General features: G+C 39.2%; 1 protein-coding gene across 8 annotated transcripts; it reads right to left on the bottom strand.

Annotated features, from left to right (window-relative positions):
- Positions 1 to 119,637: 119,637 nt before the first annotated feature.
- Positions 119,638 to 236,069, bottom strand: PDLIM5 (PDZ and LIM domain 5). 8 transcript variants are annotated; one of them, XM_061991698.1, is made up of 14 exons: positions 235,989 to 236,069; positions 232,962 to 233,097; positions 197,358 to 197,509; positions 172,244 to 172,286; positions 170,453 to 170,574; positions 165,295 to 165,467; positions 164,476 to 164,512; positions 162,201 to 162,230; positions 144,875 to 145,062; positions 134,521 to 134,695; positions 127,326 to 127,506; positions 126,228 to 126,348; positions 123,419 to 123,534; positions 119,638 to 122,794 (listed from the first exon to the last, which is right to left on the bottom strand). In XM_061991698.1, exons 2-14 carry the CDS (start codon positions 233,055 to 233,057, stop codon positions 122,705 to 122,707), a joined length of 1,524 nt encoding a protein of 507 aa, XP_061847682.1. In that variant the 5' UTR covers positions 233,058 to 233,097; positions 235,989 to 236,069; the 3' UTR covers positions 119,638 to 122,704. The 8 variants fall into 8 exon arrangements, with proteins under 8 accessions (XP_061847682.1, XP_061847677.1, XP_061847680.1 ...); XM_061991693.1 differs by having other exon boundaries at positions 170,453 to 170,880; XM_061991696.1 differs by having other exon boundaries at positions 170,453 to 170,880; positions 235,958 to 236,029.
- Positions 236,070 to 267,370: the final 31,301 nt, after the last annotated feature.

The raw sequence follows: 267,370 nt of genomic DNA on the forward strand, positions 1-267,370 counted from the left end.
GCAGGTTTGATCTTTCAGCTCCTGATATCATGGGATTAAAAATCCAAAATCTTTCCAGAATACATGCAGTGGCAAAGTGTAAATTGGTCTTAACCACATACAGTGTACTGTCTTAAAACAGGGTAAATGCAAGAAGTAAAATGACCTGTGATATACAGGAGGATCTGACAACTTTTTCAACAGATCCTGGACTTACTTACTTTGACTATACAAATTTAATTGCACTTAAAAGGGAAGATCCTTTAGGCACTGGTTGTATTTTTAATCTTTACCCCCCCAAAATAACATTAACACGTTACCAACAGTGAAAAGGTTTTATTGAATAGAAATAAAGAAGAAAAATGCACACCATTCTTCTTTTCCATGTACTGTATTGTTTTGAATACTTACGGAATGCCTAACTTGCTGTCGCTGACAGGAGGAGAATGAAGTAGAATGTGTCCAGTACAGTACAACATGAAACTGATAACATCCTACTTGAATGTCAAGTTTGCTCTGGTAGCTCCTGAGTGATATGAACACGGGGGGGGGGGGGGGGGGGATTTTTTTTTTTTAATAAAACAAAACAACAAAAATGGCAGCAATACTTGAGAATACTTGAGAGGAAAACAGCTAAAACAAGCAATTGATCTCAGGGAAGATATCAGAGTCAAATTTAATCATATGCTAAGCATGTCTCAGGCAGAGCAGATTACCTTTGCAAATGAGCAGGCTCTGAAAGGAGTGTTTACTCGGTTCCCTTACACACTCACAGACTGGAAACAGAGCTTGGAAGGGACTGTTGATAAGAAGAAAGCACAGAGGGGAAGATCTTTAAAAACAGACGGGAAGTCAGGTGGCAGTACAAATATCAGAAATATTGCATAGCTCGAGAAATTCAGCTGTAGGAACAAAATGTACAACTAGATTAAGGAGGAAGGTCACAGTAGAGTTGCTAGAGCACTTCACTGCTTTCCCTTCTATCAAAACCATGCCGGCTCTGACAAAGTTTGCACAATGCCTGCTGGATCATATACAGGATAAACAGCTTTGTCAGGCTGTGCTTGTTTGTTCAAGGCTACATTGCCTGTATTGGAAGCTCAGAAATTCCAGTAAAATTTCATCTTCTAGGACAAGAGCAACATCTTTGTCACTAACTGATGGAATTAATACTACCAAAAAATACAGAAAAGCTGCAATGTCAATGAAGCTGTACTCACATATGGAATTGTTGCCCTGCACAAAGTAAAATTACAAATCCCTTCCAGTCAGTGTGACACAGACATAATCTGCTACTAGTCCTGATATAGTTAATCATGAAAAAGATCTATGAGGAATTCATACATAAGGAATGAGAAAATCCTTTATGAAAACCAAAGATATTCAGATGAGCTTGATATGACCTGGTATCCTAATGCTGAACGTAAAAGTGCCTGTCTAGGTATCTTGAAAATGGATTTTGGTTTACAGACCAAGAAACATGCAGCCATTTCTTCATGGTCTACATTTACCACTGTGTGTCACAGTTTACTGCAGCTGAGGAGCCTGACTAATTACTGTAGTCATCTAACCTATTTCACTTACGAGCAGAGTTATTACTCTTGTGTAAATACCATCCTTATATATGCACTAGCCTTTTTAGTACATAGAATATTCCTTTTAACTTCCTGAATTCAATGACAACCTGCCTCTTTTTTAATACAGATTACTTTGCAATCTTGAATGTTCACCTAAAAAACAGATTTTGTTTCTTTATATACATACTCAAAGATTTCTGTGTGAACTTGGCCAACAGTCTGCATAAAATGTCCAATAGTAACAATTCTCTGGTCAGGACTAGCATCAGAATAACGTGATGTTAGAAAAGAGTCAACCTAAGGAAAACCAGAGGCAAACAAAACACAGTATGCAGTATGCATTGATAAAGGATTCTGCGCATATGTGAAACTGGCACTGAACACCTCTTGTAACCATTCTGATTTTTCTTACATTCCTTCAAATGACATCTCAGTTGGCTATAGGATAGCCCAAGGATTACAACCCAAGTTACTGAAAAGGCAGCAGTCCTTATTTTGTATCATTTCATTTTTAAAAAAGCTCCAGCCCAGAAAACAGTTCACCGGCACTCAGTGTGCTTTGTGTCTAGTTGAGGTTTGTTCATTCAGTGTCACTGCAGTTCACACAAAGTGAGCCTTACAAAAGCTACTTTGTCCAACTTCTTGTCAACGTTTCTGCATTAGATGAGTACATAGGGGAACTTTCAGTATATCACACTACACAATTTCTCTGGTCCAAAACATCAGATAGTGGCTTTGCAGTTTGGGATTAATCATAAGAAACAATACACATTCAAAACAGAAACCTCTCGTAAGGAAATATTAACGATGAAGAGGGTACTGTATGAACCCTTTACAAAAAGTATATTATTGAACTCATTTGTGCTGCCAAAACTCTGGATAGTTTCACTCCTTGACTGTGCTCTCAAATTTCAGCAACATACAAAGAATTTATTTTCACTTTTTAATCTTATGGATTAAATATATTTGGGGAAAAAAAAAGGTACAGTTTATAATTCATGTATCAATTAGGACCTCTTGCTATGAGCAACTATTTTCTCAATGTTGATTTAAAAGAATTCACCACTTCAAAATGTAAAGATTATGATATTTGCACTAAAATAAATGGTTCCCAGTGCAAAAGCTGCCATACTTGATGAAATATGAGGGCAGCTGTCTTTTCTAGGAAAACAAAATATTATGGAACTCATAAAACAATAAGAAAATTTCAGACACCCTAAATGAAAAGCAAAAAGTCTGCAAAGTCTATTTCTGTGGAACAGTCTTCCTGCCATTACTAAATACATTGCCTCTTAATTCTATGAAGACAGAATAATGCGGAAATAACCCAAGAAAACACAAATCATTTCTGATATCTGGGAGAAAAAAAAAACGCAACTTTTTTCTTTATTTTTACAGTTAGTCACGAGCGGAAAGCACTACTGAAAAAAGAAGCCATGTTTTCTGTTTTTCTGAAAATAATGAAATCTCAACAACTTTTCTACATAGTAATATATTCTTCTGGAATGCTGTTCAGCAAAAAAAAAAAAAAAAAAATTAATTGCTATAGATCTCAAGGGACCTTGAGGGCACCAAGTTGTTCAGAAAATGTGCTCAACATTTGGCAGAACTAGACTTTCCTAATGGCTATTTTTTTTTTAAATTGGCTCTTCCCACCTGATTCAGTAGCTAGCAGAAACTGTACAATTTTAGGGAACATAATCAGTTTGTTTTATGGTCTAAAGGCCAAAATCTGGCTACCTTTTAAATAAGAGAAGGGCAAGGGAAAGGCATGGTGCAAGAATTACCTTGCCTTAAACAAATGTACAGAATAAAAGACGGTGAAGTCCAGAGAAATGAAGGTACAAAGCAGAAGTAACACATAAGCAGCAAAATAATTCTTAAAGGAAGTACCAGCACTGGTGTACCTTGCTAATAAGATACAAAATATGGCTGGCTATCCTTTTATATTTATTTTTACTACAGTCAAAGTGTTCGGTACACTTTCCAAAGACAACTGTTGCTCAAAACAACACAGGAAAAAGGAATTAAAAAGCTTTGACATTCATAGGCCACTTCTGACTTAACACACTTAAGACAAATTCAGACAATACATTTATTCCAACAAGCTCTCGAAGAGGAAAAAAGTCTGACCTTGTTCTTGGATTTAGCCTCTTAATATTACCTCTATGGAGACAATAATGCCTGCAAGTCTGGCAAAATTTTTCATTGGAAGATATTATCTCTTTGAATTGTGTAACATATGCCCATCGATGCAGCTGACCATGGAATTACTTCTTCATTAGATTACTAGCCTCCTCACACAAGACAGCCCACAATATTGAAGAAGTCTTACTCTTACTATATCTGTTAAAACATGGCCCTCCTTGAAAATAAGAAAATTTCGTTGGAACAAGGGGTATCAGGGACACTGCAGTTAGCATCTGCCACCTAACATGAAGCACTCCAAGCACCACACTTCCCAGTGAAATAATTGCTAAGAAAAAGATTCTAAGTCATCTGTATGCTTGCTTGCAACCAATTAAATAGTATTAAAAGAGATGGGAGGAAGCAGAGGTTAAATTCAAACATGAATTCCTTTATTAATCAAAATTTGAGGGCAAGGGAGAGTACATGTACTAGGTACAAATGCTAGAACCATACTACGCTTTTTCTAAATTTAAAGCACTTCCCGCCTGCTCAAGCCCCATATAGGGAAACGTCGCACACTGCCAACTGCACTAATTAAAATAGTTGCAAATAGCATCCCTATGCACCTTCATCACAGACCTTTACAGATGAGAAGTGACATGTCTGATTTATATCAATATGATCAGACAATGTACTGAGATATAAAGTGCCTAAAGCAACATTTTGAAGTCACGTATGTGCTACAGTGGAAGTAGGTAACGCAGGACACTGGAAAATCAGAACGTGAGACCTGGGAGATTTTGAGCTACCAATTCCAGAAAGGTGCCAAATTTCAGAACGAACCTTACCCGACTTGAGAAATGCTGCATTTTCCAAATTAGAAGAATCCCTCTCTTTTAAATTAAAAGCGCACCAAAATGTTTTGAGATGTGGCTGGAAGCAATCCACACTGACACTGCTTCAGATAGATCTAGGTTTGCATGGAGAAGGTAGCATTGCAGCCCATCATCTAGTCTTTGGCTCCATGAATGATGGCTGTGCTGCCTCCATGACAAAAGCAGCTCAGTTGGAGGAAATGACATGTAACCTGATTTCTGTTACTGAAAAGCGTGTCTGTGGACCTGTACCCAGACGCGGTATCCTCAGTATCTAAATTGCTTCTGGCACTGGGACTCCATCCTCGTAATGGCATAAAGATACTTTTTAAACCACTACAAGTTTATTTCCTAAAAACAATCAGGATTCTCTATGGAGTACAGCACAAATTATATTAAGAAATATGGTTAAAAAGGATTATATGTTCCAAGATTGCAAAAAAGGGCAAATAAATTCTTCAAATTGAAGACATACTAGTTTCCAATCCAGTCCCATTTTTCAGTTGCTCATACTTTCATCAAACATTTATTTTGACTTATTCCTATTGCCCAAAGGAAAAAGGTTGCTATATCCAGCTAACATGCATATATGTGTTAATAAAATGTGAATGAGCCGCACAAATGTTTTCTGAGTACACCAGATGAGAAATCTTGTGATTAGGGAAGATTTCTGCCAAGTGTTATTAGCTTGACTTGTTTTATTTAGATTTCTTCTGGATTCAAAACTTAACTCTATATCTAAGAAAATGAAAGCTTTTAAAATTTTTATTTAATTCCGTGGTCCCCATAATGCTTTGGCAGAACCTCTCTTTCATGATTCTGATTCTTAAAGAATATCCTAATTTCATGAGGAATGTCTGTATATTCCACTGCTTCAATACTTAATGCCTTAAGGGAGAAAGCCTTTTTAAAATGCAAATTTAATTCACAGTTTTAAATTTTTCAAATATAAAATCTAAATTAACACTAAAACATCATAACCTACTTCAACTGTTGTGCCAATATTTTACAATGTGAGTTTGTGTTTATATACCCAGGGCCCTGCTGAACCAGAGAGTAGCTTTGGCACTTCTAGGATTTCAGTCAAAAAAAATGAAGTTAGTAAAGCGGCAGTTGAGTCCAAGCTAGCAGAAATTCAGTTGTTGCTGAATTTCAGTTTCGAGTCCAAGAGACAAAACACTGAGATAAACTTATTCGGAAGGCACGGATATGGGCATAATCTGTCAGTTTTTCCTTTTTCCTAAAGGTATTTTACTTCTAGCAGCTCACCGATTTTCAAACTATACAAAAATAAAGCACCTATACCATATTAGGTCAATTGAAACAGACCTACCTACATAAGTGAAAACATTCCAAGTGATGCTTGTCCTTGCTTATCTATCCAGGATGTCTAGAATCACAGAGTTCTATACCTGAGAGGACAACAAAAGCAGAAAAATGAGCAGCTTATACAATAATTTTCTACTCAAATTCATTTTCAATTTCTTATGGACTAAAAAATTATGCAATATAGAATAAAAAAACCACTTTAGGCTGATTAAAGTACAAAATCATATCTCAAAAAAAATCTAGCTTAAAGTTGACAGTCAGAATGGAAGACACAGATGAATAAGGAAGGTGCAAATCTTTACAGTCTAGTAATACCTCAAATATTGTGTTCAGTTTTGGGTCTCTCACTATGAGAAGGACATTGAGATGCTGGAACATGTCCAGAGATGGGCAACAAAGCTGGTGAAGGGTGTAGAGAACAAGTTGTATGAGGAGTAGCTGAGGGAACTGTGGTTGTTTAACCTAGAGAAGAGGAGGCTGAGGGGAGACATTATCACTCTCTACAATTATCTGAAAGGAGGTTGTAGTGAGGTGAGGGTCAGTCTCTTCTACGAAACAAGTGACAGGACAAGAGGAAATGCCAGGGAAGGTTTAGATTGGAGATTAGGAAAAAATTCTTCACTGGAGAGTTGTTAAGATACTGGAACAGGCTGCCCATGAAAGTGGTTGAGTCACTATCTAGGGAGGTATTTAAAAGACATGTAGTTGTGGTGCTTAGGGACATGGTTTAGTGGTGAACTTGGCCATGCTGGGTTAACAGTTGGACTCAATGATCATAAAGTTCCTTTTTCAACCTAAATGATTCTATTAATATCTCAGCAAGTAATATCTTAAAAAAACCAAAAGTCACCTGAAAACCTGTATGCATGTATTTACTGTATTTCTCAGTCCTTGGCTGGCAGCATTGTGTTATTTGCCTTTCCTCAGCACATTCAGCACCTCAAAACACTTGATATCAGATATGTATGTACTACCTGAACGACAGTAAAGAGACATAATGATGGGAACTGAAAACAACTATTTAAAATATATGGCCAACTAGCAGCTTTTAAATTACTTTGCTACTACTTCTACCATAAAAACAATGAAAAGCTGTATCAAAATTACAGTAAGAGTATACTGAAAAGCAGGGTAGGTTTTAAAATAGCAAACTTACATATGAAAGTGCATATACACATCTCACACCAAAAATATGCCTAGCTACAACATCATTAACATTCAGGTCAACAGGGGTTCAAATATGTTAAAATTTTGACAACAAAGCATTTGATGTACACTCCCTGAAGCTTCTTTTAAATTTTATTTCCATACTTGTGACTAATACAGGTATTATTGCAGCTTTTTTTTTCTGATACTAGTAATATACTCCGTATCTGAGAAGAAATAAACTTCTAGGAGGTAAATATGAATCATACTTTCACCAGGACAAAGTTTTGCTCCTTGACAGAGATGGAAGGAGAGAAGTGCAGCAGACTGGATCTCTCCTGTCCTATACAGCAAACACAAGCACATTTGCTAACTCAGGAGCATCCGTCATGAGTGCTACATATGAACAAACTCATCTGGGAGGGCAGGAGAGATGTTCAGGACATTTCTCTGTTCAGAGATGTTAAGCACAGTATTAAGACATTTAATAAGTACATCAGCAGCAGAAGGATGGTGAGAGGGGATGTGGGCCTGCTGCTAAATGCTGAAGGTGCCCTGGGGTCTGAGAATGCAGAAAAGGCCGAAGTACTGAATGCCTTCTTTACTTCAGTCTCTACAGCCAAGGCCAGACTTCATGAAGCTCAGTCCAGCAAGGATAATAGGATGGCCTGGACAGCAGAGAACTTGCCGTGGGTGGAAGAGGAAGAGGTTAAAGACATGTTGACCAAGCTTAACGCTCATAATTCAATGAGTCCCGATGGGATGCATCCTAGAGTGCTGAGGAAGCCGGCTGATGTAATTGCTCATCCTCTCTCCATCATTTTTGAACAATCACAGAGGACAAGTGAAGTACCTGAGTACTGGAGAAAGGCCAACGTCACGCCAGTCTTCAAAAAGGACAAGAAGGACGACCCAGGAAATTACAGGCTGGACAGCCTCACCTCCATCCCAGGAAAGGTGATAGAACAACTCATCCTGAATGTTATCACTGAACATATGAAGGAAAAGATGGTTATGAGGGGTAGTCAACATGGCTTCACCAAGAGGAAATCCTGTTTGACCAACCTCATAGATTCTATGAGTACATAACCAGCTGGCTAGATGAGGGGAGAGCAGCAGATGTCATCTACCTTGATCTCAGTAAGGCTTTTGACGCTGTCTCCCATAACATCCTCATTAGAAAGCTCAGGCAATGTGGCTCAGATGAGTAGACAATGAGGTGGATCTAGAGCTGGCTGAAAGACAGAACCCAGAGGGTGGTGATCAATGGCACAGAATCAAGTTAAGAGGCCTGTGGTCAGTGGAGTTCCACAGGGATAGGTTCTGGGGCCAATCTTGTTCAACATCTTCATCAACGACCTGGATGAGGGGATAGAGTATACCCTCAGCAAGTTCCCTGATGACACCAAACTGGGAGGACTGGCTGATTCCCCAGAAGGCTGTGCTGCCATTCAGCAGGATCTCAACTGGCTTGAGAGTTGGGCAGAACCTCATGAGGTTCAACAAGGACAAGTGCAGAGTCCTGCACCTGGGAAAGAACAACCCCATGCCCAAGTCAGGCTGGGGGTCGAACTGCTGAAGAGCAGCTCTGCAGAGAGAGACCTGGGAATCCTGATTGATAATAAGCTAAACATGAGCCAGCAATATGCTCTCATGGCCAAGAAGGCCAATGGCATCCTGGGATGCATCAACAAGAGTGTGGCCAGCAGGTCAAGGGAGGTTCTTCTCTCCCTCTACTCTGCCCTGGTGAGGCCTCATCTGGAGTCCTGTGTCCAGTTCTGGGCTCTGCAGCTCAAGAGGGACAGGGAAGTTAAGGAGAGATTCCAGCGCAGGGCCACGAAGATGACCAGGGGAATGGAACATCTTTCATACAAGGAAAGGCTGTGGGAACTGGGGCTGTTTAGTCTGGAGAAGAGGAGACTGAGGGGTGATCTTATTAACATTTATAAATATCTAAAGGGTGGGTGTCAGGAGGTTGGGGCATCTCTTTTTTCTGTTGTAGCTAGCAGCAGGACAAGGGGTAATGGGATGAAGCTGGAACACAAAAAGTTCCACTTAAACATAAGAAAAAGCTATTTAACTGTGAGGATGACAGAGCAGTGGCACAGGCTGCCCAGAGGGGTTGTGGAGTCTCCTTCCTTGGAGGTCTTCAAGACCCACCTGGACATGTTCCTGTGTGACCTGATCTAGGTGAACCTGCTTCTGCAGGGGAGTTGGACTGGATGATCTCTAAAGGTCCCTTCCAATCCCTACCATTCTATGATTCTATGAAGAGAATTTGTATAGGGGCATTCAGCTAAAGCAGAAAACATCTAGGCATATCTAATTGTGGAAGAGCCAATCTTGGGTAAGGTTTCAAATGACCATTGAGTATAGCAACTATTTTGAACTTTCTTTACAATCTGAAAAGAGTAGTTCCTTAAGTTGGAAAATGGATTATTTAATTTCATTTTATTTTTCCTGGCATTTTATTGCAAACACTCTTAAGACTGTTTTCAGGTTAAGAAAAACAAACAAAGGGAAAATGCACAAGTTGGAGTTCGTTCTTCTTGAAATTTAGCCCAGAATTGCTAAGTGTTAATCTCAGGAGGAAAAGCAAACTAATTCTGAAGAGTGGCTCTGATTTCAGGCCATATGAGCCATTTCTCACATCTCTCATAGATTTCATATAGTTCTTGACAATATACCATTTGCACAAAATCCCAGCAAGATTTTGTTCATTAAATCTAATGATTTTAGTAAACTCTCTTCTCTCTTAATAAGCTTTTCAAGAGCATATGCCAATAGCAGCATTCCTGAACTCCTAGCTACTGACTGAACGTGGTTATAGCAGACGAAATTTTGATTTCCTCAAACATGAGCTAAACCAATACATTAATATATGCTTAGAAAAGAAAACAGTAACTGAAAATAAGGCTTTTCATGTTAACTAGTAAAATTTTTCATGTACATAACCATGTCAACAGTGACATTTCATGAACCCATCCATTTCAACATATAGGCTGCAATTCACATCTTGTTTTCCAAGTACATTGTACACATGGTTTGCAAGTCATGATTCTGTGTGATATTCTCCATTTAGCATTTGTACACTATCTGGATCATAGTTTGTTTCTAATTTACTCTCATTATTATTTGCTTATATTTGTTGGAGAAAAAACAAGAGAACAGTTTTGTTCTTGTTTCACTAACCTGTTTAACCTTCTACAAACAATACTAAAGTTCATTATGTTTGTTAAAACATTAGAAAAAGTGTAGATAGAGCAGATGCTTCAAAAAGCTACACTAATAACTCATCTGTCTACACAGGGACAAATGCAAGGGACTTCTGTCACTGCAGGGGGAAACATTTTCTGCAGGGCACCCCTAACTCCACAGTTCAGTCCTTCTATTAAGGTGTGCCTTTAAACACCTCCTGTATGAAGCCCACTGTGGTTCTCACTCCCAACCCACCCTTGGCCTATGAAAATACAATGCTTAAGCCAAAGCCCCCTCACTGTTTTGGGGGTTTTTTTTCTCTCCTTCCTTCTCTCCTTTGAGGTTTCTTCCCAGCTCCCCAGTGAGGGTAAGCCTTTCTGTGCCTTCTGGCTGATGAGCAGATATAACATGCCATGTGTCCCTCAAGTTCTAACACTGATGTACAAACCAGCAAAAGTCCTCTATAGTTAAAAGAAAAAAAGAGCCAAAGACAATGAAAAGTACAATGAAAAGTACTTGAAATTAGAGTTGCTCTGTAAGCTGATCCTTGTGTATAGACCTCTAACCTTTGCTGAAGTCTTTCCAGGTCAGTGGAGCACTTGGAAAAGGAGTTATATCTATCTAAAACAATGGCAGAACAACTGTAACGTGCATAGACATGAACGTCTTACAAAGATGTGTACCAGAGCCACCAGTAAAATCCCCCAAATCAAAGCAGAACAGGTGAGAGGATAGAGATAATCTCTCTCTCTCTCCATTGTCATGACTCTTAAACAACATGGAACAACAAGTAGTAAAAAGGCTACACTGTCTGATCCTGTGTTATGCTAGGAATTGACATTTTACAAAGTGCAGGGACTTCTGCCTTTCTGATCAGGATCTCTTGAAAACAAGTATGTGTTGGCACTGTATGGCACTTCTGCAATAAGCTTCCTACATCTTGGCACAAATTTGTGGAAGTACTGACCGATGAAGATGAAATGAACATTTGCCAGGTCTGACCAATGAAGATGAAATGAACATTTGCCAGGTCTCACATGCTAATCCTTACCCTTTCTGTTCAAAATTCAAAGCACATTTATTGACTTTGGTTTCTCAAACAAAAAAAAAGCATACAATGACATCTGTACTTCATGTAAGAACTCAATACAAGAACTTTAAATTTGTCAAAATGAAATTAAAATTTGCCACTATTTAGTGTGCTAGTCAGATACCTATATACAGTCAAACTTCTGCTCTGTGTGGAGACGGATGAAGTATGAGTTTTACTAAAGCAAAGGCATGCTATTAATATTAAACCGCTTCTTTTCAGATTATCAAGTGAGGAAGGTTCCATTTTAACAGGGTTTTTTTTAAATTCAAAAGCATTGAAGACCTCAAGTATATTTTTTTTCTTATTACTTTCTATCACACCCAAGGTCCTATCATTCAAATTAAAGACAAATATTTGTTGTTCCAGTTCACTGCTATTATACCAGCTATTTCCCCCCCCTGCAATCACTATCCTTTTTTTTCCTTCTTTTTTTTTTACTTTTTATGGCCACATTGCAAAAATACAACTGACACATAAGGTCGGTGCTGTGCACAAAGCCAGCACTGAATCAGACTCATGGGCCTGATCTGCACTGTGGTACCTTTCTGAAAGGCAGTGTGCAGCTCAGTCTGCAATGTTTTGCTTGGATGTCATACAGGTCTCTGAAGGAAAAAAAAAAAATAAAAAAAGAACCACCTTGTTCCTTGTTTTCATTCCAGACGTGTTTACATTAAGGCTTTAAAGATCCCCACCAGCAGGTTATTTCTAACTCCAAGCCTCCTTCCCACCCCCATGCCCCACTCCAGCCAGCCCCTGGGGTAACAACCTGCCATTCTCCTAAGCGGTGAGCAGGGGTTAAACATCTGGCCATAAACTGCCAGTGCTGCAGGCTTCCAGCCGTAAATATTTATCCCTAGTTGGAGAAGGAAGGCAGAAATGGTTAATTTCATCTCAGCCCAACTCTATTGGCATGGCAGTTTTGGTAACAGCATTATCCCTTGGCATCTAGACAAAACTGTCCGACAGACCCGTTTTTAGCTGAGGCAATGTTTGTAGTGAATTAGCCGGTATTTATCTGCCTGACTTTAATATTAGAGTCATTAAACTTCACCCAGCTTTTTCTCACAAAAGAGGCAAGTACAACCTGGCAGTAGGTAGTTACTTGTACCTCACTCACAGTCCTACAGATGGAGCAAAGTAGTAAGTTTCCACTGCATCTTTGGGGCAGGGATCACAGTTTCACCTTGTATTGTGGAGTACACTGAACAGTGCAGAGGTCCTTGGACAGCAGGTCTAGGCAGTGTGTACAAATGATCAGTACTAGGAAAAAGCAAAACAATCCTTGTTTTCACATTTCCTGCCACAATTCTGCTTACTCAGCCAAGATAGGCAGAAGTGCAGATTTAATCAGCAGAAGACTCATGCCAGCTGATGAGGTCTGCTGTGCTTTCTGCTCATCACTCAGTAAAAGTGACACGGAACAAGGAAACTGTTTCAAGTAACACAAAGATGTACTTTAAATTTGTGAGTAAGCATGACAGCATGGTGACTAATAAGCTACATAATTCTGATGTTTTAAGGATTGGCTTGTGTGCCTCGCTGAAGCCCAAGGGAATTTCATCACGCATCTTAAGGCCACTGCATCTGGTCTTCATTCCCCCAGGTGACAACTGCACCACACCACCCCATCTGGGAGAGCCACAGGCAAATGCCACATTCCATGTGCCCTGACTTTTGTAACTTGGATTGACTGTTTTATGCATTATTAAAGTGACAGAAATCATTAGGAAAATGCACTTGAAAGAAATTTAAACTCATAAAGATAAATATCTGGTTTTCTATCCCAAACGTCAGAATGCTTCTCTCATGTCCTAACACAGCATGCATACATTGGGGTTTCGGATTGTGTTTGTTGGTTTGTTCGCTGATTTTTCATAACTTCTTCCCCTCCATGTATTTGAATAAGATGAAATCCACATGGCTATTTTTATTTAACTTTCTAAAGCAGCACTTACCAGGCTGACAGATTCTCATTCCTGAGCAGCTAATGTCAAACTCACTAAAAACCTACGATTCTAAAGCACAGGTATAAAATCTTTCATAAGCACCACATTTTACAGGAAGCCATTACAGGTCTACACAATTCCTAACCACTACCTAAGCCCAGCCTATATGCCCACTCCAACCATAGTCCCATATACACCTATTCTTGAATATTAAAAAAAAAAAAATCACACATATGATATCAGTAACTTAATCTTACATTAAAGTATGCGTTTGACTAGGTATCTGTAACAGAAATCATCCTTCCAGAGCTTTTAGTTTCACAGGAGATTTATTTTTATGGTTCTAGGCCATTAATACAGTGCCAAGGAACAATCTTATGTTGCTTATATTTAAAAATGTAAAATTTTCATCTGAAATTCATGTTTAAAATTCTTAACCTATGAAGCAGTAATAGGTATATTTGCAAAAATCCAGAATTCTTGCAGACAAAATGGTCCCATCAAGTCACTTATACTTTCCTTCTAATATATCCTTCGTAAAAATTTTGGGCTAGAGGCAGTATGTCAAGTTTTAGTACAAACTACCACATACATACTTTGTATTATCTATGAACTTACAGCAATATGAACATCTCAGAAAGGGATATAAAGGTTTCAACCTCCAGTGCTCCTTAAAAAGGGAACATAACTAGTGGTAGGACATAAAACATCCCCTAATTTTGCCTCATGCACAAACTCAACAGCCTTCCACTTCATTCACCTATTTCTCCTTTACTACAGTCTTTATCTTCACCTTTACATGTTCCTGATAGGCGTTAATTTGTCACAGGACATTGTTGGAAGGTTGTTGGATGAAATATAAAGAGAATCTCTCAAATTTATTGCTGCTCTTCTGATATAGCTAGTCCATGACAACACTCTGAGTAAGTATTATTTTTGGCTTGGGTCACAGTATTACTTGTATGCTGCTTTTTTTTATTTTTCCTTAAGTGCTTATTAAGATCATGAACTGAGGAGGAAAATCATTTCCTCAGCGGAAGCCTCCAAAATCAGAGAATGTCCTCAGAGTGAAAACTGCAGCCTTCATGAATCTTTCTGAAATTCAAGTCATATGTTGGGGAAAGGAAAACAGAGATAAACTTGCCCCCTCCTTAGTTAAATTAGTTCAAAGATGTCAGTTCATCTCCCACCAGAAATCTCATTTAATCTATTCATCTAGGGAAAGCATGTGAAAGATTGCAAGAATTAGCATAGCCTCATGTCTGTTCTGAACTGCTAGAAAGATAGCAAGAAAGCACATTTTTGAGGTCAGAAAAGCTGACTACTTGTTGTGCAATGACAATACCTGTGCAAATGAAGACAATTTATGGTAGCATTAGTTTTTACTCCTTCAGTACCATACCTGACTTGCAGCACACCTGGAATTAAGCACAGATTTCCTGCTAGATTCAACAGAAGGAGAATCAGGTTGGACAGAGGTTATATCAGTACAAAAACTACTAAAAGTTGTATAGAAGTAAAATAGTCAGAGACCATCAAAAAATTCTGCCCTGGAAGATGAAACACTCTAGGAATCTTAAGAAATTCTCTCTCATTCTGTGGTCTTTCCCTTTTCTCTTATTTTACTCAACGTCTTTCAGATACAACTCTGTATGTGTTCAAATCTAACTAGCAGCATCATTACAAAACTTAAAAACTTAAACATTTCTACACCAAACTATCTATTTCTAAATAGTTTCTACAAAAATATTCAATATTTATTGTGGAAAATGAAGGTAAAATATGTCAAAGAAAACAAGTCTTATTTGGACTTCACAGATTTAGAAAACAGTTCAAGAATAGCTTATTCGAGTGAAAATGTAATAATGCTAAAGTCAGAAAGACGTTCATAGAATCATAGAATGGTAGGGGTTGGAAGGGACCTTTAGAGATCATCTAGTGCAAGCCCCCTGCCAAAGCAGGTCCACCTAGATCAGGTCATACAGGAATGCATCCAGGTGGGTATTGAAAACCCCCAGAGAAGGAAACTCCACAACCTCCTTGGGCAGCATGTGCCAGGGCTCTGTCATCCTCACAGTAAAATAGTTTTTCCTTATGTTTAAATGGAATTTTGTGTTCTAGCTTCTTCTCATTACTGGGCTTCCTGGGGACCGGCCTTGGCTGTAAAGACCGAAGCAAAGAAGGCATTCAGCCTTCCCTGCATCCTCAGTCACCAGGGCACCCTCTATGTTCAGCAGCAGGCCCACATTCTCCCTAATCTTCCTTTTGCTGCTGATGTACCTGAAAACCTTTGATCTCATTAAACGCATTAAAAGCATATAAAGATTGCCAAACTCAGAAATATATTTTAATGAGTAAATTTGTGAATGACTGAAAGTACCGGCAAGATCATGCATGTTAGAAAGGGATGGAGACTGCACTATCTTCCTGGGCAACCCTATAATACAAGCCAACAACATCTTTTCCCCAGTGAAGACACAGCAGCAACACTATTGTTGCATTCAATTACTTCTTTTCCCATCATTCTGCAGATACATTTCTGCTGTTCTACAACTAGGAAGGTATCACATTCACCACTGGAGGAATTTACTTTTGATAACTTTGTCCTGTTAACATTGTCATTTTTAAATATTACAGCTCAGTCCCTGTGAGGTGAGTATCTCTTTAAATGCACATGTCGTGTGATTGAAAGTCTGTAGCAATTAAGAATCTATCCTATCAAAACGGTCTATTTCCTATAGTATAATTGGATCATTTTTGTTGCGCATTTGAGATGGATCAAGGGGATTCTGATGGTAAAGAATCACTTATCTTCAGGAGTGCATGACCCATTCCTTTTGTGCATCAAACACTGAGAGGACACAAAGACTGAACCAGCATCAAGACCAGAAGGCAATGTTTGCTGAGTGGTTCAGACCACTTTTCACTACTCCCTTGCTTTCCCCCTACCATCCAAGACAATGTACCCTCTGTCAATGCTGACATTGAAGAATTTGTCTCTGTGTGGAAAGTTCTGTCACTGTTTTAAGAATAAAGGCCTTTGATGCCTTTGGAGTATTTTAGAGACTAAGGAACTCTGACTTTGCTGGGTCCTCATTGCTGCTTCTCCCATGCCACAGACAGGAACATAATATAATAAAGATTAATATGGATAAAAATGAGCTCAGATAAATGTGACAAGACACACCTGCCATGGACTTGCAAGGTTCAGAGCAGTTTCCACAAGCTTACTGTCTCAAAACTGATGCAAGTCATTAGGCACAACTAAGATGAAGACAATGCTACGTAGGAAGCTTCCACTTTGAATGTCTGTCTCTCCCTAATACTTCACTGTATAGTAAATCTTGCACCATCAGGATGAGGATTAAGTGAGCTAGTATATTTTTCAGACCCCACATTTTAGATGAGGAAGAATTTTAGAAATACTGAGGAGGATTAAGTTCTATGATTAAGTTCTATATTCCACATTTTATTTTTGGTTGATTGTGGGTTTGTTTCCTGTTTTTCCTTTTGCAGTCTTACTTTAAGTACGTCTGATTAACAGTACTCATTTGAACGTACTCATTTTCAAAGCCAGTCTCGGCATGACCACCGACAAAGCTTAACTTTGTCAAACTATGTTTGACATTAAAGATGAATACAAGATTTTAAAATGCAGCTATGGATATTGTGAAAAAGAGGAAGAAATGCTAAAAGGAAGCAAGAAGTTTTCCATTGGATTAAATGGCACTGAGGCACAGGTGGTGACCACGAGATGGTGAGTTCAGGATCTTGTGCAATAGGGACAGAATACCTAAAGCAGTATCATAACCCTGGACTTCAGCAGGGCCAACTTTACCCTTTTCAAGCAATTGCTAGGTGAAATCTCGTGGTACAGGGTATTAGAGGATAGAGGGGGCCAAGACAGTTGCTCTCTGTTCAAAGATCACTTTTTCCAGGCTCAGGATCAGAGTATCCCAACAGGTAAGAAATCAAGCAAGGGAGCCAGGAGACCTGCATGGTTAAACAGGGAACTGCTGGGAAAACTCAAGTAGAAGAAGAGATCATGGAAGGAAGGGATGGCCACTTGGGATGAATATAAGACTCTTGTCAGAGGACTTTTTTAAAATGGTCGCACCTCATTTAAACCCCCTGCGGTTGCTGTGGCTCTGTCTCCCGGCAAGACTGTCCTCCTCACAAGAGCTGCCTGGTCCTGGCGGCTCTCCTTGCTTATCCCCCACTCCCCGTGCTCCAGGAACCCCTGGATTACCTCAATCGGCCGCATAGCCACAAATAAAAGAGCCTTGCCTCTGCTTCGTTTACCGCCGTCGACTAACCTGATATCCTTCTATGAGTGCATAACCAGCTGGCTAGATGAGGGGAGAGCAGTGGATGTCATCTACCTTGACTTCAGCAAGGCTTTTGACACTGTCTCCCATAACATCCTTATCAGAAAGCTCAGGCAATGTGGCTCAGATGATTAGACAATGAGGTGGATCGCGAGCTGGCTGAATGACAGAACCCAGAGGGTGGTGATCAATGGCACACAATGGCACAGAATCAAGTTAAGAGGCCTGTGGCCAGTGCAGTTCCACAAGGATCGGTTCTGGGGCCAGTCCTGTTCAACATCTTCATCAACAACCTGGATGAGGGGACAGAGTGTACCCTCAGCAAGTTCCCTGATGACACCAAACTGGGAGGACTGGCTGATTCCCCAGAAGGCTGTGCTGCCATTCAGTTGGATCTCAACTGGCTTGAGAGTTGGGCAGAGAGGAACCTCATGAGATTCAACAAGGACAAGTGAAGAGTCCTGCATCTGGGAAGGAACAACTCCATGCACCAGTACAGGCTGGGGGTCGAACTGCTGAAGAGCAGCTCTGCAGAGAGAGATCTGGGAGTCCTGATTGATAATAAACTAACCATGAGCCAACAATGTGCCCTCATGGCCAAGAAGGCCAATGGCATCCTGGGATGCATCAACAAGAGTGTGGCCAGCAGGTCAAGGGAGGTTCTTCTCCCCCTCTACTCTGCCCTGGTGAGGCCCCATCTGGAGACCCACACACTTGCTTTGATAACAGCTATTACAGACACATAACAATTACTTTTTCTTCATTGACTGTGAAATAACTATCCAAACAAAAAAATCTGTATCTATCTTAACCAAACTAAGAACAAGGAAACATGCAGCTATGTTTGGGAGCTCATTAGCAAAAAGTACAGACATACAGACTTCCCTTGCATAGAACCTCTTTCATCAGTATCAGATATAGAATATTTTCTGCATTTGTCACCTTTCAGGTCTGAGTTTCCAGCACGCTCCTTGTTACATGCAATTATCCCCATGCCAAGGTTTGGTACATTTTGTAATAAATCCCTGACCACATTTGCTTCGGGCTTGGCAGCTCTGGAAAGGCTCTATTCATCAGGGCAGCAGCAAGCCACAGTACTCACCACACTGCACAAGTCACTCGCAGAATTCCAGCACGCTACAGATTTCAACAAGCCATCCCCTCCCGCCTCCTCTCAAACAGCCTGACATATGACTGTGATTAAGTAGGATATGAAAAAGCTCCAATCAGTTTTTCTCTTTTTCATCCCTCACCTCCCTCTTTCCACTTCTTTTCTCTCCACACTCCACCCCATCCCCCCCTGTCCCAAGGAAACTCTCCCAGCACTGCATGTTAGGTAGGAATCCATATTTTTTGCCTGTATTTAAAAACAGTAACCATCTGTTACTTTCAGGAAGGCTGCCTCTTTTTCTCAGGTTTCTTCAGCTCAGAGCACTACCCACACATTAAAGCATAAGGCGATCTCTAGTCTGAGAAAGGTCTCTGCAAGGCACCTGAAAAGAACAGCAATACCAACAGCAGAAGGAGTAAGCACTGACCAGTGGGTTACATGTTCACAGACAATGCAAACAGATAATAAACTTTACATTTTTCCAGCATTCACAGCTACAATGACAAAGAGTGTGCTGGCAGAGGCACTGCACAAGCATGCAAGCCACATAGAGTTGTGAGTGGGAAAGCAGTTATCTCCATAGTGTGCATACTGGATTTCTCTTCATGCTGCTCTGTGGGTCACACCTATTGGCAACACTGGGATAATCCATTCTTGGCATCCAAACATCCATTCGTAAGAGAGCAGAATCCCAAATAAAGAAGTTTCATCATGCTTAGCAGCAATGTTGCAACTAGGCCTCATATGAGCTTTTTCTTTTAACTGAGAGAGGGTGGAATACCTCTGGTAACTCAGTATTACCTCATCTTTCATGGAAGGGAACTCCAATGGTTACACTAGTATATAGCTTGGCTCAGGTTCCCTGTACAACACCTTTAAGCAGTATCGAACCACATTTTGCATGTGCTTCAATTCTCCTTTCAGCTCCAGGCACACATTCACAAACCTTCATCTTCTTTCTCAGTAATTTTTGACTTTATGCTTTATAATACTGCCACAGAAATAACTGAGACACTGCTAAGCTGCAACACCTCCATTATCCCTCCTTGTCAGGCAAAAGATGGACAAAATGACATTTATAGGGCATAAGCTAAGCTCTAAAGAAGAGTCGTACCTCAAGGGTACCATCAAGACAGCATGCAAAAAAAGCCACGACGTATTAATCGCCCAGTTTTTCCGCAGATCTGGTTTCTCCTGCAAGTTACTCTTTTCAGGATCCATCCTATGCAGAGAACCTTCCCTCTGCCAGAAAGCTGTTCACACCAAAGCCTGCATCCGAATTACAATATCTCCTTTCAATATAAAACATAAAACTATCCCACAGCTGACTACACCTAAAGGCAAAACCTAATGCGAATCTAAAAGAAAAATTAGAACAGGAGTTTATCTAATTAATACTTTTGCTTTGTTAATCTACCCTTTACCTTGCCAAAACACTAACCTAAATATGCATCCTAATTTTATGTCACCACTTTGCTGCCTGGAGCCACCAAATACTAAAATCCACAGGGAGATTTCCTTGCTGTATTTTTTTCCTCTTAATCCATTTTTTACTTAATCCAACATTAAAAATAGTAGAATGACTGCCTATAGCACAGTGAAGTCTGACAATATTCAAGAAATCGTAGCAGTCACAGAATGTATTTGATCTAAAGGCAAGTCAAACTTGCCCGGGACGTTTAAAGATATGTAGCATGTGCCTAATTGCTTTCAAAAAGCTGACTTAACCAACTGTGCAAGTAGTGCCTGTTTGTGTATCTCAACTCTGCTTTTTACAATGAGGACATGGTTTCATTCATGACTTTTGGAGAACTCAATTACACAGCATCACATTGTGTTTCCAAGGTTCTTATTTACCTCAACACAAAGCACTGCTGGTAATGAGATTAACAGCTGGAAAAGCTGAAAGATTATTTAAGAAAACAATGCTAAATTTACATGTTATGTTGTGAGATCCCTTCAGGAGTTCTTACACAGCTCTCTCCTGACCACTCCATGACTGCACAGGGACAGAACAGCAAGTATAGACATAGGTATATTAGTTCTACCAAGTTACTAAAGACACGCAGCACACAAGACCTGTTCCTTTGTCAATAAAAGCAAGAAAAAATGAACCAGTTTCTGCAACTTTCTGTTACCACTACTAGTTTTGCTTCTAAATTTACCAAATAATTCACAGACAGCTGAGAAGTATAGATGTTTAACAAGAATGCCACTATCCCTACTCAGATGCAAAAAGCTTGACTTTCCCTGAAAGTCACAAAATCATAGAACCACTTTGGTTGAAAAAGACCTTTAAGATCCTTGAGTCCAATCACTAACCTAACACTGCCAAGTCCACCACTAAACCATGTCCCCCAGCACATCATATACACATCCTTTAAACACCTCCAGGGATGGCGACTCCAGCTCCCTGGGCAGCCTGTCCCAGTGTCTAACAATCCTCTCAGTGAAAAAATTCTTCCTAATATCCAATCTAAAACCCCCCTGATCCATCTTGAGTCCATTTCCTCTTGTCCAATCACTTGTTACTTGGAAGAAGAGACAGATCTTCACCTTGCTACAGCCGCTAGAGAGTGATCATGTCTCCCTTCAGCCTCCTCTTCTCCAAGCTAAACAACGCCAGTTCTCTCAGCCACTCCTTGTAAGACCTGTTCTCCAGATCCTTCATCAGCTTTATTGCCCATTTCTGGACACGCTCCAGCACCTCAAGGTCTTTTTTTAAAGCAAGGGGCCCAAAACTGAACAGAGTGCTCAAGGTGAAAGTCTAATCCATCTGTTGTATAAATACATAAACCTAACTTTAATCTGAGCACTATTTACAAAAATACATACAGATATAAAAGAGCTAATAAATTAGTAGCTCATAAGAGGCAACAATGACTAATGACAGATCTTAATTCTCCCTTCCAAAGCAGTGGCCCAAGGGAACACAGCAGATAAAATTACTTAAACTGATTTTGTGTGTGTCTGTTAAACCAAAAGTTTGGTGTATTCTGAACTGCCTGTGTGATGTTTCCCAGCTGGAAGACATAAGATTTCCTAAACAATTCAAGACTTCAACATGACCTTACAGCTATCTTCTTCTTTCTACAGCCAAGGGATATGCTTGTTAGTTTATAAAAGGTTTATCTTACCCATCAAATTCTCCCGCTTGAATGCTTATGTTGCCTACTTGTGGCAGTACTGTCAATAGAGCCTGAAAAAACCTCTAGAAATCTGACTCCTGGTCATGGACAATAGTTGGTAAAACTGTAAAAAGCAGTTGTGCAAAACCTTTCATGGGTAATTATTACATGAGTGAAATTGTCCAACCCAGACAAATATGCTCTATAAAATGTCTTAAATCCACGTGTTTTGCCTGTATTTCTTTTCCTTGATGAAAACTGTCACCAGTGGTTATTTGGTGCTGCCAAATTTGTACATAGAAATGATGACTGTTACCTTAGTGAGAACAGCAAGTTCAGAGTTGAAACAAGACAATACTCTGAAATTCTGCAGCTGCATGTAAATATCAACTCTTGAGAGCTTATTTTCAGTATACAGAGTGACATAAACATAGTGGATAGTGTGTTATAAAATTGAGAAGTCAAAGTGCCATTTCTTCTCTAAACTGACTGGCATTGACCAGAGCTTTTCAGCTCCCACATCTTGTGTTGCAGGGTTCACTTACTGAAATCTGCATAGGCTTTACTATTCTTTTTATCCTGGATTATACATGTGATTCTACATGGAAGAACAGTGTGTGTGCATATGCTCTTGCAATTGAAACATTACAATTATTTCCTCCTTTCACAGTTTCCACTTTTTTCCCCCCTAAAATTACCTTTTTCAGGTTTTTTTTTCCAGTTTCCAATTTTCCAGTCGACTGCCTTTTATTAGAACTGAACCATTTATTTTCATTTTTCTGCATTCTTCTTCAAACTTTTACCAACCCTACATCTACTAATATCTCACAAGTTGATCAAGCTTTGAAAATATTAAGATCTATATTGATATTAAAACAAAGGACATAAATTGTAACCCTTTGTTGAAAAGACTGTCTTATGAAATATTACCATACTGTCATCTGCTCCAGAGGTGCAAAAATATTTACTCCAATAAGGCCGGTACTCCCTTCCAATAACAAATTTTATGACATTTCTGGTATTTACCATGAAGAGCGACATGTTCTTGAGTAAGGTTCACCATAGCACCAGTTATGCTGATAAAGGAGAGAAGGATAATGCCTGATAAATTTCCATTTAAAACACAGCATTGTTCTGTCTTATAGGATGACATAACGGAGATGAAGAGCATAAGTTTTGTGTGAAAGATCAGGGAAGATGGGGGAGAAAGCAGCCTGTCACAGAAAATTCTCTTTGCAACAAGAGGAAGATAAAACTTCCTCAAAGTATATCCTCACAATTGCTAGGTTTCAAGATAAAAACCCAATTTAGTTCAATACACATCAAATATTTAATATTATTAAACTGTTAATACATGAATATTTAGTATATAGTAATAATATCTGTAAACTGTGGTTCACTGACTGCAGTTTCCAGGTGCTCAGTACCTAAAAAAGCAGCAAAAGCTCGTGATTTAAAAAAAAAAAAAAAAAAAAACAAACAAAAAACCTAAAAAAAAAAGAAATAAAAAGAGCTGAACTGGTATCAAGTTGTTCTGCTGATTCAAATAATTATTAAAAAATTTTTTTGGAAGTAATTTTATCTTGCTAGATTTTAAGCCAAAACAGGTATCATCCTTCTTCCTGCAGCTGGTACAAGGCAGCTATAAATACTTCATTGTGTTCTCCTGCCAGGCTGACAAAAATGCAAGCAAGTTCTCACATATGACCTGGTTCAAATCCACATGGCTTGGCCGTGCAGCAGTATGCAGATGTAGTGACAATATTGATGATTACAGCCTCACAGGGTAAGTCAACAGGCACTGGTTGACTCTTCAAAACACCCAAGGCTCAGGCAGCAATATCTGAGATCTACACAATGACTTCCACAATATAGTTTCATGGGATTTTTCGGGTCAACAAAAAACTATGAGCCAGCAATGTGCCCTCATGGCCAAGAAGGCCAATGGCATCCTGGGATGCATCAACAAGAGTGTGGCCAGCAGGTCAAGGGAGGTTCCCCTCCCCCTCTACTCTGCCCTGGTGAGGCCTCATCTGGAGTATTGTGTCCAGTTCTGGGCTCCCCAGCTCAAGAGCGACAGGGAATTTCTGGAAAGTGTCCAGCATAATGCCACCAAGATGATGAGGGGACAGGAGCACCTTCCTTATGAAGAAAGGCTGCAGGATCTGGGGTTGTTTAGTTTAGAGAAGAGGAGACTGAGGGGGATCTCATTAATGTTTGTAAATATATAAATGCCGGGTGTCAGGAGGTTGAGGCATCTCTTTTTTCTATTGTATCTAGCAACAGGACAAGGGATAATGGGATGAAGCTGGAATACAAAAAGTTCCATTTAAACATAAGAAAAAAATTTTACTGCGAGGGTGAGGGAGCAGTGGCACAGGCTGCCCAGGGAGTCTCTTTCTCTGGAGGTCTTCAAGACCCACCCGGACACGTTCCTGTGTGACCTGATCTAGATGAACCTGCTTCTGCAGGGGGGTTGGACTAGATGATCTCTAAAGGTCCCTTCCAACCCCTACCATTCTATGATTCTGGGATTCTAATTCTATGATTTTCAGTTCAATATTAATTTAATCTTATTGTAAACTTATGTAAATGAATAAAGTAATGCTTATAATAATCACTGAAAGAGGGTTTTTTTAAAAATCTTATCTCACACAAACAAAATCTTTTGGCAAATTTTTAAGTTTTAGATCTGATGGGAAACTTCCAATTTACTTCAGTGGGGTATAGATCAGGCCTTTAATCTTCTACCTGCAACTGCTTCAGTTCCTGCTTAGACTTCACAAAATCCTGCCAACTTCACAATGTCACTTCATAATGAAACGTGCTTTTTAACTGAAGCTAACTGAAAGCTGGAGCTTCTGATGAGTGCTTGTAATTACATTTCATTTCCCTTCATCGACTACACACAAAAGTGCTGTAAATCTCTATCATTTTAAAAGAGGTCTTCAAGGGTAAATTTGGCAGCCAAACAGGAGCATGCATCATGTTTGAACTGTAGGATCCTCTTTTGTTCTTTTTAAATCTTTTGGACTCAGATCTGAAAGTCTCAAAGAAATTCGTTGCGCACCTATCTCAGATGACATTTTAATTGAAGCTTTTAACTACAGATAAGCTAAAATTGATCAGAAAGGTCTTTGAATATATATTCAGATGGAGAGGCTTTACCAAGAGAATTTATTTTACACTGCTAAATTTTTATAATGTGAGACCTATATTGTATACTACATTTTGAGAAAATTGGCATCACTGCAGAGACCTTGAGTCTAAAACCAGTTTTTTCAAACTTAACAAAATAACCTACACTTTCTGTGGCTGTGGCTTTGCAATATTCATTGCATTTAGTTTTTTCTTCTTCTGGATGATAATTGTAACAAACGTAACTAGCTAAATGCAGATGAAAATCTATTAAAATTAAAAAGCAGAAATAACGTATTACATTCGCTTTTCATACCAAAGGGGCTACAAAAACTCTATCTAAGCCGATATTCCCAAAATGGAAGCCCAACATCCAACCTGAAAAACTGCAAGATGCTTTAGAGACATAAAAAAGAAAATAAAAAGTAAATACAAAAATACATACTGCAAATAATGTACAGAAAATGAAAATACATAAAAAAAATATTTCATAGATTGGTAGGTGTTAGAAGAGACCTCTAAAGATCATCTAGTCCAACTTCCTGCTAAAGCAGGCTCAATGAAGTCACATAGGACTCTGCACTTGCCCTTGTTGAACTTGATGAGGTTCCTCTCTGCTCAACTCTAAAGTCAGTTGAGAACTTGCTGAATAGCAGCACAGCCTTCTGGTGAATCAGTCAGCCCTCCCAGTTTGGTGTCATCAGCTGAGAGGGGTAATTCAGCATTAAAACTTAGAGAAAGCAAGTATGTAAGTATTCAACTATAAGAACTATCACTTAGTAATAACTAGAAGAGGAAGTCATTTGAGAATTTTGACGTCTGATTATTTAAAAAATTCTTTTTAGATGAAAGTAGTGACACAGTGCATCTACATAGAAAGCTTTGTGGAAGAGCTATGGGTCAAAGATATTGCTGCATAAACAGCAACGAGGTCCAATAGGGTTGGACTAGATGATCTATAGAGGTCCCTCCAACCCCTATTACTCTATATGATTCTGAAACTGAAAGGCAGAACCTTTTAATAACTACCAAAAAAAAAAGTTACTAGCACAAACAACCGTGTAGACTAACAGAAGAAAACCCATATAGTAATATGTAAGAGGAAAACGCTACCATGAATGCTTGCCTTTCTGCTGACCTTGACAAGATGTCAATGAGGAGAAACTACATGTAACCCCTTGCTGCACAAAGTTCTTCAACTTTGGAGGCTAACCTGCACTCAACTATTTCAAATACACATTTTCTGATAGGAAATGTAACTATGAAGCAGAAAGCAATGATTGTACATTTGACCAAACAGAAAGGTTGGGAATTGCAGTTTTAGACTGTGCTGAAAACTTCGCAATCATCAGAGTCATAAAACATTATAAAAGATCAGTACAAAGTAAGATCATAAAAAAATCTGATTAGTCTAAAGAAGAGGAGACTGAGGTGAGATCTTATTATTTACAAATATATAAATGGTGGGTGTCAGGATGCTGGGGCATCCCTTTTTTCTATTGTAGCTAGCAACAGGACAAGGGGTAATGGGATGAAGCTGGAACACAAAAAGTTCCACTTAAACATAAGAAAAAACTATTTCACTGTGAGGGTGATGGAGCAGTGGCACAGGCTGCCCAGAGGGGTTGTGGAGTCTCCTTCCTTGGAGGTCTTCAAGACCTGCCTGGACATGTTCCTATGTGATCTGATCTAGGTGAACCTGCTTCTGCAGGGGGTTGGACTAGATGATCTCTAAAGGTCCCTTCCAATCCCTATCATTCTATGATTCTATGAATATTCATAACTTCTTTCCTCAAAATTTCATCAGGGCTGTACTTCACTCAAAAAAATCTAATTCTTTAAGGAAGCTATGAATTTGGTATATTTCACAAAACCATAAAAGCCTAACTCCTTAAATCAGTGTCTCTCCAGACTAAAATATCAAAATATATATTCTAACTTAGAAAGTAACTGATTCATTCTGAAAATCTGTATCTCTATTTTATACTAGAAATTTAATGGAATTTGCTAGAAAGCTCTGGTATCTAAAAGAACCATTTACTACAATTTCTTGTAATTCACATAATTTTGACTTCCCACCCATACTATCCTACTTTGAGCATGGCTTTAAATTTTAAATGCTAATATGAAGTTATAGTCCTAAATCTTATTACTTTTACTGAAAAGATGGCACTTGCTTTTTCTAGATCTTTTGAAAATCCAGAAATAGTGATTTATATATTAACTCCAGCAGCATTAACAATTCAGATGCACCTAAATAACTTATTCCAGAAGCAAGACACTTGAACCAAAAACATGATACACTGCCTGACTTAAGACTAGTTATTTGATCCTAAAATGTAAGTCACCTTTGCTGTAATAAAAATATTACAAAAATATCTGCACTATATAATGTAAAAGTAAATACAGACAGTATAAACAGAACAACTTGTATATACAACCACATCAAAACCACGAGTCTCCCTTTTTTCCCCCTCCATCAAAGTTGACACTTGTCTCAAAACCAGAAAACAAAGCACCGCTTACCAAAAAGCAAATACAGATTTACTTAATATCTTAAAGAAGTGAAGTAGGCTGCAACTCACCTGTGACAGCACATTACAACCATGCTGAAATTGTTTGTTTAATATTTCCCAGTAGAAGAAGCAAATAACTAGCCAGTAAAGTTTACTGCTCTTGGAAAGGGTGATGTTTTTGAGCTGCTTGCCACCTCTGAGTTGTATTGTTATTATTCACGCTACTTTTCAAAAATTTGTAATATCAGATTGTGAATTCTGTAAGACCCAAAAGCTGTGAAGCATTTAACTTCTGTCATTGTCAAATATTTATTTCCTCTCTGGTCATGCCAAAGTAACTACCAGAGAACTGGTGAGAGTTATAACTTATGTGATTTGCTCATTAACTGCTGCAAACCTCACCATTTCTAACTGTCTTTTTGTGGAATTACATACAAGCTAATAATAATCTTAATTTTAACATATTTGTACATGGTGTCTTTTCCACAAGGTGTATTTGTATCCTGTCAGCAGTCATTTCAGCCATTGAGACAGGGGAAAAAACTCAAACATATTAAAGTGGTATCCCTGTCTCTTCAGAATAAACCATCAAGTCCAAGGATTAAAAATAAATACATCTCTTTATTCAGTTTCAGAATCAGTCTCCCACAGCATCTTAAACAAGCATAACATTGTTCTTAACTTCTCATGTCTGAACAACTGACTTTTTTCATGGAATCTAAAACAAAATGATGGCTAAAACCATCACCAGCACAACAGCCCTCCTACCCACTAGTTCCTGGATATTACTTGTAAAGATAGTCAGAAAGCCGCAAAGAAAGAAACAGAACACTCAACAGCTTTTAAACAAAAGCTACCACTTTTTAAACACGTGCATGTTTGCAAAAATTCTAAGCCTCTATTGCTCAAACAGCTTGTGGTTTCTCAGCACTTCTTTTTTTGAATGATTGTGTCTTTATAAAATAAACATGTTTGAGACTGAATTACTTGCACATCTGTTGGGAATAATTATAAAATTAGTTCATTCTAATTTACACACTTGCGGATTTTTAAAACATACCCAAATGGCATACTGAGTCTCCTGGTGAAACTGAAACCTGGCATGTCAAACATGGTTTAGATCATGCATGTGGACTTTGATTTTCTCAGTGCAGCAGTCTGATCTCTACAAAAGGCTTAGTCCTTTGGTTTTGTCTCCTAATTCTCTAAATAACCCATTTGTAAGTCTCGTAGACATTCTTATTCATTCAACATGCCAACAGGTTGTGGAATATATTATAAAAACAAATCCAGACATGGAGCTGTGATCATCAAGGCTGTGTCTTAACTCATAGTTTTAGTAGTTTGCAATATGTTGTGCAGCAGTAACACAGGAGTTTTGGCTGCTCAATGTCTCAGCATTCCACACATAACAGCAGGATGCACTAGTTTCAACTACATTACCTAGCAACATCCTTAAGGTCCAGCTAGCACTATTCAAGAGAGCAACATGTGATTTATTTAAACTGCATCCTTCAGTCCGACCAATTTCGGTGATCTAAATTATTGTTTTCTGGGAAGATAAATTATCACATTATCACAATACTTCTATTGTACTACCCTGGCACAGCCCATCACATTGCTGTGCATTAGAGGGGGTCACGACTGCAGATAATAACTTCTAGGGAACTGCAGTGATCAGCTTATTTCCAAAACATTTTCTGCTAGAAGACAACACTGTTTGACAAGTCAGTATTTTAATACTAATATACCCCTACTCAGTTAAAATAGTCTCAATCAGCAATAGGTGACTCTGGCAGATTAAAATCTTACTCAGTGTGCTCTGGACTTGCAACTCAACATCTTTTCAGCACTGGACTTTCAAGCCCACAAGTCCACAAGATGTACATTTGCAATGAGAAGTATTTATTTCATAAGTTGATCTGGGTTTGCTTCCACTCCCTGTGGAACAACTTTGGTTAGTCATCCTACAGCTTGTCTTTTCATCCAAGGCCAGGGGAGATGCAAATCCTACTTTCTGTACCAAGGTAAGATGGGTTTAATTTCTGTGTTTACATCCTGCTTTTGATCCCTCAAGGCTGCAAAGGTTACATTTCCCTGCCCTCACCACCACAACTTGTTTTTACCTTATTTTCATCTTTTCGTAAATACCTAAGCAAGTTATTTTCTTCAAATGATATGAATGCAAATACTTTATTCAGAAACTTCTCCATTCATTGTCTGTTTTCAGACTTGTTCCACATTTATCAAGCACTCTAAATTCTCCTTCCTCTGTCTTGGTTTTTTTGTAGCACTTCTCCTGTTTCTTCTCCCCTTGCAATACATACCTCAACAGAATTTCATTCCCAACCTGTCCCCAGCTTTACCTCTGCCAGGTCTAGTAATCAATCATACCATCATCCTCCCCTATGAAAATAACCACCCCAAAACACTAAAAAACAGCACTTTAAGTACCAAATTCTCTCAGAGTTAGGTTGTCCTGCTCCAGTCTGACTTCCCAAATTCTGCATCTCGCCTACCGGTAGATGAGTACACCATCCAATTGCAAACAAGCCTCTTGTACTGACTGACTTCTGTCCCCTCCTCCTCACTAGATCAAATTAAACATTACTCTCTTCATAAGACTACTGGTGATGAGAGAGTATTTGTGGGTGGATAAGAAGAGGAAACCCTGGATTCAGACTACCCAGGCCACCTCCTGCCTTCTAGGATACTTCCTGCCTTCTAGGATACTTCCCTAGTTTGAGAATCCGTGCACTCATCCTCATTATAAATACATATTTTTTTATTATTACCATTATTGCCTTTTTCTTCCTTTTCTATCCTATTAAACTCTTTTAATCTCAACCGACAAGTTTTACTTTCTTTTCCTAGATTCTCTCCCGCATCCTGCTGAGGGCTGGGGGCAAACAAGCAGCTGTGGAGTGCTTAGTTGCCTGCTGGGGCTAAACCACGACAATGTATATATACGTATATTCAATATGCAGACTATTTATATATGTAGGTGGGCATACAGAACACATACATATGTATGTTTAGTTTGTATGTATATAGAGGATAGATACACCACACACAAATGCATTTAAGTGACTGTGTAGGGCGCAAAGAACCACAGCCTACACTGCAACTTTTAACATCCTCCATGGCGTGTTTTTCCAGTGCATTCTCAAGAGCTGATTCATTCTCTAGCCTAATATAAAAGTCAATAGTAAATATTGCATTTAAAACTGAACTACACACAGGGTATTTTACCAGTGTGATTTTTCAAGTGCACTTGAGTTTACCTTCTGGCTATTCTAAAGAATGAGTAACCTGTTCCACTCCATCCAGCAACATCCACTTCTCCCCCAGACTCCCTCTCCTGTGTTAACCATCTTTTAAACACAAAAGAAAAACAGTCCCAAATCAGCCTTACTCTGCTGATATTTCTTCTACATTATAAAATGCAACTGTCATGCACTGATCAACTAAAAGTCATGAGAACAGTTAAGGAAGGATAGTTCCCCATCACAAAACTTCATACACTAACTCAGTGACTCCACTGCCAGCAGTATACAGTACAGAAATATGAATGCCACTCAGTTCTTCTTCAGTGGAAGACTCACAATAAATCTTTCCAGCTGCAGTTACTGTCTGTTTCAAAGGCCTGGCTTTATACTTTGATAATTAGATTACAACCAATTAGTAGAAATAGCCAAAATAAACAAGACAAGGTCCAACTACCTGAAAAGTTAACCTCTCCCAATAAACCAAACATTTCAATGGTATTAAAGCCCTGGCTATATTTAAGGAAAACTGCAACCCTATTTCCCTTGCTTCATTTGTGATATAACACTTATTCACACATTTTGTTTCCAAAAACATCACGAAGTAAAGCTCCTTTTGAGACAAATATTATTATTATTGGGAGTAGTATTTTTTTTCCAACACAGCTCACCATTCAGGGAGAAGACTGAGCAGAACATGCATACAGTCTTGTCATACACCAAACAAGTATGAAGAGTGCTTCTGCCCCAAGGGGTTCTTTATTTTTAAAAAGGGACAAAGAAAAAAAGAGGACTGTTGGTTTTGGACTTGAACTGTGTTGTGATGAAAAAAAATAAATTTACACATTTCGTCATAACTGGGAGGGAAAACGTGGGAAAGCTGAAGGACAGTTTCTGGCCTTTCCTTCATGAGAACCCAAGTTTTCCCAGCTCATGATGTTACCTCAAGACCACTCCCGTGAGAATGCAGAGCTGAACTTGCAGCCCGCTGGCACCCTCAGTTTTGAAAACATTCGTCCTATACACACACTCAATTTACAGACTTTTCAATGTGTAATCTAGAAGTATATAGTGTTAAAAATAAGGCTAAATACCTAAGGCCAGTATTTTTGGAGCAAACTGTGGGTACAAACAGTTAACGTTTTTCTTCATAAAGTCTTCAACCACTGCAAGAGTATTTAAGCTGAAGAAGTAGTTATGATAGAAGGAAGCATCAAAGCTTATAAACTATAATTTTCTTTCAGGGATACCATTAACTGATCCTGCCTGTATAGCTCAAGTTCCTCCCACAGCTGCACACAAGCACCAATTCAACACAGTCAGAAATTCAATCTGCCACTGACTACATTTGGGAATTTCTGTCATTAATTCTACAATTCTTAAACCATGCTGGGTACTTATAAACTTACGTATGAACTCTGAGTCCTTCTACTCCCAAAAATTAACACAGTAGGTACAGTATTAGTAAATATTTAAGGCTATTGCTTAAATGAGTTCTCCAATGCAGGGCAGAAAGAGGGGGAAAAAAAAAAAAAGAAAGAAAAAAAGATATCAGACTCAATTAGATCCTAACCCAGTAAATTCTCATTTCCTTCAACATGGGTTTTGCCAGAATGAAATTAAGCTCAGGCCATATTAATTTATCTGTAAATTATTATTAATACATTTTCATGTATGTTAGCATAGCGATTCTTCCCTGTGCATCTTTAGCAATCTAACACTGAAACACATTCCTTCATTAAGTCTGTGACTCCAATGGATGTACCACTTCAGCCACACATCCTTCTCCTTTCATTATTGATTGAGAATTCATCCAGCAGTAATTTAGCTTTTGAGATTATACATGTTGAATAAATTAAAAAAAAAAAAACCAAAATGTGAACATCTGAAATGATGGTCAACAACTTCACAAGTTGCAAGGGGGGGAAGGACAGTAGCATCAGGATACATAAGAAGGATTTTACTGAACTAAAGGGAATTTTTTGTATTTATCAGTAGATAACAAACCAAACCTAAAGCCTAAATTCAGAAACCAGTCAAAGAATTTCAAAGAACATTTTTATACCAAAAACATTTTAATTGTATATTTGCTAAGCAAGAAGCCAATGCTATAATCACCTTCATACCTTACAACTGTACGGGTAGGTAGACACTTTCTCAGTCCCTGAAGTAGTAGGTCATAATACAGTAAGCATCTGTAAACTGATAAAAACTACATCCATACATAGTGGCATGATGATGCTGATTTAATCTACTGTTCAAAAAAGTTGTGTAACATTTACAAAGAAAACCTCAAAATCAGCTACATCAGCACAAACATATAAATTCGACTTTCAGTAAATCTTCTGATTTCTCTTCAGATTTAAGAGTTTTGAGGTTTTTTCTCTTTAAAACTATTTAACTTTCAAGAGGTAGATTAATGCTTTGCTATTCTTGATAATCTAAACATTAACATACCATTAGAGCCTTCATATGACCATAGAGTTAAACACAATGCAGTAAGTCAAAAGTGGTTCTGTAGATACAGTCACATAACAGGTAATGATCAGCTTGTGCTCATTAAAACACATTACCACCCTCAATTAGAGGCTGTAGCCTCTGTCAGATGGGAAATGATAAATGACTGTGTATGAATTGCAGCCCCTTTGAACAGAAATTGAAACAAGCTTGTGCCCCCTACCTGCACTGCTGTGCACAGGGTACACACAGATGGTCTATCTGCTGCGCTTGTGGAAACTGTTAAACCAGATCAACCTCATTATTTGCAGCTGTCACATCGAACCCACCTACAAACACTTTCCAGAATTTGCCAAATGAAAGTAAAGAAAGATGGCACTATAAAAACTGCAAGAGTTCAACACTAAGTTGCATGCTATACCTCTAAATGTTACTTTCAGGTTTTAATTTAATACTTTAAGATCTATAAAATGTTATCTCTTTTTGGTACGACATGAAGCAATAGTCATTGGGGAAAACATGCCTCTGAGAAGACTTAAAGAGCTTTATTCCCTTCTGTGTCTCCTACTTCTGATAGGCATTTGTTTCTTAATTTTGAAGGTGTATCTCAATTAAAATAGATCTCAAGACCATTCTCTCCTCATGTCAAACTTCTGATCCCTCATGTGACAATACAGAACACGACAGACAGCACCAGGCAAGCCTATACAGTTTCCTCAAGAAGTGGCATAGACTGTACTCCATTGTTTTTAAGTGCTCTCCCCAAGTGTGTGCAAGAGTGATGGAGTGAATTTAGGCACACCAATTCAATGGCATATCGAAACTGTCACCAGTTCTAGCAATAGAAAAAGTTGCTATCTACTTTGTCATGCTGATCTACAGGTACTTGCTTATCTTCAGAGCCTTTACTGATACCTGTAGTAGAATTACGCATTCCATTCCCAATACAAGTTATGTTATCACACATTGAGCTTAATACAAAGCACAGAACTTGAAAAAAAAAACCAAAATAAACAAACCCTCCATTGACAAACTTTGTATGAGCTCATAATGATGAACAGTGTCTTATCTTCATCAACAGATGCTGTCTTACCTTTATCAAGAAAAACTGAAATGTCCCTTTCTCCTATTCAGCTCCCACAAACAAAAGAAATGAACTCCACCCTGTGGGCAAAGAACATTTTAAAATGATTAGTGATATTCTGAACAAAGGCTTAAATCATTACAAAATAATACAGACCTTCCAATTCTGGTAATATAATCAAGTCAAAATATAATGATATCTGGAAAAAAGCCGAGTGATGGCATAGAGGTAGTTATATATTTACCACATCATTTCAACAAGTAACGTGGTAAATGCTCCTACAAAGGGCAGCCCATTGATAGTGAAATAGTCAAAAATACTATTTTATAAAGCAAATTACACTTTTATTTATTAGGTCAGCTTCCAAGAGAAAAAGGCAGTAATGCAACCCGTTGTGCAATCTTTGACCACACAGGTTTCCTTTACCTCTTACTAGAGTAAGTAACAATGAGATCAACAGGATATGCATTACTAAAAATAATTGACTGACCTAATAATTCACATACCTTATAAACTAAGGATCATTGCTTCTGCCTGTGGTAAGAAACACACAAACCCAAACACTTTCATGGTAGTAGAATGGAATTTGGATGGCAACAGACAATTACAAGTCTTATAGTAAGATTAACAGTCTCTAAGCAGCAGAGAGATCAAGATTATAGAATCATAGAATCTTAAGAGTTGGAAGGGACCTCCTTTATTCTGCAACACAGCTATAAAGGTTTTACTGACGTCCTCAGCAAAAGCACTTTCAGTGAAATGTAAAGGACTGAAGACAAGGCTGGAAAACTAATCATAGAGGCCACGCAAAAGAGAAAAAGAAGATGGACCAACAGCTACAGTAGGACAATGACAAAGGTTGTTGGAGAATGAAAGCATAAATCCTACATGCTTGTATTGTAATGAAAAGCAATTTTACATGTTGAACAAAAGGCACAAGAACACAGAGGCAAGGAGAAACATGAGGATCAGAACTTTTATTTCTTTGCTTTTTAATTGACTACTCTGTTATCACACTAGAACATGAAGTAGAAATTATTCATTTAGACAGCTTCCCTAAAATCTTTACAATGTCACTGCTTATCTTATCTGAAATAGTTTTACACACATCAACACCAATTCAGGAGTTGAAGAATGGTTCAGTTTCATTCCTGTCCCAAACAGTGGTCAAATATTTATCATTTCCTTCACAATACTGGAACAGCTAGGAATTTTGCAAGGACGTAAACACAACTGACTTGCTGACTATGGCCCAATTCAAGTAGCTGTCTGTGTTCATACAACATGTTTGTTGTTTTACAGCTGTTATAAACCATTTGAAAGGAAAAATTAATATTGTTTGCTATTAAAGAAAATATCTAGGTAATAAAGTGCCATTAACCAGATGCTACACATTTTAAACAAGCAACTAGCTTGTAACGACATACTTAATTTACAGTGTACATCAAAGTTTTCCTTTTTCCAGGATAAAAGAAAAACTCCATGCACTTTGTTCATACTAGTTCTGTGAACATCCATGTATAGTAATAAACTACTGAAGGGAGTTGTGATCATTTGGTTTTGCTTCTAATTAACAGAGACCAGCTGATAATGGTGAGTACCTATAACACTGACATCTTGGGAGCTATCATGCACTCTAATATATATTTCAACCTAGATTAAAAGTCAGAAAAATTATTGCCTTCACTCCCTAAGAGTCACTGGAGGGATTTTGAAAGCTTTCTTTTTCATTTCTGAACTTCTTAAAAAGGGAAAAAATATTGGGGATTATACCCTTTAAAATCTATCAAGTTGTGTGTATGAGGTCATACCTGTTCTGAAATACTAAGTTAAATTGTGTTTATAAATTCTAGATGTTTGTCTGGTGTTTACACAAAGCTACAGACAGAAAAGCTTTTGTTCAAGAATTTATTTGTAATCCCCTCTATATCAAGATTTCATCACCAGATTACTTTAACAGTACACATTTAACACAGCACCTTTCACCAGCATCAAAAACTTTCTCAAGTTGGTATACAAACCTTCAGCAGCAAACTCCTGTGGCCTCTTTCAAACAGTCACACAGTTCTGCTGTCTCTCTCTTCCCTAGTTCCTATTTAGAGAACACCATCCTTGCAACATCCCTTTGTGACCAAACAAGTCTGGTTGTTGACAAACCAAGGCTTCACAGGATGACTTGTCTGGTAGCTTCTCAGGGCTACAGTGGTTGCCCCTACAAGCTTCCCCATAGTGAGCATCCCATCCAGTAAGAGACATAAACCTCTGAGTTCAAAGCAATAAGGATCATAATTAAGCACAGTAATTTCAGGATTGGAAAACAAAGTATTATTTATACAGTAATACTAATTTAAAGTCTACTGTCAAGTCCAGATTAAAGTAATCTTTACGTTCAGAGCAAAGGTTTTAAGTTTACAAGAGAATGACTTAGGGGCTAAAAAGTGATTTCCTGTAAACTATAATGACTTCAGCTTCTATGTGAAGGGTGATAATTTTCCAGTAAATCTAGCTCAGTCTCACTCCTACAGAGCACCATTTGTACCTTCTTATGGGGGATCTGTGGAGGAGAGGAACAGAAGTACCATCCACTGCCACATGCAACCCAACTCAGCTCAGATTTCAGCTGCATTCATAGCTGAGACAACAGTGGAAATCAGACAGAAAATACCAACTTCATGCTCATGTACAGACCAAGAGAAAAATAAAAAACCTGTTCCTGAACAGAAAAGGCAAAGGTCTTGGATAAGCGTGCCACATAGTTCCTTGAACTTCCCAATTTCTCCTATCAAATGCTTCTGTAAGGAGCCATAGAATCATGTTGGAAGGGACCCATGATGATCATAAAGTCCAATTCTCTGCTTCTCACGGGACTACTTAAAACTAAACCATATAACTGAGAGTGTTGTCCAGACACGTGTTGCATTCCAACAGGCTTGGTTCTGTGAGCACTTCCGGTGAGTCTGTTCCAATGGCTGATCAGTCTAATGCCACCATTAGGAAACCACCATTTCCTAATGTCCAATATAAAGTCATTCACATTTGTTGACTGTGTCTTCTTACACGGTTAGAAGAGAGATGAATAAGTGGGAAGTTACAATTTTTGTGAGCCGTTAAATTTTTATGATCATCTCCTGAAGGAGTTTAAAAAGAATGGTTGCTAGTGAAGAATTACAGCTCCTTCTCTTCAGCTCCCACAAAGGAAGAATAATGTCTTTCTCCATTCTGCTAAGCTGAGCAAGAGGCAAAGACATCATATGATAGGAACACTTTCACATGATATTCCTGTTTTCTGGAATCTCTGGAAACTTTTTTCCTAGTCTTTTTTACTTTTTCTCAGTTCCACCCTGCAAAGATCAGGAATTGATCTCAAATAGGTACACCCTACAAGAAAACATCTCCAGAATCACAGCGCAGCCGTCTCTGAACAAAATAATAATTTCCACATACAAGATCTCACGGTCTTATTTTCAAGAACAGAATTTTTGAAGATGAATTTTGCCATACTAAACTAATATTAAATACACAAATGGTGATATATTTCACTAAAGACAAAGTAGGTCCCTTCCTGCTTTAGCCATAACACTGCATGCAAGCTTCCAGCTTCTCAAAAACATGTCATCTTATTTGAGAATGTTTTCCACTCTTCTCCTTATTTTTTTTTTCCACTTGTGATCTAGATAGGGTGCTTAACAAACAAATGTTTCAGTTGGCATTTGATCATATGTTACCTGCATGGGCTGGGTTAAAATGTAAAGATTTTTTTTTTCTCAGACAAGAAAGTTTAAAAGATTAAGAGAAACTATACTTAAAAAAAAAAAAAAAGTGTAATTTAAGCTGTGCTTTAGCAGATCAATATAGCTGCAATTTGACATCCATGTGTCTGACCTCAGAATGGGTACATAACCAACAGAGGAGCAAAAGAGGTCAATGCCCATAAAAACATGAAGATGATTCAGTTAGTGTTCACTCTTTGCATACAAAACACTCACAATTCCATGCTAATTTATCATTCCCCTTGAAATCTGAAAGAATAGAGACAGAAATTTGAACTTAACATTGGCTGACATAATGCAGAATTTCATGAGCAAACTGATATTATGGCAATAAAAAGCTGGGAAACACTAAAGTAACCACAAAAATGTCCTGTTTCATAAGATAAAGCTTTTTGTCACAACTGATATTTGTTTTGACTTCTTAAATGAAACTAAATAATATTTTCATCATTCTCTCACAGCTGTTTCAGGACGAGTCCACCCACTCCAACAACTTGTGGCATGAAGCAGACAGAGGACCAAAGTCTCCCCAGCCACTGACAGGAAGGTGCCCTTTCACCCTGCTACCATTTGTCAACCTTGCAGGCAAAAGCTGAGAGAAGCACAGATTGGAATAATTACACAGATAGTTTGGGCTAGTTAAACTAATTACTCAAAATCAATAGTATTTAAGATTTATGTTGAAAATTAATAGATGCCATCAGAAAGTTTCTAAGGGAGACATTATAGAAAAGTGCTACAGCATGAGGAATATAAGATTTCATTTGATGCAGCCTCCAAGAGACAAAAAAAAAAAAAAAAAAGGAAAAACCATGAGAAACTTTACTGTAATGTGTGTAAACATAACATATATAAAGATGTAGTTTGATTGTAGAAACCCAGATAATCTTCTGGATATCAGTTTTCATTAACAGCTTCAGTTCTCAAATTACACAACCTTATGATACAATGAAATGAATTCAATACATTTACAGTTGCCTGTACCTACAATTTTATCAGGGAAAAGCCTAAATGCAATATAGACAAAATACATCATTCTAGTTACAAACAAGACAACAAAATTTTATCTGAATGAGTCTCCCATTAGACTATATGATTTCATAATAAGACAGAATCACCTAAGATACTATTTTTGCTGAGATCAGGGCAATTTTAACTTTACAATTTTAAAGTGGCATATTAGTGAGACAAGCTTTAAATGAAACAAAAATTAGAACAGGAGATTCAGCAAAACAGCTGAATTGACACGAACATTCAGTTGAGGAGAATCTTTGGACAGATGTGATCCTAGCAAGAATGTGGCCATCAATGACTTAAACTGTGTCCTCTTCTATTCCCTCCCCCCCACCCTCAGTCAAATAGAAAGGGAAACTACATAGCTGGTAAAATGCTGATAATCTGCTACCTTAAACGAAATATCCAGATGTGGTTAACCTCCATAGGTTTCCAAAGTTCCCTATGGCTGCCATCATTTAGATCATCAAGAAAGCACAAGATTTTTCTTTTGACATTCTTAAATTACTTCAGAAATAAAGCTACTGCTGCTTTGCCATACACTGAAGGCTAATTTATTTCTATGCATTTCTGTAAGGCCTTATTCCTTCCTATTTTTTGTACTTACTGTGCTGCAAATTACTGCTGTCTCAGAGATCCTCCAAGGTATGGGCACTAAAAAAAAAATCAGGTCATCTCCTATGCAATGAAGTCCTTGTCTTGCTCATGCTTTTCCACATCTACCCATAACACATTTTCCCTGCCCATGGCTCCAAGCCATTCAAGCATTCACACACTGTGCCGCCTTTGCTCTCTATTAGAATGACAAGCACCTATCTAAACAGCCAGTATGAAATCTGATCCATCTGTTTTCAACTGAAATCTGAAAAAAAAAAAAAAAAAATCCAAAAATTCAGACTGACTTTTGGAATAATACATTCAAATATTTTCTTAGTATGAAAAGACTAAACTCCGCCCTTCCAGTCTGAAATGTCTCTGCAAAGAATAACAGCAGTTACATTCCCAATGTTACAATAGGCATGGGGAATTTGGCTTCAGTATTTGCCACAACTGTTTCCATAGCACACAAGTACCACAAATCAGATGCTCAAGGAGTAAAGCTTAATTCATAATTCATGAGACTAGGTCAGATTCATCCTAGGATTAATGGTATACAACACCATCATAGACAACTGAGATGACAAGGGCTATTGTTGCTTGGATTGTAGCTGATTCTGGTTTGGGGTTTTTTAGCTTTTGGGGAGGGTGATTGTTGTGGTTTTTTACTTTATTTTGTCTTAAAATCAAATTATAGATTTTTCTGCTGCATAAATCTTTGATATTTAGAAGTCTGATAAACAGCTACAATATATAATCAATAATCCACTCAACTTCAAAAGATTTTAAAGCCTATCAGCAGAAATGCAAGAATATTTTACTTGTTCCCACTGGCTTCATGAAAAAAAATCCAAGAAACTAAAAAAAATGTAATCACTTAAAACAAAGTCAGCTTTTAAAGATTTTCTACAAAGTCCAAGGAAAAACAAAATGAGACAGTATAAATGTCCTTTAAGCTTACATGACTCTATCAGAGTTGTCAATATTAGAATACTCTAGCCTGTCACAGAATTAATACTTGAGACAGTCTAGTGTTGTTTTTAATTCCAAAGTAGAGGAGAAAAGGAACTACAAAAATCTTGTGTGTTGACATTATGAGTCATCTATTTACACTTTTTAAAATATCTACCACAGTTATTTTGAGGCAGGTAAGTTGAACGGAAGAGTCAGGAAATAAATTTCATAGATTAAGAATTTAACTGTGGCTTCCACCTACACTTAGCCACTGGAAATTCATTTCCAAGCTCAGGCACTGAGGCATGTTTGAGAAGAGAGAACATAAAACTGTAGGATGCTGATGACAAAAGCAAGTATGCGTATTTGAAGAGCATTTGACGTAGTTGGTGTCATCCCAGTTATGTCCCTCATAGGGGACTAACAAAGCTGAAGTATGATGTACTTCTGATGAAAGACATCCCAAGAAGCAGCAGGTTTCCATCAGTCAACTTTACTTTTATGCAGCAGGTGCTTATGTGAGAGTGATTGCTCATTTCGTGTAACTGGCTGATGACATGCAGCACGCAGATGGTCTTCCCAGAAACACCAAAGGCTGCATATTCCCCATGTCTCACAGCTGGCATGCAGTCTGTAAGCAGCATCCCCACAACAGTGGTCCACAGAGGAACTGCAAGCCCAATCCCCTTCTTGCTGAATGCACACTCTGCACCATAACATGACTTTCACCTGAAATAGACAGATGGTCTCCTAATGCAGCCATCTTTCAGCTTAATTTGTAATTCAGTGTTGATATGGTAGGCCACAACCATGGAATGCCTATTGACAGAGAAAAAATTCTCCAATTCAGCATCTAATTCTGGATGTGACTCTAAGTTTGAAACATTATGACAACAGTAAAGTACGTTAGAATTACTGACCCATAAATATAGTTCAGATGTGAAAGAAATTGCTATAATGAGATAAGGTTATTAAAAAAAATAAAACACTTCAATTTTTATTATCTTTCTTAAAACAAGGCTAAAAATGTAAGTATATAGAAGCAACCACAGGGGTCAGAACTGCAGGTCATTTCAGGTGACACAGGGCAAAACAAGGAAGCTAATACATTCAGCATAAAAATAAGGGTAATTTCTAAATCTTTCCTCACTTACAACATGATGTGCTTTACCCTTTTAACCAAGGAACACGATCCTTTCACTCCAATTTTCAGACTTCACACACAAGCGCTCTACATTTTGCATTAAAAAGACCATTCACCACATACTGTGTATAAAATATGGTGAATTGGGCGCAGGAGGGACACACGGCAGACAGACACAGAACTCTTCTCTGAAAGGATTCAATCACATTGCCATATTAAGCAATGAGAGAAATGACTGCCATAGACTTCATTGCCTTACAGGAGGGAGTAAAAAAAAAAAGGTGGCTTTCCATCACAACTTGGAATATGGCATATCATGCAATTTCAAACTAGACAGCCAAAAGCAAATGAACACATGCAAAAACTGGTACTTCAACAAACACTGCTTGCCTGATGAAATCTCACAACAGTAGGAAATCACTGGAGTACAAAGTCATTTGTGAACCATTCAAACGGAAATTCAGATGGGAAAAAAACCCCTGCAATCTCACTCCAGCAAACCAAGTTACTAATTCACTGCAGTAGAAAATAATTTGTGAATTGAAACTTGGAGCATGTTTCCTTTTGGTTTTGCTTACTTTGGAGTTGAGCATTCTCAAGCTACATGGGCTGCATACTAACAATCACAGCGTTTGTGTGTATGCATGTAAATATATATTTGGAAATAGTATAAAGACTGGGAACCATCAGAAGCCTTATGCCGTGGAACTACTGCATAGGTATGAAGAACGTATAACATTACTCTTGAATTATTAAGGGTCAGAAGGTCAGCCTACGCATACACAACTTTCCTTAAAACAAGGTTACCACAGTGACCTCTTCAGAATCTCCTGCCTCCTGATGTATTTTTTGCCCATCTCTGCTCCAGGTTTTCTGCATAGTTGGAATTCCACAGATGGTCCCCATCGCCCCCAAAGACATCCTCTTTCCAGATGAATTCCCCAGAACAGGACTTCATTTCTTAGACAGCAGAGGGACACTTTCCAGAAACTCATGCTTCCCAAGAGTGCAACAACTGGCTAATACTTAATCATTCTATAATCTTAAAAAATCTGGTAGAAGTTTAAAAACATTTTCAGGAGGCACTGCTGTTCCAGTAAATGCTGGAATCTCTTTGACCAGCATTTGATAACTGTATATTAAAAGATCTGGATCTCTCTTCTTGTTATTTCCATACAAATAGCATATCCTTAATAAAATCTATGCTAATGTAATGTTTTTGAAATTTTAGTCATTTTTTTTCAAAATGGTATTCTAATGTCCTTCAATAAGCACAGTGAACGGCCAACAGTTCAATAATTGAGTCTCTCCTTTCTCTTCCTATTTTCTGATATTTGTTGATGTTAATGATTTGCTAGGATTATTTCCCTTCAACCACAGCCTGTGTGTTTCTCACAGTTTCTTAAAAAGTATTTAAGTAACAAAAGACATTAAAAGAAAAGATATTTTAGTATATAATTCCCCAGCTGAAGTGTCACACCTCAACACACACAGCTGTGCCCATAAACACTTTTCATGACGTCATAGTATTACAGTGATGCGTATTCACATACCCTTTGGCAAAAATAATCCATGTTTATACAGAACATTTGCATTCAAATTCCATGTTTTGCAATCCTCTCCCAGGATTTCATCTTGCATCTCTGATTGAATGCCTGCACTGTATATTCATTATACGCAAGGGGCAAGATGCAGATTTATTCCTTAAAAGAGATTTGGTGTAATGAATTAACAGAATTATTATTATAAATAAATAAAACATATCCTCTTGATACAGTCATATGTCTCATTCATGCTAAGTGGACTTACTGAGCATGTTTATCAGGAAAGGGATGAGAAATCCTGTAACTCAGACGATGCAGAAACGTATATAAGGAAAATCTTTAATTTCCTACATTAGTATAATACTTTAGGGGAAGTCATCAAAGAGAAGTAAACAAGGATAAAATGAGAATAAAGGAAATCTTGATTTAATAATTGATTTTTAATCTCTTTTGCATTTATACTTCACTGACCTTAAAAAAAACCGAACTCCTTTTCACTGATTGCTGTAACCACTGTAACAAACATTAACTCTAAACCAAATTAAAACAGGATTTTAAGGCAGTGAAATAGTTCACAAAAGACAGCTTACATAAGTGGCAAAATGCCTTTACCCAAATGGTCTTTGACTGAAACTGACGTTGGTGAATATAAAATTTTCTATGAGAAAGATTTATTCTAATAGTGGTTCAACTTTTTAAGGGTTTCAGTTCACTGCCCCAAAGCCTTCCCAGGTTCTTCACAAAGGATGACATCATCACTTGTACCTTAACAAAGGATGACACTGAACAACCAAAAAAACAATGATGAATACATTAAGCTGAGATTTTTAAATGAGCACCTTTGCATATTATTTCTCACCTGCGTGAAGCTTCCAAATGCTGCAGCTGGTAGAGGCTGCAGGAGGAGGTCTGCAAAGGGCTCACTGAAAGTAACCCAATAAAAAGTACTTCAACACCAGTGAAGGCCAGTAAAAACCTGCCTTGTCACTCCCATAGTATTATCTAGTAAGGTAAGATGAGGTTAATCTTTTTTTCTAATCTTAAAGTTTTCTCTTAAAAGATTCAGTTTCTGAAAATTAGGATGGTTCAACATTTTCTTCAAAGATCAAAATTAAAGCTGTCTAAAAGCCAATGCATTACTCTCTTTTTAAAGAAACACATAAAATTCAAAGAGGTAGATCAATTTTAATTGAATGTTTCACATAAAAAAATACTATATTTACCACCAATTTTCCATCTTTAGATAAGAATACTAAGTTCTACTGCTATACCACTCCTCGTATGTTTGTAGACTTTTTACTTTTACCTTCTCAGTTTTGGCAATACAGACAGACAATGATTTTTCTTAGTTTCCCCTGTTCTCATTGTAGCTGACTCGGGCATGATTTCAAATGTCTGCAAAATATAGTTGGTGTCTGGACTACTAATCCAGAGAGGTTTCTTTTTCAACTTGATACCTTGGAAGGTGATGAAATCAATTCTATTACTGCTTTTTCTTTTTTTTTTTTTTTAAAAAAAGAAAGATAGAAGTTCAAAGACCATGTTTTGTTTTAAATAGAGCCAGCCTTTGAAATTCAACTACCTGCCAGTGGTCTAAAATGCCTTTTTAAGCAGTTCACATAACATAGCAAGTAATAAACAGAAGGCAAACCTTTAGCAAGTATGAAACTATAGGAAAACACCCACATGCCATTACAGCCTGTTTCGACCTACACATACAATATAAATCAAGCATAAGGTAACAGTAGCTTAACTAATTCTATTAATCTCTATGAGTAAGCATTTCATTTGGCCATTTTCACATCCTGTAATTATTTCAGAGGAAACGCAGGTTAAAGGTTCAACTAGCACTTAAAACGTCTCCTAAAGCATAATTATATCTACAAGACTTAGCCTGTGGGTAAAACTGGGGAACATAAAACACAAAGCATTTCTTTCTCTAAAATATTGTGAAGTCAAGTTATTTCAAAGAACTTTTTTTATTATTAATCCTCAGTTCTAGGCAAAGTATATCTCAAAAGGAAAAGCTATCTGAAGCTTGCAGAATTTGTGCCGTGAAACATCACAGAATCATGAGCTCTCTTTATTCAAAAGAAAGCATTGTAAAAGCTGCTGATTGTTCCACGTTCAGTAGGGTATTAAAACAAGGGATCACTGCAATAGCACAGGCCTCAAGAGCAGCCCTATTTGTTAAATGGAAAAATACGGTTTCATGCAAAAACCCCTATTTAGTTTTTTGTGGATTGTTTTTGGATCAGAAACTCATTTTCAAACACGGGAAGAAAGCCCACAAAACGTGCATGGTGTGATGTACCTGTTTAGCAAACATATGCTCTCAGGGGAAAAAAAAGAAACACAAAAAATGCACAACAAAAAACACATAAGCTCCATAAATTAAAACTGCCTGGCATACAGTGTGAAAGGACTGAGAAGAGTTGAGCATTTAAAAGAGACAGGAAATTCAATCAAGTAGATAATATACTACATGAGAATCTTGCAATTCTTATCTATAGTCCTCCAACCCTCTCCTTCCCCTTAAATATGAACGAGTGCAATATGCATTAGGCATTAATTTGAAACAAAAAGATACTCAACTGTATTAATTTGCCATTGGCAATTCATAGGACACACAAATAAAAGGCTATTTGTTTGTCATTGTTAACAAGGCTCTGATTTTGCTAGCTATGACCTGTCTTTGATTTGTAATGTGAAAGCATCAATGGATGGTGTTCATAATGAAGTTTGTAAGCACCAACTCAAAGTGTGGGTACTGAAAAATAACTACATCACTACTTACTACAAGTGGTGCAATTGATGGCATCTGGCAAGCAAGTTCCAAAGGGTTTAGTTTAAGAATTATGCGACTTTAAAATCTCATGAAAAGTATGTTACCATTTAAAAAGCCAAGCTCTCAAATGTAATCTCAGCACAGCAATACTGCATAGGATGCAGTCCCAAACATAGGTCTGGCTTTTCAGTTCCTTCCTCTTCCTTTTTTCAGTATCTTAGTGTCCTCCTAGACTGGAAATGGGCATCAACTCTCTGCATCAGCAGTCCTTTCTTTTTGTTGGTAAACTTGGTCATCCGAGTGACATGCAAAAAGGCTGGGCTTAGACATTTTACTTGCCAGCACGAGTCAAGTTGTGATGGTATACAGCAAAAACATCAAAAGCAGGTTAACTTTAAACATCAGATTTGTCTATGGAAAGCTCAAGATTTCCCATCCTCTTTTTATTCTGGTACTAGTGAGTTGCTACTACAGTAGTTGCTACACTACAGAGAGCCACATAGCTGAACACCAATGACTGCAATTTTTCTTCAAGCATAAGGTATCTGCAAAACTTGTGCATGGAAAATACTGTTCAATTCATATACACAAATTTCACCAGACTGATGATTTCTAAGGTACAGAAAACCACAATCAATAAGAAATAAACTAATCTAAATCAGGGTGCACAATACTGCTGAGACATTTATTTTAACCAGTATGAAAATGTATACATAGTCAAATAAAAATTTTGGTTTTTGTTGAAGGAAACTATGACAGCATGCACCTGTTGTTTACAACCATTACTAATGAAATGGTGCCAACACAAACCAACTTGCGAACTCTCTATGCTGCTCAATAGAAAGAAACTAAGGTCCTGATTCAGCAAGCATCTACTGCTGCTGGAACATATTACCCACCTTGAAAGTTCAAAGGAACGTCTCACCCGAAATGAGCTGTCAGCCTACAATAACATTTTGACACTGGAGGCTAAAATGAGTACCTAAAAAAAGCCACACCAACACTATATACTTTGTTTGTGAAGAAGCGTGATGTATACTTTCAGATGAGGAATAAAGTTCCTTGTCATTTTTGTCACATATGGTCTGTCATGGCTCAGTAAGCTATTGGCCATGAGATTTCCATAGCTGTAATTGTCAAGCAGAGTTCAAAGGGATGGCCCATCCTTTATCAGAAACACTGTGCTGCTGGTGGGGAGTCATAGCATTCTCTGTAAGTAACAACAGTTAGTTAAGCTTTCTGTTCAAGGGTCCCACCTACCAGGACAATACAAAACAGCACAGACTTTTAATTCCCTATCCAGTAGGTCCTATAATAATTATCTTCCACAAGAACAGCACTCTGTCAAGGGCTAGTGAACAACCAATTTATGCAATATGCAACAAAGAAAACAACCGTCTGGGAATTAGCTACACAGTTTTCATTCTCATTCCAATTATTGCCAGGAAGGAAAGGGCATGGTGAGTAAACACGTACATGTATTTATTATTGCTTTGGAAGCACGAATTTATCCAGAAGCATCAAATCTTATATCCCAATCTGTAGTCTTCAAAATACATAGAATTCCAACCCTCATCTCTTCTCACTACAACCCATCTCTGACTTAGCAGTGGGAGCATCTACAGCCAGCCTCCACACAAACACTGCAGTGCTCTGCCTTCATCACCAACTCGTCTTTGCAGTCACAACACTACGCTTCCCTGCAGCATTACCCCTAGTCACTGCAGCCACTCCTGATGTGAACCTCTAGAGATATACTTAAATATTATCATTTTCAAAATGCATCTGGCTGGAAAACAGAAGCCTGCTAGGCTTGTTCACATCCGCTTATCTGAAATCCCCTGATCACTGGTGAGATGTTTAGTATCTTAAAACATATGTGTTTTTCAGATGACTTCTGTAAAACCTACAATTATAAAACCAGATTTCATAAGGCAATTTTATGGATCCAATAAAATCAAGCATCTGGTATCTTCTTAGATTTCATTTTTCAGAAGAGACCTGATCATCATAAGAGTATTTCCTGTAATTTTGTTCTTTGCAGGATACTTAAATATATATGGTTTGATTTACAGAGTACCTTCCAGTTACAGTGTTACCTCATCACATAAAGATACAAACCCCATGCATCTAAGCATACAATCCTTTATCACACTGGTGAAACTCCACTACAGGAATACAAAATCAGGACAGATACTGCTACCTGGACATGCAGAAAAGTTACAGCAGGCATGCCACATTGACAAGGTTTTTCTAAGGAACAGAAATGACAAAAGCTATCTAAATGACTTTAGATAGCAATCAGTGCTATTAAGCAGGACATTTAGGACTGAAGTAGGTGATTTGCAAGAGTAACTCTTTCTCCACAGCTCATAGCAAACATCTTTGTTGACAGATGAGGCTGTGGTATGAGACTCAGAGTTCAAAAACAGACTAGGCAAGCTCAGAGGCAAGAGACTGGGAAGTCATCTCTTAACACCCACAGCCCAACAGTGGTGGGTGCTGAGAAGGTCAATAAGGAATGGACATTGAAGGGGCCAGGACTGTCTGTCCTCCCTGTTATACATCCTCTACATCCACCATCAGGGACAGGCTCCTGAATGAGACTTATTGTCATTCTGACTGTTCTTAGCAGCCACTAATATTGTTACTAGTAACACAAATAAAAGTTACACCTGATTGTCAGGCTGAAGTGTTCAGTGTTTGAGGACAAGTTGTTTGGTTTTGGCCACTTCTCAACACGTACATATAGAAAATTTCAGTCCCACAAACACAAAATCACTGTCTTCCATTTTTGATACTTACTCATGCTTTAAAATGGATATTCCATTTTGTTTCTTTTGCATGATGTAAATGCAGACACTGAGAAACACGCATATAAATGATACAGAATTGTGAAACAAACACAAAGAAGTACTTAAACTTTTATAACCCTTGATTTTGACTTGTCTTCATCTATGAATGTAGTAAAGTGAAAAAAGTTTCAGTATTTAAGTTTTCTACTTCAGCTAATATATTCATTATACATAAGCACAGCACGTATCAAGCAAATAAATCAAAAGTGTAATATTTTAACTACATTAGTTTATGTTTCTGGATAAGAAAGTGTGTTCTATAGCAGATGAAGAAATAATTTAGTTGTTGTCTTGCCTTCTAATAGCAATCTCCAGATACCATATGATATGATTTTAAATGATCATTAATAAGTTATTATCAATTTGACATTTACACTGGCAGCATTAGCCTTAACTTTCACTTCTCATTCAGATGGACAAGGATTTTAACCTAATAATTACATGAGTAAGTGGGCTCGTAATACCAATTATAAAAGTAACTATTTTAATTAATATTATATTGAAGGTAATTATTAGAAGAATAATTGTTATTATTAGTACAACTGGGCCTTGCAACTCTGGAGGCTAGATCTCAGTGTGTTATGGAAATGGTAGATTTTCTATGTATTTCTTATCTTTATAATAGTTCTTTTTCTAAGGACTGAAGATTCAATAGCTGAATTTGAAACGTTTGGCCCCATTGTTTTCACTCACCTGGGTGAATAAATCCCAGATCCACAGAGAGCAGAATAATTCTATTCCTTTATTATTAACTTCCTCTGTGATACAGAGAGTCCTTTTTAAAATACTGGCAGGTACTAAAAACAGATTTATCATCTTCTTAAAAGAGGAAGGCTTCTAGTAGGAGACGAGCTCCCCGTTAACCATCTGTTTCCAGTTGTTTATATTACCAAATTTTCCAGATGTCATGCTCTTCATCTTTTGTCCCTGTGGAATGATAAACTATGTTCCTTTTACAAACTCTTTATATCTACCCTTACCTTTAAATTCTGAAAATAATTTCTACATGAGAGATGTTTAAATTCTTTTTTTCTGTAGAGACTTCCAAGACCAGCATTCCCCAATTCTCTCTTGCAAACTACCTAACAGAGAGAGAATGAAAAGGATGGTGTACACTCTGGGTGCAGGGAAGTGATTGTTGGGGGACAGAAGCATGGGGTTATGTTAGCTGGAAGTAAAACTAGAGGTAGTCTTGTCTCCTGTGAGCTATTTTTATGTATTGAAGGGAGGAGAAGCAAAGAGCAAAACAAATGCCAGACCTGCAGGTGTGCTAACAAATTAAAACTGGAGCAGGAAAAGAAAAAATCTGCTATATCCTTTCAACCTCTGCCTCACCTCAGCAATCTCTATGACTCAACTTTTATTCTAAGGAGAATTGCATGCAGTCAATCTTTCTCATAAACATGCAATAGATGTCTACACAGGTTGCATGACTCTGTGCTGCCCCAAACCAGTGCCACTCACCACCAATTACAGGTGCTCAAGACTGTCCTAAGCTTTTAAAAGATGGAGGAGGGAAAATACTGGGCTCCTTCCTTGACCACAAACACTATATTGAAAAGTATTTTAGTTGTAAAAAGTTTTCAGCAGTATGTGGCACTGTCTTCTGGCTTCTCAGGAAAGCATTGAAGAGAAGGTATTCAAATAATTTGTTTACCTATGTGATTTCTCTCAATACGAGCTAATGTAACACAAAGGAAAAGAGAGTTCCTGAGAGGTTGTTGTGGCCTGCATCAAAAATTCAGAATAATAAAATATGTTCTTAAATATCCAAATGGTGTTTTATCTCTGTACATGTTCCACTTGGAATTTTCCGTATCTACTAAAAATTCTCTTCTTTCCTCTATGGAAACAGAAATTTTTATGTTATGTTGTCAAGTTCCTTAAAACAAAGAAGAGGAAGAAATTAGTTCACGTAGGTCTGGCATTAGTATTTTAAGTACACTACATAGAGCTTTCTACAGAAATGACATAGTACACCTTTAAACAAACAAAAAAATTTACTATAAGCCATAATGTAGCTATGAAAAGGTTCATGTTATAAGCCATGCTCTTTTTAATTAAAAACAAAAAAAATCCCCAAGCTTCTATGCTTTTGAGTCCACAAAATCGAACAGTGCACTTTTACAACCGCAATCAATTTATTTTCCTAAGAATAAGACCAAACAGAATGGAAAGGTTGTCATATCCATGACCTGTACTCCATCAGAGATATACACTTTGCTTGAAGTAGAGTAAGGCATTCTCACATATACAAAGCAGCTGAGCAATACCACATTCATAACAGGTAAATAAGAAGGGTCTTGAGACATGCTTTAAGCATTGAGAGGCAATACATCACTCAAACACAGAAACGCGAAAACTCAGGAAGGTGTGAAACATGACTTCACAGAAGTGTCAGGCAGAACAAGTCTTCAGTTTGGAGTTTAATTAACAAATGTTTCTTCACAGCTCAAAGATACCTCTAGAAAAACGTTGATGCCAAGTATACTCTGTGGACAGATACTCCTGCCTTAATGCTTCTCTTTTGTGATTAAGCCTCCCATACTGTACCAAGAATTTAACCTTTTGCTGCTAGATCTTCTTTTTAAAATTGCTTGGTAACTGAAGTACTCCTGAGCATGCAGCAAGCACTTTGCCTAAAGCAGTTAATCTAAAACCCGTTACAACAAATCAATGCTGGCAATCCACAACAGGCTTGGAATGTGAGAGTTTGGGCCATGATTCCTACACATCTTGAAAAGGTAGTTTGCAGGTTTACAGAGATTTTGCCTCCCTGTCAAAGTCTAGTTTCTTCAGATAGTTCCCCAACAGGCAAATACTCTGCTAAAAAGAAAAAGTAGTCTTTTATAATCCAGTCCTTGGTTTTGGCAGCTCCTGAACTTTTGTCCTCTTGACAAAACTCCCACAGCTGGCTCTGCAATGGCTCAAGCCACATTTCTTGCAGTTAAATAGCTGTCCTGCAACAACCCTGCACTGAAGTGGCTTATCTCGAGCCTTTTTTCCTTCTTATTTTTTCCCATGTTTTCTTATTAAACTACACATTTAGCATACACATATACTATCAAACACCAAGTATGCTTTGTTTATATATATTTTGTTTATATATATTTACATATATGTAAAGCATATATACAGTAAACACGTTATTGGTCATGACTGCATGAGTGGCTGCAGCAGAGGTTGGCCCCATGCCAGTAATTTCTCTCTGTTTTGCTGTGGCAATACCAGGTCAGATAACATGAAGTCCATTTACAGGATGTAAAGATCCAGCTCTTGGTCTTACATACAACTCATATAGTGATTTCCCCTATCAGCAGCTAGAGCTCTCTGAACTAATGCATGCTTGCAAGGGCATCAGAAAAATGCTGTTAATAGAAGAGACACTCCTGCAGTCAATTTAGACTGCTGTAACTCCATTCCACACTTGCTAAACCTTTTCACCAAACCTTATTAGAAACAGAGCTCCCCCAGCACAAGAGGGAATTAGAGGGTTTCTGCATTGCATTCACACCATGACAAGTTGTACTAGAGCTGCTATGTGCTGAGGTGTTTTCCACGGCCTTTAATATAAAGCAACTCACTTTACAGGTCAATGCTCTGGCAAGCTTGCTCCTTGGCGAGGTTGCAGCTTCCACAGTGGCAGAGTGAAGTAGCCACAGCTGAACCAGCTGTATGTTTAATGCCGAGCACAGGTTCCCAGCACCTTCAATAATATAAGTTCAGTGTAGCAGTCAAGATTACACATTAAGCAACCATGAGCAAAACAGGAGTAATTAGAGAACAGCTAGGGAGTGCTCAAATTTGTAACCAGATACTCTCACAGCGAATACATATCAATATAGCATATAAAAACATGGTCAAGCACCACAGCTCTCCCCCTCTGAGTGTTATAGTTGGGTGGTCGTGCAACAAAAAGTATGTGTGAAATCACATCTTGTCCAGCCATAAAGAGAGGCAGCTGTAAACTGGCTCCTGACACTTACAAAGTGCTCTAATCAATGCTGCCAAGAACTTGAGTAACCCCAAAGAGGCCATTTCTGGACAAGGTGATGGCTGACCATAGCTTTTCATAGGAAAGCATCACTGGAAGGGACCTCCTGAATGACAGGTCTAATGTTCCATTTCCTCCTTTCATACCAAAAGGGAAAACAAGGCTTTCTCCATAGATAATTGTGGAATGCTCTATACCACCTCCACCTGTATACATTGATAGCTGCTTTGCCATAATATCACACACGTTCAGCTACTGTCAATCCTGTTAAGTAATATTAAGCACAACTACAATCTGAACTACTGCAATAAGGATGCCAAATTGGCAAGTCGTCCAAAAAATAAAAATTGCACCAGTTCACAGGTGCTAAAGATGAGAATAAATATATTCAGGTATAGCAAGACAACGTTCTTGAGTGATGAAGAACACTGTCTAACAGAATGAGCAAGTACTATGCAGAAGTCTGTTGGGTTCTTTTAATTACATTCACCAGATTACCTGTGGAAAGGACAGATTTTAAAACAAAATAAACCTTTAAAAACACAGATGGTTGAAGCTGCAAAGCAGCTGCTTCCTAAAATATTGAGGAAAAGGGCAAGATGGGGAAGGTAGCTGCAAGAGAAGCCAGACAAGATTGTGCAGGAAGCTGGAAAGACTATAAAGGAGATGACAGCAAAACACAGATAGAAGCAGGGAGATGAAATACATGTAGTGGAGAAAGGAAACAGGAAGGACAGAAACATTTCTGATGGGCTGGAACATCAGATACATGAAAAGAAAAACTCCACATGCAAGATTTCAAGGCATCCATTTTCTTTCTCCTATACTAAAAGTATGTCAAGAAGCAACAGAGAGAACACAAGTCAAATCTTAGTTGAAAGCCATAGAGGAAAATGGTCATTCTTCTGCCAATGACTCCTTACCCTACAATTGTAAATTTCTGGGAAATGTACATTACTTTTACTGTCGATTAGCTTGTGTGTTTTATGGCTTCTTGAGTAATATTCATAGGCCAGTGAATTCTACAAGCAATATTAAAGAATGTTTACCCGACAGTTTCCAAGTTTTCTGGAGAATGTGAATTACCAAATACGTGGGTTTAGATTTGTAATTTATAAAGCAAAATATTTTATTTTCAATATTTATATTTTCTCATTTGAGATTAGTTGATGGATGTGAAAATAAAAACAGACAATGTCTCAACAGAATATGTCTCAAGTTAGGACTAGATAATTTACATCCCAGAGCTCTGGAAACACTGGCACAAGAAGAAGGTGGTGTTAAAGAAAATATTTTAATAGGTCTCTGATGTTGGGGGTGGTGCCATCTGATCGGAAAACAGGAAATATAATACGCATAATTTGAGAAAGAAAAAATGCAATCTGGGCAAATAAAATACTGTTTATTCTGATCCTAGCAGAATGCCCGGCTTTAGGACAATTACTTGGGGGGGGGGGGGGGGGGGGAAGGAACATTGAAGAACTGTAAGTAAACACAGGAATATACTTCTATCTGTACTTCCAAGAAAACAAACAAACAAACAATGGAAAACTAACGATTTTTAAGTGGGTTTTTTTTTCATATGAGCATCTCTAGTAGTCAAAATCTAATCTGGCCTCCAATAAAGCCTATGACAGTGTGACATGTGAAGAAATCTTCACCGAACTCAGAAACAGGAGAAATGTGAAGCATGTATTAGCAGCATGAAAAAAGTTATTAGTTTTATGGTGCTTTAAAAGGGGAAAGCATGTATGTATCATGTGGACCTTATTAGTGCACTTCCACAAACATTTCTTCAAAAAGTAATTTTATTTAGTACTTTTACCAATGAACTTAGCAAGGAAGAAACTAAAGCCAGCTGTACCTCACTAGAAACAGCTTCTGACACAAAGTCAGGAGATACAATCAACACATATAAGGACCACATAGAATACTACACAGAATTTAATCTGTAACTTTGAGATACCTGAGCGTGAAGTCCTGTAGAATAGAATGGAAAGCTATGTACATGGAAACATCAGAAAATTAAGACATTTATCAAGTTGAAAAGTTCAAGGAGAACTATTGTCTTGTTGACAATATTAATTGGTAACAGATTGACTGTGACCTGCCAACATAATGCAGACACCTCAAAGGCAAACATGATCCAAAAATGTATCAGGAGTCATCTGTCCAGCTGAGATAGAAAAGCAGTAGTGCCCATGTACTTCAGGAACAGCACAAGAAAGTCTGGCCATTTACACTCCAGAAATCACAATACAAATGAGTAGCAGAGGACTTCCAGAATGTTACAGAAGTGGAGAACCTCTCCCAATGAAGGAGACAAAAAAAATATTGAGGGAAACTAGCCCAGCAAAACAAATGGTGGGAAAATTACTTCCCTTCGTAAGTGTCAAAAGAAAAAAGACATCAGAGAAACTTGGCTTGTGGCACATGAACTGCTGATAAAAATTTCCCATTTGCTGAATTTGGTATTTTAACTATATCATATCTATCTGATTGTGTGCAAATTTGCAAATACTTTACATTCTCCCTTACCAGAAAATTTAGTCCCACTGAAGTGAACACAGCATGAAAGCCAGAATCTAAATCCCAGACACTCAAATATGAAGAATTCTGAAGGAATTCAGACATAAAATTCTTAAAATTGGAATCCAATATTTAGGTCCATTAAGTCCCTTCACATAACCAAGCTAAACTAAATAAACAAGAATAAAATCCTTCCTTTCCCTCTTACTGTATGACAGAAGACCCAAATTCATCTGCCTGTAGTGCAAGCTGAATGACTTATTGGACAGGGAGATATGACTAGATTATTTTTCCTCAAGAAACCCTTCAATTTAAAAAGAAAAACCCTTATAAAAGCAAGTTGAATTGTTCAATCTGGGTCCCTGAAGTGAAATTTGGGCTGACTTCCACAGGTGCCAAATAACCCCTTTGCAGTCAATTTTGGCTATGTCAACATGGGGTTGAGGTTACACGAGACCCCTGGTCGCATTCTGCTGCTCCTCTGGCAATCCCCACTTAGCTAAGCTTGTGGGCTGGATAGCTGTGGTCCTTAAGTCAGGTTAAAGATGCATTTAAACTCTATGAGGAGGCATCACAACCCTGGCTGTACAACATGAACAAGACCAGATCCCCTGAATAAGCATACATAAGACTTTAACATTGTCACTACTCTGACAGATACCTCAACTTGTTTTAACAAAAACAATTCTACCTATTTTTTACTCTGCTGTTTGTTTTTGGAAGTTTCTCAAGCATTTCTTTCTGTTTAAAAGCACAGCAGACTATTAATCTCATGTGTAACCTGTTTTCCTCTCCTAAACACTATCCATCCAAAGTCTTCAAAAATTCTGTCATAACTTAAAGTGCAGCCTTGATCTGCACTAGGGATACTTGTAGTAAAACTGAAGTTTTCCAAAGTTAGGATATGGACAACATTCCTTTAAATAAATATGCAAGGCATAAACATTTTTTTAAATATTTACATAGAAAATTTTCCTTTCAACAGAACATTTCTTCAGCTGCTACTTGGACCAAACAGAACTAAAAGCAGACTTTGCAGAGCAACTAACTGTTCTTCATGACAAATGGAAAGTAAGAAAATATTTGTAATTCTTTTTTTTCTTCCAGCTCCTGTTCAAAACCAGCTTATTAAGTACTTTTGCAGTTTCCTCAAAAGGAAAAGTAATTTAAACAACAGATTTTAGAAGCCTCTTTCAATATATAGTTCTCATAAATGTTGTCTCTGTGATCTGTTTTATTGAGTTAGAATTTTTTAAACACTCTAGAATTTACTGTTAAAAAAACAAAAACTTCTAAGATTACGTAAAATGGTCAAAATGGGAGAAAGTGCTTCCACGCTTGAAGTTTCCAATAGCTTTATATGCATGTAACAAACATCAGGAGTGAAGAAAGAAACATGGAGAATTATCTATTTCAGGAAGAACATATGGGCAGTGGATGAAAAACATTAAGGTGAAAATACTGAACATAAGAGTAAAAATAAATAAGTGGGGGGAAAGAACCCTTTTAGTATTCAAAGGGAAGTGTTCAAGAAAACTCAAACTGTGAAAAGAGACAATAAAAGTAACTGTCATGGACCTGTGCAAGATCCCTGTTCTGTTCATTTAACTGACTTTGACTGAAAAGTCCTTAAGCATCATATTGCAAGCACTCAATGTATCTGACAACTGTCAATGTTCGGCAGAGAGGTGTTACTGGATTGCACTGGTAAATTGGTGTCTAATGCTCTAATACTAACATCAATACAATTTGCTTGAACGGAGTTGGTCTGGGCTCTTAGGTTATGGCATGCAGCTAAATACTGTATACTAAGGAGAAAATGTATGTCCACAAGTTAAAAAATTTAAGGCTAATTCTCAACCAGGACTGAGGCAGATGTGGTGGAATGCACTCTTTCCTTAACATGAAACGTGAAGGGAATCAATGTGAAAAAGCAAAAAGGTGTTCTTTCTTCCCTTCTGCTTTGGAAGAACAAGGCTTTCAAATGGTTTCTCGTTAACTTTCGCAGTCTGTTTGCTTTTTCCATGAGGACTCAGGAAAAAAGTAGGTATGTGGTGGTAACTGACCTGTAAATTTATATACTACTTGAGGGGAATTCCATACATTCCTGAACCCCGGGTATTTCCATAGGTACCAAACAGTCTCCTTATTTCTCCTCTAGGATATGGCCCTTTTTCTCAAGAGATCTGTTGCCAAGACCGCCACCACTTCACTGTTATCAGAAGAAAGGTACAACACAATGAGTCAAGTGAAGTGTGGATGCAAAATACAGTGAAAGGTTCATATGAAATATCTTCTTCCCCTGAACAATGCTAGAAGTCTACCAAAGAGGTGTTTATGATTTTCTGCTTGTACAAAGTTTATTTCAGTGCAACACTGTGCAGACAATGTCCAAAGAAGTGTGGTTCATAGTTCACTTCCCAATAAGTGCAAGTCTCCCCTTTTTCTATCCTAAGAGCACGCTGACATAATCACCACTGTATAAGACAATTCCCAAAAAATGTCACCAAACATTAAGCAATTCAGCAAAACAGAAACTAATATGTACAAACTAAACACATTAACAGACAGATTTCTCATTCCGTGCCTCTGCTAAGCTAAAGGCTCTGACCTGGTAAATCTTTTAGTCCTTGGACTTATGAGCCTGATTAAAACCACCAGATGATTCATAGCGTAGCAAAATCTGCTTTTTGTCTAAAAAATGCTGTAAAAAACTGCAAAAAGTTCACATAGCAGTCCCCTGTACTTACTCTCTAACTGAACACACAAATTATACTCCATACATGAAAAATGCTTATGATGTATTTTAGTCAGTATATTATATTCAAAGAGTCAACCTACCTATGTAATAACCAGGCTACTGGTCCTCATGTGAATGGATTTCTCCAATGAGTCCAAAAAGCTTACCATAACTCGGTTTACAGGTATGCTTCAGAGGTGATACTGTGCACCAGAGAGGAAAGGGATGAGAGATGCAGTGAACATACTGCCTGTACGCTTGTGGCAAGCCTGAAAGCAAGATAAGCATTGAAGTATGTGGAACTGATAGGGCTTGGTAGAGCTATGAATGAAGCAAGAGAATCAAGAGAACAATGGCTTGAGAATGAAGGAGAAGTTGGATTTGAACAAATTTAGCTCATCATTTAGCAAAACAGATCAACAATCTGCAGTAAGACAGCTGAATGAAAACACATGAATCGTAACAGCAGGTCACCATTTTCTAAATAGGAAATGTAAACGCAGCAGAGAAAGATCATGAACTGACAAAATAATTCTTCTGAATTATGTAATTTATGAACAGATGTTTTACAGGAATGAACGTCAAAGTTATATAACAGGTTGTAGTTTAAAAAAAAAAAAAAGAATTATGATGACATTATTGTTCAGTAAGGCCCTTGTCACTTACTTTCATTCCTCAGATTCAGAAACATTTCTCTTTAGGAACACATAGAGGGCTACAAATTACACTACTATCAGCCTTGGTAACTTTTCCACTAGATTTGGCATAATGGCATAACTTGGCTTCATAAAAATTAATGCTAGAGTCTTACATAATGCATTTTGTTTAAGTTATATACACTCAAACAATGGAGTGCTAGATTTTGTATACTTTAAGGTATATAAAAAAGTATGTTTGGGCTGACAGTAAAATAAACTATCTTATATTATCCTGAAAAAAAAAGTTACCTTAAAGGCTTCTTCATGAAATTCAAATGGGCATATTTTCAGCTACATTGTAAAAATGAATGTTTTTAGCAAGACAATATCAAAATTTATGTACAAAACGGCACAACTGATGATACATAAATTAGTGTTTGCTTGATCAGTTACACACTTTCAACATGCACATACCATTTACATTCAGGAACATTTATTAATATCTTAGTAAATCTCCTAGTCATCTGCAGATGACTTCTTTCAAGGCAATCTAAAACTTGTCCTTCAGCTGAATTCCACCAAATCAATGCAAAATGCACCCAGAATACAATTTAGTTGCTTCACTCTAACTGCACAGCTAAATTAAGATTTGCTAGATTCTCTCTTAAAACAAATTTAGAAATTACATCAAATTGCACCTTACATCTACCTGAAATGCATTATGTCCAATTTTTAAGATAATACTGTCCTTAACTTTCAAATATGGAAACCTAAGGTATAACTGCAATTGTACATATCTGAAGAAATGTGCCAAGAACCCAATTCTGTCATAGCTATCCAGATAATTTAAACATATGCCTGTCCACATGCATTTCACTAGATTTTATATCTCAATTAGTATACTGTACTTGGGGATTTTTAGATTTATCTTCAAGGTTGGGGATATGTTCCCCATATATGGTGTAGAACATCTGTCTCCTTCTGGGAGCTAATAGAAGCAAATAGGAACAAATACAATGACAGGTTATTCCCAGGAAATCAGCGTTGGTTCAGCAGTCCCAAACATACACAGATTATGGAACAAAAGCAGTTTAAGCACTTTTCAACCCAAAGACGTAAGATCCATCATTGTCATCCAAGAAAGATGAGTTAAACACCATGGAGTTACTCTCCTTAAGGAAATAGCAAAGGAGTTTGGAGAATACTAGGCAGGATGAGAACAGGTCTACAATTGCAAGAAAAGAAATGTCTCTGACTCCTCCTTTTAACTACAAAACCATCTTTTATGGGGGTTGAGAAAAAAGGGTCTGCTTTTTGCTTCTTCTATGGGTATCCTTCAAAAACTTTGGCTTTGATATGGGGACTGGCCCATGGTAAAGAAACTTCATGCTAGTTTGAACTGAAAAGAGAGAGTGACCTACCCCAGTGCTAGGAACCCTACATCCTAGTCAAGCTAACCTGATGCACAGGTGACACCTGCTGAAAGTTTCATGTAGCCTTTGAGTCTTCCAGTTTGGAAATTTCTTCTGCATCTGAAAATCACTAGGACACAACACCTACTCCTAACCTTTTATTCAGTATAACTTCCAAGCTGCATAACCCAGTATTGAGCAATATCATCACCTCTCTCCAGAGTTTTCCACTGAACTGTTCCTCAGAGGGTCATTTCTACCTTGCTTGGGGCTCTTTCATGCTCTAATATCACAGTCTGTCCTGCAGAACAACTACAGGATAGGACCTGGCCTCACCCTGCAATGGCTATCTGAAGTATCCGTAAGGAAGGCTCTCCAGTCAGTGTAAGTGCACTCACAGAAGCCACTGAACACAAAGAGTAGTCAGGTCTAGAACACCAAAGGTTATACGCCATTTCCAGACGAAGAGATGTGGATTTGCAATGTTTGAAGACAATACTTAGCCATCAGAACAAAGGTTCAGTTTTTTTAAAAACCTGTGTGTCTGAAGAAGCTGATGAGTCACTTTGATGTCAAAGAGATTTCTGTGGACCAAGACAGGCTGAAACAATTTTGTTTGGGGTTTTGTAAATTAACAATTTTCAGTGGAAAAGAAACAGAAAATACATAAGGTTTTCTTAAGTGCTATTAAGTATCTTCATGAATATAGTATGTTCATCATACTCTCAAAAAATAACCCAAACCAAAAAGACAAGTGAGAAACGCTCTTCAGCACCAGGAGAGGAGCTACACCACTTTTTAAGTGAAAATGTTGTTGTACAGTAGCTCACATGCACATAATAATTTTGAAACGTGCTGACACTTCACGTGGTACACCAGACAAGTGGCTTGGCTATTGCCACTTGCACTGCGCGTTGGATTTGCTGAATGTAAACACACATATCAGTGGTTCTATACCTTGAGATCGCAGAAAGTTGATGTTGAGAGTCCCAACTGACTGGATTAATTTTGTCTGCGGCCAAGTATAACACCGCTTTAGAGACTCACACTCTATCAAGGGAGAAATTCTAATTGGATCTAACAAAGGGCTCACTGCTTAAGCACACGTGTTAGAAAATAGTTTCCACATCACATAAACGGTACTACTGAGGAGACTTTAAAAAGGATATTTTCAGAGCTCTGGAAGAATGACACATTATATTACAGACATTGCTTTCAAGTATACCGCTTTCAGGAAAGTATCATGTAAGTTATGAATAACGCATTTAGTTGAGTAACAGCAGGCATGGTGAATTAAGAGTGGATTCAGATACCATCACTAGCATTCACTGCGTGACACTTCACTACAGGAAAGTGTGATGGAACACGCTTCACAACAAAAACACTGGAATCTTAAGATTTAATCTCCAAAATGATGCACTAGCAAGTAAAAAGTGATTAAAGGATGTCGAAAACCAATCTAAGCAGCTATGAGAAGGAAAAAAGCAAACAACTTGTGGGAACAGTAAAAAAATACACCTCAACCTCCCACTAAAGCCATCTCTTATGCCCCTCTCCACCTGACATTTCTATGACAGGCATCTTGGTCTTCCTGGCTAAGTGTGTGCAATACCAAAATTACTAGTTGAGAGTACCGTGCTACTACTAAATGCATGGTACCAATCCCATCAAACCTTCTTCACCAATCCATGCCCCTCTCAGCTCATGCATCTCTCCCATCTACTCAAGTGGAATAAGCCTATGTGTGCATCCCTTCTGCTTCAGAAACACAGGAGGAAAAGGTTAGCAAAGCAGAACATGGGAGAAACCCCCACCATCATTACCCAAAATGTCCAACATTATTACAGTAGTCCATAACACCTTAATACTTTTTTTGGTAGGAGTACCAGGAAGAATTCAGAGTTTGTCAAATATGATTTGACACCATGATATCATGTACTTCCATTGTAATTAGTCTTTTACCTATGTCCACTTCAGCTATACTCAGAAGTTAGGCACAGCAGAGAACCTGGACTCATTTACTTCCAACACTGAGTAAGCCAAGGACTCCCCAAGAACATTACACAACATTGAGCCTTTCCTTTTTTCACTAGTGAGTGGGAGTTAAACTACTTTGTCTAGGGGTTTCTTTTTTGCTTTGAAACATAACATTCATCAAACAAAGACTTTCTTGGGCTTTTCAAACAGAGACAGAGGTAAAGGGGCAGTAAGACAAGGTTTTGGCTTGCCAAATGAAATTATGGTCCCATTAAAAAAACAAGCAAGCAACTAATGAGAGCCCAATGACATAATCTAAACATCTAACTTTCCTTCAGGAGATTAAAGGCAGTTCATAAATGAACTCTGAAAAACAGCAAAAAAAAAGTCAAGATACACCTCATGCACATTTAAAACCTAATTTTAAACTTTTCCACTGCTATTTTTTTTCTTTTTTTCAAATAGACAAAAATCCTTTAGAAAGGAGCATAGAGGAAAATAAGATAAATATCAATGTACATTCTAAAGAAATAAGTGAGCTGTGTTCAGGGCAATGTGCAAGCACTCAAACCAGCACTAGCTTTTATCGAGTGCTCATTTCTCCCTTTGATACTCGAGTGTTATTTTTCCTATAAGTCGATGTAAACTTTGAAGTTTCGCACAAGATCTTGAAAGAAACATAGAGTGTAACCAGCTGCTAAGTATGAATCTGTAGCTAGTGGTTTCCATGTACATTACATAGAAAGCATAAAAGAACATAAGTCGAGCAATGTAAACTGCCAACAGTGAAAGTCTGAAAGTCTTTGAAAATTTATACTAGATAAAAGCATCTGTAGTCTCAACACTTGTACCCTTCTGTAGTCCAGCACAATGATAAAAAACAGTGTTCAGCTTGTAGTCCACTGAAGGAGAGCAAAGACAGTGTTCGAGCATATTGGGAGCAAATTGTAGTAAAGTCATATAAGACATACTTTCCCATCCAGCATAAACCTCTCGTAACAGGTAGTCCATTAGATGTCCATCATCTTGTGAAGTTTCAGAAAATCAGAGGCAGGAGAACTGAATATAAAAGGTATTATCAAACAGAAGGGTAAACCTGTAAGACAACATATCTGAAATTATGTGACAACAAAACTGCTTTGCATACATGGGATGTGCTTGACATACAGCTAGAGCTAAAGGTTGTATCTTTTACCTCTTGTCTGCAGACCCCTTCAGGGAATCCATAAATGCATGAACCAAACTGCATGTTTGGTCTGCACGCTCACACCACCGCTCAGGCTGAGCCAGCATCCATCTCTGCACCCATCCCGAGCCACAGAAAGCTCGTCTCCCACAATACCGCTTCCTCTCCAGAAACAGCCAGTGACACAGATACAACATCTGATGTTAAATTAAATGCAACTTCTGCTCTGTGAAATGGAGTAAGAGTTTGACAAAGATTATATAAGTCATGTATTTAACAGGCTTTAAACTACACACAGAATGAGACTACCTGAATCTGCTTCTTGAAAAAACATTTTGCCTGTGAAAAAGTTGCAGAGACACAAGAGCCAATAGATGAGCTCTTGCATGCATGCAGCAGCATTCACTTACAGTGACCATTTGCAACTGCAACACAAAAATACAGAGGGGGCAGATATACAAACACATTGCAACAAAAAAGGATTTCAGCAACTTACTGCATTCAAAGTAAATGTTTGATGAATGCGGTGGAAAAGTAATTTATCAAAATTTTTAAATGGCTAGTGGAATTGCTCTGGTTTGCATATCTAACTGATTTCCTTGCTTTTCAGACTGTTTTTAAACGCTCATCCTGCACCACCTCCAAAGGGAGAAGAAATTCAGTCAATATTGTACTTGAAGTCATGCATGAAAATTAATAGAACTGAGGTCCAAAGTAAATGTTATTTTCACAGGTAACAATCTACAAAACTTCAGCGTAACCAGGGAAAATGAAATTATTTTAAACTGTGCCTTCCCTAACTGTAGTCCACAAACTGCTACGGTTTTGCAGCTAAGGAAAGAAAGGTCAGCAGATCTTAATACACCTAATCTGAATTCCATGGAGAGGAGGTAAATGTCCTCCTAGCTGAACACTATCTGTACCTATCCTAAACCATTAAATACTGGAATTCAGTTTGAAAGTCTGAGAGCAGCATCAGCCTAGCACTTGACATTAGTCACAACACAAAAAACTTGGAGGATTCAGAGAATAAGAAGAAAGGGGGTATTAATAGTTGCCTACATACAGAGTGAATAAAAAGATGACATTAAGGTGTCAAAGTATTGTCTTCCAGAAATCAAAACCACTTCAAAAAGCTAATTTTAGCATGCAAAACTAGTCAATGCTTTAGGGAACAAAAAAAAGGGTCTGAAGGCGGCTGATATTCTTTAAAAACACAAGCTTGTCTCCCACAGTTGCTCCTCGTTTTCTCAATGAGGGCAGGGGAAGTCAGAGGAGAGTGAGGTTCCCATACACCAGTACTAGGTGATGCTTCTTTGGAGTGGGGAGTTCTGGTGTCTCCACCTCTATCTAGCAGATCTAGAATACAGCAGAATACAGAAGAGGGAGTAAATTTTCTGAAAACAAAAGTGGGCATTTAAAAAATAATAAAATGAAGGCTCCTTTCCACCTGTAGGAAACTGTTAGAAGGCAAGAGGATGAACTCCCAAGAATTTCTGAGTCATAAACAGGAAGGGTCTCTAGGATTATTCGGACTTTTAAGTTCTGCTGTGTTTTAAAATGGGAAACTACAGAGTACTTTACCCATAGCTACGGTAATAGGCACATCCTAAAAACCCCTCAAAACCACAAACAAAAAACCCCCAAAACAACCTCAACAAAAAAAACCTTTTTACGTCGCTGCTTCTACTGGGATTCATTTCCACAGCTGATGACAGAAAAACTGTAAGTGGGAAAAGCTTTTTAAGGGAAAATAAACAAAGCAAATTACACTGCACCCTCTCAAGGTCTGTAAAAATAGCCAAATGAGCTTGAGTAATCTCTGTATTTTCAGAATTTTGTCAAGTGGAACAGGACACTGGAAAATACACCAAATGCACATACCTGACAATAACAGATTGAGGAGTTTTATTATAACCATTAAGATGAAATTAGACCTCCTTCTTATCAGCAGTTTTGAGATTTTTGAATAGCTGAAGATATTTGTTTCCCATGAAATTAGTTTACTCACCATCATTCAAGCTTCCTAATGCATTTTTTTTATAAAAATGTATTTCATAAGTCTGTTAAGGAACAATGACCTTCCAGTTTGTGATGTCATTTGCCTCTTTTGGCAGGGTCATTTTGAACTGAACAAAATCAGCTGTGCTTTCATGTCAGACCTTTCGTATAATCTATTGCCATTCTTTCCTTGTAACTCATGAGAGTAATGTCTGCAACTCCATCACACAAAGTACCCTTTCCTCCTGTTGCTAAACACAAAGGCAATCTTCTAACTGATCACTGCAGGGTGAGAGGTAAGGGCTAGACTTTAAATCTGAATCAACAAGTTTAGCCAAAGGTCAATTAAACAGCAAGTTCTGTTAAATTTTCAGTATTAAAAGTCTCTCCTAGTGCTTGCCACCTCCAAGTCCACTTCCTATGAGTGACAGTAAGATGGCAGCACCCCGTAAGCTTAGCTGTAAGAACTCGAAAAGTGAAAATTAAATGCTGACAAAAAGATGTTCCCATATTTCCACAGACAAATTTGATAGGTAAGGTAAAAAGTTGTAGATATTTTTTTAAGCAAACTATGTACACACACTCCATATCATAGCCTGCTTTCCTAAACATATAAGGCTTACAATCTTCATCATTGATATTTGCCATCTCTTTGGTTCTTCCCCTCAGTTAAGTGTTGAACCACATAGCCCACAAACTGAACCCAACAGAAGGGAATGCTCCAAGGGCAAAACTACTGTGAAATTCAGCATAGAGAAGAAAAAAACAAAGTTCTTCCACATCCTGAATGCAGGACTGCATCGTGAGTTCCACAATCATGTCTTCTGCTCTCTGCTTACCGGCCTGCTAATGAGGCTTTAGGCAGCAGTCCATCATAACATCAGAATAGGATCTCCTGAGCACCAATGGCCCTGGTCACAAAAATTAAGCAATTCAAAATGATAACTTTAAGCTAAACTGATTTATGCAGATTGGCAGTAATCTAGGTTTCAAAAAAGACCAAGCAATACAAAGTTTTATTTGAAAAATTTGAGAAAAAAAAGTACGTATTCAATAAACACATTAATCTTGTTAGTTGGTCAGCTGGCCCCAGCAGATGTTGACGACCACCTACAGAAAGCAAACAATGGTTTCAAGAAGCACTATTTTGAGAGCAAACCTTCTCCAAAGAAATGTTATGCCCAGATGTTTAAAAGAAATTTTAAATCTTTTCAGACATAGAGAAAAAGTAAGGCTTTTTAAAAAATCTCGGCACTCAAGGCAGACAGGAATTTATTGAGAAACTCTCAAAGCAAAGAGATCAACATGGTTTGTTTTCTCACTAGTGTGAAGCCCTATTTCCTGAAGAATTATAGTATCAGATGGACCCTTATGAAAAACAAACACTGCAACTTTAAAGATAAGGCAGAGAATAATATCCATGGAAACCATCTCCAGGATCGTTTACTTATATTACAGTACCTTTAAGGACAGAATGCTGCTGCTCAAAGAATAAAGTTTACATGGGCACAGTTCACAGGCTTTTGCCAGCCCATCAGCAAACATAGTAGTCACAGAATCTGCATTTCTTGGGGGGGGGGGGGGGAGGGGCAGGAAATCAATAAAGAGCTCAGAGAAGCATTACTTTCAAAATCAGATCAAAAAGATGGGTGAGTGTCTCAAAATCTTGATTAGAAAAGTGACCGAGATATGTGACTGTTCTCTGTGCCACAATGGATTGCTTCCATTTCAGACTACCTGAAGACTGCTACAGCAAATTATTGAGGCTTCCCTACAAGTCTCATAAAGAAGCATATATTTTTTTCTAGCCTCAAACAATAGGCACAATTCTACCATGCTGGTCCTGAGCATACACTCCACGAAACTGTCAGCCAGGAATTTGGAGGCACTGCCCACAATGATAACTTATTAAGTCTGGATCAGCAAGGACAACTGATACTAATGGAAATTTCACCACTGAGGTTATGTACACAACCTGGTCACATCTCCACATCATACTGCCAACGAGACCACTGCAGGCACTAGTCTTGGAGAAAGACCACTTATATGTGAGCTGCAATGTACTCTGGCCAGCTCCTTCATCTACATGCTTATGATCCAAGACTCTGGAGAATAAAGCAAAGTGGACTTATCACCCCGCAAAGATGGAAAGATGCAGCATTAATGCCAAAAGGTTTCTTTGCACTTATGAAATCCATATCAAGTGAGCATCAATGCACACATAGACTCAAAGGCACAGAACTAAACAAGCCACAAAACTGCAAAAACAAGAGCATATAAGATCATTTTGCGTGAGTGTGTGGAAGAATATTCTACACTCTCAGTATCTTTTATATACCTTATAGTATGTGTATCGTGTTGACTGATGAACAGGATTGTATTATTTGTATATAGCACATTTAAGCAAGAAGTTATACTTATCACCATATCAAAAATCTTTCTTGATTAACAAGTGTGTAAAAGAGCTGCTATAAACAAGCATTTATCGTCTGATTAGAGATGATAGGTCATGATTACTGTCATTAAGCTAATACTCAACCAAAGTTTTCATACCACACAAAGAAACATCACCTAAGCAATAAAAGCAGCTTAAAATTTTGACACTGGCTTATTTGACAAAAAGCTCGGCAGTTGATTGCTTTTGTTCAAGGAAGAATACTGTGGAGAGAGATGGAATAAGTGGGCAGGGGGACAAAAGATAATAGTGTCTAGAAGGGAACTGAAACAGTATAGGAGGAAGGGGAGGAAAAGTCAAATGTTAAATGGAAATAACATTTCCATTTGTTATAGCAGAACAGCCTCCATCAATTAATTATTTCATTCATTAAATAGACAGCCCATTTACTTTATATTTCACTGTGAATTAAAGTTATCATTTGTAACATCTTTTACAAGATATTCTAATTATATCTAGATGAAATAATTTCAAAAGATATTTTGCAAGACATATTTGAAGTTTATTATTTCTTTCAATTTAGATAATTTTACTCCTGAAGTCCTAATGTAACAAACTACAGTGAAATAGAGAAATACAGTGAAATATTTAACCCAGATATAGATCTGAAAACATATTTCCTCTTTAAGAGTTTTATGGAAGAAACATCACAAAGAAATGATTGTATTTAAATGTGGATGCATGCACCACACAATTGTAGCACACAACTGCTCTTAGCAAAACAAATTTATACTTGCATCCCCCAAATTATGCACATAGCAAGAAAAACTTTTGACTTTGTCCTGTCAAGCATGCTGTATTTTCCCGACATTACACAACTCAGATAACTATAGAAGGGGCAGTCTCTTAAAGAATGTTAGTACTAGTTTCAACTGAAAAAACCCAGATGTTTACCTTATTAGAAATCTAAACCTTGGCCTGCGTATATTAACAAAATGTAAAGGGTTCTCTAGAGCATAAACTGATCCTTGTTTTTCTGTTGAACAAATATTTGGCACCTCTTCTGCTTCTATAGCTAACCTGTTTTCCAGCTTTTTTCAAAAAAATGGAAAGAGCAGGCGGCAGATAAACCTCCATAAATTATCCTCCTTGTCCAGCCACACATTCTGTCAGAGTCATATTTTTATCCATATCTGAGGACAGTAAAGAAAATAAAAGGAGAGGCAAAGACATCCTAAGTTTACAGTCACGTACTCAGTTTCTTTGAAACTGTCTCACAGAATTTAAGAATATGTGCGAAAGGGCTGACTACATCAGCATGCTCAGAAAGTCTCAACATCATCCTCGCCTTCCTGTGCAATAGGCCATCTGCTGGAAAATGCCATATCCATAGCCAAAAACTGTGTGTGGGCTGTAGGAAAAGAGAAAAAACTGCAGCAAATCCCTGAGATTAATGACTTCACACATGCACCCCTTATGCTGCAGTCCACAGCCGTTTCCTCATCCCCCCCAAATTACACAGCACTGCCACCACCACCACCATCATCATACAGTTTCCTTCCTCATTCAGCAAAGATTATCACATAGATCTGTCCACGCAATACACTTGGCAGTGCCTCATGGTGGGATAAAAGTCATGCTAATTGCCCTCTCTCAAATACAGATCCTTTGAAGAATATAGTCCCTGGTCCAACGCTTCACCTTATAAATCTTAGGGAAAACACAGAAGGTACAATTAGATTCAGAACAGGTTGCCCGATGCAGAAAGCTTCTCAACTCTTGACATTCATTTATTATTCATTCCTCACCATCTCTCTTTATTTGATGATATGGCTTACAGACTGCAGCCATGTAAAGTTGCTAGCAACTATTCTGTGATAATTTCCAGTCCCTACAAAAAGAAAAGACACTGCTTAGTCCACTCTTGCATCCAGAGAGAACAGGTAACTGGATCAACATTTGTTAGAACATCAAAAATCACCTGTAATTTTGCATGCGTTTTCTCTGAAAAGAGGTCTGGCACCTGGGGTAACTCAAAGGCTTTACAAACCTGGACTAAAACTTGCACTACACAAGCGAAATAAGAAAGGTAACTATTTCATTTTACGGGTGCTGAACACTCATATTGCTCAAAGATGTTAACAAGCAAAAGAGAGGCACATGCACGGTTTGAAATCAAGCCAACAAACTATCAAACTAGTGGTGATCAGTCAACGGTCACTCAGAACTATCTGTGTTTGCAATGACTCCCTGGCACAGTACATTGCTATTTAGAGAACAGTTTGGTTTTTTTCCCCCACTGGACCAATATGCCAATTTAAGCACTATTTCAGCTTGTACTGGTGTAAGTGTACAAGTGAAATAACCTATGCAGACAAAGAAAGATCCATGTTGTTCATTACATGATGTCTACACTATAGGTATGACATGTATACTGTAAAGCACAGACTAAATGAAAGGGTCAACAACAGAGCCTGGAATGAAAACAGAGATTGCTGTGCACATCCTTCAAGGATTTTATAAGCATTTCCAATGTTCACTTTGGTCTCTAACCATTAATAGAACATATAGACAGTTGCTGCCTGAAGTAACCTTTACCTTCTGTCATTGGTCAACATGACAAACAGAAGAGTCCTGACCTTCCCCTGCAAGCTGTCCTGTGCTTTCTCTCCCTAGGGTTAGGTTGACAGCACTCATTTTCAGCCATACCTGCAGAGAACTCATAGGATTTGTTTCAGGGTACTGAGGCTGCATTTGTTCAATCCAGCAGGGACCTTAGCACTTAGAACCAGTGCACCTACTCATAACATGTTAAGCTCTGCATGTTACACTTATTATCAGTAAGCCCACTCACAAGGCTAAAACCAAATGTAGTAACTTTGCAGGACCTCTGTTGATATTATTGTGTTTGGATCTTCTCTGCCCTACCTCATAGCTACCACCTTTTGCTATTTGTAATTGAAAAACTACATGTATTCTTTAGGATATTAGTTGCACATCAAACAAAAATAATACTAAATACTCTCCATCTCTAGTCTTTGACATATGCCCAGTATCAATACAGAGTATTGCTTATTCTCGAGACAAGGAAAAGAAATTAATTTCTGAGAAGGACTGAGTCTTCAACTGTTCATTTCTGTGCTAGCCAGCTAAGCCAAGCTACACTTCACAGGAAAATCGTCTCACTTTGGCTTGAGGATAGTGAGTGAGGTTCTCTCAGACCACAGCTGGAGAAGAGACAAAACAAGGCAGGTGCCATTGCACTGATGCAGAAGTAGGTACACTTCCACCACCTGCTGAGAGTGTGGAAGACTTCATCTTCCAGAAGAAGGATAAAAAAAAATAGAGCTAGGCGCAGCAACTCCTCAAATGCTGCAAGAATCCCCAAAGCAACTGCTCATTTGAGTCCTTAATTTTATGCCAAAGCACTTCTAAAAGCTTAACTCAGTCTTCAAATCATTACTTTATCTGTAATAGCACTGCTTTTGGTCAATCGTACTATTTGCAGTTTGCTTTTCACTTCGAGCCAAGTCCAGTGTTTGACTACCATAAAAAAACATTTCAAAAGGCATTTCAGTACATGTAAGACAACTATTGCCTGTCTGCAAAGGCCCCAGCAACTTCCAAAAAGATTTAGCATCAATGATTAAACACGTAAGAGTATGTCCATTAACAGAAGTCACAGAGTTTCACTTTTTATTACATTTGCAGTAAGAGAAAATAAAGGCCAAGAATGTTCTACAGAAACAGTGGAAATGCTTCTAAGGAAAGAAGTTACATTGAGATTAATAATTTCAAATATATGTGCGGCACCTAAGAGCAGAAGGGCAGGATAAAAACAGATCAAACCCTTTTGACGGGCTCTCATTTCTTCACAACATTCCAAGTCACACTGGCTGAATGGGCAAGGCGAATCAGAAAAAATTAGTTCTGCCAGAAGAACGAAATCTACTTTTTTTCAGAATGCTTAAAAACATTTATGCACAAATTAACCTCCAAGATAAGTAAATTTTATGGTGTTATGCATGCGTGCAGTCAACTCAAGATTCAAGCCTCAAAATGTAAGAATAAAGTTTACAAACGTGAGGATTAGAAACTATATGTTGTGTTCCTTTGGCTTTGTTGTTGTTTATTTTAAAATTAAAATGCTAATCCTCAAATAACCAGTAACTTTCAAGAAATGGTAAAACCAGCAAGCCATAAGAAAATTCCAAAAGATCAAAAGACAATGTATGTGTGTGTGTGTGTGTGTGTGTGTCATTCAGGTCGCATCAGTTCTTGTCAGGTGAGCAAGTTTCATTCAAAACAAAGCAGCCCTCAGAAATGTCACATTTCAGTTAGAGAAGCTTGATTACTCCCCACTAATGGATTTCTGAGTAAAAGATTTATAAAGGTTATCTTTATTGTATTTCCTTTTTAATTGAAATAAACTACTGATTTCTGCAGGCCCTCTATCAGCAACATCCCTATAATACCAAACAGCCTAACGATGCTGTGTAATCCCCATTGCAAACACTTATTTTGGGTTGGGGTTTTCCTGTAGTTCTGGCTTGCTTGCAGAAGGACTACAAAGGAAAGACAAGCCTAAACTATTGAGATATGTGGTTATCAGAGAAAAATTAATTAGCTTCAAATTAAAAGTGTACTCTTCCTCATATGCAGAAATAGGGATCTGCCTGCTGCTCGAATGGCTGTGAGGGAAAAAAGTTCCTTCCATAAAAGACAAATATGCATCTATGTGATACTATTGCTGCTTATGTACCACTGGCAAGCGTGACTCACATGCTCTGTCTAATTAGAATTAATCCCTAAATAAAACTCCCAAAGTTTACCATCTATTTCCAATTAATGGCAAAATTCTAGAGGAAAATTAGTTTGCTCTTTCGCTATAGGAAAAAAATTCTATCTGTGCCAAGGAAACTTGAAAAAGGAGATTAATACCTGTGGGAAGAAAGTTTCCTGCCATAAGAAGTTCACTTCATGTGACAACAATTGGTGTCCCATGAAAACTACAAAGCTAGGTGGACTGTAGTTTGAACACAGAAATCACATCATCAATCTTAAAGACAAAGCACTTCTTACCATCTCCCAGACGGAAACTGTACTAGTTTTTTAATTCATGAAGACAACACAGATTCCTAGTTTTATATGCACAATAGTTGCAAGGTGCTGGATGTAGTAGCCCTAAATGCCTGCCTAGGAACACTCGTGACTAAAGAGAAACGACAATACATGATATTTTTAAAGATGAAAGCATTAACAGTCGTCTGAGTAATGGAAGGCTTATTCTGTCCATCAACAGCAGCAGCTTGCACTCAACCTCATTCTTGACCCAGGGTCTCAAAAGACTTTGTAAGGGGTACTTGTGTCTCTCCACTCCCCTGGACAGAAACAGATGCAGAGATGTCATGGACCAATCCTGTGCCATCTCCTTGAAGCAACAAGAACCCTGCTCAGCTCAAAGGGTTTCTCCATGTCAATTCTCCAGTAGGACAAGAACCTGCAAGACTTGCCTATGAATAAGAGAAGTCTATGATGCTTACACACAATTATATTTCTGCAGGCTACAAAAGTATTTCTATATTCATGTTAACAAACTCTACCGGATAGTTATGCCTGAAGAAAAGTTCCCTGTTGGGAAAAAAATCCCTCACATCCAACTTCAGTAGCAAATGCAAATAGCTAATTAACCTTATCTCCATTACACTGTCCTGACTTTGCAATACATTTGGCATAGAAGCAAGAATCCTTTTGCCGTGTCCAAATCTTCTCACATGCCTCCAGGGCATAGAATCAACAGTCTATGAAGCAAACCTAACTAGCAAAGATGTAGCCCGTATATAAGCTGTATATACCTGTACCCTCCACACTGTATTCTATATGCATACTTGTGGATGTCATTGCATCATCACTTCTAATAGGGAAGAGAGAAACTGGTAAACACATGAAGAAAACTGTATTTAAGGATTTGGTTACTAAGAAAGCTGAGTTTGTGTACTTAAGAGAGATAAAAACAAACTAGCCAAACAATGTTTATACACACATTATCAATCCAAGTCAAAGAAATCTCCTGTTTCACACACCATGGGGTTTTTTTCCTCCCTAATACAAGCATGCACCCAAAACATGTACTTCAGCATTTCACTGTTTCATAGGCTGTTTTAAATACAACTCTTTCCTTGGCCAAAATTGGTAAGGATAAATTAAAGCAAGTTGGACAAAAGGTCAGATTATACTGAAAATGAAACCTTTATCAGAACAGCTATTTCTGCCAAGGAAGATAATCACAAAGGTAATGTCTCATTTGATCCTTAATTGACCTGTGTGTCTTTAATTAGGAAAGGGAGGAATTAACTTGGAGCTAATTACAGTCTTGATTCTATAAACCTGCAAGTGCATAATTTTATTCACGTAAGTATTCCTCGGTGAAGTTATGCATGAGGAAATACGTTTGTAGCTTCAGGGAACAAGTCTTCAAAAAGTTAACCTTTTAAAAACTTTTAAGTGGCTGCTTTATAAACAGTTCTTACAGGCAATCCATTTTGTATTTTAGACTTTAACAGTAAATTTTTTCTGAACACTCAAAAATATTTGCTTTTGTTTCAGAAAAACGGCAGCAGTTACATATGTGTCAGGAAATAAGCGGTAGTTTTAAAGAATGAACATTTTAAATACGTGCTTTTATTCATCCCAGTCTGTGAAACTAGTCTTTGGCTTAATGACACCAAAGTCTAGCAGTTTGTAGCAACGTGTTTTGACTTTATTAATTGAATTTAATTAACTGAATTAATTTTCAATGTGCAACACATTCAGTTTCAGGGCAAGAAAATTTCAAAGGCCTGTGTACATGCAGATGCCTTCCTACTACAGTTCACTCACTGCTGGAGAGACTTTCAGGAACATGTAAAGGGGGAACTTACTCTCATGGATATTCTCTCCACACCCACACCACTACCCTGTCTCTTCATTACATTCAGTGATTTGTGCCCTTTTCCTCAAACTCTGTGGACCTCTATCTGCAGTGTTGCAAGCTGCTACAGATGACTCCAAATACCAATGATACTGTGCTCAACTTCCATGCAAATGCCTTCCCAGATGGTGACTGCACTGCCAGATGAGGACTTGCTTCACATCCAGACTCAAACAGAAAATAACTTCCTCACCCTACTTTCCCAAGGAAATGTTTAGACATGCTTATCTGCAGATAAATACATCTGCCAGACCCTCTCTAAAAAGTTTTGAGTCTATTGGCCAATTATAACCAAATCTGACATTGGTCTGAAGGCCTAAAAGATATCAACTCTGACAAGTGGCAGAAAAGCAGGGAGCTGGGTTGAGAATACAGCATCCCATTAGTGATCCTGTGAAGGGAAAAGCTGAAGCAGGGACACATGCTTGGCTAGCAGGGACTTCAGCCTTGAGATGCCACACCTAAGAAAAGAGGGTTTTGGGGGTTTTGCTTATCAAAATCCTGCAAATATTCTGTGTATGAGAGCAATTAAAACATGTTGCCTGTACACCAGAGACATATAGATACACACACCTCTGTGAGTGCACTGTGTAAGCACTCACACCTGGGTGTGCGCACACAGCACAGCGTGAACTGATAATAAAGAATAATTGATCACACAGGAATTCCTTTACAACTTGATGAGGTGTTGACGTTTTAAGCAGAGAGAAGTAAACTCAGTAATGCAATGCATGAAAAAGCTGGTATAATGTTATCAAACACTACTTTATAAAGTATTTTAGTTACCTGAAAACAATATAAAGTATTTTAGTTACTTGAAAACAATTTCCTTACTACAAAAAAGTCCAGCTCTTATGTAAGCTGTAATAGATAAATCTTTCTTCCTTTCGTGCACTCAAAAGAACCAGGTTGTCGATGTAAAGCATGACTCATAGGTATCATGCAAATGTTACAGTTTGCAGGCTTTTTGAAAAAGTTATCAAACCTTGCAGCCAGCCCCTCCACACCGCTCTCATGAGACATCACTTGGAGCACTGTGTCTAGATCTGGGGCCCCCAATATAAGAGTGACACGGACCTGTTGGAGTGAGTCCAGACGAGGGCCACAAAAATGATCAGAGGGCTGGAGCATGGATTGGGGTTGTTCAATCTGGAGAAGAGAAGGCTCTGGGCAGACCTTCTAGCAACTTTCCAGTATTTAGAGAGGACCTACAAGAAAGCTAAAGAGGGGCTTTTTACAAAGGCATATAGCAATAGGACAAGGGATAATGGCGTTAAACTGAAAGAGGAAAGATACAGATTGGATATTAGGAAGAAGTTTTTCACGGGGAAGGTGGTGACGCCCTGCTTGTGTCAGGTTGCCCAGAGACGCTGCGGCTGCCCCATCCCTGTCAGTGTTCAAGGCCTGGATGGATGAGGCTTTGAGCAGAATGGTCTAGTGGAAGATTACTCTGCCTGTGGCAAGGGGGGTGGCACTAGATGATCTTTAAGGTTCCTTCCAATCTAAACCATTCATGGATTCTACTATATAATCCTTGTTACATTTTTGATACCTCAAACAGATACAAAACAGCAATAGGAAAGTGCTTATCAGAAGCCATCCCAGTCTGAAATGTGTGCTAGTGAAGAAACCGATATGACACATACAAAGTCTAGGCCAAACTTCCTCAACTTCTAATCAGCTTCCTTCAAATTTTGCCTATCAGAGGCAACATTTTCAGTTCACCCAAGACAACTTGAAAACAGGAGCTTTTATCATCTGAAAAGGAACAAAAATCCAAATTCTAAGATATATTTTACAGAATACCACCTTGTTTCTGTTCAATATTTGTACTACTTACAGCATAATGATCTAGAATATTTTGGCATGTATAAATCAGATACTCATACGTCTACAAATACTCACCTATTTCTTAAGTAGAATAAAGACAACCATTATAACTACATTTCTTTATATGCTATTCTGTCCTTGCAACTACCCTAAAGTCAGCAGACAATACCTGTTACAAGTTTTTAGAGACTTTTCTGGCTTAGCCCGTATCCTATGTGAAGGCTGTAAACTTCTTGCAATACTTCTTGTTAGCAGCAGTGTTTAGAGTGGACTCAGAGACACTCCTTCACTCCCCCCAGCACATAGCTTCAGGTATTGCATTCATAAGATAAAGCAAAGCAATATCCTCCCCACAGGATTTCCAGTCTAGGTAAGTGCTTTGTAGTCAACAGCAAGCTATCAGTAGTTAAGAAACAGAGCAGCTCATAAACATTCATCTAGAAAAGAAAAAATACCTCTTATTTCTTGGGAGTAGTAACACATTATTTCCCACCTGAACATCAGACTTCCTCTCATTGTTTCCTTGCACCTGGCAACAGATATTATGTCTTATGTATTGAAGCACTTGTTTTCTAGGAAACAATACACAGAGAAGAATGACAGAAACAGGCAAGAAAGATGAGATGCTGGGAACAGCTTTTGTGAATCTGTCAGTTTACATCGTTACCAACCAAAGCTCTTTAAAAGAGAGTTTCAAGACCTGAGAACTTCATTCTGCAAAGCAATGAGTCCTCTAGCCTCACTGCAGCAAAGACTCCAGGCACATGCATCACTTTAATTACACAAGTGCACTAATTAAAATGGACCCGTTCGCATCTTTAAAATTAAGCACATACTTGAGTGCTAACTTGCAGTCAGACCATTCAGTACGCTGACCCATAGGAAGGACTGTTAGGTCAAGAATGCACAAAACCACACAAATATAGATAAGCATGCATACAACTACCCCAGAGTTTTCTTTCTCCTGATTGCACAAGTGTCAGTCAACAGCAGCTCTGCTTAAGCCAAGCTGGGTAGTAGGGTGTGGGAAGACAGTCAAGGCCCTTAGGTTGTATTTACTGTGAAAGATTCCTTGTTTTGAAATAACTCTAGAACTGTTTCATAACAATGCAAATTTCAACACATGAACCAGAGAATCTATTTACAAGTGGATTATGAACTCATCGTATCGCTCTAATAGCAAAATGACGGTTTGAGGTTTTGGGTTGCTTTTAAGAACCTCTGAAAGAAAACTATTCCCTGTGCACATAGCCTTTGCCAGGAACAGCAAGCAGGAGCAAGTGATGCCCTAAGATTCTCGCTAGCTGACAGACAGAGGTGATTTTTTCCTCCATGTGCAATCACATGGTAGCCACTGTATCAAATTAAGGCACACTGCCTCCAGGAGTTACTCACAGAGCTTTTAACATCCTAACTTTAAGATGCTTGTTGTTCAAAATGATCTGTTATCAGAAAATAACAATGGCTGTACCTTCTTTTAACGTAAACTTTAAACAAAGCAGAAGAGGGCACTTCTGCCTGAAAAAGAGACAACAGAGAAAACATTCATTTGTGAAAGCATGAATGGGATGGTGAGGAACTGGGACCAATTCTGCACTATTGCTACGCTATCAAACATAGCAAAGCTATAGGTGCTATCAAACAAAAGTTCAAAAGAAAAGGGTGTGGTGTTTGACACATATAAAGTTAAAGCTATGAAATTCCTTGCCACAGCATGTTAGAGATGCTAAAAGTTTACATAGCATCAAGAAGTAATCAGAGCTGTTCATGGAAGGGAAATATCAGCAAGGGCTATAAAGGCAACAGCTTTCCCTTAGGAAGCATCCAAGATGCAAACGACTGCATGTTGAAAGCCTTCTGGAGAATTACTCTTACATGCCTGCCTTATTTTTACACCATTTCCCCAGGCACCACTTTTTGCACTGTCAAGACCCAGGATGCTAGACAGACCTCTGGTTTTATCCGCAAGAGCCTCCTAAACAAGTGGAGCTTTCTGTAATTCACATTCATCAGGTTCTTATAGCACGTAGCCAAACACTATGTTTCTGAACAGCATCACAAAAAAAAAAAAAAAACAAAACAAAAAAAACCAGCCCCCCCCCCCCCCCCCCCCCAAAAAAAAAGGACACCATAAGGGGAAAAAAAAAAAAAAAAAGAAAAAAAAGTGCTGTGATTCGACTGGAAACTCAAGAGTTCAGGTCAGTCCATCACAAGCGACAAAGCCCATTGCTCAACAATACGATACCAGCCTGCGAGAGATTACCGCTTTCCCAAAGATTCACAGAGTTCTCCCTCATCTTCGGTTACAAAACAAGACGCGCTGAACTTTTGGTTTAAAAGCTCTTTTTCAGAGCGAGGAAGACTAATCGCCAGCTTCTGGCGGGCACGTAACGAGAGCGTATCAACGCGCTCCGTGCGTCCGAAGACTTCCGACCGGCCTCCCAGCTGGGGCAAGTGCCACCCCGTCCCGCAGCTCTCGGCGCTGCGCAAAGTTTAGCAACAGCCCACAGCAAACGCTCAGCCCAACTCGCGGACGGGATGGGAGCTGGCCCACGGCGGAGCCGGCCCGGCGCCCAGCCGGGGCACGCAGAGCCGCGGGTCCGGGCGAGGGGCTTTCGGGCCGCCTCCCTCGCCTCGACGGGCACGAAGCCGTGGCCACCCGAGGCTGCTTCGGAGCTGGCAGGCCGGGCCGCCGCCCGGGCACCGCAGCCCGCCCCGACCCCGCAGGTGCCCGGCCAGCAGCCACCCCGCCCCAGCAGCAGCAGCATCCCGCTCCGCGACAACCGCTCCCCGCCCGGCCCAGGCGTCCTTACCGACTGCGGCGGCTGCCGAGCTCCGCGGGGCTGCCTCGCCGCCCGCACACACACGCGCACACACACCCCTCCTTCCCGCCCGGCTCGAAGCCTCTCTACTTGGGTTTGGGGTGGTCTGGGTTTGGGGTTTTTTTCCCCTCCTCTCGCCCTCTCCAGCTCCCACTAGTGATCGTACACCCGGGCTGCCAGCGGCGCATCGGCTGCCGCCGCCTCCTCCCGCCCCCCGCGGGCGTGCGGCCGGCGCGGAGCTGCTGCCTCCCCGGCCCTCGCCGCCCCCTGGTCGCCCTCCGCGGCTTGCCCAGCCCCGAGGACCGCTACCCACCTCCATTAGTCACCGGCCGAGTAAGCGTCCGCGGCGTCCTCCCACACACCCGGCCAAGTACCCCCGCTCTCGGCTGGCGAGACAGGGAGATTTAAGAGAAGTGAGGCAATTTACTGCCGGGATTAAATTAACAACCGAGGTAAAACAGACAGCGTGGGAACAGCCGACTGAAAAATGAGTCGCTAGTACATCATATAGCGTGTATAGCATCATTTATTGCAAAGTGTAATTTGCACCGCAGCCCCAGCATAGGTGCTGCCTTTGTAACTTATACTACATCATCACAGGCAGCCCAGTACCGTCCCATGCTGCCTCACAGGCACCAGAGAAAATTCATTCCGAGGCTTTCAACATCAGTAGTATTTTATTACCTCTCCCCTCTTTTCTGTGATTGAGTCAAGAAAATAATACATCAGCAGTTCAGGTTATCATAGTAGAAGTCTATGACCACAATTTAGTCCACTATGACACATTAAAATTTGTGACTTCTGAGAAAAAAATGTGAATTTTAAATGGGAACATTTGAAGTACGACTTCATTAGCATTTTAGTGTGCATCAGGAGTACACTTTGAAGCAGTTGTGGAGTGGCCTCCATGCAAAGACCACAAGCAGTAAGGTGGAAAATGAATCCCAGGAGCACACCTCAAGCATTTTGGGACCAACAGGCATCCCTAGCACTGGGTGAGGGTACAGCTAGTTCAAGCACGTTTGCCTGAGCACCAGGTCCTCAGCACCAGCTATTTCAGACTAAATCCACTGGGCCACACTCACTGATAGTGCAGGCAGACATTACCCTAACCTCATATCATTTCAATTTCTCTCCCTCGTTTTCTGAGGGGCCTGATATGTCAGTGTTACATTCACACACACAGAAGCTCATCTGTCCTCCTCTGACTCAGAACGTTTAATTTGCAGGGTATCACATCAGTATATTTGGGCAGCTACATGGAAAGCATAGCAAACTAGCTCCAAAAGACACCTTCTTCCCCTGCATCTCTCCTGTTCTTAGGCCCAAACCTATACCCTGTGTATGCAAGCTGTTCTTGTGCTCTTCATGCTCTGCACTTTGGCCTGTATCCTAGCCACAGCTCATTTTAACACAGGTATATTGTCTATTGTGAGCCTAGGGTTTCCCTCTCAGCAGAAATACCTCACCTCTTAATGGATTTCCCTCTTCTGTTTGCCTCCCACAGACAAATAAGAGAAAGCTAAGTCTCAATACTGATTCTAGAGAACAACTTAAATAACTACCCCACACTGCATTGGCAAGACAAACCTAGAAAACTGAGTTCAAAGAGGAAAAAAAAAACCCAAAATCCAAACACATACAGGAAGTAATAGAGAGAAGGCTAAGGAAAACAAAAATAAATAGAAAGGGAACAAAAAGAAGGTGTAACAGAATTGAAGTGCCATAAAGTGAAACAGTTGGCAATGAGAAAAGAGGCATTATGAACACTTTCACTTCACACCACTGAACTGAGATTAAAAAGCAGGGGCGCCTTTGAAGTACAAAAATAATATCTACTGAGTATGTGAGAATTAAGGATTTGTGCTATAGTGCTCCAATGCCAGCATGCAGCCAAAAAGGGGCAAATTGTTTACCAATTCCCTTGAAAACATATGGCAAATCTTCAAAAATGCATGCCCTTCCAAGCTGCGATGAATCAGCAGCCACAGAAACTACACAGTCCTAGACTAAGCTGTAAATGAAGGCATGACAGTTTCCCTCCTCTCTCCACAATCTCCTGATAATTTCTAACTGAATCACTTCAGCCATCATCCTTTTACTCCTAATTATATCAGACCAGATTATAGCAACATTTGAATGAAAATGCTCAAAATATTGAGCTCCCGGTGACAAAACTGGAAAGGAGATGTAATATTTCCAAACGAGACACTATTTGAGGTTTTTGGATAATTGTCTAAACCTTCTATCACTGCTAAGGTAAACAGAGGAAACCACAAAAATTTTCAAGCCTCCCGGCAAAGTTTTTGGCATGCTTTCACCTTCCTGACCTCAAAGTGATGAGCTCTGCACTACTCCTCTGCAATTCCTTCAGATGCTATGTGTTGTTAGGAGAATCAGCTCCTAAACACATGCAAACAAACATTCCGGTGTGAAAAAAAAATATTGTGTGATCTCTTCACCTTTTGTCTATGTTTAGAAGAAGACAACATAATCCTGTCTATTCTAGAAGTGAATGCTCTTTCCAAAACAGTAGTATTCTCCTTCTGTTTTGTGATGAGCTCTGTGGCTTCGTGCTTCATGCATTGCTTTTCCTCAGTAAACAACTTCACCAAGTCTGTTTGTCATTTGGTGGCTCTATGTATTTCACCAAGGAAAAAAAACCACATACAAACAATTTATTCCCATTTTCCTGTTAATCAGACATGATGATTTTCCTACTGTACCAAAGTTGCAGCTTTCAGTTAACAAAGCAGGAAATAGTGTTATCAAGACAGATGAAATAACATTTGTTCTTTACTGTACAGGTGGGATAATACAATATTTCATGGCTTTCTTAGCGTTCTAGAACACAATTACATCTCATCTACAAAACTTAATGTCAAATTTAATTTGCCTTTGTTTACTCATGGATTATAGCTCATCATTCTCTACCTTCTGTTTGGTCGAGTTTAGTGTCTGTAGTGCAGTGCTTTGACTTTTTCAAATCAGCTCTGAAGCTATGATAAACAGTATATCAAACAACTCCCATCAGCCAGCTAGAAAATGACTTAGGAAAGATAATTGCCACGTACACTTTGTCAAAAATGCTTTTGTTTATCAAGTACACAGATAATCTACCCAATGTCTCTTATAGTATACTTACAAAGAAACCAAACAGGTAGAATGCATTTTAATGGCCAGAAGTTTATCTAAATGTTATCTGCATACACAAGTTATGCTTACTTACATGCAGTACAGTCTTATTTGGTATTTGCTGTGCAAACTCTAGAAGCTTAGGATCAAATGTATTTCTTGCTACCTCACTCTGCCATATGATGTGGATGTATACATGTGTGCTTGAGTATGTCATACTATGGGAGTAAAACACTGACAGCCCATCTCAATAAAAGAAAAGGAGACGAACAAAAAGAAAGGATAACATGCTTCCCATGTGAAATGGTAATTGTGAGAGGGACAGAGAATTGGAAAGAACATAAAAGGCACTATATTTGAATGAAATTATTTAAGACAGCCATTCCCAAACTTAGATCCAAGGACTAACTCCCTCCTGGGGAGAGCAGCTGGCTGCCTGCCTCAGCATCTTTCACCAGCAAGAGGAGCCAGCAGTCAGCCAGAACATCCTCCACAAGTTTCAGTGTGCCTGAGTCCTCTCCTTATGAATTTCTGGCATTCACAGTCCCTATTGATTTAAATGGGGCTTGAAAGCCATCAGAACTGAATGCTAGACATCTTTACTAAATAAGAAAGTTTTACCGTGCAGAAGTCTTTAGAGGAAATTTAAAAGAATAAAAACAAATTACTTGTTTCCAGGACTATAGCAGCAGGGAAGAATGCCCTCTGATTTAAATTAAATCTGTTGTCTGTAATGTTTTTAACTTCAGTTGAACTCCTCGATCATAAGCTGCAGACAAAATGTCTTGGATTTAGGGTACATCCCAAAGAATTCACATACGCCTTGCTGATAGCAGTGGTGCACCGGAGTCCAGTGAATGGACTCACACAAAGAGCTCTACATTCGCCTACAGCTTCCACAGACTGAGACCTGAGACTCCATTTCGTGTGGATTTTGTTTTTGTTTTTCCAACCTTCAGCAGTATTTTATAGCTTCTGCCCTCTGAACTATTTTTACAATATGGATTAATCCCTTTTCCAGTTTAAAGACACAGCTGAGATAGCAAACTTTAACAATTTCATATTCTGAACTAATTAGTTTAATGTAATGTTATTTGTTCAGGAGTGTTGGTCCTTTAGTCAAGTTTCAGTATAATCCCAACATAATCCCTGATTTTTTTTTTCCTTTTTCATCTCATACATCTCTGAAACATTTTTAAATGTTTTGATCTACTAAACACTTACTGTGTGCCTTATTTGGTGCTCAGTATTTTCTTTAATCACTTCTTTGAAACTTAATCCAACAGGTGTTATTTTAATTAAAAACAAGCCTGTCATCTTTCTTTTATAATATTAGTTTCATTTCACTGTTATAGACTGTATTTTATGCATTTTCTTCCTCTTGCAACTCCTTAATGTAGGACTCGCATAATAACTATGACTTTTATATTTACTATTTATTATTCCTATATAGAGTGTACATATATATAAATAATTTTATTCTGTTTATATGTAATGTTATTTGATATTAGTTGGATTTCCTCTTGGATTTAAACCCTTGAAAAGGGATGGGCTCTCTGGAAAGCATAAACCAACCAATATAATGCAATAACATGCAGCTGTGTTGTCACAGGGCATAAAATTCATCCTTTTGCAGAATGACAGTGAAAGATCTAGATATTTCTTAAGGCATCAAAACAAGGGTAGGGCTCAATCTCAAAGCAGCCCTAGAAAGCTCTTGGAAGAAAACTGTTTAAGCTATTTTACCTTTACACAGCAAGCTATATAGTGACCATGTAGAGAGGAGACTAAGCCTGTCAAAGTCAGCAAAGCCTGTACAGGAAAAGGTACATTTCCCAAGGTCTTCCTTTGGACATATTTCACATTTTCTAAATGTGTCAGGATTGACTTGGAAACTGGGACTAAGAAAACAAGTGATTTCTACCCAGCAACCCACCCACCACAAGTCCCATGCTAAGTAGCTGTTTCATTTTGCCAGTGGAAAGGAATGGGGTCTCACTTTGTTTTAAATTAGGTGCCCTTTTATTTGTGGATACCAATTTCACAAACCACAGGCCCAGCCATATACTGCAATCCTCCTATACCCAAAGCAGAATATGCAAAAATACAAAAGGCATTCATTATCTCATAAAAAGATCCTTTTCATTTGCTTACTGTTGTCTGGTGTAGAAAGCAAACAGAAACAAGCCATGGAAAACAAAAGAAAGCTGACATGTAGAACATTGCATGTCAGGGATAAAACACTACTAAGAGCCAGGGAATTGTCATCACACTGGAGTTACATCAGACTATAACCATCTCGAGCACTATTTCACTAGCTCTCCCCACACACATCACTGTTGCATGGTGATCTGTCAGTCAAGCAACTCTAAAAATAACAGCCAAATCTCCTCACAGTTATGGCACTCCTTCCTTTCTTGATGTGCTGTGCTTTCAAGATCTGCCATGTCACACAATCCATTGGACTGCTTCTCTTTTGCAAGGCATAGATGGTTTCCAGCAGTTTGGTATCCTGGCTTTCTCCTGATGGGGCTCCAAGGAATCAATTGCTTGATGAGTTCATGACAGAGCACTGCGTCAGGTGAAACCCACTCAGTATAATATCTAGAAAATAAGGTTTCTTTGTCTTTAGTTCACTACAAACAATAGAAATTTCTTGGCAAAAAAACCCATTTAAAACAGCTTCTGCATCCAGGAATCACCCACTGCATCTTTTCCCAACCCCTAGATTTGCCATCCCTTCACACTACTCAGATTTAAAATATTCATCATTGGATATCCACCTACACATACCTGCTGGTAATGGGACAAGCTATGTCTTGAAACTTTGGAAAGCTAGTCATTTTGGACAATCCTGCTGTTACAGTTTCTCTTCTAAATTAGAGAGAAATACCATAATAAAAGAACTGAAATCTTTGTAATGCTATTAGGAGGAAAGAGAAAACTTTAAAACCAATTTTGAGTCATAAAAAAACAGTAACCAAACAACCCAGAGGTAAATGCTATTAAAGAGGCAAAAAAAAATAATCACCACTTACATGTAATTTCCAATATCCAATTACAGTAAGAGATACAAACAAACATAAGAAATCATTTGAGAAAGGACCCTTTGCACTCTAACTGAAGCCCTCAAGCAGAGATTAGAGAGAATGATTTCCTTTCCCTGGCCCAGTCAATCCAGCTACTTACAGAACAATTTCAAGAGAAGACAGAAAATCTCCCTGTCTTACTCGAGCCTTCTCACTAAAGAGGTTCCCAAGCGTCACACTAGTGTCTTCTATCCCAACCACTCTCTTGGAACATATTGCAGCTCAGATGCAGGAGTCCTCACATCACTGTATCCTTTTAAAGACTACTGGAGACAAGACTATGCATCCCAGCCATAGTGCTGTAGCACTGCTTGGGTTTAGAGGGTGACAGTTAGAAGCAGGGAAACTGAAATAGCTTGCATTTACCAAAAGCAACATGAAGAAATTTCTTGAAATACAGGACCACAGAGTAACTGGATACCACAAGCTACATGATAGCTGTTGGCATAGATAAGAATTGGGAGAAGAACCGGTGAAATTATCTAAACTCTGTAAGAAGCAAGAAGATACTACATGGAAACTGGATTATAGCTATTTTCCTGCCGTTTTCTGAGGCCCAGGCCAAAAGAAAAAAGCAGGACATCTGTCTTGTGGAAAATAAAGTGGGATTTTTTAAATTCCCAGTGTAGTGCTTAGCTGTAAAGCCACTTACAATAGATGGCTCTTATTTCATAAGAATAGGATGAAGCTGAAAATGGTCTCCTTATGCTGCCAAGACATCAAGAGTAAAACTCCCCCAGAGTCCTAAATATGTCTTAGCAAATACAAGTTGCAGAGCAGTGTACACTTGCTGCACATAAATGCTGGCAGTCTCTATTAATAAATGCTTGCACTAATCTGTTTTTCAGCAGATCAGCAGGGCACAGGCATCTCTAAATCCATGCACAGAGGACACAGCAATTGTATTGTTGCATCTCGTTACGCTGTGCTGGAAGCAGAGCAGAGAAAGAGAGGAGGAACTGCTACTCTAGGAACTATTTTTCCAACAACAATTTCCTTGCATGCTGGTAGGTCTATTCATCTTCATCCTCTGCTTTTCTCCATTCTAATCAACCTATTTCACTTTGGACAGTTTTCTCCAGGCCTTAATGACCATATATTCTTGCGCAGTAAATTATGGTCTGGTACCTTCCCCATGGGCTTTGCGTAAAACAAGACAGATCAGGGAAATGTGTTTCTCTTCCCCTGCTACCAACATTGCCTAAGTAAAATGCTACCTCCATTGCCTAAATCACATTCTTATTCTATTTTTTATTTAGGCAGACGAAAAGTTTATTATCAACACTGATAAACACACACAGGCTACCTGTAGGCATTTAGGCAGTATTCTGTATTCACACAAGTGTAATAGAGAGGGAACTGCTGCTGGTAGAATACATTCTAGCATTAAAGTCATGGAAATCCCCTTTAAAACTTTTTGTATTAATGTTACTGTAATAATAATAAGCAGCAGCATACAAGGCACAGTCTCTTTTATTGCCATGTATCACAAAGAAAAAATATGAGATATCTACATTTTACTTCCAATTCAAGATGAAAAAACAATTATACTTCAGAGCATCAGCTCCTACCAGTTCTGGAAAGTGTTTTGTAATACACAAATGCAGCCTTGAAATCCCTTCCCGCTCAACACTTTTTGGTCCATAGGCTCTCACTCTCATGCTGGAGTGGCCCTAACAGGATTTAAGTAATGGATGGGAAGTTGAGGCCCACATCTGAGCCCCACTGAAACCCTATTTGGGGGATTCAAGAGGAAGAGGAGCAGTGCAAAGGGCTGGCATGAGTATTCATCAGGGGACACTTTCATACTAAGTGCAGAAAGTGCCCGTCACAAGTAGTAAAGCTTGAGGATGCAAATATTGAAAAGAGAAAAAGATTTCCATGTGTCTTAGTTGTGCCCTTCACTGCCTCACACAGAGTTTCATTTTATTGCTAAAAACAGCAATAAAACTTGTGGGAGAAAAATTAAGGTTTAGGAAGGCACACTGGAAAAAAAAAAATCAATTTTATCACACAGGCACAGGATCCAGTTTTCCTTTATACAAAAATCCCCACACCTTTTTCACACATCTTTCTGTGAAGAAGTTTGGTGTCCATTCATTCAGTGTTAACCCTCCCAAAGTTTTAGAGACTGCAGATACATGTGGTTGTAAATCCAGAGGTAGCACATACATAATATGGATTATTTTATTTTTTGAAGACGGGAGAAAACCCAAAACCATTATTGGAAAGAAAAAAACAAACAAAAAAAGCCAGTCCCACAACCAAACTAGTCATTGGAATAGAAGTTGAACAACTCTGCCATTATGAAAGCATCATCATTCCTCCCATACTTAAAACAATCATGACATAGGAATGCTATTGCTCCCTCTGAAGTGTTGTTTAAAGCACATTACAGAGAAAGCATTTAAAAATATGTCCTTATAAAAAAGTATATTTGGGATTTGGCTTTTTTTCTGGTGGAAAGGGCAAGCATTTTGCAATTGGAAATTATTTTTGTGAACAATGTCAAAGGAAGAAAAAAAATAAACTAATCCATTGATACCTCAGCCATAACATTTAAAGTGGTTGCTGTTGGACCTCAGCTTCCCTCTGGATGCAGTCAGCAATAGGTGAAGGCTGGACCCCTATGATTCTTTTGATCACAGTCCCTTACATTCTTTCTGGGTGAGGTGCCATGCCACTGGTGTAGCTGGGTTTTTTCCCCCTCCCCTCTCTTTGCAATTGTTATTTTCCAAACATAGGTTTTCCTTCAGCATTTGACTTTAGATATATTCTTTAGCTAAGTGTTTATCAAACACCTGGAAAAAATCACTCTCCTTTAAAAATTTTATGATGGAAAAGCAATTACCCTTTAAACTGTGTTTCAAAGTCACCTCCTAAGAATCATTTTGAAGCAAACCATAACCTTCTCTCCTGCTTAACATGTAATGTCACCCAGTAAGCACGTAAGCTATTGCTGATTCTCTTCTTTTAAGATACAGTAACGAAATGCAGCTAATAAGTTGGGTTTTCTTTACAATACACAGCTATTAGTAACTGAAATCCTTAATATCAGATGGCTTAGTTTCAAACAATTCTGTTCCTTACCCATGTTTAAATTTGTACTATTATTAGAGCCAAATAGGTCTTAGAGCTTTTTTGATACACCTAAAGTAAAAAGCAAATATAAATCAAAGGCCTTGAGAATCCAGGTGAAAGAAAATTTAAGTTAAAAAGTCTATGTAAGAAAAAAAACCCCAAGGAAAGGAAACAACAGAAGCAGCAATAAGCTAGAAATAAGACAATAACGTATGTCTAGCAGTCTGTACTCATCTGAATCCAGAAAGATCCCCAGCCATTAGTAATTTGAAGGTGCATTAGGCAGTAAGCAAAGATGCGAGAGTGTCATGGAGGTTTCTCAAAGGGGATGCTCTGGTGAGGTTAACTTCATTTTTACTCAGGAAAACAACATGCTTCTATATACATCTATAATGCAAAATACAGTCTTTAGGTAGCTTGAAACAGGGTTCAAAGTTCAGTTTAAACGAAAAGGAGCATGCAGTTCAAACACGATCCCAGATTCATATCCCCACTTTCCATTTTGCATATTCAAAAATTTTGAAGTCTAGCTAGCCTGTGCTAACTTATTATGCCATCATGTTTCTGATGAGAAACTATGTCAGTCCATATTCACCCACTCAGCTGATCTCAGCACAGTCAAAAGGCAAGTAATTCTCCCACTCTGTGCCCAAGTTCCTCAGCTAGACCTTCCCTCCCTCCTCTTCCACTCCAAATGAATGGCTACAAAGAACGGCAAATGGAAGCAAAGGGACCACCCTTCAGAATTATCTTTTAAAATTTTCACACACTGTACACCAAGAACCAAAAACAACTTTTATACAAACTCAGGGTAAAATTGTCCACATTACTAACAGAAAGCTCAAGGGAAGAGCCAGTAGGCTGGGCCACATCCACACTCATATTCACTAGGTGACCAAACAGCCTCTCTAGAAGACAAACTGGTTTTAGTTACTCTTCAATTTTACTCCATCTCACCATTGCCCCACTACAATGAAGGATGCTGATCTACAAGGCTATAGTGTCAACAGATAGCAAGAGGGCCTGCTCAGTGCAGGGGGAAGCCAAGGGCAACATCAGCATAAGCCACACCTCACCCACCAGGAAACCCATTTCCCCCCAATCCCTGAACACAACAGAGAGAGACAGGTCCTTCCATAGCCCTAGACATGGCAAGGAGTGAGCCAGGTCTGAAGTTTAGCAGAGAGAGCAGCAGAAGAAAGGACTAGGGAAAGATGGGCTCAGAAAGAAGGAGAAGGTGTCCAGACCTGCCCTTAAATGGAGCCCCTTGTCACCTGGGTAGAATATGTGAGTGGAGATAGCAGGTGTAGCCTCTCTGGGCAATTAAGGCTTATTAGTATGCCAGAAAGCAGTCAGATAAATAATAGATGGGAAACTCACTGCAAGACTGGAATTCATTTTGCATTTTATTATTTTGCACAGGAAAATTATGTGCTGTAAATACAAACAACAGAAGTTGAGACTCCCTCAAGGTCCCAGGGATAAGCCGTTTCCCTTCGTTTGCCCTAGTTGGGGAAATTTGAGACCACTTAATACACAGGCAGCTTCACCAACTGTAACTAGAGTTTCAATAAGTTAATACAAGACACTGTTGACTACCTGTCTTTTTCTTTTCAGTAAAATATACTCTGTTAAAATGTTCTGAATGTCACAGAATTTAAAAGCAGCAGACACTGTATACAGTGAAGGGAACAGACTGATGGGTAGCCTGGCATAAAAAGACACAAGACAAATTTTCAAACAATAGCAAATAGTGAGTTATGGCAGATGCTAAACTCATGGCTAGTTTCTGTGGTTTATCAAATCTGCACAAGGAGTGAAAAATAAAATGAAACTAAAAGCTGGAATTTGGTCAAGGTCAAATACTTTTCAGTGCATTTTACGTTTGTTTAGGATTCTAATTCCTTGTTAAATAATGAGAAAACAATGAGATTACCCTCAGGATCAGTTTGCTAAGCAAAAAATTGTACCATATTGCCAATTAGCACATATATAAAGGCACCTGAAGCATTACTGTTCATAACAATGGGTGCTACCATCTTCAAATTCCCTAATTAAATTCTCTTTTTGCAGACATGAGCCTCATCAGAGTTACACTGATCACTTCAAAGACAAAGCTATTCCATAAATATTCACTCCCTTTACCAACACTGTACCATTTACCAGAAAAATAGTGCTGCTGAGTAGTGCTAAAGTGGACTCTCATTTCAGAGTTCTCAGTAGTGATGTGATGTTTTAGATTTGTTCTTTGGATCAGATGGTTACCATTTATAAGATGTTGCTATTGTCTACTGGATTAAAACAATATCTTTTACAAATTGTAATGATGTTTCTTCTGCGCTATTACAGCTACCCTGAAGCATATCCCATAGTCTCCAAAGTGAGACAACGGCAGCATGAGATGGGTACAGTTCAATGAAGCTGTAAAATCTGACCAAATCAGGGAACAGATTGTCAGCCATAGCTCAGCTAATAAATGATACTGTTTTAAACAGACGTACTTTCTGAGCCAGGGTCATTCTGTATATGGAAAACATGCATGTCAGAGGAGGACACAAGTCACGTGCTCTTAAATGCATGGCTCATCTTCCTGGTGAAAAATAACATGTATGCATGTACAACTTTCTTCCATCCCTTTTTGTAAGAGATACTTCATAACATAAGACATCCTTATGTTCTCCCAAGTAGCATAGATGAGACAACTAGCATGAGCAGATACTGTGTATGGGGAAAGAAATCCTAATAAACACAATTTCAGATTATTCTGATGGCCACAGGTGGGAAGCAGGAAAGGCAAGAAAAACAGGTAGCAGCCATTTGCTCAGGTAAATAATTGTCTACTTCTCATTACTTCTGTAGGTGAAAACCACATACAGAGCAGGTTTGGAGCAGAAAAGCTGTTACGGAATAGTGATGAAACACTGATAAAATTTCTTCTCCAGGTAACTTAGCAGTTAATAGTGGCAGATTTTTTTTCAGGAATCCTGCTTGATCATTATAAAGATGAGCATTTTGGAAAAAACTAGATTAGATTATAAACTCTTAAATATGCTTCTTTGAGAATCAAGAAGAGGAGGAGGTTCTTCTCCCCCTCTACTCTGCCCTGGTGAGGTCTCATCTGGAGTCCTGTGTCCAGTTCTGGGCTCCTCAGCTCAAGAGGGACAGGGAACTTCTGGAGAGTCCAGCGCAGGGCCACCAAGATGATCAGGGGACTGAAGCATCTTCCTTATGAGGAAAGGCTGTGGGACCTGGGGCTGTTTAGTCTAGAAAAGAGGAGACTGAGGGGAGATCTCATTAATATTTACAAATATCTAAATTATGGGTGTCAGGAGGTTGGGACATCCCTTTTTTCTGTTGTATCTAGCAACAGGACAAGGGGTAATGGGATGAAGCTGGAACACAAAAAGTTCCATTTAAATATAAGAAAAAACTATTTCACTGTGAGGGTGAGGGAGCAGTGGCACAGGCTGCCCCGGGGGGGTGTGGAGTCTCCTTCCTTGGAGGTCTTCAAGACCCACCTGGACGTGTTCATGTGCCACCTGATCTAGGTGGACCTGCTTCTGCAGAGGCATTGGACTACATGATCTCTAAAGGTCCAACCCCCACCATTCTATGATTCTATGTCACCTGCCCTCTGGGCACATACATTAACAAGCAACACACTAGCCAGAATGTGAACATAGTAATGGCCACAGGAGCAAAGGAAAAGGCTGAATTCAAGCAGCTGAAAGAGAAATGGCTGGGCTGTGAAAAGAAAGCAACATTATACCACGAAATAACAGGTGAGAGAGTGAACAGCATGGACAGACTAAAATTCCTCCATGCTAGGAGACTGTACAAAATCTTTTTGCATAGACTTCTTCCTCTGTACACACAAGGTGTTCTTCTCTGTGAGATGTGTGGTATACTGTTGGAGTATCAAAAAATCTTGCATGTTTTATCAGGAGTATCATGCAAAAAAAGTGTCCAGGAATACTACAGCCCTTCCAAAATGCTCAGATTTAGGGGAGAGTCCTTCATGCTGGATTCAGTTTTAGGCTATTTTGGAAAGCTCTCACTCTTTTAAGGAAGGTTTTGGGCATGTGTTTCAATATGAATTACATAAAGAAAATTTAAAAAACCCGCCACATATGCTTCCCTCCAGAAATCAGGAGGATGCGTAAAGCTCACACACCCTGGCTTAAGGAAAAGACCTCAGCACAAAAAAATACACACAACTGTTACAGTCATGGTATTAGGACCAGTATCATCTGCTTCCTACCTATCTGATAGGGATTTTTATGTTCATAAATGTAAAAGCCTGCACTTCAGTCCAGTAGAAAATACACACACATGTGCACACACATTTGCTCTAAATTAGTCATTACCTTCTGCTATGTATTCCATGCAGCATACTGCCAGCATATTAAGATGCCTCACTTTTAGAGCCTTTCAAGTAGTACTGTCTTCATTTGCTAGGATTTGCACATTTCAGCAAATGACTTGTCACCTCATCAATGGATTCTGCCATGCTAGTCTGTGCTTACGGGATTTAGAAAGTTGAAATCTTCTGAGTAAAATTTTGCTTGTCCCAAAGCATCAGCAACTTTTATTGCATAGGATTATTCCCACAGTCCCTAAGAATATTTTTTCTGAAGCCTTCAAACAAAAGCACTTGAGTAATCCTGAAAATTATTAAGTATGAATCCATCCAAAATACTTCCCATCATAATCACTTTTCAGCCAGAAACTGTGTATTTTTTCATCCATGCCTGAGGCAGCTAACAGGGCAGTTCTATTCATCCATGCCTGAGGCAGCTAACAGGGCAGCTCGCCTGTTTCCCCCAGCCCAGGAAGCACTTTCCACCACACCCAGGGTTTCTGACAGGTCAAAGCTTTTTCTTTCAATTATGAACCTTGGGCAACATGTCAAATAAAACAGTTCTTCGCTTAGTTTGGGCTACCACCCTGCCTCTGAAGCTCCTTCCTTTCAGTTCCCCTGCTCTGGGGATTACTGCAGGACATTGCTGAAACTTCAATAGGGAGCACCTGGTCATGTTTGAGACAGGTTTTATAACTGTATGGAGCTGACTGGCCAGCAGTCTCTTCAGCCTATATGTAGACATGCCTTTTGTGGTGAGAAAACCCTCCATTTGGTGCAGAATACTCATCTTTCCACAGACTGGACTGTCATGGCTTTCAAGCTTTAGAACTTTGTGTGATTCCTTGCAAAAGTGAGGAAGAAATGTTCTTCTCCACACATGCACAGATGTCCTGATGCTCTCTCAAACCCTCAGAGACAAAAGCTGTTCCCACATGCCCATCTGAGAAACTCTTTATAGTAGATTTTTTTACAAGTTTGGGATCAAGAACAAAATGAGGCCCAAATCAGCTACAGATATTTTTTTTCTTGCTATTTTATAGGCCATCACTGTTTGTGAAATGTTCCCATTTTATTCTCTGCTTGTAGTGAACAGCAATAATTCCAGTGCACCAAAGCTTGACTTTCAGGGCTCCTATTTAGGGAGCAATAGGTAAGAAAACATGGTTAAGCAGTATATAAAAGGTTAGACCTTGCAGTTCATATTTTGCTACAAAATTTAGTGGGATTGGTTGTTAAAATAAATCTGATAGTTGTTGTAGTTCATCCTTTTCTGAAAAAAATAAAAACCAAAAAAAAAGAGAACTGTTTTAATGTTTGGTCCCCCTGGAACCCTTTGGCTTTCTCCCACATCCTAGCTACCAACACCTACTGCCAGATCTGTCCACGAAAGCAGAAAACATCATAAAGGCTTTCTGGTCCTCTTCTGCAGCCACATCACTGAATCCCGTAGCTACATTAAATAAAAATCTCCAGGTAAGGGAATTAACCTAAATAAATACATGGCTTAAGTTAAAGATGATATCCCCAGGAAAGGTCAGTCACGCAAATTGGACGTTGTGACCAGTTTGAGCAATGGCTACTGCATAGCTTGGCTCAAGAACTTCCATTACTGTGCCTTCATTTCCCCTCCCACTCATCTGTCTTCTCTGTTTAGGGTATAAATTCATTGAGCAAGGGACACTGCATGCATTAGCACAGGCCCCAGATAAAAAGAGCTCTGGTCTTTCAGAAAGAAATGTGCTAACAAATAAGAAAAACATGGCAGGAATCTTACTTTGAATTCGTTATCATTTGGAAGTTTGTCTTACCATAACCTCAGCATCAGATGCATTGCTCTAATTTTCTTTGCATCTGTCAAAAGTGAACAGGAAACCATCAAGACATAGATTGCTGTAGTAATTTTCTAATACAGCAAGACATTACAAACACCCACTCTCTCAAAAATACTGTAATATTTTAGGTACACGAAATAACTCTTCATAAAAGTTGATTTTTCTTGGACTGTGATACAGGACAATACCAATATTGTCAGCATCTGGCTCACAAGTCACAAATGCACTGTGTCTGAATGGGCTTTTTTTTGGAGAGGGGAGGGAGGGATTAACATTCTGAATTAGATTTTTATGAACCATGAATATGAGCATTAGACAAAAAGAACTTTCATAGCTCTGCACTTTCCCTGACTTTGCTCTTTATTCCTAAAGCTGCTTGTGACAGCATATTCATTGCCTGAGATTGTTTATTCCTGGTAAAAAGAGCATACCCAGACTACTGCAGCAAGACATGCAGAGAAGTAGTTTGCAACCTTTCTGGGTTGAGAACTACATCTACAGGGCCACAAAGGGACAACACAAAAAGCGATTTCATATGCACTGATGTGAAACATGCCTAGTTTCTGAAAAGATCCTCGCTGTGACTGGAAAAACCTAGGGGATCGACAACGCTAAATATATGGAAAAATTGTGGTACAGACCAAACAGGATTTTTTATAAATATAAAAGAGATCTTTGATAAGAACATCAGCTGTATCTGGTAAACGGAAAATCTGGGGTTACTGAGGTGCTTAATGTTTCTTGAAGACAAAGCTACCAGATAACGATACTATTAGAAAATCTGACTGCATGACAACTTTAAAAGCTTCCTTTTCTACCCTTACAACATGTAATTTACAAAGTCATTGGTATCCTCACAGTTTGACAGCTGCTGAGGCAAGGAGTTTAACCCAGCAAAGTACAGATCCATTGGCCTCAGAAAAAAAACCTTCCTTAATTTCAAATCAGCCGTATGATGACGTAAGACCAGAAACACCAAGTGAAGAATGCAAGTCTAGTATGCCTGATTGGCCAAGCTAGCAGTCTCACCCTAAGAAAATAAGAAGTGCTGTTGCTGAAGTTTGAGTTGTCAACTGAACATCATTCTTCCCCTGCTTCTGTGCCAGAAGCTGTCCCTATTATGTAAAAAAACCCTTGTTTCTTGATTTGCTTATAGACATAGAGGTGAAAAGTCCTATCAAGTCAGCAACTTGTCTGGAAGCAAACAAAGTAATTTGCGAGATTTGGAAATTCATTGAGGGTTATGTCAGGAGACCTCAGTATATGCTGATGAGGTCTTGTGCCATTATCTAGCCTTTGGTAGTTTCACCTTCCACAGTGGAATATTATAGAGGAAATTCTCTCTTGAGAAGGAGAGAGAGAGGATGTTCACATAGGTCCTTGTAAATAACTACAATGCAGAGTCACTATCTGAATCAAAGGCACACAATTTGGGTAAAACAATAGCAACAAAATGTCCTCACCTTTGAACAAGCAGATTTACTCTATGACAAAAAGTAGTCTCAACATATGCTGAAATTGGTGCACACTGCATAGGGTAACCTGCTTACTGTCTTCCACATATAGTAGACAGCACAAGCTGCACTATGGAAGTATCATGGCATCCTGCTCTTTCTGCTCCATTTTATGTCTCAACAACTGTTATCTAGAAATAAGATAGAAAAAAAAAACCCCTTAATGATCAATCTTAGCATACAGCCTTCAAAATAATTCAAACCACCCCTTAACACCATGCCCTCTGTCTCAAGGCAGGAAGTGACCCACCCCTAGCACAGAATTCAGCAGCAAAATATCTCATTGTGCTTTTCCATGTGTGATGAATTAGCTAACTAAGCTTTATATAATTTATAACACTCATTCCCCAATTTGTCATTTCTGACTGCTAACCCAGGCTTGTTCAACTTGGTCTTGACGCTCTTTATAATTGGAATTATCTGAAACTTAAAACTCCGAGCACCAGAGTGGGAATCACCGGCTGAGACATATAAAACCCTCTGGTCGGTGCTACGTGCATATCCAACCATCTAACACAATATGTACCAGCATCACATTTAGATCCCTTAATGCTGGTTTTCCATCAGAAAAATTATGACCAAATACATTGGGATCTTTTATATAGTGACCACTATTACTAAATTTAATTATTTCATGTAATGGCCAAAGAAGCCTTGTCTTCCAAGTGGTTTCCTTGTGGTCATCAGGTTAATAACCTGTTTAGCTGTGAAAGAAATTCAAAAGCACAGTTCGCTTATGAAGGATCTCATTTCACATCTGTGGAATGCAGAGAATTTCTGAAAGGTGGAAAAGTATTAAGCACAGATGTTCTTCAACTTATTATCCTCAAGACAATGCATATAATATATGAGCCAGGTTTGGAAAACTTCTTTCCAACTCTTGATCTATATAAGAAACCTGCAAATAATTTAGTAAGGATTAGTTATAGGATTCTCTATAGTCAATCTATAACTAACACACTAACATCTGCTTGAAGAACTGCTGATAAACATTGCTGTACAAAGCTGTGGGTTAATTTATGCCAGCCTCTGCAAAATGCAGTGATGGACCAAGAAGAAAGACCCTTTCTTCTCACCATGATTCCACCCATAGGGCATTAGGATATCTATCCCAGGACATGATTCAGGGACAGATATCTCCTAGCTGAGCTAGATAACTAGGGACTCAGTAAAAGACTTTGGTCTGTAAAGCCTCATGGGTCAATGATCATATGTATAGCAAGTATATTAGCACCAGTACCTCACTATGGAGCAAGAGAGTTTGGAGTTTCAGAGCTAGAATGAAAGCAGCTGAGACACAACAGAGGGAGGAAGGTCACCCCACTCACAGGTATTTACTTCAAAGGTAGTCATCTTAAGAAGGACTCCTCTCATTCAACAATCAAAGATAGACTGGAGAGGGAAGGAAAGAGGTCTAGGCCCATCTACATATTGAAGGACTCACCTGTGCAACTTGTCCAAGGACTGGATGCTGTTAAATACACAAGTGATCTGGAATAATAAGACTGACACTCTGTTCTATAGGCTATAAAATCACACTTGGCACCTGGGACAATGAATCCATAATTAGTCATTTTACTTTGCTTTGAGGCAAATAGAACTGAAACAAAATATAAAGACCTGTAGTATAGACTCTGGGATGCTTTTCAGAGATATGACTTTCTGACCTTGGATTCCCATCAGTATAGGAAGAAACAAAGGCATCCTCTCACTTGGTGAATGGTCTGATTAGGATACTATTATGGAAATGAAGACCATTTTCTCTTCCTCCACCTATACTTTAGAAGGTAGTGGCAGGTGTGACTTCATTTTTGAGGAACCTAATCCTTTTAGTATGTGTCAGGCATTTTCTGATAATGCCTGCAACTGTGTAAAACCACTAGTGGAGCTTTTCTTTCTTCAGATTTTTTGATTGTTGTGGGGTTTTTTATGAGGGAATCACCATTTATGGGAGTAGATACCCCCACTTACCACCACGGATAGCAAAACCTGCCAGCTCAGTTCCGACTGGTATATCTCTCTGAACTGGATGTACAGACAACTGTTACACTCCATTTTAGGGACCTCTATGCTTCAAGATCAACTACTCCTGAGGAAATCAAGGGAAAAATGTACTTTTTAAAAATCTTGATATATTTCCCTTCTGTGTTAACAACTGAGTTTCTCAGTCCTGTGAAGACTAGGGTGAAATGTTCAGAGGTACAATCCTAGCCCTCAGGAAAACATAACACGAAGTAGAAAAGATCCTAGAGAGGTCAGATACCTCCAGGGTCTAGTAACAGCTTAGCCAGTTTTTGTGGAGGACTCTTGAATGGAGGTTCCTAAGCTGTTTAATGGCCTTTGTCATTGCACTGCTTGCTGATAGCAGTATCAGGCAGCTATCTTTTGTAGATTTTTTTGTTTTGTTTTAAATGGAAATACACCATGCTAGTTTTTCTCAGAAGTTCTTTCAAGTTTCTGAAGTGCACAGCAGTTGTCACCCCCATGAGCATTACCACTTGTCACTTCTTTCTCATTATGCCAATAGTGAGAATGAAAACCCAGATTCCAGTTTCAAAGCCCCTCCAATGAAGGGACCTCATCCATTAGCTTGGATTGCTGGTCAGTCTTGGTAGATTAGCTACAAGGGGAGCTCTGTAACATGCTTTAGCAATACATCAGCCAAACAGAGCCTGCTCACAGCACAACAGTGTGTAAATGAAGGTGGCAGACTAATACTGACTATAACTATCACTCTTCTCAGGGAGGATAGTCCTGAGTTGTTCTCAGGCAGGAAAGGATTACCATGACAGTGTGGCTGTGCCAGGATGAATGCTTTCCCCATCATGCTTAGTGTGGGAGGCCAGCTCTGTATCACACTCCTTCAGAGTTACATCTGCTTTTAGTTTTATCAAATCATGATGCATTTGTTGCCACCACTCTGGTCATAATAGAGGTGGTTATCAAGTCACCAACGCATGGCTATAGCAAGGAATTCTGTATCTCAGGAAATGCATCTGCTACTCATTCCTAGGTAAGTCATTCGATGCTGCTAGATTATATAATGAATTTAAATCTGCCAAGAGTGAACAAGAATCCTACAACAAAAGTGGAAACCTGTTTCACATACAAGATCAAAACAGGCACGAATGATGGAAAGAAACTGTTTCTAAACTGAACTTCACACATTCCAGTTGCGAAGCTTGGCAGACTGTCAAGAGACTGAGTGGAGACTCTAGTCTGGGAAAAGGGAGTACCCTGTCACAGCAAACTCCACAGCATCACAGCTGGTAGCCAATGGCACAGACCCCTAATTGAAATAAAGCTTTCAGTCATGCATTAAAAATGATGGTTTCTTAGACTGAAGATTCCAAATGTCAGCAGGAACCTGATGCCTTCCTTCACTTGCCTGAGTTCAGACTGGCTCTTCATAAACAGCACATGGCTTTTTGGACTGGCAGTTGAACAATCAGCAAACAGTGATATGCTGTGATTTATGAACCATTATATTTCACACTGCTGACCCCAAGCATGCAAGGGGAGGAAAGGATTACTACTACTCCTGATGCAGGGAAAACAGTGACAAACAGGAGGAGCTTCTGACCTGCTTCTTGGCTGTGCACTGCCTCACAGCTTTATGGGGAAAGTAATGCTTATGTGGAGTAAGGCTCCATGCCACTCCAGTTTGACCAGAGATGTGAAGAGTAAATCTTTAGCAGGAAAAAAAGTAGTTTGCATTGTACTTACCTATCTTCCATCAGTTTAGGATATCATATAGTATGAGTAACTGACTGTAATCTACTTATTTTCTGTCAGCTTCTCCTTGAAGCGATGCACAAGAAATACTTCATTTCAAAAACTAAGATGTGCTATATAATGTGCTCTTTTACATTTTAACTCCACTCCTAACTTCTTGTCTATCTATCTATCTATCTATCTATCTATCTATTTACCTACATACATGTTCATAAATTTTATGTATGCTACATATGTGTTAACAACATACACTGACAATTCTAGAATTATATTTTGTGCCACCAGAAGGCATATAAAATGTAATGAGTATATCTTGACCATTTGATCCCAAGAGAGAGGAGCCATCTTCAGTAAGACCAGAACAGTAGCAAATATATCTTTGATTCTGATCTCCTTCCAAGCACTGGACCTTTTTAATGGGTTATCTCATATTTGGGAATAGCACTGAAATCGCTGATGGCCCTTGTCTGAAACAACTGAAAATAAAACTGGCTTTTGCCTCTGCCTTGAATTCCAGGGAACCTTTGGACCATTTGGATGCTGGTACCTAGATAGTAGCCCTGATTGTTGATAATGGTCTGGGCTTTGTAATATAGTTGTAGTATTGATTATTTTTGGTATAGCATTGGACCCAACCACTGATGTCACTAGCATCTGTTTGAATCACTGTGTTCTGCATATGCTAAGAGATGGGGTGAAAGAGTCAAACTGCAAATCTGCTGGTTTTTTCCATCTGCAGAGCTCCAGCTTCTCAGCACCATTTGGAAAGAGGACTCATAGACTACAGGATAACAGTGCTGCTGGCCTCTCACTAGGTCTTTTTTTTTGCCAAAAAAGAAAAAAAATTCCTTGCAAAATATACATATTGCTGAGAAAGAGATTCTAAATGCTGGGGAGCTTGTTGCTGTAGCTACCCCGTTGCCTATTGAAAGGTAAAGCTCAGCAGAGTCAGAAATAGAATCTGACTCTGAGCTGTTTTAACCATGACCTGTTTCTTTCTATGGAGCTGTGCAATAGACTGGAACTCAGGCAGTAAAAAAGCGCCTGTGTTGCCACACACCAGATGTCTAAAAGGTGGTCTACTGCACTCCCATTCACTGGATTACAAAGACATCTATACTGACACAACACAGATAATGATATCTGACTTTTGCATACAAGCACCCAACGCCTGAGTGCAGTTCCTTCTTATGGATTTTGCGACTGAGTCCTAATTACTAATCAATCCTCTTGAAAAATCTAAACTGAATGAAGTACAAGTCAGAATATTTAATTGGCAGAATACTCACCCATAAAAACTGAAGGAATAATCAGTGATGCAAAGACAAACACAGGCAATGCGTGTGATTTTACTATCTAATATGTTGCTGTCATTTTAAACTGAAAAGACGAAATACGTACTATTTTCCTTGTTTGCAGTATATGAGAAAATATGGATCCTACATATGGCAATGTTCATCTGTTTCATATGAAACAACTATTCCTTTAGATTTAGTGTCCAGTCCACTCGCATTTCTCACATAATGGTAAAAATAAGGCTAATCTATCCAGCAACTGAATGTCACCTCTGGAGCCCAAACCTTCAGTCTCATCTCAAACTAGGTCTCACTACAGCTAAGATAACACTGAGAAGTGATGGGTCAATCCCTTGACTGTTCAAATCAAACCCATATTTTTTTCTGTTGCGCTTGTGAAAAAAAGGTCTGAAAACAGTTTTTGTGTTATTTAAAAGTTGCCAAACCAATATTTTTTAAATCTAATTAAAGAAAATCATGATTTGCATCTTACTGGGGCATTTGTATGGGGACATCCACTGGGAATGAAGTTCCATGTCCAGAATATACACCCCTAAAAATATGGGCACATAATGGAAGGATTGATACATCTTTAATAATGACAGTGCCAAGGTAATAAAATCTAACACCTTTTTATACCAAAAATATACAGAAATAAACAAATAGAACACCTTGAGAAATTAGACAGAAACTCTGTTAAACATTTTAAAGGGTAATAAAAATGCCTTTGGCCCACTAAATGTACTCCACTGACTATATGAACCAGTGCCAAGAAGTATCAAAACTTTTACAAAGAAAAAGAAATAAAAGAAAAAGGTCCAAGAACTTGGTAGTGTATGTCCTCAATGAATAATTAAATGAATGTGCTGGGCATAACCCAGGAAAAGTATATAGGCTGTTTCATCCTACAGAAACCCATGCATACACATATATACATGTACATACTATGTGTGTAGATATATATATATATTTACACTCACAAGCATACTTGATATGGGAGTCAGAACCCATGTGATACAATCAATTAGTGTTCTGCCCATTTCTATTCAATTTATCTAAAATTTAAAACTTGAGCACATTCCAATGTTACTTGAAGAAACCTGAATCATCTTTTAAAAAATCTCGTTCATTTTCTCCATTATTTTCAACTCTAGCACTTGAGCAAGTTTCTGTCCACAGGCAGATGCAAAGGAGTGTTTCTCAGTCCCAAAAGTAATTTATTCTAAGCTCTTGACAGTCCTCAGACATGGATTTTTTTCCAGTTTTGCAATTGACAGAGATCAAACTTAGAAACAAGTAGTTTTCAGGGCTGATTTATAGCTAAAAAAAATAAATTACATGTATTACTCCATCTGTAGTAACATGTTTTTCTCCATCTCTTATGCAGGTGAAAATCCTAATCCCAGAATCAACAATTAAAATTACACCTATTACAAATTCTTTCTCGAAAGCAAACTTTATGCCTAGTGCTACGATCAATTCCAGGTGTTGTTCTGTACCTAAACCTAGTTCTACCTCTTTCTAAATTGTAACTTTTTTTGTTTTCATGCTATGCATGTCTAATTGCAGTAATGCATACTTCAAGCCTTCTGAATACATTTACTTTACTGTCTCTTTGTGTGGTCAGAAGAGACAGGACAGGCCCTAAACAACAAATAATTCTAGGAAAGCAATGAGAATCCAAGTTATTCTTTCTATTGACCTTCCTAGTCCATCTTCTGTTTCACATGCTCCTTGTAAAGATTGTCAATCTTTTATCAAAATTTCACACGCTCCACTAAATGCCAACATCAGTCCCCCATACACCAGTCTCTCTGACAGATTTGAACTGCAGTTCATTACAGTTAACCTCTCAGAGGAGGACAAGGGGCTCTTCTGTCATGTTATTCTCAAGTCAGATGACTTCGTAAAGACCAAAAGACATAAAGCATCTCATGGAGTTACCCTGACTTTATCTTAGTGTGGATCTTTTTAGTCTCAATATTATTTGCCAGAATTGTTTAGATTGGAAGAGACCTTTAAGGTCATCAAGTCCAATCACTAAACCAGCACTGCCATGTCCACCACTAAACCATGCCACATCCACATGTCTTTCAAACATCTCCAGGAATGGTGACTTCCTCACTTCCTTGGGCTGCCTGTTCTGGTGTTTGACAACCCTTTCAGTGAAGACATTTTGCCTAAGAGCTGACGTAAACCTCCTCTGGTGCAACTTGAAGCTGTTTCTTCTTGTCCTATCACTTGTTATTTGGGAGAAGAGTCCCAACACCCACCTCTCTATAACCTCCTTTCAGGTAGCTGTAGAGAGTGACCACGTCTCCCCTCAGCCACCTCACCAGCTTTGTTGTCCTTCTTTGGACATGCCCCAGCACCTCTATGTTCTTCTTATAATGAGGTGCACAAAACTGAACACAGTATTCAAAGTGCGGTGGTTATAAAAGAATTCAGTGTCATGAAACAGGAGGATTTGGGCACCTCTGTGGAAGTAAAGGGGAAATTGAGGACTTGCTTGGAAAAATCAAAGGCAAAAGAAATGCAGATGAAGATTTTAACTTTACTATTTGAAATGACCACAGAAGGTTGGAAAGTCAGTACACTGGGATTACTCCAATGACGGTATACACTCCTCTCTTTGTACAAGAAGGATCATTTAATTTGTTTACAGTGGCTTCTACCATGACCTCTGGAAGGCATCACAATAAACTCAGAATGAATCTATGAAAAACATGTTTGAAGAAATTCATAGCTAACCAAAAAGTCTGGCTTTATGTTTGAACCAGGTGGAAGAGATTTCACATAAAGCCCATGTAGCTTAATTTTCTTGTGTTCAAACCCATACCAGCTGAGGTCTAAGTGACTTTGAATCACTAAATACTAAGTTGACTTTTTCTTTTATCTAATTTCATTTTTCTCTTGCTTTTGAATTTATTTATCTTTCTGCTGCGGAGCTAATACATGACACAATACCTTTCTGGAGTTTTCCATGAATGCTACTATGTGGGTCTGCAGTCAGCTTGAAACAAGATATATGCAGACATGGAGGCAAGAGTACAGAGCCTCTTCCCCCTGCTTATTCTAACAGCTTTGGCCAATCAAAATAATATATTACTGAAGAATTTGAAATGTTATGAATGGCACAAGCATAAGATTTTAGATTCAGTCTCTTACACATCCATTTTTCTTCAGATATATTGTCAAAAACATGTTTAAGTAATGATAACACAAAATAATTGACAGAGAAAATCCTATTATAAGGATTAGCAGCCCAGATATTATCTTATCAGCCAAACAAAAAATAAGAATAAACACGAGTAAGAATTTCATAGAGAACATTTGACAGCTAGCATAAATCATAGGTGAGATGTATGAGATCATCCCAGAGTTATTCGAGAGTTATTGTCTTGTCTGCTTTAGCAATAACTGCAGAGCTCATAATGTTGATCCTGCGTAGAGTGTTATTAACAATACATGTAGCTCAACCTACTAAGCTAATACAGTTCATACTATCCTGTTACTTCATTTGCCAAGCCACTCAGTCATTAACTGCTCTTGTGTTTCGCCATTTATTTAACTTCCACATTTTGTAATATTTTAATTCACACCTAAAATCATATAAGGCTATTAATGAAATGGAAAGTGGTTTGATATGATATTTTCAGCAACGTTTTCTGGAAAGTGTGTAAAATTACATATGAATGAAGTTAAATCCTGCTTCCCATCAAGGAAAGCATTTCTCACACACAAAATTTTGCCTAAAAGCATGAAATAAAAATCCTCCTTCTTTGTCTTATCGATAGCATCACAGAAAAATTGTTCAGAAGGGACCTGGAGAGGTATCTAGCCTTACCTCCTGCTCCAAATGGGGTCAGGCCAGGTTGCTCAGAGCCTTATTCAGTTGGGTCTCAAAGTCCTTCAAAAATGGAGACTACACAACCTGTTGGGCAACCCAGCATTCCAGTAAGATAAAAATTCCTTAAATAATTTTGTTTAAAGATGCAATAAATCTCGTGGGCAAAGCCACAAGTTACACCTTTTTTTAAGGTATACATCCTTTAATTTTCTCAAAAGCCAGAGAATTAAAAATAATTGAAAAGGATTTCCATCTCAGGTTTTCTATTTCTATTTTTCACCCACTCATTAGTTTTGCTCTATGAAAATTATCAATGTGAAGCTTTCCTTATTTATGATCCAAAATATACATGTTTGAAAATTAATATGTTTTGGGGTTTTTTTCAAATCCAAGATTTTTGTTTCATCAGTTGGATGCAAACTTACCTGAAACCCTTGGAATTGCATATAGTGGTTCTAGACATAACTCTGTTTGTCCACAGCATGTGTAATAGCAATAATAATAGCACCAGCCTGATGTCTGCACTGAGATTGCAGCCCTTCCTGTGGCCAACTGTAAATTAATACAAATGCTCAGTTGAAGTTTCCAGTATTGTCACAAGCAAAGCTCAGTGAGGCTATTGGGTCAATTGGGTGCATGATTGTTCTAATGTTATCAAAATCCCAAAAAATCGTCACATATTAACTTCATCTCTCTCTGCTATAGCAGACCTAGTCATCAATAGCAGTTTTGTGCACCACCTCTATTTTTCCTGTGTGCCTATGACAGTTTTTTTCAGCTTCTCCCCGATGATGGTACAAAAAGACCTGATTTAGGGCCATGAAACTTCTGCTGAATTGCAGAGGAGTTTGTAGGAAAGGTCCTGCAAGTTGGCTATTTTTATTTTCTGGAATCATTAGGTGTCTGGAAAAATGCCCTGAAAAATTGAGTCCAGGCAAATTGACTCCAGAAATTGTTATATATTAACCAGAAATTTCCTCTTTCCCCACCCACTTTTAAAATTTTTAACAGTGGAATATATTGAAACATGCAGAGAACTGTAAAACAGCCAAGCAGACTTACATAAAACTCACTGAAATGATCCACTTCTGCAGTGGAATAAATCAGAGGAAATATCAGCTAGGAAAGAGGATATCCAAAGAAAGTGACTGCAAGCAGCTAGTTAAAACTGAAGTGTGATATCCTTCTCAATTCCCATTTCTCTATTCTCAAACAGCCAACAACATTTTCTAAATAAATCGCTTTTTCTCTGTGAATTGGTTTGCTTTTAGAAAAACTCTCATCAAATTCCATTCTATGGAGAATTTCCATTCTCTATAGGGAAAAAAAAATAGTTATCCTTTCCCTTGTAGCAGTACTGGATGTTTGTGGGCTGATCACTTCAAGGGCATATTTGTCCCTTGGTGTTGCATGCAAGAGCAGTCACTTCAAGTTGGCTAACAAGCATCTCCTGGGAGATGTGACAAGTGCTGAAACACATATGACGAAACTCATTCTTTTGCCAGATCTTTGCCCCCTGCATTTTATAGCTCAACATCTTTTGTCTGTGGGGAGGAAGTAAGCAGAATGCCTCAAAGGTGAGGGCAAGGTTGGAAACTGCGATCAGAGCCCGAATGCGCTGGCATCTGTCACAAGTGTGGGGAGTTGAAATGATATTTCTGAGAACTCCCATTACTGTTTATAAATAAGTATTCCAAGAAAAATCCCAATATAGTAGCCATCATGAACAAAGTCTACAGGCTATAAGCAACAGATGACCTAAACTTTCTGCCTTTTGAGGGCATATTTTATTTGGCCTGGAGCTGCAAGCAGGGACAGCCACCTTGGTGCAAGGTGCAGGAGGCACCCGTGGGTGCAAAGGGAAAAGGCTGGCTCCTGCCCTACCTCCGCAGCTGGGGACACAGATGAGAGAACAGGACTGAAATGTTAATCAATGAAACAGCAATTGTAACCAGGCATCTCTCATCTGCCCTGTTTCTGTAGTTTGTAATGCGAGGTGAGGGTGGGAACACAGCAGCAATACAACACACGAGGTTTTGGTTTCAGCTTCTGCTGCCCAGGAGGGTTGTGGTGAGGAGTGGACCTGCTCCTTTTTGGCTCCTTTTCTGACAAAGACAGGTAAGCAGGGATCCTCGAGAACTGCCACGCACATCCCAACCACCTTTCTCACTCCAGCTTCTCACTTTAACTTCCACTTTAACAGCTTTCCACAACATACCCTCAGAAGTTGAGTTTTGTCTTCACAAGCATTTGACTAATCATATCAAAGTCTTCACCTATGCTTTCATTCCTATTTTTATTTCATCTCATAATATTAGCTTCATTTTTTTGCTGTATTGTTTACTTTTTAAGTAAAGGCTTGGACTTTTTTGTAGCTATTTTATGTTTCCTATCCTGGCAATATTCAAAGAAGAACTACACAGATGGGCAAATAATCATATCAAGATCTGAGGTAACGCTTCCCTTCAACTCAGTAAACTTAGGTAAACTCACACCACATGCCAGTGTGAACTATTCTTGTAACAAGGGCTGTAAATCCCTGCTGAAACTTACTTAGGAAGGGTAATTCTGGCTACGCATAAGCGCCATACATTAAGTGTGCTACAGATGAAATCTGCTGGGAAGATTTCATACAGACGGTACGTATTACAGAGGTGCTATGTTCTGAGCAAATGTGATAGAATATAATTTTATATACAATTTTACCTGTAGTTTCTTCAATTCTTTCGATTCTATGGCTTTCCTGGGTTTTTTTCCTTAATAAAAAACTTTCCAGCCTTTACAATTAAATACTTTCCCTTCCATTCTTCCTAAGCATTCCCTGTGCAAATGTGCTGTAATGTTACCTCATTTCTGAAGAGGAGTTTGGAAGGCTTGGACAGCATCTGTCACACGAGCTGTGTAACAATGCAAATATTTACTGTCTGTGCTTCCTTTTATAGGGCACTGCATGCATTTTCACAGATAGGAAGACAGCAAGGAGCCCCACAACACACCAAAGGCAGCCTGAGCCACCCCTGAAATGCAAGCATGTGGTAAATGTGACTGGACTGATCCTGCCTTGAGTGAACATAAATTAGGAAGCACAGCTACAAAACGTCGTTTCTTTGCAGATATCCATGTCCTCATTTGCCTTATTGCAAGGATTTTATGCCAAAGTTGGCAAGTTATCCCACTAAGCTCTGGGATAGCTGTTTTCTTAGAGTCATTTGCCACTGAATTAAATTCCTCTGTAAACCTTTTTTTCTTATTGTGCTCCAGTGTATTGGGGGCACCTGAGGCTCACTTGTAAAACTGCAGGCAATGCGTTTCTTGCCTAAAGTGTAACTCTCACGTGGCATTTTAAAAGTTAAAGCAAACTCTCCCGCATGAAGGTAGTCTATCAGCTATAATTCCTGACATGTGAAGGGCTGTTTGGCATTACCTTCAGACAACTTGTTGTGACATTTTGTTGGACTCATTTCCACAGCACTGCTTTTGGCTCCTCCGTGGCACTGCAGAAGGGAAAGTGCTCCTGCCATGGGCAGGCTGATGAAAAAAGCTGAGGACATGACACATAGAAATGGTCTCCAACGTGACTGGGGGAATTCTGACAAAACACCGTGGGCTTTAAAATGTCCCCTATAAAAATGGCAGGTACTTTATTGTAAGAGGTTGCAGATATCTAGGCCGAGCTCAGTGATGACTGCTCCTGAGCCCTACAAAGAGCCACACTACCAGGGGCACAATTCTTCTCCCAGCTGTTGTATCTGCACCAGGCTCCAACCTGACTCACTTCAGGTAGCCTCTTTTCACAGCATCTACAAATATCTATTTCCTCCTCTAGTTCCAGCAACAATCGTCACCCTTAGCTTGTACCCGCTCAGTTCCGAATCAGTGACGCATTTCAGGTTTGACATCTTAGACCTCCATGCAACAAGAACTGAGGTCCATGCTGCTGACTTCAGGAGAGCTTTGTTACATTACAGGGTGCGTTGCATGTAGATATGCACCTGGGAAGCAGCAGGATGGCACAGTTCCAATGATTGCAGCTATTTTTAGCTATGCAAACATATAACATGTCAAATGCTAAATGTGTCATCAGTCCAGAAATAAAAATTGCCATTGCAGGCTTTTAGGTGGCTGTAACTTTTGGAAGATTCACTCTGGAACTAGACTTCACATAAGTAATTGCACTGATTCAAGATCACTTACACTTGTTACCTTCCAAAATTCAGCTATGCAGAGTAATAAGAGTGTTGTGAATCATTTTGATAAAACCCACCCTCTATATAAAGTGATAAATGTGAGGAGGTTAGAAAGTGTGCATATTGTGCAAGGAAGTAGCCTGCTCAACTTAAAAAAAATAATTTAAAAATGTTAGGAATATAAACATTGATAAACTTGCCTTACAAATATTATTGTAAAGATGTCTGTGATAGACTGCCTGAAGTCAAAGCCTAATAAAACACAGTTATATTTAAGGGGACTTCTTACATTTTTAAGAGGAAGCACGTGCATCGGGGCTTTGCTGGGTTCCAGGCACTGAATATTGTGTTTGCAACAAGAACTCGGCTACCTGCAGTCTTTATCTTGTTCCAACAGGCAATTCCTTGGGTCCAGATCCCAGGTCAAAAGTGTTGTAACAGAATCCTCTGTCCAGAACCAATGACCAAGACTGAGAGAAGGGCTGCAGGCTGTGTTTTGTGTTTAGTATCTCTATGAGTCAGAGTGTAAAGTTTTCCATTCTTTGCATACTTCTACATAGTATTATCCGTATGACAACTGTAACAGAATAAAGATAATTAAAACCAGATCAATTGACATTGATACAAAATAAACAGCTTGCTTAATATTTCTGGATAATTTATCTTGGAGAAAAGTGAAGAAAATACTTCTGTCTAAGCAGGTGGGGGTGAGGGGAGGGGGATTAGAAAAAAAAGCAAATTATTTAGCTTACCTCACCTGAAAGCAATCTTCTTTTTGATCCTGTTTTGCTTGAACTGAAAGCACCATTTCTTCTCCAGTATCATAAATTCCTTTTCTCTCTCTATTTTCTCTCTTCCACACATCTCCTCTGGCCAGCTGTTAAGAGACTAGCAACATATCAGGATGATTTTTATTAAATTAACCAGAAAAGGCCGTGTAATTATCCTCTGCTTTACTTATTGCAGTTTTGCTCTAGCTTTTTATGTCTGTGCCTGGTGTATTAAGTCTTCAACTTAAATGTCAATATTTGAATTGAGTTTGCCCAAAATATCTGGTAGAACTTTAAGCAATTTCACTTCTGCTCATTAGAAGAGCTTGAGGTGCCCTTTTACTATTCTCTTCCTACCTAGAGCAAACCAAAAGACACTCAAAGCTCTTTTCTTCATATGCCATTTGCTGCATAGTATGACCTATTTCTAGAGGGATAAAATTAAGTGTATCTTTTGCTATGTAGGCCTTCATTTCTGTAACTGCATGAACATAAACAAACGGCACATAAACACTGACTAGTCAGGTGTCACAGTTCAACCCCAAGACATCAGGTTGTATCATTGGCTGCTGTGCCTGGCCTTTGTCTACTAACAAATTTTCCCCTGGATTTATCTTTACAACCAAACCTCTGAACAGTTTCAGTTTTGAACCAGACCAGAGCATTGATATAAACACCACACCACAGTGTACCTTTGCTGTCCAGATTATACTCCATTAAAAGAACATCTGTAAGGTGGAAAAGTCAAGGACTCCGAAATTAGGAAGCAGATAGTGCCAATACAGTCCTTTTCAGATACAAGGTCTGATTAAGTGACGATGTGCTCCAGTTTCCATAGGAATCCACTCTCGTTTGATACAGCTCAACACAACAAAATGAGAGCGCTTCCTAAAGTGGGCATTCCCACTCCCCTTGTGGCACATTTTAGCTGAGATGTAGATCTTAGTTTTCAGTGGTACTAGGGCCTAGATGAACAGCTCCTCAGAAAGCTGATGAATCAAAATAAATATATATTTCCATTAATTTTTTTTTAAGTTGTTATTTGTAAACATCAAAATATACATAAGAAAAACAACTTTTCCCACGGGCGTGTGTTGGGCTCATCTAACACAACCACATTACCAAGCTCATTTATGACTGAGAACACACTGATGGTTAAACACTCGGGTTTTTTTCCAGTTCTTCTGCAATTAAATACAATTCTCTGGGCTAAGCTCTATTTCACCCTCAAACACTGAAAACGCTTGGTGCATTAAAATGTGCTGTAGGTTCACTCCGTGTGCTCTTTGGGGCCCCATCCCTACACCTTGCCTCGTGAGAGCCATCTGAAGCTGGACAGGCCCCAGAAGAAAGCAACCTGGATGAGGTTCAAGAGATTCTTCCCCAGTTCAAGAGAGGTAGGGCAGTACTGCAGAGTCCAGCGCAGGGCTACCAAGATGAGCAGGGGACTGGAACATCCCTCTTATGAGGAAAGGCTGCAGGACCTGAAGCTATTTAGTCTGGAGATTTATCAACACTTATAAATACCTAAAGGGCAGGTGTTGAGAGGATGAGGTGAGTCTTTTTTTCTATAGTGTCCAGTGACAGGACAAGCAGTAATGGGCACAAGCTGGAACATGGGAAGTCCCACTGGAACATGGGGAAAATCTTTTTCCCTGTGAGTGTGAGGGAGCCCTGGCATAGGCTGCCCAGAGAAGCTGTGGAGTCTCCTTCTCTGAAGGTTTTCAAAACCCACCTGGATGTGTTCCTGGTTCAACCTAAGTGAAGTGAACCTGGTATAGCAGGGGATTGGACTGAATGATCCCTAGAAGTCCTTTCCAACTCCTACCAGAACTTCCTGGAGACTTCTTCCATCTGTAATCATCCAGGACTGCAAGAGGTGAGGTGTTTCACTCCTCCAACATCCACATCAAACAGCTACCACTCAGTCCAATTGCAGCGGGTACGTAGTGGCCCACAGCCACTGCAAACATGGCTGGGGCAGGTAACCAGCAGCACTTTCATCACCCACAGCACAAGCCACCTCCTGGCAGATGGTCTGCAGCTGTTCTGGCTCCCCCATCCCTGCCCACCCAGCTGCAAATACTGCTGGGGCTGGTAGTAGGTGGCAGGGGAAGGGACAGGGAGCTCTTCCAGATGGCTGGGAACTCCAAATATGTCAGCATTGACAAACATGTCAGTATCAACAAAGCAGCATATTGGACTGCAGATTAGCTCTGTGGATCCTCACACAGTTACTCCAGCTGACATGGAGGAGGATATGAAATCTATGTGCTGGGGTAGTGCTGGACAAGGTACATAATCCACAGACTAGAAGGAGTGGGGAATTTTTTTTTAACTGAGCCACAGCAAACAGATTCCAGAAATTTGTCAACTCGCAGAGCAAATGGATGCCCCTCAGTGCTCCCTTGCATAGCGTTTTAAACAGCACGTGGAGAGCAGCAGCTTGAACTTTGCACACAGAAATAGATGAAAAGCTCAGTCTTAATGATTAGATGAGATTTTCACATCCATTTCATCCCATATGAGTTATGATACCACGTAAGGGCTACTGCAGCTCAGGGTGTATTTCCCGCTCTCAGACTCATGTAGCTGCTCTGCAAAATCTCCACCATATGGAATTTAGCAGAGGTGGCTACGCCAGGAGCTGGAAGAAGTTCAGAGGAGTAAAGCCCTGGGGGAATTTGAGATAGGGCTGCTGCCTACAGACAGCACAGGATGGAATGGTGTAATTTGAAGCAGCAGCCGGGACTGGTAATGTTAAACAACACTTGCTTCAGCCTCTGGGTAGCCCAGGATCAGCCGATGATAAAAAAGGATTTGTTTGTGCTCCCAGATATGTTGTAAGGATGAAAAAGATATTTAACCTCAAAGAAAAAAGCCAGCAAAAGAAAAACGCTGGTGATGAATATGAATGTACAATAATAGGGAGGGAAGAAAAGTCCTTTTCCCACAAGGCTACAAGGTCTGAGTCTCCTTTAGAAGCACCCTCAACTCCTGCCTGCTGTTATCCCTTGCCCTCCCCCAAATCATCTTCTTTTTTCTGACCATATTCTCATGAATCTCTGACAAGAAATAACTGACAAAACAGCATGACTTGCTCAAGCTCTTGCCTTTTTTCTAAACACTTGAACCGTTTCCTGTTGCCACCTCCCCTTTCCTTCCGTCACTGTGTGCAGTCTCATGGCCTCCTCGGCAGCTCACTTTTCCCTTCTGTCTCTACCATGACTGAAAGCATAACTAAAAATTGCTGTCCAGTACATCTTTTCTCCCTTCCAGGGGTAAGACAGGAGCTTTCTGTGTACCATGGAAAGAGATGAAGGACAGAATAACAAATGTTGTTACTGTTTGAAGAAACTAATTTGGAATGTCGATTTTTGTCTTGGTTGATTTTGCAGATCCCTGCCAGGAAGAAGTTAGCATCTTTTCTCAACATACTCCCTGAAAAACAAACAATTTATTATGTTGACTCATACACATATTGACAGAAGAGACTCACATTTGCACTTAACAGTGAACTTAAATTCATTTAAAATTCTAACCTATATGTAAGCCTCCAAAGAAAGATGTGTTTTTTGCTCTCTGGATGTGGGAGAGCAAAGGTTCTGTGTCAACCAGGGTGCTGCTGGGCAGAGGGATGGAAAAAGAACATCAGCGAGCAGGGGCATTTGTTGGGATGAACTGACCTGGCTTGCTGCTTGTACAAAGATCTCCACAGTGGCAGGACTGATATTCAAGGAGAAGGAGCTGGAGCCTGGATGGAGGTGGTAATCCACAGCTCCCATATATTGATTTTGGAGTGTATTAAGAAGAGTGTGGCCAGCAGTTTGAGGGAGGTTCTCCTCCATCTCTATTCTGCCCTGGTGAGGCACAGTTGGAGTACTGTGTCCAGTTCTGGGCTTCCCAGCTTAAGAGAGGCAGAGAAATTCTAGAGAGTCCAGAACAGGGCCACCAAGATGATCAGGAGGTTGGAGTATCTTTCTTATGAAGAGAGGCTATGGGACCTGGGGCTGTTTAGCTTGGAGAAGGCTAAAGGGGGGAACCTCATCAACACTTACAAGTACCCAAAGGGTGAATGTCAAGAGAAGAGGGTGACCTTTTTCTTTTTTTATTTTTTTGTAGTGTCAGTGACAGGATAAGAGGTAATGGGCAAAAACTGAAACACAAAAAGTTACTCTTAAACATGAGAAAAAAAATCCTTCCTGTGAGGGTGAGGGAGCCCTGGCACAGTCTGCCCAGGGAGGTTTTGGAATCTTCTTTGGAGGTTTTCAAAACCTGCCTGGATGCATTCCTGAGTGACCTGATCCAGGATGAATCTGCTTTAACACAGGGGTTGGATGAGATGATCTCTAGAAGTCCCTTCCAACCCTACCATTCTCTGATTCTATGATTTTTCATTCAAATGTTTGCAACATTTGTGTAGCAACTTGTCTAGTGGAAGATGTCCCTGCCCATGACAGGGGATTGGAACTAGGTGATCATTTATGTCCCTTCCAAACCAAACCAGTCTATGATTCATATATACTAAACTATTTCAGAAAAAGCTCAATGTAGTTGCTTCTCCAGATACCACTGGTCAGAGTTTTCCAGTAATCTACTGATTGTGAGTGGGTGTTACATAGGTAAAAAAGTCACATGGCAGATTAACTTTACTGGGGTTATACTGTTTTATGTGCCAACATCAACATTTCCAATAATGGAAGGGAATTTGAAAAAAAAAAAAAAACATGCTCCAGTAATTTTTGAGAGATCTGAATTATCCCCAGTCCGCCCTTAAAGGACATTTTGAAGAGTTTAATTAGTTTGAAGAAAAGCTACTAGACCAACATAAATGGCAAAAAAGAAGTTTCATGTGGTCAAGACCTCAACTTAGTGCAAATACCAATAGTTCATCTTTCATGCAGAGCCAAATTATTTATGAATTTACCATCCTTTTATTCTCAAAGAACATTGATACAAACATAGGATGAGTACAAAAAGTCCGTGTTCTATTTGAGTGGAAGTGTATAACAATTTAATTAAATCTCAATGAAACAGCAAGGTGCTAAAGTAAGCAGATATGTATCAGAGAAAGATTTTAATTTTCTTGCCTAATGTGTTTTCATCCAGAGATGCTGAACATCTGAAATTTCAGAAATAAAATACACTGTTAGGAAGCAGTGTTTTTTCTTGTTGTAATGTTCCTATTTGTGTAGCATAGTATGGAATTGTTTTGTCATCTACCAAAGAGAAGCATTCTGTAGTAAACATCAGACACTTAAAGGAAATCCTGCTAAAACTGAAGCCCTAGATCATTAGCTTAATTCTGATCTCACTCATTGGGCAAATGTAAAGATAAAACAAATGTAGCTTTTATACTAGTTATTTTTAATCTGGAGGGGAATAAACTGAAATTACTGAGGCTGTATCTGCCTAGGTTATCAATGATTTTGGCTGTAAACTCTTTTCCCTTTTGCTTGATGGATTTCAAGGGAAAGACAGTTTATGTGGGATACAATTACTGCTTTGGTCTAGTATCTAAGGTTATTTTTACAGCGGAAATTTCTGGGTGGGAAAACTCGACACTTCAGAAAATGTGCCAAAATTTAGTGCAAGTTTATATTTACCAAAGGAACATTTGACATTTCATTGAAGCATCACAAAGAAAAATAAGGGACACACCTGACAGGATTATCTTGTACTAAAATAGTTCAGCACAAACACGGGTACTGCCCAGCAGTAAGAAAAAGCAAAATGAAGGCAATAGTACACGAAAGGAAGTAACTGTGATCTTTCCGAAATTATGATTGCTACTTGGAGTACAATGGCACAATCCATAACGTCACAGTATAGAAGAAACCTTTTACAACATACACAAAACTTTGGGTATTTTTCAAGAGTTTAAGGTATTTCCACTGTGCAAAAACGAAAGCCTTTTATTACAACTTGCCTACCTTACCATCTTCAATACTTTTGAAAAAAACCTCATATTTTTCCAAATCAGCCACATGTACATTTTCGCATGGTGATTTTAGATTTCTCTAGAGACATTTCTGCTTGCATTCCATCTTATTATAACATGTCACTCTGACACAAGTAAAACTTTCATGAGACCCTTAACAACACACAGTGTTTTTCTATCCCCAATCTACCATACATACACACACTAGATCTGGGATTATCAGAGATGGGAATACTTTGCCCTGTATTTCAGTCATCAGTACAAGTTTATGCCAACTTCAACTTTAATGGCCAATGACAATGAAAAAGCCTTTTAGGCAAAGCAATAAAGAGCAATTTAAGCCTCATTATAAGCCTAATTGGTAAAATTACAAGCTGTAGTGTGCAGTATGCACAAGTAAAACTGAAAATCAAGTTCAAGCATATGAAATGAGATTAAAAACTAACTTGTTGTTTTTCTGTCTGGGAAAACCAATTCTTTAATGAGCTTGGAAACACAGTTAAATATTTTCTTTCATAAACTCAAGAAAAAGCCATACCACTTTTGAGACTTCTGCTGGGCAGTTTTTTCTCCCCTCTTTTCCTCTTTTAAATTTTAAATACTGCATAGGAACCATTTGCTCTGTGAGGTTCCCATAGTTAAGACCAAACCCTTCTCAGAGGAATTTTGGCACCTTATTAATTAGTTGGTTATGAGAAGGAGCTGTACTCTTTCAGTGACTCCTATTTTGCCATCAGTAAAGTGTGATCCCATAATAAATTTCCATCAAGCAAACTATTTCTGGTAATTCCCCCTAATTAACACCAGGCTGCTAATAATAAATTAGGCTCTATGTGTTTCTGATATAACCAAGATCTTGTCTGAGCACAAGATATTAACCAATGTCCCAAGAAAGCAAAACTTGAACCTAAATTAAGCCTTTGCTGGTAAAAGGATTTATATGTAATTTTTGTGAGAAACCCTCTGAAGATCTCATACAAGGTATTTTGACCAGCAAACATTTTGAGTGAGCGAAGTTTGTTCTGTGCTGCACACTGAAAGTGGATTTATTGTGAAAACACGCTGTTGAGTTTTAAGCCCATAAATCTTACACTGGATTACAGTGTCTTAATGAATGACAACTCTCTTTATTTTTTCGGTGCATTTTAATGTTACAAGATGTCGTGATTGACAGAAACCAAACCTTTACCATTAAAATGTCAAACGCAAACCTAATGCCTTTAAAAGTTTGGCTTCTGGAGGTTAATATACTGTTTGCAAATAGAGTTGCGTTTGTCTCACTTGTAGCCTAAACACTGAAGGGGAGGCAAGTTTTCTGTCAAGTTGCCTCTAAATTTTATAGAGCTGTGTGCAGTGTTTTCTTTTGCTTGTGTAAATAAAGGTAGAAAACAACAGTGCGTGTGCCGAGTTCAGAGATACATGCTAAGGAGAGTCTTACCAGGCTGGTATTATCACGAAGCAATTGGCCATGTTTTGCTAGACAGTCAAGTATCCTGTGATGAAGGTGAAGACTGCTGCGTGCCAAGGTGAAGTACAGTATCAGATAACGCTTGCCAGAGCAGGCAGTATCTCCTTGAACAGTCTCAACATAGGAAAAGTATTAAATACTTCTAAGCAAGCACTACGAAGTATTCTAGGCAGATGGTGAAATGAGGTAAAGATAGCAAATAGATAGTAATTGGCCAAAATAGAGTTTTATGTTGTTAAGTATTCTACTGTGTTCAGCACTCTATTTCTGTCTTTCACACCATCTTGAGAAAAGACAGAGAATCAGACACTCACCAAGGTTGGAAGGGACCTTTGGAGATGAAGGGACCTTGTCTAGTGCAAGGGCTGTGTCATGTTTTGAGTATCTCTAAGGTCAGAGACTTTGCAATCTCTCTGGGCAGCCTGTGCCAGCATTTGACCATCCTCACAGTTGCGCTGTTACATGTACCGCTGAGAATCTTTGGCTCCATCTTTGCTCTCCAGTCTTTGTACATATGGATGAAATCCCCTCTGATCCCTCTCTTCTCCAGGCTGACTAGTACATGCTCTCTCAGCCTTTGCTTGTATAACAAAAGCTCCAAGCCCTTAATTACCTTCCTATTGCTGCACTCCAGTACATCCACGTCTCTCCTGTACCAGTGACATCAGGATTGGACCCAGCACTGCAGATGCCTCTCACTACGGCTCAATAGAGAAGGATCACCTTCTCTGCTGGCATTGCTCTGCTCTGCCTAACAACCTCCAGGAGGGCTGGTGGTCTTCCTTGTCACAAAAGGAACATCACTGGCTCATGGTCAACTTGCTGTCCACCAGGATCCCCAGCTCCTTTTCTGTAAAGCAAACCTCCATTACACTCAAAAAAACTGAACAAGCAACTCAATATCTATTCACGTGTATAATCATGACCTTATTTTACTATGATTCTTGGCCAAGAAGACCAATGGCATTTTGGGGTGTATTAAGAAAAGTGTGGCCAGCAGGTTGAGGGAGGTTCTCCTCCCCCTCTACTCTGCCCTGGTGAGGCCTCCTCTGGAGTCCTGTGTCCAGTTCTGGTCTTGCCAGCTCAAGATGGACAGGGAACTTCCAGAGAGAGTCCAGGAGAGGGCTACAAAGATGCTAAGGGGACTGGAACTTCTTTCCTATGAGGGAAGGCTGTGGGATCTCGGGCTGTTTAGCCTAGAAAAAAGAAGACTGAAGGGGTACCTCATCAACACTTTTAAGTACCTAAAGGGTAGATTTCAGGAGGATGGGGTGACACTTGTTTCTGTAGCACTCAGTGACAAGACAAGAGGTAACGGACATAATCTGGAGCACAAAAAGTTCTACTTATACACAAGGAAAAGCTTTCTTCCTGTGAGGGTGATGAAACCCTAGCACAGGCTCAAGGGGGTTGTTAAGTCTCCTTCTCTGGAGGTTTCCAAACCCGCCTGGATGCCTTCCTGTGTGACCTAGTCTAGGTGAATCTGCTTTAACAGGGGGTATTAAGGGACTAGATGATCTCTAGAGATCCCCTTCCAACTCCTCCCATTCCATGATTCAGAAAAAGAAAACATCTAACAACCACAAAATAACTGAGGATAGATAAAGAGTTTGGGGTTTTGAGCTGGGTTTGTTTGGTTTTGGTTTTAATTATAAATAAATTCTCAGACGTGAACAGCCAATATTTGAAACCAGAGGCTATTAAACAGAAGCAAGGAAATCACCAGAACTTAAAAGCATGTTATTGGGTGTAAAACAAGGGGGAAAAAAAGGAAATTCAAACAAGTAATCCATGAACTAACGCAGTTGCACATTCTTACTCATTTGCAAAGCTGCTGATACAGATAGAACGATGTGAGCACCCCTGTGAAGAAACAGGTTCACAACCAAACAGACCAACACACACTGAGACAGAACTCAACCTTTGCCTTAATGTTTATTGCATTGTTATATTAAGCATTTATATTTACACATAATTCAGAATTATTTAGTTAAAATATACTGAAACTGTCATTATGATCCAATTATTCACTTACGAAGACCTTCTATCTTCAGGCAGTGTTAAACTTCATTTTCTTAAAGGCAGTTTTGGAAGAAAAATAATTACTGATGGAAAATGCATGCAAAAAACTACAGTAGTTCGGTTACTAACATGTCTCTTCTGACTTTCTAACATTCCCTCAAAACATGAATGTGTTGCATGGAAGATAGTTGGGAATCTCATGAAACTCTCAAGTGATTGTGGAATGGTGCTGATTTTTGCAATGTCAAGTCTGTAGTCGAATACACATATGTGCATGTGCATATATACATATGCCTCTCAATGTACATGCGCTATGTGTGCATGTATAGAGCTATACATAAACACATAAACACACTCGTATTCCAAAAGATTTTAGAGGTAAATACGCAGGCTTTCAAATAAACAAAGTACAAAGATAACAGTATGAAATAGCCTTAAACACAAAAAGATAATAAATACTCAGTGAGATATATGGCATTATTATAAAGTGCTCTACTAAAATCCCACTTATTAAAATAATGATAAAAACTATGTTCCTTTTAGTTGTTTTATATAATTTGGTAGAGCCATTAAATAGTCATTATGCATCAGTGACTCTGTGCTTCCTTTTAAATTTTTAACAAATAGATAAAAGCAGAAATTAAAAGGCAAAGCAGCTAAATGAAGCAGTTCTATTGGAGCCTTTCAGGCTTTTGTCCTCTAATTCATTAACAACTGTAAAATTTCAAACCCTAGAGAACATGGATTAAGATATATCATTTCAAGTAATATTATGAAACTAACCAAAATTCAATTTGATTTTAAAGACAAAGACAAACTGAAAAGTTTATATCCTACTTTAAAATAGCAAGGTTTGAATTGTAGGAATTGCTGAACCCCTTATCCTGTGCATTCCCATCCTCTTTCCTCACGCATGTGCAACATAGCTCCACTGAAACCTAATCTCTAGGTCTCATTTCTCCACTTTCCACCTTATTTCAAAAGCAACCTGGCTCATATATTACCCTATCTTGTCCAGTCTGCTTCTACCCTCCTGATTTTCCTCCAAACTCACAAAAGGGTATATCTAATGTAAACATTCTGAACAGCTTTATGCCATTTATTCTGTACCACCAGAAATTAAAAAAAGAAACGTGGCAGTATTGAAGAAAAACAATTTCAGGGAATAATGTGAAACAGCCCCACAACGTGAACCTCTCTTGCTGTATTAATAAGAAAGCCAAATAACTCGGTACAGCAATTTTAGTTTTCTCTCCCTCTCTTGTTGATGCTCGTTGCTACAATTGCTTTACTCAACCATGGACTTTTTTTTTATTTTTTTGTGATTTTCTCCATGGCTTTATCATTATACCTGTCCTTTGTTCAGTTAAAAAAATCTAAATCAACACATTAATAAAACCAGTAAGTGGTTCCTTTCACTGTTTACTGGAAGGAGCATTAAAACTAACAATTCAGTTCTGACATCCCAGTCAAATTAAAAAGCATGTAAATTCACTTTCCTTCAGGAATCTGATCTGGCCCTGAGTGGGCCCCCTTCTCTGTTGTGCAATTCCACTGGAGCGAAATTCACCCCGTGCAGAGGGTCACCACCTCTTCCCTATCTGCCTACAATTGCTCCATACCACTTAAGCCCTAATTTGAAGTTAAGTGGGACTTAGCTGATGCACAGGTCTTGCACTGACTCTCTGTATGGAGTGAAATTCAGATCAAGCCACAGAATTGGCTACATCTCCTGGCTCACAGCAAATGCATAATGACAGCACTGTCTCTCTGTTCCCTTGCAAGAAGTGAGAGATACTGAGTTGCCTAACTCAATTCAACAATTATATTATTCAACAATATATTTCTTATATCTAGAGGAAAGAGAAAAATAAACCGTAGACTAATAAAAATCATAACAGCTGAGCAAGAAAATAAGTTTTTGGCACACTACCTGGCACACCACCAACATACATATTCATGAGCTACATGGTAAAGAATGTACTGAGAGAAAAACAATGTCCTCAGTTGCACTTCAGCAGTTTCCATCATTTAACACCAGAGTCTCACATTCTGGATATAAAACACTGTTACGTGCACATTCTGTTCAATTTCATCCTTCCAAGGCACTGTAAACCATCTAAAACCTGAACTGCAAACATAAGAGTGTAACTGCTTCCCTATTCTTAACATTTGATCTGACACTTCCATCCTGTCAAATACATCTTTACTAGCAGGTTTTATTGGATTACATTCTAGTAGTATGTGAGCTAAGGAAGAATATTCCATTTACGTTTTCTTCTAAGTGGCATCTTCTAAACTATTCTTGTACACTGGCATAGCTGCTGTCCCACTTAATTGCTTTGTAAATATCTCTGTCCTTTGCAGACTCACTAAAACATTAACTGCAAAGGCACAGATACATGTAATTGTGCAGAAGGCTTCATGTATATTAGTGTCAGATTAAGATAACAGTTGCTGAACTACATATTTCATGTAATCTTATCTTTCCTTTGAGGTTTTTTTTTTAATGGAGTTTAGCTGCAATGCCTCTAGATATGCTTTGAAAAACACCAAGGCAAAAGCGTGATCTGGATTGCTGAAGCAAATCTCTTTTTGTGTGTTGAACAGCAGCAAAACCAAGTCTTCTAATACCATGTATTTATTTTTATAGATGCTTCAACTTCTCATAATGAAGCAGATCCAAATGTGGTCATAAAATCATGAAACCAATAGAGTAAATGTGGCAAGTGTACAGGTAAAGGCACTCTGTTTGTCTGGCTTTCGGTGCATCTTTTTATGAAGCAAAACCCTAACTGATAAATGCTCTAAAAATTAGTATACAACCCCTTCCACAAATTTCCACATTCCCTTCCATTCTAGAAAAATCATATATAAATAATTTTAACCAACTATTGAACATGGACATTTAAATCTTTCTTTCTGCTCAGTACATCTGTTACACAGTATAAGCTCCAAGCATCAGATGTTGATAGAGTGAGCATGTTTCTTGCACAGCGGCTTGTCCTTCTTGGAGAAGAAAGTCTGACCCTCCAGACTGTCACTGCATACCTGAAATGGGATTAAAAAAGATCGCATACTTCAGATGGATGATTTGCACCATATATAGTTCAGAATGCCAAATCTTGGCACTGTTCAATGCACAAATACATTCCAAGAATAAAAATTAACAACTTAGGGATACTCTTTTTCATGTAACACTAATGGCTGATGTAAAAATAACAGGTTCTCAACTGGGAGAAGAGTTAGGTTAAGCATTTTTTTAAAATCATCAATCATTAGGATTGGAGGAGTGTTTATTGTTTTTTGGTCATACAATAGTAGCAGTCACACTCTGGCTACTGTGTCTTTTTGTCAAAAGCACTCTTGCTACCTCAGGAGCACAGCGCATTCCTGCACGGCCTTCAACCCATTCCTATATGGCCTTCAACGCTTGCTGCTTGCTCTGAGGAAGTAAACATCAAGGGTTAAACGCTAGGACACATGGCTGCAATCCAGGCCAACTCCTCTGGACCAGTGCCAAAGGTTCACAATAGCAGCATACCTTCCAAATAACCACTTTTTCTTGGGCTCAGAGGACTGAAAGAGGTTATAGCTGTTAACTCCCATATCAGTCAGGTTAGCACAAGCACTGCTGCCACAGACTTGTTTAAAATGTAGATTAGCTTTACTTACTGAGCATACAAAGCAAGTGTCATGCCAAGTGTGGCCCAGAGCTTCAAGAAATCTGTCTCCGGCTTCAATGGGGAATTCACAGCCCCGGCACATAGTACCAAAGAGAGCATAGTAATCTGCGAACAAACACAAACAGGTGTTAAAGATGAAGCTCATGTTGAAGCACAAACAACCCTTTGAAACCTTTGTGCTTTTCTTTCAGCAGCAGAAGGTTTGTACTTGTTGAGTTTCCTAATAGTGGGTACACTGAATAAAGAGCTCCTAGATAGTAAGATCTCCATGCCCTCTTTTTCTCTCCTTTCAGGGAGACTTATACAAGGAGATTTTTTTCCTCTACTACATTGTACAGACCTGCTGAAGCTCTAGTGCTCACTGCAGTAGAGACAAGAGCTGAGGTTTTTAACATATGTCAAGCCCAAGAGCAGAGTCCTGGTTTAGCAAGATAGTGTGATGACCTCAAAAAGCGTCATCATAGGAGGTATCTCAGCAGGACAAGGAATACAAGGGCTTTGGAAAAGCAAAGCCCTTGATGCCTGTCAGCTGCAAGAAACAGCTTCACCCTTCACCTTCATTAATCCATGCTACTGGGATGAATTTGCTAGTGTTAAAGTGCAAGACAGAAAAAAGAAACCCCACTGTCAAATGTTGGAACACCTCTTTGCAAAACCCCTGAAGGACATAGTTTCTTTGCATTCATATTACAGAATCTTTTACCAACATTTCCCTGGTGCCAGTACTTAAAGCCTTTTGTAAGCTAGCCTGTGGTATGTGTTGATAAGTTTATTGGCTTTTCTTCTGAAGAAAGGGCAACAGATAAGCCAGAATGAAGGGCATCAGCTTTCTTTTGCTTTTGCATGCTTGAATTGTGATACCACAGAAGCTTTCCAAGCAGACTTGTACAGTCACATATCAATGCTTCCTGCATCCAGCATTTTCAAAACTAGGTTAATAACTGCACTTTAAAAAAGTTCAAAGTTGTAGATATCTTCATTTTTAATTTAATTTTAGCACCAATATTCAAACCCAGAATGTTTTGCAGATTAAATTTCTTTAATACTAATAACCAATATTGTTAGAATTTCAAATACAGATTTAAAAATAGAACCAACCCTCCTTTGCACTAGGAAGGAAAAAAGTTGGCAATGACATTTATTCCTTAATTCTTTAAAATTAGTCATAGACTCTTAACTCCAGCTGGACTGAAAGTCTTTGAAGAATGAATATATCTCAAATTAACATCTAGTTAGAGAGCCAGACTCATTACAACATATCACTGCCAATAACATCACACAGAATGTGTCTACGCTAACTCATGCTAGAAACTTTGTATCTCAGAAATAAACTTGTTCAGAAGTGTAGTATTCTTGACATTTTACCCCAGTGTTTCCCATCCACAGTACAGAAAAGGGTGTATTTGTGCACAGGAGTCGTAACGGCAGTACAAATCAACGCATCACAGCATACAGGTCATTTGTTGGCAGGAACAAGAATTGAATACTAGCAGAACAAACCCAGTCACAAGCTTCCCACCCAAAGAGGGAGTTATCAATTCCTCTAGTACTATTTTTGAATCATCAAATGGCTCCAAGATTAGGGGCTTTGGATTGCTTCGGGATGAAATTTCACCATGCTGTCAAACAGGAGGGGGATGCTCATATATCCATCTCCTCTGCTGCTCCACAATTTCAATAGGAGCAACACACTATCCTACTTGTGTTACTGAGTTAGCAAATAACCTATTGCATCCTTCCATATCTGCCAACATCTCATTAAAGCTGCTCTGATGAAATTTTGGATACATTTTGCCTGTTTTCCTCATCCTTTTAGTGCCTAGCACTCTCCATGGCACTCGCTGTGAACAACTGTGTGACTGATCAACCAAGAAGGAAATCTAAGCACCAAGCATGTCAGTAGGATTTCATGCTAACTCTCTTCCTGGTCAATCCACGTGCACCTCTAGTGAAACTACAATACTCCTTAGAAAAGAAGACAAAATGCAGAAAAGGTCTGACTGATTGTTCTAACACAGATGCAAACAGCATGCAGTGTGAAAATAGACACTTTTGGTACAGTTTTGCTTTTTCCACATTTTGTGGGAATTGTTTTACAAATACTATTTCTTTCCTAGCCCAGAAGGGTAAATGGAAAGTTTTAAGCACATCAGGCAACCAACACAAATAAAAGCTGTTCATGTTAGTAAAAAAAAAGATACAATTAGCTGTAGGTGCTAAAAACCAATCCAGAATGCCTCTGAACTTCTATGACACACCTTTCATGTAATATTGCTCATCAGGCTTTCAAATGCTATAACCATATCACTGTATTTTTCCCCCCCAACAACGTGTTTTTTTTAACTCAAGCTTAAGTTCAACAGATGTTATCCCTGATCCTGCAAAAACCTTCCTGGGTGTACTGGAAGTCCTTCCCAGCTGTGAATAAGGCTATTCAGAGTAAAACACATTCTTTCACTGGCATTGGCCTGTTTAGTAAATAAGTAGATTCACATGAACTCCAGATTATTTTTAAAGTCATGCAGAAAGTCACCCTAAAATTAACACTTTGCTATATCACTGACACCTACAGCTGGGGGCTTATCAGGAACAAGCAGTAAAATCAGTGACAAGTGACAAAACTCAAGATGTCTACAGCATTAGTTGCTGCTTTGAATTGACATATCGAAGTTTCATGAATTTGCCGGGACACTTCTTCGAAGTACAGTTTAAGGGAGGCAATTATTCTTCTTTTCCAACCTTGTCGAGCTCTGTTTCCTCACACAGTCACTGCAAACTTTGGTTGTGTTGCTTCTTACCCGTCTCACAGTAGGGATCGCCATCTTCTAAGTGGAAGACATTATTACGGATGGGGTTATGACAGGCCACACACACGAAGCAGGAAACGTGCCAAGTTTGTTTCAAAGCATTTATTACTTCCTGTGGGGATTTTAAAAAGTGTTATTAACACATTATTTTTATGTGATGACTAGATTGTAGTGACTGTGCCTCCACACTTGATTTGTTTCAAGAGTACTTTGTTTCCCACTGCTACTCTTGAAAATGGTTTGTGTGTGCAGTTTCTGCTGGTGTTAAACTTAATGAGGTGCTTTACTTATGGCACATCTCCCTATTTGTCATAAGTAACCTTTCAATTTTTGGAAGGTTCAATGTAGATTTGGACAGATGTAACCTCTTCCATTTTAATTAGGATCACACCCACAACAGTCCCCTGAAATAAGAAAAGCAGGATCCCTGACAACCCCTCAAGTCTGTGAACAGTTAATCTGAAGACATCGCTTAGAAAATGATGACTGCTTTCTGTTATTATGGAAGACACTATAGTGCCAACTATGACTTGGGAATTGCACTGCCAGAGCCCTGTGTAACCCCAGTTACACAAGACTACAGATACATTGGTGTCTGAAGTAAAGCAGTGACAATCAGCCTGCCGGCTCAAATTAGCAATATTAGTGCCCAGTAGGATAATCCGCCTTTCTATCCACATTACCACTGGGAGTATTTCAGTACTTCACTTCCAGCCAACCAGCCGCAGTGCTCCACTCAGTTGAGGGTTATTTATTTTCCTCCTTCCCCTTTCCCACACCCAATTCTGTAAAAAGTTGCCAATTTAAAGTGTTTTGCTCCATAAAATCTAGGAACCACAACAGCTACAGAACAGCTTAATGAAAACAGGAGCTGAATTTGGAAGATCCAATGACACTACAGCACCTTTTCTCAAAAGAGATTGAAAAGGCTCAGCATTAGAAGAGACAAAAAAATAGTCTGTATGTGAAAGGAGCTTTGAAGGTATGTCATGTGTCTGGAAGAATGCAAACTAGACCAGCTAAAAGAGAAGCACTGACCACTGTGGTTATTGTTCCAACTGAAAAACAAGCCATTTGCTGGTCACTTACCCCAAGGATCTTTCTCTGACACTTTGAACACTCAGGGGCAAAGAACTTCTCATAGCAGCCCTCGCAATACAGAGCCCCTTTCTCTTCCACAAATCCTATGTAAGCCATGGAGGTTTTGCAGTGAGCACAATTAAACTCCTCTGGATGCCACGACTTCCCCAAAGCCACCAAGAAGGGTCCTCTGATTAGAAAGAAGAGATTTTGTCAGCAAATGTCTCTGGGCTGGTTTCTGCAAAAGCTGTTAATAGGCTTAACCTATGATACCTCTGGGCCATTACTGCTGTGCACAAAGGTATGCTGCTTAATCTCCCTTCCCTCCTACAAGCACTAAGCATCAAGTGTGGACTGTATTTATTCCCATTGAACTACCTCCCAAAGACACCTGATCCCACTAAATACCAATTCTCTTTACTGCATTTCAGAAATCTTATTTCCAAACTACATTAAATACAGTGCTGAAGTGGCTGCTATGGAAGAGAAGAAGAAGGATGCTCCCTGTGCTCTCAATTATTTCCATCTATTGCAACAAGATATTGAACTCAGTGATATGATCAGCTCTCTTTCAGTGTGCATTTGTATCAAGACCACAAATGTTCAAGTAGACTTGCCTCCATTAAGAGTCGATAACATCAACTTCTTTTGAAATAAAAATTCAATTGCTGTCCTTACCCAACAAGTTTGTTACACAATAACCCACTCTGGTTGTTGGAGGATTTTATTTTAGCAGGTGGGGGTGGTGGGGGTTGGTGGCTTTTTTTTTTCCTCCTTCATAAGCTAGTGAAAATGGGACCACTTTCTCCAAATACAGAGGCTCTTCTGTTATTTGCAAACATGAAATAATGATGCCTTTAATAGCATTTGTCTGGCTAATGCAGTAAGGTTAATCAACAAGAGAAACTAGTCTGTTTTTCAATCAATGGAAAGTTCTCAGTTTGTAACTTGTAAATCCCAGGCATATGCCACCATGTTTGTATTAATTTGAAATAATCAACATTGTAGTTTCTTTAGTATGAACATATTTAATGTATGAACATATTCGCTTTAGTAAGGTGCCTCCTAGAGCCCACCAACATTCAACCTTCCAGAATTCAGGTTTCAGGTGAACTTTGTGGTTCAAGTTCATCTCCCTCACCAGATTTCTCATTTTACCAAGAGCAATAAAGACATCATTCTTTCAGCAATACATCAGTTTTTTTCTGACCCAATAACTTCATGGCAAAAGATGTGTAAAGTACTAATATCACCACCCTGTCACTAAACTTTTTCTTTTTTTTAAACTGAGCAAGCTATAAGAACATTTTTGTGTAAGATAAGATTTTGATACAAACAAAGCAACAGCAATAGAGAAAAAAAAACCCACCTTAAAACATTCTTCCAGGGTTATATTGACTCTATGATGAGAATGTAAGTGAGCAGAAGGCAACTCACCCTCAGTGAAGGGGTAATTATTTTGATTTCTCTTCTACATTTTCTCTAGAGATGCTATCTATTTTCAACAGGATGAGAAGTCAAAGATAAGGGACCCAAACAGATTTAGGACAATTCATGCATCTTCTGAGCTGGCAAACGTATTTAATCTGAAACAGTTTCTTCTATGTACCTCTGATAGAGAGACAGTAGTGTAAAATGGCTCCTGGAGTGCAGCTAGTAGCCCCTTAAAGAGGAAGACGGAGTCGAGTACAGCTCTGTGGCCCCCAGTCCCGGCGGATGCCTGAGCAGTGCAAACACTGACCTAACCTGATACCCTCCCGTCGCTCTACAAGCACCTTTTTACATCAATGCCCTTTCAGTTATGTACCGATCAAACAATACAAGCCCTTATGTACAACAAAGTGCTCTCAGTGCGCTGTGTCAGCACAGACTAATTTAACAGATTCATTAACACAGGTCTGACACCAAAGAGGCTCTTCTGGCTCCAGGTAAGATTGAGTTTCTGGCCATCTGCACTGAAACGATAGGCTCGGTTAGCTCTGCAATGGAAAGCGAGCATGCTAGCGACGGGAAGGCAAGGAATTTTTACAACATCTGCTGCATTTAGCTCTCCACAGTTTACAGCTCTGTCATGTTCAAGTTAGCCACTCAGGACAGTGTGCAGGAACCCAAACTGATGGGGAACAGTCTGAGAGTGCATCTATGGAGTTTCTTTCCCAAAGTCCCCAGACAGCTATGCCCTGCACAATGTCTCAAAGGTGTTCCATTAGCAGGCTGGCTCCCTGTGCACATGTGTCCAGAAGAATGCTTTCTAAATACAATTTTACTTTTAATCAGGCTGTAGTTTAAACACGTCAAGCTGAAGCTGCAGCTTAATGATACCAGTGACTTAAAAGCTGCCTCAACGCATGTGGAAGAAAGAAAAAAAAAATAAACACCTGCCACATAAAATACACTAAAACATGATATTCAGGACTCGGAGGTGTTCCTGGTCTGCATATTTTTGTGATCAAAACAGTACCTTCCAGTAATGAAAGGTATTTATCTGCTGCATTCATTTGAAAAGGAGTTTAAAGCCCCAGTTTGAGTTAAGGGGACCACGTAACCACACTCCTCATGACACGATAGGAAGCAACTAGGGCATGAAATTCTAGAAAGATGGCTGCAGATGGCTTCATCCATCCTTCTCATTTATAAACAAAACCAATCAAACAACAACAAAAAAATCCCACATGCCTTTGTTAAGTAGAACAAAAGCAGTGCTAAAAAACCCCATGTTCCTTCCATTCAAAGATATGTGATGATTTGCCTGACAACAGTTGGCTATGAAGGCACCTCTATCCCAGGCTACTTTGACAAACTACGAGCTTCTGAACAAAGTTCTGGCATTGCCATGTGAACCAAACACACAAATGGTTGTAAACAATAGTTTGTTTGTTGTTTCTTGTTGCTTTGGTTTGGTTTTTTTTAAAGGGATTCTGATGTATTTCCAATGGTTTTTACAGACTCTTATGCCTCAAAGGATCACCAGGTACATAAATTTGGCAGTCATATAAAACATCCAGGTGTAGCAACAATTCAGGGGCAAACTGCAAGAAGTGAGTAATGTACAGGAATATAATCAGAATTCCACTATTTTTACACTTGTACTTACATATAACTTCATCAGTATGATCATGATGTATTAGTATGCCAATAATCTCTCTTCTCCTGTAGCTTTTATTATGACAACCAAGCCAGAAGTGAAATTTACTTGTAGAGAGATCTAAAGGATTTCCACATCTGCTATGTAGGCCAATCACTCTACAGTTAGCCATACATCAGTCTATGTGCTGGAAAGTTTCTTTTTCTCCTCACTTGAAAATGCCACGATACATAATTTCTGCACAGGAGATGCTAAAGGAAAGCACCATTCATAATTTTTCCCATTTGCCTTTAAAAACAATTAAGCTGTATGAAAAAGGTGACAAAGCCAAATCATCATTCACAAGCAGGCATGCCAAGGGATCCAGGGAAAACACATTCGAACTTCAAAGGAAGAGCCAATTCTGCACTGCAGCACTCAACATGACTGTCTGAGAACCAGAAGTCTTCATCGGGAAATGTCAGAAGTTTGTCAAACTGCCACAGCAAGTAGATCATGGGAAATTTAGTTTGCTTCCAGCTTTGATTCTTTCAGACACAGAAAGAAAAGCTTACGTAGTGAAGCTTTGGAAAGAACCCTGAATCTTCAGACAATCACTGTATTAATAATTAAAGATATATTAAAAAGTTATAAGATGTCTCTAAGAAATGGTTTTGACTCTACCAGCCATGGTTATTCAATGCCTGGGTGTAAAGTAACCAAGTCCACAACGCATTTTGGCTTCAAAACAGATGTACAATGCAATGTCACTTGATCCACCTCCTACCTTTTCATAGGTAATGCTACCACTGAAAGGGCATGAACTGTAATTATGCTAAAACTTGAATTCAAAATACTATTGCAATCTTTCAAATCCACTGCATGCTGGGAACGCAAGCCATATTTGGCATTGATTAATGCATGTCAATTCATCCACCAATTAAACAATGCTTTGTTCTAAGAATTGCGGTGGCATTTAACATATGAAGAAATGTAAGGAATTACACCATCAGCAAACTACAAAGAAACTGGATGTAGGTATCACTTACTATTCATGAAGAGGTGTCCTTTACAATAGGTGACAATGGCTTAAGTACTCTGAAGGAGAACTCCACAGTTTCTCCTCAGGCATCCACAGAAAAAGTTGCTCCTTGGACCAATACAGTTCCCTACTTTTTTAATCCTGACCGAAGCAGGAAAGTGGGGAGCAGCAGCAAGTAATTTAAGGGCAAAGGGGAGAAGTTAGCTGCTCAGGAGTGATCTGCAGACAGTGCTGTGAAACCCCATGGCACCAAGCATCAGTGAACACTGCTAAACCACAGAGTGCTGTAAAAGGCACTGAAATTTCTTGCATGAAAGATGCAGCATATAGTGGATTTGCTATGTACAATTTTAAAATTAAACTGAAATGGTAGTAAAAAAAACGGAAAGTGCAGAGTTGCCTGCCTATCATTTACTAGACAGAAATCCAAAGCTCAGGAAACAAAAAGATAAGAGTACTAAAGACAGAATGATTTTGTAGACCAAACCGTTCAACAAATCAGATTTTTTTCAACAAGTCAGATGAATCTTATCCCAGAAGTGGGTAGATCTTTTTCATGTTAATCTTCTATTTTCCAGTGAAGAAAAAAATCTGCTCAAGAAAAGACATGCAGCTATGTTGTGAATTTGTGTAAGGTTTTTTTTTATTGCTTCAAGTGCATTCAGATCATATATTTTATTTCCCTGACCTATACAATTGAAAGTAAAAAAAAAAAACCTACAAAACATGAGAGATCAGTTAGCAGAGTCCTCTAAAGTTAACCTGATGTTAACTGAACTGGTAGAAACTATCAGAACAGAAATCTAACAGAAGTAAACAAGCTGGACTCAATTGACCCCTAGAGATCAAGTGATATGAGTTAGCTGCCTCTTCTGATGCCGAATCCAAGCCAGGGCTCAAGAGAATGCGTATCGCCATAGTAGAAAGGCTGATTTTCTACTATGAAATTTATACAGCTCATAGAGCTCCTCTTTTTTCAGACACTGTGTTTTCTAACCAATTAGTTTGGGAGGTTTTTTAACCATGGGAAAACATAGTGCAGGCTCTCCTATTTTGCTCACTGAAAAGATAGGACGCAGATGAATAAAAATAAATATTACAGTACGTTACTTCCCTGTGAGGTTCAAAAACACAGATGACTGAACAAGCAAGAAGGAAACATTTAAAAAGAATACATTTCTCCCAATAATCCCAGGAAATCTCTGGTTTAGGGAAGAACTGAAATGCAAGGTAGATGAAAATCGTGATGTTTTGGACATCAATATGAAAAGTGATTACAGTTCCCTGGATGATACAATCATGACTAATGGTCAGAAATCACTGACTGGACATTACAACCCAGATTCAATTCTTCCTCCACATGAAATTCTGGATAACAATATGCTACTTTAGGGGCTCAGTAGAATTTATTTAACTTAATCTCATTTGGCAAACTCTTGTTTCTGCTGCTTAATTTTTTCTGACCATGTCATAGAAGTCTAGCTACCATAACACCCAGGGAGCCCACCAAAGAGTTTGAATTCTGACATTGCAGGAAATTATTATTAAGCCAGTCCAGCCATTGTTAAACTTCTATTCCTTGTTTTTCTTATATGGATGGAGCCTGCTATTTTTCTTCCTCTCAATTAGAAATTCCTGTTTATAAGATTTCTAACAAGTTAGTCTTTATAAGACTGATAAGTCTTATAGATTTCCAACTAGTTAATTTTCTAATCTTTTCAATTTTATTAAAATGAGTGTATAAGTGAAAACTAACTTGCTTATTACTTTTCTTTAGTTTTACTTCTCATTCTACTACACCCAGCTTTCTTGCTCTCTGTAAAATGAGTAGTGACTGTTGGCAGTTCACATTTTTCCTCCATCATTACTCTCATTCACAGTTTTGTTAGATAGTCCATGCATGAAAAGAGTCTTCTGCATTAGTGAAATCAAGCCTTAAAACACTCGTGACTAAAGAACTGAAAACCAGGAAAGCAAACAAAGCCTTGCTATCAGACTGACTGCAAGATGAATACAATTTATAAATAATTTTGGTTGGAAAAGACCTTTAAGATCCTCAAGTCCAATCATAAGCCTAATACTGATAAATCCACCACTACATCATGTTCTTAAGAGCCACATCTAAATGTCTTTTGAATACCTCCAGGGATGGAGACTCCACCATCTCCTTGGGCAGACTGTTCTGGTGTTTAACAACCCTCTCTTTGAATAAACTTTTCCTAATATCTAATCTATACCTCCCATGGTGCAGTTTGAGCCCATTTCCTCTTGTCCTACTGCTTGTTACTTAGGGAAAGAGACCATCCCCCACCTCACTACAATCTTCTTTCAGGTAGCTGTAGAATGATCATCTCTACCCTCAGTCTCCTCCAGACTAAACAAACCCAGTTTCTTCATATGCTCTTCATAAGACTTGCACTTTAGACCCTTCACCAGTTTTGCTGCCCTTCTTTGGATGTGCTCCAGCACCTCCATGTCTTTCTAGCAGTGAGGAGTCCAAAACCAGAAAAAGTACTGAAGTACTCAGCAATTCCAAGAACAGGGGAATAATCACTTCCCTAGTCCTGCTGGTCACAGTATTTCTGATACAAGCCAGGATCCCATTGGCCTTCTTGGCCCCCTGGGCACACTGCTAGCTCATGTTCAGGCAACTGTCAACCAACAACCCTAGGTCTTTTTCCTCTGAACTCTTTCCCAAGCCTGTAGTACTCCTGGGGGTTGTTGTGGCCCAAGTGCAGGTCCTGGCGCTTGGCCTTGTTGAAATTCATGGAACTGGCCTTGGTCCATCAATCCAGTCTGTCCAGGTCCCTCTGTTGAGCCTTCCTACTCTCAAGTCGATACACACTCCCAGTCAACATGGTGTCATTTGAAAACTTACTGAGAGTGCATTGGATCCACTCATCGAGATCATTGATAAAGATATTATACAGAACAGGCCCTGACACTGAGTCCTGGGGGACACCACTGGTGACTGACCAAGTCACAAGTCAGTGACTTGAAGCTAACTGGATTTAGCTCTATTTGCCACAGTACTTTGGGCCTGGCCATCCAGTCAGTTTTTACCCAGCAAAGAGTACACTCAACAAATAGATACAAACCTAATGACTTGATTACAGTGTGCGCACATGGGTGTACGCTTTCCTGCTGGGATATGCTCTGCCCTCTGAACCAACGTGTCCTGTTCATTTAGCTGAGGTGCTGTTGCAGATTTTTCACTAGTGGCAGTTGTCCCAGGTCCTTGAATACTGTTTGATGTCCATCCACTGGCAGGAGCTGATGAAAGAGTGACAAAAGCATTTAGAAGACCATCTTTCAGTACCAAGTAAATTATCCTGAAATAACCAACAACCAGCAACATTTGCCTAACACCTTTGTCCGATGTATCCCTGTCTACTTAAAAGAACAAATGAAAAAGCAGTTATTTTCCCCTCCTCCCCAAACAAGTAAGTCCTCCCTACTTTATGAAATGCCTGTGAAATAACAGAGAATAGTTTTGGCTAAATTGTAGAAGTAGGGGACAAATGTTGAAATACTAAAGAAGTTAGGCAAAAGAATATAAACCTATGAAGGCATTATTTTGCTTCAGCTACAAAAGCTGAAGCCAAGGATATCATTGTATGAATAGAGAAAGGGCCTAGAGGGGTTGTGGAGTCTCCTTCCTTGGAGGTCTTCAAGACCCACCTGGACATGTTCCTATGCGACCTGATCTAGGTGAACCTGCTTCTGCAGGGGGGTTGGACTAAATGATCTGTAAAGTTCCCTTCCTATCCCTACCATTCTATGATTCTATGACATATCTACTTAAAACATTTCACAGTGAGTGCAATAGATCATATGTCATTACTAACAAATGAGTACACGTTCAATACAACATGTACAGGAACTTAAAATACAGTACTGTTTAAGGAAACCATGTTTCTAAATCAAAGTTAAACACTAGTCTAGATCACTAAATACTGTCAATCAGAGACACTTCAAAGCTGACTTTCACATCCTTGTTGTAAAAGCTAGGACACAAATAAAACCCTGACGTTTTCAGAAATGTATATATCCACATACTTCCACTTGTGTTCAGGTTTTTAGAGTCACAGAAGATATAAGCTTTTGTAAAGTACAAAAAAAAGGCATTTACAAAAATGAAAGGCAGAGATAATGCTGTTGCCAAGGGTAATGAAGAAACAAACAGTCCTCTGCTTTTCTTTCTCCTCTATTGATATATGTACCTTGGTAACGTACAAGCTACAGCAACACAAGCTATGGGAGCAGTTATTCCAGTCAAGTGGAGAATTCTTTTTCTTTTTCAAGAACACTAAAAAAACCCACGTTTCGACAGTCTTTTCTTTGTAACCACAGGCAAGAAAAACGCAGAGTGTTTACTCGGTGTCCTGGCTTTAGTGCAGTGGCACTAAACCTTGTAAATCGAAACGCAAAATTGAAATCCAAGTGGAATCTCAGAGATGAACAACCAAGAAATGACAGACACATGAGACAGCGCAGGATAATGCTTCTGTTGCACTGATGCAGGCTTTCCAACACAAGGTAAGGGCATCAGTATGCAGCTTTGAAAAAACATCTAGCTTGTGGAACTGTTATGTATTGGTGCTACTCTTCCTCTCCCATCTTTCATATCATCCCCCCAGGAAAAGATGAAAAATTGTTTATCATTTTCTGCCTTGATATAATGTTCACCAGTCTCTGCCCTACAGAGAAGTTGCAAATACCCTTCAGGTAAAACATTGCATTCCCTGCTTAAATAGAAGTGGACTAATTCACAGGGAAGATAAATATTAAGTGACAGTGAATACAGAGAAAATTCAACAGAAATGGCAATCCCTTCTATTTACAGAAGTGAGATAGGCACATGCTGCCCAATTTAATCAAAACAATACACTGCACTTAACACTATCACCACCCCTCTCCTTCCATGTATTTTTAGGCTAAGGCAACACAGCTGGAAGAGAAATAATTTTTAAAACCAGCAATTTTGTACTGTAATTCTGCTCCAATACACTGATACTGTCTCAATATCTAGTTTTGCTTCATCTTTCTCTGTATGAAGAAGCAAAAGCAATACAGTCAAACACCTTTTTTGTCTAATCGATTGGTCCAATCAAATTTTCGCAAATTGAGTCACTTCAAACTGACATATTTTTTGATTCTTTTCAGTATATGAAATAGTAAAGAGTATATCCAGTCATCAGGGATTTTTTTGTCATGCTTTTTCTGATTTATTTTTAAATATAAGACTATTGATTACATTTAATGTATAATTAAATACTTTGCCATATCTTGAAAAAATAATGTCTTTGTTCTAGAAACATTCAGCATTTCCAAGTAGAAAGTATTTAGGAATAGACTCTGCTACTGCCGTTCATTTCAGATTATAAATGTCTGCTGAACTGAAACCATACAAATAGATAAAAAATGTAAAAGGTGGCAGAAAGGCTTTGAAGACATGAGGAAAAGTGGTTGTGATTAATAGCGCTTTCCTTCTCTGTCATCACACATGGCTTTCTAATTTCCCAGTCCCGTTTCATGAGAAGACAAAAACACACACTAAACCCAAATCAGTTTGAAGATTGCTTTTGCCATAAATAAAACTGCAGAGAAGCTTTTAGTACATTGCTAATTTCTGTTTTGAGTTATCTGCTGAATCCAAAAGCCCATTCAGACACATCAGCTAGCTCTTGTTTGCAATGCATAGGTAACGAAAAGGTCTTCAAGGAAATAAAATACAAACATAATAATTATTCCCTTTTCTTTGGTCTCACTACAGCTCTCATTAATGCTGGTTTTATGAACGATTGTTCTCTGAACACTACTCAGCGTTACTACTGGTCAGGAGCACAATTTGTCCACATAAACCTTCTCTCCAGAGTTATTAGATCAGTCATTTCCAAGTTACTCAAAGCACTAAAGAGGGAGAGGAGATAGGCCATTAAGTTTGGGAAATAACATTGGTCTGCTAATGACCTCATGTTAAACCAAAAACTCTCCTCAATCTAACCATAATATAAACCACACAAATTAGTACTGTGTTAAGCAAGACTTGTGGCCTAAGCAAAAACAATCTGACCATTTATTTAGTACTGAGGATCAGAAAAGCAAATGGACCCTATTCCACCCCCAATGAAATTGCTGAACTCAAGTTCAACATCCAGACCTTCAGCACAGCCACAATGCAAATAGAATGAGAGGAATAACAAATAAGCTCCAAACCTTCAGACACTTATGTATTTGCAAGAATATTTTTGGATAATGGTCAAAAACTAAGTTATAAAAGACTTTTTTACTATAATTTGTAAATTTACAGTATCTAACTGATCATTGCAGACACCATCAGTAGCTGAAAAGTAAGATAGAAAAGGTTGCCTTCTGATCAAATATCCTTGAAAAGCAAGATCTTAAAGCATTTCATTAAACACTCTATCCTCCCATCTCTTGAGAGTTTCCCAACTATCTCTTCTACTTCAACAGCAAGTTTAATGCTCCTGTACTGGGCAAGATATTTCTTCTGCAAGCAAAGAAGAAGGGGAAACTCTCACAAGTTTCCCACATTCTCCTTCCCTACTTTCTCTACACTATTCCCTTGGATTGAAACATAATCACATGATTGAGGAAAACATCAGGCTTGGAAAACTTATGCAGGTGTTTTTCTGGCAATGAGTTTTTACCAGGGTACACCCGTAATAACAAGGTAGGTTAAATCACACTCATTCAAAGCAAAGACCTCTTAATTCCTGGCAAGCAGTCTGAACTCTCCAGTGGTTTGTGCTTTATACTTTGTTTTTTACCTGTATGATTTTGTATGCCACGAACAGCCTTGTTCTCAAGAGTGTTGGGAGGTGTCCCAGTACCCAAGATCTGGCAAGGCTGCACAAATAATACACGTATTTAGTTGCAAATGATGACCATGTGGAGATGGGAAAGGAAACCACTCTAGGTGCCTCATGGCACAATCACAGAATCACGGAATGGTGGGGTTGGAAGGGATTTCTAAAGATCACCCAAGTCCAATCCTCCTGCTCTAGCAGGTCCACCTAGAACAGGTCACTCAGGAATGTATTCAAGTGGGTTTTGAAAACCCCCAGAGAATGAGACTCCACAATGTCCCTGGGCAGCCTGTGCCAGGGCTCCCTCACCCTCACAGGAAAGTAGTTTTTCCTTAAGTTTTTCCTTTTCCTTTTTGTGTTCCAGCTTTCGTCCATTACCCCTTATCCTACCACTGGGCACATCAGAAAAAAAGCGTTGGCCCATCCCCTTGACATATACTTTGTAAATATTAATGAGGTCCCCTCTCATTCTGGGCGCCACCTTTGCTGCTTAAAACAGGACAGAGCACGGTAGTTTTTGTGGGTGCTCTGAAGAATTCAAAATCATAATAAGTAAATGCAGTAATTAAAAGTAATAATTTATAAGAATTTTACACCCATTCAAGAGATAGTCTACCCTGAGTAACAGAGCAGTTTGGGTTCTCTGCAAGTCACAGAAACATCTCTGTGGCTAAACCTCCAAGTTTTGCAGGCTGCACACTTCACCTTCTTTCTCTTTAATTAAACCTTCTAAAGCATGGGTGATTTGTGCTTGTATATTGTCATAACTGGCTTTTCTAAAACAGAAAACACTCTGTACCTGACTATTAACTTTCTGCTTTATTAGGTTTAAGTTTAGCAAACCCTCAGTGTTTGCTCTCACTAAACTCCTTGGTATGGCTAGTTTAATTTTTAACAAAGTTTTAGGCAAGGTAAAGAAATGGCTTTTCTTCTTTTTCAAAAATCCCAGTGTGACTTTGCCCTTGTTAGACTAATAATAGACTGTTCCATTGCTGAGCACATGGATAACTGCAAACACTGGTGAAAGGTTTGAGAGACAAAGGGAGAAAGGCGGATACACAGCAGTGCCAAAGTCACTTTGACAGAGGTTCTCTGGTGCGTAGCAACAATACAACAGTCTGGACTGTTTAACGCTCACTTAAACATAACATCAGACTTCATGTAATATCTATAAATAACAATGCTACTTTAAGCAGTGGGAGTGCCAGAACTTCATATTTTAAAGTGTTCTAACTCAGTGATTTATACGCTATCAAACTACTGTATTATACATGGAAAATATAAAAGTTTCATACATCCAATTTTCTGACTTCTCTTAATACATCTGTACAGTAAGAAATCTTCCTGTTCCTTCCCTCCAAACCAAACAGATGGCCGGATGGAGCAACGTGTCTGAAAAGCTCGCTTGTCAGCCCGTTACATTAGGTGTATATAACACTCCATCCACTCCCCAGCCCGTGTGAAATCACACAAGTTCAATGGAGAAAGCCACAGGACAAGCAAGAGGGAGGAAAAAAAAACCACACACAAAAAAAAAAAACCCAAAACAACAAAAAAACCCAAAACTCCTGTATTCAGCAGCAGTTCTCCTTTTGCCAGTCAGAGCTAAATCCCTGCTGCTGACTGAAGACAGAACAGGAAGGATTAAACCATTATCATGTCTTTAAATGCCAGCAAAAAGGCTGCTATGTGCCCCATGGAAAATCACAACAGGTGCCATCCTGGCCCAATTTCAACAACCCCTGCAACTGGAGGGGTTAGTTCCTGTGCTAGCAACCAGCCTTTCAAGTGGAAAGGCTCTGACTAAATTAGCTGTAACTCATCTTAATGAGTATGATGGCTTTGGCTCACTCAGTCTGCCTCCTTGTGACATGTTGCATCACATTTGTGACATCACATCACAAAAAATGGCACAACTGGCCTTGCTTTTACTGAAAACGTGGCTCAAGGAGAAAAAGAAAACATAGGCCTGTACAATAGTGTTTCATTTCTCTGAGTGACAGTTTAGATAACCATTTAGTAGTTTTCTGCTGATAATGTTTTGCCTCCCTCGCTTTTAGCTCCTGTTCTGACCTTGACAGCTCGACTCTGCCTTCAGAAAGCCTTGGTGTCCAGTCTTGTTCTTGTGCAGATTATCTGCCAGCTTCATGGAGCTGATGCTTAACGTCACAGGAATGCATTAATGTGGTAAGTCTGCATTTACCAGAGAAATAATGGCTTTTCATTTGTCAAACAAATACTGTGCATAACTCTTGGATGTCCTAGAACTGTTCATCTGACACATCATTGCATTGTGCTGGTGCTAGCAAATGAAGAGGAACTGATCCAGAGCCAGACTGGACAACAGGACAGTTACTTTTTAAGAAAACAAAGAGTATCCAATTTTGAAAGTAAGTGAATGTTCACACTCAATGGGTGTGAAATAACTACAGAGACAAATAATCTCTTCCCCTCTGTTTAAATTACTACAGAAAGGAGCACACATCTATCTGATTTATGTAGGCAATTAGTTTAAAAGCACAGCTTGGTGCAATAGTACAGGAATTTAGCAACATCAAATCACGTGGAAAATTGTCAAAGGTCTTATTTGCAACAGAAAGTTGAGTTTCTGTTCAGCAGACCCTGTGGTGAGGCACACCAGGGCATTCTGCCTCCAACAAGTAAGTGGTACATTTCTGAATCACTATTACAATCTGCCCCTTCTTAAACATAAACATTCATGTTTTAGAAACGTATTCATTTTTTCACCATGTCTGCAGGAACTACAATTTCATACTACCATCAAATTAAGGTTGACATTTATAAATTACTCTCATTTCACAATTGGTTTTGCTTGGCTAAGTGACTTCACATTACATAACTTGTAAGAACAAATTCTTGTGGCCTGCTGTCACATGACAATACAATAATTTAGATTAGATGAAAAATTAATAACAGTCCACACACCAGGATCAGGGAGCTTTTTTATTTTGACCTGTCAATCACTCCATTTTTACAGACAAGGCTTTCTGGTTTAATCAATGGTAATTGCATCCTGGAGGAGCAATCTCCAACAACCTTTTTCAGGAGAAAACACTGGAACATTTACATTTTGGGACTGTTTACAGCAGAGTCCTTACCAACAATACATGCATTTGCCTTAATGACCTGTAGCATTATTCTGGTTTCTTTCCCAAGTTCAGACCACGGTCTTCAAAAATGGTCATATTAGGTCCTTGGGCCCCTATAATAATGAATCCTGCCTTCAATTTCCTGTTCTACAAAGGAAACAAATTGGAATGAGATGGCCCTAAAAACAAAACTGCAGAACTTTATGAACAAGATTGGCACAATAGTTTGGCTGGCTTGTTCATGGAAAAGTATTCCTAAAGTAGATGGCCATCAACTTAACTTATCCAGTAAACATGGCCTGTACGGTCAATAGAACTGACTGGGGTAATTACAAATCAAACACAGAAAAACAAAGATGATGAGGACAGAAAGTGCCATAGTGCATCCCTTTGTGGATCTTGAGAAAGACTTCACTGGCAGGACAAGTCTTTTGCAATAGCACAGCAATTCTGGTGCCTGCCTCCCTCCCTGCTGCTCACCAGCTCATACTGTTTGGCCTTATGGCCAACACTCTCTAGTCTGGATTTTTACCCCATTTTCCTTCACAAACCTCTACAGAATAAGTCACAAAGGAGATAAAAGCCCAAACTGTCAGTACATGCAGGACAGGATGTCAAATCACACCTAGGAGCAGACTTGTATTTTCTCCTGCTTTTAAAGCTACATTATCATTCAGGGAATAGAAAATAGAGGGAAAAAACTCTCCCCAAAACAAAAAACACAAGTCAGCATACTAAGGATAACTCCAGAGATGTCAAATGCAAGTCCACCAAACACATGAAAACAACGGCAAAGAAACAGCAGAATTTTTCAAAGAAAGTTGCCTGGGGATCAATTTTTCTCTGCTTACAGCTAGCTTTCAAGTGTGTTCCCTCTGCTGAAGGCAGCATGTGCTTAACACATGTGCTGGCTCGGGATTAGGCAACTGACAGTTGCGGGTATTGCAGGATATGCTGACATTCCCGAGCAGCTCTACTGGAAGGGGATTATATATCCCAGTCGTATCAGGCTGAGAGAGACCCTGGGAACACGGAAACTGGCACACGCGGGTAATTGGTCACTTAAATTTGCAAAGTTTGGACATTTCTACTGCAAATCCTCCCCCATCACACCCATACTCAGCTGACAAGCCTTGGAGGAATGAAGGTCATTGATTGCAATGAAACCCTTCTCTCTCAGTAGCAAAACAGCTTTTCTGGCCGCCAGCTGTACCAGCTCACCATGGGACCCCCGCGATCCTGCTGGACCCCAGTGAATGAAGCAAGATGCTGCCCACCCAGCTGCTGCATACAAAGGCAGGCAGGACATGGTGCTGGCAGTGCCGTGCCTGGCACCAGACTCCCCGGTCCCCACTTGGCCAGCAGCTGCCCCTACGACACCAGCGTTTTGAAGATGCCAAGAAAGATAAGGCAATTTTATGTGAGAAACATAATATTGAAAGTCCTGACCACTTCTGACCATCACAGATCCTGCTGCACTATACACTATACACAACAGCTCATCTCCCAGCCAAACTCCAGTTTGTGTAACTGCATTTACTGGGTAATTATACTTTATTAAATTGTCCTGGTTTCAATTAGCCGTAGTGCTATCCACTTCCTTTCAAGATGCTGTGGAGTGTTACAGCGTGCCTAAAAGCAGCTGTTACGTTTCACCCAAGAAGTGACTGCATGGCTGTGAAGGGTGAAAGCCATTCCTGTGCATGCATCAAGTGCTTTCCCATAGTACTGACTGGAAAATGCTTTGGGGTTCCTTGGGGGTGAGCAATGCTACATAAACATAGGATAATAGTTAGCTATTAAATAGAACAAATACTGCAATTTTCATATTTATCCAACAGCATAGGCACTGATTTTCAGGTAAGCACATAACCAAGTATAATTTAATTCATCCTTCTAAATCTTTCTCCTTCCAGTGTCCATCACTTAAAAAACTTCAAAAAGTGTATTTCAAACCTTAGACTTGCGTTACTACTCAAGCACGCTGGTAGGATTTAGCAGCAAGCCATCTACCAATATGCTTGAAGATGGGTGTGGTATTACCGAAAGCCCAAGCTGATGGGTGGTTTCTGTGCAAGTGAAACAAATTTATCACTTGGTAAGACACAGTGAATTATGTTAAACATAGAGCACAATCAGACACTTACAAAAATTCAGGACTACCATATTTCCACAAACATTTGTCTTACGTACACATGCTACTGAAAATGCAACTTTAAATAGTTGGGGTTTTTTTTACCCCTCTAGTGATAGTTAACTCAAAAAAGTGAAGCTGTGAGAATTAAACCGGTAAAAAGGTAAGTCTTTATCTTGATCTTAAGAATATATTAGGTATTTCATAGAGAAGCATAGAACTGACGGCATATTGCCATCTTGAGGTTTGCTAGCAGAATTGCATGTCCAAAACGCATATCAGGCACAACAGTAATTTAGCCAGATATGTCAAAGCCATTGTAAACCATACAACATTAATACTGTATGTTTTATCTTTATTTTTACACCAGGACCTCTGTAGTTCCTCTTTTAAACTGGATATAGTTTTAAAGAGTGGAAGACGGTAAAGTGTTACCAAAAAAGTGCTTTTTAGCGTCTTAGATCCTGTCAGAAAGGGAATCAAAGCTATTCCTCTCATTCTTACAGGAAAAATCTGCAGTTAAAGTGTAATAAGTAATAGAGATTCCTCAGATCCTTTGAAATTACTACTCAAGTTTAGCTCTGGTCCAAAGCCTGATTCAGTTTAAGAAACAAGTTATACCGAAAGATCACCTGAAGTAATTATGAAAATACAGGTACACCACTACACATATCACATGTCTGAATACAGATATAGTTATAACATAGGAGTGAAATGGCATACTCTCTGGACATAAGACATTTTGGTGCAGGTTTAAAGGGGTAAGAATCACCAAATTACATTTCAAAGGAAGTAGCTATGTAAGTTGTCCTTACAAGAACCCATCTTTAAACAAATCTCCATATCAGAAACATTTGCAGTACTCTAGCACTCGGTTGAAATAAAAGCTACAAATGTCAGATATATAACTATTCTAATGTTTAGTCTTTTAAATTATATATTATTATTATTATTATTTTAAATTAAAGTCTACTTCAGAGAAGATCACTTGGAAAATATACGTCTGTTGACATTTCGACCCCCTGAAACAGCAGGGAATATGCGCTCTTGAATTTGCAGTCACATGGGAAGCACCAAGTTGAAACTGTGAGGTGTATATGTAATCTTCATAGATACACTGTTAGTAGAGGTCAGGGACATCTGATTTCGTTTGTGAAACCAATCACATCTATGAGGCCACTTACAGAGGGTCACTTGTTTACTAAAACTGCTAAACCTGTTTTGCTTCTCCTCTTCTCTAAACAAACTGGCCTGTACTCAAGACACAGAAACAGCCATTTGAAGGCTCATGTTTTTTAAGCCCATGGTAAAATACATTTTCCTGAGCTATTTACAGGTCTTTACGCAAACAAGAAAAAGTCTCACAGAAAGTTACCTGCTTGGTTTGCAGGCTGCCAGCCAGAGTATTTGGCAGCACCTGGGGGTCCCGTGGGCTTGAGGCCTGCAGCAGATGTGGTGCTGACGGGAGCAGGTCTTGTGGCTGTGTTTTCTTGGCAGGCAGGCATGCTCCTTGCTGAGGTGGCCGAAAAAGCAGCAGCAGGTTGGGTAGCCTCCAGAGAGTCACTGTTCAGAAATGAGGGAGGAAAAAATAAAATATATTTCTTTATAGAACAAAATAATTTGTGAAATAGAGATGTGTAGTAACATCCCTACATCCTGGTGTAACAGAGAAGCAGCTATTCCTCTGTCATCACAAATGTTGGGGGGGATCATTCCAGGACAATGCTATGAAAGTTCTGTTTTAAAGCTGTTAAGAACTAGACACAAAACAATTTCTGCTGAAGGTTAATACAGATAAGTAAACCCCTTCAAAATTTCCATTAATTGTTAGCGTGATACAGGTTAAAACAGAACCCTTACTTTGGTACTCTTCCAGACTTTTTCAATACTTCCTCCCCTCCTCCTTTGAGAGTAGGCAAATACTTGTATTAGTCAGATTACACTTGTAGATCTCAATAAAAATCATCAATCTATAAGCAACTAAATTAAATACGATCTTCTATGGGCCACTGCTCTCCCTAAAAATTAAGTATTTTAAAAGAGCTATACATGTCTTAATTCATTAAACAACATGAACATTTTGTATTGCCTCTTTAGAGCAGTTTACCGTTGCTTTTATACTTTCAGGGTTAGCAGAACTCTTTCAGCTATTTAAAAACACACATGATGAAAACTGCACTTAATCAAAATTCACTTAGAGTATAAGTAGCCACTTACTTCCAATCTTCCAAGTGAAGGAGTAATTGCTAATGAAGGTCATTTGCAAATTAAGATAATTACAAAATCGGGAAAGGAACTCAACAACTAAACAACACCAAATACTTATTTTGTACAATCTGGAAACCCATTGGTGAACACATCAGCAGCCTCGTATTTTTTCCTCTATTAAAAAAACCCCAAAGTTACAGCACATGTGCATCATGCATATTTCACTGGGGTTATTCACAGAATTATAGACTGTGCCAAGTTCATAAAGTAAAAATCCTTGAGCTACTTTTACAAGTATTGCACATGCACAATATTGCCTTGCCTGTATGACATGTAAGAACTTGAACACACCATGAGGTCAAAATGCAAGTTCATAATTTTTTTTTTTTTTTGTCTCTAAGATTTATAGGGTTAATAATTGATGTATTTAGAATCTTTTTTTCTGGGTAAGGGATACAAAAAGACTCACAGTTTAGAGAATATATCTGGATGCTCAGTTTAATGAGTAACAGTTATTGCACTTGTAGACTTTTGATAGCAGCGGTAGCTGTGCTGAACTGACACTGATGGATTTGCCTTACCCAGCCTGCACAAGCCCAGTGAAGCACAAAGTGAGACCTCACATTCTATTTAATTTAAATATCAAAATATATTTAAAAGACATTGGTATAGTGCAAATGGTGGCATTTAAGGTACACTTTAGACTCCTTAAAGGCTTAGGATGCAAGTCTTTTTAACAACAGATTTTAGGCAGCTGAGATTTGCTGCATAAAAGCACTGTTGCAGACTGAAAGAAGAAGGATAGGAAGGCATCCTCTGACATGAAGTAGCAGCTCAGTGGTTGAAGATGACAAGTTTGGGACTGGCTTCTACTGTAAAAAAAAAGTGCATGTCTACAACTTCAATGTCACAGAAACATCCTTCTATACTGTTGAGTATGTTTGACACGTTTGACATCAAACTTGCTCCAAGTCACATCCGATTACAACTTTAAGAATTCCTCAAAAAACTGTTGATCCTAAAAAAAGAAAGTTCGCTCCTCCTCCCTCCAAGAGACTCATCACCACTTGTCAAATCACTTTTTATGTCTTGCACTTCTTTACTGTCTTTATCTGGAACATATAAATAATAGAAATAATCTGTCATGAATAAGAAATTCCTGCTGAATCAGCAGGAATTCCAGCTGAGTCTTTACACAGAAGAGGCTACTTAAGCAAAAATGGATGAAAGTCAAGCAAAAGGGAAGGAGGAGGGCAGAAAAATATAGAAATGGCTGAGGTATGCTATTGGCAAGAAGCAGTAGCCTTGTAGGTATAGGCAAGGAAGTAGACACTGATACATGGCTATAAGGCTAGCTGTCGTGCCAATTGGTACCTCCATCATTGCCATTTTTATGCTTTAGTTCTCAAGCTTGTGAGTGACGTGGTCTGCTGGTTCCCAAAGCACCAGATTACTGGAGACACTAAGACTTTCATTCTAAAATTAGGCAAATCCTAATGATCCCAAACTAAAAGATAACAATAAACTCACCTGTAAAAGCACCTGTGATTTTTTTTTTTTTTTAAACACCTCTTGTGGTTTATGTGCAAGAAGCCTAATCTAGAGAGAAGCTTCCTAAGAGAAACGCTTGAAGCCATCACTCTGAGAGAGGGGATCAGGTTGTCCTCAGGGAAAAACTTCTGACAGGTCTTTGACACCCTTTATACTTTGTGGTTGGTTCTTTTAAGCAAGGGTTGAGTCAACACAAGAAAACTACAGCACTACAGCCTGTTAACAGACAGGCTGCTACTGCAGCTTAATGAGTGTCTCGTGTGATATTCTACAAAGTGGCTGTACAATATCCACAACTAGCACTACTAGTGTTTTTTAACTTGCTACAATATCGTACAATGATGATCCAAGATTCATTAGAATCTAGAAAACACATGATGTGAAGACAGAATTATATACAGAAATTCAAGAAAATTAACAGGTTCTAGAAGAGAGTTCCCATATACTTTTCAGTGTTGCCACTACAAAACTGAAGATGAAATGATAAAACTATTTACCAAGTTCCACATGAGTAACTTTCTCAGTCTTCCCAGATGACAACTCATATGTCAGGCTGAGGTCAAATACATTTCCATGTCAAAACACTTATACTACTATTAATAAGAAGCCTACCTTCTAACTCTAGCTTTAACCTTTTAACTCTGTTTTCATAACTCTTAAATTCCTCCTCCACTTGATCCATACTTACAGTAAAAATAAAAGTTTTTCATAAAAAAGCTAATGCAATAAAGAGTCACAACCATTTTAAGAAAAACAATGTTGTTTGCAAGATGTGAATGCTCTGCTGTCAAGCTTTCGGCAAAGGATTTAAACATTGTAAGAATGAAAGAACAGTGGAATGCAAGTCTGATTGATTCAGCCTCATATCCTGAAAACTCACAATGTGTTTAATAAGTTAAAGAAAGATTAATCAAAATAATCCTGGAAGTGGGTAGCAGGGGAAGCATTGCAAAAACAGTCCAAGAAGAAAACTTCAGCAAAGAAGATGCTAGCTTGTACATGAGATACTCTCCTGTATTTCCATGGAGAACAATTACTCCTGCACAGTGGATCCCTATTCTGTCAAAGTACGGACATGTATGGAAAAGACATGGAGGAAAAAAACAGAGGGCTCCAGTGCCAGCACAAACTTGATCCACAGCTGACAACAGGCTCTTCAGACTTACTCCCTCCTCATCAACAAAAGCACTATGGAAACAAGCAAAATAGACTAAAAAGCAAGTAATAATTCCTCTGCTATCCCTCCTCACCTTCCTCTCCAAATATGACACGCTGTATGACACTCTGGTTTCCAATGGGAGACAGGGCAAAAAAGACATTTGCCAGATGACTGTCCCATCACTGAATGTGGTACTGAGAGCTTCTTGGATGCTACAGAGAAGCGATGGGCAAAGATGGTGGGGAAGGAAGTGGGTCCAGGTCACCCATGAAATGAGTATCCTGTTTTTCAGAGAACACTCTAGGATTTTTGCATCCATAGCACACTCCCTTCCTTCGCAAAATCAGGTGCACCGAGACGAGGCTGAATACATTTCAGAAGCATCTTAAGAAATTTGCACTGGAAAACCCTTATGGAAGTATTTAGAATTTTTCACACTCTCCCTTCTCTCCAAAATCCAAGAGAAGAAAAACACAGTTTGGTGCTAGAGATGCCTAAATCTCCCTCTATCTTTCCATGGAAACTCCTGTATAATGCTGTCTAGATTTTTTTCACATATACTTTAGAGAAGATAACTCTGTGTGTCATGTTGTTATTAGCCAAAGGTCCTAGCTTTAAATGAAACGTATCTTGTGGTCATGTAACTTATAATACCACTGAAATGGTAAAAAGGACCCAAGTCTCTCAGATTTTTCTAAGTGGGTTCAAGAGGTCTGAGTGGACTTCTTCCTCATGTAAATCCAAGACAGCAGGTTGTCTATCTGTTAACATTAGCACTTGAGCCCTGAGCTCTGTTTGGTACATCACTATTTTCCTCATAGTTCTCTGGATTATAAATGATATTTTTTAACTCACACTCATTGTTCCAGAACTGTGTGAGTCAGAAACAAGTCCCCTGTGGTTTGAGGAAGCTTACTGACAGCAAAGGTCATGTAGTATCTAACAGACAGCCTGTAAATGCTTTCTTCAGATGGCCAGGAATTCTGTGAGGTTATTTTCCCTTAAGAATATTAAATCTTTAAAGGCAAAACAAGACCAACACAAGAAAATACGTGAGCAAATCACTCTTCTTGGTTTCTGGCACAATCAAGTAGAATACCTTGATTTTGCTTTATGGCTTCTAAAACCAAAACAGTTCAACAAGAAAGACTTCCCTTGCATTACACATTGCTGTTTGCTGGTTGTTAACCCCAAGCAGGCATCAAGTAGAAACCTGAATAAATAGCTTCTAAAATACACACAAAGTGCTTGATATAGGGCTGAAGGGGGAAAAAATATTACACACTTTTTGAAACATCTATATTAAAGAAACTTTGCAATTTCAGAGTAAGGAAAGAACGGTTTGTCTGCCCTAAGACTAAGCAAATTGTTACACAGATGCCTGTCCAAAGCTTTACAGCAAGCTTTTAGAACAGTTGAGATAAAACTTGACTCTCAGATCTCCATTTCTTGTTTTAAGCTATGCTGTTTAAGTCATATACACCACATGATGTATTTTGTCTAATATCAAAATACACATATATGGGAGACAAGAAAAAGCCAGGTATGAGAATGATGACAAAAGTCCATGAATGGGGGACAAACATATGCCTTTTTGCAAGGGTTTTCTGATGTAACAATACACAAACGCAAGGCAAGAAATACCGAGTACTGACCTTGTTCCCATCCCTACTGCAAACCCATAATCTTGGACAGCTTCTTAAAATAGTGTTTGCTTCATGTTAACCTAGCAGTGTTCCAATAACTTGCAAGAAAGAAGAAAATACAAAATGAAATAGTAAAAAGAAAGTGCAGAGAAAGTCATGTGGGTGGAGGTATTTCCATCTTGAGTTACGATGAGGGACTATGTAACCCACATAAGTAGCACTCTGCACTGAAACAATTCAAAATATCTTCCAGAATAAGTATTCTCTCAAGAGTCAACATCAGTGTTTATCTCAAAAGGCCAGACCACCCTCTTTTCCAGTAATTATACATGGTATAGCTGTCAGGTAGATAAAGCAAAAGCCATGTCAACACTCATTCCTTCTAGTTTCTCCACAAATTTCACAGTGTATTTGCCAGGAGATTTAATTTCAGGGCAGAGCTCCAATTCATGGAAATGCAACATATTAAATGCATCATTTCCTTTGCTGCATATGCGTTGTTTGTTAAAAAACATATCCCCCCTAATAAACTTAAGTCTATCTCCATTTCCATCAGAATAAACATGATTTTAATAACAGCATGGTTGTTAAAAAGTCCATTTCTGAAGAGTCTGGTAGGGGAAGAGTATGTATGGGCGTTCAGCAACACTTCAGGCCAGTTCATAACACATATTAAGTCTGTAAAAGGTCAAATTCTCTGGCAGCTACCCAGTACAGAGCAGTAAAAGACAGCTAGCTTTTTGGAAAAGAGATGGTGAAATGAGAGGGATAAATATTTGTGGAGCAACCCTAGCAAAGAACAAAACTGAAACTCTGCTTTTGTCATAGCTACAACCTTGAGTTTTTCCTCAGAGACAATGCAAACAAGCTCAAGCTTGTTTGCAAAATACCTTGGCAAAATACATCCATTACCTTTTTATCAAAAAGTTATACAAGACAGAGCCAGAAAACACAAATCCCAAAGTTGTTTATTATCTTGGCTTTCTTGGTTGAGATAGTTGTTTTTTTTGAACAAGTTATTCTACTACACAGTGTCATATACTCATGTCTTCAGTTACGGCAGACAAGATTTCATCCCTCCTTATCAATTGTCCCCACTTCTACAGCTCCATCTACTGGCAATCCCTTCCTCCTCACTGGCACCAAGTGAAGATAATGAGCTCAGGATGACAATAAGCAAAATAGAAATCACTGCCCTGGTATGTTGTATCATATCTGAAGATCAACACTAGTTATTTTGGGAAAAATTCTTAAAAAATACCACTTATGCATAACGTTCTCAGAGTACTGCTACATCATATGTCCCAAATTTTCGATCATTTTCTATTTTAGGTCATACCATATTTAGGATGTCCCTGACAGCCTGAAAATCATACACTCCCTGTATCACTTAATGCCACAGTCTGTATGCAGCAACCTGAACCAGGATAATCTGGCTATTGCAATGGATTAAGAGAGAATTAATATTCCACAAGTTTAGAAATAACATTTTAAACCCTCTAATAATTTATGAATGACCTTGATATATTTGACATTGATAAGGTCTTCCGGGCAAGCTTGTATGATATCTGGACTCCCAGTATACCTCATGGCTCCCTGGCACAAATCTCTTCTCCAGCTTTACCCACTGGAAGAGTAAAACAGAGTAAAAACTCCAAAACTGTACTTTAACTATGGCAGGATGAAAGACGCTCTCTGTTGTTTCCTGCCTTTCCCAACAAACAGTTCCATGTACTCATAAGGTACAGCAACTGAATGGAGCCAGCTCTGGAGTCTCAGCTTTCTGGCAGAACTAAGTGCTTGCACCTCAAAAAATAAACTTTCAAAACCAGGAGTTTCTCCCTGTGTGGTGAGCAAATGATGGATAAACATAAAGCCATTTTCAGAGTCAGGAAGGAGAATGTTTCTGTTCTTGTAACAACCTAACTTCATTTGCAGCTTTTGCCATGAACAATGCACATTAGTGAGTGAAGGAAAAAAGGAAATCAGGGAATTAATTTCCACCACCGTTATCTGCTCTACCAAAGTATCAGCAAAGAAACTCCACAGCTGAAGAAGAAAGTCTTGCTGGCATCATGTCCTGGATTTCACCAGTACTGATACACAGGTATCAGATCTCCTGGAGAGGTTTTCCCCCTGGATGCATACATAAAGAGATTTTCTTAAGTATAATTCAGTGGCAAAAAGCAAATTAATATTTAAGGTTGTGTTATATCACTATAATTCTGATAATACTACTTTTTTCTATGGTCATGTCCACAGTGTGACATATAGAATGGCATGGGTTGGAAGGGACCTTTAGAGATCATCAGGTCCAAGACCCCTGCAGAAGTATATCTATGGATATGTCCAGTGGATACGTCACAACATTAGAAATTTTGATACAACTTAAGATTGTCTGCTTGTGTCTAATAACTACCATTTCCGCTCCTCAAGCTTAGGCCTACTTTAGCTGCTAGTGATTGAAGTTACCTCGGAAATCATGAAACAGGAGGGAAAGAACTAATACCTCTAACTTAACAAAAGCTTCTACATCAAGTGGATCTCAGATCTACTTATAATTGGGTTATAATGGGGTCTTATCTTCAGAAAGTTTTATTCCTGTGAAAATGCAAATAAGTACATGAAAAAACCACAGATTTTCGACTTTCTCTTCATTAGCACAACTTAATGCATACTTTCTTGTAAAATAATCAAATAGACTTCTGCCTTTGAGGCTGAAGTCAATGACATAAAAGCAGCTTTCTGCAGAAGTGAGCATTAACACAGCTGTGGTCAAGCAATAGGAACAAAAAGTCCTGTGCACTGAACAGAATCAGTGCTGTAACAAAGGGCCTAGAGAGCAAGTAATTTTTGAAGTAGTTATTTGCTGCACTGCATGTCAGTTATACATTAAAAGTGAGCTTTGAAAAACAGCAGTCTTTGTTCCCAAAGCACCCTTCCAGGCCAACACGCCGCTTACTTACTCAAACAACTGTTAAAAACAATTCACCTGGACAGAGGCTTCAAGCCAGCGTGTCTATCCTGTTTCCTCTCCACATGGCTATTTAGAGCAATGGTGCCTGCCTTGGAGGTCTGTGATGCAACATGAAGAGCACCCAAAGAGTGCCCTGCAGGTAACCTGATGGCACCTGATGCCAGTAAGGAAGTTTTTGCTTAGTACGGTGGACTTGCACAAACATCACTGGCAGGAACAGGGTGTAGATTAGTTCTGCAAAGAGGTGAAACCAGTGGGATCTGGGGTTGGTGACCTCATGCCAAAGACCACAACACAGCAGATTGTTTGGAGCATGCAAACAACAGAAACAGGCTTTGAAGAACAAGCTGCTGCTTCTTGCAGGTCCCAAGTATCAACCATGCACGGCACTCAGACAATACCTCTTGCACTTCTGCAACTCCAGAGCACTTGTGGACTTCCTGGAGGGCCCGATGGCCTGCAGAGGAGGCTTAGCGACAGGCGTGATGAACAGGGCATCCAAGAGCGCATGGTAGATACTCGGTTCAGAGAGTCTAGCAAGTGTTTAAAAACACCACTAGGTGACCAAAGTTCATGTTGGCTAGGTCCACTGAAATCCCCAAAACCCTTACGAAAAGCCTGTAAATTCTGTAGTGGTATGCTGAAAGTGAACCTAGGACAACTGATGTAGAAACTATGTCTAAATAAGCAGTCCCCAAAGTGGAAGTTGCACATCACAGGGGGTTAACAAGACAACTCACTGGCGTGTGAGAAGAAATCTGTTTTATTTTTACCATTAATCAATGGAAAACATTTTGTAAATAGTGTCTATTTCAACGTTTTCTTAACCCTTTTACATTTCTAGTTTTGTGTAGTTTTAACATATACATATTACATTTATATAATTTAGAAATACATAAATATACATATATTGCATGCCCAGATTTTTTTTATTGATATTAATGCAGGATTAGAAAACTTGAGACCACTGGTCTAAGTAAGCCTTTATAAGAAGAATTCCCGTAAAGATTCAGAAGGAACTCAGAGAGTTATTGTCTTCAAGTATCCAAAAGTTATCCAAAGATGCCGATTATTTTGGTCTTGTAACATAACTGCTATTTATAGTTACTTTATTGACTGAACCATAAAACATATCACGAGGATCAGAAAGGCTGAATTACACCCCAAAGTTCAGAGCAGCAGTCTAGAGCTAAGCTAGAAAAGGGGCATGGGAGCCTTGGATATATTCTAATGACTTGTCTACCATGCTACTGTGAAAAAAATAGATTTTTTTAACCCTGACAGGGATCGATTGTTCTTTTGTTAGCTTGAATTTTCTTAAACCAAGCAGTAAAATGTTCTTTTTAAAGTTGAAGTCTACCTGGCCCGGACAGCAATGGCAGCAGACACAGCAGCAGCAGCCATGCTCTTTATTTTTGATCTCTGCTTGAAAGGTGAAAGAATGGGAAGAGAAGCAGGTCCAGACTTGGGCAGAACTCCCACAGGCTTTTCCAGCAGTACTTTTCTATCACAGTAGCTTTGAGGCACCAGAGGAAAAAACAAAGATAACAGGAAAGATTGACAGAGACACAGTACAGTATCAGACTGCATTAACTTCTAGAAAGGTATGTGATTACAGGTTCCTAGCTCCAAGAGATATCAGGTAACATACAGGCCACTTGAGTACTAATGTAGAAAAAATCAATTTTGATTCCATGCACAAATAAAACTTTCCCCTCATCCAGTCAGCATTCAGCATCTCTCAGCCATTCCAAATTCCCCATCCCAGACTCTGCCTGGCCATTCCCACTGAACTAAAGCCCAAGACATTCCAAGTGCATATACCTAAGTCTCCATGATGCTAGTAGAAAGAGCCCTGAAAATCATTTAGCTTACTTTTTTTTTTTTTCATAATAAACATAGAAAATTTTGGAATATTTGCTGATATAACTTCAGTCTATTTTTGGCCATCTTTACCAAATTCAGCATGCTCTTCACCTCCTTTTCATTTTCCTGTCTTATTATCTGGATTGATAAGAATGTGAACACGCCAAAAAAAGTGAAAAAACAGACCAGCTCCAAAATAATTTCACCAGTGGTGAATCCATAACTTAAGCTCTTATTTTAAAATTCAAAAGTTATCCACAGAATTGCTGTGCTTTTTTTAAAAAAATCATTTCTGAAATTAACAGAACGCTCCAAATACTCACACAACTGTATTTTATACCACTTCTCAGATTTAAATGCAAAAATGCTGACTGAAAATCTTACACCTAGCAAGCAGTCTGCTGTAGATACACCTTCAAACATTTACCTTGTATGACTTATAGATGACTTAGCCTGACAGCTTGAGATTTTACCGAAAGGATTTGTTTCGCAAGTAGATAGAGACGTATCATGCCTGCCCAAAAGCAGCAAGAGAACAAAAGTCATTAATAGAGCACATCACACTTTTGGCAGTGCTAAATGAAACTCAGGAGAAGTTCATTTAAGGATTTTTAAAAGTCCTCCTTACTCATAAAAAAGAGAACAGGTATGGTTTAATATCCCAGAATGTTAATTACTGAGGGAAGAACTTACTTTCCCTCTTGGTAAACACTACACTGGATACTCTGTCACTAGAAAAGTGAATGCTTATATTCTCCTCCAAAAACTTCAGGCTACTGAACAATCCCCAAAATACACATTTTACAGTAAGGGTGACTAGCCTTTGAAAGCCAGATGAATAAAAAATGTACGATTCTTTGATGTTACACAATGTACACTCTGCTGTGCCTTCCCCCAAAAATTTTACTCCACACTTTCACACTATATATTCTCCCCACAGCACCAAGTTTTGACAACAAATCCACCTTCCAATCAAATCTCCTACCCATGACTGGTTGGGCCACTTTAACTATTTTTCTACCTTTTGCCTACAAGCTACTCAAATTTTTAATTGCTATGCACATTCCCAGAGCTGTGCAAGGATCAGGAAACACCTGCAAAACTGCTCCATCTGAACAGCAGCATCATCAAAAAAATCCCCAAAAACCACATGTAAAATTATAATTTCTGACTGTGCCTTTTTAAGGCAGCTGGCTCAGATGTACCTGGCAGGAACAGGAGGTGCCTCAAGGGCTGTTTCCACAGGTAGGGCTGCAGAAGGCGGCTGCTCAGCTGGGGCAGTGGGCAGGGATGGCTCTGATGTCTGTGTGGCCACTGTGCAGGTCACGGGGAGAGCAGGCGCTAGATTGGCTGTCAGAGAGCCTGCTGCATCTGAGGCGGGCAACTCCGCAGTTATTGTCCTAGTTGATGTTGATTTCATAAGCAATCATAACAAGACAATGTATGGAGAAGAAATTTCTCACGTGATTAAAAATTCCAAACAGTAACTGACAACTTTATTTAGCGAGTGTTCTCACATCTTTCATAAGAACAACCACCGAGTAGCATGTGAGGGCTTTTTATTCCCTAGGAACCAAATATTAACTCCCCTAAGAATCAGACCATGCTGCAACTGGTTGTTCCTACAACTGAAGCTTAACACCTTAGAGCAGGCTTGCTTAACCACAAAACAAAACCACTTTGGTAAAGCAGTTACTGAAAAAAACCCCAACTTGAACAAAAGCACAACCAGTTTATTAGAAACTACCTAATGTAAGTAGAAGACACTTCAGACACCATAGACACTTGGCTGCTGGTATTTAAAACCTGATCAGTTGCGGGAGTAGGAGGTGCACACTTGGATAAGGCTTCCAAAGGGTTCTTAAACAAAAATTCTCTGGAGCAAAAGAAAGCAGAAGGACAAGTAGAATTCCACCACAGGAAAGAAATATTCTCCCCCCATATTTTACTTTCTTTTGCTTGTCACCAAACCTGACAATCATAAAGACTTTACCGTTTTAGTTCAGTCAGTCCAAGACCTTCTCCTTCACTCCAGTCTGATGCTCATTTGCCAATTAAATGAGAAATTTCTCTCTTTGCAAATTCCCTTTTGCATGATGACTACAATCAAGTGAAGTTATTAAGAAAACTGATGTAGAAATGTCAAACCTGCCATTAAGCAGATCTGGCTCAGTTGAGGTGAATACAGCAACAGTTCCAACAATTCACAAAAAAACAGAGGTATGCACAGATTACACCCTTTCCTGGAGTTGCCCTCTGGTTCTCCAAAACTTCATGCAGCATCTTTGGGAAGCTTTACAAGTCATAAAAAGGTCCTTGAAGAAGGCAAGGAAAAGGAGAATAAATCACATTGGCTATATTCTCAAGAGGGAGAGCAAGCCAGCTCCAAATCTTACTCATACCTATGTACATACTCATTTCATTTCCATTTTTCACTTGCTTTGGCAGTAGCTAGAAAAGGAGCAAAAATCCAATCTCAGATATTGTAATTTCTGCAAAGAATATTCTTGGCTGTCCACTAATCAGAAAGTACAAAACAAAAAATCAGGATTAATACCTACTATTTAGTACTGAGTCTTTGTATTTATGACTATGAGGAATAATTCCATTAGAAGAAAAGATAAAAGTAGGGCTGTATGACTCTGAAAAGCATGTACACGGAAAGAGCAATGTGAAGACTTTCTGGAACTGGATCTGCTTTATATTAGTTATGTATTTCTGAGGAAGTGCCAGATTCTGTGGTTTACACGGTCATGCCAAGATGACTTTTGAAGATGATATTTTGCAACCTTCTGGAAAGGCTCTAATTGCTTTTAACTATTTTACTGTTAAATTTATAGGAGGACTTTGCATATATGAAATTGAGTAATAATACTCTATAAATTACAGTAGTTGGCTATATTGTCATATGACCAGTTTAGTCTTTCAATAAAGAACTAAAACTACAATAAAATGCATTATGCTTCATAATATAAAGTCTGCCTTATAAGCAGTGAACCTAAGTTTAATTCACTAATCAAATCCAGATCCTTTACACATTTCACAGAAAGTTCTTTCTCCTTCTTGTTGGTTCAGTAGTGGGTGGTACAAATCACAGAGTTTAGGCTGAGAAAAGACAGAGCCCATTAGGAAAGTAAAGACTTATGCCAGTCATTGACAACACATGGCAGGCTTTACTGACAGAATCAAATCTACTGACCTTTGAAATGCCCAATTCTGTTTCACTAAAAGTGTGACATGGCATGTACCAATTGCTCCATAAAGATTTCTGATAGCTGTCATTTTATTAAAAAAGGAGTGTTGGAGGTCAGCTTTAGGTTTATTTAGTCACCCAAAAGAGTGTTACAAAAGCAGTAACATCAGCTCAGAAACAAAACAAACACCAAATATAGTTGCCACACTAATGACCATTCATTTCAGAGGGGAATCAACACTACATAGCTTTGTCAAATAATTTACATTTTCCTTTCCACATTCAATGCTAATCCTTCCTTCTTCAGCTCTGCAGAAGCTGCTCAGCTTTCTGCCTTTCTTGAGTAGAAAACTACTTTTGAAACAATTTGTATAAATACTTTGTTTCTCATCCTGAACTACCACTAATGTGGCTGTTTTTTCTGATTCCATGTGGCTCATTTAAAAATAATAAACCTAGGAGCCATAGGTCATGAGCAAGAAGACTTAAATTTCCTTTCCCTGGACACAGATCTCGAGCTAGAATTTAGAAACAACTTACTTGGAACACAGTAGTTGTAGCAGTATCTGCAAGGCAGCTGCAGCTCAATAGGTTCAATTATATGAGAGTTTCATTGGTAGACAAGAAAAAAATCAATTATTGAAGTAGCACTTTTCCCTCTGTCTTTTTTACTACACATTTTCTACTTCTTAAAAACAAAACAAAAAACAACACAAGTATTGCCATACATCTTTTGTGTGTATTTTTCATTTTTGGTGACTCATAGCTAGTCATTCCATATACTTTCTGGCATTTAGGAGAACACACTTCTGAAGCCATCACAATCAAATCTTTATTGGATCAAACCAAGGGTTACCATGAAGGTACGGGCCTACTGTCCAAGTAAATCTATCCTCACTCATCAATTCCCTTCCTGACTAATCTCAATTTAGCTCATGAAGACACCTTCTTCCCCCAGACATCAAAAGAACCTTCAAAAGACATTGTAACAAACCAGACTTGACATATTGCGCTGTGAGGTTTTGCATAATTTCTCTCAGCTGATCATTACTTTAAAAGGTAAACTATCAATCTCAAATCTTAGTATTAGATTTCTAGTTGCAAAAAGTCCACACAGGTATGAGTAACAATATATTCCTGCATACTTTTCAGAAGGATGAGTCTCTGCCTAGAGAGCTAGCTGAACCAGGCCCTACTCAATTCTCATTTTTGAAGCTGCAGCTTCTTTGGTGTTACAATTTTATGCTTGTATTGTGAAGACTAGTTACCTGCAATTAAACAGACACCCCTGCAATATGAAACATAAACCGTCAGAAAGTGTTATTGACCTTCACTAATAGCATTGTAACCCTCCAAAATACTGTCACTATCTTATATCCAAAATTACTGTTGTTGTCTAGTACCCATAGATGACCTCCAAAACATCACCAATCTGACAAGTTAAGTGCCAGTGACCCAACGCCAATGACAGATAACTTGTCAGATAATAGTTTTCTTGGATTGTATCATATCACAGCACTGTGCTTTGGGCAAAACAATTTACTTATTTTTAAAAAAGTACTTGATATTCTTACAGGTACTTTTTCTGGGTGTTGAAGAAATCAAAATTTGTATTTGAGTTGTTGAGACCACTGAAAAATTATTCCACCCAGGTGACAGACATCCACTGGTGAGACTGCTCATGAATCTGTTGAGCTTTATTTACTTTCTCTTCCCACTCCCACTATTGATAGCAGATCAATACACTTAAATGAATGACAGACAACCCACTCTCCCCCAAGATAGCCAAATCTAAGCTAAAACAAAATACAGATAGTTAACTCAACTGAAACTCCTTCTGAATGATTTGCCTCCCAGGAGCTGCTGCGGCAATGTGTTCACAAACTCTGAGAGAAGGGACACTGCCAGGGGAGGACTCTGCTACTGGCAAAAGAGTGGCTGCAGGTTCTGGTCTAGCACCATTTTTACTCCATTCACAGTAATAAAACCAAATGGAGAAACACAGAGGAAGAGATTTTTAATCCACATGAAAGAGTATGCTCAACAGGAGACATTGTGCACCAAAGCATTAGTAAATTAAAAAAAAAAAAAAAAACCAAAAAACACAACAAACAAACTCTAGCGTTTACAGGAAAATACAAATAAGGGGACAGAATTATGCACAATATACTTAGGCAGTGTCACACTTTTAGTCAAAGTTGAGAAGTGTCCTGTTGCTTGTAAACTCAGAAAGCCAAGTAATATTTTACATTTACATTAATTGAAGACATATTTAGTATTATACTGTGTGATTAAAAAACTTTTAGGAAATACTGGAAAAGAGTCAGACACAAGTGATAGCTGGATTCACTTCCAAACATTTTATATGCTTTTTGCTAGAATTTCTTTAGGATGTTAGCTTTGTAAAGGTTAGACTTTGTATTTCTCTGGGGAGGGGAAATTAATACAAGCAGCCTGAGATCCTGCTCCATTAGGTAGATCTATAGGTATCCTTTACAGTTAGTTATGACATGGGAGTGAAAAAACAATAAAAATACGATTTATGACAGATTGTTTCAGGACTGACCAAAAGTGGGACAAATATTTTCCAGTGGCTATCGATTAGCTAAACCACAAATATGGAAAATCCAGACACATATTCACTCAGAACAATGAATTAGGCCAAAAACAAATCTGCACCTGATTGCTCAAAAGGAGATGATTAAAAGTGAACATCTAATACAAATTTGGAAATAAGGTGTTGCAGAATTAAAACTAATTTATTACTAAAATATATAATTAAACCTTACTTAAAGGTCAGACTTTGCCTTTCTAAGCTTTAAATAATGGGTTTAAGAGCTGAAATTTAGACATTTCAGTGAGGACTTTTATTACCATTTCCTGTCCTTCCAGCTGCTGAAAAGAAAAATCTATTTTATCCACAAAAAAATCCACAGTGGGTTACAGTTTAGGGATAAAAGATAATTATAAAACCACAGGGCATTTGTTTTAAGCAATGCCTGCCTGGAAAGTTTAATATTATAAAATTGGGCTATTGATTTGTAGATTACTGATGGAATAAAAGTTCCTATTTCATTGCTTGTCCTATTTAGCCTTCCAGGTGATCTCTTAAATGTAAGCTTCCTCATTTATACTAATACCCACTCCTAATATTTTTTTACAGGTCAGATGTATGCTAGGAATCTGACATCAGCTAGGGCATGCTATCCACATGCACAAGCAGCCCATTGTTTTGGAAACATTAACAAAGCCCAGAATTTAACATCAACTGGGAGAAGATGTCATCTTTAAATCAGTAAAGTAAATCCATTTCACACATTCAGGAAACATTTTTTGAACTAGTGATTTGTTATTACGAGTTTATGCAAAACTAGTAATTTTGGTAGCCTTTCTCAAACTACAGATTCTGTGACTATCTATATTTACTTTTAATAAAACAGTGGCTTCTGTACTCTGGATTACTTAGAAGCTTTTTCTTCCATTTCTTTTTAAAGCAACTTACTCTTCAAAGGAATGAGAGCTGGTAAGATAAACGTAATGGTAAGTTAAATAACAATGTAGAGGTATTCTCATTACCTAGGGACATCTCCAAAACATATAATACTTCAAGGTCAAACCATTCTGCTCTTATGAAGAAAACTTCATAGAGGCAAAGTGTTAACCTTTCATAGCTTTCATTGCATTGACATCCTCAGAAACTCCCATCTTCCTTTCCATTCATAGAAAAAAAACCCTTTAAAGCCAACAAAACAATTTCAATACATTACATTCCTAACTTTAATAGGCAGTATTCTACCACACTATTATATTGTGGTGTATGTGCACTCAGACTTTGGTTTAGTGACATAGTATTCGCTACCAACATACATGATGGCGAGGGCGTCAATCAAACTAAGGGGCATTTTTCATCAAAATAGTCTTCAGTGAAATTATTAAAGTGAATATCTTACCCTACTCTCCCTTAGGAGTTAACTCCAAAGGTGTGTAAGATGTGATATGTCTTGGGCCATGATTATCAGTGCAAATCTAATTGTATTTTATTCTGTGCATTGTTAGGCATCCACATTGGTGACTGTTAGTGTTAGATAACTTGGCTGTTACCTGAAGTCTCCATTTTCTGTTTGGCTTTTCCTAAAGATAAAATGATAAATATCGTAAGCTACTGCTGTACTGTATAGCAGTATAAACCACCTGAAAAGGAAACAAGCTTAAAATGTTTCCAAAGATCTCTATTCCTTTCAATTTTCCAAGTTGTGCAATACAAAATAACCACAACCCAAGTTTTCAGAAGAATTTGCAGCGGACGTTGAGCTGTTCACAGGACCAATTCCATCAGAAAAAGCACACAGGTCAGCTACACAAGATACAAGCCAATTGCAATGGTTCTCATTAAGCACCAATGAAAGACTGGACTTTTAGATGTGCCATACAATTCACCTTTGAATTGAGAAGTGTAACTTTGCTGATTCCATGAGCATTTCAAAAGCTGAGAGCAAGTTTTACATTGCAGAATTCTTACTCCTGTATACCCTCAAAAGGTCAATAATTCTACTGATTTCTGCAAACTGCATGTCGATTTTAACACCACAAACCCATACTCCATTTTCAGTATGACCAGGAACTCCATCACTGTCCTGGTACAATTCAGATTGTTTCTTCTATGCAGTGGGAATGTAATTGTTTCTCTTGCTATAACTGTGAAGGTGTGATGAAATTACAGTTCTGTGCACGAGAAGACTATTCACAGAGCCAGTAAGACTCAAAAGAAAAACAGACAGAACTAAGATAAAAGCAACTTTTATTAAAATACTCTTCAAGCTTCAGAAAGCATAAATTAATGAATGTATAGCTACTATAATACATTATTTTACAGGAGAACCATAGGGCCACAAAGCTTTTTATAAACACAAGAAAGCCTATGAGCTTCACTATGTAATAAATAAACACTGTGTTACCTTGTTACAGGTTGTGTTGAAGCTCTTACAGGTACATAGCTACATTCTGCCCATTTTTCGTAAGTTTTCCACAATATCAACATATTACTAGTTAAAGCAATAGAATCTTTATATTGAGCTCGCATTTTGATTTGCAGCATCGGAATTGGGGTTTTTAAAATCTTTTAATTCATTTTTAAAAGTTGTGTTCTTGCTCTACTTTGTAAAACATTTACAACCACTCTAAAATTGACCTGCTGAAAATCTAGTGAAATTCAAGATAATTATCCTGTTAAGTACAATAGTTGCATACGGTCTCTCTTTGTCTTCTTCTCTCCCAGCCCCAATAGAATTTCTTACTCTTCTGTTCATAACTTTCTGATTTCTAACAACCTACAGTAACTCAAACTCAGTAATGCAAATGACTTCTTTAAGGCAAAAAAAGAACTGCAACAGCCATCTCCTCCCCCACTTTGAGGGATTCAGTCACCCAAGTTGTTCCATTTTAAATACGTATTTTTTTGTCAACTAATGATCAGCACAAAAACATTTTAATCTCATTTTTTATACATCAGTAGGAAAGTGTTAGAAAAGTATAGAAAAGGCTAGAATTTCTCTTGCAGTAAGGCTAGTGAAATACGTTTGTTTTTTTTTTCTTTTTTTAAAGCAGATGAAAAAGAAGAAAGGAAGTATTTGTATTTTGCAACTTGGGTAAAATCACTGGACATTAAGAGCACGTGCTGAGACTTCATGGTGCCAGTCACGTAATTTTGTATATTTGGGGCTAAAGACGTGCATGGGAACCTTTTCCCTGTGGAAAGAAGCGATAGAAGAAAAATAAGAAAGAAGGAAAGAAAGTAAGAAAGTTTGTCTTAAGCAGTTTCACAAGCTAGCATGCAATCTCCGTGCACTATTCCTATCCATACATTGCCTTCCTCTGTCAAAAACAGATTCGGTGTTAGGCAAAGCCAGAAGAAAAACTCCCAATGACTGCAAGAACCATTAGATTTTAGCCACTGGTTGGTCCTCATTTTGAGCAATGCTTATGCCAAAGCAAGGAGACAGCTGACCCTCATTCACAGCCCAGAGCAGTAATACTTTCCAGTTACACCTTGCAATTTCATCCATACTCACAAATCAAAAATGCCTGGTTAGATTTAGGAAAAGGAAAGCAAGTTGACAAGTTGACCTCATACAGAAAACCAAATCAGTCAGAGTTTATGGAAAATTTCAAACTCCTGCACAAACATTAATACTGGACTGCACAAATAGTTTTTAAAAGGTTGGTCTATGCAGAAAAAGATCTTGAGTTTTACATGCTGAAGTAGAAGGGAAAAAAGAAGCAACATATTAAAGACACTCAAACATCACACAAACTCTATCAGCTAATAATTAAGACATGCAGAGTATGAAAATAATAAAAATGTAAAACATCAACTCACTTAGTCTTCTTTGCACCTTCATGTTCTGGTTCTTTCACTGCAAGAAAACAGGAAAGTTTTCTTTTCTAAGGCATTAAAAGGCACTGTACCACCATACAGTGAGATTCTTCTTCATATCTGCATTCTTCACAGCAGGAAATTACAAGGTGGCTTGTTAGGACTCCTCAATTCTAAGTACACCCCAATGGAAATGAGACATGCCTATAAACTTCATGAGCCCCTTTGCCAGGCTCTGCTGGTCTCTTGCCCCTTCCTTTGGCCTGCTCTCCATGCTGGGATTAAGAAAGGTCAGTTGAGAAGGGAATGATGAATAGGAGTTGGGAGGCATTTCTTTTGGATGAACATACAGTAGGTTTATCACATCCAGGCTGTGACTCATCAAGGTGCTAGAGGACTGCAAATGGGATAATGTAAAATCAGGCCTGGGAAAACCTTATTTTTTTCTGGGGCATTAAACCTAAACAGGAATATTACCATTGTGGCGATACAGGAGGGGAAACAAACAATAAAGATGTATCTCTGGGAGTAGAATTGTGGATTTTAAGACTTAATATTCAACACAATCAGGAATAACATCCAGTAACGTATAATGTCCCGAGCTATTTAGCGACTGTAAGAGTTCTACAAAAACATTCTCCTATCATAGCCTTCTCATACTTTTAAAGAACTTACCAAAACTCTGCCTAGTGGATTTATTACCCCAGGAAAATGCAAGAGATGACATTGAATCCTTTTACTGTTTGCCCTTGTCCCATCTTTTAAAGACACAGATCTGTCCCAAGTCTGTTACTTTTATTTTGTTTATCCCAAACTACTCACTGTGATCAGTGCCGGTGATTTGGGCAAGAATACGGAAGGAGCGAGACTGGGTGGTGCCCGTTCGAGGATGCCAGTCCTCGGTATCCTCAATCAGACGCTTCTTGCTGGCATCGCTGTGGGTATGCGTGGGGTAGAACTCTGTGTAGGTATCCACGATGTGCTTCCGTGGGGGTCTGTGCCAAGGAGAGGAGAGAGTCGTGAGCCAAAAGTTTCAGAGACATCTGGACTGGGGTTGCTATGAAGATACAGGCAGAACTGTGACTTTTCACAGCATTTAAAGGCAGCTTCTGTGTTTGGAGGCAGATGTGCAGCATTGAGCTACACAGGCACACCTGAACACAGATGAAGTTCTCTGGACCAAACACAGCTTTATAATTACTCTGACCCAACTAAAGAATTTTTCACAGTTTCACTGCCACAATATTTGAAACAGCAAAAGACAGTATTATCAAGTCATTTACATGTTTAAAACCTTTACCGTTTGGGTGGGTTTTTCCTTGGAGATGACAGAGTATGACAGCAAGAGAAAGTGTTCCCAGCATAAAAAGGAAAAGAAGAAAAAGAAAACAAGAAATAAAGTCAGAAAAATGGAACAGAAGTGCAAGTAATTATTCTGTTGAGTTAATTTTGTGGGAAAGGGCACTGTAATCAAATTAATTGTGATATTCTCATCTTACTACTGCAGCACAGAACTCCCCTATTTAAACTCACTGTGACTTTATTACAGGGGTGATAGGGGAATTTGTTTTGGTAAAGCAAGTTTGTTTGGTAAAGTTAGTTTGTATCAGGTGCTCCTTGACAAATTCTCTCCCCTTGATTTACAAGAGGCAAGACATCTGCTGTGTGCAAAGGCCACCCAAGTATACACTAAGTCTTCTGCACTTGTCTAACATGGATCACAACTAGCCCACTTGAAAGCACAGGCAGCGATGTTCTGGAGCATAACATGGAGATAATGATGCTCAATAATATCTCCAAAAGTCAAAAACATGAGGTGGTCATTTAATCTGGAAATTTCCCCCACAGTAACCTACCTGCTATTATAAATTCCTGCACTACCAGATTTGCCAGGATTTTAAAGCTTTGCTTTCAGTAACAGAAAGAAGAACATGTAATGGCACTGATCAGTTTAGGAAAGGTTTACAGGAGATTCATACTATATGTATTAGGCCTAAATTCCACACTTATTATGCCAAAGCTATGATCTTTAAGACCTTTTACATGTACATTAATTTTTACATAATCTACAGGAGATTAACTGTGCAAAATTTTCATTATTTTAATTCTTAAGAAAAAAACCCCAAAAACTTTAAGTCACTTATTTTTGCCACTACTTCTTCACTGTACTTTTGATGTCCAAAGTACTTCCGATGAAGAAGTGGGAAATATTAATGAGAATGATGTAAATTATTATCTGGCAATAAGTAAGAATTAGGCCCACTCAATGGGATGCATTAGTAAATACTTATGCTTAAGAGGATACTTAATACTTGAAAGAATTATGTGAAAGGTATCATACATTATATCAAAAGATGTTATTTATTGACAGACAGTATTAGTGAAGTAAATGTGTCACATATCAAAGCAACTAAAAGAAGGAGAAGTATAGAAACAAAGACAGTGGTACTTCCAGGATGGAGTACAGGAAGTACAGAGAAAAATGAAGTAAAGCATCAAAAACAGTTAATAGCAAAAATAAAATCTGAAAACTGAAGCAGTAATTAAAAGGTGAGGAAATACAAGGAAATGTAAGTATTTCCATGGGAAGAATTATATTTCCGTGTAGTTGACTGCACTCTAGCAACTATCACTGTGAAATAAGTTGAAACATTTGAACATTTGAGAAAGTACTATGACAAAATACGCTGTTGACTTCTCCTATGTATCCTACTGGTCCCTTTTACAAGGCTTAAATTCTACTAGTAATAACTCATTGAGGCAACAAGGTGGTGCCAGAGACAACGGAAAATTCTTCAAGATAGGCTTTCTCTTAACTCAGCCTTGGGGAAAAAGAGAGGAAGACAAGCCAATTGAAAAAAACCCTCAGTCACATTTATCACCCTGTGCATGTACAAATCCCACTAATATATGGATATAACTCCTGTTTTTGTTTTGTGAATTCAGTATCCAGCACTTTATTCCATAGTCCTAAACTTCTGCTTTTATACTGTATTTCACCATTTACTAGTTGTATTACCAACATCAACCAGCCACAGGTGAACCAAGAATTTATCAATACGCACAAACACCATACAAATATTTTGTGGAGTAAAAAAAAAAAGCTGCAAAATGTAGAACAGTCAAAAGCAAGATCACATCATGTCCAATGCAGACAAAACCATTTACTACACACAGTAAGAAGTTACTGAGAAAAGCTGAAGCTGTTTTGCAAAATTTAAATATAAAACTCTGTAAAAGCTATAATTTTGCAAAACAAGAATACATGCTGGTTATTCCAACAAGAAAAATGACCATAATTCAATTCCAGTGTTGTTGATACTAACTTTGTCACTGTTGTTATCTGCAAGGGAAAAAAAAGTATTTGATACGTTAACATATTCTTTACTGCTTGAAATATTACAGGAGTTCCCAAATCCAAGCTCTGGTAATGCCATATATCATGTAAGTCAAACTTACAATCATCAAAAGAACCTACAAGGGAAAAATTTAGCCCAGCTGAGCTTAAACTGAGTGAAGTCTGTGGACATCTTACCTGTTTTAAGCAGCAGGCATGTTTTCATGCAGGAGGTGGCAAGAAGGTCTTGATAAAAGCGTAATTGCACACAGCCTAATGGAGGCAAATGGCTTCCTTTCTAAGACAGGACCAAACAAGGGAAACAAAACTTCCTTCCTCATCCTGAAGTGAAGGCAAATAGTTTATATACTGAATGCAGTTTGAGGGGAGGCAGGAGGAAGCAATGAAACTCTGAGTAGAACAAGGTGAACGTCTGAAGAACTATATTTGCTCAGCAGTGCTATCTATGAACAAGATACAAGTTGCCCTTTTTTGAGAAAATGAATAATACAAGACATAGGAGCAAAACAGAATTTATTTCAGACTGATAAATTATGCCAAATTTGTGTTTTCCATATTTCATAAATGTCATTAATTGCATTTTAAATCAGGAGATAGTTAAGTATCATTGCAGAAAAATAATTTTTGTAGGTAAACTAAGTAGTGTAGCAACAAATCAATATAATCACTTTAGAGGGTTTTGATTTTTGTTTGCTTTCTGCCTGAGGACTGCAACAGTCAAAACAGCCCATACACACTATTGTGAGATAAATAATAGTACTAATAAATAAAGTAGGATTTTACAGCTGTAAACATTTTCAAGCTTTCACAAACTATATCTGCAAGGCTGACAGCAAGATAGGGATTCCCACCCATCAGCTGTGACCCTGTTCAGCAAGTATTATTCATTCCCTAGCTGTTAAGGGAGGGCATAACTTATTAGCACTCATCCAGTCATCCTATCTTGATTGTTGAATGCTTACTCTACACCTGTGGTAGTTCCTAATTTTTGTTGCTATTGCTCCTCTTTTTCAGTACTCAGTGCTGCTTTCGAATACTCCTTGCATGGTTATTTGCTAAAAGAGCATTCCTGGAAAGGTAAAGGGATGGTTTGCCAAAGTGTACTCAACAAGTCTACCAGCACCAAGCAAGTCCTTGGGATCTCCTCATTTTATCCCATTACTATGCAGCATGGACTCCTGCCATCAGCTGTTTAAGAAAGGGCTAGAAGTTACCATGACAATGGTGTGACATAAAATGCATATGGATCACATTATATGAGTCTACATATGGAAAATATTTGTACTGCAATATAAAGGAAATAGGTACCTAAAGTAGTTTTTTTCCCCTCTGAGAAGCTAAACAGAAATGGCAATTTATTCTATATTTTAGTTGACGTGGATATTTACCTTTCTATTCTTCACATACTGAGAAAGTATTAGAAGAGAGAAGCACTAGGCTTATTCCTCTAACTCCTTTGAGGGATGGGAAACAGTAATCACAGCTTTCAGGCTTTAAGCACAGGTTTCATGTTCTTAAGATTGAAGAGAAACCTACAGTTCCTCTCCTGCCCCTTTTATCAATTTAGTTCACTGGACATTGCTACTGGGTGCTGGAGGTTAACTGGCATGGGACCACTCATGCCCAGCCTTCTCCTCTGCCCACAGCACAGCAGCTGCTGGGAATAAGTCTCTGGAGCACTGCAACTCCCAAGCCCTGCCCAAGGCAGCTCCAGCCAAGAGCATGCTGCCAAAGCAAGACAGCAGTGCAGGTCTGAATGCCCAGGATTGCACCTGTACTCAGTTTCATTTATTAATGTGTTGCTTACTAGTCTAGATGCTACATCAGATATAGTATAAAACTTCTAAGCACCCTTATAGTCTCTTAAATATTAGGCGTCCAAGATTCACTTTGAATAATCTTTCTAGTCCAGTAATTATTTTATTAAATTTTAAACCTGTGGGGTTTTTTTAGGGTAAAAGTAACATTTCAATTTGAGGTATTTGAACACCATAATGCTGCCAAAAAAAAAACAAAAAAAAATCCCAAAAGACAAAAGCATCTGCTCAACCCTGCCATTCTCCCTGAGTGCATCTCGAACTTTCTTGTGTGTTGTGCAGAGAAATAACGTGACATCTGTCCCTTTGCCTCCCTTCTGGCACCTTTCTCCACTGGTCCTGTTGGGACCACAGTTAATGTTTTAAAGCATCTCATTCTGGGCCATGGCAGCACCCACTGACCATTCTTGACAGACCACTCTGCATTTTTGAATGCCTGCTGCTTTCAGTCATCGTATTAGGCGTCAAAACATAAAGTGAGACACAGACATCGAAGTCAATACTGGGCTTGTTGTAAGGTCTAAAACACATCATGATAAAAGCGGTCATGTAAAGCATTTCATGACCCCATTTCAATTTAGCTGTGGCATTCTGTAAACTGATGTGAGGCTCCCGAGAAAAATGATTGTTGGAAGTCTGGCTTTGCCCTTCAAAGCATGCCTTCTAAGAGACGAGTTCTTCTTTGGAGATTTGACTCCTGAGGATCAGACGACTCTTCCAAGCTGTGTTTGACTTAGCCCTTAAACAAGCCCAGTTTTTTTCCTGCGAGGAAAGGCCCTCGCAGCAAAAAAAAAGTCCCACCTACCCATTTTGCTGTTTACTCTCCCCCTGGTTTTCATTGACTCCTCGTCGTGGCCCCTCTGCTACGTCCTGGGCGCCGTTGCCAGCAGAGGCGCTTGGAGCGGCATTGTGCGCGGCGGCGGAGGGCTGCCGTGGGACATTAACTGCAGGTTTAGCAGCGCTCGGCACGGGCGGCCACTGCTCAGCGTGAGGCTTGGCGTTAACATGCACTCCGGGAGCAGCAAACGGGGCCTGGCCGGCAGCTGCCGGGGATGGGGACGCGGCCGCAGCCGGAGTGAAGGCGGATGACGGTGATGGGATGGAGGTGACTTTGGAGGTTACGGCTCCAAACGGCCTCGGTGTCTTATTGTAAGCCACACTCGCCGTGGCAGTGACTTTGGGTGCAATAGCAGAGGCAATGGGCACAGGCTTAACTACTTCTGTAGGTTCTCCCTATGCGAGATGAAAAACAAAAAAGAAACACACAAAACCACGCCAGACGCATGCGCATTCCTCAGCAGGGATTTTTGCTCCTCTCAGGGAGATAACCCACCTAGTGCAAAACCAAGAAGCAGATAGGCAAGCTTTACTGGGACTGCAGCCATGAAAAGCGCGGGGAAAAAAAAATCCAAAACCAAGCCATGCATTTTAGGGAGGGGAAGAATCCAAGCGTGCACAACCAGTATCAAATCCCACCATGCTAACTCCTCTCATCATATCCAAAACAGACACCTCACAAATCAAATTCAAGAGAAACTGAAGAACCGCTCTATTACAAAACCCATTGAGTAACTCATGTGGAAGAAATTAGTATTTTTTATAAAAATCAACATTCCACCTCTCGAACCCGATTGGAGATATGCATGTTTCCCACAGACAAATGGCACGTGCCTGTGTACACACACACGATATATTTATCTATCAATATGGGTCACAAGAGTGGAACCAGAGACCTGAAGCTCATTTACTAGAGACCAGTGCTTCAGGACTCAGCAAGCTTTTTCATTTACACTCTCCAACATCTTCATACACCCTCACCAGATCAAAACACTCAAACAAGGTGGTGGTCTTTGTGAGTGGGTTTTTTGGGTGTTCTGTTTGTTTGTTTCTGAGTGCTATGTTTTATCATGGTGGTTCCCATACTGTGGCATTTCAAAATCACAGCTGGCAAAAGAATTTTCATGTATAGGCCACTTGTAAGGGTTTTCAGGTTTACAAATAGCCTTCTTATCAAAAAAGAATCTCCGAAACTATTGCTTCACAATAAAGCACTAGAATAACTTGAGAACAAATAATTCCCCAGGGCTCTAAGGAAAGCAGAGGAATTGTTCTCTGAAACTCTAATATTTAGATAAGCTTCTTTCAAATACAAAGGGAGATTTCAGTACTGTTAAATTAAAAACTAAAAAAAAGCCAACAACAACAAAAAAGCCCAACAAAAAAAGCCCAAATGCACACAAGACACCCACCAAAAGCTCCACTACTCTTAGGGATAGAGGAAAAACTTCAGCAATATCTTTCTAAAAAACAGTGTTCCAAGACTTAGAAGAAAACATTTATCCACTTTTTTTTTTTAAGGATAATAATTTGCTAGATCTCTCAATTTTGGGACAGTGGGGTGGTTTGCAGGTGGAAAAAGGCAAGAGCAGGAATCACTGATTCAAATGCTGCGATACTCTTAATATAACACATGGGAAAGAGGCATGTTATATTGAAAGGAAAGTTTGAATGACAGTGCTTATCAGCAACAGGGTTTGACAGACAGGTAAAAGTTAGTGTCACGTGCTACATTTCTTGGTTGGGATGATTAACATACCTTTGGTACATGAATAAGATCAGGTTTTGTTGCAGAAGCCACTCTGGAAGAGGAAAAACAAATACATAATTATAAAAACCAAGTTCTTTAAGGTTTAAGCATTTCCTTCTTCCAACTCACCACATCCACCCACAGATATAGCAAATACTTCATTTTGTTTCCTCTAAAGGAAACACAAAGTCTTCACATCAATTCTACAACACTGTTGTTAATGCAAGGAAAAGGCAAAACCAAGCTGGACTAATTTATCCAGATATGAAATTAGCAACTCTAGCATCAAGCTATATTTGATTTATAAATTCGTAATACCATATCACCAGATAGGGTACGGTATTCTGCTCCAATATGCTTATTGTTTTCTACCCTCTCACAGAAACTACATAATGTAACTCAAAAGTTCTGGTCAGATAAATGGCATTTTAAATAGCACATAACCTATTATTTCAGGCTTAAAACAGAAAGCTGTCTTTTACAGCAACAAATAACAACTCTCTGAAGGACTTTGGAAGTCTACAGAAAACTTTCTGCACAGCCTTTAGTCTTCAAAGGTAAGGTTAATGTCATTTGAACTACACAATAGATGGCAAAAAATTCCTTCCAAACAGGTGTATTGAAACTACTATGGAGTGATGGGAAGGAAGTATTGCAACAGAATCTATTAAAAAGATAAAGAACTGACAGATTTTGTTATACCTAAAGTGAACACCTCACTTGGTTTCTTTTTTTCAGATTTGCATATACTTAAATGCAAAACCACACAGGCAATTAAAACAAAACAAATCACCACAAAACAGCAAAAAATCTGACACACTACCACTTTGCCTGTAAACATGGCTGATGATACACTTGAGTCTTTCCATGCAGTTTCAACACAAAACCAGCAGTTACATCCTGCCTGGAATCACACAAACCTGATTTCCAATGAACCTTCTAAACAGTTCATGCTTTTTTTGTTGTTGTTTGTTGTTGTTTTGAAGAATTGAAGCTGGATTCTCATTTCCAGAAGACAATTTGTCAGGGAGGCAAAAAGGCTTGTTTAACTGGAGACAGTTCACAGAGGCTACAATTTAAAACACCTCTACTGTAGAAACCAGTTTTTCTATTTTTATCAGGAAAACATGGAGAGATAGATTGGAATCAGGCACACTTGATGCTTCTAACTTCTTTTTTATTTTCCCTTTTGTCCTTTTTTTGCCCCCCTTTTCTTATTTTTCTTTTTTTTTTTTTTTCCCTTTTTACTATTTACATTCAAAATGTTTCCTCCTTCTCTCAAAGTCATTCGGCCTTAAGGACTCATCAGATTTCAACAGCAATGCTGCTTCAAGTCCAGTAGCCAACTTATAAAAAGGGAGACACATATGATCCACACACTGTATTAGCAAAAAAAGAAAAATCACTGCATGGGAAGGTCATCTTCTGCACTTTGCCTTCACCATTTGTGTATCACTGCTGACACACATTATGTCCACATCAACAGCGATTCTCAACAGAACGAGAGGTTTTTGTCCACTCTGAGAAGCAGGTCCATTCTCTCCTTTCCCACAGAGTGTACAGCCTATGAGAAGCCTGACCCTGGCCCTCTAAAGCACTGGGGGGCATCATTAATCACTCCTAACAGCAGAGTTGTCAATTTGCAGCAACAAAAGCAAGCAGAAAAAAATGCCAACATATATGGAAACTTTTCTTTCTTTTTTAAGACAAGAGTTAGAAGGAAACATGCATTCACTCCATGTCTTCAGTATACATTCTTTAATAAAGCAACTTGGAACGTTTTGAGTATTTATTACACTCATCTAACAGTAAGAAGTAGAATGACATTCATTAAGTCAACTACTATATTTCACGCTTGAGAAAAAAAAAACCAACCTTCTCTTGGCTAATGCCGAACCTTGAAGTTTCAGACTTATAAAAGGAGCATACACACTTTTTTGGGTGGAAATTTTTTAATTTTTTTTTTTCCAAAGCAATAATATTGGCCTTTGTAATGGATGAGATTGCTCTCCATTCATCAGTACAGCACTGAGAAAAAAAATTATTTCAAACCACTACTGATGATCCTAAGATATAATCTTAAAAAATTCATCTTCAAAAATACCATACAAAAGAAAGAAAAAGAAAAAAGGGTGAAAAAAGAGCTTGGTAACAAAAATGTTTCCAATGTTCTTTTTAATATTGGTGTCAGACAACTTAACATGACTTTATTTCCCCCAAACATACTTGAATTAGGACATAAATTTTTGTGTCCCAGACATACTTCAAACAGTTTGACTTGGCCTTGTTGACTTCAGACCATAATCAGCCTAAAACCTGTGATTTATCCCACATTGTATCAAGAAACGCTCACTCAGCAAACTGAGCCACATCCAACTATGAAAAATGTATGGTGGTTAGACAAGACAGTACAAAAGGAAATGCACACTTCAAGCTGAAAAGCAAAACACATCCCACTCACGCATTTACGAAAATACTTTCCTTATCATTTTGATAGATGCTACCAAATTACATAAGCCAAAAAGTAATTAACCTGCAGAATCTTGTACATTTTCTTAGTTGTTTGCACTTTGTTTGACACTTAGCAATTAAACACATTAAGATTTTATGCTGGTTTGGTCACGTTGAATGAATAACTGATGATACAGGCTTTCAAAATGAGATGACATGCTTGCCATGTTACTGTAAGCTTGAAGCATGGTATTTACTGAATGATTTAAAACTAGTAGTTCAGTACACTAGTTCATGCATTATTTTCAGCAATATACAAACAAAGCAAAGACTTAAATTCTCAGCTTAACTGCTTATTATAAACCACACATACAACAGGCCTTGGCAAACAGCTACAGTATCAAGCTTCTTAGGAATAATTATAGACAATGAAAATGGAAGCAGGAGCCATCACTTACTGATAACCTAATACTGAAAATGAAAGTGCACTAAGTTTTTGTACAGGCTTCTCCAAGCCATTTGTTCTTTCAAAAAAAAGAAAAAAAGAAAAAAGCGTGCTATATTTAGCCTGTATAAACAGTTCCTTTCGACCAAACATGATCAAATTTTCTCTCTAAACATACCACAAGCCATTCCTCTCAGATGAATACTTTTGTGACATTTAATGCAATTCAAAACATTCCAACTTCCAGCACAGCCTTATTAGGAAAATGCATTAGTCTGCTCTTCACAGTGAGCAACATGCCCTCGTTCCTTAAATTCCTTTTATTTGTTTCCTTTCAAAGTATTTCATCCATTTTTTATAAAAAGATAACAGCAATACAATGGAAGCTTTCCATGATTAAAAATATCTGGGAAAACTCATTATTAAAGGCAAAGCTAAAGTACTTTGTGCTGATTCAGTACACACAACCAAAAAGTCACCTCTAAAGACACTGTAATCTCAGTAATTAGCATCAATACAAACCAAGATTTTTTTGGACAAGTCCTGTGTGTATAACTACCCAACACAGGCCCAAAACCTCAGCCAATAAATCCTGAAAGCTTCATTGAACCTAAAATCCAAGAGGAGTTTCAGACCCGCTTGTCCTTTAAAGTCTATTTAAAGTTCCATCTCCTGTCCTTCTGCCCCTTAGTAAAAGCATGATATAATTTAAAAGGCAAATGTTAAACTCAGTAGAAATAACAAAAGAAGGTAATTGCACTTTTATGAGCCTCTCTACAGACAAGGGGAGCACTCAATGCCAGTATTAATCTAGGTATTGCATTTGAAATATTTCTGTCTCTGTAACTTAAAGGATTCCTCATAAATCTTAGTGTGAGATAAAACAGGAAGCAGCTGCAAAAACTTTATTCATGTAACAAAGTTCGAGGCTGGAACACTTTCCACAAAATTGCATTCATTGTACTGAACTGAACCTTTCTATGAGGAGGAAAGAAGAAAGGAAGAAATATTTATTTCCCACTCTTCTCATTTTCAAAACTAACTCCTTTTTCAGACCTGATTCATTAAGATATAATTTCTGACAGCAGATACTACATCCCTGAAAAGCCACTAGTCTGATCTTCCTTCTGAAAATCTCATATTTTGGTGGTTTTGCCATTGTAGTTTGCAGTTCTGTTCATTTGCTTCTTTTCTGGAGAGCAGTCAGTTGACAGGGCAGAAAGCTAAATGCATTTCCTTTTCATAAATTAGCCAAATTATGAAAAAAAAATGACAAGCAGAAAACATTTAATATGTATAACAAGTAACTAGGAGTTATCGGAATGAAAACAAATGCAAATGTCATTTAAAGCACAGAAAAAATCCCCAATCCAAATATATTTCTTTTTCCTTAGACCTAAACCTAGTCTAGAAAAGAGAAGACTGAGGGGGGTTCTTATTAATATTTTCAAATATGTAAACGGGGGGGTCTCAGGAGGTTGGGACATCCCTTTTTTCTATAGTAGCTAGCAACAGGACAAGGGGTAATGGGATGAAGCTGGAACACAAAAAGTTCCACTTAAATATTTGAAAAAACTATTTTACTGTGAGGGTGACAGAGCAGTGGAACAGGCTGCCCAGAGGAGTTGTGGAGTCTCTTTCCTTGGAAAGACCTTCAAGACCTGCCTGGACATGTTCCTATGCGATCTGATCTAGGTTGACCTGCTTCTGCAGTGTGGTTGGACTAGATGATCTTTCAAGGTCCCTTCCAACTCCTACCAATTCTATGATTCTGTGAAACCCTTTCTCTATTGCAGTCATAATTAATTTCTTACCAACCTTGCTCTGGCTCACAAAAATAGAAAAGCAACAAAATTCTTAAGCTTGCTTCTTTTTGCAACTTGGACACCATCAGAAATGGTTGCCTTTCATACAATAATATATATTTTCCACAGTTCAGTAGAAACATACATGTTGACCCAGGCAACATCAGTAGGTAAATCAGTGCTTTGGTAATTTTGCCATCACTACACATGTGGCCTTGAGACTGCAAGCCTGTACACATCCCAATGAACAGAAAAGCAGAGGTAGCAAAATTATCATTAAATACTACTCAACGAGAACTGGAATTACTTGAACTCATTGCAAAAAGATTACTTTTTTCCTCCTCAAGAAACACAGAAATGTTTTCAAATCTACCAACAGATGGCTGACAACATTTTATTCCTTAAGTAATTCTCTTTATTCTAGTTTCTTATGTCAGTTTTCATTTGGGTGAACATACCATATTATGACAAATATGAGCATGTTAGAGTCAAACAATGCAGACTTCAGCACTGGTTGCCTGCTTAAGGGAGTAAACGGCAACTACAAACCAATGACATGGGAGAGAGAAGATGGGATGCATAATATCATTTCAGATACCATACATCTCCAGGAGTCTTGGCATGAACATCCATTCTGAAAACTAATTATTACATTTAAAACTGATTCTTTTCTCTTGCCCTGTAACATACAGGCTATAAACTCAAGAACTCAAATGTTAAAATGCAAACAGTGTGAGAGACAGATGTCTCAGCATAAACAAAACATTGAGAAGAGTTTCTGTGGCTGCTCCCTTTGTATGTGAAATCTCAGAAAAAAAACCTCTTCAGTCAGACAAATCACTTTAATCAGCTTAAAACTTCTAGGCTTCTGTGCCCTTTGATGAAGTATATTTAATGTAATATGCTGAGAATATCAATATTTATTTCTTGACAGAACAGAACCTCGAAATAATACTTAACATCTTACTTCATTCTGTTTAGCCAGGGAATATTAGCTCGTAAGACTCAACAGATTCTAAATTTTCAGTAAGTTTAAAGGAGGAGAGGTAATATAACATGCATATCAGTATTTTACATTTGGTATTACTAACTTTACATCCTCACACCGTGCACTCCTCCAGCACACCAGATTATGATGAAGCAGTATGTTAGGTAAAAAATGAAGAAAAAAAATGTTCTTGCTTTACTAGCTATTTGATACTTGGCCAAATCAAACATAGGTCCCCTCTCTTACATTTAAATAGGGTTTGGGATTTCACCATTATGTGTTAAAATAAACAGTGCTGACATTTTAGGAGAGAAACAAGCTGCCCTTTGCTTTGGTATTCCTACCCACAAAGGATTAGTTGTTTTCAAGACCTCCCAAACACAACCACTGCTCGAAGTCTCATTCCTGTGGTCTGTGGCAACCCTACTGAATGCATTTGTAAAGAGAGTTTAAGTGCATGCAGATAATATTTTATTCTATTTAAGTAGAACCAGAGACCAAACAAAAAAACTAAGGAAAAATACTGTGGTATTTCTCTCACCTTCCGTCTGCCAGAGACTTTTAAAAACATGCCTCTTGCTCCCATGAAGGCAAAAGTTTAGAAGCCTGGAAAGACTACGTGCATGACCATCGCTGGACTAGAAGGCACATCTATCTATATCTACCAGTGACTTCCCTGGTCAAAGCCCACCCCAATAGCAAGTTTGGCTGGTCCCTGACAATCCTCTATAGAAGATCACGGCTGAGTGTCCTAGAAAAGTTAAAGCAGTCTATATACAAGAGGTAGTTCAGTATGTCTAAATGATCGAGTTTGGTAGGCAGGAATCCCATCCTGCCACTGCTTGGCTACTCACAAGCAATATGAAAATTAATGGTTTGTATATAAGATCTCCTTATACATTGCCTTCAGTGATGATGATAATTTCTAACAGTTGAACCTTGTTATAAACTGAATTTTTGCTTGTCTTTAAGCTTTCCTGAATCTGTCTGGCCAAGTTGTAGTAGTCACCTAAGTGCAAATAATAAAACAAACCAACTACATCTGGGCTGTTAACAAAGTGGAATTTATACATTCTATTTTCATTAGAAGTGCTTATCAGAATCTAATTATAACACAGCAAGCTACCTTTTAAAAATAGTCATTTTATGCTTAATGAAAAGCATAGGTCTAAATGACTCACAGACCTAGTCTGTCCTCCAAAGTTCTAAAAAAAAAAAATACTCAACTTCATGCTGAATTCAGTCTCTTATCAAATCTAGGTTATAATTTAGGAGACTCAAAACTAAACACAAAATTATTTTTTCCAATGCTTTCCGCAATACAGTGAGTAATGCTTAAATTACTTCCTTTGTCTAAAACACAGCCCAAGTAAGCTTGAAAGTGCAGTCATATCTATTTTAACTGGAAATTCATGACAAACAGCTCCCCAGTTGCCAACATAACCTTATTTGGGCCTTTTTTTTCCTCCCTCCTTAAGTGTATGTTCTGGAATGAGCACTTATATTGATTTTTTTTCTCTCAAATGAAAAATTTGAAGGGAGTCATCATTATGTTTTACTTCTTATGGGAGCTAAGCACATCTGTCCCCTACAAAGCAGCTCAGACATCCACACCTTTAAGAAAAACTGAGAAATGTAGTCGAAGCAGAGTTTAGGCAAGATGAAACAGATGAAAACTGTTTGAGGTGCCAGGCAGCAGTAACAAATAAGACCCATGTCCTTTACTAGTTCACCAGCATGGAAAGCAGTGTTACCCACACAGACCCCAGAAGCACTGCCCAGGCATTTTTGGCCAAATGCTGACTGCTTCCTCATAACCTGCTGTTTATTGACTTACAATGATACAATATAAGCAACCTAATACCACAACTTTTGAATTTACATCTGTGGTGTCTGGAGCTGTACGTTGTCTCAACCACATGGATATGGGGAGAGCTTGCCACAAATGTATGGCAGTCAGAAAAACTGCTGAGCCTGTGGTTGGTCCAGGAAAGCCACGGATGTGGCAGATGTATTTGTTTCTTAATTGTTGACATTAACAAGGATGAATTCTGATGGTTTAATAGGATATGCTACGGTTTTAATTCTTTTCAGTTTAAGGTCAAGAATGCCATTAAGCACTCTTGTGACTTCCAGCCTACCACCAAACTGAGGAAATATTCTTTCCCATCCATCCTCCCTGACATCTCTTTCCTCTCTCCTATGCCACCCTAACAGCAAGGGATGCACACGCACCCTCTAAGGTGGATAAGGCCAGGGCCTGGATGGCAAACTGCCACAAAGACAACCACAAGCCTTTCCACAGCAAGAAAATTGCCACCATACATACCAACCAGTTGTCATCAGAGCAGGTGTGTTTAGAGGGGCTCTCCCAGGCTGTCCTCTAAGGGGACACCACCACAGGTGGTGGTAGCTGAGGACAGGAGAGCTAAAGCACTGTAAACTGTTTTACAGAATTACTATAGGACTAGTTTAATGAACATCCACTTGCCAGAAGAAGTTAACTTTTCCACTACAGGTCCTCACTTTTGTTGCCCTTAATAATTTTCATGCATTGTTTATATATTTAAGGTCACTGGCTTAGCAGCATGTATTGCAATCTAACCTGCTGAGAAAAAGCTATTTTCTCATGTCTCCACATGGCTGTCTAGTATAACTTTAGATATCTAAGAACTTCCATTTGAAAGAAGTCTTATAAGGAAACCTCCAACTATTGCATCTAGAATTCTTCAAGTCAGCCTGGCCAACAGGTCTCATCACCATACCTTTTAAGGGAAAAGGAAGTCAAAAGAGCAACTATCAGGGTATGAGCTGCTGCTGAAAACTATTGTGTTTACCACAAAAGCTAAACAAGACAGACTGAAAATAGTTACTTTCTGTAGTCAATAAACTGGCCAAGGAAGAAATTATACTGGGAACTCTAACATTGATTAAATAAAGATGCATAAAGCAGAGTGCAGTATCTCTTCTGTTGTTGGTAACAACTGTGAAAGAAGAGGAAAAAATAGTAATTCCATTCCACTCCAGTTGATCCAGCTAATGAAAACTTTTTCCCTTTCCACAGCCTAACTTTAGAAAAAGCAGCTTTTGTCCTTCTTGTCTCAAAATACTTGGGGGATATTCACAGCACACTCACACCACATGAAGCAATTAACTACTGTTATGCAAAACAGATGCAAAATACAGTCACAAAACCTGTTGAGATTTTTCCGCAAAGCCACAAACAGTACATTGCCAATTAAAAAAGACAAAAGCAAGCAAGTAATGTTCAACGGGCATATGTGTTTATTATCTCATGTAGTTCTGTGGTTCTGTGCCACAGACATGACTTTCTACTGACAATACCCTGGAATTTTTCAAAAGCAGTAATTTTTCAAGAGATCAGTAAAAAAAAAAAAGCCCCCAAAACAGTGCAGCTGTGCAATTCAGCTGTTCAGCAATTCAACTACCACTTACCTACCTATTAGGTGAAATAACAGATACATACTAGTTAAACTTGCAGCAGTGGTTCTCAGCTTTGCTTCAGACCTCTAGAAAATGCTGTATACATGAAAATCTGCCTGCTTTTCCCAGCATTACCAAAAACCCCATCTTGTGCTGTTATGCTTTCATGAAACCTCCACTATCATTCAGGAAGACATTTCTTTTCTAAACAACCAAGCATTAATTTACTCTCCTTCCACTACAGGAAGGTAGCAAGAGCTTTATTGATGAGTCAGGACACTTAAATTTTGATTCTCAACAGCTGAGAGGTGATCTTGCATGGCACAGGACAGGTTTTATTTAAACAGTGTCTCATTTTTTCCTGTGGGACTATGCTTAGGAACAGTTTATGTAATAACATCAGTGAATTCATGTATCTACCCTTTTTTTAACCTGTTCTTTACATCATACATTCACAGAGGTGCAAATTTAACTATCCGAAATCAAGAAAATAAACACCTACCTGCATAGGTACGAAATACACAATTTGGCCAGTTCAAGTTAACTTGAACTATTTTCAGTATATGAAGGGCACAGCCCATATTTAAACTGTGTAAGCTCCTTTTAATCCATTTAGAGACAACTGTCCCTTGACAGATCATCACATATCCTTTTATAATTAAAGAATGCCTGCAAGTTAGCATCATAAACCATGCATGTCAGAGAGATGTGTTTTTTCAAAGGAAAGCAACAGGTGTGGGGTATATTCTGTATTTAAAAAACAAAAGTGTAAATAGAGACAAGTAACATCACTTGTGGCACCCAAACAATGAGATGAGTGTTTAGGAAGGAAAAAGTGACACAGATTGCACAGTGGACTGAGGTAGGATGGGAGTACTAGGGAGTACTTGGGAGTATTAGGTCAGGTATACTGTTTGCAGTTTACCAGATTTTAGGTAGCTCATAACAGAGAGAAGAGTGAAAATTATTCTTTTCCCATTCTTAACATTGGGACAACAGGAGCAAGATAAGTCAATTTTCGAAAGATAATTTGAAATAAACACCATTGAGACTGTCACACAGTCCCAATAATAAATAAAATACAAACCTCCACATTTTCTGAAAAGGGTGGAGAAGTTTCACTCTTAAATATACTCACATACTAACCAAATTCACAGGTAAGAAGAGTCATATTCTAAGAAATGTTTCAGCCTTCCAAAATGCAAACCTTTCCATTTATCTAGACTTGGCCAGAAGTGCAGGAAACACCACTGCTCACGCATGACTGCTGAGCGACTGCCAAATCCCAAGGCTACTTCAGGTTCTGGGAAGTAAACCAACAGGGCTTTAGAAACTTTTTGATCAGAAAACTTTTGGACCTGGGTCAAACGGCTATTCTTCAAGCTTGCTGTCTTTCTGGCAGTCTCATTACACTATTGAATTTAATGGACGTTTGACTTAACACTAGCATCAGAGACTCAAAAGCAACAGCAAGAAAGTTTTGCCTAACTTTTTTACTGATATAGGTAATTAAAAAAAAAAAAAAAAATGGTCAGTGTCCCAAAGCACTATAAACATTACAGTTATGCCAGCATCAAAAACTTTTAAATCAGGTTGTTTACAAATCAATAATGTTGTAAAAATCAGATCTGTGCTACTTTATTCTTTAGGAAATTACAGTGCAGAAAAGCACGTCGGACTTATGAAGTGATGCTTCCTCATGCAGAAAGCACAGACTTCCCCTGTATTTCCTAGTTTGAGACACTGACAGCTTTGCTCATGTTCTCCTTTGTACTATGCAACTTTCTGCAGTTGAATTGGAGGCTGCTGAAGGCTTTCCTGTAATAAAAATCCCACGGGGAAAACAAGACACAGCATGATGACAACAACGATGACAAGACTGGTTTCCATCATGGTGAGAGAATTTCTTCAACTTTTATGTTCCAGTTGCCAAACACTGGCACAAAACATGCCTCAGCAACAGGCAGAGAATAACATTAGCTGTTACTAACAATTATTTTTGTAGCTATGTACTGGCATACTAGAAGAGACCATATTCTTGTCTCCACTTTGCCACTGATTTGTTATGGCATAATGATTACGTTATCTTCAGTTTTCTCATCTTTACGTTTAATTAATCATATTATATTTAATCCTTTTACATTCATATAACAAGCACAAAATAAATGTAAAATAAAGCCATTTTTAGGGAAACAAATGGACTAAGAAAGTGATCAGTTAAGCTATGTCTCTCATCTCAGTCATAGGACAAAGTTGGTGTGCTTTATGCAGGCAGTAACACTACGTATTTCTTAAGAAAAATGTCACTCAAGGCACTAAAAAGTTTTTGGCAATTAAGAGCTGACACCTCTCAATCTTGGGTCCAATCACTTGCACAGGAGAGCTTTGAGTGTTTCATACCTTCATAGTACGTAAAATCCTGCCCAGCTGCTGGATAAAGTTGCTGTTTCATACAACTTCAAAAGGTCTCATTTTTTCAGTGAATCAAACATAGCATTTTCAGGCTGCCCACTCAAGCCAGGCTTGCTCCAGCTGGCATAAAACCAGAGAAGGCAAAATTGGAGAAGTGTTTTATTATCACTAAGAGAGGAGCAATTCTCTCAAGGAGGAAAGAAATAGTATTTCTTCCATTTCTAAACTTACCATTAACAAAAGCTTCAAAGAGCTTATATGACTGACACCATGGAAGAGAGCCAGAGAATTGTCCTAACACATGGAGACAGACAGTTTATATTGACATATCTGAGTGCCCTGCCCTTCAATACTCTCGCCTACTCCCTTGTAAACTGACTCAAGATTTGGATGGGCAATTTTTCCCTTTGAAAGTAATGACAAGCCAAACATAGAAAGAACAGCAATCAAGCTGAAATATAAAATTAGGTATTTCTGTAACAGCACTGTTTATTTTGCAGATACAGCTAAAGCCTGAAAGAAGGTAGCACTGCACCACATTAGACACTGTACGCACAAACACTATACAACTTCAGTGCAGCAATGTTTGTTTTCAGATACCAAAGCAAAAGATTCTCAGTGCAAGATACTGTTGGTTTGCTGTGTGAAAATAGGGTTGGACTATTTTTTTTTTAAATGTCTGAGAGTCTGTTAATACCTTCCATTCCCTTGACAGAATATAATCAAGGGCTGATTTCCTCAAGTATTCACATCTCAAAGGAGTCTCTGTATCCTCAAAAAAACATACAGATATACTCATGACTAGTATTTGGACCAGACAAACACATGTATTCTGGGGTGTAGAGGAGTTTTAACAGCTGCATTGTTCTAATGCAGCTGTTCACAATTACTGGCATGCATTGTGAGGCTCTCCTGATTACTGCACGTTTAATCTATATATAAATGCACTATTTTGCTGCTCAGAAGTTTGGCATTTAGGTGGTATCTGCAAGGCTTAAAAACCCGTGTCTGCCTGTGATGCCCCCAGTCGGCTATTTCAAAGTGTGCCAACAGAATTAAAACATCACTGAATATCATGCCACTCTGAGGTGTCTGTGTTATTTTAAGAAGTGAAGATACACTGTAGCCAACTTCACATTGTTTCCTTAAATCCTTCACTCAGTAACTACAGACACAGCTCAAAATAAATGTGCAATGCCAATGGCACCACAATGTACATCCTAGCTAACAAGCACCTGAGCTTTCCAAAAGGTATGAGATGGGCTGCACAGGTGAAACCAGAAATGAGTGGTAAAGTCTCACCTCAGACTGTGAATAGCAAGTCACTACCAGTCACACAAGAGAACCTACACACTCTCTTAAAGGCATTTGCAAGGAAACCTGCTATTTGAGAGCAGAGTTAGGGGGAACATTTAAATCACTTACCTGAAATACAAGAACTCTGAAAGCACTGGCTCACTGACTGCAGAAAATATTTGTTACAAACAATACCTAATTTGGTCCTGCAAGCTATTGTTATATATGGATGCCATTTTATTAAAAGATACTGTCATGGTAAGCCATGGTGAGGAGTACAATTATAATTCACTACTTGAAGGCATTTTTTCAGAGTCAAAAGAATCACAGGTCTCAGCTGCTTCCTACAACAGTTTTTAGGCATGTATTTGACTTGGAGCTAGGAAATACATGATGTGAAACACTGGTCTCCACACAGTAAATTGTGTTCCTTGGGCAATTCTCTTTGGACAAAGATGAAAAGCTCAGCTATCCAGATATCTTTTCTTAATAACACATTCATCTTAAGCAGATCAATATTGGGCAAACCTCTGTCTGCAAGAAGACACATCCACGAACAAGGAGAAAAATATATACAAGGCCTAACTTCTGCAGTCTCATACAAAAATGAGAAAGCATTTCTTCACAGCCCTCAAAGATACTCTGTGTAGTTACACAAAGCATGGTTTGGGTATCATGGTTTGGAAAACAATAAAGTAATGCTGGCCAATTTCTAGTCTCCAGGAGCCACATGCACAAATCCTGATTTTTGGAGAACTCTTATCAGGGCTCATCTTTGCCTATGAAAACACTTCCCATGGGCTTGACCAGTCCCAGAGGTGCAGAGAATCAGAAATGATTGCAACTAAAAGTGCTCCCTAATCTCATGTTTAAAAACTTCCACATTTACCATCAAAGAAATCTGATAATCTTCTGGTTCCTACCCATTTCTGCCAGTTTTTCTTTTTGTATCGGTCTAACTTAGCAATCTACAGTGACCTAAAGCAGGAAAAAGTGGCAGGCAAAAAATGAAAAATGCTGAAAATGTCAAGAGGTAACTTAACATTTGATGATGCATCATGAGAGGAGCCTTCCACTGCATTTAAAGAACTCACAAAACTAAACAGCAGGAACAGTGCATTATGAGAAGAATCAGATTAATTCTTTGTAAAAATAATGTTATTGAATTACACAATTAATAGAGTAGTGAAAAGTAAATATCTAATGTTTACAGTTACTTCAGCTCTCAGCCTCACCCACAGCGTGTAGCTATGCATGATATCTCATCTTAACTAGGAGACATTCTCTACTGCTAATGTATTAGGGGGCAAAAATTCCCCAAAACTTCTCGGACAAGGAAAAGTATCCATGATATAAATCAAAGGTGTAGCTTTAAACTACAAATTTGCCATAAAATTACTTCCTCAGACAAAGCCAAGTAGCAAGCTACAACTTTCTCCATCTCCCTTGCAAAGAAGGAAAACAAAAGGAATAGTTTCACGTGTCCTTTATTTAGATCTTGATCAAAGATGTGCTGTGTCTGCCAATTACTGGCTTAGGGGAAAAACCATTCGGGTCCAGCCCTGCAAGGTATTATATTTCTCCAAGAGGGCTGCTAAATGCCTCAGGCTTCATTTAACAGCAGATGAACTCCTCTCATTAAACAAAGAAATCTTTTTTTCTCCACGCCAAGAGTAATTAAAAACTTTCTAACTGTATTTTATTCCGAAATGCATTTGTTATTTCTAGTATAAAAAATAAACAAATACATGTAAATTAGGAATCCATCCTCACTATCAAGATAAGTCTACCATGTCATGCCTTTGCAATGATCAACAGTAACATTGAATTATTAATTTTAGCACCAGCATGCTATTCCTACTCATTTCCATGAGTTCTGCATGACAGAACCTGCATTTGTTCTTTATTATTTGCAACAACATTCTTTTTCACTAAAATACTTAACAGCTAATGTAAGGATCATTTGGTTTTGTTTAAAAAATAATATGCATAGATTTTATTCATTAGTTTATTAAGATATCAGTTACAAAATTTAACTAAATCCTAAAACAACGTGAACAGCTTTTCACAAAATCAGTTAGAAGTACAGGGACTAATTTTTACTTACATGAGACATCTGAATATTTTCTCCAGTCCCACTTCCTGCCAAAATACCTTCTATATAATAACTGAGATTTAATATTTATTTTTTCTTTTTCTTTCCCCCCCCCCACAACTGTGTGGTTTTCCTAAGTTATGCTGAATTTGACTTTGTCTCAATTTCCATGTAAGCCCAAAATATCCATTTATAGCACTGTTCCACCTGCTGCAAGGGGAACTTCTGCCTGCCCTTGCTCCCACTTACTCAAATTGCACTAGGAGCTTCCTTTAGACATGTGTGTGACAGCAAAAATTCCAAAACCATACCTTCTTTATAATAAAGTCATTTAGCGTTGTTTCCTTGTAGGCAGCTCCAAGAGAAGCAACATAAAAATATTAGTCCCAGCATTCACTTAACTGTCACTTCAATCAGGTGGTCTCTTACAGGTTAACAAGACTGTGGAAAATGACTGACTTGTCAAGCCACCAACTTCCTTCCAGGACTTAGAAAGGAGATAACTGGCAACTCTTTTGGCCAAGGGACTCCAAGATCACTATCAACAGAAGACACTTGAAAATTTTAGTACTTGAGAGACTCTGAATGGAAAACATTACACTTTTTTGTACTTGCAAAAACTGTTGTACATGATACTTATCCCAGTATGTGTATTTTAGTGACTCCATGTGTCACTGAAACTTATAGTCTGCTCATGTGAGGGGGCTTTGTGTGTAAAGGAAAAATAATCTGTTAGTAATCGAGAAGCATTAGTTATCTCTGAAGTCACTGTGCTCATTAAAACTTCAGCTTCCTAAACTCTGTAATGCATTTTAAGAATGTATTCCACATTCCGTTTTTCACATAGAAGCTTAGTAGTTTGGAAGGATAGTTTATAGTCAATAAGTTAACTATCCTGGGTTTGGTCATTTTTCCTCTAAAAGATATTGACTGCTAAAAGTCCCCTCTTGCCAAAACTCACATTATTTCCATAATTCATTCCCTTTTGCCCAGATGTTCTGTCTTGTACAGCAGCAATCAGTCACAGCTTTAATGCTAACAACAGACTGAGCAAAAAAAAGCAAGCCCTCAAAAAACAATTGCCACTCAGACAAGCCATTTAATTGCCTAGCAAAGACTTCATTCCAAACAAAGCAACAGCAAACACCAACTTGAAAACAGTCTCACTGTTTTTTTGTTGACACAAATTGCCCATAAAGATCGTATCTCTCAGACAATAGCTTATAACCGCTCAAATACCACTTTTTAAGAATTTTTTTAAGATTTTGTGCTTAGTCATATCCACATAAAAATAACATAATCCTTCATTGTTAGAATTAGAAATGTTATTAAGAAAGCTTGCTCAAACACTTAGCAGACATTATAAGCTCAAAGGTTGTAAGGCATTAAGAGGAATATTGAAGATTCCAAAATATGAAAGTATATAAATCTGTTGTGAATTTAAATGTAAAAGAAAGATTGAAATCATTTGCAAATTTCATTTTAACAGACTCCACTCAGCTTGCAGTCTTTTCCTTCTTTGGCTAAAAGTTACATTGTCTTTTCTTAAAAGCTTCCTCATTCTTTGAAACATAATATTCTTTCTGACAATTGTTTCCATCCTGCTCTGCTCCCTCCACTCTCATCTCTGCAATCTATAGCTAGATTCCCACTTTCCAGAGCTTCCTGAAATTGGCGGCATCAGACACTTCCCTTGTATTGATAGTTGCCTCAGGGTTGGGGAGCACAAGGATCTGACATCTCTAGTAACAGCTGGTGGTGTCAGGTCATGGTGGGAAGAGGGGCGGATTGTTGAGCAAACACCAAGTAAATGCAGCAGGGTAAAAGGGTAGTTGAAAACCCTTGAAGTTGAGTCTCTTAAACCTCCTTACTCATCACAGGAAGGAAGAGAAACTTTTCTTTATAGGCACTTTTTGGGCAGAGGCTCAAATACAAAAGGGCTACACCAGAAGCTCAACAAGGTTCCGCCCCAGCTGGAACCAAAGTCCTTTCAAGACCAGAAATTGCTGCATCTCTGAATGAAAGAATGTGCTCATGAGCAATTGTAAAGACAAAGTGTGCTTTTTTTTTTTTTTCCCCCCTGGTAGGAGTAAAGGTTCAGCTGTAACTAAAAGGTCAGATTAATCATCAAGACTTCCAATTTCAATAAATCACAAACTTGACAAAGGCTCAGGATCTGGTACAGATCCTGCTAAAAGCAAAAAAGGTACATAAAAGCGAGTACAGAAAATGGACCAATTTTTTTCTGAACAGCTCACCATGTATTAGGTGAAAGTGGGGATGCACTTTCCTCCAGCTTTGTGCACAGTGTAATTAAAAAAAAAAAAAAAACAACCTACAACGTGAGAAAATACTTTCTATTTGCACACAGTAAAACCACCTTGATGTTGTTAGCCTGTCTGGGATGAGAGGCATGCTGATAGATATATGAAACAACACCCATAAGACCCCAATTTAATTATTAGTTACAAATGTTTATGATAATCAAACCCACATCTCTTGTGTAAGCACCCAGGTTTTCACTATGCTGGAGTTACAAAGACTTGGTTTACTTGTCACCACTCCTCCATCCTCTGCTGAATCATCAGATATCAGCCAAAACGGGTCTGGATACCAGACTAACAGGTTCACCAATGCAATACACTCCTTTAAGACAAAGCTACTCTTCATTTTTTCAATTCTCTTATTATTTTTCAAGCTTAAGTGCTCAGACCAGAACACATACACTGAAATATATCCTATTCAGTGTCAGGCCAAAACATGTCCCATTGGAAAATGTGAGGCAGTGGTGGAGAGGTAAAAGTGACTATATACACAATTCTTTATTAATCAACCACCAGGCTAAGCCAGATTTTGCTCTTAATACTGAACAAACAGCAGCATTAGAAGATGAAACTCTCAGATCTATTTCACCAAGAAATGAAACTCTACAGTGTGTTTTGTACCACCACATCTATGAACGTACCTTTCTTCTCATTATACTTTGTTGTAGGAAATGTCTTTTAGGGAAGTGAAACCTGCGTGCACTTCAAAACTTAAGTATTAATTAACAGTTCAAAGCAGATTTATGTCATCAGCAAATGTAAAAATTAGTGCAAAAATCAATAATTGTCTACAAGTCTCTTAATAACAAAAGAATATTTGATGGGAGAACACAGACACTCTGTTTCACAAGAAACTAAATAAAAATGACTGGTAATAGCCAGTCACTTTCTTTTTCTTATTATCTTCTTTTGAAGTCCTCAGAACCCCAACAGCTATTAAGTAAGACCAGATTTGGCTGTGGTAAAACAGACAAATGTTATTCGTGTAAGAAAAACAGGAAACTTGTAGTTTTATGAAACACCATTAAAGTCAAACCAAGTCTGCTGCAAATCCAACAATGGAACTGGAAACTATGAATTTAAAACCTACACTTAACCACTAAATCAGTTCTGACAAATAAAATAACACCCGAAATATAATGATCACTAATGGAAAACACTGTGCAAGTAATACAGCATCTTTAAAAAAGACAAAATTAGCTGCCACACACAATAGGCAATATTACTAGAGAAATACAAAAATGTTTTACTACATTATGCTGCACTGCTTAAGAAGTATCAGTGACTGTCACCATGAATACCATGGAAATCCATTAGAAAATAAGGAAATGAAAGCCAGAATTGCAAAGGCCTCCTAGAGAATAATACTCCATGAAGATTACTTCAAATGAAACAACATATAACTAAATCTTAAGAATATCACTTCTCTGATGACTTGCTGTAACTCATGAAAGAAAGAAAAACCTACACTCCCCTCTGATGGTCATTTATAAATGGAAGGAAAACAGTTACCTAGAGAGCTTCCTGAAACACATCTATGAGCCTTTTCCTCAGAATAACTAAAAAGCAAGACTTAACCAAGAAATCACATTAAGACCTAATAACATTTGCTCTTAGAAGTTGTTGTGCAGTTGCAAAACTGCAGCAGCAACAGGGAGGGAGAATGTGAAAACATCTCCGCAGACACCAAGGTCAGTGGAGAAGGAGGGTGCTTAGGCACTGAAAAGGCTCCCCTGTGATACGTGGTGATGACCATGGTGAAACGGGTTGTTCCCCTGCAGTCCATGGAGAACCACTGGGAAGCAGAGACCCACTCGCAGCCCGTGGAGGAGCCCGCGCTGGAGTGGGTGGATGCTTGAAGGAAGCTGTGACTCTAAGAAGTTCATCCTGGAGTAAGTTCCTAGCAGGACCTTGGAGTTTAGGGGAAGGTGCTCACGCTGGAGCAGGTTTGCTGTCAGGACTCATGATCCTGTGAGGGACCCAGGCTAGAGAAGTCTGTCCCTGAAGGACTGTTCTCCCGGTGGATGACTCACACTGGTATTAGGAGGGAGGCCCCATGCCAGAGCAGTTCCTGAGGAGCTGCAGCCCATGGGAAGGACCCACGCTGGAGAAGTTCATGAGGGACTGTCGCCCATGGGGCCGAACCCCACAGTTTAGCAGTGGGAAGTGTGCTGAGGCCTCCCCCTGAGAAGAAGCAGCACCAAAGTCCATCTGTAATGAACTGATCACAACTCCCATCTCCCATCCCCTGCGCCACTCGGGGGGAAGGAAGGGGAGTCCCAGGAAGAGGAGGGGTGGAGGGAGGTGTTTTTAAGACGGTTTTATTTCTTATCTCCCCACTCTTATTGTTTCCTTAATAAATCAAACCTTTTTCTCCCTAAGTTGAGTCTGTTTTGCCCGTGACACATTGCTGAGTGATCTCTCCATCTTTACGTCAACTCAAAAGCCATTTGTTATATTTCTTTCTCCTGTCCAGTTTAAGAGGGGGAGTGATTTTACACCTGTGTGGACATCAGGCTAAACCACCACAGTCTTTCTGGTGCCCAATGTGGGGCATGAGGATTGTGAGGAGTTCGTAATCAGGATTGCAATTGGGAGTGGCAACGGGCCTGAACAGAGTTCATAGGATTTATTTCAAATAATCAGCAGCTCAGAAATGGATTCTGCAAGTTTGCAGATTAAAACCATCTTTGTCAAACAGCACCCAGTTTCCATCCATGGCACAAATCATCAGTCCTGAAGGTCAGGTTACTACCAGGCCCAAAGCTCAGGCTGATGAAAGTGCTTGCCAATTTTCATGCCACAAGGCACACAACCTCTGATCACCTCCTTCTCAGAAAGCTACATACCAAATGCCACTGTCAGAAGCCACAGAGTGGACTGGGCAAGTCCCAGGTCTGCGTGGCATTTCTCCTCAGCAGCCCCATGCCACAGAGCAACCCTCAAGGCAGGCAGCACAAGAGTCTAACAGGTCAGGCAGCCCACATCAGGTGCACATGAAGTCCCTTGCAGTTCATAAAGAAAATAGCTCCCAAGACTCGTGCAAGCAGCCCATACAAATATTCACATCCTCATCTTCCAGGCTGACTCTGGCATTACAGCATGACTGCCATAGCTCTCCTGCCCTTCCATCCCCTAAACAGGAGTATCTGAGAACACGAATTGAAATACAGAATTCGGAGATCATGACATGGATTACAGAACAAGTCACCAGATACTTTTAACCAATGAGCTCTGAAGGTCATAGTATTTTCTTTGACTTATTACTTTTCTTGCCCAGTCCTACAGGAACTCTTCTACAGCCCTAAGTGATATATTTTTAGTTTTAATAGAGACTCTTCTATTACCAGATTTTTCCTATTTGTTCATGTCTGAATGCTTCTTTGGAAACACACATTTCTATAAAAATAACACAATAAAACAAAAGAGACTCAACAATTTTAATATGTGGAGCAAGTCAGATCCATACCCATATCATCAAGTCAGTTAGACTTATTCCCTGAACCTCTATTGCTTTGAGCTTACAGGCTACTGAAAAACCTTGACATGCGATTCTTTTTTTTGTCCTAAAAAAAAAGATCATTGAAGTGCTTTAAGGTTTCAAGTCACTGACATGTTGACATTTGTCTGGGAGAAGGCCATGACTGTTTTAAGATCAACAACAGATCAGAATTAGATTAAAATAGTTTTCTACTGAAAGTTTCAGAAAAGTCTGTGGTCAATAATACAAAGTTCAACAAGAACCTTTAAAGTCTCACAGGGCTACACAGCATTCCACCAAGAGAGCTACCTGGAGTAACTACCACCTCAAAGTTTAGTAACATGACTAAACAAGAGAAGTGAACCTCTGTTTAGGGGGGCACTATTTTTCAGCCAGTTTATCTTCAGTCATAATCATCAAAAACTAATATTAACAATTGAGTGTAACAATCTAAGATTGAGGAATAAACTGCCTGAGGTTTTGGCTATCAGCTAAACTACAGATATATAATTCGTTTATATATTTCTAGTCACACGATCTCTACCAAGTTTTGTAATTTTTCTCTGCATCCACTCTCAACTAAAAAAGGACAACAGTGCTTATTTCCTTAAATATTCAACAGTCTGTTTTGACATACTTGAAAGAAGGCTTATGCACAAATTAACACTACAGAAAAAAGGTATACCAGCAAAATAATGTTTTCAGATTTAGAAAAAATTACTCAGAAGTTGTGATGCCTTCAGCTTATTTATTGCCTCTGTTCAACTGGCACAGGACAATCACTTTTCATCTATATGCTAAAAAAATCACATCACTGAAGAAGCCAAGTCAAAATGCCTATGTAAGGGAAATGCTGAAGACCAGAAATCAAAGTTGGAGAAAAATAAGACTTCTGAATGCATTCTTTTCATAGCTTTCTTAAAGCTCATCCTTATATGGTTAAAGGAAACAAAACATCCACCCCAAGTAAGGCGTGACTCATAAACCTGAAAGCACAACTTTTACCTATCATCTAAGGTGAAGCCTGACTCAGTAAATTTTAAATTTTTCTATACTTGTATTCTTCTGCTTTGTTTTTTTGTTTGTTTTTTTAAAAAAATATTATTATAATAGCCTCTCTTGCCATTTGATTTAGCAGTTATACCATTTTCTCACCCTTCTATGGAGACAATTTAAACTTTTAACTTTCAGGACTTCAGATCCTCCTATAATGGTGACTAAAGCTGGCTCTTGGGATCCATGGTGCCACTCCCTGCACTACTAAGTTTTAATTTTGAGATACACTTCTGTAGCAAATGACTCGAGTCTCTCAAAACTTGGTCTACATCAAGATGCCTCACTTCCCTATCTTCAAAATCAGAACAAGAGTATCCATTTCATACAGTTTGTCAGAACACAGTAGTTACACAGCAAAACACTCTTGGGCATTTCCAAAGCAGAGCAGGATTTTCAATACAATGAACGGAAACATCATTATATTGTTTTCTAATAAAAGCAAGACTCGGAACAATGAAAATATTAAGTAAAAAGCATACTCAACTGTTAATACATCAGCAATCTCTTTCCACTAAATCAGGTTGCTCAAAGCCCCATACAACCTGGCTTTCAACACTGACAGGGATGGGGCTGCCACAACCTCTCTGGGCAACCTGTTGCAGTGCCTCACCACCCTCACAGTGAAGAGCTTCTCAATATCCAATCTAAATCTACTCGAGAATCATAGAATGGTATGGGTTGGAAGGAACCTTTAGAGATCATCTAGTCCAACTCCCCGCTAAAGCAGGTCCACCTACATCAGGTCGCATAGGAACGTGTCCAGGAGGGTCTTGAAGACCTTCAAGGAGACTCCACACCCTCCCTGGGCAGCCTGTGCCAGGTCTCCCTCACTCTCACATTAAAATAGATTATTCTTATGTTTAAATGGAGCTTTTTGTGTTCCAGCTTCATCCCATTACCCCTTGTCCTGTTGCTAGGTACCATAGAAAAAAGTGTTGACCCAACTTCCTGACACCCACCATTTTGGTATTAAATATCACTATTAATTTATATGTGTATATAATATTTAAATATGTAAATATTAATAAATTCCCCCCTCAGTCTCCTCTTTTCTAGACTAAACAGCCCCTCTTTCAGTTTAATGCCACCAACCCTTGTCCTGTCACTATCGGTCACTAAAGGTACTCTGCAGCTTTCTTATAAGCCTTGTTTAGGTACTGGAAGACTGCTATAAGGTCTGCCTTCTCCAGGCTGAAGAATCCCAATGGCTCATCTTGTCACCCTGTTTATGCTCTTGAACTGTCTTTCCCATGGGCAGCCAGCATCTGCAGTTAGTATAAGCCAGTCTGACTCCAAGAAGGACTTTCTTGCAGGCAATAAGAAACAAACAAACAAACAACTGAAGCAAAGCTCCTGCTAAATAGCAATCAGAGCAAGGAAGGTTTTCACAGCCTGAGGGGCTGGGAGAGCACTGTCTACTGCTTTGGTTTCATGGCATCTGAGCAGAATTTAAAACAGCTGAGACCATGGGACTGCGGACCAGCAGAGCCACAAGAAAGGACATCTGTCCCACCCCTAGATGCTGGGACAGAGGCTATTCCTTTGATCTCTGCTAGTTTGATCCTGATTTTACCTTCAGCTGTCAGGTAGCCAATGCTGGTGAGTCAGATGCTACACTGGGTAGGAAGGGTGAGAACGGGGGAGACCAGGCTAACTCATGATTAATTCCATTTTCAAACTCATCCCCACACTCAACTAGAAGCAGCCTCAGACAAGTTATTGCCTGATCGAGACACACCCACTTTCCTATATCTGATATCAACATCACCCATCAATTTATGGTGATGGGGGAAAGTGGGCCAAACCCCCACATTCCCAGCTGCCTGCTGGAATGACTCAGTGGGCTCCTGGAAAGTGCATTTCTAAATTATCTGCCTGCCTCAGTTGGAGACAGAAAAGCAAGTGACACACTACATACAATGTGTGGTTCTTCTGATAAACTGGTATAATATCTCTGTTTCATCAAGAAACTTTTAATGCCACCAAGTTTCACTCCAGAAGATAGACGTAGAATCACACCACAAGATACTCCTTTCCTCAGAGATTTAGCAAAGGAAATCCCTTATCAAGGGTAGCTGAGGACCTAGGTATGTAAGGACAACAGAAAAACCAAGAAAACAACAAGCAGGGCTGAACGGTAGCCTCTTAGGAAAGAAAGCACTCACACAGCTGTTTCAGTGTTTGTCACTAAGGGCTGGGAACAAGCAACACCACTCTGAAGAGATGGACATTTGTCACACCTACAACCATGTCATGTCAGACCTACAACCTGTTTTAATCTCTTCCCAATAAACTCTCAGAGAGGGCTGACCCTTTCATTAAGGGCATGATAATATGCCCCAAAAGGTAGTAACTGGTGAAGAGATACTGTCACAGGCCTCAACTAACAGTCCTGGAGGAACTTCACACTGCTGAAGGTGGGCACAAATAGGAATCATGAAGTGCAAGTGCTGTGTTTTCTCTGATAACAGGAAAATATGGTTCTCATTATGTGATGGCTTCAGAGGCCAATCCTCCTCCAAAGACACTTGCACATATCATTAAATAAAAATAGCAGTCTTCTAATAAAAGACAACATTTAGCTCTGGGAGACTTTTTAGACCTTGAAGGACTTTCTTGTTTGTGCTGCTGCTCTTCCTGCTTTAATTCCAGTAACCCGCTTGCAAGCATCCTGCTCCTTTCTTTCAACTCCTCCCAAAATATAGTTCTAGGCCAACAGAGGTATGCTGAGACTGTATGTTTCAGGAATGAGATTGGACCAAGCTCCAACTTCTATTATAGAAGCTGCAGGTAACAAAAGGGGAGTCCAACTTCATGAAACTGTAAAATTCCTTCATCAGCAAAGCAGATCTCCATGACTCTCAGCTCCAGTATTTTTATCTACATAATTTAGAGGTTAAATGTTTGAATCCATCATTCTGTTTGCCAATAAAAATTACTGCATCCAATGAAAGAAGTGTCCCTCATCAGTAAGGAGAGGAGGAGGAAAAAAAAAAACCTGGATAAGACTTTCTTACTTACACAAGCATTAAAAAAATGAATCTCAAAAGGTAGAGGAATTAGACTTTATTCAATGTAGAGTAAGTGACAGAAAGTTGTAAAAGGTCTTTGTCAACTCAGATAATTCACATTTACTAAGTTTTTAAAAATGTTATAGATCAACACACATTTCAGGCTACAGAAACATATCTTTCAATCATGGCCACCTAACTCCATGCACTTTGCCAAACCACTTACAAGTTTTTATCCTCCAAACAACTGTTACAATGATGATTAATTCCCCTCTTTTTTTTTAAAAAAAAAAAAAAGAGAGAAAGATACCTTACCTTTGCAGAGTCATGTTCAAATTGCCTGTACATGCCTTGATCTTGTTTTGTGCTTCTAGGTGAGTCATACCGTCAGTGCTTATTCCATCAATGGTGAGAACCACATCACCTATCCCCACATGTGCTCGGGCTGCCTTGCCACCATCGTTAAGCTGAAATATCACAAGAAGAGTAAACAAGAAACTTAATGTTTATGTTCTCTGAACACAAGACCACAGTATCTTATTTACAGTGCTATTTCATAAGAACAAAAATATATATTTCTTCTTTGTCAGTATGTCCCCGTGAAAGCCGCTGCACTATTTTTCTTTCTGGTGAAGTAGTTTTTATAGGTTCTTGTTCTTAGTTCACTTGAATGACAGGAAAAGTACTGCACAGTACTGCCTATTTTTCAAAATCAAACTCCACTTCTACTTTACCGTCTGGAAGTTGTGTCCATTCACCAAGAGACACAAGTCAGGACAGGCACATCCAGTTTCCTGGATGCCAAGTTCCAGCCTCTTCTCTCTTCATATATGAAATTCTTCTCACAAGAGAAGAGCGGACGGCTGTAAACCAGCTTTATCCATTCTAGATCTTCCATCTAAACAATCTCTTCAAAGTTTACATATTTGTTAGTGACTGGTCACATGCATAGAAGACTTCATTAATACTGAAGTTGCATTTTCCCCAGCTGCAACCACTAGAAAGTCAAAAGATCACAGACTGGTTATAGGACTTTGCTTTGCCTTCCCCTCAATAGGTTTATAGTCCCCAGCGACCTACAGTATGTTCATACCAGAATAAGAAAAGCCTCTTGATCAGTCTGCCTCTTTGATCAAGGTCATTGACAAAGTTCAGCTCAACTGCTTTTGGTCTACTTGAATGAAATAGTCTTGCAACAGAAACTTTGTAAAGCTCACATTACTGACCCTGACTGAACAATACATTAATCTTTTAATCCACTGAATTTCAACTAGCCTCATCTCCAAGAACAGAACTAGAACTAAAGCAACGCATAGTAAGATCTATGCTGTGATTTATATCACTGATCCTCAATTTGCTAGTCATTTTATAGCTGGCTGCAAAGAGCAGTCCTGGATGGTGCAAATTTCCTCTTTATTTCCATATGTATTTCCAATCTTACAGCAGAGAAGTTGTAGCTGCTTGTGCTGTGCATACAAAACTTCACAACTGTTTCCTTTGCCTGCAAGCATTAGTCTGTTCCTTGAGAAAATTGCTGTTTCTAGGGAGGTGCTGCAAACAGCAGAATTACTTTACCTTTATTTCCAGAAGCGGAGTTTATCTCAGGCTAAAGCAAATGACATCTCAAAGATAGAAGGAAGGCTTTCATCTCTGTTTTTTAACTGCTTCTGTTTTAGTTCATTCAGTAGGAATCAAGAAATTTTGGTTCCTTGTGGTTCCTTTTGACAATGACCATCCACAAAGCACAGTCACCAGTCTCCACAACTGTCACTTCTTCAATAGGAGAAGTGAAGCTTGAAAACTGTCAATGGCAAAGGGGTAGTAATACATGAAATACTAAGGACTCAGTCTTTGCATTTGTGTAGGAAGTCACTTGTCAGTAAAAAAGTGTCCCCTCAGCCTACCTAAGACGGTAAAGGCTTTCCTAAAATCTCAGAGACTATAGTGCATGACAGCTGTGACACATATTGTATGTCATCTGAAGACAAATACTTCAGCTGAAGAGAAAGTATTGCTTAATGCTACAAGACAAATGTAAATGTAACACTCCAAAAATGTAATATTTGACAACATAGAGATTGACAGCAGGAAACTTCACATACAGTGGACTGTAGATGGCATTTTTTAACATCAGTCTATATCAGACATATTTGCAGTAGCAATCTTTACCAGCTTAAAACAATAGCCAAAATTTTAAACAAAGTCAGAAGAATCCTTCCATTTGGTGTTAATCCTATGCTAACAAATACATTATTCTGCTGAAAGGGGAGGCCTGAGATGTAGACTTGTCTTCTCTTCAGAATTCTCTTCAGATTCAAAATAGTCCCTCAGTATTAGAGGTCACCATCCCAATTTCACCCAGAGTTGAAATTAAAGGGTGCTGAAGAGGAAAAGCTAGCAGAGCAGGTCCCATGCAACAAAGAAAAGTAGAAGACAAAGGGGAGAGGAGACGTACTGATTTCAGGAAAACTTTTTGACTTGCTAAATTAATAACAATTACAACTACTATAGTGCATCCTTTTGAATAAGGTTTTAACAACTAAAGTCAAAATTCCTCCAAAATTTGGTGTTCATATCCAAATTCTGAGCTAAGAGACTTAGCTTAAAGCAAGATCAGGGAATCCCACAAGCATATAGAAATCTATGACCAACATAGCTATTTATAGGGAAGCTCCTCAAACCTTTGGGTGAAGGGTAGAACCTGCCATAAACAGATCCCTAAACCGATACATTACAGCATGCTGACATTTGTCAGCAAGGTCTGGAAAAGGGAATGGAATGTAAGGGTACTAAAAGCTAAAGGTCGAATGGATCACTGTAGTTTGTGATTGGTTTCCTCCAAATGAATAAAACCCAGCTTTCTCTGAGTGTACGCAAATGCACATGATGCTAGTACGTTGTAATTTGTGACAACATAAGAAAAAAAGCAACCCACACACATTCAGCAGTAACACTCCAAAAGCAGGCTTCAAGGTAACTATTTTCAAGAAGAGGTAGGGTGGCCTTACCACCCACAGAAGTTTAAAATTAATCAAATTAATATTTTTTTTTTTAAATCCACAAAACAAAACACAAAACCCAACAAAACCAAATCAAAACCCAAGTCAAACTTTTTTGTTTGATTCTGGTGGCCAACACATAACAACTCACAACTAATGACCTGACTTCCAGAGGCCACTCTTCAACTGTTGCCTACTGGGGATGAAACTCTTTACAGATGAGGCTGTCACAGACACATCTGAACAAGTTACTGGACAGAAGCATGAAGGACTCCATGCCCAGAGGAATGCTAGAGCTGTAAGTTCCTTAACTAGATAATAAATTAGACTTTCAAGTAACACCTACTGATTTTGGATAAGAGATCTGACTAACCAAGAGCAATGAGGTTGATACTTCCAGGAAATCTCCGCCAAACCATCAGTCTTCCCCAAGAGTACTAGTCAGCATCCTTGACCTGTGATGCAACTATAATGAAGCAGTGCTGAAGCTACAGCAGCAGTTTTACCACAGATGTAAGAGGAATATAATCACAAGTATATAAAAGTAAACAAGTATCTACAACTAAACACAATAGGAGGAACTAGAGCTTTTGAAACAGATAAGGAACTTTTCCAGACTGCAGATATACCCCGAAGACCTCAGTTCTGACACATCTCAGGCTCTGCAGCTGCGCATTACCAATACAGAGAATAAATTCATATACATACTGGAGATTACTTATGCAAAACTGCATACAAATTGAAACCAAAACTATGTACCTGTTCAAACAAAAAACTAAATGAAAAGTTCCCCATATTCCTTGTGACTATGGAAACTAACTCCAACAGATGCAGAAGATACAAAAATATGTAGGAAAAATATAAAAAAAATTAAGTGCTAACATATAGGAAACATTCAAATGGTATTTATAAATCACTACTACTTTTGTACCAACTTTTTTGTTGCTGTTCTGAGTGACTTTGCTCTTAAACTGCAAATTGAACCTTACCTTAATAAAATTCTCCAGCATCAGTCACCAGTGAACTACGGTATTACCTATGCTTAAATACCAAAGACCAGTAAACTGATGGTCAAAAGCAGAAAAAAAAAAAAAAAAACGAGTAGGAAAAAAAGCATATTCCTTAAAACATAGTGTTATTTTACATATCTGTGCAAACAAATGAAATCAATACAACAAGACGTATGCACAGAAAAATAGAGCATTAAAATTATAAAACTGGCTACCTATGAATCAAACTAACACATATTCTTCAAAACCTTGATGATCTTTAATTCTGTATTTACAGTATACAGCAAGTTTTTTAAAACAAGAATGAATTAAAGCTGTAGCTTTAATATACAAGAGGGCTTTTTTGATGTTATACAGCAGACTTTAAAGCTACAACTTTGCCAAGCCAGAAATGTTTCCTCCTACTTAATTCTATGTCTCTGTACTCTGGGAAGCTCATTTGAAGACAGAGTGGGAGGCAGGATGGAGACACATTTCAAGATCAGGCACCTGTCAAAGTCAGTCACTCCCACAGCCCCCAGCAGCAAACCTCTTTTCAGCCCTTCAGCAGCAATCAGCTTCATGGCTGAAAGCCAAAAGCCAGCCTATACTATCCAGAGATGCTTAGGACGCTTTCTAACAAAGATAAATAAAATCTCCTGTGTAATATTAGATTTCAGTTTTATTTAACAGAAAAAAAAAATGTTGTTGTTTAAACATCAGAATTACCAAAAAAACCCACCAAGTGTCCTAAACCACATTCCAAACTGAGATAAAACAGGAGTAATGCAGTTCTTCATCCAGGATGAACTCAAAAAGCATACAGTATAAATACTAACTTCAGCATAGCTCTACACCTCAGGTTTTTACAAGCTATCAGCCTAAAAACACATTGGAATACAACTGTTTTCTTGAGCTTAATTTGAATCAGTTTATTATTTTGGGTTTGGAGTAATTGGCATTTAAAAAAAACAGTGAGAAAAAAATGGGGTTTTTAATTGTTACTCTGAAGCCTTAAGGAGATATTGTGAAAGAACCTTTGGAGGAAAATTGCACATGTGCACATATATGTGCATCTACCTCTGAATCAATGTAATTTGCAGCTTAATTTCTAACTTACATATAATCATCTATTTTTCCTCACATGACTAAGAAAACTTAGCAAGCACCTCTTCTTCAGATCACCATTATTTAGCTTTTATGTAGTAATAAATGAAATACTTAAATTGAAGTTACTCAAAAGACAAAGGTCTATTGAACTAGAAATGGAAGCTGCCTTTTATCTTTTCTCCACTGCTTGCCTTGAATCAATCCTAACTGCAACCAACTCGTGTGATAGCGTATCACAATCACTTTCCCAAAGAAATTATTTCATAATCTGACAGTAAATAATGTTCCTCCTGTCATGCAAATATCCTTCAACATCACCTGCGACTTCTTCATAGAATGCAATTCATTGCTCGCAATTTAAAACTCCCTGGGCTGACAGCCCTTCAGATTTTTATCCCTTGAGCATTTCTGATATGCAGGTGGCTATGGCAATTCAGTTTTAAGTCACGCATAATCAAAGTGGAAGTCAATCAGACAATTATCTTTGTATTATCACCACTATTTGCTTCTCTTTCAGTCTACATCCTTCCCTGTAATAAAGTATTTTAAAACACAACACAGTCACATACATTAAGAACATTAAAGATAATTTTGCAGGATCACAAAATAAGCAAGCAGCCTCTCTTGTATTAAATAACGCTCTGCCTTTTCACAGACATTCAAATGGGGGCTTTATCTCCCAGCTATAATACACTTTATCCTAACACACCCATTATCTGTTTCTACCTTGCTTATCCGTAGCTTTATTTCACCTGCCCAAAGTACCACTTTGCACCAATAGCCAGTTACTTTAACAGCACACTCTCAAATGTACATAGAGCTCAAAGTGTGCTACAAAGCACCCCTTCAGTGAATCGCTGCAAAAGATGCCTTTACTGTATTTTTGGAGAACACAAGTGTGCTGCAAAACAAGGTGGGGATGCATACTTATGCTCTTCAGGCACACAGGCTCCCTCACACAAATTGTGCCTGTGGGACCCGACTCCTGCAGGGCAGCAGCACGGCATACTCCTGCCTGACACCAGAACATCATGAGCACAAATAGGGTTCCTCTGTGCTCCAGTGTGTCCTACCTAACACAGTGAGTCACCAAAGCCCTTCCTCATTTCTTTCCCAGGAGGCAAAGATCCAAGTTACACTCCAGATTCTCAACAGGTTTGGGGCACTTAGGGTCCAGCTTACCACTTTTGCATGAAAAAGAGAGCCACAGAAGCACCTGTGCTCTTTGTGACAAATAAGCTTCCTCTACTCTGAATGGGAACTAAGAGCTGTATCATATTCCTCACAGCCTTTACTACAGCAATATTATTTGCATAGCCAACAGATTAGACAGCCAGCCTCAATACTTGCTTCCAAATCAAGAACGTACACGCCAATTTTAAAGTCCATATCAAATTTATACAGCTAAGTTATAAGAACCCTAATGCAGGGTTTGCAGTGGAAACCACTGACGCTACCAGCTGTAAGAGGGGCTATGAGACAGTCCTGCAAATAAGCTAAAGGTTTTCCCCAAACCTGTTTAGGTCAAAAATTCCTTTTGATTACTAGAGTATTTTGCTACATGTCATCAATACAAAACCCTGCCCTCACCTCACTGCAGGAAGTTGCACTCCCACTTGCTCCTCTACATTTTCATTTCCCTCCATTTTCTCCCCATACCTTTAAAGGTGCTTACAAACTAATTTATAAAGCTGTAACCTAAGGCATGCACAACACATCAGTAATCATTAAAGACAATGTGTAAGGAAAAAAAATATAAGGCAAAGCACCAACCGTGTGTCTCAGTCTGGTTGTGGACCCCCACAGCCGATACCATCCCAGTCCTGGCTAGAGGACTAGCCATGCCTCCTGACTTCCTGGTCCTCCAGTTTTGCTTCATCCATTTCCCTCCATGTGTAACAGTTCTCTCACTGCAGTGCAGCAGAGGTTTGGCTAAAGCTAACCCAAACTAGCTCTTTGACTCATCGTAGCCCACAGAAAATGCATGAGCAGAACCTACAGGCATTCAACTATTTTGTCAGCAAAGAACCCATAAAACCATTTCTCACATTTCACTCTCAGTGCTGCTACTTATCCTCAGCAGTAACCCTCACAACAGCATATATTTTAATGTGATTGAGCCATTTATTCCTGTAGTCCCACATTCAGAAATTATATCAAACAAAAACTAACACAAAGTCTGAGTCCTCCCTCCACACAAACATGGCTCAGCATGCCTGTGGGTTCACATTTTAGGAAAATGACAAATTGTTTCAACCTTCTCTCTTCTCTTCTTAAAATGTTTTTCTTGCTGTATTTCAACCTTTACCATTCATCTAATTCCCACCACAAAACCAAAAAACCCATCAACTTGCTTTTCCACTTTAAGTGGACTGTTTCATGCACACCCCCACTCACGCTATCCATCCTTGCACGCACAAAACGTGGAGCTACGCACCTCCAGAGGAGCAGGAGAGGATGTTAGCTGCTAAAAACAGGAGATGCACCAGGTGGTGTGAATTACTCCTACAAAAAAATTGAGTTGATGCAGAAAAGGATAAAAAAATTTAAAAGTTTTAAGAACACGGTTACTGCACAACGCATAGGCCTTCAACTAACATTGAACAGATCAACCTGAATGCCAGTGCAGTGAAGCAGTAGCAGCAGCCCCCAGTTTCCTTTATTCCAGAAAAGGTTGTTAATAAGCAGGAACAGTTTCAACAAGCTAACTCCAGAAGGGTTACTAGCTGGCACCATATCTCACTTGTCACAGCTTGACTGATGATGGTTTCCTCGCAGCTCTGCTGTTCCATTAGCAGGTTTCACCTTTGCTACTCCCCCTCTTCCTTTATGATTGCTTAACCACTGCAGGATGTAAGGGATGCAGAAACAACTTCACAAAACGTGCCTTCAGCTTTAATTTTTGACAGAACACCACAACTGCAAGTTCATTACCAGTTATTAGGAAGGATGATCTCTGCTTTTGAACTGTCTGGTGTGAAAGGGAAGAAGTTAACTATACATATAGCAGTAAATTCTGGTACAATTTATGTATTTTATATGTATCTTAAACATTTTATTCAGGTACTGACATACAAGATAAAATGTGGAAACACTCAGAGGAATTCAAAAGACTATTAAAGTGAGTGAAAATTCAAACTTCCCACAAGGAATAAAGAAACTACTCTGTGAAAGTGTAGTTCTACTAGAATCTAAAAAGACTAAGCATTTGTTCTCACTTTTCCAAGCCACTTGAAACATTTAAGGGAACAAAGAGGTGAGAGGATTGCCTTTAAGATGGGGTAAGGCAATGCTTCCTGAATAACAAGAGACAACTAATGTTCTTATTTGAAGAAGAAATTATGTCACAATTTAAAAAAAATAGTTGTCGAAATAACCAAGGCAAAATAATTCAGACATTGTGGCTAATATTGTATTTTGAAGAACACAGGCAAACAAAAAAAAAACCAACCCACTCACATGCTTTCTAAAGAGTTAAGTGATGGAAATGATTTACAGTTAAGTGCCAGAATGTCTGCAGATATTTAAGACCTTAAATTAGTAGCTTTCACTAAGCCTTCTCTCAAGAAGCTCAGCCATGTTCTCATGCTGCCAGCATGACTTAGAGCTCTATTCATTTGAACTGCCTGGCTTCTCTCTGAAGATTATTCTTCTCTTCAGTGAGTTTGCAGAACTAATTCAGGTTTCTCCCTGGAAGATTATATGCCAGTGGGTAAAAATTACTGTCTACTTATTTTCTCAAGATGACAGAAAGAGGAAATTGAATGAATATGTAGCTAGAAATGCTCCTTCACTTGTGGAGTTATTTTTTTTCTAGATGGTAAACACAAGTTAATGCCACAACCAAAGTACATAATTACTTGGGACTGCTGACTAGGCATCACTTCATGAACTATTTGCATCAGAACAGAAGTTTAACGTGCCTATCTCATTTGGGATACACAGTTTGTAAAGTTAGTTACTAAGTTTTATTGCTGAGGCCTTCTGAACAAACTCAAACCAAAGTGCAGTTAGATTTCTCTAAAGGAGCTTAAGTATAAAGTGACAAAAGGATCCAGCTCTGCTTCTTCCAAAAAAGAAATGAATTTCCATACTGTAAAGGTAATATATATGAAGATGTCTACAGAGCATATAATAGTGTACTTCCTTCCTAAAAAAGATTATTTTTATTAATTTACAGATGATAAAATTAGTTCACCTAACTGAACATCCACCTCCTTAATAACCTAGCCCAATACATATAATCTTGGTTTCCAGTCTATGATTTAGTTCCCCTTAATGGGATATACCTTTCCTGTGTCAAAGTGATGCAATTACCTTATGCTTTCCAGGACATTCAATTTAGAAATACAAATAGAATGTTCTACAATGTACCTTAAAGATATTCTGATTTTTTTTTTTGTCTTGGAGTCCCTCTCATAGGAAAAAAAAAACCCTTGTACGTGACAGCAGTGAGGAGGAAATGCAACTAATGAAGCAATCCCACATATCAGAGAAAAGTAGAGATGCTTAAGTGGGGAATCATAAAACAAAAAACTCATCTGACAAAAATGAAGAGCCAGTGGCAAGAAAACAATACTACAAATTCAATCTCTCATGACACACCAGCCCTGTTTCACTTTCTCTTATCCAGAAACAGGTCAGACATGCATAAACACATAGGAAACCATTTGTATGCTTCAAAGAATTGTGATAATGATAACTTGCATCACATAAGTAAAGACGTAAATTGAGGCAAGTTCAGACACTGCCAGCACTGCTTGTTGGCACAAATCTGCTAGTCAGAGAGCAGAGCTCACCTGAATGCCATCGCAAACGGACACTTTGCAAACACTGTATTGGTCCACTTCTAAGGTGAAGGCCAAGCACAGCAATGAAACTCACCACATCCACTCCCCAGGGAAAGTTTTGCCACATTCGGGATTCACTTTTTTTTTAGTTATTATTTTTTTAAAAAAGTGAGCACATTCTGTTAGCATTAGAACTGAAAAGGCTGGGGACTTGGAGCTACGCTTCTGCTAGCTTTCCTCTGAGCATGCAGGTCAGCACTTAAGGAGAAAGTGCAGAAGAGAGACATCGAGATGTAGAGGCTTCCCCAGCTCAATCATGCTGCAGCTATAGAAAGTTCACATTTTAAGTATAATGGCACCAATGCTTCTGGCACATTCCTTTTGTAATGGAGAAGAAAAAAGCAATCATAAACATCTGAAAGAAGACAACTCATTTCAGATAAAAATGCAGGCTCTGAAGGGCAGGGAAAGTAACAATTAAACCAATTATGGCTAATACACTGATAATACTGAGAGCTACTGCACGTCATTGAAAGTAGTCCCATATGTACATTGAATGCAATGGAGAGAGAACTCCTCAGGATTAGGCCAACATAAACTTCTAGTATGAAGAAATAAAACAGAAATAGGAGACATTCGTAAATCCTAGTGGATATCTTGCCTTTTTGTATGTCAAGGGAATATTATAGCAGACATTTATTTTAAGCCAGACATTTATTGGCCAAAACCCCAAAGTATAAAATATTGCTGAAAAAAGTCCAATAAAAACGGTCAGAAAACAAGAAACACATTTTAAAGGAGTTGCACATTGTTTAATAAATTCATGCCAGCTGTTTATAGCTAAGACACAAAAAATTTTATTGCAAGCTAATAGAGCTCATGTGAATATACAACATCTTCATATTTAATTTTCCATTTTGAAATTACTTATATATATACACACACACAACACTGTTTCAGTTTACTTGACTTTAAACACAGCTTTTATGTGATTTGTTTATACAGCTCCAGGTATAGAGTTTATATATATATATATATATATTTTTTTTTATATGTATGTAAAACATTGGATATATTATTATAGATGGTGTTATACACATTCTTTAAGTAAATATTTATGTATAATAGTTATTTTACACATCTGTAAGAATAAAAAGGCATTTGTACTATCTGCTGGGAACCTGTGCAAGACCACCACATGAAGACTGGCAACATTTTTTTTTCCAGACAGCACACAACAAAAAGCAGTTATCCAGAGAAAATAAGAAGCTAGTCAGGAAAAACACTTGACTGCAAAATGAAGGCCCCCGTTTTAAGTAAATTTTCCTTACCATTCAATTGCCAAATTCACTGCAGACATTTAAGACTGACTGTAAACCCATATGAAACCTCCTTACTAAACCTCCAGAGACGAAGATGTTAGTATACTTGTTGCCGCTATCAACTTTGTCTAAATTTCTTGCTGCTGTATTTTAACAGTCTTCTGAGTTTCACTGCTGAAAGTTGTACTGCAACTGCTAATCACAATAATCTATAGTCTGAGTTATGCTACAACTTGTTTTTTCTTACTTGGACATCTTGAGATCCAAAAGTTACACACAATACTAAACAGGAAGGTCGGTTATCAAATAGCTCAGAAAAAAACAATGAAGACGCTCAAACTTACTCCCTGCAACAATCTAACACTTGCTCTCAGCCCTTCAAAGTGTGGACTTGGAGAGGAAATCTGTAAAATAGAGTCTGGTAGTCGTGTTAGCGCTCTGATGACTTTTTACTGAATTTAGTGTACCTCAAGTTTAGGTATGCCACTCAAAAGCAATGCTTTGGTGAAAGCTAGGACTGCAAGTAATTATGCACCAGTTGGCAGAATACAGTACTTTCAAACTGAAAAGATATTCAGAATAAATCTTACAGAATTTTCACTGCTGAAAGCTTATCCTCAAAAGAGATTCTCCACATCAGTTGGAAACTAATTAAAATTATACAACTATCACAGATTCTCAAAAGCAATGAAAATATCTTCATCTGCATAAAGAAAAAAACAAAAGGAAGTGAGAATATCCAAGAAATATCTTGGAAAGTTGGGCAGCAGAACTGTCCTGGCAAGGTTACTCTGCCTTCATGCTTCTTCCCACTTGGAAGCTTACCACAGCCATGACTGCTGGCAGAGTTAGTGACACCACACAGGAAATGCCAATGCCTATTTATTGCCCAAGGAGGGGAGGATGGTAGAGCAAGCCCTCACTGCAATCTTCCACAGTACCCGCTCCTTCGCCATAGCTGACAGCAAGATGTATCCATCATCCGCAACTAACAGTCAAATGTTTCAAACCATGATTTAGTAATACACACACACAAGCATATAATTCACCTCAATGAGACATAACGCTGGAACAGTGGTGCATCGAATAACTGCAAAACAGCTCTTCAAGATAAAAGAAACCAACTTTTGCCTTCAAAAGTTGAGACAGGGAGAGGAATCCAATCAAGTAAAACCATCCCCATATACTGAGGTGAGACAGGGAATGTAAACAGTTTCCAAAAGTGCCAAGGCTCCACCTTTAGTTTAGGGAACATTAATAAGAGGTAGTAATACTTCAGTCCTGTCTAATCCTCCTCTCTCTAAACATCACCAGGGAAGGTAAGATGTATTATCCAAAGGTCATCACACAGAGAATCAGGCTGGCCACCAAAAGCAGCACGTCTATGACTATTCCAGGCACACTTTATCAATCAACAAACAGCAATAGCATCTCCAGTCCTGCTTCTGCAGGTGGAAGGCTGCAATATCCACATGCAGAGAAGGAGACAGCAAAGCTTATCCTGGAGTCAATGACCTCCGACAAGCAATGTCATCATGTCATATGAGCTGGTGACATCAAGGGCTTGTGTTATTCTGATCCTAAAATGCAGAGTTTGCATATTTAACTGCCTATTAAACAAACCAATTTTAGAGGAAAGCTTCTTCCTCATAAATACATTTTTATTCAACCAGTTTCTAAAGGACAAAGGGGCTGATCGAGACAATGAAAAAGCTACAGAAGGATCTGAGCTCTTCATAAAGCCATCTGTCACATCTTCCTTGAAATTAACAGCTTCATACATCCCTCTCCAGCCACCTATTAGAAGGCAACAGATACCTTAAAATTATGCAGCCTACAGCACAAGTTCCTGAGCAGCTCCCGCAGAGACCAAAGAGTCTGCAAGCATTTCATACCTTTTGCTAGCATTCAGTTACAGCCTGTACCTCTAATACACTAAAATGTGCAGTTTGCCTGGGAGCACAGAGATGTTTCCCTGTCTTCAAAGCTGCAAGATTTAAATGGCAAGTTAGCGTGATTATAGCATCCAAAGCATGTTTAGGTACAGAGAGAATGTAGCATTTTCACATATTAATAGAAAAATAGCACATTGTGATAAGAATTTGGAAGAAAAGCGTTATCACCGACTTGACTACAAAAAAAAAAAGTTATCCTTATTTGAATTTGATACAACAGACGAGGTGTTCACACCAGTAAAGCAGAAGGTAGCACAGTCCCCTCCAGGTCCACACACCAAGTGCAGCATGTTATCACACGTATTCCTAAACACTGGTAAACAGCAGCATCCGGATCAGGACTTGTAGTGGGAGGGGAAAGGGGGAAACAGGTTTCTTGCAAAGTAAGCTGATGTGGAAGATGATGGATATAGGTACTTCAGCACTTTTGCTAGGATGCTTACTGACTAGAACAACAGTAACAGGGTTGGTCCTACTCTCCCTTTTATGTGCATGTGCAAGAGCTTCCAATATTACTGCTAGTTTAAGAAGTTAGCCCAGTCAAGAGTTACTGGCAAAACCTGAGCCAGTGACCCTGTATCAAAGCCACAAAAACAATTGGCATCTCATATTAGGACCAGTCACCTGGTGACTTCGAAGTCTCTGTCTCAGGCATTTGCTTTGCTGGCTCCTAGATATGAATGGTATTCTCAGAAGAGGAGCCTTCCCAAGGGGACAGACTCTCATTCATCCACAGGACCAAACAGCCCATTGACTCTCAGTGCCTCCTGGTATTTTGTCACTCTGCAGCACTTGGAGGACCTCAGTCTTCCATTCTTAATAACATGAACTTCACAAAGAGTTTAATTACTTCTGAAGTGCTTCTCTCATTAACTAAACAAACTAAACATATCAAGAGAAAGAGCAGCACTGGCAGTGCTGTATTTTGTAGCAATTGCTCATATTGAAGAGTAGGATACCACTAAGTCAATTGCTGAAGAGGTTACATTTCAAGCCCTTCAGATGCATAAACAGAGTTTACTCCTTCAACCCACATGGCTTAACTGGAATGAGGAAGCTCAGGCCTTTGTGAACAGAAAGCATATGAAATTAAAATAAAAATTATTGTAGCAAAAGTTGTATACCAGAGGAGAAAGAATATCTTCCACGTTCTCGTTAAATTGAGAAGGAGGAAAAAAATCACATCTTTTCTGAAAAGTCTAAACAAAGACTTTAGACTTTAACTTTAGACTTTAAACAAAGTCTAAAGCAGATCATGATTTTTCTTTGTATTTCCAGACTAGACTGAGATACTAATGCAAACAGAAAACAGAAGAAATACAAAACAGATGTATGAAAATCCTGGTGCAGCCGAAAACTTGCACTCAAATGTCAACATGTATAGTGATTAACCTGCACGAGATTACACCAGACCTCCCTGTTTCTCCATTCCTGTCACATACACTTCCTAAACACTAACTACAGGGCTCACTGAACATAAAATATCTGACATTCCTCCCCCTGTTGCAGAGCAGACACAGGCAGGCTGCTTTTCATCATCCTGAGGAGTACAAAGCTGACATACCAACTGAACAGCAGAAGAGGCAGGTTGGAACAACGGCAATCAAGTATAATCTGCTGGAAAACAAAATAACTTGTCACATTCAGCAGACTCTGCTAATCACAGCTCAGAGAACAGAGAGAAACACAGACCATTGCAAAGAAAAAGTGTGCACAAGTAGATAAAGAAAAAAGAAAGGAACTATCACAGGAAGTAAGTATTTGTTAAGTGAAGCATTACTAGTTGAATAGCTGCATAGTATCTCCCTTTGTATCATGGAATTTAACACGGGTCAGTAACAAGTGAAAGTTCATTTCTCACCACAGGTGGGGAAACTCTTAGGTCCCAGGAGTGGGATTAGGCAAACCTCAATACAGCAAAAAACACACGTGCTCTAGCTTCCTGCTTATGTAATTAAACTTGACACTTTAATAATACAATACCCTGCAGTTACAGGTAGTTCTCCTTAAACTCAAATTTTTAAGATATACATATCCCTAACACTACTTGAAAAGCTGATGGTACTACCCAGAAAAAATTAAAACAACGTGCATTTGTCTGCTCTTTTAGCACAGGATGCAAACGGATGAGCAGTTGCAGTAGCATAGGGGCTAGGGAGAGGTCAGTGGAATTGAGGGGTTGAGGCAATACTGACTTCAGTCACTGCCTTAGACTGTGCTTTTCTACTCAGTTATTGGAGATGGAGGTGAAGAGCTCTCTGATCTATAAAGGTAAAAACTTGCAATGCTGAGAAAATGCACAATACTGGAAAAGAATTTTGAGTAACACTATGAACCACATAAATATATATATATCATTAGAAAGGCAACAGTAGGCAAGCTCCTCTTAGTTTCTGGGATGCGTGGCATGAAGAAATTTGTAGTAGTCACACAGCTCACCAACACTTTCCCCGGAGAAAGACATTCTATTTCTTTTTCCAACTAATTTGATAGTTTTGGTTGATGGAACAATAACTTTACTGGCATAAAAATCTTCTGGTTTAGTTCTGCATAATGAAATACTTTAAAATACTGTTTTCAAATTTAGGTATCATCCAAGCATTTTAGTACAGCTGCCCAAAATTCTAACTTTGGTGAAACATCGTTATGCCTATACAAAACCTCTGGAAGTAAAAATAAAATCACTCTGGCCTAATTTGGTACTACCAAAGACAGTAGGGTGGTAAGGAACAGGAATGCAAAGGGTCACAGTCCTTTTTCTACCAACAGACACAGCATAGGAAGTGAGAGCTCTGTCTCCAGAGCTGTCACTTTAATCTAGTTTTAAAAAACAAAACATGATTCTGATGAAAAAAAGAAATGGAAGAGCAAGAGATAGGGGAAAGTCTCCAAAATGGACATAGGCACTCCAAAGCCTACATGTTAAACAGCAACCTCCAACTGGTGTGGGCTGCTCATCAAGGGTCTAAACTTTCATCTAGTACTCAGGGGAGATGAATGCAAGTTATTTAAAACCACAGCACATGGAGCTGGCACGTCACTTTAATGTACTGCCTATAGATTATATTACAGCTCTTCTTTATAACAAGGCTTTAGCTTCATCTCCAGCTCTCTAGTGAAATGTAGCAGTCAAGAGGGCCACAGCTTTAGGGGTTTAAGAATTACAGGACTTAGCTAATGCTTCTGCCAAATCCGGATGTGCAGAAGTATCCCATAACAATGAAAAATGCCATAGGTGCTTGACAAAGGATCTCAGATTGAACAGAGGTAAAATTTAGAGTGAATAAGTGAAACAAACAGAGCTTGCCACTGAATTGAACTATGATTTGCAGGCTCTCAATCTGACTTACTGCTTCAGCCTTAATTGCTTTTTAACTGTGAACAGAAGCCTCATTTTAATGCAGAAATACGAAAAGCATTCAGGTAAGTGTACCTGAAGCACACTTAGCAAAAAAATGAAGGGCCTGGGTGCTTTCCCAGGGCCAGCCTCAGCCAGCAAGACAAGAAATGCAAGAGGGCAAAAGAGGCAGGGCAAGAAGAATACCAGTGCTGTGCCTTGAGGGCTGGGGACACCCATGCCAGCACTGTTCACATGATGTGCCACACAGAAACCCAGGTCAGGCAGGACATGGGACAGGGTGTTCCATAGCAATGGCATGACCTGCACACATTAAAGGGCAACATGAAAACAGAATAAAGCACTGAAACATTGCAGACCACACTGCTGCTTCATGTGGTACATAATGCTGTGCTTCCATTACGTACAAAGAATATAACCACCAAGAGGAGAAAATAAAAAGGAGACCTTTGACACTCATTTTTAAGTAGTATTTAATTTCACGATAAAACTCATGACCCCTTATTTGGGACCCTAGTGAGGGAAGGGGCTTGAAAACTCACAAATGTGGTTGGTTTTCACAGCAAATTCAAGCACAATTTAACAACTGTTTTTTGCAATACTGCTGGGTAGGACAGGGTCGGGTCATAGTGAGCCACTACATGAACAAAACCATCCTGACAGGATGTGGTCTGAGCCACACCTTCTCCAGGAAGGTTCCAGTACAGATATTGCTCTTCCTGGGAGCAACTTTTTGATCTGAACCAAGAGTTGTGGTGGGTGCTTGAAGAAACCAAATCTACCAGAAATGCAATGCTCAGCTACACATAAACAAAATATACCACTCCTGAAGTTTTCGGTAACAGTGCTGTACTGAAAATTTTTTAACGGCCTGAGCCTTGCAGATGCTTTTTACCATCTCTGTTTCAGGGCTGGTATGCGTCAATAAAAAGCTGTACTAAGGAAGCCGCCTCTTAACTTCTCCTTCAGCAAGGCCTTGCATGACAGCTTTCCAGTACCTGTTGGCAACAGGTCAGCTTGTACTTGAACAAATACTTAGTGTTGCAACATCTTTCTCCTCATTGTTCTGCAACACTGAAATAAAACATGAAGAGACACGTGCACATACACTTTTTTGATGTCTACATTAAAACCTAACGAACATAAAAGCCTAGTTATGTCAACATGAGTGTTTAATCCTTGCAATAACTTACAAATTGGCTTTTGAAGGACTTACAGACATTCTTGACAAAAATGTTTTAAATAAAGTTTCAAGGTCTGTAAGTCAAAATACCTTCTAAGAACCACCAAAGTAATTTTTTCAGTGAACTGCTGATGAAGAAGAGCTTGTTGAAAGACATCATATCATCCTCCCCTCAAGGCTGTGACTGCTTGTGTTTTCTTCCTTGCTTTTTTTTTTTTTTTTGGTAGCCTGGTTCAAATAATCTTAGTATTTTCTTTTTTTCTCTCATGTCGAGATATTTGAGGTGTGAGGAGAGCTCCACGTGTTAGAAGAACTGGAGGAGGGGAACAAGAAAAATATGTCTCAGTAGCCTTCAAAACCAGGAGTGAAATGGAAGGGCTAGGCATATTTACAAGTATAGAACCTCCTTTGTATATCAGCTTTGCTATAAAGAAAACAAGAGAGAAAAAAAATCCAAAGTTTTTCAAGCAAGAAGGGAGAGTAATGAAAAAAGTGGCTTGAGGAGAATAACCATCAAGACGTTGACATTCTGGGCTCAACATTGCACTTTTTAATAAATAAACTGTTAAAGTGGATCAGTCTAGTAAAACTTTTAGACAAGGCTCTCCATCTGTTGTCAGGAAAAGAACATTTGTATGCTTTTCTTCCAGGTATTGTCATCACTAGTGTCCATCCATGTCCAAATATGCAACCTCTGAGCAGCATTTCTGGGCTTCTCACTATCCCATTTTCAGAAAAGTCCTTCATATTGCAGCAAGTCTGCATATTTGCCTGCTGAGAAAACTGTAACTGTAACCTGTCAAGCTGAACTATTTAAGCTTGCTGAGTTCATATTAAATGTCCAAGTGGAGAAAAGAAAGAGAAGGCAAAATCATTATGGCAATTGCTTACCATAGGAAACCACTCCAGACCATGCATATGGATCTCAATACCTGCGTGTCTGGGAGCTCAAAATTCTGCACTTACTTAGATATTAAAGCATGATGTGCAGAGTTGACTAGAAACAGGTAATTGCCCACAAATAACACAAAATTCCTCATGCAGCTTGCAGAAACACAAAACATTCATTCAACAGTCAAATCAGCTCTATGCTATATTCTTCAATTGTTTCTGAAGCCAAAGCATATTAAAAAAAGTGAGGAGAAAATTCTCATTAAAACAAAGGTTCTATTCATCACTTATGAAAATATTCATTTACTAGCATCTAAGTACTTTTTAACATGTGGAAAAACAAGGACTCTCTAAGCTTTCTTTTCTAACTCTTTGTAGGCAGACTTCTGTTTGACAAGGAAATTTATGAAACTCTGATAAGATGTACAGGAAACATCAACATCAGTGCAACAAATACATGAAGTGGAGCATTCTTCCAAGTTTCGCTTCAGATTTTGTTTGGAGATAAATTCCCTTCCATGAGTTTGTTCTGTTGCAATCGGATGTAGCATCTAAGCCTGGCATGTCCCAGGAAATGCCCCAAGAAGGTGGAGGATGAGGCAGAACCCTGGCAGAACTCTGCAAGGCAGCAGAGATGGAAAACATGAGCTCTGTACCCAGAGACAACATGCAGGAAATGCTCAAGAAAATGAGTGTCCGGGTGAGCCAAAGGAGGAAAGTTCAGGGAGTATTAACATTTTTCTCTCTGATGAAAACCAGACTACAAAAGGTATGAGAAATAGATTTGTCACTATAGAACTTTCCACATATATCCAGCTGACAGAAATTATGAACAGCCCAATTCAAAAAGGACACATCATGCCAGCTGTCATATTACTGTATATAGAGTGAACCAAATGAAGTACGGAAAAAAATATTAAGAGTTTCACTTAAGGAGAATATATTAATTCCAATTTTTTTCTTCCACAACATGTTAAGTTAAAAATTCAAAAGCTATGTTAAATTACAATATAAAGCCCATCCCTACACTGAAATTCCATTTCCAAGAAAATGCATTAGAGACGAAGATGGCCAACCAAAATTATATCCCAGTGATAACTGTGGAGTTCTATGGTTAACACATTTGTGATGTTCTGCTCTTAGTTATCTCATTTTAAACAACAGCATATAGAGGCATAAGGTACCTATCATAAACATCATTCTTTCTCCTCTGCAGAAATTATGAGTTTGTAATATAGATAAGCTATATAGATAATCTCATATAGTTTACAATGATTCATCCCAGTGCACATATTTATGCAACACAATATAGACTTTTTCCGTGTCTTCTTCCAGCATCTTTATTTAGTGCTTTTTTAGAAGTATTACAAATGTATAAACTAAGCAATGCATTTTCTACACTTTTTCAAGGGAGGTTTAGGTTATGAAGCACATCTACTTACCCAGGCATTTCCTCAGGATCTTGCCTACCATGCTCCATCTCCTGCTTCCACAGATTTCCCACACACTACACGTACTTATTAAAACAGCAGCAAATACAAGCAAAGGAGATTTCCAGAGTAATAGACATTTTTCAGTCTAAAGACTTGTCTCCCCTGGATGAGATAAAAAGCCAGTAAATTTGGTGCAGGAATCCTCAACAGACAAAGGAAGCTCAAAGCTTTATTCGTTAAAGGGCTTATTCCATATAACACAGCAGTTTGGACTCAGCACAGTCATGATGGACAAATTACAGAAGTAAGTGTATGTCTTCATCCTCCTTTTTCAGAGGGGCAAAAGACACCCACCACCCACCCCTTTCCATCCACCGTCCTCAACCTCATTATTTCACCACTGTATATAGAACAGGGCACTGGGCAGCTTATGCACACTCGCACGTTCCGTAATCAGAGAAAGCACATCAGCAGATCAGTTCTTATTTTAAAGCACGGAGGAAACTCCTTCAGCATTTCTGGCAAGTCAGGTCTGAGAAACTCCCAAGGCCGTGTCTCCCAGCCATCCACTCCTCCCCACGATGCAGCCCAGCCCAGCCCAGCCGCTGAGGTGCCAGCCCTGCACCCGCAGCAGCCCACCGGCCTCATGTCAAGTCCCCAGCAAGTCCCCACACTCCTCCCCTGAAAGCCTGCCTCCACATTTTAAGGCTCCAGGCTTGTGGCAACTTGCACTGCCTCATGAAAACTAAAAGAAAAACACTCCCCCCAGAGTGCAATCTGTCAGGGGAAAATTTATTTACAACTTGGCTGAAAGAGTTCAGGGCACTGAGGGCTTCCTGGCAGGCCGGAAGAATTATTCAAATCCCAATTGATTTCCTCCCCCACCCTCTCCCCTGCTTTTGCTTTGCCTATGCTGCCACTAGAGCCACTGTTAATAACCAGCCACTTTGCCCTACTTATTTTCCTAACAGGGTCAAATTCTACTACACATGCCACGTATTGTTTATTTCTGAATGTGTCTAGCAAGTCAGCTGCTCTGCGATGCACTTTACTGCATATACATGAAACTGCATACACGTAAAACTGCATACACTATGTCCAAATAAAACAGTTTTTGGATAGTCAGCAACACTTTGGTCACTGTGTAATCAATTTAAATACCTGGATTTGATGCACCACTTCCAGAAACTTGGAGATTTAACATCTTATCTGTTTAATTATACATGCAACCCAAGTTATAAGAGATCTGCAAAAATTTTGTTTGGGAATTAGGGAAAAAAAACACCAAACCCCCAAACATGACAAAAACTTGGCACAGTTCTGTGCCCCAAAAACCCGAAATAATTATAATGCTACTTGACTATAGGAGCTAGAATTGCTACCCTCACACATTCAAAAACCGTGAGTCAGGCCCTAGAAATAAGAAGTGGTTTTTAATCTCATGACTTTAATGCCAAGTTACACTCTGAGGTATTGCTGGTTTTTTTTCAACTTACTTTTCTTGAATCTTCAATGCAATACTGAGGGATAATTCTGATTATTTAACTTGAATCCCAATTTTTATACAATGCAAAAGACACGGAGCTTAACAGCACTCCCCTGCTGCTCTCTTCCCAAATGTACAGAGTTACCGTGACACTCAAGAGTAGCACCAGGAAGAATAACTTTGGGTTCCTCTATAATCCCGACTGGAGCAATCTTCCCATGGACCCCCTCCTTGGAAGCGCTGCTTTTAGAATATCACTCCTGCAGCAAAAGGTCCAAGACAGCTACAAATGGTCCTGAGTAATATCCAACTAGGGTTACTGGTGAGGATCTCAAAGGACTTTCTCTTCCTCATGGGACAACCAGCAAGACAAACTTGTTTCTGTTGTACTGCAAGGGTGGTCCCTCTGATGATTTTGATTTTTGGCTCCATTTTAGTTCAAGCCTTTCAACAACAAAACCTCTCTTTTTCCTCCCAGTGTGAAGAAAAGGTATGAGGACAGTCAAAGTGGTATTTTCTGAGTGACTTTTAACCGCAGCCACTGCATTTATTGCTGAACAAGAGAGACCAATTCAAGGAAGGTGCTGCTTTTATTACAAGGCAGTTTAGCTCTATCACATTCTAATAGCCCCATGACAGAGTGAGATCTAAACCCTCAGTGGTATCCTGAATCAGAACAGTCTGAAGTGGCTAAGAGAGGAGAGCTGCTACCACTGTCATGAAGCAGTAGAGATCTTGTAGAAGGCTCCAAAAGACAGTCCCATGCACTGAGTGACAAGAAAACTGAAACAAGTAGTTGGGTCCATACACCTGGGGTGGTCATGCATCTGCCAGGAGACTAACAGCCAGAAGCCACCTCCAGACATATTCCACCACCTGCCACAAAACACCACCTACAGAATTTTTCCTGAAGAAGTCAACAGTGCTTTCTGGGCTTGCAACCCAAAGTGTGCACGTGCTGCTGACAGCACGGTATTTGTGCTTGTTCAGGCATCCAAAAGCAAGCAAGTGCTCTCTGCTGCATAGAAGGACAGCTCATTTTTTGATGCTGAAGTATTTACTATAACTGCACCAAAAAAGCAAAAGCTGTCATATGGCTTTGCTTTTCCAATTAAACAGAAACCCAGTGCTGGACACACTAAAGCCAGGACTTTAGTCTGGCAAAGAATGGCACAGTAAGATAAATTGGAAGGAAAAGGACTTACAATGCAGTGCTTATGCAATTCAAAACAGAGGCAAGATATCCCTAAAAATACTTACACCACCTGGTACATAGAACCCAAAGCTTTCACATTTGTCATGTGGAGTTTTTGATAAATACTCTATATATTTAATAGTTTTGAACGGTTTCATAGTTTGAGGATTTTTTGCTATCTAGTTCTCCTTATTCCCTTCATTCCTATACCATCACTCTGTGGAACTCTAAACCCTTTTAATGCCATAAATAATAGCAGCTTCTGAATGGCCATTTCTCTTAAATGATAACTTAAATGCTAACTAACTTATGTTTCTCTAAAATTATAATCAACACCAAAAATACCTGGTAATTTCCACAGTAAAACAGATGTCCTTGGGCTGTGTTGGGGGAAAAAAAATGGGAGGGAGTACAAATTGTGTTCTTGCAAAACCACCTTCCTCTTTATTCTAAAAGAAAAAAAAGGTGACAAACTGAAAAAGTCAAGCCTTTTTGGCATTTAAAATTTAAAAAAAAAAAAAAAGGAGGGGCATTAGAAAACCAGCTCTAATTCAATTTAAGTGGTTAGCAATTTTGACTGCCAAAGTCCTTAACTCATAACACCTACCGTTATGTACTACGTTTCCAAAAATTGATACTATTAATACACAAATGTCATTGCATCCAAGTCTACACTGTTTGCATGCCACTCCTCTCAAGTGTAAACTTCCCTTGAAGCACAGCAGTTAATGCATTCCACAAAGGTCATCTTTTATCCGTTGACTCTGGATATTTTTCTTTGTGACGGATCACCTCTTGTAAGTTCTCACCTCTCCCCAAGGCATATAGGAGTCTCTTTCAAGAGAAAGAGTTCACGCTGTAGGATAAAAACTAACTTGTACTAGATAATCATTAGGGCAAAGCAGGTCACGAGAATTGCTACAAAACCTTGTTTGGTACCCTGAAGATAGACTCTTTGCTAAAGAAAGCAACAGAAGTCACAGAGCAGGAATGGGGCAATTGCTGAGCTAATCAAATAGGCATTGATTAGGATACATAATAAAACCAAGTACAGAGTTGCACACACAGGAAGAGTGACAGGGAGGCATTTGGAGTTACCAGAAGCACTCGAGGCACTCAATTCTGTTGATGAGATCAGGAACCCGTTGACATCAATTGCTACAGCACTCAAAATTGTGTACTTACACCCAGGCATCTCCAATGTCATGCCAAAAGAGTACCTTACATTTGCATAGAGCAAGCAGGGGGTGGAAAACCCAGCAGTGTAACCTTCTCCAACAGCAGGAGGTTGCAAAGTAAAGCGTCAACAGGGGCTGGCCCTTACTTGGACTACTGTAATCAGAGTTTCCTCTGAGCAATTTCCAGTTATTTAATCCCACATCATCCAGAACAGAGTTATAAACTGGTCTGCGCTGTTAAATGCCACAGCAGCAGTTTTCACCAGGTCAGGTATCAAAACAAATTAGTGTCATTTGAAGTTTTAATAATCACCAGTTTCTACGTTTTAAAGTTCAAGTGTAGATGTGTCAATGGAAGAAAATACTCTCACAGAGGAGCTACTCAACCAGCCTGAGAATATCACGTGCTCTCTGACATAAGAAGGATGATGATACTTTTATCCAGAGATAGTGCAAAAATTCAAGTCTCCAAGATTTAAATGCACACCTCCAGGAAACCACCTTTAGTTTTTCCACGTTGAAAGTGAATTGCATTTCTAGACATGATACACAAAATTTACTCCTTCAGTTAAAAAAACTCTAGTAATCTGTGGTTTGTTGATAAGCTCAGTTTTTTTAGTCAATAGTTCAGAAGACAAAGTTTTACAAAACTATCCAAAAAAGGACCTGTTCCACAGTACTAATCTCTATATAGGAATGCAATAATTGCATGCTATAAAGCAAGATAAGAGAATAAAGCATCTCTATAGCATTTCCAGAGCAAAGGGTAATAAAACATCATCATGTTGCTAATATACAAAGTCTCTTCATCCTCAACCACTTGATTTAGCCCTATAGTTCTAGTGATGGAGACTGCAGGCTCGTCAAAGGTCTATTTCTAATCTAGCTCTCAGGATGGCATACAAACACCTCTGCTAGCCAGTTCTCTTACAGCTACCAATCAGTTATGACTAATCTACCTGCAGAGAAAGTAGAAAGTGGACTGAGAAAGGTCATCTCTCTCCTCCAAGTAAGTCAATGTTGCTTTCCTCTTGTAACAGCAGTTCGGACCCAAGACTGCAGGATGCTGAGCAGCAGTAGGCTACAATGATTTTTGCTTATAGCCATTTGCCAAAATACAACAGCTGGAAAGTGGAGAGAATAGACAGTATCCATAGCAGACAATGTTGAAATTCAGTAAGCATTCAGTTGCAGTTTTCAGATTAGTACACTGACCAACATGTCCTAGGAAGACTGGCTTCAACACTTCTAGACCATGCTATCTCCAGGTATCTGCCTAACGTCCATGGCCAAGACTGCCAGGCTAAGCAAGTCTCTGCTGCACCAGACCCACTTACTATCCATGCTTAGGGCACTGATGGAAGAAGACTTTCATTTCTGGAGTTGGCTTTGAGTCGCAACATAAAGATGCAAGCACAGATTTTCTTCTGACAAACTTCTTTGGTCAGTGATCACTGCTGACAGAGGGGCGGGGGCAAGTAAACATACATGAAAAGCGCTGGGTATTACATTTGGTGAATTGTCAATGTTTCAGCACTTTTTTCCCCACATACACCTCTATGCAATTATGAAAAGCTTTAAAGAGGACAGGAACTTAAGCTGCCAGATAGGATGCAATGCTGACTGCTCTCCAACCACTCCTCCTTTCTTTGAGGTTGTGTCTCTTGATCACTATCTACATTACATTTGATCAAGCCATGAATCCAGATAATCAGTCCCTCACAAAGAACTAGTACATGATCACCTGAGGGCTAAATACACTCTGCTTGTCAGAATACATGCTTTGGAAGGTGCCTTTTCATCCCTGAATAATTGCTAAGGCGACACTAGGCCAAGAACACTCTTATTTGGTCCATGATTTGATGAGGAGCTGCAGATAGCCAACAGGAAACAAGGGAATTTACTAACATGTCTTTGATGTTTAAAGCTTTACAAGGCTCCCATTTTGCTATCTGTGTCATAAAAGCAAACCCAACCCAACTACCACATGCTCTCTGGCTTGTAGATCTTCACTGGTTTTTTTTGTTTGCTTTTTTTTTTCCCCTCATTTTTTTAAAGGCATTAGGTAAAGAAAATTAGAACAGCACAAGAGGAATTGTCTAGATATATGAGCAAACTGAAGACAAGCAATTCCATTAATCTACCTCTCTATGTCTTTCATAACACCAAGTGATGTCTATAAATGCTAAGAGTAAAGGCAGAAATCACTCAAGGAAGCCTCGCCTTCCCTCCTCCAAAACCCCAACAATTTTTGCCTCTTACTTCACAGGAAAGAAAGGTTTCACTTACTAGCTGCACCAGACTCAGAACTGTGCCCTGGCTTGTCATGTATGAGATGTATGTTAGGGGGGGGAAAAAAAAAAAAAAAAAAAAAAAAATGCTTTCCGAGCAGATGTACTATGAACTTTAAGATTAAACTGCTGGGTCAAGCAGATGGAGCATTTGCACAGCAAAGCTGCCTTTTTCCTTTTTTAAGGGGCTCTCAACATAAGTGTCCTGTAGCTACAATTTCCACCAAGGTGATACGATCTTCTTTAACACCAAAAATACACACTTAACAGAGATACTTTGATCATTTTCTCCTCAGGTGTAACAGATTTTGGGCATAACAATGTCTAAAGATGATCCAGTTACATTCATGAAGACAAAAACTTAAACAATGAGTTTTACCCTCCTGCAAGTGATATACTCTACACCAATCCAAGTTTAGTGTCTAAATATCAACTCAAGCCTTCAAAAGAACTAGGAAATAATTAAAACAAATGTTCATGTTGCCTTCCCATGGTAACTACTCCACATTGTTTGATCACTTGTTAAGGAAGGAACTAGATATCGTATTAGGTCATCCCTTAATACAGACCAGGGTAAGCCAAACTTCTTTCATATGCAGTTAACATGCAAACCATTTGACCTTTCCAACAGGACTACTAAAGAGCTGGCAAGATCCACTTTTTAGCCTATGGGACTTCACACAAGGCATTACATTTTACTTTAGGACTTTCTTACAGGCACTGCTTACAGACAGCAATTGCCAATGTTCTTAATTTCAACTATAAGATGACATTTTCTTCTTGCTTTTACTAAGCTTAACTGTTTCAGCTAAAGTTTCTAATGCAAGACTAACTCAGAATGAGATAGAAACTATAACAATCCACAATAGAAAAATATTATGGACTACTCAAGAATTTCTGGCCTACACTAAAAAAAAACCCAACCAATCTCTTAAGGGATGCATTGCACCTTCCTGTTTGAAGTGAGGATTCGACACTTGATACATCCTATACTTGATACAGTCTATAAGCAGAACAGTCACCCAGTTGTCACAGAATCATTAGTTTCACTCCAAGTTTTCTGGATTGGAAGACCCTGAAAACTACCTTTTTCATTGTTAAAATATGGGACCGATGGCCAAAGTCTCTGGGGCTGCTGACTATACACCAAAACTACAGAGTATATTTCATTGTCAGAGCACTTATCTGCTTTGAGGGTATGCATTGTAATACAGTCTTCAATTTTTAACATACTATTTTGTCCCCCTACTACACCTCTACTTGGATCAGTATACACAAAAGACTATGTGGTGGGAATCACACCAGGGTCTCAAAGTGACAAAAGATCAAAAACTACAGTGTGTGGGACACCATCCCATTAGCTGACAGTGTTGAAAAGCAAGTGACGAATGAAGAGGTGAAATGGAAAATCAACCCTGTGCAGTGTTACACAAGTCATTTAAATCAGACTTTTTACAGGCTGTCCAGGAATGGTGGCCTTCATTCCCCACTTGAAACCTTAGGTCTGTTCTGCAGAAGTGTTTAAAGGCCACAGCCATATATATGCAGCTGGATGGTGTTTGAGTAGCATCTGCCCCTCTTCACAGTTGTACCAAACCTAACTAGGTTTTGCTTCCCTCTGCCTACTTTTCTTTTTATACATTTCCCTATATATCTAGATTTAAGCAAGTCATTAGAAAAGCTGCTATTACACGACATAGCACAAGCTCCTAATGCTTTTGTTTTTTCCCTCCTCTTAAGATGATGAGATTGAGTTGCAGCAGCACAACGTTACCAGCATGACCATGCTGTGGAAGAACACCCTTTCAAGAACAGTTCCTGGAAACAAATACAACTTCAAACTTGGTCTACTAGCAAACTCAACAATTTCATCACAGCCCTAAGATACACCCATACGAACTACCATCACCTATTGACATCCACACAGCAGTAGCTTGCCTGCACTTCTGTGAGTTATTGACACTTAACCTTTTACTCATCAGATCCATCTTCAGCATCACACAGAGCAGCAGGACAGTATAAACTCCCCAACATAAGCAAAGCTTGAAGACAACATCGTAACTGAAGCAATCTGCACTTCAAAGTACTCTGTGCCCAAAGCCTTTTTAGTTTCACCCATGTCAACTCCAAGAAAGGTCAGTACCTCTCTCCACAAATTCAGCTGGAGAACCTCTTATGGTAAGAGAACCTGAACAGATACTGTCATTCATATTTTCTCCACTTTTATTGCCCTGAAGACTCAAGTCATTCAAAGACTCACGGAACACCAGCCTGAGTAGTGTCCTTCCCTCCCTTCTGTCTCTGTTCTTGTAACAGCCACCTATGGAAGCAAATGTATTTCTATTTCTCACATTTGTTCAAACAAAATTCAGTTTCAATTTTTTCTACTTTTTGACCATCAATAGGAGGAATATCACCTTTCCTATATTTCCTATTTTAGGCACACAAGAGGGCTTTCTCTCACACTTTCCCCCATATTGATAACATGTGAAATCTGTTCTTAAAAAGTCAAATCAATTTTTTTTTAAAAAAAGTCAACAATGTTATCAGCTGGCTCCATACCAAAGCTAAACAAACCAACCTTTCAACACCATGTCTCTTCTCACAATGCCTTTTGATAGCCATCGGCCAATGAATAATGAGAAAAACAGTTTCACTAAAAATAGCATCTCCAAACAGTGGGGAAGGTGATAGAAGTTGTCAGGCCTCCAGGGCCACATACTTGCAAAGAAAACATGCCTAAATTTTTTGCAGTGGCCATTTAATAAATGGTCCTGGTTTTTGCCCCCTGGAAGGACTGCCAATTTTGCATCTGCTCTAAACATCTAGTCAGAGTTTATTTTTTCACTACATCTGTCTTCGAGAAGCAGACACTGCAAACAAATATTAGTTTTTCCATCATGAAATATTTAGCTTGTACTCCTTATAAACAACAACTATCACTTATAAGGGGGGAAAAAAAAAAGAAGAGTTATCAGCATTTTTTAATGTCAAAAGAATATGTTCATACATCACATCAGATATCCCTCACTTCTTTGGTTCTTCTCTCTCTCAGAACAGCCAGCTTCACTTTTAGGGGAATGACATCAGTAGAGGAACTATTTTAGAAAATAAGTTAGCTTCCTACTTGGTCTGAGGAGGTTGTCTGACAAAAGAAGGTCATGAACGGATGAGATGCAGACACTTTTCTTCCCTCTTTTCTCCCCTACACCTCTCCCTTCTTCCCAATCCCACTCCACAGATGGTCTGTCTTGCTTTAAACTGCGCAGCACAATAGACAAGGGAAGGAAAAAAACCTGACAGGGGAAACACAGTCCTTTTCCCAATTTTCAGCACAAAGAGGTTAAATAGCAGTGGGAAAAGATGCAACTGGGAAATCATGATCTCTCTTTCCACTTTCAAATTGAACCTAGGAGCTCTCTAAAGTGGGATGTTGCTTGCATGCAACTACATAAACTCTGAAGCACCAAGCAGCACTCAGGACTTTTCTGAAAACTCACTCGTATAAAACCATTTGTGCAGCTGGGAGCTTTATAACTGCCCATATTCAACTCGGTTCCCAAACAAAAGCTTCTGCTACTTCAGGACTGCAGAGAAGATACCGACTTTGGCACTGGTGGCTCATTTGTCATTCTTAGTACTTTTTTCATTAAGCCACATCTTGTAAACAGAATTAAACAGAACAGAATAACACTTCTCGTCTTATGTCCTGGTTAATCCCATCCCTTTCATAAACACCAACAGCTCCCATAAAACTCAACATTTATTCCCCTGGGAGCAGGTAAGTGTCGTGACCCCTGCAGGTATCTCTGACCCTGTCCCAGGAAGCTGCAGTAGTAGACTACATCTTCAGCTGTTATTTTGTGGTAAACATCACAACTCAGTAGCAAATCAAACCAGCACAGCAGTGCCAGGAGCTGCCAGTTAGGGCTTAGTTGACAGTTCTCAGTAGCTTCCAGGATGAAGCATAATGTTACTGACACAATTATCACTGTCCAGGCTAGTAGTTGTTCTAGGGTTTCTCTCCTATTCACATGCCTGCTTGAAAGACCACTTCGAAAAAATTAAGTTCTGTGTTAGTATGACACATATGGCTTAAAATAATTCACACAAACACAAGGGAAAGAGGCTCAATTCAGACTCTAGTCAATTCAAAGCATCATTTTCCTTTATTCTCTTCTCATTATTTTTACAGATGTTAATATCTTTACCACAACTTGCTTCCAAATAATAAGAAGGTGCAAGGCTAAACTCCTGAACAAGCAGACAATGTGCAAAACCAATCACATGCACATCCACATGGACAACTTGCCGAGTAACCATGTACGTAGCTGTGCTGGAAGGAGAGAAAGCAGGAAAGCAAAGGAGGCAACTCCTCTGATAGCGATTTCCCAACGCCAGCACGAAGAATGTCAGTATGGGGTGAATAATATGCAGCTGATGTGCCACACATGTTCCCTACTTCATCCCAAGGTGAGCTGCTCTTTCACCAATTCCCTGGCTGTAACAAGCTTGCAACAAAACCACAGGAAAACATACTTGAAATAGGAGAAATAAAGAAAACTGAAAAAAGTTCAAAACGAAAGGGCTATTTCTAGTGTGGGGTGGAGTGTTGTTTGTTTTGGGCAAGAGGCAAAGTGATCTGTGAAGCAGGAAGAAGCTTGAGAGCTGGAGGAGACAGCATTGAAAAGTGGCAGTAGAAAAACAGAGCCGTCAGTCACACCAAGCATTTGAAGATGACTGTATTCCACTTCATTCTTACAGGACGAGAAAAACAAACAGAAAACACCTTCTGAAGGAAGATGTCTAGAGTTGCCATCAGGGCTGAACATAAAAGTAACTTTTAAATACAAGAAATCATATGTATTTACATTAGATGGGAATGTACACATTGCACATATTCTACATTACTGTACAAACTATAGCTTCACTTCAGTGTTTCCTTGTTTATAGTGGTAAATACAGCCATAAAACAGAGACAAGCACTGTTTAGAGACTGCACCACAAAAAGTTTTGATAGGCTACAAACATTTCAAGCATTCATTTAGAAGATGTATCTAAACCACTCACAAGTCATGACAATAGAATGAATAATCATCCACATCAACCACTATTTATTTCAATCTGAAGGGCACAACAGTTTTGATAATTTTAATGCTACAGTCATGCTTACAGAGCTTATTCTTGTTAATTAAGCATTGGGTATAAACCATCTCCCCAAAAAAAGTAATGCAAATGAAATGTTAATTCAAACTCTACAGAAGCATATATTGTTTTAAAAGCTATGTTGCACATCAACAACATAGACCATGCTGTATATATGTCATTAACCTGGAATTCTGTAAATATAATACTTAACACATTCAAGAGCCACTCCAGGAATCCTACTTGGCAGCATGTTTACATTACTTTATCTCCCAAACTGCACTTCTTTAGCCCACCATAAGACACAGACCCTTGCATAAAAATCTAGAAGGCAAAGAGTATATATACCAATGTTATTCCCAAAGTGGACTTATCATAAGCATCAGAAGGATTTATCCAACACTGTACATCTGCATGGATACCAGCAATTGCAGATTCATTATTAATGGCAATCATGATTAAAAACAAATAAATTTAAAAAAAAAAATAGGGAGGACCCACAGTGCAATTCTTGCAGTGTAGCCAATATTTAAAGTGCTGGGACAATACTGGTAGACAAATCTATCACATGGAGATGGAGATGTCTATCAAGTAGCTGCCTTTTCAGTGTTCTGTGTTGATTCAGAAACAATTTATTCATATGAAGACAACTACATTATGGCAAATATCAGTTCACGAGACTACATATATTACAAATAGATGGACAGACTTTAAGCTGCTTCTTCCCTAGAGAAAAAGTCTGAACCTTAGTCCTTTCCTATAATAGCTACTTTACAACTACCAGAATGTACTTACCTGCTCTAACTCCATCCTTCAGTTTAGCATCACAATATAAGTCATCAAGTAATGAGGAGAATGGTTGCTTCTTTAATTAACGTACAATGCCATAAGGAAAAAGTAATTCCGAATAATCTGAGTTTGCGTACACATGGTTCAGTAATTTCTACTTTCTTCACCACAAACTAACTGGTCAGTTCGCAGTCTCTCATTATACAACTACCACTACAGAATTAACTACCTGGAAGCCTTTACAGTACAGTTACTTGTGGTGGCCTCAGTCACTCTAGCAGTTGCCTATTAATAAAAGATGGAGATCTACGACCTCAGCCCACCCTTCATTCCTGGTTGAAAGGTAAAGATTAAGCTGTTCCACTTTTAAATGCATCTCCCCTGACACACTCCCACCACATGTGCCACCTTGCCAGAGTTGAGATTTTGGCCTGTGTAACAGCATTCTGCGGGGCTCAGGTGGGAGCCACCACCCTGCTCAAGTCCAGCCAGACACAAGTATACATCACTGCAAGTATTGCACACCTTTATGTCGTACTGCTTTATGCCACTAACTATAAGGCTATCTCCCCACCACTACACTTACTGCTGGGTAAGTACATGTAGCAACTTTAAACCACTGAGAGCCACATAACCCCCAATAATGGTTGTGACTAGTGTGTTAATGTTAACCTGTTACACCTTAGCACTGACTGACATTAAGAATTCCACTGAAGAATACAAACAGGCTCATTTTACCTTATAGTGGCAACAATGAACATGTTTATTTAAACTACATTCTGTACAAATCTGAATGATTTCCTGTGTTGGTTCTGGCTGGAAGAAAGTAAATTTTCTTCAGAGCAACTAGTATGCTGTAGCCTATGCTTTGTGCTGGAAACAATGCTGGTAATACAGAAACGTTCTACCTCTTGACAAGCACTGCTTACACAGACTTAAGGCTTTTTCTGTCCCTCACTCTACCAGTGAGTGGACTAGGGGTGCACAAGAAGCTGGGAGGGTACACAGCTGTCCCAGCTGACCCTAACTGACCCAAGGGATATCCCAGACCATATGGTGTCATGCTCAGCAATAAAAGCTGAGGGAAGAAGGATGGGACACTAGGAGTGATAACATTCGTCTCCCCAAGTAACCATTACAGGTGCTTGAGTTCTGCTTTCCTGGAGATGGCTGAATACCTGCCTGCTGATAGGAAGCAGTGAATTAATTCCTTATTCTGCTTTGCTTGTGTGCATGGCTTTTCCTTTACCTATTGAACTATCTTTTGTCTTGATGCTTGAGTTTTCCAACTCTTATCTTTCCAATCCTCTCCCCCGTCCCACTGGGGAGGGGGGTGAGCAAGGCTGGGTGGTGCTTAGTTGACAGATAGGGTTAAACCACAACACTTACTAAAAATCTTTCTCCAAGGAATCATTTGAGATCTTAATTTGATCAAATCATTAGCATAAAAGGATTAGCATTTCAGAGAAACACCTTTAGAAATCAGTATATTTTCTGTGCTTCACAAATTGTACTTTATCTGAATTTAATTTCAAGGAGTTTAAACTCAAGCTGTAAAACAGCTCTCAGTAAAACATCCAAATTCATCCTCACTGTCTAGAGGACAAATTAAAAACAAGACCAAACCACAAAAGTCCTCCTTGCCAAAGAACATAATTCTGCTGTCTCATTACCGTTTTACTAAAATAATTCAATTAGCAGACTTCATATACAGGAAAGCATTTATGCTTCATCAGGAAAAGAAGGGTTGATTGGGGGGGGGGGGATGGGAGGTGAATAGTACAAGCTGTTCTAGCATAGCAGGAACACAGTGTTGAATTCTTCCAACTACGGGGCCAAAGCTGGATTGGCATACCAGGACTAAGCACGTTTTTGATCCAAAAAGGTAGGGGGGGGAGAAAGAAAAAAAAAAAAAAAAAAACACACCAAAAAAGTAAGCACCAGGCAATCTAAAATTTGCATACACTTCAGCAGCAGCAGTTCAGCCAAGAAGCAGTGCTGAGGTATTATATGTGGACTCGAAACTGTCTTTTTCTCTCTCAAGTCCTGAAAACATGCTGGTCCCCATCTTCCACTATGTTCTGCTCTGGTGGGCGCTGACATTTTATCATTAGGGAATCCCTGAACTGAGGCTTTTAAACATAGCTATGTAGGCCAATTCCCCTAGGTTACTCTGTGCCACATTTGATTCCTGTGATTCCTGTCTAGGGTAATTTCAAAACATTTCCTTTTTAGAAACTCTTAAAGACAGGAAGCCTGATCACAGCCGGGCTGCACTCTAGGTCTCCAGGACAACAGAGGTCCCTACAAAAATAGTACTATGCTTCCTAAAGCTGTTTACTGTGGTTTACTCCATGCAATGCTTGACTGCTCATCAGTACCAGTGCGACACACAAGTACCCCGTGCAGGCAAGAACCAGTTTTTGCAAATCCTTATCATGACTTCTACCATCAAAATCAGAAGAGCAGGTCTGCAACCTCAGTTAAAATTTCTCATTAATGTAGGCATAACCAGCTACCGAAAAAGAAACTGAATTACAGCCTACCTTGAAAATCCCTGGAATTTGGAAACAAACTGCTTTTTAAACAGTTTTTGGCTCAGATACCAGCTGTATTCATCTGTACACATGTATTTCTACATCTCTCCAGTCCACTTTAGTCACAGGAAAACGATTTTGCAGAGACAAACTGTATTTTAATTTCACTAGCAAAATCCACAGATGAATAGGACAAGCCAAGTCTAAATGAACTGGCAGAGTTTGAATCGCTAGTTGAGATCAGCTAAAAATATTGCTGTGATGCATAAACCCAAATAGAAACCTGCTCTCTCTCCCAGGGCAGTATCAATTCTGCAGTCCCAACAGGTGTAAAAAATAATTTATCTTAGTCACTAAACTAGACGAATACACAGAAGAGGGAAGAGAGCTGTTACAGAGAACATGCCATTTGTACATAAACGCTTCCATGCTGCAAATCAGATTTAAAAGGTGCTGGTGAGTAGAGCAATTGGAAGCCAGATTCTTCATTTTGAGATTTCCAATGACCCTATAAATTCAACACTGCGAAGTTTGTCCATATATTTTATATGTGAAGTGCTTCAGCCATCTGAGGAAGACTTTTAAACTTGACCCATATTAAAATGTTTTCAGGGAAAGCTTGTTTTTCAAAGTAGGAAACTAGTTAGACAGCGCCTGGGTACAAAGATCACATTTGTTTTGACTTAGTTGCTCAAATCCTTTGAATCAGAGCATAACCTCTATAAAACACTCATGAGAAACTGGTAGAGTGACTCAGGCACATATTGATGAACCACCATTTACAACTACAGTCATTTAAGTACCTTTTTATTGTAAATAGTGGGATTTGGAAGAACAGACACCAAGAGATCCTCAAGCTGCTAAAGGCTGCTGAATAAACAAGGGTAACATGGTGATTTCGCCCTGCTCCCTCCCATTTGAGCTGCACAGGCTCAACCTGGTGCAGAAAACTGCCTGTTTCCCTGACAGCCTCCAAGCTCTGCACCTCTGCTTTCGGGGTGGGAGCATGGAGGGAATTCAAGGGTGGTTTGTTTTGTTTGTTGCATAAATATATGCGACCATTTCAAATGAACACATCCTTCCTAAGACACATTGGAGCTTTCAGATAACAAAGATGACTTATTTTCCCAGCTTCCCCTCAAACCCATAACAGCCTTCTATGTCACAGGGGAAGTTGAGCCTCAGTAACTTGCTAATTAACAGCTTTGCATACTTATGTCTGAAGGTTGCAAGTCGGCCACAGCATAACAGATACCCAAAGCACTTACCCGAGAGATAGACAGAGGCATGTTGAAATCCTTGCCCCCTTGAAGTCTGAAACCCCAAGGAGCCGGGCCTACCAAAGACACACTGTAGTTGCTCATGACGATTAGTATTCAAGGATCCAATCCAAAGAAGTGATGCCTGTGGAACAGGATTAGAGTTTTAATTTACAGACAATAAAAACAAAAGGCACTGTCTACCGTTTTGAGAGCCTTCTTTCTTTCTCTCTCCATGTTCCCCTCTGGAGTATAAAAACAGACAAAAAAACCCACACCAGGTCTGTGCTTTATTTCTTCACATTTTCCTCTATAACTCAGGTAGTGACATAACTAGGGAAATGGTAACACAGACTTGGGGTTTTGACAGCTTCTGGTGCTGAGATATTTGACAACTACTTCCTACTAACAAGCTGGGAGGGGGAGCAGGGAGCAGAGGGGAGGGAACTACCCAACATTGAAGCTCATCTTAAAAAGTCTGTGTTCAGACAAGCACAAATTAATATCATCCCTTAAATCCATGCATGGAAGAAATTAGCACTACTGGCACATTCCTTTAACAAAATGAATATCATATGCTGGCATGTCATCAGCTCAAAACTTGTTTCTAAACACAGTATGCCTTGACAGATCCCAAACTGTTAAAACATCACAATTTTGAAGTTAACCAAAAGAAAATAAAATCCCTGTTACTTTTATAGCATAGCTCCGTAGTGACAGAACAATGCTACAGACACAACAGACATTAAAACCAACCCTCAAATGAGAGATGGGAACTAAAGCAAAATACCCACTGCCAAAAACCAATGCTGAGAAAGCAAAACCCAAGTATCTCCCTACCCACAGACGTGGGCAACAAATTACCTTTAAAAGGCAACCGAGGCGCTTAACTGTCGTTCAGCGTCAAAGATAAGGGCTTCAATTTCACCTCAGATAAAGTAATGTTACAATGACATCTTAGGTAGTGGATGCCATCTATTTTTGTACAGTTGAAGCCGGGCACACCAGGGCGGGCTGGTGTAAGACTACACTGGGGCACAGATAGATTCCACACTCGTATAGGGACATTTAAGGTAGACCTTCAGTCAAGTAGAAGCAAGAGAACTGCAAACCCCACCAAGCTCCACAGAGACAATGTTCAGTTGTTCCTACACTGCAGGGGAGCTGTGTTATTTTTTTCTGTAGCTGCTGGAATTTTGCCAAGGCAGCCCACCCTTGGGGGCATCCAAGCAGAGCTATTGCACAGCCCTCAGTGGTGCAGGGATGAACACTGAACATCACTCCCCAAGAAAGCCTTTGGTAACAGACATTTCTAGGTTCACTTCTCAGACCTGCAGAGATCCAATGCCCACACTTGTTTCTAAATCAAACAGTAAACTCTATTCACACCAATAGCCACACAAGTAAGCAGAATGGGGCTGCTGGCACGGGGCAGAACAAGATATTTATTAGGAAGCAGAACCCAGAGCTGCTTACAGAGGTGCCTGGGTACCTGGGCAGCTCCTGAGTCTGCCCCTGCCTGTTGGCATTCAGTGAAGGGGCAGCTCCGACTGCAGGTGCTGACTCAACCCACTCTTAAAAGTACTAGGAAGTACCAATGTACAGAGTGGGAAATACACACTGCTGAACTTTCATGGGGCTAAGGAGGAAGAAAAGAAACAAAATGCATCCACCAAGTTTGAGCTAAGACTCTTTGGGGCTTGCTCACCACTAAAGCAAGAACTGCAAGTTGTTTAATTGCTCTTTGCACTGAATTCCTTAGAAAAAGTCAGTTTTAATTAGTCACAGCTTTCTTCCCATATAAAAAACAGAAATCTTTTCACTCCCTCTAAATGAATGCCACTGCAGCGACAGGTCACTACAGAGACTGCAGAAAAGCAAACCATGTCTAGTGACCAATACATATTCAGACCATCGACACAAGTGGAAAGCTTTACCTGTCAGTTGAAACTAAAGCACTTATACAGTTTTTTGTTGCTGGTTTTGTTTTTTTTAACTGAGTAACAGCTAGTTACAACAGACCTAGGAAACGATTAAACTGTATTAGAAGAGGACACTATTCGTTTTCATTTGTAGCAACTACAAACAGGAGGAAAGAGACTGCACCCTGAAATGCCATGCATCACACTCAGCACCACTTATCTTTCCTTTCACACCTCCTCAATTCTGTCATGTCTGCATCTCTAGGCTTAGAGACACACCACGAAGGAATGGCAGACAAAGGAGATCCATTCAAAGTTTAATCCTCGTTTCAAAAATCTTTTTTGTTTTTTAAATCCTTTAGAGCAACATCTAAGAGGAAAGTATCACAACCCACCCAACCCCGCTTGATGTGGGGAGCCCTGCGCAATCAGAACAGCTACGGGTGAAACTGAGCAAGGTTCATTTGGACGATCTTGCAGACCTACTTCTGGAAGAGGGAACTTCAAAACCCAGGCAGAAACGCTGGCTGTCACCACTGCCCACCTGGACAGAGAGCCACGGGGATCCAGGAGTCGCCAGCAGGGCCCTCCTGTCCCTCAGGAGGGGTGGCTGTGCCTAGAGGAGGGGCGGATCGTAGAAGCCCCCATACCCATTAGTACTCCCTTTGCCCAGCTCCCCCACCAAAACCCTCTCAGCAGGCTGGCAGAGCAAGCAGTCCCACAGATCGCCGCGTCTCGAGTCAAGGCACGCGCATTCCTGGCCCCAGGAGCCCCGCAGCTGCCGCAGTCGGGAGACCGCAGAGCCCCGCGCCCAAGCGGCCCCACAGGCACACCGGCACGCCGAGACCAGTGCCGCGGGACAAGGCACCGCCGGGCGCTGCCCTCGGGGCCGGGCGCTGCCAGCAGCCGCCCCCGCGACACCCGGGCCCTGGCCCAGCGCTCCCCAGACCACGGCAAAACCGCCCTCCCCGCTCTAAAAAAGTTTTAAAAAAGAAAAAATAAATACAAAGAAAATAAAATTAAATAAGTACTGAGAAGCTTTAAAAACCCAGTCCAACCTGCTGAGGCTCTGCCGCCCCCTACCTCCTCCCCCCGAGGCCGGGCCGCCACTCACCCGGCGGCGCAGAGACGCGAAGACACCCGCGGCGCGTCTGCGAGGCGGCGGCTCCGTCCTCCCGCTCTTGTTTTCACTTCCGTCTCTCGCCGCTCCTCCCCCGGCCCGGCCCGGCCCGGCCCAGCCCTGCCCAGCCCTGCCCGGCAGCGGCGGGACGGTGAGGAACAGAGTAGGTGCAAAAGCGGTGGGGAGTGGTAAGGTGCAAAAGTACCCCGCACGGCTGTCCTGAATCGTTCTTTTGTTACTAAATAGGGAAATGCACACTCCCCCCCTTCCTCGTGCTTTACACAGAAATAACTCAAGGCGCACCTGTGAAACGAAGGAGGAGCGCGGAGGAGGGTGCCGGGTATCCGTGTGCCGCCCCAGGGTCCGGCCTGAAGGACGGGGCAGCTGAGGGAGGAAGTAAAGGGGCCTGGCCCCCAAAAGTACCTCCCGGGTAGCCCTCACCGTATCAAATGTGCTCTTCAGTACAGCCCTACATACAGCTGCAGGGACAGCCGGCAACAGACCTTAGAAAAAGAGGGAATTGGGCTTATTCAACGTGGAGTTAACAGGAGGATTGGTAGGTGTATACTTGCCTCCCGAACTACATCAAAAAGTGGGGAACAGTGGCAAGGCAGAAGAGCTGTTCAAGCTAAAAGACAATGCTGGCACAAGAACAAATGTGTATAAAGTGTCTATGAATAAATTCAGCTCAGAAATGAGAAGGGGTCTGCCAGCAAGGAGAAGGTTTCTGGCACAGCCTCTCCGTGGGAGTAAGTGCAAGAAATCAAGACTGTTTCTAATGTGATGCTTGATCAGATTATGTTATCCGTTACACTTGCCTGCAAATGGAGTAATTATTAACCACGGAGACTACTAGTTTGACAATCCTTAAGCTTGCTGAATCTGAAGCAAGACAGACTGGCTGGGAGAGCAGCTACTGTGCTGAACCCACCTGGGCGCCACCACTGCCTCGCAGGAGGGAGGAAAAGGGCAAAGACAAGCCATACATAGCACTTCAGTTCTGCAGGTACAGCTTCAAGTTCCTGTCATGCTTCACATGCATTAAAGGTCATTACAAGTAAAAAGTGTCTGTGAAATAAGTGTGCATCTAATTAACAGTACCATTAGCACTACAATTCAAAGGATTTCAATCTGCTCTTCAAGCATGGACATCCTGTGGAGAAAGAGTGCAGGAAAAAAAGCTTATAATTCCAATTTGTCACGAGTTGACACAACATGTGGTCCTTATCATGTATGGTCCTGCCTGGCTCACCCTTCTGACTCCATTTAGGCAGGAGGCAACCTCATTTGCTTTGATTGTCACCTGCACAGCCCAAAGCCCAAGTAAAGCCCTGCCCCTCACAGGCTACCCAAAGTGGCAGCCCCCAGGCTGGAGGTGATGCCCCAGGAACCTAGGTGTGTCTGAAGCCAGGACCTGTCCAGTCCTCCAAGCCCTAGTTATATGCACCTTAATTGAGTGTGCTTTAACATTGTCCTGCCAAGCTGTGTGTCTTCTCAGCTGCTGTAACTAGGACAGATATCAAACTGCATGTCAAAAGTATCTAAAACCCACAATAATGCAACCAAACCACTCTTTCAGAAATCTTTCTTTACTCTGCTGTTTTCCTATTAAGTATCTCTAATCAGGCAAAACTGAAAATCCCCATTACAAACACAGACTCTCTCACATGATTTTAATTTGTGGCGGTAAAAATTCCCCAAAACGGAGATTTTTCGCTGTGTCACAAGGGCTTTAGGTCACTCCCATGCTGTTTTATTTATTAGAAAAGGCTCTAGGACCCCAACATGACTCACATAACAGCTCCAAGGTCAGCGTGTTCCTGTGCTGACTGCATGGGTAGCAATCTGCTATCAGCTCACCAGGGCGCAGCCTGTGGTCCTTCTTGATGTTGCACTTAGCCTGGAATGCTGGCTGGCCACATTAGTGAAAAACATCTTTTTCCACTTCAGTTCTCCCAAAGCCTTCATCTTTTCTTGAAGGAATAACTTGCCTGAGCTATCTACACATTCAGCATCTTTAATTCATCAGGACTGAAGGAGAACTTGCAGAGAGACACTATTACTGATAGGTGCTGCAGTGAGTTTCACCCTGGTCAAGCCTGCATGCGCTCTTCACCATATCCACCCATTGCCTCCAGCTCAAAGCTGGCAGCCTCCTCTTTAAATCGATCATCTCTTTTCTGCATCAGTTTGTGGCAGATAAATCTATTTTCCTTTGCTTCCAGGGGCAGGGCACAGAAATTAGAGGCAACTCATTAGTTTGAGATCTCTTCATTCTTGGTCACTTTTCAAATATTCTTCTCTTTGAGAAAAAGCTTTTCATTAGAGCTGAATACCAAAATAAGAGATAGAAAGTTGAGCAAGAAACCTCACAAGCAGTCAGAACTATGGTCTGTCTGTTCTTCCTACCAGCACTGGTTTTAGACAGAGCTTGCATTTTTCCCTTATGAAAGGAAGAAGTCTGGAAATTAATTAAATGCATTAGTCAGCTAGCCATGCAGATACAGCCTATCTCAAAATTACTCAGGCACTTAAATCTTGTTTAAATGCTAATGAAATGCCTCAGGTGTCAGATAATGGACACTGCAAAACTGACAGAGAATATCACCTGCGGTCCAGAAGTACAAAAAGGCACTGATAAACGTGTTCATAAATTATTAACAGATTTACAATTCATAGTAAAATATTTCTCAATTAAGCGGCAATTAATCTAACATTAGCTTTCTGTGTGCTAGGGCACCGAGTTATGAGCTGTACTTTTACTGCATTGCTACTTTCGCTTTTGCTTTTCCTCAGAAGTAAAGCTAATGTAAATATTTACAGTCAGCGTATAGCTGAAGTTCAGCATTGAGTACGCCTCTCTCTAAAGAGGTTAATGTGAACATCATCTATAGCTTAACAAATAGCTTTTTTTTCCCCAGTTCCAAGATAGCTCTCTGCCTAAACAATTAAATAAATTAGATATATTCTGAGAAGCAGGGCCTGCAGACAGTTTTTGACAGGGCAAGCTGTTAGGCTTCAGTCACGATGAAGCCCAAACTGCCTCAAATTCGTATCACAGAAGCATTTGTCTTTTTCCGTCTCTTTGGTGTTTTGTGGTTGTCGGTTTGTTTTTCCTGTCCTTGGTTTGGAATGATAGCCAGTGCTGAATTGCATCCCTTCTTGTACATCCTGTCCACCACAGTAACTCCAGTTAGTTAGAAAGACTTCCTTGCACAGGAGGCAGCAGCCATGGGGCACAGAGCAGCCAGTTAGGGAGTCAGGATCCAGACAGCTGGGCAGCTACGTCCAGCCAATTCACCTCTGGTCAGCTTTGTCAGCCAAAAAAAAAAAAAAAAAACCAAAACACCCCACAACAAAACACCCCCAAAACACCACAAAACAATTTACTCCTACTTTTCACCTCTTTTTTCTCCTCTTAGAGCCATGCTGTTCCTCCTGTTCCTCACTTTTCATCAGCCCATTTTTCCACCAGGCATGTTTTCTCAACATTCCTGCTTCTGTAACTGTCTGTCTTCTCTGTCTGCAGTTCACTGACCATGTAGGTGGTCAGTCCGGTTTTCAAGTCCATGGCTTTCAACAGATTTAAACTGTAGCAGCATTGGTCTTCCCACTTTAGATAGTTAGCCATTAAAGCTCTTAATATTATAAATGCATTTATGGTTTGGGGTTTTTTTTTTTTGTATCCCGATTTCTTCTTTATTTTAGCTTATCAAGCCTTCTTTAATTTTTTATTATTGGTGCTTTTCTATGTGAAGAAAAAGTAATATTAGTAATAAAATACTCCTTATTTGTAATGTCCCCCAGCATTCTGGTAAATTGTGTAAACAAAGGAAATAAGTGTTTGCTAATACTGGACTCATTTGTAGTTACCAAGCAGATGCTTGGGGAGCCTGGTCATTCATTGAGAAACTTTAAGTTAGCAAATCTGGTTTATTCCCCGCTCCTCAGGTAAAAGAAGGACTACCCATGTGGAGGCCACAGCTTGTGCTACAGATTAAACTTTTCCTCCCCACAAGTCCAAATCAATGAAACAATTATTGTTTTTTAAAAAAATTCTGCGGAATCATACTGTCACAGAATTTTAAGTGTTGGAAGGGATCTCAAAAGATCATCTAGTCCAACTCCCCTGTCAGAGCAGGACCACCTAGAGAGGTCACACAGGAACTCGTCCAGGTGGGTTTTAAATGTCTCCAGAAAAGGAGCCTCGACAACCCGTCACAAGAAGCCTTTTGAGGATCTCCAGGTTACATGCTTATCACATTAAACATAGCCCCTTTTAGATCTAGAAACCCATCTGAAGCTTCTCAGCCTGATTTTACAGATCATGACATGGGGCAATAAACATTTATACATGCAAGGAATCAACTGTCAGATAAAGAATTTAAACCCGTTCTTCCGAATTCCTGCACAGCTCCTAACTACCAGATTACTCCAGACTGTCATGACCCTTTCTGCTTTTTCAACCACAGCAATGCGTGGGAAGGGAAAAATAAAATAATAAAAAGAAATCAGGCTTTGAATTTACCGTTCTCAACAGAGAGAAGCATGTTATGGCAGTAACAGCTTCAATTATCCATACTCTTACCTCTTGAAGCAAGCCACCTGCTTAAATTTCCTTTTCCTTAACGGTAGGGAACGGTTAAGAAAAATCTATGCCTTGGTTTGTTTTAATTACAGTCCATCATCTGGGCAGTAAGGGCTTGCTGAGTGATGTCTTTGACAAACACCTCGAACACCAATTAAGTAGGGTTTGGCAAGTAAACAGTCAAACTTTCAGAGCTATCCTTGCAGTTATTTACATTAATTACTGTCTTGGGAGAAGAGGTGCAGCTTTGCCTATAATCTTTTTTGTAACATATTGCCTTAGCAAAGAAGGGAGCATGCACAAGCTGTGGCATGCAGAGTGCTTTGCCTGGCAGGCCTGGAGCAGCCTGGCACATGGGTTTGGACAGATGACACAGGAAGGGAGCAGGCAGCTCGCCTGCATTATTCCTACCAATTTACATAAGCACAGCTCTTTCAGACAGCTTTTTCACAAGACAGATCTGTTCTGCAGTTCAGGCATGGGAACTCAGTAGATACCATTTGGGGCTCTACTACCCTATGTCACCTTCAGCAAGTCAAATCACTTCAACTAGTTTATGTAACTGAACTGGTACAAAGATAAATGTAGTCCAACCCAGTGAAATCCCAGTACATCAACAGGTCTAACAATACATTTATAAGCATATGGAACTAAACTAAATAAAAAATGAATCAACATAGCTTTCCTGTTGCGTTGACTTAACTGACCTGGATTTTATATCTAGGCCTTTGTAGCCACCTCTAGAGTTATATTTCTCTGGGGAAAAAAAAGAAAAAGAAAAAGAAACCAACCATGAGAGCAGTAAGATCTGAGAACATGTCAGGAGATCTTATTTTAGCTGCTGCCCACAAAAAAAAAAAAATTGTTAAAGCAGCTAATAGCTTTTCCCACAGTAAATAAAATACATCTAATCTTTACTGACAGAGAAAGCTATATTTATACATTTTAAGAATCTGGATCAAATTTGCACACACCAGTGGCATATTTATGTGTGAATTACATTATGATGATTTATTTGTGAAAACATTTGCTCCTTTTTGGCTTTGCAAGGTTGGCTGCCCCATATATCTGGGTGTCACCAGTTGAAGAATGAAACCTGCATTGTGCCAATGTTTTTGGCAGAAATGCCACACATAAATCAAGACAGGCAGGAGAGACAGAAGGGACCATAGGCACCTAAGAGCATCCTGCATCCCTAGCCAGAAACTTTCACCTGTCTATGCACTTCCTGGGTGGATCCAGGAGTCATATAAACATGAAGCATCACCGAGCCTGGGCTTTCCCCTCCTGAAGGCCTATAACATTTCTTCCCAATCAAATTTACACCTTACACTTTCCTAGTCCCAGCTGTTCCCATCAGAAGGCTCTCCTTGCTTCAGTTCATTTTAATGGCCAACAGTCTGCATCTTATTTTCAGACTAAGTTTAGTTACAGACAAGTTTAAATAGTTCTTCTCCCTCACTGCTGTTTCACTCCTGGGTATTTTTAGATGGAAATCATATCCCTTGTCAATTTTCATTTTCCTGAGCTGAAAAAGTTGAGTTTGCCTTGCCTCCATTTCTAAGGAAAGATCATGACACTCCTGGTAATCTCAGTAGCCTTTCTTTACACTTGTTCAGATTTGTATTTTCCCTGGATATGAGACATCAAAATCATACATAGTGTCCTGAGGACGCTTTACTAGTATCATCTTCTGTAATGGATTTAGTGTTTCAACTGGAAACATCTCATTTGACATGTCCCAGAATGACATTTCCTCCCTCTCCAAAGGAAATTTTATTGGTGATCCAGAGAAACCAGAGAGTTGTCCAGTTGATTCATTTTTTTTCTAATTTTTTTCCATTTTCAGCTTACTTATAAGTAATCTCCATATGTGTGGTTTTATCATTTTTTTTTCCCTGTCCTTTTTGTATGAATGTAACTTAATTGCTTTTTTTAAATTCCTTCCCATAACATTTTTGAGATCTTCCACCCTCCTAATAGTGCCTCCCAACTTTTTGTCATCTACAAAAGTCATCAGCAAACTTGTACTCTTTGTGCCTAGTCTACTGTTGAAAACATTATGCAGGAATGATTCCAATACCTTTTAATTTATAAACATATAATTATATATATGTACATATATAAAATCCATTAACTATCTTTCTGCCTAGTACTTCTTGTTGCAGCATTACCTGCTGCAGTCTTCCCTCTCACCTTGCATAAAATCAATGGCCTTCAGTGCCATTAAGAGTAGAACATCAGATGCTGTCCTAAAGCCCAGAAAAATGGGATTTCATGGATTCCTTCTGTTTAGAGCTGTGGTGCTGAAGAAAGCTGAAGTTAGTTTGACATGAGCTACACTTGGCAAGCCCAAGAAGCTGTGTTGGGAGGAAAGGACGAGATGTTCAGACTGAAGCAAGCAGAAGTCAAAGGCCACTCAGAGGTCTAAATGAAGAAGGAAACAAAGACAGCCAGTATTAAAATATAAAGAAGTTTCACAACGTCTTACAGACAAAACATTATCATGCCAAAGATGGCAAGGCAGCAGAAGCCAAAAACTTATCAGTGTCACAGAATTATAGAATAGTTTGGATTGGAAGAGCCATGGGAGAGATGTTAAGCTAGATCAGGTTGTTCAGAGTCCTGTTTGTTTCAAAACACGACACAGAACAAAAGAAAGATGAGGAAAACAGTATTTTAGAGTTTGTTTTAGACTGTTAAAACAAAGGGTGGAAAACTCTCTTACAGAGATTAAGGAAAGAGGAAAGGAAAGAAAAAGCTATTGTTCAGAGGCAAGCATCTCTCATTCATGCTTCCTGTCAGCAAGGTGGTGGCATAACATGGATAAATCAAAACTGTGGATATCTGGGTCATTCTCCAAGAATATATATCAGCTACGTATCAGCTAGTTGCTGTGGATGATGGAGAATATATAAGCAACCACGAGGAAAGTGGTTCCTAATGCAACTGGCTTTACATGCCATCTTGTGCAATTCACAGCATCTGTGCAGCTACAGATGAGACATGTAGTCAGATTAATCAATCCAGGGATAAACAGGAGCTGACAGTAGTACTTTGGAGGAGCGTGACGTGCCTGCAATGTATTAGCTGGGCACAAACCTGCACTTTCCTTCTCTTCATATGAGGACAACCCTTCAAAGCACAGTCCTCTCATTGTCTAAGCTTTAATTTTAAAGAAAATGTTACAGTGACAGATGGATGGCATCAGTCACCTTTGGTACAGTGTACATGTCAAATGTGTGACCCAGGTTGCACAGCAGTAGCTGCGGTGCTTGTGCTAGATAGATATTTGAGACTAATTAGAGCATATATAATAGAGACTAATTAAAGCAATGCCTACAAAGAGGTTGGAAGGAAAAAAACAACAAACCAAACTAAAAATGAGAGAAGGGAGAGTGAAAAGTTTTAACCACCACCCACATCTTCTAGACTCATGTTATTTCTAAAAATACAAAAGCAGAAAGCCAGTAGGAAATGTTGATGCCAGTAGGAAACTTTCAACAAATAAAAGGATGTGCAGGTGCCCAGAGAAAAACTGAGTCTCCTGAGCACTTGGATTGATTCAGACAGCCATATCCTAATGCTACTGCTCAGCTCCATCATCAGCTTGACTGAAATTTTAAAGACTATTAAAATCAATTAGAAATTTTCTGTGGCTCCAGTTCCTAAGTTTAAAATTGGCACTGGGCTTTGTCTCACATTTCACCTCTTCCCCAGCCCTGTAGCTCGATATCCCTTGTTAGCCTACCGAGGATGGTTTCTGCCTGTCCGTCTCTCTGGAGAACATTTGTCACCCAGGACCACTCCAGCCCCTGCTTATTTTGTAGAGAAGGAATTTTGGCAGCAATTAGCTGAAGTGAATTTCTGGACCTTCAGCCTGTTTGTTTGACCTTTGGAAGTAGGTGGCTAATTCAAGGACAATGGAAGCTGTCCTATTACCTGTTTCCAACATGAAATCAATCAGGGGAGGGCAAGAGTGAAGTCAGCCTTTCTGTTTTGATAAGAGGGTGGCCAAAGATCTCTGGAATGAGAGGCACTCCAGCAGCCACCCGGGGGTGCAGGGATGCCTGCTATTTATACACTCAGAGGCAGGGCTAGGGAACAAAGTGGTTCTTCTGCTCCCATTTTATTTTTATTTGCCTGAAATTGAAGAAGAAGGGCACAGCTTTTATCATCCAGAAGCATGCATGGGTAATGTGTTTGGTTTTTTTTCTTTTTGGTCAAGAAAAAAAAATGATATGTACAGCACTACATTATATACATATTATCATTCTATATCTAAATGTTGTTTCAGCTTTCAGAATCTCTTTAAAGACAACTTTTTTTTTTAAATAAAAAAATAATCTCATATCCCATGTGTAACAATGATATACCTATCATATACCTGGTCTGCACTCCACACATCAGTGAACAGAAGACTGCTTCATTCAGGTGCCTGAATGCACAGAGAGGCAAGGATACTGAAGCAAAACAGCTGAGAGAGACACTAGGCACACACTGGTTCAGATTTTATATGACAGGAGTAAAATTAACAGTGTTTACTTTTAGAGTGTAATTCACATGCAGAACTATGTTTGAAACTCAATTATACACACATTTGTGCTAAACTTCATTGGAAACAGATCCAACTAATCCCAAAGCTTGGTATTTGTCAAATCAGCCTGAGACACAACTTACACTCATTGCAATGTTTTTTGTCTTTGAGGAAGGGAGCGGTAGCACTTCAATTTCATTCAAAAGTACCTTTTTCCTGTTGACAGAGATAAGCCCCAGGAGAGTCACATCCAATTCTCCTATGCTAAATGGACATAATAGAGTCTTTGGGAAAAGAAGCCCAGCACAAAACCCTTGGGAATATTAATTGTAAACTTATTTTAAGCATCCTGCACAGTCTGAATAGTTTACAAGACTGTTCTAGTTGCTGAGAAGTCAGAAGTTTAGGCAATAAAGACCCTTGGGAAACTGATCCATCAGTTTTACTAGTTTACAGTGCTGCTGGAAAAGGGCCAGCAAGCTGGTCCCTGGAAATGAATGAAATATTTCTGTATCGCCTCATATAGCTTGCAACACTGTAGTAGCTGAGTGACTTGCAAACATTACCGCATTCATCATTGTGGTATCTGAATAATCCAGAGAAGTACAAGCACAAACGGCTATAAAAATAGTTGCACCTCTCCTTTGTGGGCAGAGTTTCCACCACTCCTAGCCTGGCAGGGAAAAATCTCTTTGAAAAGCTTCCCTCCATGGGGCACAACCCAGACCCTAATCATGGGGCTTGGCTATCCCCAAGGCAAGTTGCTGTCTTGTTCCCACCCCAGCCTGCTCTCAGGCTGGCTCTAGCAGGGCAGCAGTGCTCATATAACCTCGATTTCCATTTCTCAGCATGCTAGCCAGAAGATCCATAACAGTTCTCTGGAGAGACAGAGGCACATACAAGATTTACCAGAGTAGCCTCTATGGCCTGTCTTCCCTCATCCCACAAACTGTGCCGACTGAGCCAACAGGAACCAAACATATTGCAAAGGGCATATAGGAATCATAGGAGCTTTTCATTAATAGTTACAAGACCTGTAATTTAGGCCTTCTCATAGATTATCACCATTTTGTTATTTTCAACACTAGCAATCACTAAGTATGTATCAATGTTTTCAAACAAATGCATGCCTCCAGCCCAGAGGCATTTTGCAAAACAATTTGCTTCTCCTGCCCCCACCACCTCCTCTTTTACTTCCCTCTCCATCCATAAAATTTACATCCAGATTCAGTTATCTCTGTTTAGCTGACAGGAAGGGCAGAAAAATTTTTTAAAAATATGATAGCTTAATGAAAACAATACATTGTATATACAGTACATATATACCATAAAACAGTTTAAAATATCATAAGTCAAAATCCATGTGAAGAGCAAGCTAATCAGACTTATTTCAAAATAGCTGCTGTTAGAAGAAAGAAAAAAAAAGATGAGAGGAGACAATTGCAAACAGAGAGAACAGAGCACATTTTCCATGTCTCACTCAAACTTTTGAAAGAGAAAAAAAAAGTTTCTAACAAGCTCTGATTACAAATGGTAAAACAGCATGAGAAATTGCTTTTTCCCTTCTTGCACAAATCAGAACTTGACTGCCGAGAACAATACACTCTGTCCTGCAGCATTAACCTTATAGCCCCGGGCACTCTGCTTTGAAATGCCTCATAAAGCAAACAAACCCTTCTGGAGTGAACCACCTCCTTATCTATTCAGCGAGAAAGGAAGAAGTAAATGATGAGGGAGGGCAGGAAATTCGCATTTCATTCCAATGACGAATTTCGACCAGCCTGTCATTTCTGTTGCTGGAGATGCTAACTTTTAAGGAGACCACGAAGACAGGGATGAATGTACACAGCTCCTTCTAAGGAGGAGAGAAGCTCTCTTTTTTGGCAAACAGACATGTTTCCACCGTTGTGCTGTCATCAAGATCACCAGACTGAGGGTGTGGTCTTATGTGTTTTCTTTTTTTGGGTCCCTCTAGCCAGACTGTTGCAAAACTTCCCCCACCCTGCCTCCCTGGTGTCCCCACAATGATTTGGGCAGTACATCTCTACAAATTGCTTGTTCTGGCCAACCTCATGAGTAACTTCCTAGGAAATCAGCTGTGTCAGTAATGCCTTAATCCTTGCCTAGGTGCACCACCAGTCTGGGGGCTGGGGCTAGTCCCCACATTTCTGGGGACTGCTCTCATCACCAGAGCCAGCTACTAGGGCTGAAGCAGCCTTGGGCAAGCTGGGCACACCAAATGGTGATTATCAAAATTGTGGGCACCTCTAGCTGTCAGGAACTATAATCAGTTATTTGAGATGGTGTTAGTAGAGTCTGACTCAAGAGCAAGTGCATGAGGAAAAAGGTGAGCTTAACAGCCATATGTAGTTATTGCAAGCCTAGAAATATGCAGAACTGTAAGGAGCTTTTCCTGTTGTGGAGATAGATACAAATGCCAATTAAGGGTGGGAAAAAACCAAAGCATGTCAGCTAAACCCAGGTACTGGAGAACTCACATAGCTCCCTTGGATAGGAGAGTCCATTTGCTAGACTACAGAAATTAAGTATATTTTATTTCCCCGCACTTCAGGAGAGCATCAGATCTCGGACTACTTGGGAAGCTATTAACAAACTACAGGAAATGAGAATGTCTACAAAATAAATTGAAATTGGTTAAAAAACTCCCAAATGGGAAATTTCAAAGAAATACTGGAGTCTTTGTAACAGCACTGAGAAGGGACATAGAGATCTGCAACGGGGCTTCATGCAGAGATACTTTGGGTATATTTTGAAATGGAAAATGTTACATATCTCATTGCCTGTACTAATGCAAAAACCAAAAAACCTGTTTTCTTCTTGTTGATGATAAGTAACTAGGGGAGGCATTCCTAACCTGGCAAGGTGTAATAAATTAAGCCTGAGCATTGGCAGCTTTGCAGCTATCGGAGGACTGTAATCCTGGAGCAAACATCAGAGCCTCTGGGACAAGGAAACCTCACTAATTTTTCTCGATGGCATTTGGTCTGTTTACAAAAGACTCTGCAATATGAGCAGAGCAGGAAAGTGGTGAACAAGGCTGTATGACACAAATTGGATTATAGGGGTAGAACTAGAGCCTATTGTAACCATTATCAGGAATAATTAATAATACACACTTGCCCTTTGTATGCATTAATTCATTTTGGAGGAAAGTTATTTTCAGAGGGGAATTGAATAATTTTTCATTTTCACTCTGTCTTAAAAATTCATTATATTGAACATAACCTTTCATCCTTGAAACATTTAAAATATCAGGAATAAAATATTAGTTTATGGCATTTCCCTCTTCCTCACATCTTTAGGTAGTATCAATTTTTCTAAGGACAGCTAAGGACAAGATACAGGATGTATCATTCCAGTAGTGATTGTTCTTCACATTTAGCTTTTGTTCCAATGGCAGGAAACCTGGCTTGACCCTCGCTAAATTAAAAGGTGGAACTAAAACGAGCAGGAGTTTAAATAAAAGTAACATTGCATCAGGTGCACAAGCTTTCTGGAAGAGCTAAATTATGCAAACAGTTTCATGCATTTTGGCAAGGCACTGACATGCTTTGATGAGGTCACCAAAGGTGGGAAATGACCACAAGACATTATATTTGATTATCTCTTAGATTTATGGAGGATTTGCTTGCTTGGAAAGAATTTTTAGAATGAGTGGCATACATAATTTGTGTAAGCTAAAGGTGTTGGGACTTTATATACAATTCTATTTATACACAAACTGGGGGTAGTTTTGCATCTTAATCTAAGCTTGTGTGTAGGCAGGGGTTGTGAGTCTCCATTCGCTGCTTGCATGTTTATTTGGATACATCCCCACAGCCAATGCCAAATGGTCCTACAGCAGAAGGGCAGTGTCTTGCTCCCACATCAGACTGACAGAGGCCAACTCAACAGCCACAGAGCAATAATGAAATTGCTCTACAGAGAAATGGTATCAACCAGTAAGTAACCAAATAAGGCTTATCAGCGGCCTTTATATAATGGACACAGAAGACTTTGTGTATCTTTATTCTAATAATGGCCTATCGAAGTGATGAAAGGAATTTAATGGAAAGACAGCTGTAGACGCCTGATGCTTTAAAAAATATCTCCTTGCTCACCATCATCTTTCATTTCCACTCAAAGATACATTTAGGCAATATATATATATGTCCATATATTCCCTGAGGCTTACAGTAAAGGCAAGGAAAAAAGTATTCATTTTAAGGCATTAAGGAGACTCTGTTGACCTTAAGTTATGAGCCCTGTTCCAAAGGACAATGGTTTCTTCTCAAGACCTCATCATTAGCCCCAGGGTCTGGGTACATCTGCCATAGATGTACCTCAAAAATGGATCTTGAGCACCTTCCCTCTGCAAATGAGAAAAGCTACACCTAAAAGGAAAAATCTCTGCATATCTCAGCATGAGCGGAGGAACAACAGCAAAGGATTGAACACAGACTTAAGTAGGGGTTGCTTGCTAGAAAAATGTCAAGAACGGAGGAGGATCAAATCATAGGGCTTTTCGCTTTTTTTTTCTCTCTGTTTTTTTAAACGCTAGAAGAAGCAGTTTCACAAACATGAAGACAGCTTACAGAGGGAAGGGAAACAGGCTGCAGATGGACAAACAGCTGAGAATCAGAGAAACAAAGACTCCTACCTGTGTGCTGAATGTGGGAGTGGAGGAGAAGATGTCACTGGGTTTGTAGGTGAATTTGTGGGATACACTCCCCTGTCTATTGCTCTCCAGCTGGGGTACCTAGCTTGTAATTTTTGTAGACAGATCGTTTAGAGCAATAGAACTTAAAAAATGTTTATTCCAGATAAAGGAGAAAAAAACATCTGAGAAAAGGCTGAGTTAATGCATCTCATAGTTTTTGCGCATGCCTTGCTTTCAGAGTGATTTGTAAAGTACATATTTAATTAAGGACTAATTTGAGAGCTGAATCAGAAGCAGAGATATGGACAAAGAACTAAAAAAAATAGCCAACTCTACAACAGAGGAGAAAATGTCAACAGCAAAGCATGACTTTTTTTCTAGTCTCTCCTACAGAGAGTCTGACTTCCTAAATATTACTTGATGTTTAGCTGCAGTCATCTTTAAAACCACATTACCCACCTTCCCTCTGGCTTTGTGAAGCATTCATGCATGTATGAGAATTACCACCTAGAGTCATTCAGGCGGGGGAAATGGACTATGGAGAAAAGTCTTCTTTATCAGATGAGGAGGAAAACTTGCTATTTAGAAACCATTTTAGTTAGGAAATTGCTACAGAGGCTGGATGTGGAGCATGACACAGGATCACATCAGGTACATGACAGTCCTTTTTCCTATCAGGGTCAAGTCAAAACCTGCTTCTCTGCTTAACCGTAATAGAAGGCTATTTTTTCATTTGCAACTCCCTAAGCTTTATTTTGCCAATTTCTATTTATGGCAGTATTCTCTCCCACAGATGGCCACCATCTCCTCTGCTTACAGTTAATACCTCATATGCTGCAATTTCCTGAATGGCTTCTTATTTTTTCATGAGTTAAGTGTATTTTTGCTATCTAATCCAGGATTTGCGCCAGTCAGCTAAGGAGAACTGGACTAGGCCATGCATTTACTTTTCAGACTCTATGAAAAAGAGCTTGCTTTAGTTTCACACATGCTAGATTAGATTTTAGGTTAAATATACATCTTGGTTTTATAGATGCTACCGGTTGAGCCACGTTCCTTCTGTGGAGGGAGCCTGAGATATTGCTGAAGCTGGGAGGGGAGGCAAAAGGGTTTTCTTCTAGCTCAGAGCATGTGCTCTCTTGTGAAATGTGATGTTATAGAGGTTTTTGAATCTGAATTATGGCTAGACTTCTGATGTGCCAGGATTTGGAAGTCTCTAGTGCCACTACAGCTGACACCTGCAAGAACTTAATTGAGGATTTGGAATGCCTGTGTGAGTTTAATCCCTAAACACAAACAGATGAACCTCCCTATGACTCCTAGCAGCTCAGAGAGTGGATGTCCAAAAAAGAGAGAATACTGAAAAAAACTCCTATTTAGTATCAATACATAGACATACATGTCTAGGAAAGTAAGAGGAACAGAGATAAAAGTACTTTTCTCTTTTTGGAGCTTGGCTCTTTCTGGCTGCCACCTCCATCCTTGTAATCTTAGCAGCAGAGATGACCAGGAGGGAGAGAAAAAGAGATCATTCCATAGGATGAAAAAAAGTAGCTGCCTCTTTGTTGGCAAAAAAAACCCAACTCTTTTCTTCTTTGGGGTTTGGAAGACTCAGCAGGGGACAATGAAGTCAGAGTTGAGGCAAAAATAGATTTCTTTTTTCCCTGCCTGCAGCATTTAAATCTCTTTGAAAGCTGTTGGGGCAACTTTGGCTCCTCATATTTGTCTCTGTATTCCTTGTAATGTTTATGTTTGGGTTTTTTTGGTTTGGTGTGGTTTTTTTTGCTTTTTTTGTTTTGTTTTGTTTTTCTAATCAGTTTAGTGAGTTCCCTGCCCTCTTTGGTAACAGAAAGTTCCTTTCAGACAAGGAGGCTGAGCTGTGCACTGCTAGTGCACTGCTGTTCTTGTTGCAATGGCAGAAAATAGCCTCTTTGAACAACAAGGTAATTCCCATTTTATTTTAGGAACTTGGCACTGCAACAGGGAGAGATTCATGCAGACAGGAAAAAGAGTAACAGAGAGAAACAAAAAAAAATCCTCAATAAGATCTAGCTGATAACTCAAAACCAAATAAAGGACAAATTCTATTTCACTTGGTATTTTAATTATGCTTTTATTCTTCATAAAAGTAGGATTTTAAATATAGCTTTCTATGCACTTAAAAATCAAACCTAATCATGACATGGTTTTTACTGGACAACTTGAACTCTTGACTAGACTTGTCTGGGACAGGAATTTCAGAGCGTCTTTCTGACTTGCCTATAAAAACATATCAAGATGCCTTGTCAATAGCGTTCCTGTGGGTTCTCAAACGGAGATGTTACTGACGAGAAAAAAAATCCCTCACTGGTGACACCTAGTGTTTTTCCAAATCACATTTGAGAAGACTTCACTGGCTACCCAAGAGGCCTTCTCCCACGAGTGCCTGTGGGAGTAGAGTGCTGATGGGTAAAGCTGCAGTTTATGCCCAAGGGCTTGCTTTTCCACAACAGTGTCCATGAAGAATATTTACAGAAGCCATTTGGCTGCCATCACGTCAGTGGGGAAGGAGACCAAGCCTCAAAGAATTCACATCTGCTGACAAGTACAAAACCTCACCTATTACAGGCTGTGCTGCTTTTCACAGCAACTTGGTAACCGATTCTTCTATACAATGTTTGTGCAAAGAAGTTTACTTGCACAAAAAAGCAGATCACAGCCTTATATACAGTAACATGCAACTTCTAAGTTGACTGAATTTGCTGTAAACCCACAATAAAAACCCCTGAAGGTGCAAGAAGTGGTTTCTACTGATCTTCAGTAGAAGAAGTGGACTTCTGATCCTGGATGCATAATGAGCCTCAGAACAGAAGCTTCTCTTTTCACTGGTTTGAATAAGCAGCTATAATGAATTTAACAGTGTCCACTTTCAGCAGCAGGTATACAGTTGTATTTCCTCACAGTGCCTATTTAGCAGCTGTACAATAGCACAGTAGAAAAAAAGTCAGACTTTTCAGCCAAATTGAAGGACTCAATGTCAAAATTATGACACAAAGTCCAACAGTGCAGCTAGGAAAAAGGCAGACTGGGTGCAAGCCCATCATACAGGAGTCCTGCTGGTTCCTATCAAGTGACAAGTGGAAGGTTTTGCTGGTTGTGAGGAGCATGGTGTAAAGAGCCATATGTCTTTGTTTCCATCTCCCCCCTTTTCTGCCAGAGCAACTGAGAGGATCATGAAAGAATGAGAGTGAATGAGTTTTCCCAAATCTCTTAATCCTCAGACACTAGTCCAAACAAACAGGACCAGCCACATGCATTGTGAAAAGTGGATACCCAGACTAATTCCTGCAGAGTTACAGACAGTGGATAAATCTTTATAAACTTTTTTTTTTTTTTTTTAAAAAACCCTTCACAACTCAAAACCCCAATATGCTTTCAAAGTGTAAGACAAGAACAGTAAGACTGGTTGAAAAGAGGAGAGTACAAATTTGTCTTTGCCTTGAACTGCTGCTTGCAGCATCCTGTAAAATTTAGCCTAGGTATATAGGTCTTGAAGGCAAACAAAGATAGATACAGAATTCACACATGGGAATGCAGATAAAGAGAATAAATCAGTGGGAATATCTCAATAGTGATACAAGGCTGTCAGAGCAATGTGTTGGCACAGCCTCTATTTAACAAAGAATCTTCAGGGCAGCGTATTTCTGGGAATGCTTTTGGTCATTCTTTTCTTGCCACTCCTCTGCACTCTGAGTGAAGTGATGACCGAATATTTACAGCCTTGCCATGATGAGGGGCTGTCAGTCCTGCTGCTTTAAAACATGGTTCTACTAGGAAAAGTAACTCTGTGAATGGTAACCTCATGACTTTCTATTTAATGTGTTGCAGTGATCTCCAGATCAAGTGAATTGGAAAAAAAAAAATTACAAATAACTCAGCCAAATTGGTTTCTTTCTTGAATGGCTGTTAAGAATCCATGACTCAGGCTCTGTATTTCTTCATAACTCAACAAACCAAAACTGAAAAGTTCAGTGTAGCTTTTCTACTTTTGCAATTTAAATGAAAGAAAATCTTCACTCCAGAGCTCCCTTCTCTGCAATATGTAGCTCCTCCTTGGCTGTCAGGTGCCCTGGAGCCTTTGCTGGAAGAGGTAGAAGCTCCAAGGTCTCCCCTTCCAGGTGACAGAGGAGGGAGAAGGGGATGCTCTACTTGCTTGTTTCTTTCTTCTTGTAGCAAAGCAAACTTTAGACACAATTTTCATTACAACATTCTCCTCTACTTGAAATATCCATTATTGTTCTATTACCTTAGTTCTACTCTGCTAGATATATATATTATGTGGCAAAGTAGCTGGAACCAAGCCAGCAAAAGAGAGAAAAAGCAGTCCATTTTTCCCTCTGTTAATCTGGCCCATGCATTGTCTTTTCCATTAGGCAAATGGCCATTAAATATTCAATGCTGCATATAATATATTGCAAAAACGTAACCAAGCAGCTTAGTTCAGCTGCTTGAATCATGCAAGACTGTCAGTGTTTTAAGACTGCCTCTCAGTTTGCTCTTGATCAAACTCTAAGAAGGCTGAGAGCCTGGTTTTTCTGTTGTGTTTTTCCTCCTGCTCTCCCCTGTGGCTGTACTACATGGCCCAGAGATCCTTTTCCATCAGTTTGCTTTGTTATGCTGGAGTTTTTAAAAATTTGGCTATATTTAGGAAAGTGCTGGAAAACAGCAAAAGGAAAAAATGGAAAAAAGGGAGAACTGCCAAGCCATAGATGCGATTGACTCTGTTGCCTTCAGTAAGGAAGCATAGAAACCAAAGATGTAAATACTTCTTTTAGAAGTATTTCATGAGAACTAGGAGACAAACAAACCATATAAAGCAAAGTTTTAACATGCTTAAGGAATCTCAGCTCTGCTTTCTCACAGGAAGCTGAATTTGAACTTTAACCTCCAGTTCCTCCATCTCTCAGCTTTAGGTAACAGATGGGATCCTGAGACATCCTTGGAGCAATATTTCCATTTTTACCAGTTAAAAATGGAAAATAAGGGGGCCATAATAATCCCCAAGGAAAAATTGCTTCTCTTTGGGCAATGTGCTTGAACAATGGCTTATATAAAAATAAAATAAATTTACCCTGAAAGAGCACAGCACAGAGCCAGCAATTTGATTTTGACTTTTTCTTGCTTATGCTCACCTTGCATTTAGGATGCATGGCCACTATTGGTTCTCCTGCAAGTCAGAGGAACCAGGAATAGCATGACAAGCATGACTTAAAAAATATCTGGTTTTAGAAGACTGATTGCTCTTCAAGTAAGATATAAGTTGATAAGTTCTTGATAAATTCCTTTGTATCTCTGAACACAACTAACGATGTAGTCTCTCCCAGAAAAGACCCTGAAAAGAATTAATCAAAAAATGAGTAACTATTATCAATAGCTACATTTTCTGTATCTAGTGCCTTAATACGAACTGCTACTGCTATCTCATCCATTATCTTCCAGTAGCATGATGGGTGGCCATGAATACTGATTAAGTTGGGATTTTTTTACTGCACTAAAGAATCGGTTCTTGACAGCAGACAAGTAAGGTGGCAGAGTATCCTTTCTGTCTTTTTATAACTCCAAAAAATAAATTTTGTCTATCTCTCCTTCTAACCTCCTCATCACTGCTAGCATGCTTCCCACTGATATCATTACAACCAGATATTAACACCAGCAGTAATATGGTAACAGCATCATGAGTGCTTCTTTGGCAAAACACATCAATTAATGGGATGCAAAGCACGATGACCAAGGAGAATCTTGATTAAAAGCTTAATTTGCCTGTAGGACTCACTGACTTAATGATGCCTTCCTGTATTATTATTAGTATTCCAAAGGCAAGCTTTCAAAGACACAGCAGAAAAAAAGAGATATTTTTCTTTGTCTATAGAATTTAATTGTTTTCATGAAAATTTTATCTCAAGCTACTTTGTTACAACAAGGTTGTTAGGAGCCTGTGCTCTACTTCTTGCTGGCTGCAGCAAAAGTTATCATCAACGGTGATTTTGTAAAAGTTCAGCTTTATGCAGCTCCAGTCATTGAAGGTATCTGGTAGCACACACTGAGCATTTTTTAATCTGAGCATAAATAAATAATGTCCAGGTGTAAAAAAGTACCAAGGACTGCAGGACAGACTAAAACACGGTGCTGACATTTTTTTCCAGACCTCACAGTTGTAGCTGATGAATATCTGAGATTGAAAAAAAGCACTACACATCTTCTACCACAGCTTTTGGGCTCAAGTTGTGCCAGAGGAGGTTTAGATTAGACATTATGAAGAACTTTTTCACTGAGAGGGTTATTAAGCATTGGGACAGGCTGCCCAGAGATGTGGTGGAGTCACTGTCTCTAAAGATACTCAACAGACATGTAAATGAGGTGCTGAGGGACATGGTTTAGTTTAGGGATGGGCCTGGCAGTGTGAAGTTAGTGGTTGGACTCGATAATCATAAAAGTCTTTTCCAATCGTAATGATTCTGTGATTCAGTATCTCTTACACTAATAAAAGCAGCTGAGAAATCCCATAGATGCCTTGTATACAAAGAAGGGGTTAAACTACAGACACGTACTGAAGATTTTCTCCTGGGAAAATAGCCCTGTAACCACTTTGTACCATTTTCTCTGGGCCTTAAGAAGATAAATCTATGCTGGAAGGAGGAAGGTGCAAAGCAGAACACAAACCAGAGCCTGCATAAGTGAGAAGCAACAGAGACTCCCATGCCCCCAAGCTCCCTTTGCTGCCCGCATTGGGCTATTACAGAGGGATGTCAGGGGCAGCAGAGCTGTGACAACCATCAGTCTACGGTTAAATGACTACAGCATGCTGCTCAGCCAGAGAGAGCAACAAGGAGAAAGCTGTCCCTCCAACAATTTCTCCATCATTGTATTTGTTAAGAACATATATATATATAAATATATGCAGAACACTTAAAGTCCTTGCTGGCAGGCATGTCCCTACAATGAAGGGATGCTGTCTGCAACCACATTACCTGTCCCTTCAAATTTGCCTTTTCTTTTGAGTCTTTCATTGCAGTACATTTGAAAGATTTCTCATTTGTCACATCTTATTTTGTTAACACTGAAATATTCCATTATTTAATTCTTGTAGGAACTCAGGAAAACAAAAAATAAGCATTACCTGACTCAAAGCTGTTTCTTCAAACCTTTGTTTACAAAAAGAAAACCTTCCAGCCCCAATTTGTAAAGGGGAGCAAAATCACTCTGGTGTTGCCTGACATTAACTCAAGACACCTGTCATGATGTCAAAGCTGTAGCCAAAGAGTGTCTGAAAGAAAGACTCAAGAGCTGAAACCTATGGTGAATTGTTTTCCAGGTTACCCTGCTGTGGCAGCTTTAGGTAGGTTTCATCCTGCCTCCATTTATTCTACACTTGCTTCTTCCCCACTGTATTCCTGATCACTGCTCTATTCTGTGAAACTCTTCCAAGTTTCAGCTTTCACCACTAAAATTTTCTCTCTCACTTTTTGGTCCATACATTTCATGCTTTAAAATGCCAAGACCTCTGTCTTCCCCCTCAAAAAACAGCGTGCCCCCACTATACAATAGCTGTTAGCTGTACTAAAACTTTCAGGTCCCTTGCATATTAATCTTAAAAATAGAATTTTAGAAGGCACTGATCCCTGCTGTGTTTCCTCCGGACCAGGGCTTTGCCAGACACTTTCTTATTATGTCACTCAGATTCAATTTCACTTTCCTTTGGACTAAATATTGCTGCAGATACCTAACACTTTCACTCTGCTATGTAAAAATAGAGAGACCTTTCATGCACTCTCAAAATCTATTGCGGTTGATGTGTAGTACAACAGAAACCTTTGTAGCGAGCGTTTCTGGTTTCTTCTGCAACTACCAACCAACTGCTTGTGTTTAGATGGCTGGAGTCTTGTTTTTAATGCAGTGAGAAGTGTTTCCATTCACCCTGGTGCCCAGAAGCTGGATATAGTCTCTGCGTCACCTGAAATCCAAGAGCACTCCTGCGGCATGTGGCACAGGACATTCCCAGGAGCTGCAGGCCACTGCCTTGTTTTTAATGGACTTGTTTCCTCTCAGTGCTTTAGAGCATTATGAGAATAAAAAGTTATATTTTTTAAAGAGATGGCTGTCTCGAGTTGCAGTAACATATGTGGCTTTTCCATCAATAATGCCATTAAAGGACCTTACAACTTCCCTTGTTCTTTATGTATAAAACAGCCTCCATGCTTTCACTGCTCCACTCCTTTGCTGCTAGTGGAACTGGGAAGAGGTGTTTTTACTGGCAAACCCCCCCATGAAGTAGGTGTGGAGACATTCATGCCAAACTTTGTGTAGAGAGTGGCTCAGTGAGAGACAGATAGAGGTTCGAGCATGATAAAAAAAAAATCCCTAAATCCATCATGAGGAGTTTTAAATATCCCTGAAATACCAGTGTTGTGGAAGGAAAGAGACTAAGCCCAAGGTCGTGCCTGTCTGCCCCAGGCTGCTGTTACGGACAGGCGGGTGGTGCATGGGTGGGTGCATTTTGGGTCATTGTGACATGAAAGCATCATGACATACTAGCTACAGAAGCAGAAGTTACTGATGGAATGGGTTTTTTAGGTGCATTTTCTGTGTAGAAAACCTTCTCTTGATAGGGGCATCAGTAATGGGTTGGAGGCAATAATGTTAAGATTTGACAGTCTGCTCAAAAACAAGCCCTCTTTCCCAGTGGTTAATGACCTTTTGTTCACTCCACAATTTTTCCTGTGGGGCTGCAACAGATCTGGCAATACCAATACAGCCACTACAGCAGTAGCTAACTGTATTGGCCAGCATATGGAGAAGAGAAACTCATTAAATAGACTATTACTTCATGTAATGAATTCTGAGAAAACAGGTTATATTTTGATTACGGGCATTCCGAGCGGGAACTGCTAGTACTGCACTTGAGATAAGGAAGAGACCAGAGAGACTTAAATAGCACATCTTAGTATGACTTCTTATGTAATTATCTGCTCCCCATCACCATGAGGTCTGCATGTCTCAGGCAGCTAAAAATAGAGCAGCCTTCCGCTGCTTTTCTCTCCGTCCAGCCTGTGTGGGGAAAGACTTGCCTCACTCGCTCATGTTTAGGTCATCCCAATGAGACACATTGGCAAAGGGAAACAAGGGTCACACACGCTGAAGCAAGCAATACTGTTCTCTCCCTAGACTGCAGCAGATAGATAGACAGAAAATATATTCACCCAAGCTATTGTTGACCTGAATAGACCAGAGGGTGCCCTTGGAAAGTGTCAGTTCTCCACTCTCTAGCTCTAGGCAGATGAGTATCTCCTGATAAGGCAGCTCATCAGCTGCTCCTAGCCACTCTAGGATGCAGAAAACCAGCTAGGGCTTACAACCTAAAAACTTCTGGGGTTTTGGAGTTTGCTGCACCAAAAATAGACCAAGACTTTTACTTGTGCACCCATCTATGTGCTTAAGGGAGAAGATACCTGCCTGCAGTGGCATCTCTGTCACGCTGTGCTGGCAGAGGCAGTATGGGCACTGGGAATTGTGTTTGTCACTCATGCTTTGCCAGGGCAATACGAGGACATTTAAGTGAATGTGCTGCGTGTCTTCAAACTTATGCCACCCTCAGCTGTTTCCTTCCAAAGACAATATAAGCATAATACTCATTTTCTAACACAACATCCCATGCAGCACATTCACAAGGTGCTGCGACTTGCGCTGTCATTGTCAATGTTTTATAACCTTGAGACTAGATGGCTACAATGCAAAAAAGAAAATATCCTATATGCTGGAATAGAAGTCTGGACAGCATTTTTCCAAACTGATTATGAAAAAAAAATATGATGAGGCATGCCAGATTAAGGGCTGAGGATAATACTGATCCTCAGTATATCCTACTGATATCCTACTGATATCCTACTGATATCCTACAATATCCTACTGATCCAGTGGGACCCAGACCTATGTTTTGGTGAAAATTCCAGCTATGTGTTTGACTCAAAAAATTCACTGCATTGTACATGTAGAAACATTAAATAGCAAAAATTTGATCTCCTTTCCTGCTTTTTATGTTTTCCTACAGCTGAAACTCAAGTATTTTAGTGATTTTGACCACATGCTGCAGTCAAGGAGGGTGAAGGGTCTAGTGTCTGGGCTTGGGCTGGGGAGGAGACTACCATAAGTCTGCTACCGTTTGGGCACATTTCCTCTCAGCCTCTGATAATGTTAAATGAGGATGATTACATTTTCCTCCCTCTCAGAAGAGCTGGGAGACAGTCTGTTGATAAGTTATTTCCCAAAGTTCTTGCCAACTGCTTAAATAACCTGTAAATATTTTGTGGATACTCTTTACCTGCAAGCATATCACATTTCAGCTTCAAGTTTTTCAGGCTTTTTCCCAGCTTCCCAGAAATGCGGTTGGAAGAGGAGGCAGAGAGCAGGGACACACAGGAGTGGGAAAGGAGGGGGCCAAAAAGAGGCTTGTAAAAGATTGTTTTTGACAATTTCTGGCACAGAAATACTGAAGGCTGGGAGACCACAGTAGGAAAGTATCAGTACTGGTTTTGCTTCTTTTCCTAGGCACTTGTTGCAGGTCACTGATGGAGACAGGATGTTAAGTCAACTGGACCCTTGGTTTAGATCTATATGACTTCCTTTTGTTTCATTTTTGTGTGCAAAAAGTCATGTTTCTGTCTATTCAGCTGGAGAACAAAGCTTGAAAAGGAGGTCAAGGTTCCTGAAAATCCACTGTGGTAGTCCTCTGCATTCTCCCAGTTTCATGATTATTTTATAGCCTGGTTTGTTTAAGTGTTCGCAGCCACCTGTTCTGAGCCTCACTGTGTTTGCCAGAGTCCAGGCCTGGACTTTAGGAGCACAATGGAGGAGAATTCATTACTACCTGCCCTTTACTTTGACACCTCCATTGATTCCCACATACAGATTGATTTTCTCTTTTTTTTTTTCCCTTGGGTGATTGGAACTGCTGATTTCTTTGTAGCCTGTGTCATAAGAGTTTCCAGTACCTTAACACCAATGACATTCCAGCAGTGCACACAGTCTTTTCTGAAACAAAGGCATATGAAGAAGAGAGGTTAAAACCAGCAGACTTTGTGAGATGGTTAAAATCAGCCTCCAAATTTTCCATTTTAAGTGCTTTTCTTACACAAGTTTGGAAACAGCACCTCAGTCAAAATGGAAACATGCCATGAGAGTTTCTCCTCTGGAAATCTTCATTGCTAATTCTTGCTGGGCGAGAGGATCTTCATCCAAAAGCAAATATCTGGACGCACCAGCAGCACCAGAGTGTGGCAAGACAACCAAACCATGAAGGACAGAACCTCTGTCAGACACCTTCTGCATCACTCAGAAGCTGTTCCAGGAAACATCATCACACAATGAAAATAACTTCAGACCAGCGTAAACCCAAAGGCTTTCTGAGGAAGCACCCTACGCCAACAGAGATGAATGGCAAGGCAGCCATGAGAAAAAAAAAAAACCAAACCAAGAACAACAAAACAAAAACAGCCAGTCACTTCTAAAATAGGTGAGATAGTGAAACCGTGGAAAACCACAGAAGGCTTATTTTCTCTTACATCTTTCCCTTGGCCTCACAGACTAGCACATCTGGTAGACTAAAGTCTGGAAGGACAAGGCATGTAGCAGAGAGTCCCAGGGTCCTGTGAGGAGGTTTGCCACTTGCTGCTGGACTCTGATGCTGAAAAGTAAGCTCTTAAGCTACTCTGTAAACACAATTTGGAGCCAGGAGGAGAAAGCCAAACCAGCTCAACTCCCAGCTCTAGAGATGTGTGTGGCTTTTAGGCAGCATGATGGTGAGAAGTATAACAAGATGCAGACTCAATCCTTCCAGGTAGCTGAAACTCAAGTTATTACCAAATTGCAAAATACCTTAGGGGACAGGAAATTTTTCCACTAAAATTTGCAGAAAGGATGACAGAGATCCTACCGGTCACTCAGTAATTTTTCCCCTCAGCAAATTGGAATGAGTTATTTGATGGCAGTACACTGTCAGAAAATTTGCAGCATATCTCCAGCAAGACTCCTGCCTTGTGCACTCTCCTGACAGTCACCCATGCACTGAGCCTATTTAAAATCATCAGCAAGTCAGTCATTTCAAGACTTTTTTAATACCAGGATTTGGGTTTTTTGTGGGTATTTGCACTTTTCAAATATTATTATTATTCCACTGAAGCAATCAGCGTCTGAGACTGGCCACGGATGCGGGCACTGGGGCTACAGCTGTCTGGATGACACTGCTCATATGAGGCTTGAGCTCAGTGTGAAACAATGGTTTCTTTTATGTCCTCACAACACACATGCCCCAGGCTGAAAAGAAATCCCATCGCAGCACTGAAAACTCCATGTAATTTTCAGAATACATTAATACACAGACAGTTTATGCTAACTTACTCCTTTGCCAAAATTGACACTTTGTGTGAATAGCCTGTTTCCTCCCCATACAGATGTAAAAATAACAGTCATATCCCCCTCAGTCTTTTTCTGCTGGGTTTGACAAAGAAAATGAGGTTTGCTCTTATAAGAGAAACTTTTCATCCCACTTTCCTCCATATGCTGGTGGCCCAGACAGTCTGGTGACAGTGACTCAAACATGACAAAGCTTCTGGCGGCTCCAAGTTAATTTCTGTTGAGTTGTCCATAGTTGGGGTTAGACAAAAAGACCTGGGTGTATTAATTGGTTGGATACAGATTTTTACATCTTTTATGAAGATGGCTATTTTGCTGCACTCCTGGTGGCTCAACAATTTCCACTATAAGCTGCTGTTTTCATTTGTTTTACATTTACTGGACTCAAATGTGTTCAGTCTCACATTTTCCATGCTTATATTCTGCTCTGGACAGGATTTTTTTTCCCCTCCATCTCAGGAAATAAGGATCATTTGTTTCCAAGAGCACACCCATGGAAAATTGGTTGTTAATGTTAAATAAATCCATCTGTTCCTTTGAAGAGCTTTACCACCTGCTCACAGTAGAAAGGAGCCTGAAATTTGGCAAGAAGAAGCTCTAGGGAGGCATCTTCTGCAGTCCCCATGAAAATCTATCCACACTTAGTTCCCTATGAATTTCTGGAAAATACAATTTTCACATGCACCCACTAGCACATGTGTCTGACTGTTCCATGGAGAACAGACCTGCACCTTGGCATGGAGGGCAAGGGCTGATGTGTATCACCCTAAGGACTGTGCACCACTGGTAATAACAGTAGTCCATCTCTTCTTGGATTTTTACCTATGCCTTTGGTTTGTTCCATCAAGCACAAGGTCTTGAAGAGGTCATGGGTCTTCTGAAGCTTTGCTTTAAGATGAAGAACACATCTGATTTTTAAAATGTCTCCATGATACGTAACCACAAATAAAGAGTAAAAATGTTGAAGAATAAAGATGTCAATGTATTGTAAAAGACTTTCTCCTCTACAGAAACTGTCTCTCTGGAGATTTTACCATGAAGGATTGCTGGCATGCAGATATATCCCCATGCTGGCACAGGGAGCGAATTAGTAGTGGTGGATTTTTTTGGTGTCAAAGCTTGACTTTGACATTTTGCAGTAAACTTTTCATGTCCTGTTACCATATATAGCATCATATGCAACTAGAGTGCAGATACAATGCAGACACATCATAAAGCAACTAAAATATATGGACAGACACTCGAATTCTTAGTAAGCCCTAATGTGTCTTAATGCACAGATAAACACGGTAGGCAGAACAAAGGCATCTCAGCTCCAAGCTCTCCACTTAAATACTCTAGTATCCATTCAAGGTATGCAAGCAGAACACTGATGTATAGACTGAGGCTATGGATGAGGTGCAAAGTGAGAAATAATCATCAGCTTGTGTTGAGATGCCTTGGGAGAGAGAGCTGCATCTCAGCTGCTTCCACCTTGTCTGACTTCATCCTGCAGCTACCTGGCACATATACTTGCTGAACTGTGGTCAGTTTTGATCTATTATGCAAGAAAGAAGTTCACACTTAAAACACTGCATAGCACACACTGAAGTTTCCAGCTCCCCACTAGCTTGCATAGCTTTCAGATATTTGTGAAAGAACCAGATTAAAATTATCAAGGATAACCTGCACAAGGGATCAGTAAAGAGCAGCTGGAGGTGGGGGAGTGGGGTAGAGAAGAGTAAGGAAATTTTAAAAATAGGGTATTTGCCTCCCACTATTTTCCAGTTTTGTGCATCGCAACATAAACATTTTTCAGATAGCAGAGTGGAAGATTTTTCTTGCTCATGCCTGTCTTCTGAAAGGAAGGAAATCAATGAATGTCTGGGAACGGAATGAGTCTTCTGGAAGAAAATTATATTAGATCCTGCCTTATAGCAACCCAAGGCAGCAAGGTTCATAAAGATTCAGTAATAATTTTTCTTCTTATTTGAAACCTTCATCTAATAATTGATTTAACTATAAAAAGTAAATTCATTGTTCACGATAAAATACAATGTTTATACTTATCTGATTTTTTGTTAGTCATGAGGGAACATATCCTACAACTGTGCTATACAAAAATTTAGTAGAAACTAACAATTGCTGCTTAATTGTAATTCAGATTCAGGACAAAGATCAAAAACTACTGTCACAGTTCTAATGTATTGACTTTGGCTATTTTTTTTTTCAATTTTATCTGCCTGATTCCTGACATGCCAGTTAAAGTTGTTGTATTTTGAAAGTTACTGAGCAACTTCAGATTTTACCAAGTCAGTCAATGTTAATTTTAGATGCTCTGTACACAAATAGGCACATGAACAGTCTAAATGGTGGGAAAGCAGTTGTTCATGTAAATAAAGTTATATATGTACCTTACTATTTAGAGCACAGGTTTCAAAAGCTTTGATTTGACATTTTCATTCATCCTCATGGCTCCTGAAATTAATGATTAAATAAGAAAAACAAACAATGAATAATTTAGTTTAACTCCTAAGATTTTTTTTTATTCAATTTGAGTGAACTAATACATTCTTTTGTGAAATGAGAAGCAACAGTCAATATTGTACATTTTTATCTGCCATCTCTTCTAACGTGGCAAAGGAGAAGTTTGTAAAATTTTTCTGCATTGTGGTAGTCAATTTAAGAATAATTCACTCTGTAACTGATGCTTCTGCAAAAATCTCACAGTGAATGGAATAAGTCTGTCTGATATTTCATGCAACTTTATGTTTTATCTCTCTACTACTAGCTCGTTTGGCATTCTAGCCTACATCAGTTGAAATAAACAGTAATCTTGACATTAGCTTCAGAAGCAACAGTACTAACAGCATATGACGTTACCAATACAAAGGTGAAACACTTCTTTGCATATACCTCAAGTCCACTAGTTTTCTGAGACACTTTATTGTACCAGAACATATGCAAACATCACTGGAAAGTCATCTTGTAGGTTAACAAGTAGAATGCAACACTTTATCTGGATACAGAAGAGTTTGTTGACTGATAGTTTAAGTCCTATTTTCTTCATCCCATAGGCAATATCCTGCCTACAGTCTTACTAGCACAATTCTGTCTGAGTGTAAAATCTGCTCCAGGGTATGCTTTTATATCATGGAACTCCAAATACGTTTAGAGTAATTACAACAGTAAAAGTCAAGTATAAGACTTGGAAGCTGTATTGTCATATCCCAACATCTGACTCATGAAAAAATGAGCTACAGCAGCTGAGGATATTAAATGCAAGAAGAAGTAAAGTCACTGACTGCACTGTTGACAGAGGGGGAAAAAAAATCAGAGTGAGTTCAGCAAAAAAATTGAAAAGAATCTTAGAGGGCAGGACAGAATATTTAGCCTAGGAAAAAGCCTCCCCTGTCTTCCATGAATGTTATGTTTAATTAACATTTGATTACTCATTGTGATCAAGACCACACACCGGGTGAAAGCCTAGTACCGAGGAGCTGCAGGTGAGCACATCCCCATCCCAGTCCCTGGCAGCTGCCCCAAACTGCCCGCTCACTGCACCAGTCCTCAAATGCAGGAGCTATCTTTGGAAAATGCTGAGCTGATTGCAGATGACCTTGTCATGATTCCAAGAATCATGTGCACCTGATGGTAACAGCCTTCAGCTGTGGGTACCACAGCTGTGGCCCAGCTATGGGTACCGTGGCATGGTGCTGCCCGGACTGTGCCCCTGGCACCATGTACCAGGGCCACACGCAAACAACCACATGCATGGCATAGTTCCATCACCCTTTCCCTCCACTTCTCTACAAGGTAAGGAAGTATGTTGGCCTTGTTTCTCATGAGAGTCTCTAGGCATCAAAGTACCTCAAATAACAGCAGCAATAAGAGTGTTAGCATCACAATAGGCAGCCTGTCTCAGCAGTCACTTCTGCAACCCACCAGTGTTCATTGAATCATAGAATGATAGGGGTTGGAATGGACTTTTAGAGATCATCTAGTCCAACTCCCCTGCAGAAGCAGCTCAACCTAGATCGGGTCGCATAGGAACATGTCCAGGTGGGTCTTGAAGACATCCAAGGAAGGAGACTCCACAACCCCTCTGGGCAGCCTGTGCCACTGCTCCCTCACCCTCACACTGAAATAGTTTTTTCTTATATTCAAGTGGAACTTTTTGTGTTCCAGCTTCATCCCATTACCCCTTGTCCTGTTGCTAGCTACTATAAAAAGAAGGGATATCCCAACCACCTGACACCATATAGATATTTGTAAATGTTAATAAGATCTCCCCTCAATCTCCTCTTCTCCAGACTGAACAGCCCCAGTTCCCGCAGCCTTTCCTCGTATGAAAGATGTTCCAGCCCCCCGATCATCTTGGTGGCCCTGCGCTGGACTCTCTCCAGAAGTTCTCTGTCCCTCTTGAGCTGAGGAGCCCAGAACTGGACACAGGACTCCAGATGAGGCCTCACCAGGGCAGAGTAGAAGGGGAGAAGAACCTTCCTTGACCTGCTGGCCACACTCTTCTTGATGCATCCCAGGATGCCATTGACCTTCTAGGCCACGAGGGCATATTGCTGGTGTTGGGAATTTTTCCTTAAAATAATATAGCCTAGACAAAAAGCAAGTGTCTCAGTCCTCTCAAAGGTCTGCTGTGCTAGTACCCTGCAAAGTCTTGGGTCTGTAAGGCTGGAGGCATTTCTTTCTAACTTGTGCTACTTTGGGATTTAGTGTGCTCTTCAGTGGTGTTCCTCTCTAGCTACTTTCAAACAAGATTTATATTGTTTTGTAATGAAAAAAAAGAAAATCAAAAAGTACCTGTATGCTTTCCATCTGGTTTTTTGCATCAGGAGAACAAGAAAAGAGAAATTACTTCTCGAGACCAGCCAGTGCATGCACAAAACCTGGAAATGCTGCCAGTGGTTTCTGCATTCTCTAGGATACAGTCAGGGGAATAAACTGAGACCATGAACATAAACTCTCACTCTCTTGTTGGCTATCTGAATGCTACTAGCCTCACTGGAGCAAATATTTGCAGGATTATATCTGGAGAAATGCCTACTTTCTACTATGATATACCGATATTACCTGGAGAACAATCTAGTTCAACTTACTGCCTGTATTTGAAAGCCAGAGATTGAAATGGAGGATGTGGAGAATATGTTATC

The sequence above is a fragment of the Colius striatus genome, chromosome 3 (assembly GCF_028858725.1).
Source record: "Colius striatus isolate bColStr4 chromosome 3, bColStr4.1.hap1, whole genome shotgun sequence".
Classification (NCBI taxonomy): Eukaryota; Metazoa; Chordata; class Aves; order Coliiformes; family Coliidae; genus Colius; species Colius striatus.

Coding starts and splice junctions, on each gene's coding strand:
- PDLIM5 (XM_061991693.1), bottom strand. CDS start 233,057: ATGAGCAACTACAGTGTGTCTTTGGTAGGCCCGGCTCCTTGGGGTTTC. Junction 165,468..170,452: donor GAGAGTAAACAGCAAAATGG/GTAGGTGGGACT, acceptor TCCTTGGCACAG/ACCCCCACGGAAGCACATCG. Junction 126,349..127,325: donor GTCAGAGAAAGATCCTTGGG/GTAAGTGACCAG, acceptor AAATCCCCACAG/GAAGTAATAAATGCTTTGAA.